This window comes from Petromyzon marinus, chromosome 5 (genome assembly GCF_048934315.1).
Source record: "Petromyzon marinus isolate PM22_M1 ecotype Great Lakes invasive population chromosome 5, UKy_Petmar_22M1.pri1.0, whole genome shotgun sequence".
NCBI classification, from domain to species: Eukaryota; Metazoa; Chordata; class Hyperoartia; order Petromyzontiformes; family Petromyzontidae; genus Petromyzon; species Petromyzon marinus.
In genome coordinates, this window is record NC_133671.1 from 13,958,648 (window position 1) to 14,172,873 (window position 214,226).

Below are 214,226 nucleotides of genomic sequence, written 5' to 3' on the forward strand. Positions count from 1 at the left end.
ACCACGTGTGTATGTGCGGGGAGCGGTAGTGCAACAGTTAGCGCACTGCGCTACGAGCCCGGTCACCTGAGTTCGATTCCTACTCATTACCAATACCAATTATCTGAACCGGTCCTGGGCCTCCCCTAGGCCGACACAGCCTCAAATGAGTACCTGGTTGGACGTGTAAACATCGTCACGAGGTAGATATAGGCGGCCGAGCGCGGTGCTGGCCATCTTCCACCTCGTATGTCGTGCCGACCTTCATAGGTGCTGCTACTCCCTAACAGAACTTGCCCCAAAAGTATAATTAGGTTATACGGGGGATCTTTGTCTTTGTACTATATATAGACGTATGCTGATGATTAATATTTAACCATACGCGCCGATTTCTAATGTCTTCTCAACGAGTGGTTCAATATCATCTGAATTCTGCAACACGTCATACAAAAACAAAAACAGCGTAAGAAAAACAATGTGATATATGGAATTGGATATTGGCCCGCGTGTTACAGAGGAGAGTGTTACAGGATTTAATAAGTGGATTGACATTGATGGCAGACGTGAATTTATGATGTTATTTTCTCACTCATATCAGCGTGGTATATGTAAACGGATGGCCTGTATGATGTACAGCAATTACTGCGAATGATCGTAATTTGTTTAAGCCCAACTTTAGTGTTCTTCTTAAACTGTAAGTATGAATAGTTTAACGTATGCACGTTTAACTTCTTTCGCACCGTATGTAATCATAATGAACACGAATTCGTTTTTTTTGTAGACGCACACTCACAAAATAAAAATGACGGGATGCCGGAGGCGGTGGGTAGCACCACGCTCTATGGAACCCGGCAACCTGAGTTCCACACCCAGCCACGGCTAACGCCTGTGGCGAGTGACGGCTCTAAACCAGACTCTGTCCGCCACGCACATCACCATCCGGCAGTGCCCGCTGTGGTGAAGTATGGTCGAACGCCACTCCCGTGACGGACACGGGGTAGGGAATTCCATTTCGACTTTTACGCAATAAAAACCAATGTATGATGTGTGCGGATGGCGCGCACATGAACACTGCGTGCCTCGGCTACAATACGCGATCTCTTCCACACACTGTTTATCGAGACTGCAGAACGTTCAGTATCCCCGCCCGATTAAACCGGCAGGTTAATGACCTGCGTCGCTCGGACCCGTTTCAACGCTTTCATTTCACTTTGGCAACATCATCAACAAGTCGAAGACAAAGATCTCCCGTATAGCCTGAACAGACGTTTGGGGCAAGTGCTGTTAGCGAGCAGCGACACCTACTAAGGCCGGCACGGCACACGGTGCACGGCCGCCTTTGTCTCCCCAAAGGCGATGTTAACACATCGCGTCATCGCTCCAACACCCCGATGTACTTTGATGCACCGTTTTGGCGCTTGCCAGCCCGCGCGCAAAGTCAGCCCGGGAATTCTTTATTCGATATCTGTATCGTGTGAAGATCACACACTGCAACTGGACTGGCAGCGGTACGCAAGCACAAATAACAAAAACTCAACAGCAAAAAAATAAATCAGAGCCAGCAGCATAAACGACCGAAACTATGGCGGGGGAGGGGGGGAATTGCCATTTGAAAGAGGTGAGTTTTCAGGGAAGATTTAAACAGCTGTAAAGATTATGATTGTCTTGTCATCAGCGGCAACGCGAGCCATAGTCTTTGAGGTGCACTTGACAAAAGCCCGATCACCCCAGGAACGGAGCCTTGATCTCGATAATAGGCGACGTTTTAGGCAATGGCATTTCTTCTTCTTTGTCTTCTTCTTCTAAGTCTTCACGGCAATGAATAACTAACTGGGACCGTTATCAAAGTCTCCGCTCAGGTGTTGCCATTGAACGGTTTCAAGTTCGCGGTTGCTGGGCTCGCGCGATCTCTCATCTCTCAAAGGCGTCGTGCCTAGCGTGGCTTTGAACGCCCCTCCCACACACACGCAACCCCCTCGTGCCGTTAGCATGTTACTTACACGTGTCGTAAGCATGTTAATTTCACCGTCGGCCTCTCAACGCAGAGATAGACGGGATTCCTAAAAGAACAAAAATAATTTTCCGCCCAAAAAGATAACAAAATAAAATACAAATGCGCCGTGAAGAGTCGAGAGGTCTGCTCCCTATCGCCGACCTCCTTTTATCACGGTTGACTACGTACGGTACGAGAGAAGTTCAACATACATCCATACGGGTGTCAATTAAAATCTGTACTCTTTGTTACGCGTGTACTGGGACTCGAACTCAGGGGGTCGGGTTCATTGCGCGGTTGCAAACCTCTAAGTAATTCATGTACCGTTTCGAGTGAGTAAATCTACGTTCCGTTCCATTGTCGCCACACAGAAATCACTATTGTTAATATATGGGATGATATGGACTCAAAAAAACCCACGACTATTTTCTTTCTTTGAGGATACTATCAACTATTACATTTACCAGTTAAGGGGCATTGAGCTATATAGCTCCTATTCTTTGGGTCTTTCGGTAAAGTCACGTAGATAGGTTCAAATAAAACAACCCAAAAAAACTACGACGTTTCGATAACAACACAAGAGGTCGTGATGATTTCCATCATCAGGATGACGACCGCTCGCTCGTGTTGCCATCGAAACGTCGTAGTTTTTGGGTTATTTTCCTTGAACCTACCTACGTAACTTTACCGAAAGACCCAAGTAATATGAATTCCTGCAGTCACGAAAGCTTGAAGTCAAGATTTATATAGCTCCTTTGCAGAAGCGACTTGGCCACAAATGATAGTTCAACGAAGTGGCTTATCGCGTTGAAATGCACGGCAGCCAAATCCTCTCTAAACGAATGTTGATTCGAAACGTGTAGGGGAATAACCGGTGAGAGAAAGAGAGGCAGCAGCAGGCGTCAGGGTCGGGATCGAACTCACGACCTCCTGTATACCAGGCGAGGTAGTTAACATCTCCTAGCCACCGTGGTGGTGATGATGAGAGAGAGACGCGCAAACTCCAAATATACAGCAGCAGCAGATTTCAGGGTGGGGATCGAACTCACGGCCTCCTGTATACGAGGCGAGGTAGTTAACATCTCCTAGCCACCGTGGCGCACCGGAGGCGCGGTGCGACTGTTTACTTATGTACATTGACCATTGTCACGTTGTTTACAACTGGTGATTTCGCCTTGTCCTGTGCACACAATGTCTTGTCTTGCCGTCCCTATTTAATCCCGGGTCTACCTTGACAAACAGAAACCTTTTGTCTCATTGGGTAATGGCAAATACAAACAGGACTCCGTCTCTGTACATGAATAACACACGCGCGTGTGTCTGTGTTTGTGTGTGCGTGCTTGCTCGCGACCCGAGTTCGATTCCCGCTCACGGCCAACACCCAGTGACGATTATCTGAACTGGTCCTGCGCCTCCCCGAAGCCGACTCGGCCTCAAATGAGTACCTGGTGCGCTGTCTAGTAAACATCGCTACTGGGGAGAGACAAAGGCGGCCGTGCGTGGTGTTGGCCATCCACCCGCTCGTGTGCCGTGCCGGCCTTCATAGGTGATCGCTAACAGCACTTGCCCCAATAGTCTGCTAATTTTATACGGGGGATCTTTGTCTTTGTTAGTCCATCGGTCTACTGAGTCTCCAGACCCATATTTGTCAAGCAACATTTATTTAATAAAGCAACCTCAGGACCGGTTTCGATCTTCTGCATCTCACCAGCAGAGTTTGTTTTTCAGGACGGGCTCTTACCTGGTTCTAAATAAAGTACAATAAGCAGACAGTAACACATCTCCTCCATATATCTGTGACTTTACCGAAAGAACTAAGAATATGAATTACTGCAGTCACGAAAGCTTTAAATCAAAACAAAAACTAAAGTTAAAAAATCTATGCTCGTTTTACACTTCCCGTCAATCACACGCAAGGCCTTCTGGGAGTGCGTGATTTCGGCAGCATTGGTTCAATCTAAGCAAAACTCTCCATCGGATTTTCAATGCAATCAATGCTATATAGGGAGCTGCCCGGTGTTTATAGGCAAGGACTCTCTCTTTAAAAAAAAAGAATACACGAGTCCTAGTTCAATGTAAAAGAAAAAAAAAGTCCACGACATGTCTGATTATATGGATTATAAATAAAGGTTGCCGGCCAATGTAACCTCCTTCCCCCACCACTCCTGCCATGCCGTGCGGGTCGTGCATCAAGCAATGTATTGACAGGGTGCTCTGCATGTAGTGTTACACTTCGATTCACATATCCATCCATATCTAAGTTCCTTCTTCACTCGATTATCAAAGAATACTTATTTTACATTCATGGTAAAGAGGGTAAAGGCAAACATTTATTTTGGCCTTCTCGTGAGGCTCGTTTTCATTATATTTTTGTTCTTTGATGAAATGTATTATCGTCAGTGAGATCCGATTTCCATTGTTCCAGCTCAAACATTGGACAAATGCAACACAAAATAGGAAGGATTTTTTTCAATATATATGTAAATACATTTTAAATACATATCTAATTGCTACATTTGACCGTGAGAATTGTTATTAAACTTACCGGTGAGCTGAAATATTATTAGAAATAATAACAATAATACTTTGTGCATTAAACCATTCCACACATGACAATTTTATTTATCCCGTTATGTCTGGGTGGTGGAGGGCCTTGACGACACGCATTTGGATAGATCCATGGCCCGAACCCAACATAAATTGTGAATAAAAGTACAACATTACGAGGAGTGTTTACAACGGTTATAAAACCCCTTTGTCAATCCACTTCTGGACGAAGACTTCCACACTCCCAGTCAGCTGTGGGGTAAGTAACTTCACCATACTTCACCACGCTGCTCACTGCGGCGATTTTGAAGGGGAAGGTGACCCAGGGCCGCTTTAGATGTCTAGTGTACTAATTCACAGACACTAGTAGGAGGTTCTTCTCTCTTTTATTCCAGCATTCACAACCTCAGCGGATAACCACACACCGGGTCGGGACAGCCAACATGCTGCCGGAAATGATCAGTCTATAATTTTAATGGTAGGTTTATTTGAACAGTGAGAGACAGAATAACAACAACAAAATCCAGAAAAACGCATGTCAAAAATGTTATAAATTGATTTGCATTTTAATGAGGGAAATAAGTATTTGGCCCCCTCTCAATCAGAAAGATTTCTGGCTCCCAGGTGTCTTTTATACAGGTAACGAGCTGAGATTAGGAGCACACTCTTAAAGGGAATGCTCCTATCTCAACTTGTTACCTGTATAAAAGACACCTGTCCACAGAAGCAATGAATCAATCAGATTCCAAACTCTCCATCATGGCCAAGACCAAAGAGCTCTCCAAGGATGTCAGGGACAAGATTGTAGAACTACACAAGGCTGGAATGGGCTACAAGACCATTGCCAAGCAGCTTGGTGGGAAGGTGACAACAGTTGGTGCGATTATTCGCAAATGGAAGAAGCACAAAATAGCTGTCAATCTCCCTCGGCCTGGGGTTCCATGCAAGATCTCACCTCGTGGAGTTGCAATGATTATGAGAACGGTGTGGAATCAGCCCAGAACTACACGGGAGGATCTTGTCAATGATCTCAAGGCAGCTGGGATGAAATCCTGCAGCGCCCGCAAGGTCCCCCTGGTCAAGAAAGCACATATACATGCCCGTCTGAAGTTTGCCAATGAACATCTGAATGATTCAGAGGACAACTGGATGAAAGTGTTGTGGTCAGATGAGACTAAAATGGAGCTCTTTGGCATCAACTCAATTCGCCGTGTTTGGAGGAGGAGGAATGCTGTCTATGCCTCCAAGAACACCATCCCCACCGTCAAACATGGAGGTGGAAACATTATGCTTTGGGGGTGTTTTTCTGCTAAGGGGACAGGACAACTTCACCGCATCAAAGGGACGATGGACGGGGCCATGTACCGTGAAATCTTGGGTGAGAACCTCCTTCCCTCAGCCAGGACATTGAAAATGGGTCGTGGATGGGTATTCCAGCATGACAATGACCCAAAACACACGGCCAATGCAACAAAGGAGTGGCTCAAGAAGAAGCACATTAAGGTTCTGGAGTGGCCTAGCCAGTCTCCAGACCTTATTCCCATAGAAAATCTGTGGAGGGAGCTGAAGGTTCGAGTTGCCAAACGTCAGCCTCGAAACCTTAATGACTTGGAGAAGATCTGCAAAGGGGAGTGGGACAAGATCCCTCCCGAGATGTGTGCAAACCTGGTGGCCAACTACAAGAAACGTCTGACCTCTGTGATTGCCAACAAGGGTTTTGCCACCAAGTACTAAGTCATGTTTTGCAGAGGGGTCAAATACTTATTTCCCTCATTAAAATGCAAATCAATTCATAACATTTTTGACATGCGTTTTTCTGGATTTTGTTGTTGTTATTCTGTCTCTCACTGTTCAAATAAACCTACCATTAAAATTATAGACTGATCATTTATTTGTCAGTGGGCAAACGTACAAAATCAGCAGGGGATAAAATACTTTTTTCCCTCACTGTAATAGACACAGCGCTCTGAATTCATATTAGTATTTTTAAAATATAATTAAAAAATACAAACTCTTTTTAATTTTACCAGGTAAGGCCCACTGAGTGATATATAGCTCTTTTTCAGAAGCGACCTGGCCACACATAATAGCTCAACGAAGATGGATTATAGAGTGGGAATTTATATCAGCCAAATACCCCAAACACATTTTGAGTCTTAATGTGGAGGGAAAAACCGGACGATCCGGAGAAAAATGCATGCGACCACGGGGGAGAGAGACACGCAAACTCCAAATATACAGACACAGACGTCAGGGTCGGGTTTTAACCCACGACCTCCTGTATACCAGGCGAGGTAGTTAACATATCGCCACCAAGGTGCCACCTATATAAACGTATATCCTCCAGATGTTCCCTATCCTATGTAGATACATTTACACGCATGCATGTATTCTACTTAGAAGTCAAGACTTCACATGGACTAAAATCTTTTCAAACGTAACCCGAGAAGGATATTCATCTTTCCGAAAGAAAACCCCCTCCAAAGTCGGGGTCGTTCAACCATGCTTCACCATAGCGGTCAGTGCGGGTTGGTAAAGGAGTGGGGTTTTAAGGATCTGTCCCACTATCACCGGTCGAGAGCAGTGCGCTAACCACTGCGCCCACCGCTCTACGCCATCGGAGGAACGTGCGCGCACTCATTCTGTGTGCGCATTGACGATGTCTTGCTGATGGGGGTCACCTAGGATACCGCATCTGAAACTGCGGAGAGTAATAGCGCGCATCCAACTTGCGCACGGTGTCAGTATTTTCACGGTCACACACGGACAAGACAAAGATCACCCCTATAGCCTTTAACAGACCGATGGGGCAAGTGCTGTAAGCGAGCACCTATGAAGGCCGGCACGGCACACGACTGGGTGAGCGGCCAGCACCACGCCGGGCAGCCTTTGTCTCTCCAATGGCGATGTTTATACATCGCACCAGGTAACTTGAGGCTGAGTAGACCTAGGGGAGGCCCAGAACCGGCCCAGATAATCGTCACCGGTGTTGGTGGCCGTGAGCGGGAATCGAACTCGGGCGGTCGGCTTCGTAGCGCACCGCGCTACACTCACACACACACACACACTGGATTATAAGACGCATCCGCCAACTTTTGCTTGAAAATAGAGGGTCGAGAGGGGCGGCGGGGGGCTGGTTGACAGGGGGGGAGGGGGTCTTATACTCCGAAGAATATGGTCAATATAACGCATCAAGCAATGTCCCAGGCAATGTGGGTCGGTCATGATGATGGTGTGCATCGTGGCGGGTGTGTGCGCTCGTGCGCCTACAATCCTCACGGGTGCCACGCGGCATTCCGCGGGCTCAGCGGAGCCGAGCCAATCTGCACGCTCCGCCCCGCGTGCAGATTGCGTTTTATAGGCCTGCTGCGAAGACCGAAGCAACTGATGAGAATGACAACGTTACCTCCATCACCACCACCACCACCGTCCAACCACGAGACGCGCGCATTCGACCCGTTCATCCGGACCGCGTGTCCCGTCCCGTGGTGCGAGCTGTCTCTCTCTCTCTCGCAAGCTGGGCAGAGATGAGGCGCTCGTGGATAAACTCTGGACGCGGATGATGATTATACAATACGCACAATATAAACAAACGAACATTCGTCAATAACACAGTGTGTGGGCTTAAAACGAAAGCATATATAATAGGTGACGTTTCAGCCAATGGCCCTTCTTCACAGCACGTGTGTGACTGCTCTGTCGACCAAGCCCGCTGTGATGAATGTGGTGACTCACGTTGTCCTTTGTGCCGCGAATGCAGCAGCAGCAGCAGCAGCAACGACTTTGTTCGACACCAAACCAGGTTGTTATGAGTTGCTGCTGAGCTATAGCGTACGTGTCAGAAGGCTCATCCAGCAGTGGATTAACAAAACAAGGTCTGCACGTGCTCTGTGCACGAGGAGTATCGTAGTGATATCGCATCGTATACATACCGCACAGCAATGCAATTGGCGTTATTCAACATATTTTAGTAAGCGCACGCGTTTATCATGAAAACGTTGCAACCATCTCAAGTTAATTCAATATCTAACCCCAAAAAACCTCTATTATGGATGATATTGGCCGCGAAAGCCTACGTGTTAAACTTCATTCAATATACTGCAAGCTAAAAGTAGGCGACTCTTGTGCACTGATACATTACATACGTGTTCGTAATCGGTTACACACATATTGTAATACAACCCCATGACATACAATGCCCAACATAATACATTCCCTTCTATAATGACCACACTAAATTTAAACACAGTCGCCCAATTATCATCTACACTGTATATCTAAATCAGCCCCAGCCTCCCGTGCAACACGTTGCTTCTATGTGGCCACCCCCACTCTGAAACCCTCCCCACCCGCTCTGAAAACAGACGTCGCTCCGTGTAGTAGCGTCGAGGCACACATGTGGCCCCTTCCTCCCTCTCAGTGCCGGATTCTCCTCGTAGCAAACGTAGCTACACGTGTAGTAGCTACACATGTAGTAGCTACTACACATGTAATAGCTACTACACATTCGATTCATCTCGCGATGAGTAATGCCCAAGGCGGAGGTTATCTAAAAGGCTCAGGGCTTTACTTTGTGTTAAAAGCATGAGCTCTTAAAATTATGCACTCCCAGAAGGCTGTGTGGCTGACGGGATGCGAATTTTTTTTTACGCGGAGGAATTGATATGTGAAGGAGGCTTATTTTGTGATGTATTTTATCCTCAAGGGAGCTTCTGATTATTTTTTTGGAGAAAGCATCGGCATTGTTTCCTCCAATACACACACACCTAGGTGCCCATTCAAGTGGTGTATGTCTAGCCAAACACGCGTGCATTGGCAGTCTATACCATGACTCTGTGTACGGCGCATGTTTATCCTGCATATAACACAGAAGGCCAGCCCGTCGTCTCACGGATAAGGCGCCTCTTCTTTTTGTTATTCGGAGCTGCTCCCACACTCACGAGACACTCGCCATCACGTACCCGAGACTCGGTAGACACCCACTCACCTTACCACTCCCCTAACATTCACCGCACACTCAATCGAAACCCAACACTCGCCTGCAACCAGCTGACACTCATCAGGCACGCTCTGCTAACCTGCCTCTCACCGCTCACCCAAGACTCACTACGCTCACCGCTCACCCGAGACTCACTACGCTCACCCGATAGACCCCACGAGCTGCCCGTGTCGTCGTGCGATACCGGAGGCGTCGAGACGCAGGTCAGCCGGTCGCTTCGATGCCCCCTGGCGCCCACTCGTGAGCAACGTCGCGCGCGAGCGAGTTTTGTTGACACCCCCCAATGGGATGAATTGTACAACACTGCCGGACGAAGGATTGTGTAGTATCAAGTAGTAGTATTTAGCGACGTTAAATAGGCAGCACACCTGCCACTTGTCCACGGCACCCGCTCTCCGAATGCGCCATTCCTCGTGCTGAGGGTGAAGCCGTTGGGGTGGTGGTGGAGGCGACGCATCTCGGAGGATATTGGAAGCTAAGCTGGGTGGCATGGCCCGCGTGCGCACGGCAGATGTTCTTCCTCTGATTTCACTATGTAAGACGATGTTTTTGTTCCTGGGTAGTAAGTGTTATTTTCTAATTTGCTTATGCCTCAAATGTACAGAAAATGTCTATTATTATTATTATTCCCCACAAACTTTGCTTTTTTTGACCAGGACTTTACGTGAAGGAATGACGCAAATGCACACCACGTTTTCTCATTGAAAATATGTACATTTCAAAATATCACTGTCCTGGTCACAAAAGCAAAGTTTATGGGGAATAATAGCCATTTGGAATAATAGCCATTTTCTGTACTTTTGAGGCATAAGCAATTAGAAAGTAACACTTACTACCCAGGAACAAAAGACATGCTTTTTGTTACACTGTTCCCTGCCACAGTCATGAAGTCAAACGCTCGCCAATGGAGTTGGAGAAAATAAAAACAATCCAATGATTGGCAACACCCCCGTTACAAAAAAATGGCATTTGAGACTTAGTGAGGCTTTTTTTTGGTAAATATTTGGCATAATTATGACTTATCGTTATCATTACCTTTGGGGTGGGGGAGGCGCAGTGGTTAGCGCGCTGCGATAAGAACTCGGCCACCTGAGTTCGATACCCGGCCAGGCCGAATGTCAGTGGCATCGCCCCATTTGGTAACAAAGCAGCATCGACCAGCGCGATAAAGCATTTATTTTTATTTTATTTTGACTAATTTGAACCTATCTACGTGACTTTACCGAAAGACCCAACGATATGAATTCCTGCAGTCACGAAAGCTTTAAGTCAAGATTTGAAGCATGGATGGTCAACAACAACAACAAAAAAATCCACATGACCGCAACACATCGTGGGGAGGCCTTAATCCAGCAGTTTATTAACAATGGACGGACCGATATAAATATACATGCAGTGTGATGGGTGACTTAAAGGGGCTCTCAAGTCCGTGACATTCCGGACGCCTCTGATCGATCTGGGAGATGTTGGGGGAGATGTGGGGAGGGAGGAAGATGGGGGGAGGGCTGTGGGTGGGTGGGGGGGGCAATTGATGCGCTTATGATTCACACGCATTGGCCGCGTTTCCCACGTAAATCAGTAAATGATGCACGCGCGTGTGGACAGATCTGGTTGAACATTCATAAAAGTCAATTAACGGGTTCCGTGTCGCTCGCGAGCGGCAGAGAATAAAAAAAACGAGAGGAGGGAATTAAAATGACTTGACTTTTACCGCAGTCCGGAGCGGAATTGCGTTCGCGGGTCCAGAAGGTCTGTTAATTAGAAATTGTGCTGGATGGACGCGTCTGCCGCAACGGTTTAATAGCGAGAGAATGAATTCGCATAAAAAAATGTGAACCGGGCAAGAGGATGGCGGATGACGCGATATTTCAGCTGGCTCAGCGATCCGTGCTCACTCATGGCGATGTTAAGTTTCAAATGGCAACACTCGTGCGGACTAGCGCGGAGTTGAAACGAAAAATCAGATTTTTGGTACATATTGACGACGATAAAGCGGTCCACACATCTGTTTTTTTGAGTGTTCGTGTACGTACAGGGCCGTCCAAAGCGGGGTGCCGGGCCTGGGGCAAATCCCACGACGCCTCCAAACTACACAGCAACCACGACATATATGGGACCTTTTTGCAAGTGTCAAAAGAATAGAAAAATAATCAAGAATAGGCATTTACTTTTTCTGGCATCGAAATAAAACAGGTGTTAAGATGTTCAAACACCAAACAGATACCTATTTCAAGGCATCGAGTCGGCATCACTGTTCGCATTTTGGCGTTTTCTGGTCTCACGCTGGCGAGACAAGTCCACGAAGAAGGGCGTCCTTAGTGTAGGCCAGTCTGTTTTCAAAGACAATGCGGATATTATCGGAGCATGTTTTGCCACAAGAATGTATGGTTAATGCAGACTTTATTCCTTGACATAGGTATCTATGTTGTCGTTTAAACAGCTTAACACCTGTTTTAATCGCCGTAAAGGGTAAAGCCTCTTCTTAAATCTTGAAGAGGCTTTACCCTTCTGCCTCAGCAGTTCGCCTGCTGTATTTTTAAACCTGAAGACGATTGCTTGTGTTGCGATCGAAATGTCGTGATTTGTTTTTTTTATTTTTCTATCTACGTGACTTTACCGAAATACCCAAAGAGTACCTCTTCTTAAACGTTTGTTCATCGTAAGTATTACATCTGACACCGTGACGCCAAAGAGCGAGGGCCTCCCACCTCCTCCTCCCCCATAAAAGCGCGGCCCCAGGGGTGGGGGCCACAGGGGTGGCGGTCCCAGAGGTGGTGGTCCCAGGGGTGGGGGCCCCAGGGGTGGTGGCCCCAGGGGTGGTGGCCCCAGGGGTGACGGCCCCACGGGTGGTGGCCCCAGGGGTGGTGGCCCCAGGGGTGGTGGCCCCAAGGATGGCGGTCCCACGGGTGGTGGCCCCAGGGGTGGGGGCCCCAGGGGTGGTGGCCCCAGGGGTGGTGGCCCCAGGGGTGGTGGCCCCAGGGTTGAGGGCCCCAGGGTTGGGGGCCCCAGGGGTGGTGGCCCCAGGGGTGGGGGCCCCAGGGGTGGTGGCCCCAGGGGTGGTGGCCCCACGGGTGGTGGCCCCACGGGTGACGGCCCCAGGGGTGGCGCCTCCAGGGGTGGTGGCCCCAGGGGTGGTGGCCCCAGGGGTGGTGGCCCCAGGGGTGACGGCCCCACGGGTGGTGGCCCCAGGGGTGGTGGCCCCAGGGGTGGTGGCCCCGATTCGCTGCACCCTCGGGTCATCTCTGCGCGGTTGTGCAGAGCTTTCTAGCGCGCTGTGCTACGAACCCGGGCAGCCCGAGTTCGATTTACCCCGCCGCTCATGGCCACCGACACCCGGCGTCGATAATTATCTACACAGGTCTTGGCGATCCAATGGGTACCGGGCGCGGTGTGGGAGACAAATGCGATCTGGCGTGGTGGTGGCCACCCACACCCCCACCCACACCCCCCCACGTGTGCCGCGCCGGCTTTCTCGATTTAATGTCCATTACTGGGAAGTTGTTGGCGTCCGCTTCTATTGCCGACCCATTGTCTTCGTGGCGGATGTATTCCGGGGCGAGAGTGTCGCTGCTACGTGCGGACAACCGAGGCTGTCTGATCGAATTGAGTGCACCGGTTACGACTCTCATCGCCGAATCCAGCTGAACGTCAACGTCCTTCGCGAGTGACCTCACTGGATGCTGCTCCTCGGCCAAATCGAGGAGCGGTAACCCAGCCCGCGGGGCGACACTCAGAGCGATCACAGCAGCTCAGAGCGTCACGGTGCCGGTGACTCGGATGTCCCTAGCCAGTGTGTGGATCAGATGAAGCCAACCGCTTCGTTTGCTGCCAGCGTCCTCCAGGTGTTACAGTAAAGTAAGAGGGACACGCAGCGGCCCAACGTGATGGGGACGTGGGCCGTGCTCCACTTGTATGACTTCTTTCGCACCGTACGTAGCCAGCGGTGCTAATCGGAGGTGCGGGGGGGGGGGGGGGGGGGGCAACAGACTAAACACAAAAAAGCAGTTCTAAAGAAATTAGTTTTCAATCTAGGTGATTTAAAAGTGCAGAGCTCCAGTGGCTTCCTAATATCGGAAGGAAGAGCGTTCCAGACGGCCACAGAAGCGCATCTGAAAGCTCGCGGTACCAGTGACCGTCCTTGTTCAATGGCCAGCCAAAAAGCCGCTGCTGCGAGGATGACCGGAGTTCACGTGTTGGTTTTGGCTCCTTCACGAGATCAGCGAGGTGTTGTGATTCATTTGTGGAAAGCACTTTATGTGTAACAGAAGTTCACGTCCATTGTCCTTGCCCAATGATTGTCGTGAGTTCTAACTAACTACTTAACGAATTTTTATTTTTTTAATTTTGCCAGGTAAGGCCCGCTGAACTATATTGAAGCGACCTGGCCACAAATGACAGCTCAACAAAGTGGCTTATCGTGTGGAAGAGTACAGCGGCCACATACTCTAAACGCGTGCTTCTAAATGTGGAGGGAGACACGCAAACGTACAATATACAAACAGGCGTCAGGGTCGTGGATCGAATCCACGACCTCATGCATACCCGGCGAGGTAGTTACTATCTCGTCACCCGTGGCGCTCGGGCAGGGGGTGGCTGCCAGGTATCGCTGCCGAGCTGCTGTCGGTACGCACAGGACATCTTATTCCATTCCCCTCGCTCAGCGGTTTGGGGGCGAGTGTTGCAATGGGCTTGAGAGAGAGGGAGGGAGAGAGGGAGGGAGCGAACGCGCCACGCGGCCGCCTCTGATGAGCGTGGGGTTTATGCGGAGGCACGCCCGGACCTCTCGGCCCAGCCACGGGGCAGCCAGGCGTGACACGAGCACCGCGAGCAATCATATGGCTCACACTTCTCCGCCGCCACGGGCCCCCTCCCTCCCCTCCCTCCCTCTACCAGTTCATCCAGCCGTACAATCTCCCATTCCTCCATCCGTCCTATCAATCCATATGCGTCTGAGCCTACATCTTATTCACAATCTTTTACCCTGTATTCATCCGAATAACCCTCAATTCCACCGGTCGCTCAGCCATCCATTCCACTGTCCATCGAATTCTCCATTCATTCGTAAACAACCTGCAACTATCTACAAAACTAACCTCCATTGACTCTAGAATCCACACACCCGTTCATGCATTCATCCATACTTCTATCCATTCCACCAACTATCCCTCTATCAAATACATCTATCCCTCCATTCATCCTTCTATTAAGCCATACAACCCTCTACTAAGCCCAAATTATATCTCTCCGTCTATTCATATATCCTTCTATTCGCCCACCTTTCATGCCAATTTATGTATACATATTACCCACAATGCACTAGGGTTTAAAGGGGAGGCGACAGGTGATATGTCGAGGTTTCCTTCGCTTTATGCTGGTTCGTTTGTGCGATTTCTACCAGACTGGGACAACATTGTGTATACCGTGTGGGCTACTCGGCAGGCAGCTGTATGTATGTTGAACGTCTTTCGCACCGTACGTAGCCAACGGTGCTAATTGTACGTAGCCAACCGTGCTATTGAAACGCATCTACTGCATGAAACGAGGGAAACTTGAATTTGCATGTGAAATCATCATAATATTGTGATGGCTAGATATTTAAATCACACTCAGGTTCACTACAGGAACACCCATTTTCCTAATGTCTAATGTGCGAATTCAACAATGTGGTTAGTATGTCAAGATTATGTTTAAACATTCACTCACTATTAGGTTTGAGGTTATTTGAAAAAAAATGTTCGTATCTAGTCTCTACATTATTTAGATTAACAATTTTGTAAGAATTAATATCACGTTTTATTTCAGTCTATCTGCGTTTTGGCATTCCGGGCTAATGTTATTCGGTTTGAAACTGGTTTAAAGTGTGCCTGCTTAAATTAACGCTGTTAGATAACATCGGTCTGCAAGACCAATAGGTAGGTGGACTATTTCTCTCTATGTGGAGAGGAAAGGAGTATCCTTATTTAATTACCCATAATGCTCCACAACAGCATTTCATAAAACATGTTGTATGTACGATGTGGAGGGATGGAGTGTTGACGTAGCGGTTAGCTTTTCTCGCTATGAACCTGGCGACTTGAGTTCAATTGCAGGCCACAGCCAATACCAGTGGCGAGTGAAATGTGAACCAGTCCTGGACACCCTCTCACCATCTGCCAACTGCACCATCCAGCGCGGTGAGGTATGGCTAAACAACCACCGTAACTTACAAAGGGATGGGTGACTTTAAATGTGATCCGTGTTTTGGTAAAGTGCGATTCGGATACTCCACTGACCAGATCAATAGACCCCCTTTGTTTGATCTGTTTAAGAAGAATGGCATGGGGGGGGGGCGACTTGAGACCAGGGGGACACTGCCCCCGCCCGCCACCCCCTGCCCCGTAGGTTCTGCGAGTGGTCGATTTCAAGAAAACCTAAAGCAAATCAACCTCTGTGGTAGAGCGGTTCCGTAGACGCATTCACAAGTTAGTCACCGGTCACAAGGAAGTTATGAGCGACGCGTAATCAGGGTGACTTGGTCACGCCGTTTCACGTGAAGCGCGCTCTAAATCAGGGCGGCGGTGACACTTTTAAGGGGGCCGTTCGCGAGGCTGTAACTCTCTTTAAGCGGTGGCCGAAATACACATTTATAACGGGCCAACAACACTCGCAAACGAGCCATTGTGCGGCGAGTGGCTGTTCCGCAGCGTGCTGTCGGTGCCGGGTGTGCCAGCTTGTGCGAAAAAAAAAACATTAAAAAAAATTGTACGTGGGCATGTGCCACGGTGCATATGCCGCCGCCGTATGGAACGGCTTCGGTATCGGCAGCAGCTGGCTTGCACTCAGGTTGTGAAGCGCATTGACTAGGCTGCTCGTAATTACGGGCGAAAAGTCGTACTCGAATTGTGAATGTTGCGGATTTGCCCTCCAACACACCGGTGTGATGAATTGGTAACGAATTGGCACGTTTTGTTTACGGGACAAACCTTAACAATTGGCTGTGTCGGGTGGTGGCGGGTTTCACGACGTGTTTATATTTACGCGATCTAACACACACATACACCTCTGTTATGGATGAACCGCATCGTTTTGCAACTCGTCACAGTGGACGAAACGTTCACGGCTTGACGTTAATTGCACGACAATTCCAATGGTAGTTTCCCGGTATTAGTTGGACGTGTTTTGTTCGTTTAGAACGTTCTTCTCTGTGGCTTACTCAGTCGTCTCTCTCTCTCTCTACGGCATAAACATGCTGCAGTGGTTCTGCACAGTGTCTGAACATGCGGTTGCGTTTATACGCTATATAAAACCAAATTGTATTTCTTTAAATTCATTGAATCGGTTCGCACTTCTCTCCGTCTTGAATCGTTAACCCGGTGTGTGTCTTTTGAAGGTGCAGTATTTATTCATAGTATTTCATTGGTTGGTGATTTTTCTCATCTAGCAAATACAAAAATACATCGCTCATTCTACTCGTAATATTTTATTAACGCTAAATATGGACCGTTATTACTCCCAAATGTAAAGCCACATATGTTTACATTTATAAGAAACGTGTTATGGATGGGAGGGGAAAAGTATGTTCTAAGCCCACATAAATTTGGCTTATGCGGTTTTGAATACATATGTTTTACATTTGATCAGGTGAACTTCGAATATGAGCCTACAGTTTGACAACGTTAATTGTCAGAAATACTAATCGTTAGATACACTAACTACACGCTGATCGTGACTTCCCTCTTTTGATGAAAACCCTCGGACAATAAACTACGAGTAGCAACAACAAAACACACTAAAACACAAACATTTGCAACGACTCATTCATTTGGAAAAAAAAAAAAACCTACAAAAGCAATGACAACAACAAAAATAATAATGGCCCGTGTCCGGAAACGTGGCGTTTGGATCTGCAGATCTGTGTCTGCCCTCTCTCTGTGTCTCGATAGTTGTAAAACACAAAACCCCACACCCAACAGAATTGAAGAGGGGAGGGGGGGGTCTTTCTATGCTAATTAATAGCAACCGATTGCTTGGCAGTGAAAGCAGGCCGTGAGCGAAGCCATCATTCTTGGGTGACAACAAGGGCCATGCTGTGTAAAGGCCCCCCCCACCCCCCTCCCTGAGTGTGGTTGCCCTTCCAAGTGTCCAGGCCGATAGGTTTATGACCTGCGTGTGTCTCTGTGTGTGTGTGTGCGCGTGTGTGTGTGTGCGCGTGTGTGTGTGTGTGCGCGTGTGTGTGTGTGCGCGTGTGTGTGTGTGCGTGTGTGTGTGTGCGTGTGTGTGTGCGTGTGTGTGTGTGCGCGTGTGTGTGTGTGCGTGTGTGTGTGTGCGCGTGTGTGTGTGTGCGCGTGTGTGTGTGTGCGCGTGTGTGTGTGTGCGTGTGTGTGTGTGCGCGTGTGTGTGTGCGCGTGTGTGTGTGTGCGTGTGTCTGTGTGTGCGCGTGTGTGTGTGTGCGCGTGTGTGTGTGCGCGTGTGTGTGTGTGCGTGTGTGTGTGTGTGCGTGTGTGTGTGTGCGTGTGTGTGTTATAGGATCTGGCAGGAGGTGGAGTGGGTGGGGGGGGTGATGGAATTGGGGTTGCGGTCAGCCATGGAGGTAGCCGGGCCCCCCCACTATCAGGCCGTGTTATTGGAACTCGTGAGCTGTGCTGCTGCTTCTTCTTTCGCGAGTGTGCTGTAAAGCTCTCCGATGGAATTTTCGGACTGCACGATGTTCGACGTTTCGCTGCACGTGCTGGGAATTAAGCGACGGAAGAAGCCCCCAGCGCGCGGAGCAAAACGTCAATAATGCCAAACGAGGCGCGGTGCAACCTGAATACGCGTCGGGCAGGCGAGATCATTTTTGTTGAGCGATGGTGTCGAACTTCTCTTGGAGTTGGTGAGCCATACTCGCTCCTGTGGTGTGTTTTTTCTCTCTCTCTCTCTCTGCAGTCCTGCAGTGGGAGAGAGTACGGTGATGGCCGCGGTGTGTGTGCGGCACAGCCATTTGTGAGACACTCGGCCAAAGGATTTCACGATTCGGTGCTGCGTCTGTGTTTTTGACACGGCCATTGCAATAACCAGCACACCACCACCCACCTGGGACAGAAACATACACCTGAGGTGCCTGCACCGAGGGTCAGAGGTCAGTGGTTCTTACTTAACCTTTACTGTAGCCTTGCATCCCTTTGGGTCTCAATCGTAAAAAAAATGTATGTTAATAAATACATTGGTTTGATGAAACAAAGTAGTTGTGCTTTCACGCCCGTGCTTAATGCGTGTTTCGATGATTTACCTTACACAACAAATATATGGTATGTCTCGCACCCCAAGGAAGACCAACTCGCAGCCCCAGAGGGTGCGTTTGCCCCAGGTGAAGAACCACTGGTCCAGGTGGTGCTCATTGTGTACTTTTGGGATCTGCAGAATTTAAACAAATTCAGGACAGACGGAGACACAGCGAGGAAGCCAGAGAGAGACGGAGACACAAACGGCGAGAGAAAGACAGCGATATCGAGACATGGTGAAGAACACGCACATCAGACGGGAACACACAAAGACGGAAACAGAGAGACAGACGCAGAGAGTGTCAGGGAAAGACACATCGTAACACAGAGACGGGGAAACAGTGGTATAGCCACAAAGAGAGACTGAGAGAGACAGATTTGGAGACACACAAAGAGTAACCCTCCCTTCTTCTTCTTCTCACACATGTCGTTTGTGAGTAACTAATTACTCCGAAAGCCCCCGTGACTTGTGGGGTCGTGTCCCTGCCCGACCCGTTCTCTCTTGGCCTCCTCGAGAGTCTTAGCAGTGCAGAGTGGGACCCAGAGCTAGGCCGGCTATTAGCGGAGCATTCAATAGAATAACGTATATTTGAATACAGCATAGGTCATTGGATTTTTATAACCCGGAGGCGAATGGTAGGGGGCATGGTACATTTCTATGGATATATTTGCCAGCAATATTTTTTTAATTTGCTACAAAAGTGTGTAATTTGTCTATAGTAATAGTCAGATACAGTAGTTAAGTGAGAGTATGTTACGGTATTTGAATTTAACGGACACTTTTTTTATTTACAAATCTCTAAAAATAACGTCTATTTAAATGTAGCGCATAATTTAGTGTTGCATAAGGCAGCAGTGCACAAGCACAATTAACACACAACAAACCTCAACACTTTCGTCAATAACGCTGGCTTTAAAATAAATAAAAACTTGGCTCTCCAACACACCGGTGTGCTGTACTCATGACGAATTGGCCACGTTCTGTTTACGTGACAACCCTTATTAGTTGGCTGTGTCGGGTGGTGGCGGGTTTTAACGACACATTTATATATTTACACGATCTAACCCAAAAAACCCCCTCTACTATGGATGTTTAATTCTATCCCTCTAACTTCTATAGTTACAGGCATCACGTGATCATGAGCGATGGCGACGCGCTTGCGAAGGCCTTCATTCGAGCAGTGGATAGATCAGGGCTGATAATGCCATCGACTTGGTGTATGTGTGTGGTGAGTGGGGACCGGATTGGTGGTGCTCATTGGTAGAGCCAAACACGAGCCTGAGGTCACTTCTGACCTTGAGTTCAGATTTGTGGTGGCGATGATGGTTAGCGAGCGAAGTACTCAGTGGCGTTGCCTCTGTGCAAGACACCTTCAGGGCTTTAGCTGAGAGGGTGCAACAGTAACGAGAAAGAAACCTTTTATTTGTAGCTGGAAATGAACTTAATTCCACCGTATATCCCAAGGGCACAAAAAAGTCGGAGAAATAACTCGGCTTATCCGATTCAACATTGCTCAGCTTTTATTAGAATTGGCTGGGTCACTTATCGTTTTCCAAAACAGAACTGTGTTAGCGTAATGGCCACTACTGGCGTCATGTGCTGTGGTTTTTATAACCGTCAGTAATTGGTTGGAATAAATCGTGTGCAGTTTTAAGTCTGCATCCTAAAATCCATTTGATAATAATAAAAAAAGTACTCGATAAAATATGAAAGGCGCGTACATTTGCATCCTCTTTGCGAGTGACTACTTGTGTTTTGAATGACGTATACATTTTCTATCCATCCCAACAATTGTTCAACAATACCTTTTATTCAAAGAATCAGCACACTTCCTTGAACGCAAAGTTAAGCTGGAAACCCGATTAATTGCAAACAACAAAATTAATCCGTGGCTTCTAAACCCATTGCCTCGCTTTGCCTTGAGTTGCACCACTTTTGTTCAAACCAACCTGGACAAACTTTCGGATGAGTTAATATATTTTTTTAACAAGTAATATTAAAAAAAACTTTTTTTAAAACACGCTTTTATGAAATGTACTAGTAATGGAAGAACTCCACGACTCCAGGAAGCGGCCCCGAAGCTTGCCACAACGTAGGGGACCATGGGCAATTACAGACAACGTCAGTTGAGCGTGGACAATTAGACCCAAGCCGAAACATAAGATATAAAAAATAATATTTATAAATCAATTTTCTATGATAGAATATAGTATTGTCATCAGTGTGACATAAGTATACCAAGTTTGCAGTCGATACCACATTAGGAAGTGGGTTAAAATTGAGTTACAAGATTTGAGGATACAACGACAACAACAGAGTGAGTTAAATGAAAGCGTGTAAAAAAATAAAACACGTTGAGCAGCACGGTGTCATTAGTGGAAGCTGACTGGTGGGATAAAAAAAAATCACTTGCCCACGCACAAAGATAAAGACACAGAACCCCGTATAGCCGTAACACACTTTCAGAGGCAAGCGCTGCTAGCGAGGACCTATGATAGCCGTGAAGCCACACGAGGGGGTGGGTGGCCAGCACTCCGTCCGGCCGCCTTTCCTTCCCTCGTGTCGATGTTTACACATCGCACCAGGCGCTTCATATGAGGCTCAGTCGACCTAGGGGAAGCCCAGGCGCGGTTCAGACAATCGGCAGAGGTGTTGGTGGCCGTGAGCGGGAAGCGGAATCGGGTCGCCGGGTTCGTAGCGCAGTGCGCTAACCTTTGCGCCACCGCTCCCCATACAACAACAACAACCGCCATTCGCCACTAAGTGGCGGTGACGTTACCAGGGGGCTTGTGCCAGGTTAGGTGCACTTTAAGGCAACGTGAAGTGTCAAACGCCCGCTGGCAGGAGGTTACGGAACAGACCCAGGTGCCATGGGTCGACTGCCTGAGATGACTGGCAGGTGCACCACCTGTGACCCCGACTGTGCCAACTTGCTGTGCTTTATCCGTACGGCGCTGCGCTCGTTGTTGTGAGCGTCGCTCCCCATACAAAAAAAAATCAAAAGACAACGATCCCCAGTATAGCCTTAACATACTGTTTGGTAAAGTGTCGTTAGCGAGTAGGGCCTATGAAAGCCGGATGGCCAGCACCACGCTCGGCCGCCTTTGTCTCCCCAGTGGCGATGTTTACGCACCGCACCCAGGTACTCATTATGAGGCTGAGTCGACCTAGGGGAGGCCCAGGACCGGTTCAGATAATCGTCACTGGGTGTTGGCCGCGAGCGGGAATTGAACTCCGGTTCGTGGCGCGGGCGCGCTAACCCCTATGCCACCGCTCCCCAGACACGCGCGCACGCACACACAGAGAGAGGCACACAAACTCCGTGCAACTTGCGTTGTTTGCCGGGCTCAAGTGGAGCCTGCCGCAGGCAAGTGTGACGGCCGATGTAATTTATGCATTGGAAGTTTGCAGCCCGCATTCCTCGCCGTCGGAGGCGTGTGCAAATCACGGAGCCATCAGATGGGGGCCGTCGTGGGGGGGGGGGGGGCGTGGGGGCGGCGGGGTGGCTCGTTACGCACCGACACATGACAGCACAAGGGGGAGGGAGCGCTGGGAGGCAGTGGAGTGGGGGGTCCCCACGCGGACTCACGGCTCCGCACCTGCATCATCATTATTATGATGATGATCATCCATGGTCGATCCCCTGCTGGGATGAAGGGACACCCAAAGCGGTCGCCGTCTCTCCACGGTGCTGTGATGCAACAATGCCGCATTCGCGTCTCTCTGCACACGAGCTGATGCCATCGCTCTATCTCTCACTCACTTTTATCGCGCGCGCCATCCCTCCTCTGAATGCCACTGCCATCATTCGCTGCCATCGTTCACGACGAGACTTGAGGCTCGCGTAAATGTTTGCCTATGATTTTGCTCGTAACGTACACATTTGGTTAAGTCAATTTCCTTTGAGTCAATTGCGCATCGATGTGACTTGCCACACCACACACACAGGGTTTTCCCAGGTTGATGGGATACAAAATGTTCCCCCCTCCCCAATTTTTTTTTTATCACGTCCATGTAGTTATGACGAGGCAAACACGTTGACATGCGCATGTGAATGTTTGTGCAGTGTGGACTGAGAGGGGTGGTGTGTGAGAGTAAAGTGCCCCGAGGCCTTTCACGCACGGCACAGGTCCTCACGTCTCCAGACTCACTCGAACTGCGCCCTGGAGCTACCGATAACCCAAGTTTGACCCCTGCTCTAAAGCCATCGGGGGCCCAACACTTTTCAAATAAACAATTCCCCAGATAGAGCCAAGACCTGTGGGTGGCGCCCCCTTTCTGTGCCTACCTGTGTGTGATTTTACAAACGTACCACGTTGTACAAGGTGGTGCAAGCTGTCCTGTGAAACTTCATGTTTGTTTTTACGTAAGGTTTATTTAGAACAAAAATGAATATGCAAAAGGAAAAAAAAATATGAGGGGGCAATTCATTGGGGCGTCACAAAACATCTGGACCATCCTGTACATTACACATGACACACACATAAACATACAATGTCCTAATAAAGCTGCCTTGAAGTGATCATCAAATATGACATTTGCTGGACTAATAATGATCAAATGACGCGGACTTGCTTATTCCCTAACTTCTGTGGTAATGGTTGGATTTGTATTTTTTACTCAAGGCTAAACTCGGGCCTAGAGTTCTCTAATGGCACTTTGGCTAAAGCCTCGCAAGAAAAGGCCAATAGCAAGAGACGAGATACTTTAAACACAAAGGCGGTGTCATTTCGTAGACTGTGGCCCTAAAACAGTGTGACGCTGTGGATTTGTGGGAGGTCAGCATGGGGTACACACAGCAGGCCATAGGAGACACGAGTGTGAGAAATGTCCCAAGGGCAAGACCTAAAGCAATGCATTGAAGCCAAGCGTTCGTCGTTGGCTGCACGCAAACACCGTCGCTGCGCACCACGTTTGCTTTGTCGCTTTGCTCCTTCTTTCATCTCAACATTCTGAGTAACATTTTGGTGCAGCGTTTTAGAAACATACAAATTCAAAGCGGTCATTTTGCCAAATTCTAAGCCGTCCACCTTAATGCCGCACGAGAGACGACCCCGAGGGTTGTTACGGAGCAAAAGTTTCCAAAGTGTCCCACAGCGACACCAGAGGAAACAATAACAGCATCGCGGATCAAGACGGCCACAGATTTGTTTTGGGTCATAAAATCAGTAAATGGAATTGCGCGAAAACAATTACCCTTTGACCACCGATCCGCATGCATACCACCCCATCGCTCCAACAGACAGGGGCACCATTCTGGATGAGTTTTAATCCAAAGTCCACTCACTGGCTCGTACTTTGCATCACTGCCAGTTCCAGAGAATCACAAGTTAGCCGCTATGCCTTTGTGATTTCTGGGGTCACTGAGCCCTATTGCCCAACACCACTGGCACACGGCTACTCCAACAACAAAAAAAGTACGTTCGCACATATTGTACCAGTGATTGTTTATTTTTTTTGTATGCATGTCTGTTGAACTTCATTTGCACCGTACGTAGTCAACCGTACTAATTGAATGTGCGGGGGAAGGAAAACAAACTAAACACAAAAAGCAGTTCGAGGAAAATGAGTTTTCAATCTAGATTTAAAAGTGCATAGCTACAGTGGCTTCCGAATAGCGAAAGAAACAGCGTTCCAGACGGCAGCAAAAGCGCATTGCATTTACATAGCAATTATAAAACGAATTACGTGAATGTTAGTCATCTTATCGTGTATCTGCCACTGATAGTTGTCGTATGATGAAGACCATGCTGCTACGGCATACTGTAAAAATCTGGTGTTATTACATGTATTCCCTAGAGCATCATTTGATGAGACGAGGAATCAATTCGGCAATCTCTCAGAAGCATTGCAACCCGTATGTTAGAGAATGGCTGTGGAACATCTTTCACGATACTTTTCCCAACATGTTCCAAGACAACCTTTGTGTTTTCCCTTTCCACAGTAGGGACCCCATTCCCCCATACGATCTGCCGTGATAATACCGCATGAGAGTCAATACAATATAAATATTTAGTTAATTTTTTTCTCAAGAGCTTCAGCCAAATTAAGAACAAAACGAAAAAGTTACGTCATGAGTTTTTTTTGTTGGTGGAGTAATTGATGACTGGACTGAGGCCATCATATTATCACTAGATTGAGAAGGTGTTTTAACCACGACTGTGTGCCCAGATTGGAGCTATATGATCTCAATAGTTATGGCTGAGTGCTCTGACCCCATGAGCCACCGGGCAATATTGGGTAATGTGTTATGCTTCAGAAAAAAAAGCATAAATACATCACTAAATAGTTTTGCTAACTAAATGCAGGACTGATAAGCAGGTTTATATGACAAGCATATCCTGCCTATACTTTTCACTCCTGTCATGTATTTGAATTGATTGTTGTTATAACTTTCTTACCGTGCGTGCCCTTACTGGACATCTGTGAAAAAGAGCTTCATAGCTCATTGGATTCCTCCAGTATAAATATTCTGATTTTAAAAAGGACAGCCACACAAATATTAATGCATATTCAAACAACAGAAACAACCCCACAGAAGGAATATTTTCAAATATACAGGGTGCTTCAAAAAAATGTAAACACTCCCGAGAATTTGCAACAATGCTACAAGAAATGTGCTTCGATTTAAAGCTTTCGTGACTGCAAGGATTCATCTTCTTTGGTTTTTTCGGTAAAGTCACGTATTATTATTATTATTTTATTCTCATTCTACGTGACTTTACCGAAAGAACCAAAGAAGAAGACATGTGCTGCTGCCTCCGGGCTCTGGAGACCAATTGGAGAAGATTCCAGGCCACGTGTCGACAACGATGGCGAACAAGTGGAGACTCTTTGACTTTTTGAAGCTATTAACATCACATTTGTTATCATGTTGCAGTGTATTATCCGTTCTTTTTCCATTAAAAACAATAGTCCCATATAAGTGTTAACATTTATTGAAGCACCCTGTAATTTCACGGATTTATAAAAAATCTTATAAATGTAGACGAGTGTGAGCAATGTATATGATGATGTTCCTAAACGCCTAGTAATAGGAAACTTGGCACAACTATAGCTGAAAAAGGGTTATAACTGGAAACATCCAAGACCAACATTTCTGCATTTGGGATGCCAAAAATTAATGCCTGGTGTTTCATTGGTTTCACTCATAGGGCAGGTTCACCCTAAAATTATAAATTGCTTCAAGCCTCATGCTAAACACATACAAATATATGATCCATATGATCAGTGGACCTAGTAATATGCCTCCTGTCGTGTGGCACTAATGCCGATAAAAAGCAGGCGAAGATCACATCTGGTTACTATTTTACTGATCAAAATATAGAATGAAATCTGAAAAGTGGGTTGGAGTGGTGGCTCGGTGGTTAGCGCACCGGGCGATGAACCAAGCATTGAGTTTAATTCCTGGCTATGGCTAACATCAGTGGCAAGTGGTATCTGAGCCGGTTCACCAACCTACGCTGACCAGTGTGCTGGAGCAAAGAGGTCTACATGATTATGTATTACTGGAAGAAAAGGTGTGTGACATCAAATCAAACGGCAGCGTTTATGAGCGCTTTGTGCTTTAACTCGTGTGATCTTTGTCATTTTAAAATGGGATACATTGTAAAACTTCAGAGCCCCCAGTGGCATCGTGGATCTTTGACATATCTCGCCGGCACAAAAAAGAACAGGTCACGTCACAGAAGCATTGCGATGTTTAGCGAGCGCACGACAAGAGGGCAATCCGAGTCGTAAAAACGACGCGTTAATGGCCCACGCGTGTGTGAAGCGTGGGCCGTGTGGACAGGCTGTTAAGTAATTTCAATTTTAATGCGGCAGATCACAAAAGAGCAGATTTCTACGGGGATAAAGTTCACTCTTTTTAAAATGTATATTAGCCTGTAAACTACTCCAAGGCCAAAAAATGCTGGCGTCTTGTGGCTGAACGCGGCGCGTCGCTCCTTTAAAGTATTCCGTCCGGTCTCGTGGCTCACTCGTGTGCGAGCAGTTGTATAGAAAGTGCATCGGCAGTGCTTTCTAGAACGGATATGCGAACTCGCCTGTGCTGGTACACTCAGATAGACCCGGTAAATTTAGTGGAAAAGGATGCTTAGCGAATGGCTACTTCAGTGCCAAATCGTTTACCAACGCCGGGGCATTTTGTCAATGCGACAGCGCCGGTGCTAGACCATTGGGAGCCCGAAGCAGACATTATTTTGCTGGGGCCTCCCTTTCAATGTATACACTTATAATGAGTTGACATAAGAGATATAGACGAGCGATACTCGTGTGGTGAAATGAGACAAATGTAGACAGATGTGAGACGAGAGACGAGCTACACAGACAAAGTAGAGATTAGAGAGATTAAATTGGATGTTAGTTTGTTTGGACTGAATTTGAGATAACCGTCCACACTATTTGTTTCATGAACCTGGGGCTCCTGGGGCTGATTTGGCCCGAAGCATTTACTTTGTTTGCTTAGGCCTAGCGCCGCCACTGTAATCATGAATTGGTAATGTATGAAGACGCAACATGATACGAAACAATGGTTAGGATTATTTTATATTGCAGATATCTTTACAACACACCTGTAATGAGCCCGTGGGGTTTTCACCTAAGCACGAGGTCACACTTTGCGGAGTATGATGATATAATACATACAGATGTCAAATTAATGTAACAATGATTCTTAAGCGCACTGAATAAAATGAAATAAAATAGGCACGCTATAACATGCGAACAATGTTAAGTCATTGCCATAAAATGCGTATTATACCAAGACACAGGCACAACTGATGTTACCCATTGGATATTACCACTGACGCTTTTGAATCGTGTTTAATCACTTCACATTTTACTTTCAGGACAAATATAATACGTTACCCTGGAAGTCGTTCAATGCGGTGTGGCTGGCAATCTCTTGCAAAGACGTTCAAACGCCTTCAGCACAACCACCCATACCGAATACACAATTCGCAATGCATCGTTATAATGCACCATATGTATATATTTTTTATCAGTAAAATCATATACAACACAGCAATAAAATAATGGTTTATAGTTCATCGTATGAAGACGTTAGTTTTGTACTTTTGGCTTACAAGTTACATTTTTCCAAGGTTAACCCAGCAATTGAAGCCATACTCTCCCAAACTGTAAATTACATTTGAATCATTTTGCGGGACCCCGGGGTCCCGCAAAAATCAGGTCAATAATAATTATTATTTTTCAGTCCGCCCCACTCGTGACCCCGACAGCAACGCGCCGCCCGCCCAGACTCGCCGTGCCAACAAGCGCCAGCAGCAGGCGGCCATCACCACGACGGGCGCCACCCCACCGACCAAACGCGAGCCCCGGGGGGGCGTCCGCCGCAGTCGCGCGCGGCGATGACGAGGCCCTCCTGGTCAGCCGTCGATCCTCAGCTTCTTTGGCAAAGCGAGCCTCACTGCCACCCCCAGGCGGTGAATTTAACGTGTTTGTGTAATTTTTCAACTTTTTACGAAACTTAGTGTCCCCGAGTAGCTCTCGACGAGGCCGATCGATTGACCGCTAGTTTTGTTGTTGTCGGTAAGGTAACAAGACTCGTGTCGCTACGCGGTTTTTCCCACCCCGGGGCAGTGATGGGACCCCGGGGTCCCGCCAGTTGCTTCATTTGTATACTTCAGGGACTGACTTGAAAAGTAAAACACACTCGGTGACGGCGTTATACATGTTTTTTGCATGTGGTTGCTGGCAGACATCATGTGATCAATTCAAAATGGTGGTCTCGACATTTACATCCACATTGTTTTCCAGCGAAAATTGGTTTCTGGTGTTTTCTCCAGCTTCGCTTGCGTCTGGATCGCAACAACAACTAGAGATATGCTCACCGCTAGCGGGTGCTTTCTGCAATTCACGAGGCACAAAGGTTCACGGAGCACATGAGCACGGAGCACGCAAATCGTAATTTCGTGGACGGCACGCCAGGGTCACAATTATGGAGAGTGGCACAAACCCACGATGACACCTATTAAATTTGAAGAGTGCGTTTACTGGTGCATTATTGCCCAGAGGCGCGTGGCTTCATAAAGGTTCTTACACAACACGCACCGTGGGGCTAAGCATTAACTATGGTGCAATCCATATTTTGTTGCAGTTAGGGGGGGGGGTCAACAAGTTCCGGGACCCCAATTTAGATTTTCGGCTGCTGTGCATGCAGACACACGTACGCTCGCTCACACACACAAGCAACAATGTTACGCCCAGTTAAGAGCCTACTTAACTAAAGTTCCATACTCTCGGATACAACCAAATATCTGACAAATTGGTGAGGAATAAGTGGTGTGCAGTACAAGACGTTGCAACCGCTCGAAGTTCAGGTTAAGCAGGGAGGGGAAAAACGAGACCAACAGATGTGGATAACAAATTAAAGGCGCTCGGTTAGCGAGTGGCACACGAGGCACTGTTTTCAAGAAGTAACTGTTTCACTTCTAAGTTTATTAATAGTAAACAAAAATACAACACACCAGCACTGGTATTGAGTTCAGAATAGTACAGCTGTAAGACTTGACAGCATCGGACAAATCAAGCGTGAACGACATTTGTGCGTTCCAACGATATTTGTGTTTGCGCATAAAATCGTCAAATCTGTTTTTGCATTTATCGCGTGAAGCCGTTTTTTTCACCCAATGTTTTATACATTTTATTCATTTCACATTCTGGGTCCTGCTCGCTGGAAAAATTCAGACCGTCGGTCGCGGCTTGAGATGCACGGCGAAGTTCTAAGGGTCATAACTCGAAACCTTGCGTAAAAATGAAGTGCGCCGCACTTTACCGGCGACACGCGCGCAGATTCATAAACGCCGCTGTGGTGCACGCACGGAGAGTTGCGTCACGCTGCAGTTGCCGGAGATGTCGGTGAGTGGCAGCATGCGGTTGAGCTCTCCGCTGCATCAAACACCCCTTTGCTTGACCAAACTGCGTCATTCACTTGTTTTCTCACAGACGTGTTATATATCCCCATGACCAAATCACCCGGCACGTGCCCGATCTTATCAAACCTCGGAATATAAGCAGGTCTGAGCCTGGACAGCGCAAGCAGGTTTGTCATATGGCTTGCGGGGGGGGGGGGGCTACGTGGTGGACAGTACAGGACAGTGCAACTCCATTATTTTATAGTAAATCTATGCTCCCCACCTTCCACAAACCCCAACTGAGCAGCGTGAAGTATGGTCAAATAATCTCACGGCGACCCGTTCAGAAGACAGGAGGCTCTAATCCAGCAGTGGACTGACAAAAGAGCTGTAAATGTACGTGCCGCTGTATCCTCCATCATGATCTTGTGTTAAAAATGTTTTTTTTACAATGTTTTATATTACATAAAGCAATTTTGGCCGTTGCATCTTAAAACGCACCACTACCAATACATTCTGCCATCATTCATTACGTTTTACTTCATCTTCCTTGTCAGCATCTCTGTGGCACAGTCAGGAGTAAATCTCTTACAAACACGGTGCCTAGGAGATGTTAACTACCCCGCCTGGCATACAGGAGGTCGTGGGTTCGATCCAAACCCTGACGCCTGCTGCTGTATATTTGTAAATTTGCATGTTCTCCCTGCGGTCGTGAGGATTTTTATCCGGCTCCTCCGGTTCACCCCTTGCCATTTAGAATGAACATGTGTTTAGAGTATTTGCCCTCTATACATTTTCACGTATATAAGTCACTTTGTAAAGCCAGGTCACTCCTGAAAAAGAGCTATATTGCTCATTGGTGCTTACCTGGTAAAAAAAATAATATATATAAACACTTCTGATCGGTTAATGTGGGGGCAGTGAGGACCGCCACAAGGCCTAGCGGCGCCAGGGCGGACGCTAGTTTAGCGGAGGCCACGTGACGAAGTCAACTCGGACGGCTGCTGGCGCTTAGGTCGGCCGCCCGACCCCTGCTACTCCGTGTCGTACTCCTTGAGCAGTCGGTTGGCGATGACCAGCCGCTGGATCTCGCTCGTGCCCTCGTAGATCTCGGTGATGCGCGCGTCGCGGTAGTGCCGCTCGGCCGGCATGTCTGTCACGTAGCCCATGCCGCCCAGGATCTGTATGGACTGCAATCGGCACCGCCGAGGGGGGGGGGGGGGGGGTTAGACGTGGGGTTGAGTGGGGTTCATTTATCATATACAAGTGTTGTGTTCAAAGTGAATGTAACAGAGGGATGTCTCAAAAAGGTTAAAGCTTTTCATTCTACAGTGTCTGGTATTTGAATATCGTATTTGGTCTGAAATTCCGTCCTTGCTAATTATCTAAAACATGTTTTGCTCAGGCGCCTCGAGATGTACTGCATGGGAGGTACGGTATAAATTATAACAGATAATGATCAGCGTGTCTCTTGACAGATCTTCAGCTAAGTTTGCTTACATAACCAATTGATACATTAAATATATTGCTATATTACTAGAACTGGTAGTGGCCTTTCCATGCTTTATAGTGAGTTTGGTGTAACACTTTAAAAAATGCTCCCAAAAAAGTTAGTTATCAATAAACTGATTTCATACTTAGGTTTAGCACCCTTAACACATCTCCAGCGACATATATTTGTAGGCATAACTTAATTTTTTTTAAATTGTTGTTCCAAAAGTTTGTGGGCAAAAATGCGTTAATTTATATATTTGTATTTTTATAGCTAAAGCATAGATTGGACTATAATTGTACCACATTTTATCCAATCTGGCCTTTCTAGAACATCACCTGAACTTAAATCGCTGACGATCGACTGCATTAGATATGGGCAGGAAGATGCCACTTTATAAAATGCATGTAAATGTATTTCTACATTCAATTCTTATTGCCTGAATAAATATAATATTTTCATACTTCAAATTTATAAATGTGCACTCATCAGCAAGTCTGCGTCGGGACCACTGGGCAGAGCGATGTTGGTAAGAAAGGCAATGTCTGTAAAAACGTACCTGGTGTGAAATAAAGGTGGCAGCCTCTGATGCTGCCAACTTGGCCATTGCAGCTTCCTAACACGAGCACGCAAACACGCAGTCGCGTACACATTCAAACGGGGATCTCCTATCTAAACGATTTGCAACTGCATAATTTTCCACACAATCAGTTCACCGTTGCGTGTATGCATACAGTAATAACCCGATTTACGTCAGCCCCTTTCACGCCGCTCCGCAAATTCGTTGTCGCTTCCTTAGCGCCGCTACCTGATTTGCGTCGCCTCAACCCACCCCCCAAATTACGTCGCTGACAGCATTATCCGTCCTTTCCGGTATCCGTCGCCTCAGCCTCCACCTACCCTGTAAACGAACTACTTTGCGTCGCGCATAAGGCAATGTACTGTACTGCAGCGTACAATATATTATTTACCGAGGGTATTTTGGAAATTTGGAACAATTGCTTTGATTTACGTTGTTCCAATATTCGTCGCACCTTTCAGGAACGCATCCCCGACGCAAATCGGGGTATTACTATGCGATGTAAATAAGTAGGCTCACGATACGTGCATCGACTCATGTTGCCGACAATCATTTATTTATGGATTTTACAAAGTATTCCTGCTCGTGTTACATTTAGCCTACATGGAGAAAAGGAGACTACAAACGAGAAGGGGAATAAAATAGGAACAACAAACCTGTCAACCCCTTATCAGTGCCGACCTTATTACAGACCAATTCAGGCCTTACTGGTCACGCCGTGCCCTTATAAATCTCAACGTTCATCCTATAAAGTCCCATCACAAGGGAGAAACACAAAGACAAAAAAAATGTTTTGCCTGTACTGAAACGGCTGTACGCAGTATGGACATGAAAACTACATTTGCCTGCACAAGAAAACGGGTAAACCGTATGGGTTGACATGGCATGCAATCCAAACGAGATGAAAAATAACGACACAAATGAAACTGACTTCGCATCATGAAAACAACGAATGAACTCGCAGTGAGGGTGGATTGTCCTACACCTCCTGCAGTAACAACAGTGTGGATTTATACAGCGTCTGAAAAAATGACTGAAGATCAAGAAAGTCCACAACACATGCATAAATACATACAAATGATTGAACACATGCATACACGCAAATATACATCTGATTGCAGACATACTAAAAGAACACAATTATAATATATACAGATACATACAAAAACAAATATCTCCCATATAGCCGGAACAGACTGTTGGGGCGCGCACACACAAATACATATAGGATACACCATATATATGTATAGGATACACCATATATATGTACACTACAGATATATGGATACACATATAGACACCCGTATGTACAAATACACATAATAAACACACACATACACAATGCAGACACACACAAATATACACAGATACAAATATACACAATAAAAACACACACAAATATACACATAGTACAGACATACATATACACATAACACAATGGCTTGCCATGTTACACGTAATATTGACAAAGATTCCCCTTATTGCCTAAACAGACTTTTGGGACAAGTGTTGTTAGCGAGCATCTATGAAAACCGACACAGCACACGAGGTGGTGGGTGGTCAGCACCACGCTCAGCCGCCTTTGTCTCCCCAGTGAAAATATTTACACACCGCACCAGGTTCTCATTTGAGGCTGAGTCGACCTAGATGAGTCCCAGGACAGGTTCAGATATCTGTCACTGATGTTGGCCGTGAGCGGTAATCGAACTCGGGTCACCAGGTTCGTAGCGTAGGGCGTTGACCACTGTCGCACCGCTCCCCATACAAAGACAAACATCCCCTGTATAGCCTTAATAGACTGTTGGGGCAAGTGCTATTAGTGAGCACCTATGAAGGCGGGAATGGCATACGAGGGGGTGGCCAGCTCCACGCCCGGCCGCCTTTGTCTCCCCAATTACAATGTTTACACATCGCACGAGTTACTCATTTGAGGCCGAGTCGACCTAGGGGAGACCCAGGACCGGTTCATATAATCGTCACTGGTGTTGGCCGTGAGCGTGAATCGAACTCTGGTCGCCGGGTTCATAGTGCAGCGCGCTAACCGCTGCATTACCGCTCCCCATACACGCACACAGACGCGCACGCACACGCACGCATTCACAAGCGGCGCGCAGTCAGAGGCGACATTCGGTAAAGTGGGTGGCAATACCTTGGTGTAGTTCTTGCCGTTGTCCTTGAGCATCGCGGCTCTCCACGTGAGCAGCCGCGCGCTCTCCAGCGCCAGAGCCATATCCGAGAGCTTAAACTGCGTCGCAAACGCCCACCCGTGTTAGGACTCGCAAACAAACGTGCTCCAAGCTATAAAACGATTACTGGGGTAATCACAAAAACTGCTCGTTTAAATATATTGCTGGTTTGGAAAATTTAACAACAAAGATGAGTCTGCTCGTGACCAAAAAAGGGTCGATGTATATAAAAAAACCAGTAACAAGTGTGACTATCTCAATATTCTATCAACATTGACGATTACTGTTTGTTTTGTTGAATTTATTAGAATACCTCGACGACCATGGTTGTGTGTATATTTCTAAAAGGAAAGTGGCGAATTTAAAACTCCAAGTTCTTCCAATCATTGAAATTTGCTTTCAAAGAGAGACGTTGAACTGTCGCAATTTTGAGCCAATGTATTTTTTTTGGCTGTAGCGCCTCTAGAGGCTGCAGGGGTCATGTGAACTCAGAACACAACACGCAATGAACATTGATTCTCGCACACGTGATTTGATGATGCCTGTATCCCGAGCGAATAATTTTCAAGAGACGCATCGATGCACCGTTACGTAACAATGTGGTTGCGCAATTTTTACGTGCGTTCATTCGACGCACAGACAGCTGCGCATTTTTAACCCACACCGAATAAACAAGGTCGCATACGAACAATGAAATCAACTTGACAGTAAGGATATCGGTTTATCCGGGTCTCCCTGTGTTGACTTTTGCAGCACGTGCAACTTATGAACCTGCACGATCATCCGTACCTGAATGGCCTGAAGCTTGGTGATGGATTTGCCAAAAGCCTGCCGCTTGCTGGCGTACTCCACCGCGCAGTCGAGCGCCGCCTGTCCGATGCCCAACGCCTGCCCTGCTATGCCGATGCGCCCCGAGTCGAGGGTTTGCTGCGGGACAACGATGGTTGAGCGGTTACGGGAACCAATTAATCAACTCCTGCATGCCTGGGTCTCGCCGAACGCCAGTCCTCATGGCACGCCATTAGCACGCCAACCTGTTCGTATTTAATAATCGTCCCGACCACCGCCATCAAAGACCGCATGGGCGCTGCCAGAATGCAGCGTCTGTCGCCCCCAATCGTCCGCTCGCTGAACTTCCCCCATTCCCTTGCTGTGAAGACCTTCGGCGAGTCACACATTAGCGCACACACACATCCCTTGGGCTCTACTGTCACTGCAAAGAGGCTCTTGCCGGTATAAAAACAATTTAAACACATTATTGCCAGGTCAAAAATATTACCCTCGAGCACCAATGAAGTGCAGCCAAGATTCTTGCAGTGATGGATAAAATATAGTTTGTGGCTGTTTCTAAATGGAAGGTCACATGTGGCTGTATGGTTCCTCACCCCTGCAAGAGGGAAATTTGAGGACGTCACAGGAAATAGTTGCTTCACCATTATAAGAACATTAGTTGACAAAATATTGTCAAATTACTGTATATCCAAGAGGTCACAGCTTTGCAGATCAATTCTTGATATCAAAACATTTTTTAATCAGTGAGCCACAACTCCATTACTCTGTACCACTGCTGTAATAAGTTGCCATGGTTGCTTACACAACTCCATTACTCTGTACCACTGCTGTAATAATTTGCCATGGTTGCTTACAGTAAATGTGTTGCCGGTAACTATTGTCATAAAGTTGTCCTGGTACAGTGTTTCACAAATCCAATCCCTGCAACCCCCCCAAGGTACAGTTTTCTGTGATTACCAACCGGCAGGTGAATTCAATTGTGCAGTGGCTTAATTTGCATGTGACTAGAAAAGAATGGTGATTAAAAAAAAAGGTGGACCTGGCTGGCTCTCAAGTTCTGCAGTTGAGAAACACTTTCCGAGTTTATCATGCCCTTGATATGACATTTTCTTTAACAGCTCACAAGGTGTTTTCAAGTAATCCCACAGCACTTTGTAAATGCAAGAACCCACAATTACCATTGCAATCTTGAAGCCCATTCCAGGCTCGCCCACCATGCTGTCCCGGGGGATGCGGCAGTCCTCAAAGATGAGGTTGGCGGTGGATGATGCACGGATGCCCAGCTTGTCCTCTTTTTTCCCCAGCGACAGACCAGGGCACGGCATAGGCAGCACAAACGCGCTGATGCCCTGCTCGTGTGCGCGCGTGTGTGTGTGTGCGGTGACCATTCATGATACGTTGGATACAATCACGGTTCAACAATATTTGTTGGATGTACTCAAATGCTGGTGCCAAAAATGACTATTTGACCTTCTGCAGAGCAAATAACTTCTACCACGCAGTACTTTGACGGTATGGGTATGCATTTATTTAGCAGCATTTTTCATATTTAAGCAGGGATCTCTTTCCAAATTTATTTTATCCGTACTCATTCTCCATCACAAATATGCTGATAATTTATTTCGACTGCTTCAAAGCATTCCATTTTGTGGAAGGGCCAAAATGCACAAAAACATATATTATATATTGCCGATGGCCAAACTTTCAGATACCTTAAGTGGGCTGCACGGTAACAACCACCTCAATCACTTCTATCACTGAGTGCGTGAAAAAACAAACTGTTGCCAAACTGAAAATCTTCCCCACTAGTACCTGATTAGTGCAGCCATAATGCTGCAATAAAATAATATATTGTTGTGAGGTGGTAGATCTCATGTGACCGTGGCCTTTAGAGATATCACGATGTCATGAAAACAAGATTATTGCTGCTCCGGAGCTCTTACACAAGAACACAATTGGTAACAAAAACAGGTCCCTGCAGGGTGGGCTGGTAGGACAAGTCTCTGCGCTGTCTATTGCCGATTTTACACCCAACAGCACGAGATTTCACTTAGTTAAAGTATTGAAAGGGGATGGACGGACGGACGGACACATTAATCTATTGCAGGCTGGTACACTCAGTTTACAACTTCGTTCCTACCAGTAAAACCCAAGCCTTGTTGCTAAGGTTCAAAGGAGTTTTCTACCTGGCGAGACGTTTGTTTACAAATCCTGGTGTGGCGAGTCAGTGTCTCCCGCTAGAGCTCGCGAAAGGGCGTGCCCCACGCATGGACGTGTTCCAGCAAGGAGAAGAGGGGCAACCTTGTGCTTGAGGCTCTTGTCGGTGGTGGCGAACACGACCGTCGCGGAGGCGTCCCAGGCGTTGGTAATCCACGCCTTGGTGCCGTTGATGACCCACGAGTCCCCGTCCACCCGCGCCGTGGTGGAGGCCGCACCGGCGTCGCTGCCGTTCCCTGCGTGGCGCAGAACCCACGCGGCGTGGCTTCCAAGGGTTGCACTCACACGTCACTCACACGTCACTCACACGTCACTCACACGCCACTCACACGCCACTCACACGTCACTCACACGTCACTCACACGTCACTCACACGCCACTCACACGTCACTCACACGCCACTCACACGTCACCGGCGGTGAATTGACAATGGGCTGTGCATGTACATGTCGATTAATGTTACCAGAAAGTGGCCAAGAGAGGTTGGTTATGTAATGAAACAGCAGCAGTGGGTGCTGTAGATGAAAAGGAAGCCAATTAAACTTGTTGCGCACCTGGTTCGCTCAAACCGAAGCAGCCGATTTTCTGTCCGTCCGTGAACGAAGGGATCCACTTCTCCTTGATGGCATCACTGCCGTACTTCAGCACAGGCCCGAGGAACAATGACTGGAAGCAAACACATTAAACACAGGCAATTAGTATTTGTGTAACCTGATATGCTATAAGTTGTGTATCAAAAAACAGCCCATTGGCAATTATTCAATCATGGATGTACGTTGAACTTCTTTTGCACCAGACAAAGCTAACCATGCTAATTGGAGGTGTGAATGAAGCCTCCTCACACCATGTTAGTCGTTGAGAAGTTATTTTATTAAAATTCACCACGATGGTCAGTGTGGGTTTGGGAAAAGGGGGGCTCAGGACTGGTTCAGATATTACTTGCCACGATATTGTCGCCAGGAATTCAACTTGGGTTGGCAGGTTCACAGTGAGCTAACCGCTCTCACCCCCATGAATAACAAATCATTGCTAAACTGGGAAAATGAGAGAGAGAGAGAGAGCAAAGTCTCGGGATTGTCCAAGGCCAACAAGCCCAGGGCAGGAACCAAGAGCCAGGCACAAACTCAGCCACATCGGCCTGGCACCTGACCTCTGGTTATAAACTTTTACAATTAATACAAGGCGATAACCAGGACCACAGAGTGGGATGGCAGGTAGGGCAGTTTGATCCAGGCCTCAGAAAGGCTGGAGAGGGCATCATAAACAGTCGTGGTGGCCTCAAAGCGGGCGGCCACAGATGGAATTTTGTCCCGCGTCTCAAAAAAAGCAACGGTTGTGAGCAAGGTCAAGGGTGCACACGGGTATGATTATACGATGGGTCTTGCTGTACGGGAACATGGGCTCCAGGAAAGAGGCTCACGTTGTTGACACTCATTATGACACCAGTGGACGCGCAGCCTCTGCTGATCTCCTCCAGCGCGATGACATAGGCCAGCGTGTCCAGCCCCGCACCCCCGTACTGCTCGGGCACAGCCATGGCCAGCAGCCCCAGCTCCCCCATCTTCTTGATCTGCGCGAGGGTATGGACAGAGTCATTTACTGTACATTTTCCAAAACACTAAACCTCCCTGCTCAAATCAGCCAATGGAAACAGTTGAGAGTCCTGTTGACATTGTCCGTTAGCATCAAACGCCTGGAATGAAAAGCATGGCTCTGTAAATGCAGCCCTTATGTCAATCCACTACTGCAATGAGGGCCTCCCCATATTGCGTGGGGTGTGAGGAGTTATTTGACCATACTTCACTTCGCTTGGTCAGTGTGGGGTGATGCAGGTGGGCAGCATAGATGTAGCAGCGTAGCACAGGACAACGGCTTTTGCTGCATTGCCCTCTGCTGACCAACACAAAGCACAGCCCTGGAGTCGCCGGACAAAGAGGCGTACATGGTGCCCATCCAAGAGCTATTCAAGCTCAGAACTGCTAAGATTCAGAGTTATTTGATCATATGGAAAATATGGTTATAACAATGTTATTAATATGCACTTGATAAAAAAAGAGCCTAATTGAGGTGGCAAAAAAATATTATAAACTTAAACCTGAATGAGCAAGCATATATATCATACTCTTTGTTTCTTTCGGTAAAGTCACGTAGGTATAAAAGAAAATGAATCACAAAAGCTTCATATCAAGCATATAGATGTTCTCGAGGAGTCATTTTTGGAGCCACCCCTGTGAGTTGTAAAAAAAAAAGCTACACCGGTTTATTTCAGTTCATAATCCATTTTTGTAGTACAGTGCCCACATGAAGGTTAGGAGATGGCCAAGGTGAATCCAAGGTGCATGCAAATGTGAGGCACAAGTAAAACCCACAATAGTTGCCTCTAAAGTCATTTCAAAGTCAGTTCAAGGGCAAATGAGTTCACACAGCTGTATATAACAGGCACAGTAAGTGTGTTAACCTTATACACAGTTGCACAGGAATGTCCAGTGATGCAACAGAGCAAGGGCATCGATTGGGAAGTTAAACTGTACATAAGCCGTGCAGGCTAGTTCACAGCTGGGTCCACCCTGTGGTGTGTGTGTGTGTGATTTTGGCAAAGGCATGTTGGTAGTAGTCTAATAACAAACCACCTGAAATGCACTAGATTGCATCAGATTTCGGAAGTGAGCCTGGATAGTGTTTTGATGCGTGACCTTCATGCGCAGCAAGTTGTTATAGGCTGCTGTCAGGCTACGTGAAGGGCAGCAGAGGGCAGTGTGGAAAAATAGATTACGATGCTGGGCCTTACGCACCCCCACATTAATGCTTTCGCTTGAACCAACCTGCACTCAGCAGGGAGACAGACGACGGGTGCTCAAACAACCCCCACGACCTTCATCCAGCAGTCGTTTGACATAGGTGCGATGAAGCCACCCTGTGGCACGTGTTCATTTTGGGAAAGGTGTGTTGCTTGTGATGGTGGTGTGGTTGTAATTGTAGGTGTCGCCACGTCAGTGGTGTGGCCGTAGGTGTGGTCGTGTCGGTGGCATGGCTTGGTTGGTGCTGTAGCCGTGTCGGCGGTGTGGCCGTGTCGGTGGTGTGGCCGCATCGGTGGTGTGGTCGTGTCGGTGGCATGGCTTGGTTGGTGCTGTAGCCGTGTCGGCGGTGTGGCCGTGTTTGTGGTGTGGCCGTGTCGGTGGTGTGGCCGTGTCGGTGGTGTGGCCGTGTCGGTGGTGTGGCCGCGTCGGTGGTGTGGCCGCATCGGTGGTGTGGCCGCGTCGGTGGTGTGGCCATGTTTATGGTGTGGCCGCATCGGTGGTGTGGCCATGTTTGTGGTGTGGCCGTGTCGGCGGTGTGGCCGTGTCGGTGAGGTGCCCGTGTCAATTAGCGTGGCAGCATAGAGGTGGTGTCCTGGTGTGTGTTAGGGTCCCTGGGACGCCAGACCTGCTCGCCGGGGAAGCTGTGCTCGCGGTCCAGCCTGCTCGCGATCGGGATCAGCTCCCTGTCGGCGAAGTCCTGGCACGTCTGCCGCAACATCTGGTGCGTCTCCGGCAGCTCGGCTATCTGGAAGGCGGAGTGGAGCTGGCGGACCCATGGACCCAGCCTTAACACTACACGGGTACAGGGAGAGGAAGGCGGGGGATACACACAGCGATACTTTCCGTTTTTATGAAGGGGCTTTAAATTGGCTTACTTAGTCTAATACACACATTCTAAATTGTAATATCACCAATCTGCACTGAAGTATGATAAAAAAAAACTGTTCTGAATGATGTAATTTGGGGAGGCCCTCATCCGTTGTTGGATTGAGAATTGCTGAAATACAACGAATAAATAACCTGGATGGATGGGTGTCTCATTAACAAGCAGAAATATGTTTTACTATTTAGTCGCAAGTTGGCAGTTTGGTTAGGGTAACCTCCAATCCTCCACGACCGGTATGTGGATTGAAACAAGGTCTGCAAGCGTTGCAACCCCTAATCCAGGAAGCCACAGATGAGTCTCTCACACTTGGGTAACTAACGCATAACACAGGCATCCCTAACCATTACCCCATGTAACCAATGCATCAGATAACTCCCGATTTTACCCCCGTGTAACCCTAAACCGACCTAACGTGACCCTGCACCGCACTCGACATTGTTCACAGAGGAAGGAGGCCGCTGGCTTAGTCATGAACTGCGACAGCGATACCTGAATTAACATCACTCCGACCTACCTGCAGCAACACACAACCATGTACCGTACCGAGCAGCCCAGATGTCTTGTGACCCCTATTTGAGTCTCTAAAACAAAAAGTTGAAGGGTTTATTTAAAACAAAATAAAAACATGTCAGGGGTCAATTAATTAGGGGTCACAAGCCATCTGCACCACCCTGTATAGTACTGTACATCGTTTCACTGCGATATGGCAAAACCTGCGATATATCACACAATATAATTGTCTACGATAATCGTTATTTATCTCGATATTTTGCTATTCGCTGCTCATTATTTTCCTTTTTTTCTGAAACACGTACTAAGTATCAAAATCAATAAATAATTATTTATTGATTATAATTAAAGTGCTGTTTAACGAGCGCCTAGACACACGCGGGGGTGGGTGGCCAGCACCCACGCCCGACCGCCTTTGTCTCCCCCGTGATGTTTACACAAACACACCAAGGTACTCATTTGAGGCCGAGCCGACCTAAGGGACGCCCAGGTCCGTGGACACAAAGACAAAGATCCCCCGTATAGCCTTAACAGACTGTAGGGGCAAGTGCTGTTAGCGAGCACCTATGAAGGCCGGCACGGCACACGAGGGGGTGGGTGGCCAGCACCACGGCCGGCCGCCTTTGTCTCCCCAGTGGCGATGTTCACACACCACAGCAGTTACTCGTTTGAGGCTGAGTCGACCTAGGGGAGGCCCATGACCGGTTCAGATAATCGTCACCGGTGTTGGCCGTGAGCGGGAATCAAACCCGGTTCACCGGGTTCATAGCGCAGCGCGCTAACCGCTACACTACTGCTCCCCACTACACACACACACCGTGATATACAACAACAACCGCCATTCGCCACTAAGTGGCGGTGAGATCACCACGACGCTTATGCCAGGCTATGTGCACCCTGAGGCCACGTGAAGTGTCGAACGCCCGCTGGCAGGAGGTCACGGGGCAGACCCAGGTACCACGGGTCGACTGACTGAGATGACTGGCTGATGCACCACCTGTGCCCCCTACTGTGGCAACCTGCTGTGCTTTAGCCACCCAGCGCTCCGCTCGTTGTTGTGAGCGTCGCTCCTCCGCCCTCCGTTGTTGTTGGAGGGCGACTGCCTCCAACTGCCCAGTAGCGTCCTTCACGAGCCTCCTCCACAAGAGGCCGATCTTGACACCGCTGGTACCAGTCATCGGCAAGTCCACTCAGCTCCACGTCCTCCTATACCACATCACTCCATCTCTTTTCTAGCCCGTGCCGCGCCCGCTTAGCCCCCTCAATCCGGCCAAACAAAAGCTGTTTCGGCATGCGGTGGCTGGGCATGCGGGCTACATGACCCAGCCATCGCAGCCTTCCCCGCCGGAGGAGCTCACCGATGGGACCCTGCCCAGATCTTTCAAGGATTTGTGAGCTCCTCACACAATCCAGTCTGGTTAAACCCAGGATGGATCGAAGGCAGGCCAGCCTAAATGTTTCTAACCGGCAAAGATGTTCCATTAGAGGGGGCCACGTTTCGCAAGCGTAGAGAAGGGAGGGAATGACCGTGGCCGAGAAGACCTGAAGCTTTGTCCAGCGCTGTCCTACCAGACAGTCTCGTCCCTTCACCTGATGAAGGCCGCTTGTGTTGTGGCCGAAACGTCGTGAGAATATTATTGTGTTATTTTATTTTATCAATTTATTATTTTATTCTCATTCTACGTGACTTTACCGAAAGAACCAAAGAAGACCAGGTAGCTTCCACACAGCGTTACGCAACCGATGAAAAGATATTGCCGCTCGACTGATTCGGAGTGAGACCTCTGCTGTTAAACTGGAGCCGGTCATAAGCACACTGCCCAGGTATGGGAAACTCTCCACTCTCTCCACAACTGCCCCATCACCGATTGGGAGTTGTGGGGGTGGAGTGTCCGATGGTACAAAATACCCAGGCACGTGCTTAGTTTTGGTGGGGCTGATGGTAAGGCCCCATCTCTTAGTGGCATGCTCCAGTCTCAGCAGCAGCGTCTGCAACTCCTCCTCTTACACACACACCGTAACACACACCGTGACACACACACACACCGTGACACACAAAGACAAAGATCCCCCATATAGCCTTAACAGACTGTAGGGGCAAGTGCTGTTAGCGAGCACCTATGAAGGCCGGACGGTACACGAGGGGGTGGGTGGCCAACACCACGCCCGACCGCCTTTGTCTCCCTAGTGGCAATGTTTACACACCGCACCAGGTACTCATTTTGAGGCTGCGTCGACCTAGGAGAGGCCCGGGACCGGTTCAGATAATCGTCACTGGTGTTGGCCGTGAGCGGGAATCGAACCCGGGTCGCCAGGTTCATAGCGCAGCGCGCTAACCGCTACACCACCGCTCCCCACCCCGTGACACACACACACCGTGACACACACACACCGTGACACACACACACACACCGTGATACACAAACACACCGTGACACACACACACACACCGTGACACACACACACCGTGACACACACACACTCCGTGACACACACGCTCACCGTGACACACACACACCATGACACACACACACCGTGACACACACACACTCCGTGACACACACACACACCGTGACACACACCGTGACACACACACCGTGACACACACACACCGTGACACACACACACCGTGACACACACACACCGTGACACACACACACCGTGATACACACACACCGTGATACACACACACACCGACACCGTGATACACACACACCGTGATACACACACACCGTGACACACACACCGTGATACACACACACCGTGACACACACACACCGTGACACACACACCGTGACACACACACACCGTGATACACACACACACCGACACCGTGATACACACACACACCGACACCGTGATACACACACACCGTGACACACACACACACCGTGATCACACACACCGTGATCACACACACACACCGTGACACACACACACACACCGTGACACACACACACACACCGTGACACACACACACCGTGACACACACACACCGTGACACACACACACACACCGTGACACACACACACCGTGACACACACACACCGTGACACACACACCTTGATACACACACACCGTGACACACACACACACCGTGACACACACACACCGTGACACACACACACCGTGACACACACACACCGTGATACACACACACCGTGACACACACACACCGTGATACACACACACACACCGTGACACACACACACCGTGACACACACACACCGTGACACACACACACACACACCGTGACACACACACACCGTGATACACACACACCGTGACACACACACACCGTGATACACACACACCGTGACACACACACACACACACCGTGACACACACACACACCGTGATACACACACACCGTGACACACACACACACACCGTGACACACACACACACCGTGATACACACACACACCGTGATACACACACACCGTGATACACACACACCGTGATACACACACCGTGACACACACACACACCGTGACACACACACACACACACCGTGATACACACACACCGTGATACACACACACCGTGACACACACACACCGTGACACACACACACGCGCGCGTGTAGTTACGGACGACAAAACAACAGTGGGTGAAAGCCCAACAACAGTGCCCGTGAGACCTTCCTCCCACCCGCACCACCGCTGCCCGCTCGACGCGAGGCCGCCTCAACGTCGACAACTTGACAGGCGGGGGCGAGTGAGAGACGGAGAGAGAGAGACGGAGAGAGAGTCAGAGAGAGAGAGACAGAGAGACAGACATCCACACACACACAATACCTGTCTTCCTACACGCGAGCATCGTCCAGCTGTGACGGGGTTGACGGTGGTTGACGGTCTTGGTGGTGGTTGTTGACTGCGGTTGTGGTGATCGTGGTGGTTGATGGTGGTGGTTGTGGTGGTTGTTGATGGTGGTGGTCGTGGTGGTTGTTGATGGTGGTGGTCGTGGTGGTTGTTGATGGTGGTGGTCGTGGTGGTTGATGGTGGTCGTGGTGATTGTTGCAGCACCGAGTTGGCTTCCGATTTCGCGCCGCGCGGATTCGTTGCGCGCGCGGCGTCGGCACCGCTTGCCAGGTCAGAGGGGGCGATTTCCCTCCAGATTTCGGAGAGGTTCAATGGCTTGCCAGGTCAGAGGGGGCGATTTCCCTCCAGATTTCGGAGAGGTTCAATGGCTTGCTAGGTCAGAGGGGGGGCGATTTCCCTCCAGATTTCGGAGAGGTGCAATGGCTTGCCAGGTCAGGGGGGGGGGGGGGGCGATTTCCCTCCAGATTTCGGAGAGGTTCAATGGCTTGCCAGGTCAGGGGGGGCGATTTCCCTCCAGATTTCGGAGAGGTTCAATTGCTTGCCAGGTCAGAGGGGGCGATTTCCCTCCAGATTTCGGAGAGGGTTAATGGCTTGCCAGGTCAGAGGGGGCGATTTCCCTCCAGATTTCGGAGAGGTTCAATGGCTTGCCAGGTCAGAGGGGGGCGATTTCCCTCCAGATTTCGGAGAGGTTCAATGGCTTGCCAGGTCAGAGGGGGCGATTTCCCTCCAGATTTCGGAGAGGTTCAATGGCTTGCTAGGTCAGAGGGGGCGATTTCCCTCCAGATTTCGGAGAGGTTTAATGGCTTGCCAGGTCAAAGGGGGCGATTTCCCTCCAGATTTCGGAGGGGTTCAATGGCTTGCCAGGTCAGGGGGGGCGATTTCCCTCCAGATTTCGGAGAGGTTCAATGGCTTGCCAGGTCAGAGGGGGCGATTTCCCTCCAGATTTCGGAGAGGTTCAATGGCTTGCTAGGTCAGAGGGGGCGATTTCCCTCCAGATTTCGGAGAGGTTTAATGGCTTGCCAGGTCAAAGGGGGCGATTTCCCTCCAGATTTCGGAGGGGTTCAATGGCTTGCCAGGTCAGGGGGGGCGATTTCCCTCCAGATTTCGGAGAGGTTCAATGGCTTGCCAGGTCAGGGGGGGCGATTTCCCTCCAGATTTCGGAGAGGTTCAATGGCCTGCCAGGTCAGGGGGGGCGATTTCCCTCCAGATTTTGGAGAGGTTCAATGGCTTGCCAGGTCAGGGGGGGTGATTTCCCTCCAGATTTCGGAGAGGTTCAATGGCTTGCTAGGTCAGAGGGGGCGATTTCCCTCCAGATTTCGGAGAGGTTTAATGGCTTGCCAGGTCAAAGGGGGCGATTTCCCTCCAGATTTCGGAGGGGTTCAATGGCTTGCCAGGTCAGGGGGGGCGATTTCCCTCCAGATTTCGGAGAGGTTCAATGGCTTGCCAGGTCAGAGGGGGCGATTTCCCTCTAGATTTCGGAGAGGTTCAATGACTTGCTAGGTCAGAGGGGGCGATTTCCCTCCAGATTTCGGAGAGGTTTAATGGCTTGCCAGGTCAAAGGGGGCGATTTCCCTCCAGATTTCGGAGGGGTTCAATGGCTTGCCAGGTCAGGGGGGGGAGGCGATTTCCCTCCAGATTTCGGAGAGGTTCAATGGCTTGCCAGGTCAGAGGGGGCGATTTCCCTCTAGATTTCGGAGAGGTTCAATGACTTGCTAGGTCAGAGGGGGCGATTTCCCTCCAGATTTCGGAGAGGTTTAATGGCTTGCCAGGTCAAAGGGGGCGATTTCCCTCCAGATTTCGGAGGGGTTCAATGGCTTGCCAGGTCAGGGGGGGGAGGCGATTTCCCTCCAGATTTCGGAGAGGTTCAATGGCTTGCCAGGTCAGAGGGGGCGATTTCCCTCCAGATTTCGGAGAGGTTCAATGGCTTGCCAGGTCAGAGGGGGGCGATTTCCCTCCAGATTTCGGAGAGGTTCAATGGCTTGCTAGGTCAGAGGGGGCGATTTCCCTCCAGATTTTGGAGAGGTTTAATGGCTTGCCAGGTCAAAGGGGGCGATTTCCCTCCAGATTTCGGAGGGGTTCAATGGCTTGCCAGGTCAGAGGGGGGGGGCGATTTCCCTCCAGATTTAGGAGAGGTTCAATGGCTTGCCAGGTCAGGGAGGGCGATTTCCCTCCAGATTTCGGAGGGGTTCAATGGCTTGCCAGGTCAGGGGGGGGGGGCGATTTCCCTCCAGATTTCGGAGGGTTTCAATGGCTTGCCAGGTCAGGGGGGGGGGGACGATTTCCCTCCAGATTTCGGAGAGGTTCAATTCGCAGAGGCAAGGGTCCATCCATTGAGTGTGCATGTAGGAGGGGTTAACCCAAACGCGTACGTTTGGGTATGGGGGGGGAGGGAGTGGTCTACTGGCAATGTACGTACGCATAGGAAACGGGGGGGGGGAATAATAGCGATTTTCTATACTTTTGAGGCATAAGCAATTAGGAAATAACACTTACTACCCAGGAAAAAAATTCGTGTAACATAGTGTAGAATTTGCCTACATTGACCTTCAAATGAGACACAGTTCAGTTTCTTCAGATGTCTGACAAGTTCTACCGGGAGAAGTGGGACTGTGGGATAGGTGTCACACTTTGTGTGTCACCGTGTCCCTGACTGCAGCTATCACGCAGCTCAGCAAACATAAGTGGCCAAGTTACGCAACTTAATTTTTTAATGCAGCCGACGGTGGAATATCTGTTTGGTTAAACACGTTAATATTATTAATCCTTGATCGTTTCTGCGTGGATTAAATATCGGCCGTTCTATAGGGTTCGGGGAGGGGGGTGTGTGCGTCAAGCTGTACGTACGCAGGTGGGGGGGGGGGGGGGTGTAAAAAGTCCGCGTGCGTACAGGGACGGGAGGAGAGGTCAAATTTTGACAGATTTTTGCGTACCTATTCAATGGATGGGCCCTCAACGGTGCAGACGACAGCCCAGCCAAGCCCCCTCCCCGCCTTGCCCCGGCCACCTCTGTCCCAGTGGGCCACACAAATTGTTTACTTTGCTCAACGCCACTTGCTGGCGGAAGGAGCTCTTCTACTCAGGAGGCACGGGTGATGGTGGTGGGGCTCTCCAGATGCGGTTCGTCCACTAGGGGGCATTGGGAGGGGAAGAAGCCGTCCCACCAAGCGGCTGGAGATGAGAAGTTATTTTTGTAATTTAAAAAAAAAGACTTAGAAACAATTTGCGTTGTTACGTTTCATAAAAATTCGAGTGTAACGATTCTTTTCAACGCGAATTGCCTAACGAAGATGACATTTTAAGTTGTTCACATTAGAAACCGCTGCAGCACCACAGTCTGATTTGCGCCCTCGGGGCAGGCTGTGAAGGCGTCCCGAGTGAGAGATTTCCATCCATTCTTCGTTCATTTGCAATGAGCTTCACATGTTAGCCACGCCGTTTGAGACCCATCCATGGCGGTGAAAAAGACGCCCAATGGCTGCAATGAGACGATGTCACAACGCTAGTTTGCAAATGTTGAATTTCAAAAACTCATCCCTATTGTGAACCTCAGCGTGTGCATATTTTTTATATTTTAGCTCCGGTACATGGCCCGATTACAGGCATCCATCCCATTCAAATCCTCACCACTATCCACCAACAAGGACAAAGTTGGTACATTGTTAATATTTTAATAGACACACTGTGTTTGACAGCTACTCATTACAAATTCCACTCTAAATACATTCACTACGTATCACACAATCAGTAGGGAACATACACATGTTTTTTTTACTTGCAAGACAGTACATCGAAATGCATATCATGTTATATTTTCCAGCGTGTTCTTAAATGTAATGATTTCTTCTGCACCGTTTGCTCATGTGTGGGTTTGTTTTTTGATCGCTCCGTGTCTTTCTTTGAACGAGTTATTTTAAAGTTTTGTTATTTCATTTCACTCCCATGCCATGGTCCCACAATCAATTAAAACGTCCCTTAGATTCGGCTTCTGCAAGTGCGACAATTCCTTCCCTCTCGCCGGGTTTAACTGTGGCGGTTTTGAGATAAATGTATTGAGATACGGCTCGCCAATCGCGCATCTGTGGCTCGACCATTCGCGGTTGACCGTGAGATTCCTGGATGCATCGTAACTGCACTGCCCGCGATGATGCTGCCACGGAAGGACACATTCGCCACCCTGGCCCCCAAGCGGCAACATCCCAGGTCCCAGGTCAAATGTTTCTAGCCTCCAGTGAGGCAGTGAGGTTCAGCCGCACGATTTTTCTTCCTGCAGTTTGCATTACTGCACACGGATACACGTGCAGTATTGTACACTGCGTTATTTGTTTTCATTCTATACATTTATCATACAAGTTTTATTTCGCACTAGGAAACATTAATCGAATTTGACGTTCAAAATACTTCCTGTTTAATGTTTGGGTTGAAGTAGGGGAACATAAATAATGGTGGATATTATGAACCCTTAACCAAACCCGAGTTTTCCCATAATGAACCTTATGGCGGGACCCCGGGGGAAGTCAAAATCGTAATTCATCAATTTATTTTTGGCGACTCCGTCCCACCGCGCAACCCACCTGGCGCGGATTATTCTGTTGTCGTGTCGTCCAAGCGCAACGGCGAGGACGAATGCGCAGAAGAAACACAACTTTGAAACTTTAGTTAGCGCATCGTGTAGAGCTCGTCGAGAGGAATAGATTGCCGTATCGTTCGCCTTCAACAGACATAAAATGACATCGCAACGCAGTTCATGCTAGAGCCGGGGGCTTATGGGACCCCGGGGTCCCGCCATAAGGTTCATATGCCTTTGAGTTTGCCGATGGAGGCCGAATGCAGCTACTGTATTTTGTTTAGCGAACTTGATGCGACTTTTTAATTGTCTAGGGTTGCCACCTCCGAGATACAAAAGAACTGCACATATCACTGGAAAAATAATAATATTACACAATACCAGAAGAGAGGACACACACATGGGAAGATTTTTTTTTGAGCAGCGTATTATTATGCAACTGCCCGACGTTGCGTGAAGACTGACAGATTTTCCATGTTAGCTACCTCGACAAAAGCGTGATCCGAGGAAGACCAATAAAGGTAGCAACCCTCGTGGAAACACTATGCAATGATGCCTGCAGTGTACTGATGAGTCCTTGCAAGAACGGAACCGGTATACAGTAGCCTCGTTACACTGCTGTATAAATATAAAAAACAATCTCATCCCTTTTGAGTTGGTGACTTTCACAAGAATGAGCACAGGAACGGTGATGTCATCCTGATATGCCAAGCATGCCGATGTTCCTGATTTCCTCTTTAAATCACCTATTTGTGTACTATATTTTAAAAAGTTATTGAATTTATAAACAAGTGTGTAAAGTTATACTTAACCACATCCAACCTGAAAAACAATGTTACTTTTAAACTTTGCAGGTTGCAACATTCATGGCTCTGATAACACCCAGAAATGTTGCATACACTTCCATTTTGAAATGTTTACAGCTAAAGTGAACAGCCATGTCTAATTGAATACTTGCTAGTGATGTACATAAACAATGATGAATTCCACGCAACTTGATATTCAGGAATAAGGATTAATCAATGTTGCTTTATGCTGAAAAAAATCATGCTAGTGGTACAAAGTGGCCCAATTTTCTCTTTAATGATCACCATTTATGAGTCAGTCTTTGTATCGTCTGTGGTGCCCCTGAGGTTTGGGAAGGCCTAGTAGTGTATCCTGAGATCATAACGCCCACACGAATCTAAAACGTTGTCTCTACGAGGATCAAGTCGGATTTATGAGCAGGGATCTTCTGAAACGAGTGCCGATGCTCCTGAGTGTTCCCATTCCTGGCTTCACGAACACCACAAGCAGGTACCGCCTTGCTCTGTGAAGTAAAACAGAAGTAATTCAGTAAGTAACGGAGCGTCAATTACAGTCGGTTCTCAAGCTCGCAATACACACATTGACCCATGGGTATGAGATTCGATTCCATTCAAGTCCTATACGTGCAGTCCATTCATGTTGATACCGGGCCATTTTCAATAACTGGTGTAGAATATATTTTCCAGTCGTGTCTCTCTCTAACTAATATCTGAATTTGTCTTGCGAATATGATGTAAGTTACTCTTTAATTGACTCATTTATCTTGAACAAAACGTTGCAGCCTTTCTTGATTAAGTTCTTCAATTATTCAGCACATCTGAGATGGTTAGTAATTTCCCCATCTATGTGTAAATAAAAATTTCTCCAATCATTTTATTTGGTAAGCATCTGACACTGTAAATTACTTGCCCAGCCCTCTTTGTGACTTTCTTCACGCAGTCTCATTTTAGCCGTTTCCATTGGTGTAAATGTATTTAATAATTTCTAATTTGTTTTTTACTCAGGCCTTGGTTTGTGAAAACTCGGATGACTGCGTCAATCTACCACTAAATTCATAATAGTATCAATTATTGAAGGTGGACTGGGATAAAAAAAAATTGTGACACAATGAAACAAGTGAAAGTGGACTGGAATGCTTTTGTAAAAAAATTACTTGATACAAATAAAGAGCAAATATCTATCCAATATGCCGATGGAAGAAAAGTATTGCATATTACCTACTAAGACGCATGTATGGGATGCATAGACATTGACAAAGAGTGGAACAAAAGCTGAAAAGTGCACAAAGACACATGCAGCAGCGCATGCTTGGAATTACACTGAAAGAGAGAGGAACACGTGAATAAAAAAAAAACATTAGGAACATCATGTTGACTGTTAAGAAAATCAAAAGGGCTTGCGTAGTATACATCGCTATCAATGATGATGGTCGATGGAAGAGACTTTTGATAGTGACGAAGACCGAGATAGAAACACGCACAAGAGAATGACCACCGCAGATGATGAAGCAATGAGATCAGCTCGTGATGAGATCAGATAAAATCAGTGATGATCAGTGATGATCAGTGATGATCAGATGAGATCGGTGATGACATCAGTGATGAGATCAGAGCAATGAGATGAGTTCGTGCGGCACAGCGAGATGCATTGCGGATCTGTGTTTGTTGGGCTTCTTTGGCGCCGTACGCAGCCAACCGCGTCCATGAGATTTGGTCCTTGTATAAAATTAATGTACAGCATTGTGGGATGCTGTTGGCATGAATGACGCTATATAATATGAAAGCGTTATTATTAAAAGACTTGGAGAGACCTTCATCCAACACTGGATAGAGCATAGCAGCTGCTGATGATAGTATAATAAGATTGTAGTACTTACTCTGCCATCCCGTGCCCTGATCAATTTGCAGACTACAGCACTTATTTGCTGTAAAACATGAGAGTGTGAAAGCAATACAATTAGATAAGAATCACATTTATGAACACGTGCAGGTATTGCATTACGATGCCCATTTTTAGTTGAATGGTCTGCTTTGCAAAATTTGGCAACATAACATTGAGGAGCAGTGGTGTCGTGTGGTTGGTATGGGCCCTGATGCAAGGATTGAAATGGGTCCTGCTGTTTGCCTCCCCATTCTCTACACTATTCTAATGCCCCATAAACAGACGAAATAACAGTATGAGTAAGCACTGCTCTTCGTGTCTCACCACATCTCTCTATCCGTCACTATGTTTCAAGGTATCCTCTTCATCTCTCTCCATGTCTGTGCATCTTTCTGTTGGTCCCTCTGTCTCCTGCCTCTCCATATGTCTCTTTGTTTCATGGAGACCCTCTTCCACTGTGGTCCGGCTGCCTACCCAAACCACTTTCGAGCCTTACCCTGACCACTTGCGCTGGCCTTCCCCTCCCAGAATGATTTTTTATCTAAAGTCTCTGCCCCAAATTCCCCCCACCACCACCACCCCCAAATTATCTTCCGTCCCGCATGTCATCATTTGGTGGTGTGTGGAATTCTTAGCTGAGCGCACCTCCATTTTGACCTCAAACACTCCGAACACCATGAGAGCAATGGCTGCTATCGTGCACACCACGAAGAGAATGACCTTCACGATCGCGGCCTGCTCCTGTCGGAACGCCAGCTCCTCGTCCTTCTGGCCTGTGAGCCATCGATAAACACACACACACACCGGTCACACCATTAATGGGTGCCGTGGTGGCGAGATGTTAACTACCTCGCCTAATATGCAGGAGGTAGTGGGTTCCATCCCGATCCTGATGATGCCTGTATATTTGAAGATTGCATGGTCTCCCCGTGGTCGCGTGGATTTTTTTTACAGGTCTTCCAAGTTTTCCCTCCACAGTTATAAACATGCGTTTAGAGTGTTTGACTGCGATACATTTTCACGTGATATGCCAGTTCGTTGCGTGATCATTTGCGGCAAGGTCGCTTCTGAAAAATGGCTTTACAGCTCAGTGGGCCTTACCTGGTAAAAAAATCTAAAACATAGTTTAGTTTTAGTTTAGTAGTTCAACTCGGTCATCACAAACGTCCCTCAATAACCGAAAACGTAAACTCAGTCATCGCAAACGTATCTCGGTTCACGCGAACACATCGTCAACAAGCATCGCAGTGGCGTGGCATTCCATTTCACGAGACGGCGATGTTGGATGCTGCAGCGCTTTATATTTAGGATTGGAATAGTTCCCAGGTCGTGTCGTCTGATGGCAAGTGCTGCCTGTTTTTTTAATATATATACGAACTTTTGAAAAATAAAGAAGAGCTCCCAACGATGGGATCACGGCCTTGAGCTGGGTGCTGAAACACATCGATCTACATTTAGAAGTTCTCCATCGCTCCTCAGTTTCACAGCAATCTCCTGACCTCTCAAGGGAGCCACTTTCTTCGTGAAAAACAAATTGATATATTTGCTGTGTTGCTAAGTGATAGTAATAATAATAGTGGGTGACTTTGGAGTATTTGAAATGGTAGGTCAACATCGCTTAATCATTCATGACAATAATGGAATGGTAATTACAGTACGTGGTCAAATTGCTGCTCCAGCGAACTTATACGGAAAATAACAGGTTAATAAAAAATAATATATCTCATTATTCCATCACTTGAGGTGTCTGTGTTTCTGATGACTGGTCTTCTTGAGATTGCGTTGAGGATAACGGGAGAAGCAGAGGCTACACTCGTCTTGAAGCTCAGAATCAAAATCAGTTTCCTGACCTTAATGCTATTCAAGAATTGACTTCCACTAACTAGCTCATTACACTCCAGTCAGACCACCTATTAACTTCCAGAATGGATACTAATAATGGTAAATCTAATGCTTCATTGCGTCCTAGCGAGGCTATTATCTGACATTACCTACCACCCCACATCACTCGCCAAGACTATTTAGCACTCTTTCTGTCAACCTCAATATTTTTTGAAAGCCAGTTAGCTGAAATGTCGATTTTCCTTTCCTCTGTGACAGTAGAAAGAGACACCTGTTGTTATTTTCAATTAACTTGTTATTTTATAGTAATTAGGTGGTAAATTATAGCACATTTGGTAATTTAGTACCCAACATCCCATACCTCAAAGTCTGTAAGTGAGCGGTGGTCATCAACATCTATATCATCTGCGATGATATTCATCTGTGATGATATTCATAATGATGATAATGATGATGAGGGTAATTCATGGTAGGTAACCTTCATTTGGCTCTTCCGTTGGATCGACATTGGCTCTTGGTGTCAGTCTGCCCATGAAGAAGCACGTTGTAAATTCCTGTAAAGAGACTGCGTGAAACAAACACGTCACTATTCCACCACCACTTAAATATAAACGGCATGTGGCACATTGGCAGGGTGTGACGAAACATGATAATGCAGTGATGTTAGACCATATCCCACCCTTTTGTTATCTGCGCTTCTTATTCACGCCTCAAAATTGACTCTGTTATCCGTGTGACGATCCTATTATCTGCGGGAATCTGTAGATAAGAGGAGTAACCATAAGTGTTTGGCAAATTCAGGATAACAGGATGCACCAATTACATATACAGTATGTTTATTATTAGCCCTGTTTACCAAAGAAAGTATCGTTTTCATAGTAGGGGGCAATGTTGCTATGTGTAATTGCAATTGGGTGATTTTTCAGGCGTTGTATTTGCTTTGGGCCGTCAGTTTGTCACATTTGCTCAAATATATTTTGATGGTGACCCAGGAAAAGAGGGCACAATACACTTGTTCAGGAACTGCTTATGAGTGCTTTTTAGAAATTTCCGCGCATTGTTTGAAACGTATGGGTTTTCTGCCCCGCACTATTTTTTCTGTATTGATGGGGTTTTCGATCGTAAATTACAGGATCGACAACGAGGAAAGAAGCAGAAAGAGACGTGTTTTCAGCTCCGGTATGGTCGTTGAACAGTGTGGATGAGATAAAAAAAAGAAGAGTCTGGTTGCTGAAGTTTATCGAGTAGCAATGGCAGGCAAGTGTCTACCGACCAAAGATGAATTGCCCATCTAAGAGGGTTATACAATCATTAGAATACATTGTGACTGGTGACGTATATGTACAGCCATTTTGTCAATCCACTGCTGGACGAGGTTTTACGTATACAATGTGGAACATGGAGGTTATTTGACGATACCTTGCCATGCTGGACAATGCAGGTTGATGAAGGTGGGACGCATAGACACTGGAGCATTGCACATTCAGGGGCCGTCTATAAATGACGTCACGCGATTTTGGACGATTTTTGACCCCCCCCCCCCCTTCGTCACACGGCGTCACAAAAAGTCAGACCCCTCCTCAAATATGACGTCACAAAGCTCTGCCCCCCCCCCAAAAAAATAATACGAAACATGCATCAAATAGCTTTAAACTATTGCCATTGTAGTGCGTATTTAATGTGGCGCTGCACTCTGATGTTGTAGGAGAAAACATTTATTAAAAAGTCTATTTAATTAAGTAGAACGTGTTGTCTATATTTATTTAAAGTTGCGCATTTTGGTGTGACGTCACATTTCTCAAACCCCCCTCCCCTCGTCACACATCGTCACAAATGTCTGACCCCCCCCCCCCTAGGTGCGTGACGTCATTTATGGACGGCCCCTAAGCAATGGATTTTGCTGAACTCTACTCTGCTGACAACGAAGCTCCACAGCAGCTTGCAACCCTTGTTTTAACCATGTGGTCACCAAATCCGAGTACCGTACTGGACAAACTATCTCGGCTCGGCTCAACTCTGCTTAGCTTCTCAGATCTGATAAGTCTGGGAGCCACGGTGGCGATATATGAATAACTACCGCGCCTGGTAGACTGGAGGTTGTGGGTTCTCTCGTGACCCTGACGTCTGCTGCATATTTGTAGTTTGCATGTCCTCCCTGTAGTCACGTGGATTATTTCGGGTCCTCCGATTTTCCCCTTCATATTTAAAATATTGTGTTTAGAGTATTTGGCTGCTATAAATTCCAAATGACAAGTCACTTCGTTGAGCTATCATTTGTGGCCAGGTCGCTTCTGAAAAAGAGCTATATATTTCAATGGGCCTTACCTGGTAAAATAAAAAAAAGTTTTATTTTACAGTTTGATATCGTCATAGGTATGCTTCTATAACTACAGAATTTGTAATAGCATATTTCCCAATGTCCTGTCCAGTAATGCTATTGCATAAGATTCCACTGCAGCTCACCTGTTGTGTTGACCACAGCAATGCCGGGCTCACTGCTGTCCAGTGAAACCTCGCACCCAACCGCATGTGCATGTGACCCGAGGTCTTCTGATGATGACTGCAGGGAGGCCGTGAGTAGGGCCAGTGTAGCTTGAGGTATTTCTTTCACTGTCTCTTGAGGTCCATAACTGCCGGTCCCAAACCTGGAAGAGGTAGGCTGAGAGGACGGAGCACGTGGCTGGGATGGTGAGGTGGTGGACACTGCTTCCTCCACCTGATGCTGAGGATTGACCCAAATGAGCACGGTGACTGGTGACTGACTGGCCCATGTGCACTGCAGGCTCAACAGCGACTTGTTTGACTTGGGCAAAGTGGGGTCCAATACTGAATGCAAAGAAAACAAACACAAATGCCTTTTGAAATACATTTTTCTTATACCCTTCATAATATTATTCCGATTGCGCTCTTACGGTCATATACTGAGAGGAATTGTCCATTTGGAACTCTTGTACAGTCATGCAACCCTTTGTGTTCGAGAACAGACTGTGGATGCAGATATCGCAGACCTACTGTTGAGATTCATTCTCTTGATCTTTTTATTGACACACAAGGGGTCCGACTTTCTCTTCGGCGCCGCTGCAGATAAATATTAGTCGTGTGGCCGTCAAACTGATCTCTTCAAATTCTCCAAGGTGAAATTTACAACAACAATTGTTATTGTAATGATGGGTTTTTTTTGTTTGTTTAATTCAGTCAATGGTAATGAGGCCGAGACCATGAACTCGCTGCATCGGAGAATCTAAATTAATCACAAGCAGCTGTCCCAGATTCGAACCCAGCAGCGTCAGCACGGTGCTGTGAGCACTGTGCCAATCTGGCCACTTTTAAACAAAAAAATGAACGAGAATTTAAAGTTGGCTGCATTCCGAGTGAATTGGTGTTCAATATTGTACCGTGCCCTGGGGGTGTGCATCCAGCACGTCCTGTGCATGGATGCGCGCAGTTGGAGCGAAACAACTGCATGCATTTGTCACCTACGTGACTTTACCGAAAGAACCAAAGAATATGTATGCATTCTAGATTTGAAGCTTTCGTGACTGCAAGGATCCATACTCTTTGGTTCTATTCGGTAAAGTCACGTAGGTAAAAAAACGCTGTCCTTATGACAGCACGGTCCCTTCACCTGATGAAGGCCACTTGTGTTGTGGCCGAAACGTCGTGATTTTTGTTATTTTATTTTTTACCTACGTGATTTTACCGAATAGAACCAAAGAATATGTATGCATTTGTCATTGATGCTGTCCATGCGGTGGTAGTTTTGGCGATTTTCTGAGCTAGTTTTTTTTATATCCGCATTGCTGTTTAACTGGGCATGTAACGGTTCACAAATGAATCCCCATACATCCAGTGATTTCGTGAAATGTCATGACTCGAGGTTTTAAATCGCATTCATTTATGTTGCCTGGTTTGCATCGCTGTATTGTTTGACACACTTGTAACATTAGCTGAATTCGTCTAAGGGTACTAAACTATTTTATCGTTGACATAAATCATTTTTGCATAATTCACAATTTCCATTGTTATGCGCACTACTCAATTTATTTATCATGAATCGATACATCGCTACATGCCTGCAGATTATATACATGTACAGTAATTATGCGAATGTACAGGCCTTTGTTAATCCACTGCTGGATTAAACACTCCCCACGCCATTTCAGTCAAGGGGGGGATTGCTTGACCATACTTGACAACGCTGATCAGTGCAAGTTCGTGGGGTGAGATATCACTCGTCCTCTGATATTTAGCGCTGTGGCCGAACATCGCACCCAGATGACCGGGTTCGCGGTGCACGTGTGCCAACCACCGCACCACCGCTCCACCCGTATATATAACGCGCGGCTTGAACCCGCTGTTGCTTTAACAGCCACACAAAAGTAAAACAAAACTTAGATAACTCTTCATTAGTTACTCAAGTGCCCATTGCAGCCAGAAAGGCTAAGTTTAGCTGCTGGCTCCGCCGCTGAATGTCTACAACAGCGGCGGTCACCTGGTCACGCCATGAGTCCAGAGTGGGCGGTGGTTTTGTTTTGTTTTGCTGAGCCGCCCTGAAATGGATACGGCTCCCGTTCGTTGTGGATATTGTTGAAGTGAGTGTCCATTTAATTTATTTCTTTTGCTTCTGGCGACCGACCCGAACGGTCAGCGTGTAAAAAAACAGCCGTGTGACGGCCGCAAGAAGGGCTTTTTTTTTAGTTGTCGCACGCGTGGTGGAAACGCTGTGGGAAATTATCTCGGTTCGCGCGATCGCATTCTTTGATTCGGATAGAGGTTACAAGTGCCGTGGTTTTCCAATTAATGCTGTCTGAATAATCACTGCAAGTTGGGCCCTTTTTAATAATTTATATCTGCGTGTGCAGTAATAATTAATTCATTGCAATTAAATAAATTAAATTAATAGCCCTATGTCGATCCACTGCTGGGCGAAGAATACAAAGGCCCATGTCCTACACGGGCGTTGGATCATCAATAAACCCGGCTGCTTTAGATTGAATTGTGTTTCCGAGCGGTGGTGGCTGTGCACGCCTGCAGTGCAGCACTGTGGAGGCAGCAGCTGGGGTTGGTGGATCACCGCACAGATGGGCTGTAAAACTCACTTCCCGTAGGCGTCAAGGTGATCTATGCTAGTTCGCCAGGAGATTGCAGTACAGCAAAAAAATGTCAAGTCCACCTGTTCCGTATTTACGGAATAGTGTTTTCCCGGTCTCCTCCCACATGTAAACACATTAATTGGCCAAGAACATCTTCGTATGTCCAGGGTGCTTAAAAAATATATAAACAATTATATGAGACTATAGTTTTTAATGTAAAGAGAACGGATAATACACTTTAAAATGATGACAAATGTATGTTAATAGCTTCAAAAAGTCAAAGAGTCTCCACTTGTTCACCATCATTCTCAACACGTGGCCTGGAATCTTCTCCAGGTGGTCTCCAGAGCCCCCGTATTGTTGCAAATTCTCAGAATTGTTTTTTTTATTTTAAGCACCCTGTAATATCGAGGACCGCAGAGCTTGGGGCATTTTTTAGCGCCAGTTCACGTGACTGCAATTCTGCTCGTTCGTGGTTCCTCGCCGCTCTTGAGACGCTCTCTATCTCGCTCGGAGTGTGAGTGAATACCGTGCGCGATTTCAGGTTGAAATTACTCTGATGTCAAAGAACAGTGAGGTCGGAACTCATGGGCGCTCCATCGCAGATGTTGTTGCAACAGCGGGGAGTGTGTGCAGTGGTGAGTTGGGTGGTGGTGGGGGGGGTATAGGCGTCCTCTTACTGTGGATGAGGACATCAGTCTCGTTGCCAGCTTCGTCTCCTCCCCGTGGTGCTTGCACCTCGGCAGAGCAAACCCGGGGCTGCCTGTTCCCTGGGGGAGGAGACCGCGTGTATGTGCCCAGGTTATCCCTATGGGTTACCCGCGGTAACGACGACTTGGCCGCGAGTATATTAATAGCGTGTTCCCCTTCTGTGAGTGGCCAATTTCCCTGGAGTAATAACCACCACTGTCAAATAATATATTGCAGTGTTCCTTGTCGACCCACGCCTTATGACCAAATGACCCGGAATGCACCCGAACTAGTCAAATATCGGAAGCTAAGCAGCGTTGAGCCTGGTTAATGCGTTTGGATGGGTAATCGCATGCAAAAAAAAAACAGCTTTATCATAGGGCTTTCAGGGCTACTTGGTAGGCAGTAGAAGAGAGGAGGTACTGCAAAAATATAATGTTGTGTCGTACAGTACTTCAATGGTCCCCGCCTTCACCAACCCGCACTGACCAGGGCGGTGAAGTATGGTTAAACATCCCCTATGACCGGCACGGCGTGGAGAGGCCCTCATTCAGCAGTAGGTTGCCAAACGGCCGTAATTTATTATGAAAGTGTCTGGTAATACAGCAGCATTGCAGTGCAGTATTTTACCGGAATATTAAATTACAATGCTACATTAACGTATAGCTGCAATTTGAGAAAAGTCCTACGGTGTTCAGGGTATCGTGGCAGTCTTCTGCATAAGCACTCAGGGTTACTACGGTTACCCTTTTTTGGTTAAAGTCGCAATTGTCTTCGTCTTATTGTGAGTCTATACAGCGATTAATATAAACACTAGAAAAGTACGTCGTACGTGTTGAGTAGCCACAGCCACACTGAACAGAGAGACACGCATTGTGAATGTGGTGTGCCGGGTGCATTTCATACCTAACAATAAACATTACACATTCACAGGCGCTCATAGCGTCCACGCCTTAGTATGTTGTACTCCACTGCATACGTGCCTTCACATTGTAAACGGATACTGCCTGCGACCGAACGTGCCTCAGGTATCCTTTGAACTATCTACCTCAGTTCAAACAAATATACAGTACATATATTGACCCACTGCTGGATGGAGGCCTTCCCACGCCGTGTCAGTCTTTTAAGGGGTCTTGTGACTGTAATTTGACACTCGTGTTGGTCATCAAAGCCATCGCCGAGAATCGAACTGAGATGGCCGGGTTCGTGGCGCTGAGCGCTAACCGCTGCGCCACTACTCCACCGCATGTACAATATTATTAAGAGGATGGGAAAACAATCACATTTACAGGACAACATAGTTATCAATTACATGCAAATCTTTCCACGTGATAACGACGTTCTAGTTTTATTAAATTACGTTGTGGACTAATGTTGCCTCGTATCATTTTCTTCAGCAGTACCAAAATATGAGAAGAGGGTTTTCCCCTTTTTTCTGGCAACAAAACAGGTGTTGAGATGTTAAAACACCAAACTGAAACCTTTTACAAGGAATCGTGTCTGCATTAACCGTATTACTTGTGGTCAGAATGCAAACAAAAAACATAACTCTGATAATATATGCATTGTCTTTGAAACTGATTGGTCCACACCAGAGACGGCTTTCTTTTGAGCCTAGTCCCAAACGGTGTTAGACCAGAGGACGCCAAAAGGCCTCTGGTGTAGACCAATCAGTTTCAAAGACAATGCATATACTATCAGAGTCTGTTTTTTGTTTGCATTCTGACAAGTATTGTGGTTAATGCAGACATGATTCCTTGTAAAAGGTTTCAGTTTGGTGTTTTAACATCTCAACAAGTGACGTGCGGTGAGGTCAATGGCTGGGGAGGAGGCACTGGCTAGTGTCAGAGCCAGATTCACACACTGAGGGGGGGGGGGCGTGGCCTCACTGAGGGGGGCGTGGCCTCAGTGAGGCAGATGTGATAGCTGCCTCCCCTGCTGCTTTTTCATTGCAGTTTCATGACGAGACCAGCGAGACCAGCGGCCACTTCTCTATGACCCTTGAGCTACACCCATTTCAAACCTTTTAAAACAGTCTGCCTCAGCAGCAGACCATGCTTTCCCACCTGATGATGGACGCTTGTGTTGCGCCCGAAACGTCGTGATTTATTTTATTTTATACCTACGTGACTTTACCGAAAGAACCAAAGAGTATCTTTATACACATACGTGAAATAAGTTACCTGCAGTATGGAAGGCGAGGACATGAAATGAAGGGGTCTATAAACATTACATTGGTGACATACTGAGATAGTAAAAGGCACGCGCTTATTGCCCGCGCTTCATCCAGTTACTGAGGGGTTGCGCAATCAGAGGGGAGGCTGAGCTCGTCGCTGCCTCACCTCTCGTCTCTTTCTGTATTTGCAGCGGAGCTCCGCAAATTTGGCTATTTGACTAAAAATGATTGGTATCGTACAGAAATGACATTTATAACACAGATCAGTGGAAAAAATCTTAATATTTATTTTATTTGATTATTCATTTTTTTTACTTTTCGTAACAGCTATTTTCATTGGAGTATGACAGGTGAGGCTCAAGCCTCCCCTGCCTCCCCTGACCGCACGTCCCTGATCTCAACATGTTTTGTTGCCAGAAAAAAGGGGAAAACCTATTTTCATATTTTGACTACATTTTACCCTCGCAAGGTTTTCATCAAGCAGTCAGGCCCGCTTATGTTGTCACAATAGGGTAATTGGTGAGATCCATCTATCAAGTGATCCGTTTATAGGCACCCCACTAAAATAACAGCGACATTGTATATGGGAATAAACATTTCATTTAAAGAGCCTCTAACATGGCTTCCACCAATCTCAACTAATACACGTGAGATTAACATTTGAACACTCTCCTCTGTAAGATATGGAGCCATCACTCTCACAATATTTAACCGGCTGTTGGGAAATAAGAGGTCATTAGAAAATCGTGAGGTATCCCGAAATGTATCAGCCTGTATTTCTGTCCAAGCACAATAACAAATACCGTACGTGGAGCTGCTGTATGATTTGACAATTACTGTTAATCTGCATGTTTGTAGAATGTTGTGAAGTCCACAGCGGAGTATTCTCACATACGCGATTAGTACGGTGCGAAAGAAGTTCAACATACAGTCCATACATGTCCATCATCCTATTGGCTTTCCGAAGCAATATTACCAAAGCAGCATTTGTTGCAGCAAACGATCATCCGGGACCGGTTTCGACCCCTCTGGGTTTCACCAGCAGAGCCAGGCTTGTTGGAACAAAAGCTGCCTGATTATATTATAAGATGTCTTTTTGTTTGTTGTTGCAAGAGCACTCCATTACACAGTACATGTTGTTTTAACCGACGATCTTTCACGGTAACGCGTAACGACGGGGTCTGTGTACCATTTAACCGTTCACCTGGCCGTTGCCACCTTTTACCTTCGTAGGTGCGCAGGGTTAAGGCGAAGCTCACGCACAGATGCAGCAGCACGGTCATCCTTAGGCCACCACGGGTAGGTTGCGCAACATCAGCGACTGACCCGAGCGAGCCGAGCCGAGCGACCAAACCCAAACTTGGGACCTGTCCGCGTGCTCGGCTCAAAGCTCGGCTCGGCTCGCGCTCCGAAACACGCGTCCACAGGGCGGGGACGCGCAAATGCGCGCCCGCCTCCGGCAGCTGTGCAATGATTATTATTCATGAATTAATGCATACGCGGAGGGGGCAGAAAAAAAAGCGCCACAGGGCAGGCGCTACCGCCGCACATCGCGATAGCGCATGCATGGTGGGGGGGGGGGGCTAATCGGGGCTTCCCATCGCGAACGCTTGCGACCGAGCAATTCACACGTAGCAAAGTGTGGCAGCAAAAGCGTGCTGCCAGCAATGGAAGGGCTGCGTAGCGAGGGTGTTTTCGTGACTTGAGCCCAGCCAGGGTTTATTTTAGTTTCTCGCCGAGCAACTTTGACTGACTGACGAGGCGTATAGACGTCTTCATTTAGCAGTGGATTGATGAAGGTTGTAGTGTACATTATTTTATTGGAACTACTACACTGTAATTTTTGTCGTGGAGAGACTTGAGCTGTTGGGTTATCAAACCATAAAACCAGTCTGTCGACACTGAGACCAGTTCTGTAAGTGTTCTTTAAGCAGTTAAGATCCCCGGTGGCCGCAAGGAAAAAATACAGAAAAATGTAACTTTGTATAATGAAGAAGAGATAGCTGATTTAGAGAGAAAAAACATGCAGATTCATAAATTATTTTTTTGGCTAAATCGTGTCATTTTTTTCTTTAACTCGAACCCTCCACCACCCGACAGGGCCAATCTAATCAAGTTGTCACGTGGGCAAACATGCCACTTGAGTTTTTCAGCAAAGTTTTTACAATTTTAGTTTCTTATAATTGAATTGCCAGGATACATAACATCCAGTAGTTATGGATTTCCACTATCTAAATATGCAAAGTGTTTATACAATTTAGATAATATTTTTGGATTGGAAAAATAATACATTTGGCAATATGGCAACAGAACACCTTTCTCAAAGTTACCTATGCTCACCTTAACACCTTTCTAATCATTCAGCACTCGTGTGAATGAACGCATTTTAATTACTAACGGGACCAGTATTTTCACGTGATGTGTGATCAAGCACAATGCCATCTTTGCAAACGTTTTGTTGTACGAACACATTTGACTGGCCACAAACAAATACATGAATTCACACAATAGGTGTGCCATACGGTTAATCTCTAAATTAAATTCTACACCGTTGTTTGGAATTTGTGTCTTTTTTTACGCCAAAGCAGGAGCAGATGTCACTGGAAATCACAACAAGACGAGCGTGGCTAGGTACGCAGGGAATGCGGTATATTCCAGTTTGAGTTTGGTGTACGTGTTAGGTGTCGGGTTTTCCATGGCTACATCACCTCTCAAGTTCTACGTCACCCATTAGTAATGTGCAACCATATGCAATCTATACACAGTAGGCAGAACATGCAAGTTGTAAGTGTCCACGAAACAAATCGGATTAAATTACAATACTTTATTCACATTTATTCTGAAAAGACAAGACCACTAGTTCGTTTGCTGTGGGAACATTGTGTGGTTTAACAGCTTAACTGACCCGTGCTCATACAGTTATATTCCGCAGCTGTACAATAACCGCGAGATCTGCACACGATCAGAAATTTAAAACTGGACAAACGACATGAACACCTACGGTTTTGTTTTTATAAAGTACGTACGTAGGGTAACCGCGTGGAGTTAATCTGACAAAACGCAATACTTTTAGGACCAGGGCAGGAATACGAAATGCAAGTGAAAGCCAGAAAAACGTGTTCTTTACAGTAGGGCAATGTTCACTCGAGTGACTGCCTTCGATTAGCACGGTTGGCTACGTACGGTGCGAAAGAAGTTCAAAATACATACATAATTGAGAATACCTTTAGGTGTTTTTGTATTGTGTACAGGGCAGGCCAAGTGGACTGTTACAGGCGAGTCCTGCCAGGTACCTTTTTGAAGGCACACGGTATTTTAAAGAAGTGCATTTGGGACTAAATTGAGGATGATTGCTTATACCAAGCGATACAAAGGAGGAAATATATCTCACACACAAAGAAGATTGTGTCAGCAGTATAAATGTATGGTATAAGTGTAGTGCTTTAATTTAAAATTAAACCAAATAAAATCGTCCCATCTTTTTCATTCACAGGGTAAATTAATTTGTATATAGTTTTAGAATGTAAAACTTGCCGATTAAGACTGCATGCCAGTTATAGTAGTTCTGTAAACACATGGAAGACTACACCGTAATAGGGAGTTAACATAGAAACGCAGATTCATGTACATAAAACAGCAGAACCAAAGAAATACAAATGTCAGCATCGCTTCTATTTACACGAGTTACGTTTATATTATATCATAGCCCATTAGTTTATTAAATTTGACAACTGTGTTGTTGCACAAGAATTTAAGGATTTTCAATTGATATTGCCGAGTGCACGCAACATAAAAATGATACATTCTCATTAGTTGACTGTGATCAACAAAGTCAGCCTGCACCAACACTGTGGCATGAGGGCAGTTTATTGTGGAGTGTACCCAAGTGTACAACTTTAAAACGAGGTTTCCGAGACCAGCTCCTTTCAAACAGAGAACATCGTGGAACGTGAGGCGTCAGAGCAGGGCCTCATTTTTTGGGACGTTCAAGGGGCACAAGGTTGGGAAACTCTTGTAGATGGTGACAAGAGGCAGCAAAAACCACATTCACGTCCCAACAGTGGCATAACCAGCCATGAGTTGCAAGTTTCAAAACACGTTATGCATACTTAGGGGGATTGTGCACCACCCACGGATGATCTCGACATGATGACAGAACGTCATCGCCTGTGAAACAAGAAGACTCGAACAAAATTGGTTTGCTCTCTACGCTTGTAGACGATGTGTATGTTCTCTACACTTGTAGACAAAGTGTACGTTCGTCGATTCTGAGGTGTTTAAAGTGTACCACAGGTAGGTCTACAGGTAGGTGAAGGCCGTCAAGTGCAAGAAGCGTATCTTAAATACAAACATTACTTGCCGAAAATTCATGACCACCTCGCCACTCGTCCTTGCGAGCGACACCTACCTTTACGGTCTTGCGTACAGCTGGGATAACGGCCGTTGGCTCAGGTTACGCTGTAAATGGAGGTGCGCAGTATCACCTTCCTCCCTTACCTCCCTCCCTCCCTCACCCTCCCAACGATGACGAGCTTTTTTCTTTGCCGGCCATCGCGCAGGTGCCGCGTGGCACGGACGCATCACGAGAGCTCGAATCCCGTATTCATGCTGACAGCGTAGCGTAGCTTGTCTCGCAGGACGCTCTTCTTGCTGTAGTTGGGCAGCTTGAGCAGGTTGAAGCAGGTGGAGGAAGTGGGGAGACGGCCGGCCGGCTCCTTCTTGCGGATCGTGAAAAACCCCCGCAGCACGCTGCCCAGGGTGTCGCCTGTGTCCTGCCGGAAGATTCGCGACAAGTGGTCACTTTTTTTATAAAGTAAACCGATTGGTAGTGTTACTAATTGCAATGCAGCTTCGACAATCAATCATACAATCCATTAATTTAATCCGGATAATGTTGTGGGCTTAATAATTAGCAAAATTAACGTGCAGTAATTTAAACTTACATGTCTAGTACATTAACAGCCAGTTTGCCGCTGCACTGCTGGATAGGCGAGGGTCTTCCCACATCATATGGATCATGGGGGTTATTTAACCAGATTTCACCACACTGGTCAGTGTGGGTTGAAGGTGGGAACCATAGACGAGTGAGAATAATGGTACAGTACAACAATGGATTTGCTACATTGGCCCCTATCCAGAATGTAGCACAGTAATCAGAATACATTTTACAAATAGACATTGCTAAACCAGCTACCACCTTAAAATGCGAGCAAATATCATTGGAACGCAGGCTGTAACTTGAGGAGGCCTAGTAGATTATAAATGCTGACTCAATGATAACCCCAGAATAGTGGTATTTTTCATCATAACATTTCACGTAATGCCTGTTAGCATAAGGGACATTTATTCAGAGACAACAACTAAATATAGGGTTGGCTCTGTGAGCATATAGAGGAGTGCAGAACGCTCACTCTGCAGGTGTAAAACCATTGTGAAATGCACCCTTCTCACCTGGTCATCAGCGACCTCCACACATCTGATGGAGAAAGATGGCTTGAGATGTGCAAACCCCAATAAGGGAGGCCTGGAACAGCTAGTCACAAACTGTAAAGGATAATACAGATTACAATGTATTTTAATCACTTAACTTTTATTTAAAAGATATATACAAATAAAAAAAGCAAAGATTTATTCATTCTTTTTATTAGTCCAACTACTTTTCACTGTTAGCTCATCAAGAGAATATAAAACATGAGAGGCAAAATGATAGTTATGACAAACCTAAATAAGTGCTGGCTATATTTGGTTCATCTGGCGAAGCACCAATGGATACGAGAAGGGAATTGAAGGGCAGAGGAGAATGCCAACTGCTAATGAGAGAGGGGACAAAGCTATGCAGGATACTTGTAGGGCAACGATACTGACCTTGAGAAACATTGCTCTCTCCTGGGCTGTGAACTCTTTAGTGAGAATGTCCCACAGCCATATGATCACACGATGGTTGTTATGGAAGCCCCCATAATAGACTGTGTGTTTCCTGGAGCAAACAAAACAGCAACAATTACAGCAATGAGCATAAACATGTGTGCATAGAGAGGTGCTGCACAGTTATAAAGTGTGTTTGTGTGAAGTAAATTTTGGTTCTGTGCTACTTTTCACTCTCCTCTCAAATCTGCCAAAATTTATATTATACTCTTTGGTCCTATTGGGTAAAGTCACGTAGGTAAAAAATAAAATAACAAAAATCACGACGTTTCGGCCACAACACAAGCGGCCTTCATCAGGTGAAGGGACGAGACTGTCTGGAGGACAGCGCTTTAAATCTAGAATTTATATTATACTGACAATGTATTTGCCCGAGTGATCTAAAAGATCATCACGCATTCTTGATGGACTGGACTCATAAGAGTGTGCGATAACAAGTGTTGAGACTTACTTACTTACTATAGCTCGTGTATAAGATTGGTTACAGGGTAGCCATACAACTGTCAGACCTGTACTGATGAATATATACTCCTGAGCAAGACTGAAAATGCTGCCTCCATTCAGTCCAGTAAATGTGTATTTAAAAAATATTCACATGCCTAGATGAATATTGATAAACTAATGATACATGCATTTAATTGTGAACTGATGATTTGCAATTTATGTACATTTTATACAAATTACATGCAAATAATACCTATAGACCGATGGAACGAATAAGACAGAACAATTAGTTGGGACGATATAAACGAGATGGCACAAACAAGATTCAAAATAATTGATAACCTAATCAAACCATGACCCCAAATCATGAAAAGTGATAAAACCATGGTGGAGTAGATGTGACTTGTGACATGCTTAGTATTGATACATTCACAAAAAAAACTTGACTTGTTGCAGAATTGGAATCTGACGAGCGAGAATGCGCCACATGCGATGGCGTCTGTGTGTTTAGGCACCGTAGGTCCTCAAAGTCGATCTCGCCCGTGTCACCGGCGATGAGACGCTGCATCTCGGGTGTGGAAAACATGCCCATCCACTCTGGGCTGATGAGGGACTTGAATCCGTGAATGAACGCTCCTGTCTGCTTCTTGATCTTCACGTACATGCGGTGATGAGCCAACATGTGGATGTAGCTGATCCTAAAGGCACGGCAATAAATAAAACTCTCAAGAGCTTTCAAAAACGCTTTTCTTTACTCAAATATTGTAGCACACTGTGAAGGTGTAAAAACAATCTTGATTTGAAGCTTTCGTGACTGCAGGAATCCACACTCTTTGGTTCTTTCGGTAAAGTCACGTAGGTAGAAAATAAAATAAATCACGACGTTTCAGGCGCAACACAAGCTTCCATCATCAGGTGGGAAAGCGTGGTGTGCTGCTGAGGCAGACAGTCGCGATTTATTTTATACCTACGTGGCTTTACCGAAAGAAACAAAGAGTATGTGTAAAAACAAGTTTTGCTTCATGGCGCGGTCCTTGCTGCAATTTATCATGACACTACATTACGCAGAAATTACGTTATTTATATTGTCATTTGTTTATTCAGGAAAGCCTCAATGAAGGTCCTATGTTTTGGAGAATTGGCCAATTCCATTTTAAGGCAGCGTTTTGCATGTGGTAGGGAGCTGGAATACCTGGAGAAAAAAAACACACATGCAAGGGGATAGGACTCAAAGGGTCTGCGCACACAGCTGTCATTCATAAACTAACTTGCTTAACTGCCAACTGGCCCCATTACAACTTATTGAGTTTTGGAGTTTCAGAAATGTGCAATTCAACCAAACCTTATCTCCAAAGCATTTGATTAATGGGATTAACCGACTGCACTAGGCTCCCTCCAAGCCCAGTTCAGAAGTACAGTAGATAGTCTCATTTGAGGTACTGGAGATGCTGTTAAAAATGCTGCAGTTAAAGAAGCATGTGTTCTGGATGCTACTGAAAATTGTGTGATGACATATAGAAGACACACTGTTTAACATTTAGTAATTGTGATAGGAAACCATTTTTACATTTTATTGAGAATACAGTTAAGTGTGTACAAAGAAAACCTAACATTCGTCAATAACATTGCCATGAAAGAAAAATATATTTTCGGCGACGTTTTGGGCAATGACCCTTCGAATAGCACATATATAGCACCAATAACCCTTTCCCATTCTGAGACATCTGCAAGTTGCAGGGTGGGTCCTGTTCACCACTGAATCGCCGAACGCAAAAAGCGGTGAACGTTAATTTTATTTACAGAGACATAATGCTGCTGTTTCTAAAAACATTGTGCTGTACTCACCACAGAGAACTGTAGCGACACGACCACGCTCTATGATATCTGGCACCAAACTGTGCCACATGCCCTCCCGCACGGCCTTTTACTTCCGAATCCGTTCCGATGACAGAATCGATCATTGGAACGGGAAAGGGTTAATAACATTAATGTACTACGAAGGGCCATTGTGAGAAATGTCACCTAATATATATTTTTTTTATTTTAAGGGCACAGTATTATTGATTAATATGTTGAGTTTTTTATGTTCATTATGCCTTTGCACCACTGCCAATTCAACATCACTGCATAATTTGTAATAATGCATTCATTCAGCGTGTGCGTAATCGCCGAGCTATGCGATAGTACTCCCGGTGGCAATGTGCAGTTCTCGTAAACCTCCGCTGAACTTAGTGAACAGTCATCGATAATACGCGCCATTTACTACTATAATGAGCCAAGAATGTCTGTGTGTCCAGTTTGTGACATCACTCCAGGTTGGCCAGCCCCCCTCATTAATACTCATGAACAGGTGACGTCCTCCACATGGACCCCCCCCCCCCTCATTAATAATCACGAGCAGGTGACGTCACTCCACATGTAGCACCCCCCCCCCCCCTCCATTAATATTAATTAGCAGCTGACGTCACTCCACATGGGGGGGGCGAGGAGCCTGCTCCCCCCTGCTCAGCGTCAACTCACAACCCTCACTACAAAGGCAGAACCCTCACGTCACGCGATCTCCGTAACGCTATTGAGACATCGAAGTAAAAAGTACGTCATGATGAACAAGGGATTATAACCTTTAAATGAAATAAGTCTGTGTCACCGCGCCCTTACAAATTGCACACGCATTGATGCAATGAATATCACGTCGCCATCTGCCTTTCGCTTGCAAGTTTCAGATTTACTGAAATACACCCGTCCTTGGACAGGCAACAGGCGAGTTCTGTATATAGTACCACAGCTGCAGTGTGCATTAATTATCATCAAGACCCCAACAGTGGAGGCTGGTCGCACAGAGACCTTGCCCTGTCCGTAACCTGTTCAGCAAGGGCCACTGACAGCATGTCAGGTTGGGGCTAGGTAGACAGACTGTAGGATCTGTGATAAGGAACCGGTGTGATGCCGATTGTGGCGATGGATCAGCGTTCACGTCTTGCCACCTGTCAGTACCCGGTTCACACCAAGGAAACATATAATCCTCCCGGAAAACGAAATTCCTCGAATTTCTATCGGAACATTGCTACTGACCACCCAGACAATAATACATTGCTAAGTCGTCACAAGGACATGGTGATTACACAAAAGTGTATTCTCTAAACACAAAGGGGTTTTCAATCAGCAAAGATAATAAAGCTTGCAAGACTAATGGAAAAGGATACTTGTATGGAAAGGGGTGAAAGTTCAAACATACTTGTTTTCGTTTGTTACAAGGGTTGTCTTTCCACCAGGGCAAAGTTCATAGCACACAAGCTGGGCAGAAAGAAAAAATACACTGGTGAGTATACGTAGACTCCTTAATATGTTATCTGCATAACCACATGGGACACCAATACAATAAACAATTAACCCATTTAAAAATTAACCAAAGAATAAATTTTTAATATATAATTTAACTAAAATCACGAAGGTGTTTCAAATACATAAACGGCTCCACTGGGTGATTTAATGAATGAAATGTGAAAATCAATGATTACTTTTCCCATGATATCCTCTTCGTACGAAAACGTCAGTCCCAACTCGCTCACATCTCCATCATACCTCTGCAACGGAGAACATTTTAAGCATCGATTACTTCTCCTGATACCATGCATAACACAGCAGTAATTTACTGCACTTCATTTACATGATACAAGTACAATTCTGTCCTTAAAAAAACGATATTTAATTCGCCTCCACATGTTGTACAGGTCCTCTTTCAGATGTCTGGTTTCGTGTTTCTTCATGTGAAATAGTGAGAAAAGGAAAATCAAGATTTCAATCTTTTTAAGTTTTTCCACGTGTATCACACTAATCCACGAAGCACTGTGATGTTACAAACCGCAGCTATAATCCAATGGTGGTAAAAAATAATCATGAATCACTCCCTTTTCAACCCAACCATAACCAATCTTGGAATCCTGCTTTCAGGAAGTAAAAATGTCAGTGGTGGGAAGAGGTGGCAGTAAATCAGGGCCTGTCAAAGGCTACCTTGATGGAGGTGAGGTTCTTGTAGAACTCGGCATCAAGGGAGGGCAGCTCATCGATGGAGCTGTAGGGCATGGATGTGTGCACTCCGCGCACCTGACTCAGGAAGAACGGCGCAAACGGTACATCCACTACAATGCCCTGCACAACAGGAAAGTACACATTAATGGCGAGTCAATAAGATGCACGACCATTGTTACAAAATGTAATTCTTTATTATGCTATGTTCGAACCTAATGCTATCACCTAGTTGATGTTGAAGTTCGTAGCTCTGAAATTTGTGAGTGTCACGGTAATTGGTAATTCATTTGATTATTTTTAAATAATAGTCCAGTTGGCACACATGAGTGTTTATTAATAATGGATACAACTTGGACGACAAATAAAATCTAACCTTATAAGTAGTAGCAGTAAATAGTCTTTAAACCAGATGAGAGCCCATTCAGACTAAAGATATTTCGAGGAAAAACTTAGTCGCAAATTTATATGAAATTGGAGGTCATATCCTTAAGCCAAAACCATCGTTCACACCACTCTGCAATGAGTCTGTGAAGTGGGTATTTTTGCAATGACAATATTTTTTAACAATTATTTCAATCTCACACTATATGGACAATGTGTCACAAGTGACTCTTGTGTCCTGCAGGCAAACCTCATAGACGGCCTTTCCCAGCATTTTGCCGACAAACTCCATGAGTTGGAGGTGGTTCTCATGGACATAGGATGTGGGCGAGGGGTAGAGACGCTCATCCCCAATAGTGATCTGGAGACACGGAGCACGCGGGAGTTTTTAAACATCATAGGATTACACGTGCAATGCGAAGAGATTATGTCAAGTTTCATTATTTGTAATTGGACCCAAATCACTGGGATGACCCCAGACAATGTGCAGTGTGTTCTTATTATAACATGGACGAATATACCCTGCCTGCATACAATAGCTATTTCGGGAATCCTATAAATGTACAAAAATTTGTAAGAAAATTAAGTTCACACTCCCCAAGCTTAAAACGTGAACAGCGCACAAAGCAATGCTGACTTACTGTTCACTGCGGCCACAGTCCAACTTAGTATGCCAACTACTGTAGCACTGAATTGTGCATTTTGTGATTTTTGATGGTTTAACTGGTGTTTTTTTTTACCTTTCTTTCATATTACTTTATATATTTGTATAACAAACAAAAAACTATATAAACAGCATTACAAGCTCCTCCATTTGTATGTCTGATTCTGGTCTCACCTTGAAGAGGTTGAGTTCAGGGTCAAACACCTTCTTGATTATCTCCTCCAGGAATTCTTTAAAAACACCGTCCTGATCAATGCCGGCCTCATCCATGCCAAGGTCGTTAATGAACTTCACCCGGATAGTCCCTTTCAGCGAGTTTGGGGGCAACCGGCTAAGCTGTTCGTAGCCATCCTGCAGGCACATGCAAAGTGACAGTTAATAATAATAATCATTGACATTTATTTGTAAGGCGCCTTCCACTAATGTCTCAAGGTGCTTGATACATTTTCTCCCACAACCACAATACGGTTTGGATTCATACAATACCTAACAACATCATGTATAAAATAGTGGGACATGCATCATGAGTGAAAAAGGAGGCATAACATTAATGTTAATATAGTTATGTACAGTTGTACATTGTTTTATTATCGTTTTTTTTATAGAAGAATCATATGCAAAAGAGAGTCATACCCAATGGGCTTCTCTGGGTGCTCTGGTTTCTTCCCACGTGCATAAAGACTCATTAATTGGCTGAAAAAATGTTAATCTATAGGGGACCGCAGATATTGGGAAATTGGTGGTGCCGACTCACCACCTGGCTATATTCCCGCTTGTCTGTGTTTCATTAGTGATTCTGAGATGCAAGTAGCATGGACGCCAAAATATGAAACTAAACATTATTATTGTTCTGATAGTGAAAAGAAAAATACGATTTGGATTTATCGTGTCTGAAACCTGGATTTGAATAGGGGCTGGGAGATGGTAGCATGTATTACCAGGTGGAGAGAGTTCCAGATTACGGTGGCAATAGTCGTCAAGGAGCTATTTCCCACAGAGCAATGGTTTGACAAAAGGGCTTTTACAGCTGGCACCACCAGCTCGTGTGGTAACCAATCAAAAAGGTGAGCAGACTCTTGGCCAATCCCAGCGCCTCATACCTCCAGCATTCGTGAGCGGCGAACGGTGATGTGCGTGATTGGCGCACCGTGATTCAAATCCATTAGGGACACGATCTGATTGCCTGTCACCAGGCTGGACTTCTCCTTGGCCACCATGCTCCGGAAGAGCACAACTCGCTGTGAACACATACGTGCGTGTTATTTCCTCCTGCATTCGGTACACATGGAACACTACTTGAGTTTATTTCAATGCACTATACATATAGTGAGGGGAGCGGTGGTATAGTGATTAGCACACTACGCTTTGCACCTGGCAACCTGTTCCGAGTCCTACCTACAGTTAACAGCAGTGTCCGTCCAGTGTTCGACGAGCTGAGTTCGCTTCCGATTGCCAAGCAAATACATTATAAGATTGCACTCATTACACACAAAGTGCTTGCCACAAATGAAGCACAATACCTTGCTGATCTTGTCAAGGAGCATAAAGCATCACGCAAACTCTGGTCACTCTCGGAGCGGCTTTTGACTAGCGCTTTCAGATGCGCTTCTGCAGCTGTCTGGAACACTCTACCCTCCAATATTAGGAAACCACTGGAGCTATGCAAATTTAAATCTAGATTGAAAACTCATTTCTTCAGAATTGCATTTTGTGTTAAGTTTGTTGTCCTTCCCCCGCATCTCCGATTAGCACGATTGGCTATATACGGTACAAAATAAGTGTAACATACATACATATAATGAGCATTGTAAATTATTATTTCTGCAAAAAGTAATACAAATGGAAAATATAATGATCAATGTATCCTCACATCCTTGTGTGGAAGAACATGTGGGATGTGCTGGAGAAGCAGTTTGGCTCTCTTCTTTCCCTTCTCGAGCTCAGAGAACAGGACATTTGCCTTCAGGTCCCTGCAGTTTCAAGAGGAAGATTACACAGCAATCTGTCAGCGATTAAGCATGCTCACACAATGCAGGGGTACATTATAGGTGAAACTGAAAATAGGGGCAGTGGGGTGAGTGGTAAGAGAGCAAAAGGAACCCACTCTTGAATTCCACCTTTGACTCTTGTGCTGATCTGAACTCATATCTTTTTAAAGCAGCACCTAGCATAACCACCGGCTTCTGAAATTGCCCACTCAATACAGTAGGTACATGTGAAAGCAAAACCGTTGGCATAAAAATGTGTTGTTTGGATGAAAGCGAAAATGAAACAAGATTGTCTCATCATGGTACCTCCTTTGCCAGTACCAAAATATGAGAATAGGTTTTCCCATTTTTTCTGGCAACAAAACAGGTGTTAAGATGTTAAAACACCAAACTGAAACCTTTTACAAGGAATCATGTCTGCATTAACCACAATACTTGTGATCAGAATGCAAAAAAAACGTACTCTGATCATATATGCATTGTCTTTGAAACTGATTGGTCCACACCAGAGACAGCTTGAGACTAGGCTAAAAAAAGGGGAAAACCTATTCTCAAGATTGTCTCAATAAGAGTATTTTTTTTTTAAATTAAAGTTGGTTGCACATGAATTTAAAAAAATTGTGATGTTTTTAATTGTATTTTCCATAGTCATGTGGATAAGCTGGTGCTGAGAGTTTGGCAGTGTCAATGATGTAGTTATCAAGTGTGTGTGCATGCAGTGCAACTGCACAGGAGCCCGTGGGCCAGAGGGGCCCCAGTGTTGGGCTATGAAGAGTGGGGCAGAAATTGGACATAGGCCCCCCTTTCATTCTTTGCACCGAAGCCCAGACCAATGATGCTAGAGCATTCAGCAGTGCTCTGCATTGTGTTGCACGTGTGATCGTACTTTTTAAGCCAGTGGTCCTCAGGCGCAAACCTCCTCCTGCAGTCTCGCTCGTACAGCGTCATGAGCCAGCTGTGCACCGAGGCGAATAGCTGCGAGCGGTCGGTCTTCTCACTCTCTGTGGTGCCCACACAGCCACCACACAACCACAGCATTCACCGCACATCCACAGCATTCACCACACAACCAGAGATCCACCACACATATTCCGGACACATCGATAGTCACCAGTTTCTCTGTTTTTTTTACTTTCATCCCACTAATTTCTACTATCTACAGCACTCGCATCTCCATCTGTTGTTTATCACTCAACTCAAAATCTTTGTCTTTGTCTTGACGAGCATAAGGCCACTCCAATAACTTTTGTGGGCTACAATTGACTCATGGACCACCCGTGGAAGAGCCTTGCCATAGAGCTAAGCGCAAACAAAAAATTTTGTTGACCTGGTCACAATAAAACAAGCAGTTTGAAAGATTATGGCAGAGCAATATTTTAAAGGCTGTATTCCAAGGGGCAGCAGTTTAATTTGTGCACAGTGCTGGACTTTGAAACAAATGTCTACACATGAGTCTCCACTGAGTAATGCAGGTCATTAACTCATATTTCCTAGTAATAAATGTTCAAGCCACCTCACCTAGAATGCCATCCCAGATCATCTTGAAAACAAAGGTATTGAGGAAGGAAGAAATGGTAACCAGCTCCTCCAGCTTGAAGGAGACCTGCTCTTCGTACAGCTCAATGTCATCCAATATTCTATTGAAAAAAGAACAACAAAAACATGCATGTGTACATGTACATCTATTGTCAATTCACTACTGGCAGAGGGCATCCACACACCATGTGGGTCATGGGGGTTATTTGACCATACTTCATCATGCTGATGAGTTTTCATTCGTGAAGATGGAGAGGATAGATGTGGGAGAATATAAGCCCCCCACGTAGCCCTGCACCCATATAATGCCTTTACACATGAGACTGGTTGCACTCAGTTCGGCTTATATGGGCTCACAATTAATTTGCTATACTGCCATCTCCTGGCTAACTTATAACTTACCCGTTTTTGCATTTCAAAAAAATATATTTGCTCTCCCAACCAACCCCTGTTCCAAAAGCAGAGGGACGCTATAAAAGGGACTCCCATTGGTCTTTGTTTTTTTCGGTAAAGTCACGTATAAATAAGAAATAATAAAATAACATAATAGCGTACGACGTTTCGGTTGCAACACAAGCAGCCATCATCAGGTACAGAAGAGCTAAATTTACGAGAGAGGGGAAACACATAACCTCAGATGTATATACAGACACCCAAGTAGGGGGAACTAACACAGATACAACTGGGGACACAGAGAGAGAAGCATACCAAACAGACAGGGTTTAGCAAAATTTGGAAACCATATAAAGCAACACAGACGGTCGGTCAAAACACAATTAACGTATAGTCCGGTTGATCACGCTATTTCAAAGATTGCCAAATTGCAAGTTAAGTATGAAACTCAAAATACAGACCGCACACACACACACAGACATCCAAGTAGAGCAAACCAGCATGAGGTATGCATATGCATACCTCATGCTAATTTTGTCCCATTGTCTCTCAGCCTTACCTTCTCTGCCTATTTAAGCCAACTTCACTGTGTGCTTGTCTCTGTGCTGGGTCGCTCTACTTGGATGTCTGTGTGTGTGTGTGCAGTCTGTATTTTGAGTTTCATACTTAACTTGCAATTTAGCAATCTTTGAAATAGCGTGATCAACCGGACTATGCGTTAATTGTTTTTTAACCGACCGTCTGTGTTGCTTTATATGGTTTCCAAACTTTGCTAAACCCTGTCTCTTTGGTATGCTTCTCTCTCTGTGTCCCCTGATGTATCTGTGTTAGTTCCCCCTACTTGGGTGTCTGTATATACATCTGAGGTTATGTCTTTCCCCTCTCTCATAAATTTAGCTCTTCTGTACCTGATGATGGCTGCTTGTGTTGCAACCGAAACGTCGTACACTATTATGTTATTTTATTATTTCTTATTTATATGTGACTTTACCGAAAAACCAAAGAGTAATTCCTGCAGTCACGAAAGCTTCAAATCAAGTCCGGACTCCCATTGGCTCTGTGAAATTCGTAATTAACAAGACTCATGAGATGTGATGGAAATTGAACCCAGGGGAGGAGATAGGATAGTAATTGATCCCGCAGAAAGTGCTTGGTAAAGGAAATTATGATTATGATTATGATGATTTAATAATCGTGATAAATAATGATTATTGATGAACAACACTGCCTTATAACATAATCATGATAGGCTGATGTTTTGTGCAAGGACGCGACATCAGAGAGGAGAGACCATGGGTAGGTGGGATGAAAGACATAAGTTCAAGAAGATTACATACAACACTGTGGAGCTGAGACATGCTCATTAAAGTTGACAAATGAACATATACTCACGAGGTGTACTCAACAATAAACTTGAATACGAATACAATACGATGATTAATTAATTGACTTTTCATTTTACAGTTTTCTCAGCGCTCTACGTTAGTGTGATATCCAACTAAGTTGCAACATCACATCTGGCTGCCCCCACTCTCTGTGCTCTGAATGCGGGCTACTGCCTGAATCATCAGCCTATAATTTTCATGCAATGCTTTGTTAAAGACGAATATTGTGAGGTCCTGATTTACACTTTTACATCACTGTCCCTTAACATTTGGTTACATCTTCATCACAATGTTTCGTTTCAGATTTAAGTAAACTGCGCTCTGCTGGTGCCTGCATAAAAATTATCTAAGCGTACAAGCTGACAAGACCAAAGGGTGACATGGGTTGAGAGAATACATTTTTTGTCAAGGTCAAGAAGTGGGATGAGATTATGAAAGTTTCTGACAGGAATGGATAGGAATACATTTGTTGTGGAGCTCATTGGAGTGAATAAGATTGGAAGCATTCTGATGGGACGAGATGGGGAAGATTAAACACGTTGTTCCCATGTCACTCTCTAGCCCAACATGCCGCATTACAGGCCATCATTGTGAACAAGGGCTATTGTATTAAATGTCCTCTGCATAGCAGTGTTATAAGCAACACGGGCAGACACGCACGTGATCAGGTGTCGAGAGCAGTCGCAGAAGAGCGTGAGCATAGCGAGCAAGCAGCGCGAGTCCTCCGTGTCGCTGCTCAGGCACTCCAGAAAGAGAGCGAGGCCACCTTGAGGTCCCAGCTCACAGATGAAGGCCCACAGCTTGGGCAGGAGATCGTCAAGATAGGTCAGACCTGCACAATACAATTTCAGTATATAAACGTGGCTTAATTCGGCTTACATAACATATCAATTTACAATACACATCAACTTCACCTATTCAAAAACAAGGCATTTGGTAGCAGTGTGGTTGCAATAGTTATTTTGTCCAGGAATGCACAAATCATGTATTTACAGGATTTTGTATTAAGCAAGTAACATCTGTACATATATAACACAAATAGGAAAAACACCATGCATTTGACCATACTTCATAATGCTGACCATATATTTGTCCTCGAAAGTATTTAATTAGCAATAAAGGGCACTTTTGCACTCGGTGTAAAGGAAGAGGTACGTCCGAGGGTCGTGACACGGCAAGAGGGCTAGGGACGCCGGGCGCAAGGACAACGCAAATGCATTAATGGTTTCAACGGTTGTTGGAAATCGTAATAAAACGAATATATGAAGATAATCCTAAGAATTAGATGTTAAACCTGTACGAGTTAACTTGTTTTCTTACCCACCTGTTGAACACATTAAAAGCACAAGCATGCACATTTCTTTGCATGCTAGTGCCTTTACTCTCAATTGTTTGCACTGCCTCTCACACTCTACAGATAATCGTCAAATATGCCACCGCACGTGATGGCAGGAGAGCTTCATCGTCGTACCGGTGAGGATCTGGAGGCGGATCTGCGTGAGTGTGGTGAGCGCCGTCTGGTACAGCACACACACCCCGCACACCCTCTGCACCTCGGGCGAATCCACGCGTTTGCCGCCCACCGGTCGCAGGATGCTGCGGACGGCTGCAGAGCGCCGGAACGCCTTTCGGAACATGCCTGAGGAGACGGCCCAGGGAAACGGTCATAGTTAGAACAATGCAAGGCGTGTGGGTTGCATTCGAGAATCACCGCTGTGCACGAGTGTCTTCGCCGGTAAGGTGACGTGGCCTCAATTTGCCATGAGAACTTTATCACACTATAGATCCTATGCCATGAGCAATTGTACGCATCTTGTGCTCATATATACAAAACTTTTCCAATGAGCAAAATAAAATGAATCTCAGCAAAATTTAAAGACTGTTCCTCATGCATTATATGGCACAACTTAAATGTTTACATTTTGATTTAAATGTTTAAATTTTGATTTAAAGCTTTCGTGACTGCAGGGATTCAAAGTCTTGGTTCTTTCGGTAAAGTCACGTAGATCCGGTTCCGTCTGTAAAATATGTGATTCCGGACATACAGTACCCTGGCATCTATAAACTAAGTTGCCTTTGTGGTAGTAGTTACATTGTAGAAACCAAACGACATGTCTCGGACCGCATTCGTGAACACAAAGCAGACCTAAAACACGGTAGGACCAACACCTCGGCCGTGGCAGATCACTGTTATAATTCAGTAGGCTCACATGACATTGACTTCTCCAAGACAGAGGTTCTTTGCAAGCCATCTGGCTATCATGAGAGATTCGTTCATGAGGCTATCCACATATACAAACACAGAGACAATTTCAACCGAGAAGATGGATTCTGGCTTAGCAATCATTGGAAGGATTTGATAAAGCATTTCGGGTCTTAATTGATTGTTCATGCTTACAGTGGCTTTCAGACAGCATACATTAATTTTTCGTCTCCCCCCTCCTCTTTTCAGAACATAGATGGACTCGTCCTTCTAAATAAACTGTCAAATCGCTGCGCGTGGCGCTGATGTTTTTTTATTATAAATAAATAAACCGTTTAAAATTAAATAAATTAATGCAAACCGACACACCTAATGACAACCGTTTGTGTTATGGTCGAAACGTCGTGAGAATTTTTATTGTTTTATATATATTTTATTATTTTATTGTTTCCCTTCAACGTGACTTTACCGAAACAGCTAAGAATATGAATTATTGCAGTCACGAAAGCTTTAAATCAAAATCCTAATATATGCTTACCAAAACCAGTATCCATTTCTTGCCAAGATAATTTCTACATAGAAAATTGTTTCCTGTCAATTGCCAAATTCGTAAAACGTCTGCCAATACTATAAAACACTAATTTTTGGCAACTGATAGTATAACCAACCCTCTTTGCTGAAAATAATCAGAATCCATATGGTTAAAATTTGTACCAATTTTGTGATGACCAAATCAGGTAAATTGTGTCCCATCTCGTTAGATCTCAGAAGCTAATCAGGGTTGAATCTGAATATTGCTTGGATGGGTTGATCATGTGTAAAAATGCGGCAGCAGAGGACAGTCCCGAAAATCCATTGTTGTTATGCCCTCCCCCACCACCTTCGTAAACCTGCACTGACCAGTGAAGCATGGTCAAATATCTCTCATGGAGCACAAGGCATGGGGAGATCCTCATCCAGCAGCAGACTGATAAAAACGGGCTGCACATGTGCAAGTTCATGTTTTGAAATTACAATGGCTGCTGTCAGCGATGTTTGCAGTTTTGTACGTGTGGACGGTGGCATTCTCTACTTTTCACGGGCTTGTCATTTGGGACGGCGGCAGTAGGTGGGGCGGTTGCCAGGGCCGGCTCCTGTCCCTCTGCCAGCTTGCGCGTGAGCACGTCCCGGAAGAGCACCCGGATCATGCGAATACCCCACAGTGACTGCAGCTGCTTCGTCACAGCGGGCATGGCCTCGTTCAGCCTGCTCGGCATAACAGCAGCATCATCAGGCAACGGGTTGCCGCGTACTCATCAATTGTTTGTGCAATTTAATAAGAGAATAATTAATTTATTTTATAACTGGCTCTTTCAAATCTCGCTTTCTTCTGCAGTGAAACGTCAAGTACTGTGAAAGTTAAGTCTAAGTAAAAAAAAAAGATCTTGCTATAATAATTTCCTAAATTGCATAAGTTAAACAAAAATCATGTCAATAATGTACAATCTATAGCATATTACAGAATTTATATCCATATATTGGGGAGCAGTGGTACAGTGGTTAGCGCACTACACTGCAAACAAGGTAACCCGAGTTTGATTCCCAGCTAAGGATAATATCAGTGGCAAGTGAAATCTGAACCAGTCCTAGGTTGCTCCTTTTCATCAACCCACACTAACCAGCGTGGTGAAGTATAATCAATCAACCCTTATGATAGATATGTGGAGAGGCCCAATTTCATCCATTAGTGTACTGACAGTGTCTATGAATTATTATGAGTACGAACTTGGTAATCTTGCATAAATGACTGAATGACTGGCACAGATTCTCATTTAAAGGAGGCATGGGGTCTTCATACAGTAGTGCCCAGAGGGGGCTGTATTGTTATTCCGAGCCAACAAGATATTTTATAACATTGCAGGATGTTCTTTAAAGGTAATGTGTCCCAAGGCAGTCTGCATGCTGTTTGGAATCAAACAAAGTTGGTAGGTAATTAAAGCTTTCGTGACTGCATAAATTACTCAGTTTTTTTCGGTAAAGTCACGTATGTAGAAATACCACAAAATTATATTAAAATAAATAAATACATTTTATATAATTTTGTGGTATTTCTACATACGTGACTTTACCGAAAAAAACCAATGGGTAAAGTTGGTAGGTGTTTACTGACCCATAATCCATGCTCTGTGCGAACCAGCCAAGTACAGGGTGCCAGTGAGTGAGATTGGACTTCTTCTGCAGAACATATTTCTGGCAGTAGGTCAGCACTGAAGTCACCAGGCTACTAAATGCCTCTGTCTCCTCTTCAAGTAAGCTCTCATTTAACAATGCCAGCATGATTAAATTTCCTGCATAAAGACAAATAAAGGTTAGCACCAGTGAAGGTAAAGTCAGATTCAGTTTACGTTCATTGTCGGTAATAATATAAGTGCAACTTAAACCAATTCTAACACTTTCTGTAAACGATGAGAAATTAATTGGGTGGAAGTATTTGCAGGGTGTGAACAAATACGGGAACTACAGGAAAACTGTGATCTTTAACACGTAGGCTTTCGCGACCAATATTATTCATAATAAAGGTTTTTGGGTTAGATCGCGTTAATTATAAATGTGTCGTAACCCTCCACCACCCGACACGGCCAATGACGTCACGTTGACAAAAGACAAATAATTAACTACTTTAGCCCACCGGTGTGTTGAAGAGTGAATCCACAACATTTACAGTTTGAGTACGACGTTTCGCTGGTAAATACATCCAGCATCATCGGGCAATTCGCCAGAATGGTAAAGCCCTCGCTTGCTCCCGGTTTTATATAGAGCAGCAGGGTGACGTCATCATTTATGTAAAACTAATTATTACTGGCAAAGACTAATTAGAGAATCCATTGAAATTGAGAGGAATAAGAATAAATTTAATCGCTCTGACAGCTACAGGCTTAGTGCGGCCTGGAAGCGTATTATTAAATAATACACATTACATTTTGATTTAAAGCTTTCGTGACTGCAGTAATTCATGTTCTTGGCTCTTTCGGTGGAGTCGCGTTGGGGGAAGCAATAAAATAATAGAATATCTATGTTTGTTGTTTTGTTGTTTCCCTTCGGCGTGGCTATGCCGAGGGAGCTAAGAATATGAATGCACATTACAATTCCTTATAGGGGAAACTCATACTAATTAACGGATTACTAACATAGCATATAATCACTAACACACATTACAACTAATTACTAATCTACAACTCATTACTAATCATAACCATTGACTGATTACTAATTGATTATATAATTACAATACCCCCCCCCCTCCGTCTCTAATCACTGCACCTGATGAGTTAAATGATGACGTCACCCTGCTGCTCTATATAAAACCGGGAGCAAGTGAGGGCTTTACCATTCTGGCGAATTGCTCGATGATGCTGGATGTATTTACCAGCGAAACGTCGTACTCAAACTGTAAATGTTGTGGATTCACTCTTCAACACACCGGTGGGCTAAAGTAGTGAACTATTTGTCTTTTGTCAACGTGATACATTTTTTACCGACTGGCCGTGTCGGGTGGTGGAGGGTTGCAACACATTTTTAAATAACGCGATCTAACCCAAAAACCTTTATTATGAAACTGTGATCTCTATTCAGCAAGAGGTGCGAACGTGACCAAAGGCTCAGTTCTCCCATCATGTCCTGCACATGACATAACATCACCATACTGTGTATAATGCACACAGCCTTACTTGAGACCAGTAGTTCTTAACCTGGGGTGTACGCACCCCCTGGGGGCGCGAAATGTCCTTTCTGAGAACCAAAGGGGTGCAAGGCTGCAGTAATGGTTCAGAACCACTGCTTTATACAATAAACTTAAGAGTGTGCACTTATTCTAAATAATTTGGATGACATCATTTCAAATTTTTCTTACAAAGCAACACATTTTCAACAACTTACCGAGCAGACAAAGGGACATGGTGCCTTCAAGGCAAATGCAGATATCCTCTTGATAATCCTTCTGCCTCAGGAATGTCAAGACTTTCCGAAACAAGTCGTGTCCTGACATCATGTTTAAGCACTGTGGAAAAACAAAGTTCAAACAAAGCACTGCTATTGATCTACCAGATTTGTACTGTTAGCTGGGGCTCTTTGCGAGGTGAACTGCGGAGAAAGTGTTTCACTTGGCTCACCTCGGGGGCAATATTGGACAGGTGCAGCACTAACGCCGGAACGGACAGCACGTGTAATGTGAATGATCTTAGCAAGTTTTCCGAAAACTTGGCTGCGACCACAGGCCTGTAAATAAATTACATATATGCGTTAGTATAATTTAAAAGTAAAGGTTTTATTACATGTTTATAGTCCAAAATTCAATAGAAACCAGTAAGACTTACCGTAGTGCAACTGTGAATACAGCTGTCAGTGTAGCTTTGTTCAAAGTTGGTACAACCCTTGCCAGTCCGTTGGTCATTAGTATCTGAGAAATAAGTGGAAGACTGTTACCCCCTGAAGCTTCAACTACAGCATTATTAGCAACTTGAAAACAGCTGTTTGTAATGTTTGTAATTCATTGATGGCTTGGATGCATGGAAACTGGATTGTTGGGTGGTGCACCACAATGTAAAAAAACAATAATCCTGAATCGAATCACAACCCTGCATTGCGACAAATCACTGAATCACAGCGATAGGGTGAATATTGTTACACCCATGATATTGATATAGGATGAATGCTGACCAGTTGGAATCAAACAGTGCAGAAGGATATATAATATGTATGTGTTGTGGAAAGAGTTTCGACTGATGACACAATTCGATGAGATGCAAACATGGATTGCCTGATGATTTAGTGACACATTAAGCAACCTATTCGAAGGACTAAGCTAAGATAGTCAATAGCTATATGTGTTTGCGTCTATACATATGTACTAAGTAACGTCGGCTAAAAAGTTAGTGGACATGGGCACCTGTAAGTCGGGGTAGAGTCCTTTCTGGTTCAGATGTCCCATAACATTTGCACAGATGAGATTCATGCTGATCTTAAAAGTGTCACCTGCAACACATGGCTCGGTGTTTCAGTCTCACTCGAGTACACATAATCAAGTAGGTAACAAATTGTATTCTTTATGTTTATTTAGTTTGTTCTCATAATAATCGAAATGAAACATTTGCATAACATTTACATAAGTAAAACACACATCTCTTTGTTCGAGCAGGCACGATATGACACTTTGAGGATTACAAACCATTCCATTGATGAATTGTTACGTGATGAATTGTTATCCTACAAAGGCGAACTAACCATGTTCCTGAATATCAAACAAATCTGATTAACAACCATGATAATAAACTCCGGTGTATTGTAAGTATTTTAAGTGTTTATTTTTAATAGTTGATTCCTACACAAAAATCTTCTCCCCTCCTAATTTTAGGAGCTGCTTCCAAGCGTGTAATTCCCACTGAAATTTCCTGACCTCTCACCTTTGACCCGCACCATTCTCCAGCCCCCAGCATCAGTGAAAGTCACGAGGACCGTGAGAAACAGCGTGATCTGTTTTGTATCCAAGATACTTTCCGGCTGAAGGGAAAGAAAACAATTTCCCACATTAATTAAAATCATTGCCCCTTAAACACTAGGTTTTCTCCCACGACAAAGGTGCACATTAAACAGTTTGTGGAATTCCAGCTTATCTATCAAAAGTGTCACTTTTTGTAACGTTGCAGTACCTTTAGTTTCTTTAAGTAACTACAGCAGATCGAAAGGACGTCCTTGAGCTGTTTGATCCAACGTAGCATGTAGTCTTTAGAGAGTGCCAGGGATACATACCACACCTAGGAACAAACTGTTACTTGCACACCAGGCAGCGATGTGAAATGCAGACAGATCCATTTCAGTATCCACCTCGAGTGGGCACAGGTTGATGATTGTGCACGATTTATCACACTCGAAGCTTAATTCACACTTGGAGATTAAAGACGATGCCCATTTACATTTATCATGGAGCTTACAAGCATCAGTCTTAATATATGTGCACTGTAATGTCTCGCATACCTTGGAGTCGTTATCCTCCTCCATACTGCTCAGCAAGTGCCGGCAGAACTTTTCAAACCTCTGCCGAAAAAACACACACATGAGTACATTGCCCTATATCCGCAAAACATAAATTTCACGAATATATTTTAAAACTAAAAATAATAATAACTATCAGCCCTGTGCCAATCCACTGTTGGAATGGGAGATGTTTGACCACACTTTACTACACTGGTTAATGTGAACTGATGAAGGGGATGGGAGGGAGCCAGGACTGGTTCAGATATCACTGACGTTAGCTGTGGCCTGCAAACAAAAGCAGGTCACTGGGTTCATAGAGCAGTGCTGATAAACTGCCACTGCTCTATGCCAAGATTAAAACACTGAACTAAAAATTGTACTTAGCCAAGGGGCACAACAAAAGATTTTTAAATCCCAGTAAATGCCATAATAGAAATAACGACCTACTTAAGATGAAAAAAGGGATACAAAGGGATTTATTTTTACATGCAGTAACATATTCATGAGAAACTGAAAACTGAATGAGAATAAATTTTTATTTAAAGCTTTCGTGACTGCAGTAATTCATATTCTTAGTTTTTTCGGTAAAGTCACGTTGAAGAGAAACAACAAAATAACAAAATATATATAAAACAATAAAAAATTCTCACGACGTTTCGACCATAACTCAAACGGTCATCATCAGGTGTGTCGGTTTGCATAAATTTATTTTGAAAACGGCATATTTATTTATTTATATAAAAATGACGTTTGCGTCACGCGCAACGATTGGCTGTTTGCCAGGACTAGTCCATCTATAATAGATGGACTAGTCCTGGCAAATAATAATAGATGGACTAGTCCTGGCAAACAGCCAATCGTTGCGCGTGACGCAAACGTCATTTTTATATAAATAAATAAATATGCCGTTTTCAAAATAAATTTATGCAAACCGACACACCTGATGATGACCGTTTGAGTTATGGTCGAAACGTCGTGAGAATTTTTTATTGTTTTATATATATTTTGTTATTTTGTTGTTTCTCTTCAACGTGACTTTACCGAAAAAACTAAGAATATGAATGAGAATAGTTGAAAGAAACACTAAATCCAAAACATATACTTGCCTTGATATCTTCTGCTGTGTTAAAGATGAAGAGTAGCTTCTGCCCAATTTTAAACAGACAGAGAGCATTCTTTTTTGCAGGACTGGCTTCTTGTGCAGAGAAAAACTCATCCACCTCGTGCCTACAAAGAAGACAGTACCTATTTGTATGAATTTCAAGCATCCATGCCAAACAACTGCAAATTCCTAAACACCTCTTCATTGCGAGTGATTCATGAGCTTGTGGTTACCTTCAAGAGCCTACACAAGGAGGTTCAGTGTTTTTTGTGCTGGTTTTGATGAAGATTGAAAGCCAGATTTCACGATCACTTCATGAAAGATTAACAATTGCAGATTAACAATTGCACATACAAATCTTGTGCAAAGCAAATCTAGTATGTTCGCTCGCATAAATGTCTCCTATGGGGTGTACACGTGTGCTGGTGTGAGGTGCTCTCTCAGATGCTTTATTTCATTATAAAATACAAAAGTGCCTGTTTTATACAAAAGTCCTTACCACCTGTCAAATGTTTCTGCCTCTATAAGCAAATACATTCAATGTATATTTGACATAACAGTCTGGGTAATTTGACTGGCCGCACTACTGGCATAAAAGGACACCTTGGGAAATGGAGAGTTCTTTTGATGTCCGTAAGTAAACAAATCCGAGTGTTTGATACTTTCAGATTGAGGATGAATGAATGTTTAACTTTAAGCAAACTTTGCATTTCTGAGAAAAAAAAATCAATACTCTGGATAGACCACCTGAAATAAGATGGATAAATTTTAATTCAAAGCTTTCGTGACTGCAGGGATTCATATTCTTGGTTCTTTCGGTAAAGTCACGTAGAAGGGAAACAATAAAATAATACAAATATAAAACAATAAAATTCTCACGACGTTTCGACTGCAACACAAGCAATCATCATCAGGTGTGAAAACCACAGCTACCATGAGAGATTCGTTCATGAGGCTATCCACATATACAAACACAGACACAATTTCAACCAAGAAGATGGATTCTGGCTTAGCAATCATTGGAAGGATTTGATAAACCATTTCGGGTCTTAATTGATTGTTCACGCTTACGGTGGCTTTCAGACCGCATCCATTATTTTCGTCTCCCCTCTCCTCTTTTCCGAACATAGATGGACTCGTCCATCTGAACAAACTGTCAAATCGCTCTCCATGGTGCTAACATAAAAAAACGCCAATTTTTTCAAATTTTCGTGCTGTGGTTTTCACACCTGATGATGATTGCTTGTGTTGCAGTCGAAACGTCGTGAGAACTGTATTGTTTTATATTTTTATAATTTTATTGTTTCCCTTCTACGTGACTTTACCGAAAGAACCAAGAATATAAGATGGATAAGTTCGGGGTAACAAAATAACATGTTATAATTTTTACAGAACTTCAAAACCTCTGAAAGTCTATATTAGTCCTAGAATCTTCTTTGGGTTTGGGGGAAGGCTCTCAAAGTAGTAGCCTCATTCAATCCTGAGATTCAGTGTGGAGTAATTTGGGATACTGCCAATGTCTCTTCGATTTTGTTAATTGCAAATCCCAGGAGTATTAACACTCATTTATTGGCTTCAAACATCTTAATACACATGCACCTTTATATGTTGCGCATGTGCAGCATTGTGAGATGCAGTTTGCATTAATATATAAAAAACCATAATAATTATTTTTATGAACCTCCCCATTTGTATTTACCTGCAATGAATCACTCCAGCACCTTTGCATGGCAGATTTGGCTGTTTCCAACGAATGATGGAAAATTAATAGCCCACAATGCATTTGTGGTCACCAATCTCAAACCATGGACTGCAAAGTAGACTACGGTGTACATCAACCATTTTGTGGCAGCTTTCAAATCATTATCAGGCTACTCCTTAAGCCGTCAAATTGGCTCAACAACCTTGCCATGAATGCTGCAGACCAACTCCCCACAATGCGAAAAAATAATTGTAACAGAAAAAAAGACTACTCCCTTACCGAGTGCGGCGGGCAATGCATCGGCGACACAGGAAGCCGCGCACTAGTGCTTGGATCTTGATGGCGGCACGCTCTCGATCCCGCTGGCCTCGCCGCTCCTCCCGCGCCACACGCGCTCGGTCCAGGAACTCGGCACGAGTGCTTTGGCTCTGGGCGCCCGCGCCGAACATCTCTGCGTCTCTGCAGATGTAAACGCACGAGTGCACAAACAGTGGAAGTTCCTCAATGCAACTCTCTACTGGCCGCTGTCGCACCAGTTCAGTGGCCAGGAAGGCACGAGCCAGCATCCGCCAAGCTCTTATATTACATAGTATAGGCATAATGCAGATTCGTCAATTAAAATCGATTATCATGCTCACGATATCACTCATGAAATCGTGAGTGTAAATATCTATTGTTTGTAAAATAATTATATATGCGAATTTTGTGAATGTAGCATTTAAGCTCATTAAAGGGTACATTTTAAAGATATAGAGATTGAAATGAATACATTCTTGAATCGATAATATATTCTGAAATTATTATTTGTACCTTGCCTTACTTCCATCAGTACACAGTTAAAAACTCTTTGTGGGCAATAAAAGCGAAGATTTTGAATTAGTCTCTTGGAGAAAAAAAATGAGAGCAAGACAAAGGCTTAATTGGGTAACCATCTGCTGTTGAAATATTGCCAATCTACTGTGAAGCTCAATTGCATATTTGACAGTACCTACTGACAGAATTCAATGGAGAAAGAGCTTTAATCCAAGCTGCTGTCACATTCCATGGGCATGTCTTGTAGCAGGAGAGGTTGCCATACCTAACACAGTGTAAAATGTGCATGTTTAAAATTAGTTGTAAAGCCACCAGCGCTGCATATCATGATTAAAGCATGAGTAAACAGTACAGTACAGGTCACCTTGGACATGACACAATACCAGAACACCAGCAATGAGCTAGAGATATTAATATTCACACAACAATCATGGATCATGTGCATTATTAACAATTTCCCCCTCATTATTGAGCAATAACCCAGTGACTATTTCTTTAAATTTTACCATTGTAGGGGCCACTGAGCTTTGCTGTATCGCTCATTTTTCAAAAAAGACCTGGCCACAAATGATAGCTGAACGAAGTGGCTTATCACGTGGAAATGCATAGCAGCCAAATTCTTTTAACGCATGTTGATCTTAAACGTGGAGATGAAAACCGGACGATCCGGAAAAGAAAAAAAATCCAGACGACCACGGGGAGAGAAACATGCATTCTTCAAATATATGTACAGGTGTCAGGGTCAGGATCGAACCCACAACCTCGTTCATACGAGGCGAGGGAGATAACATCTCGCCATCGCGGCCACCCCAGTTACACACATCCCAATGTCAACAATATTCATTTGTGAACATCAGTATATTACCGTATAACCACCCTTATGTGCATGGTAATTATATTAAACGAAAGGTTTACTTCTGGTTTAACTCCAAGAAAGTGATCATCAGTAATCCGCAGCACTTACACGGGTCTCACCCTCATTGGTGATCATTAATAATCCACTGTCCTTCCTTCGGTTTCATTCTAGTTAGTAATTATCAGCAATCCACGGTACTTAAACGGGTTTGATCGTTATTAGTGCCTATCAGTAAGCCACAACCCTCATTTAGATTTCAACCATATTCGTGATCGTCGGTATGACAGCCCCTTACACACACACGATTATATCAAATACCACGTTTATCATTTCATTTCCACCCTCACTGTTGCTCTTTGGTACGGTAGAGCAATTAAACCGGCTTTTACCCCCATCGGTTCGGTATTCATTCACCCACAACTCTCATACCGGTGTCAAACCATTAGTAATCATCATTAAACCACACCTGGTTACCCGGGTTTCACCATCATTAGTGACCATGTCAGCCGGTCTCACCCCGAGTGACAGCTCTCGTACACATCACTACATAAAACACCACACACCACACACATACACATTTGTTTGCCTCAGTTTCACCCTCATGAGTGACCATCAGCATTTCCCCGGGGTGGTCGTGCTCTTTATATATAGTAAAACTTGCACTGCGAGGCCGCGCTTGTCCTTTGTAAACAAAACGCTTCGCATTCAAAGCGGCGCACGGACGATCCCCGACTACGTGCGGCGGGGTCGGACGAGGAGTGGGGGGGGGGAGAGGGACAAGGGAGCCGAGAGAACGAGGAGGCGATGGTAGAGGAGGAGGAGGTGGTGGAGGTGGAAGGGCACACACCGCGGTCACCACAGCGGACCGAGGCCGCCGCTCCAAACTCTCGCGGGCGGCGGTAAAGAGACGCGGACGGCGGCGGCCAAGGCGGAGGGGGGGGGGCGCGGAACGACGGTCTTCGTCCCACCAGCGCCTTTTACATTTCCTAGCCCGGATAAGCCACGGTAGCGGAGGCTCGCGGCGGGGGGGGAGGGGGGCTTCCTTCCACGTGCGCGCCCGGACCAATCAGCGCGCGGGAGCCGCCGCCTCGCGTCGTCTATCCGCGCTACGGAATATAAAACGCGACAGCCAAGCGTGCTTTATTATTGTGGTCGCTGAGACGTCAGTGCGCATGCGCGTAGCGAGCCTCCGCCCCCCCCCTACATATTTCCCCGCCCCCTCGTCTTCCCCCCCTCCCGCTTTCAAAGGGGACGCGCACACTCGCAGCCTGTGTTGTGGCACGTGTTGCTTCATCACTGCCAGTTGAGTTTACGTCCTGATTTTTTTTCAATAAAATGTTTTTATCCCACATCCTCCCTCACATCAGACATTGCAACATCCTCACATTACGGACGGCTTTTCCAAATTAATCGACGGTCTCAGGCAACACTGGACTAATCAAGAGCAGGCGGGGGGGGGATTGTCTTTGGGGGAGGGGGGTTAGTCATTGCCATTCTGGGCTCAGGTAATTTAAGACTTCTAATGTTCAGGAATGTAGCCCATGCACTGTGTGTATTCTTCTTCCTCGTCTTATAGCTCAGATGCTCCAGTGCTGAGATTGGGCCTAAAGAATGCAACCAGTGAGTATGGGAGATATATATTCTTGGTTCTTTCGGTAAAGTCACGTAGAAGGGAAATAATAAAAGAATAAAAATAAAACAATAAAATTATCACGAAAACCATGCTGGTGTTCACACCTGATGATGATTGCTTGTGTTGCAATCGAAACGTGAGAATTTAATAGTTTAATTTTATTTATTTTATTATTTCCCTTCTACGTGTACTTTACCGAAAGAACCAAGAATATGAATCCCTGCAGTCACGAAAGCTTTAAATCGAAATTTATGGGAGATATACTTTTATTTAATTAAGGGGCCGTCCATAAATGACGTCACGCGATTTTGGACGATTTTTGACCCCCCCCTCGTCACACGGCGTCACAAAAAGTCAGACCCCCCTCAAATATGACGTCACAAAGCTCTGCCCCCCCCCCAAAAATATATAAAACATGCTTAAAATCGCTTTAAACTATTGTCATTGTAGTGCGTATTTAATGTGGCGCTGCACTGATGCTGTAGGAGAAAACATTTATTAAAAAGTATATTTAATTAGTAGAACGTGTTGTCTATATTTATTGAAAGTTGCGCATTTTGATGTGACGTCACATTTCTCACCCCCCCCCTCGTCACACATCGTCACAAATGTCTGACCCTCCCCCCCTAGGTGCGTGACGTCATTTATGGACGGCCCCTAAGGGATTATTTGCGACTCAGTAGCTACTATAAGGTAACTTCATATGCCTATTTAAAAACAAAACTGGTAATCAGAAAACACGTTTTAACTTTAATTTGCAGTCCCAAACCCTGATTAAGGCTATCTGTTCTGGCCTCTATTTATGTGACAAGAAGAAATGCCATTGTCCTAAACGTCGCACATATTATATATTTATTTTAAGACACTGCTAAGATTAGTCAGTTTATTTTGGGTAAGGTCATTGCTGAGGTGTTCATCGGTTAAAATCGATAAACGTCTTAACCGCATTATAAGACGCTCCGTAAAGGAAACTAACAATTATTCGCGTCGTTGTGGATTTGCTGTTTCATATAACAAATCTGCTTGAGAAAAGGCTGTTGGAAATCATCAGTCTTTAAGGGCCAAATATTTAATTCTCAATTCTATACCACTTTTTTCATGCATGCTTTTTAAACATGTATTTTGCTCACCTCTTCCCCTCTCTCCTTTTCCACTATTCGTCCGTCACCTGATTTCATTTCTCCGTGTATTTCCAGACGCGTGGCATTTAAGTGGCATATAAAATCAAATCCTTATACTACCGCACTTTCATTTATATAGCTCAGTGGGCCTAACCTGGTAAAATAAAATAATATTTTAAACTTAATTTCATTTGTACAACTTGCCTTAACAAAGGATATATTTTTTTCGCGCTGAAACAACCCCCCCGTTATTATATACAGCACACTAAAGTTATCCCGTTAAACATCATTGCCTGAATTGGAATTGGTTGGTATGTGTTCTTTTTTTTTAAAGAACACATACCAACGGTGTCACGTGGATGCACCAATGCCTCTTGACTCTTGTTACATCACTACCACGGGTCCTGCTTTTGACATGTGCCGCTCTTTAAAAGGGACGCCGTCTACTGCCGCCTTGACGCGTGCTCTGACCTGTTTACTCTGCAAAGGCGATTTGTGCGAGACAACTGTTCCAGGAATTGATTGACGTTTTGCCTCGACACGCAAACAGTCACCCGAGCCCTAACCTTGTCATCTGCAGCTAAACATAAACTGGATTTCTAAGTAGCGAGAAAAATGAATGATACAAGTACAGTATACAATCGTTCTCCTCTCATTTAACGCGCCTAAAAAAATGTAGTTTGTGCCAATATAAATGAAATACCATCACAAAGCTGTGAACATATTTTTGCTATGGAGTTAATACAAGCTTCGACGGTATATTGTATGTATTTATATGTGTAATAGATTTTCTTAAAACGATTTGTTTTACTGCCACAATAAAGTTAATTATAAACCCGGTGAGTTATTTATAACAGATTGCAGACGTTAATGTTTGCGTATTTGGACATAAAACCGTTTAAAGTGACACTAAAACAGTCGGTGATTGACAGGAGCGTTATCAATTGATATTAATCTTCAGCCCAAAAGTATTTTCTGAAAACCATCATCTAGAATTTTGATACGTGTTCTATGAGTGTGACGAGTTGCATACAACATTACATGAGACGTTATAATCTAGATCTGAAGTTTTCGTGACTGTAGGGATCCATACTCTTTGGTTCTTTCGGTAAAGTCACGTGGTAGGTAGAAAATAAAACAAAATACCGAAAGAACCAAAGAGTATGAGACGTTATGTCGCTTTTTAAATATAAGCTACCGCTAGAATCGTGTACTGTATTAACGTACTAATCTTACAAGCCCCGTATTGTTTTCCGGCACCATAGCCACAACAACAACCGGGCGGGATTAGTCCCCAAGTAGCGGTGACGTCACCGCGGCGTGCGTGCCAGGCTAGGTGTATCTTGAGGCAACGGAACACCGCACACATCAACCACCGACATCACCAGTGACCATAATAGAAGTTTTTGGGTTATATCGCGTAAATACATAAATGTGTCGTTAAACTCGCCGCCACCCGACACGTAAACAGAACGTGGCCAATTCGTCACTGGTACAGCACGCCGGTGTGTTGGAGAGCCAAGCCACAACATTTACAATCTGAGTACGACGTTTCGCCAGTAATTACAACTAGCTTCATCAGGCGACAGCCAGATTTGTTCTGTTTACGTGACAACCCTTACGAGTTGGCTGTGTCGGGTGGTGGCCGGTTTTCACGACACATTTATATATTTACGCGATCTAACCAAAACACCTCTTATTATGGAGGATGATGATATTGGTCGCGAAAGCCTGCGTGTTAAACTGCTCACCGGTGACGTCTGCGTAAAACCTTCAACCCACGTGTCGACGACATTCCTTCCCACGTGTTTTCACCCGCACGCACCCAACAAGCCCGTCACCGGCACCTCCCTTGGCAACGCCCACTTTTCTCCCCATTGTCCAATGGGGATCGCGAGAAAACGCCGGTGGGGTTGGGGACGTGCGACGCGGACCCTGTTCACGAATGACATCATCACCATCTCCACCCCACCCACCGCACAGCTGATGCCTGCCTGCGTTGAGCGGTGGTGAATCGGGAGCTCGCCTGCGGAATCGCCGCTGTCATTCATCCGCATATAACGGTGCGACCAGCGTCCGACGGCCGCTGTCTCCGCCGGCTCACAATCGTCGCACTCGGGTAAGCGCAACGGGGGGAAGCCTTCCCCGTTCGGCGTTGCTCTCTCTCTCTCTCGAGAATGCGGTGGCGTATGATGTGCTGCAAGAGCTATTGCTGCTGCTGCTGCTGCTATACGCGGTGGCATGCGCCGCGCGTGCGTGCGTGCGTGTGGATGCGCGCGTGCGTACGCAGTTGCTTGCCCGTTGCTTGCCCACTGCCGACGTGTCACGGCATGCGTTGTGCGCACTCGTAACGGTTCAAGCACGATAGCAATTGCACATATACATTGCCGTGTGTGTGTGTTTGAATACTGACACATTTGTACGATACAGTCAAAACACCCACGCCTGCACAATACATTCATTAATTGCCCACCTATCTTGCACGCATGCATATATATTACTGTCTACCGGACAGCGGAATATATATCGTTTGCATCGAAGGGTGTTCACTGTTGGACACAATGTTTAAGACGGTATGCGAATGGAATTCATTGGCCAGCACACTTCCCCATAGCAGTGTAACAAGCGCTGTTCAACACGTACACGATTAACAGACTGGCATTCTCATTAAGTTTAGCTTGGCAGTTAAGAGAGTCAACAGATTGACTGCCGAAGGATTCAGCTGAAGGTGATAAGCAAGACATATGGCCTATGCTATAGCCTCTTAGTTTTAATTTGAAATGGTATATTCTAGTTCATTATATTATGTTTAGTCAAGTAACCCCACCCCGCAAAAACGCACGTTTTTGGGAGGACCTCACCTAGCAGTGGATTGACAAAAAGTCCGTACATATACCATCTATTGACTGGCTCACATGTTTGTTGTTGTTTTCTACACATGAATAAACCACACAAATATACACTGCACAAAGCAACGATTTGTAAGGCGTATGGGCTAATAGTTTAAAATAGTCAAGTCCTTTGTACACTTATCCGAGCTGCATGGCCCACTACTACCTCTGATTTATGAGCTTACATCCCAAGGTCTGTGAGAGAATGTCGGTATTACTGGAATGCTGGCACAGCGATTCGCGCACTGCGCCACGAACCTGGCCACCTGAGTTGGATACCCGTCCATGGCTAACATCAGTGGCGAAGGAGATCTGAACCTGTTTGACCTCTGCCATGAATGAGCGTTTGTCCTTGCGCTCAATGTGATATTTCATATATATTTTTTAAGGCACTCGTCATCCCACTGCAACCCATGCAGAGGAATACGCTTCCATTCCCTAACACTTTGCATCATTGCAACTGTTCGGGAACTGTTAAAAGATAGCAGGCATGGCGTCTGAGCGCGTGCTGTTTGTGTAAAACTGTTTGTGTAAAACAGCAGCGGGGCATGTGACCGGGGCACGGGGAGTGTTGTCAGCCGCGGGACTCACAATCTTTGTAAATTTTAAGAGGCAGCTCCTGTCAGCGAGGAAGTGTACATTCCAAGTGGCAGTTTTGATGACTCGGAGTCAACGGTACGCGTGGGAACGTGGGCAATTTCACGCCGGTAGCTAAGCCCAGTGGAGCACAATGCCTCTCTGTAAGTCGAAATCTCATTTCTTCTTTAGAACTGTTTTTTTTGTGTTTAGTTTGCTGTCCTTCCCCCCGCACCTTCGATTTTGCACGGCTGGCTACGTACGGTGCTGCGCAAGGAGTTCGACGTGCATACACATTTACACACACACACAGGAAGCATTGATTGATAATTGTTGCAGGCTTAACTAAAAGTGTCAAACTTGACTCGCCGTCGTGTTGATTGTGGGTAAACATTCACAATGTGGAGCACGTGCGATGAGAGCGTCACGCCAGGAGTTCATTGAATCCAGTGGAGCACATTGCTCGTAAGTGGAGTCCACGGGCAAGCGTCGGACCTGCCAAGATTGGCCGGATCTATTTTGGAAATGATTAACTTACGTTTTTGAGGGATCACCTTTCACCCACTAGCTGTGCAGTAACCATGGAACAAACGCACCTTTGCACCAGTTCTTAATTGGTGGGCAGCTCTGAACCTCTACTTGGGAAGGGGGAGTGGCGGCGCAGTGGTCAGCGTGCTGAACTGTGAATCAGAATACTTGAGTTAGATTCCCGGCTAAGGCCATCACGCGTGGGCGAGTGCTATCTGAAACGGGGCGTGGGCTATCCCTTCACCAACCCCCACTGACCAGCGTGGTGAGGTATGGTCAAACAACCCCCCCATGACGAATATGACGCGGGTAGGCATTCATCCAGCAGTGGATTGACAAATGACTGTACATGACATGACTGCCTCTATTAAAACATTGGAACTCGTATCTGCTATTCGAATACGAAGTACAGGAGTAAACAAATGGCCGTTTATGAACTCCGGATATTATTTATAGGTAATGGTCTTGTCTTTCGTTCCAAAATTTTTACGTGATTAATATCGTAAATATAAATAGTTAATCACGTTAATTTCAAGTACCGTACTGGAGTTTGTCACTAAGTTATGTTGGGATGTATGCGACTATTAAACGCACATTGCAAAACTGTATTCATCATGACCAACAGTATATTTGAGAAATAATCAATGAACTCCATAATTACCCATATGCACATATTCTTATTCCGCACCTCCGATTGATACGGTTGGCTACGTACCGTGTGAAATAAATTCAACATACAGGGACATACTGATGTACAATTCTGCATAAACAAGTATTTTATATTCTTTGGTTCTTTCGGTAAAGTCATGTAGATATAAAACAAAAATAAAAGCAAAAAGCCCACGACGTTTCGATCGCAACACAAGCGGTCTTCATCTACGTGACTTTACCGAAATAACCAAAGAATATGAATTCCTGCAGTCACAAAGTTTTAAGTAAAAAATGTCCTTTTCACGCTCATAATCGTATAGGTAAAAATACCTCAATATCACCAGCAGGGGGCGGTAATGTTTCACTGCCACTACGGGACGGGATGGAGATTGGGTTTGATCGATTGTCACGATTCAACACTCGCTATTCAATTGAAGAATAGTTAACGTTTCTTTTACATCATGGTGACTAAGGTGACCAAACATGACTGTAGAAGTCACATGAATCCATACCAAAAAATACAATTTAACGCGTAGGCTTTCATGACCAATATTATCCATCATAGTTTTTTTGGGGTTAGATCACGTAAATATAAATGTGTCGTTAAAACCCGCCACCATCCGACACAGGCATTTAGTAAGGGTTGTCACGTAAACAAAACGTGCAAATTAGTAATAGTTCAGCACACCGGTGTGTGGGAGAATACACTCATACTCTTTGGTTTTATTCGGTAAAGTCACGTAGGTAAAATAAAATAAAATCAAAGAAAACAATTAAATCACGACGTTTCGGAGGCAACACAAGCTTCCGTCTTCAGGTGGAATAGTCACACAGCAGAAAATCTGTGTGACTATTCCACCTGAAGATGGAAGCTTGTGTTGCCTCCGAAATCTGTGTGACTATTCCACCTGAAGATGGAAGCTTGTGTTGCCTCCGAAATCTGTGTGACTATTCCACCTGAAGATGGAAGCCTGTGTTGCCTCCGAAACGTCGCGATTTAATTGTTTTTTTTAATTTTATTTTACCTACGTGACTTTACCGAATAAAATCAAAGAGTATGAATCCTTGCAGTCATGAAAGCTTCAAATCTAGAAGAATAAACTCACTTGAATTGTAAATGTTGTAGGTTTACTCTTCCATACATCAGTGGGCTGAACTCGCAAATAATTGGCATTTTGTTTACGTGACAAACCTTAATAATTGTCTGTGTCGGGTGGTGGTAGCCTTAATGACACATTTATATTTACGTGATCTAACCCAAAAACATACACACGTACATTAACTTTAAAACATGGGCGTTTTATTATTATTTATTTCTAAGTTACACTCAAAGTGTGGATTTCTCAAATATTGCTTTATTTAATGACCAATGTCACGTGATATCCATACATTGACACATCGATGCACAAAAACGCAGAGAGAGGTGCATTCTTAGAAGTGTACAATGAGAAAGGCAGAGGGACACACGGATTCAGAAGGCATCCACAAGTTAGAGACATCATTGTGACTGCCATAAAGGTGGTGTACGTGGATTTGTGCAGGACATGTCTCCAGAAGGGATGATGGCCGGTGGTCGAGACTAACAACTGAGTGGCAGTGAAAGGAGAGAAAACTCCTCCAAGGGTCCGTCCAGCACAGAGATAAGCAGGTGGTCTGCAGGTGGTAGATGGATTTTTACGTTGTGAGACCATGAGAGATGCTGACTGCTTCAGTAGGCCTTCATCCAGCAGTGGATAAATCATGGCTGATAATGTTAAACTTGTAAAGAGCATCTTAATATCATCCCACGTGTTGTAGCAATAAATAAAAACTACAGTCATTCAATCGATAAATGTTCTGCATCGTAATCAGTGTGATAGGTGAACTCTATATTAAGACGCTTTAATTCAAGTGTGACGACATTCTCACTTGTGAAATTATTTTTTTTTGCTCTCGTTTCAGGATTTTCCCGCTTCTTGACTGTGAACTGGAACTGCAGCGTCTTTGGCTCTCGAGAAAATGGCAGAAAAACACAAGAAAATACAACGGTCAAAAATTTCGAGCAACCAGCTCTGGAAAGAAGCCGACAATGCGGCCACTCCTAAGGCTGGCGTTCGGAGAGGCAGTTTCGAATCCGGTAGAGGACCCAACAATGCAGCAGCATCATCGCATCAAGCCGTCACTCAAAGCCAACCTAAAAACCTGTGCAGCAATTCTGCAGTAGGTCATTCGCAAGACACGCCTGACTGCTTGGCCATACCCAGTGGATATTTAAAGCAGGGCGCAAGCGATGCAGCTCCTGCTGCTGCCCCTGTCCCAGATAGCACTAGGCTTGGACTCGATTGTGTTCCGGCTGCCGGCAGTCGGCGCGGAAGCGCCGTCGGTGGCCAGATCGATGGAACGGTCAGCAGCCTCCCACCCCGCGGTGGCGGCGAGGCGCAGCAGCGAAGGGCCTACCTGGCCAAGTTTGTGCTGGGCTCCTTTGACGATGCGTCTGATGCTGAAGACGGAGGAGGAGGTGGCCCCGGTATTAGTGCTGGCCTGGCGGCTGCGCTGCAGGGCAGGCGCGGCAGCTTGGAGGCGGAGGGTGGCAGGAGAGACAGGGCCGACGTCGATCCGCAGTGCTGTCCACGTGCCAACTGCCAGACGAACATCAGGTGAGTGAGGTCGCAAGTGATGGACGTTTCCAGTTGTTTATGAAATTTCCACCGATTTGTGGAAATGTTGCCATTGTAAGGCATGCTGCTGCAGTGTAATGGTTAGCAGATTGGACTGGCAATCCAGAGGTCGCTGGATCGATTCGATCTCCTGGCACGGAAGTTGAAACAATGGGAACGTTCTTAAATCCACCAGCTCTGTCCACCCATCAGTATACATGGATATGAATACACCACAGCCAATCGACAGGTCATGTGGTGGGGTAAAGTGTGGGTATTCCCACCTCTAAGATATGTGGCCAGTTTAGAAGAGTAAGCCAAATACCTACTAGAGGGGCTCTCCAGGTCTCGCTCCAGCAGAGGCCCGTCCACCAGCAGTGTCATAAGCAAGCAATATCAGGCTGCACTTTTACCTTTGTATCATTGTCGTTGTCACGAACACTATTGGCGGGTGTGGTTGTGTACGCTCGTGATTCACCTGCTCTGAAGGCAAGGTTTAGTAGTCTTGAAATGTTCTTTCAAGTGTGAAAATTGGAAACATTAACAACAGCAGACTATATAGAGGGGATGCAACAGTGAGCATGGCATAAGCGTGCTATGACAGAGATTGTTTGAAAAATCAGTCAGAGGCAATGGACATGAAACTACCCGCATTGTAGATGCTGCTTGATGTACAGCATCCTGAAATTTAGTCACATTCGTCGATTGATAACTGTGCTGTGATTCAGTGCAGGATGGCGATCCTTCATGCCGTCTCTCTGTAGTGGTTTGTCACTGTGCCAGTCCTCCAACACTCGATAAGATGTTAACGTCAGATCTGCATTTGGTTCGTGAGATGCTTGCCGACGCCGTCCCGCGGTCGTTTTGGCCAGGAGGGTCCTGCTAGGTTTTGCCAGCAGGGGGCGGTGTTGTTACGTGTATGTATATTGAACGTCTTTCACTCCGTACATAGGTAGCACACCGTACCAACCGGAGTTGCAGTGGAAGGACACCAAAACACACCTAGATTGAAAAGTGCATAGCTCCAGTGGCTTCCTAGCATCGGATGGAAGAGCGTTCCAAACGGCCGCAGAAGTTGCGCGATGCGGTGACCGTCTTTGTTCGATGGTTAGCCAAAAGCGGCTTCTGCGAGGATGTCCGGAGTTTGCGTGATGGTTTATGCTCCTTAACGAGATCAGCAAGGTGTTGTGGTTCATTATTGGCAAGCAATTTGTGTGTCATGAGTTCGACCTTAGAATGTATTCGTTCGGCAACCCGAAATAATACCAATTGAGTAATTTGCAGCATTGGGATGTTTGGCCAATACCAGTGACATGTTTTTGTTTTATTTAGCTCTGGGTGGACATTTGGAGAATTCGGATAAAACCCATGCAGTACAGGAGGAAAACAGACAAATTTCATACAGAGAGGTGCCCGAGTCAGGAATCAGAAACCCAGGTCCACTCCTTCCTCTGAGGCACAAGTGTTCACCAAAGTATTAAAGCTTTCGTGACTGCATAAAATTACTCATTGTTTTTTTTTTCGGTAAAGTCACGTATGTAGAAATACAATAACATTATATTAAAACAAAACACGACGTTTCGATCACACCTGATGAAGATCGCTTGCGTTGTGATCGAAACGTCGTGATTGTTTTTTGTTTTAATGTAATTTTATTGTATTTCTACATACGTGACTTTACCGAAAAAACCAATGAGTAGGTGTTCACCACTGCGCCAACAAGGTTGAGCCCGGATAGTGTTTGTACCGGCGAACCACCATTCCTAAAACACACATTATTTAGGAATGCTTCGTGAGTAGTGGTACACAAGCACCAATAATACAATAAACATTTATTTATAACAGGTGATGTTTGGAGCCCAAAACGTTGCCTATTATGCTCTCATAATATATGCATTGTCTCTGAAACTGATTGACCTCCACCAGAGACATCCTTATCTGTGGCCTTGTCTCACCAGTGTCAGAGCAGAGAACGCCAAAAGGCGAACAGCACAAAGACAATGCTCGTGTCAGGGCATTGACGGCTCGGCGGGCGTGAGGAGCTATATCATGTTTGTTTGCATGTTCACCACAAGTATGTGTGGTTAATGCAGACTTGATTCCTTGCACAAGCTATCTATTCGGTGTTTGAACATCTTAACATCTTGATTTAAAGCTTTCGTGACTGCAGTAATTCATATTCTTAGTTCTTTCGGTAAAGTCACGTTATTATTATTTTGTTGTTTCCCTTCAACGTGACTTTACCGAAAGAACTAAGGATATATATCTTAACACCTGTTTTATTGCCAGAAAATATTAAAAAACCTATCCGTATTTTTCATACTGTAATAAACATTTGCGTGTAAACCTAGTGAGACAAAAATATTTTTTTTTATCTACAGTAGATTATGAATGCCCCATATCTTGAGTTTAATTGATCTAACCACCCAGCCTGGAGTTTACTGCTGCTTAAATTCCTGTACTTGCGAGAGAGAGCTGGAGACGAGGTGGACAGACGCAACCGTGTCACGATGTCGTGATGTCATAACGCCTGCACGCATGACGCATGACATCACGTGGCCAGCCATCCGCATGCTAATTTTATCACATGATCCATGGGGGAAATAAGCTCGTGGAACCCTTTCGGAATGGAATGTACAGAACTAGAAGCGCCGTCCCTGTCGCTAGGCACATGTGAAATAATCATTGGCATTCTTCGTGCAAGTAAAAATGCAAGTGTTGTCACAACCCTTCATCACTTGACACCCTCTGGCTCTCGTACTTGAGAGAGTGGGTGAGGGGCAGGGAGACCGAAGTTAAGTGCTTGTTGAATGAGCTGTGTATGTGTGTGTGAGTGAGAGACTCATCTGGAATAAAAAAAAACGTTGTTCAGTCATTGTTCAACATCGTCACCGGTGGTGGTTGCCGTGAGCGGGAATTGAACTCGGGTCGCCGGGTTCGTAGCGCGGCGTGCTAACCGCTACGCTACAATGCGTTACGCTTCCACACACACACAGACACACACACACAGACACACACACAGACATAGACAGACACACACACAGACACACACAGCGCGCTAACCACTACACAACAATGCGTTACGCTTCCACATGCGCGGGTCACGTGACAGATTTGACGTCACAGCTCACTTGCCGTGCAATAAAAATATACATTATTGAGCTCCCCCCCCCCCCCTAAAAAAAACAAAAGTGTATTTTTATATTTTTTGCATGGTGTACAGTCTGGAAAGTACCAACATGGCAAATTTCCAGTTTGTTGCATGTCGGGAAGTAGGCTAAACATTTTGAACAGACACACATTCACAACTTTGCTTTTTTATATATATGGAGATAATCGGCATTTTGCGACCCCCACTGCCACTGTGTAGCATACTTCCATAGCCATGCGCCATCGCCGCACACGCGTCGGATAAAAAGTAAGGGACAAGTCCTTACTTACTAACAACTCCTCTATCATTTCTCATTGCTGGAGGGGTTGCCCCAATTTTATGATGAGTGCTTTCGGCATGTCACGAGACGGAAAAAAAACATTTGGAACTCTCGGAAGGGGCAGAACAATAGCTCATTTTAGAGAACGGCCCACAGAAGCGGATATCACAGAACTACTTTTGAAATGCGTTCGAATTTCCTCTGATCCACACAAGGAGGAAGAACAACCCCCCACAACACCCTGCTTCAGTGTCATGTTAATCGTATTGCAGTCAAAGCAATGTAGTATTTTCTTTATTCTCAGAGCTGGAATTTACGCTAATTAAGTTCAGAATCAAATGGTATTTGTTGGCTTTTTTGTACAGTCGTTGGTGACTGGGCTGAGGCCGTAAACTCACTCCATGTAAGTGTTGGTGACGATGGGGCCTTATATAGAAGGTGGATGGAGGGATTTTGTTTTGGGGAATCTTCATCTTATGAAATGTCGATCAAGAAAAAAAAGTAAACTCACTTGGCTCAAGATATCATCCTATAATACATTCCATCATTGGCTTTTCGTGGTGATAGGACTGATATGCTTGTGGCTAATGTTGGGAAGAACATTCGGTTTGTAGAATACTGTACTTCACAACTGGTGCGAAGGACTTCAGATATAAAGTCTTCTCCGGCATTTCCGAACCCAAATGACATGTTTTTCTTCTTATATTGAGAATTGTATGACCACTATTCAATATAAGACAAGCAGCCTGCATTGATTTCATTAGCAAATGTAGCCTTTGTCCATTCTGCTGATTAAGAACCAGTTTTTTTTCCAGTTGTCTCTGCAATGAAGACAATGCGTTTGCTTCCCAGGTATTCATGGGCTTAAGGCGACAACAAAGTTCATTGCAGGCCCTTTCTGTTACCGCACTCGGTTGCATGCAACTGTATTCAGAATTGGCAATGTTAAAGCTTGTGCCTCATTAAAAAAATGTGTATTATTAGTGTGAGAAGCATCAACACAAAGTGTTAGACGTTTGTTAGCGTCCTTGTTTAATGCCTCATTACTCCTGGCACCCCTGCGGAAAATGGTACGACCCAAACTAATTACGCTACAGTGCATCCCATCGGCAAGGCTGCTGATTCAACCAAAGTGTGGGGGGTGTTTCGTGCGATTTGTACAACCCGAGCGATGTAAGCAGTGTGGATGGGCCATCCTCCCCTGCTGTGTTGTGTAGAGCCGGTCTAAGCGAGCTGGAAGCTCCAGGAACTGGTTGACTACAGCAAACAAAAAAAGTAAGGCGTCTAACTTTAATAATACACACATAAACAAACCTGTTAATCTGTCTCTCCACGTCAATACAACGTGTTATTAAAAATCAAACCGTTTTGTTGAAACATGGTGAATAGCCCACGTGGCCTGGTGGCTCAACATCCATCTATTTACACACGGAGAGAGGGGTGGATGTCTTATTTATTAATTCTGTTGCCCGGAATGCTTCACAAAAAAACGTGCATAGTAAGGTAATAGTGTGCTGGGTTGTTATAAATTGTGAAGAATCTTCATTTTGGTACGAGTTTCATAAGATGACAGTGAGTGTGCTACCTGAGCATAGTGGCCTGCTAACCACGGTGCTGTGAACCTGGCAACCTGTCTTAAGTTCATGGCCACTGCTAACATCAGTGTTGGAGCGATATTCGAACCGGTCCTGGGCTGCCCCCTTTCACCAACCAGCACTTGACCAGCATGGTGAAGTATGGTCAAACCACCCCTATGGTGGCGGGGAGGGGGTGCAGTCAGCAGCTGACTGACATGGCACCGAATTATTAATTTACACGACTGTTATTATACTATTAACAGTCGCCAGTGTTAAAGTTGTTAAGTTCAGTAACTGAATTTGTTCAGTATTTGCAAGCAAAAAGGGCCGGTCACTCAACGGTGTTTTGTTTTGTTGTTGTTCGCCCTGGTGTGGGATTGGAAAGCCAAGTAGAGGTATTGCCGAGCCAAGCTCTCATGCGAAACGTGAGACCCCTGCATCTCTTCTCACTCAACCCGAGGACTGACCCGGAGGGCCCTTTCCCATTGGTGAATTTCCCGTGTGGGTTGTGTCTGACAGCAACAGCGACGGGGGCACCACGCTGCCTCCGTCACCGCTGCTGCATTTGCCATTTAAGTGGTTGTCGCGGCTGCTGCCAATTGTACAATTGGCTTCACATTGGGGACTCCCCAAGTCTTGTCGTAGCTGTGTCACGTCCGTCTTGACGGCTTGCGATTTTGGTGTTTACGTTCAAGAGAGAGGTTTTTTTTTTTTCCCCTGGCCTAGGAAATTAAACGAGTTGTTGTAAAAGCGTCGGGTTGTCTGCCGCTACTGCTGTGGCAAGTTAATACATTTAGTTTGGATACACTTCACCGCAGTGGTTGTGGCGTGACTGGCCGATCATCTTAGGGTTCCTGTCAACTTGTGAAAACGGCAATCTTGTGACTCGTGTAAGCTCATCCACATGGCTGCAATGAAGGCACCACGGATGGAGATGTCTGCAGGTTAGTCCAACAAACTAAAATTTATTTTCATGACGTGTGATGCAAGTCGTGTCATCGGTAACGTGGGTTCATTTGAAACGATATTGTATATACCTCGCTGTATATGTGCTATAATTCAGTATATTCACAGTGATCTGTTAACGGGAGCTCACACCAGTTGCTGACTTTCTTCGATTAGCACGGTTGGCTACGTACGGTGCGAAAGAAGTTTAACATACAACTTTAGCACCCAAAAGGAGTGTCAACTTGATGCTGTGATACACAAGCTGTATCACACCGTGACCGAACCTGTCCAGTTTACGTTGTCGAGAATGCCGTAAAAGCACGAGCGATAGACAGAAAAGCACCTAATAATGTGTGTTACCGTCGCGTTGTAATACATTAAAAAAAACTTGATTTGAAGCTTTCGTGACTGCAGGAATGACGAGGGGTGGGGGGGAGGTCAGAAATTGGCCAAAATCGCGTGACGTCATTTATGAACGGCTCCTTCGGGGTTTTAAATGTACTCTTTGGTTCTTTCGGTAAAGTCACGTAGAAATGGTTTTTTTTAAAATAATAAACTAATTAAATTTCAATTTTTTTTCGACGTGACTTTACCGAAAGAAGCAAAGAGTACATTTAAAAACCCTAAGGGGCCGTCCATAAATGACGTCACGCGATTTTGGCCGATTTCTGGCCCCCCCCCTCCCCCCCTCGTCACGCGGCGTCACAAAAATCAGACCCCCCCCCACCCCCAAATATGACGTCACAAAGCTCTGCCCCCTCCCCCAAAAGCATATTTTCATTTTGAAAATAAATATGCTTCAAATCACTTTAAACTAAAACTATTGTCATTGTAGTGCGTATTTAATGTGGCGCTGCACTCCGATGTTGTAGGAGAAAACGCGCATTAAAAAGGAGGCGTTGGAAAGCTGAGATTTAGCATAAAATTCACTTGAAAATATTCATCGTCTAACTAAAACTGCAGATGTTCAGAATATTATATTGAAATTCGCTTATAATTATAAACTATTAAAAGTTATTATAACTATAAAAAAATACTTAACTTTGTAGTAGAACGAAGCAAAATGGAGAGTACAATTATAACAATCACATATTCATTTAACAGAATGAAAAGCCCTGGTAGAATCATTAGAATCAAAATGTTTAATAATAATCATTCAAAAAATGTACAAAATGTATGCTTCTCCATTCTCTCATGAAGAAGCAAAATGCTCCTTCATGCAATAAATCAAAGGTGACCTTAGTAAATTTAAATATTCAAATAGTTAATGACAATTAATAAAAATTAGTGTTGTTATAACAATTCGATTTAATTCATATTTTTTTAAAGTTGCGCATTTTGATGTGACGTCACATTTCTCAAACCCCCCCCTCCCCCCCTCGTCACAAATGTTTGACCTCCCCCCCCCCCTCGATGCGTGACATTATTTATGGACGGCCCCTAACTTTACAGCGCTGTCGTTAATCTTGGGATATACCTAAAATACAATCACAGTCGCACGTACTGACACGTCCTTACATGTGTGTGTAATGTAAACACCCCCCCCTCCCCCGGGGCCTCCGCCAGCTGGAGGGCCTCCAGAGATTAAGTTACAAGTCATTTCATTTGTGAATGCTGAATTGTATTTGTTGTTAGCCTTGTAAAAATACATTTTATTTTTTCTTTAACTTTGTTTTCTTTTTTAAAATATTACTGGGGGCCTCACGGTACCTGTAGCCCCAGGGGCCTACAGAATCTTAATCTGGCCCTGACTGACACCACCCCACTAAGCATACAGCCATGAATGTGTCTTTACAGCAGTGCGCAGCAGTCCAAACAAGATGCGGGAATCGTATTTGCACATCAGTTCAGCTCTTATTACTTACTATAACTGCCGTGCTTTTGGAAGGGTCAATAATAAAAACTGTTCCATGTTAAAAAAATAAACACACGCATTAAACAAAAGTTACAACGGACGAGTAAGTGTCACCACTTTGTGTCCAGATCACAAGCGAGATAATAGTTGAAAGCCAGCCAGCCAGCAAGCAAGCAGCAGCAGCAGCAGGCAAGCAAGCAAAAAAAACAGCAGCAGGCAGAAAAAAAAGAGCAACGGGTGGAGTTGTAGATGTTGGTGTGGGAGGAGGGGGAGGGCATCAACCACGCGTAGCCGGGTTGGCTGGGCTCCTTGGGGCGGCACTTGAGGAAGTGGCTGTCGGTCCGCCCGTGCGTGCGCATTGCTTGCGTGCTCGAGTTTCTTAGGCTTTTTTGGCAAATCGCGCCCGCTTGACTTGCTGCCAGCTGCTGGCAGCAAGGCGTTTATGATGTCTGCTGTGGGTGATGACGGCGGTGACGGCGACGGTGGTGGTGGCCGGTGGTGGTGAGTTTTTGCCCGGACGCGTGGACTGTCACGGGTTGCACGTGATAGAGGTGCCCGCGTGCCCTTCACGTTGTTGTGGAAAGAGCAGCGGTCGCGGGGGCTGCCGTGACCGGATCAGAGAGGAATAGAGAGGAAACACAACATGTTTAAAACATCCTCTGCTAATTCGTTTTAACGCAAAGGCAGACGTTTGCCAAATGTGATTTTTTTATTAATGCAATACATTATTGACAGGTTATGCTAAAACTTTCCGCCTCCCCCATATAGTGCTGTTTAATTCTTGTGTCACAATGTATCTTGCTCTCAAGAGTTGGGTTACAAAACGTTGCAGATCGTGTGCTGGCTGCATATGTGGAAGACTTTAGTTTCGCTACATTGCCGGGTCAATTCGGGTTCTGCGTGGTCTTTTTTTTCTGCAAGGTTGCAGAGTTTTATTAATGAACGGTCGGAAATGTACAACTCACTTTGGTGTATGTTGGGGTGGAGCAGTGGTTAGCGCAGACATGGGCAAAGTACGGCCCGTTGGGCTATTTAATCCGGCCTGCCAAACTTGTCCAAATATTATTAAATTAAATTTGACCTTTCTCCTGTAATGCCCCCATTTTCCCATTAGATGGCACACTTTGACCGGGAGTGTGGTAATTGGTTTTGGGTGCAGGTCTCAGATGTTTTCATGATGTGTGATCAGTCACGTTACGACATGTTTTTGTATTGTTCATGTTCGTTCAAATTTGTTAAATTGCCTTGCAAATAATTGCTTTGCTACCTGTTAAAGGCCAAATCTTTTCATGTAATGATTTTTACACGTCATTTATATTAGTTCACACAAACACTCCGTCCATCTGTTCCTGGCCCGGCCCCCTCTGTCAAATTTAGAACCCATTGTGGCCCGCGAGTCAAAAGATTTGCCCACCCCTGGGTTAGCGCACTTCAATTTGAAGCAGACAACCTGAGTTCGATTCTCAACCACAACTTTTGTCAGTGGCGAGTGAAATCTGGGCCACCACTCCCCCTCTACCCTCTACGAACCCACACTGACCAATGTTATGAAGTATGATACAAAAAATATGCCCACCCCTGATGGACACAGTGTGGTTATTTATTCAGCAGTATGTTGACAATGGATTGTCTATTATTAACAATCATAATACAATATTTAGCAAAACTGTTACCCGAAGTACGTCCGTTTCAATTGTTTATGTCTAAAGGTTTTTGTTTGTCAGGATAAATGCATTGGGGAACGCACGTGCAATGGAAACATAGCCACGAATATAGCTGATTAAAATGTTCAGAGCGGTGCTTGCTGTTCGTGCCAATTGAACAGGACACCCCAGATGTGAGTGCCCTGCATGGCTGCTCTTTTAGTATTGTGTCTTGTCACACACGTGTGCTCAAAATTGAACTCTGCTTTCACAGTCGTGTGTCTGCTTTCACAGTCGTGTGTCCCACGTTATTTAGAATGCACAAGGTCTGCAAATGCTCGGGCAAATGGTTTTTACTTCTACTTTATCTGATTAGTTATTGCTATTGAAATCCATTTTGATCTATCCCAGAGCAGTAACAACAACCCTTCCTGTTGGAGAACAGGCCATGAAGTGAATATCGCAGAACTTACCTCCGAGTTATTTTCAAGTGCCCGCCACTACCCTAATAATGGCCTCTTTTTTTACCATTCATAGCGTATTAATCATTTTTCGATTACTATTTACGTGTAAAATTTACCTCAGATTTTTCCAAAACAACAAAGCTATTACCACTCGTCGATGCATTGAAATAAATTTCAACCACAAGGCTTTCAACGCCACATCCCGTACTCTTCGTCAAATCAGAAGTTGCATTGATCAGGATTTCGCAAATACCATGGCATCCAGACTGTCATCACACGCCTTGGCTGTTGCAACTCTCTCCTGTACAGAGTCAACGATTGCCTAAGCAAACGTCTCCAGCATCTCCGAAAAACCCTCCTCGCCATTCAATTGCTAGGCCCCACCTCTCGCGACCTCTTCAAACCCTTTGAAAGTAGCTGCGCTGGTTATCAGTGCGTGAGTCCAGTTCAAGGTTGCAGCACTCACTTCTATAGCAAAGCCAACTGGTCAACCAGCTTACCTGAGCAATACTCTTTGGTTCTTTCGGTAAAGTCACGTAGGTGAAAAAAACAGTATATAATTTTATTTGTTTCTTTATATTTTTTTATTTTTCACCTACGTGACTTTACCGAAAGAAGCAAAGAGTATGGATCCTTGCAGTCACGAAAACTGAACATCTACCTGAGCAATGCCATCCCACCCATATGTACCATCACGAAGCCGAAACTTATCCATTACGGAACTGCGGGGTGTAAAATCCACTTGGCGTAGGACAGCATGACGGAGATCTTCATCTGCAGCCCCAGGTAGTCTGGAACAGTCTCTGCCAACTGAAGTCCACTCAGTCGTGCCATCCGCTCTTCCGTCTCAGCCTTTTGCTGAATAAGGCATGCGCTAGATATCTTAGATTGATTAATTGGTTCACACTGTCACACTGCAGGGGACAGCACTTTCCCTACACAGAGTTATGTTTGTTGCATAGCAGTCAACCCGATATTCTTAACTCTCGTAGCTGGAATTCGGAACCAATTATAATTTGATGTGTTTTTTTTGTCCTTGCTGAGACAATCCAACTTGAAAACTTGGTTTAATCACGGATGGCTGGCTGTTTTTTTGACCCCAGGATCTCTGCGATGCCAGCTCTGACCTCTGCACCAAATGGCCACCGAGTAATAGTTGTTTTATGTACAGTGCGACCTCAGGTAGTTAGTATTAAGAATAACACCACTAGTTATATTACGTTAATAGTGGTATAATTTAATGTTCACTACTACATCTCCTTTGGAGATAACACGTCCGAGAGGATTACTATCATGCAGATGGAGAGAACTGGTCCCTGCAGGGTGGGCTGGTAGGAACATTGGAATTTTTCACTTCGTTAAAGTATTGAAAGGGGACGGACGGACGGACACATTAATCTATTGCAGGCTGGTACACTCAGTTTACAACTTCGTTCCTACCAGTATAAGATCTGCTCGTCCACAGCACTGTGGCATCACAGTCCCGTGTCGGAGGGCATTAGCATTGGAAGCCTTTCATCCAGCAGTGGATTGATTATGGCCGATGATGCTTGCGTGCAGAAATGAGATTGTAACTAAAGGTTTTACAGATTTCCTTGTGTTGTTTCAGGCCAAGCATGTCGGGTTCCAATCTGGTGAGGATCGGACGCAGAGCCATGGATCAGCAACGTGACTTCACGGTGGCCTCCCCGGCTGAGTTCGTCACTCGGTTCGGGGGAAACCGCGTCGTCGAGAAGGCACGTGACCCGGCGGAGCCCACGCAGAATTTCTGGTGGACTCTGTTCATCCCCTGTCAACTACGTCATTCTATCCCGTCATCGTCAAGATCATCACATTCCCACATTCCCACAAACTAAACCGACTGCTGTACAGCCCAACAGAGCGCGAGGCCGCCGGTGTACGAGATCGTGAAATCGATTCCTTGCCAAGGCGTACTTGGCCAATCTTCCCTTTTTTTATAACTCAGAAGAGCACCGCTTATTGGGGAGTCAGTAGCTACCGTATTGTAAAAAAAAAACTAATTTGTGCCATAGGCACTTGGAATGTCCACCACTGTTGCAGGTTCCCCAAGGCTTAGGTGAGCTCCGCCAAGTGCTCATTCCTTGACTCTTCGCTCACTGTCTGTCCACATCTTGCCGAATACATCTCTGTGCAGGTTCTCATCGCCAACAACGGCATCGCGGCGGTGAAGTGCATGCGCTCGATTCGCCGCTGGGCCTACGAGATGTTCCGCAATGAGCGCGCCATCCGCTTCGTCGTCATGGTTACGCCCGAGGACCTCAAGGCCAATGCAGGTGGGTGGAATTTGATGGGGCGGATAAACCGACCACAGATGTTGGCCGTTTGTGTGTGTTTTGAGCAGTTTGTAACGGGTTTCCAAATCAATTATTTTCTCTCGAATTCGTTGTTATTTAATTGAGCGAAGGTTCATTGTAAAATCTACGTACGTGTACAATTATTTTGTGGGCTTCCTGATGCCATGTGGGTTGTGTCGATTACTTGACCATACTGCATGGTGGTTCGTCTTGGTTGCTGCATAGGGGGACCGAGATTGGTTCAGATGTTATCCACCACTGATGTTAGCCATGGCCAGGAATGAAACCACTAGTTTACTGAATACTATGAATGTATTTTTTGTACGCTTTTTATGAACGTTTATTGTTGCAAGATTAGAGTCGAGAAGTCTAAAGTTTACAGTACCTGGAAAAGAATAAAAGTCGATGGCAAGCCCTCAGTTGTTTGATCTGGTATCAGATATCTTGGCCTTGGCACTCGCAACAGACCTCAGGACTTTGAGCTGGAGTAACCTCCGGTTAATTTTAGGCATCACTGTCACTTGAATAGGGCAGTGTATATTCCACAGCACTTCAGTTCTGCTTATAACACGATGTTCAATCTACAATGCCGGTAGAGTGTAAAATAAAATAGAGTTTTCTTGCTGTTTGATTACTGTTTTTAACAGACCCGGTTTCAATTCACTGTTTTTCCAGGCACATCAGCATTATGTTAAAATATGAATAATCCATCTAGGATATCTTGCAGAGCAGTGCATCACACCGTGTGTTTAAGAACGCCATGGAAGTGAAATTTATATGAAATGTTTTCTAATTTCCTTTTTCTTTTTGCCACACTAGTGGGTGCAACTTTCCCATACATAAACAATGTATTCGAATTCACAGAGCAGTAAATGAGCCGAATTAGGTGTGCACTCTTTGGTGACTGAGCTGAAACCATCACCTCACTACATGAGAGACAGGTGGCTGAAACCTGGATTCCACCCTTAGGATCTGCATAGCCCCGGCTCAGTGTTGTCATCCTGGGGCAAGCTTGTCTCTTTTTTAAAATCCTCAACATTTCCACGTTGGGCACAACGTGCGGATTTGTAAGCGCATATCAGTGTTTGTTTCTGTGTGTGTGTGTGCGTGCATATTTTATTGTAAATGTACACGATTGCTTGGGAGTCTGCATCACCTCATGAGCTGCTGCGGCCATTTAGCTTTTTTTTTTTTTCCGCTTCACAGAATACATTAAGATGGCCGACCAGTACGTGCCCGTGCCGGGCGGTTCAAACAACAACAACTACGCCAACGTGGAGCTTATCCTGGACATCGCGCGCCGTATCCCTGTGCAGGTGCCGCCGTCTTGTGACGATCGTCCGTGGCAGGGGCGTAGCTGTCGGGTAGTGTGTACAAGCCGTGCAAATGCACCCCCCGGGGCCTTACTGGCTGGAACCGCCTAGGCCAGAGTGATAAGCGGACAGGGGTACCGTTTAATCGCTTGCACCAGCCTTCCCAAACCTTTTGAGTCATGGGGGTTATTTGGCCATACCTCACTACGCTGGGTAGCGCGATGGTGAAGGCAGGGAACATAGATGTAGCAGTATAGGAGTACAGTACAATATTTGTTTTTACAGGACCTCCCCTCTGCTGACCAAATTTGCCACAGTATTAGCCCATGAGCAACCTGGCCACGTGTCTCTACCCAGCCACTTGTAGGTCATGTCCATCACTTGCCTGACCACATACGGAGCTTATTTTGTTTTGCGTACAACTTGACGAACAACCAAAGGGATACTTATATGCCACCATGGTTAAATATGTTCCCCCCCCCCTCGCTGAATGTTTAGGCAATCTGTCCTGCATGGTTGATTAGTGTGTTGATATAAGAATTGGTTTTAATCTTTCTGGCAATAAAACAGGTGTTAAGATGTTAAAACACCAAACATAAACCTTTTGCAAGGAATCGTACATGGACACCCACTGGGAGTTTCGCAACATTCCCTTGTGTGATCCACCAATCCTCGCCTCCACAGTGCTGCATTCCAGGCGTGCGCCACCACCACCGCCCAGCTAAATGTAGTCGTGAAATGTAGGCAAGGTTATGGAAGTGCATTTGGCAGAAAAAAAAAAGCACAAGCAATGTTTTTTGTGTATTTATGGAAAAAAAACATTTCCATATGTAAACAACATGTGAAAGTACAGTATTTATTTGTTTCCTCTGTTACGAGGCTTTATATATATCCTGCTATTCGCATCATGAAACAATTTCGGCGAGCATTGCATCGCTGTGTTGTCGAGAAACGGCCCTGGGAGGGCACTTAGAACTACTTATGAAATCTCTTAAACAAGCCTCTTCATCCACACCGCGGGGCGCATAATTAGTTTGCTGTGAAATGAGTGTTGGTCACGTGTCAAGTGAACCGATATGTTTCATTCTCAAGAGTTGACGTTTAGCCAAGTCAAGTGAAAAACTGAACGTAGCACGGTGGGGGGGGGGGGTTATTTGTTGTTGATTTGTCTTCGGTGGCCGGGCTGAGACGGTCGACTCTTGTTTCTGAGAACTCAGTTTAATCACGGGAGGTTAAAAGCATGGTTATAAGCCGGCTCAATGTATTCTGACCTCTGAGCCACCCCGGACACGTTCCAGTAGAATTGTTCCTCAAGGTATACAGCACGGATTACAAGACGCACTCATCTCCCCTGGAAATTAAAGCAGAGAGGTTAGAGGTGCGTCTTATAATCTGGTGGGTGTGTGTTTCTAAACAGATTTATACAAATTTTGATTTAAAGCTTTCGTGACTGCAGTGATCATATTCTTGGTTCCCTTCAACGAGATTTATACAACTCGAGTTTTGGGGTGTGTCTTACATCCCCGGAGCATCTTATAATACAGAGAAAACGGTGCAACTGTAGTTGTTTATTTAAGCGATGACGTTTTTTTTTCCAGGCGGTGTGGGCTGGATGGGGCCACGCTTCAGAGAACTGTAAACTTCCAGAGCTCTTGAACAAGCATGGCATTGCATTTTTGGGTAAGTGGGAGACCCTCCTTCAACATACCTGCATTTAAACCTTAGTTGTGGCAAGTTTATTTTTTATATTTATTTTTCGTGCTTCAAAAAATAAACTAAGGATGTAACAAATCGAAACATCAATATATTTATTCTTATGCTGATGATAATTAATCAAATCATGCTGGAAAGGACTGATTATTTTCGATTTGTCTCTGCATTGCATTTACGTGATCCCTGCAATGACGAGAGGCTGCTATATCGACCACAATGTTAAAATATCGATTCTTGAATTGATATTCAATCATGAACCATGACAATTCATGGTATTTCTGGGGATGATTCATTGTTACAAACAATCCTGTAAGAAATGCTGCCATATGAAATAGAGAAACAATACAAATTTGTTGACAAAGAGAATAAAAAAGTTGTCCTATTTTAGAATTACGCGTACAGTTTGTAGTCATTTAACAAGGGATCTGATTTATCTCTGGCTTGTTATTTGAGTCCCCTACTTTAGCTCGTAATTAATACTCGTGGTGATAATAAATTATGCCCGTTAGAAACAGCGCTCTTGAGTTGACTGACCGTGGAAATAGGTTCACGTGAAGTGAAGCTGTGGCCGATCGTGCCACTCCCCCCCCCCCCCCCCCCCGTTTTAGGTAAATTTTTGGTTTACCAGGTGAGACCTCAAGACCAGCATATTCTCATTATCAAGAGTAACCTAAGCATAAAATGGCATATGTCAACAGCATTAGGGGGGGGGGACAAAGGTCACCTTGGTGTGTATTCCTGGCTCAGTGAACCAGTCATTATCTATTGTGTGCAGGCTGTAATGGGTGCTTGCTTAGTGCGCTTGTCCCAACAATGTATCCTTGTTTTAAGGGGGCTGTGTGTTTATTCTCTCTAGAGAGTGTGTGTCACTAAATATATAATAGCTTCGCATGGAATTTGGCGTTGGCATGTAATGACTGGTATGTAAAGACGGCTCAGTTAATTGATTACAATTTTCGGGTTTGTGAGCAAAATCATTAATATCGAACTGTGGGTGTAAGCCTTGATTGTTTTTCCATTTCATTGGTATTCTATGCAAATGTTGTATATAGGCTGAGTGAAGTAATGAGATGGAACAAACATGACTGCATATAATAGACCGTATCCGAGAAGACAAAAGTAGTCGATTCTAGAATTACATTTTGACACCGAATTGTGAAATTGCATCAAACTGTGGTCAGCGTGAAACATTACACACTTAAGAGGGAATGGTAAAATGTACTGTGCCTACCTGTCCATGTAAATGTGCGTGTGTGACCTCGTGTACCGTGCCAGCCTTAATTGGTGCTCGTAAACGGCAATTTCCCCAACAGGTCTGTTCAAGGGTATATGGGTTTTGTCTTTGTCGTCGTGTACATATGCTTGTGCGATCGGGAGTGTGTGTGTAAACCCTTTGTCTGTATACAGCCATACGTGTGTGTGCTCATTTGTGTATCTGTGTGTGTGCAGGGCCTCCCAGCTCAGCCATGTGGGCTCTGGGAGACAAGGTGGCATCGTCTATCGTGGCCCAGACTGCCGGCATTCCGACCTTGCCTTGGACTGGCAGTGGTTAGTGACCAGAGAAAACACCCCACCATTCTCTCATTGTCTGCACTACTATATGCAGTAATATGCACATGGAAAACTGCAGTTAATTTGAGGCCTTTTTCCCCATAATCGGAGCATGAGACCAAATCAGCCGGAATGTGCTCGGTCTCATCAGAGTGGACAGTCTTGGATGGTGTTTGGATGGTGCATGGGTGGCCTTGTATATAACAGGTGGTGTAGACTGCTGTTTGGCTATGTTGTTTTTGAACTTATACATGGTATAACATAGCCAGTTAAAAAAAATTGAAAATAATGAAGGCAAAAAACCCACGACGTTTCGATCGCAACGCAAGCGGTCTTCATCAGGCGCAGAGAAAAGTGGGGTCGCTTTTTTGCGATCGTCGTGGGCTTTTTGCTTTTATTACTTTTAATTATTTGATATTTGATTTGATTATTTTTATTTTTTGTTTTCTATTTACGTGACTTTACCGAAAGAACCAAAGAACCAAGAATATGAGATTCCTGCAGTCGCGAAAGTTTTAAGTCTAAATGTAGCCAGTTAATTAAACATAACAAGGTTTATTATACTGTCATAGGGAAGAAAATTAAGTATTGATGTTTCAGCTGTCTGGCCTTATTCAGGAAATATCTGGCCATGGATTGACACAGAGCTGCACATGATTTGTTTTGCACAATATCGCCGTCACTTGTTGGTTCCGGTGACCCTTGCGAAGGAGAGCGGCTGTCTCATTGGCTCCTCATCTGGTGAAGTAAAGTCAATCAAATAAGCACCCGCAAGTATTCAGGGGGGCCGGGGTGGTGGTGTGCTAAACACTTGTAGAAAGAACGTCGTGTTTATCTCGGCTCTCCCCCGCTTTCCGATCGTTTATTTGCTTGACCCTGTTCCAATGGGATCACCACGCAGGACTCACCGTGGACTCGCCCGTGGTGGAGGAGGGGCAGGGGCCCAGGGTGCTGAGCGTCCCGCGGGAGGTGTTTGAGAAGGGCTGCGTGCGGGACCTCGAGGAAGCCCTGCAGGTGAGTTAAACTAAACTCGTTTAACACGTAGGCTTTCGCGACCAGTCTTATTCATAATAAAGGTTTTTGGGTTAGATCGCGTTATTTAAAAATGTGTTGCAACCCTCCACCACCCGACACGGCCAGTCAGTAAAAAATGTATCACGTTGACAAAAGACAAATAGTTCACTACTTTAGCCCACCGGTGTGTTGAAGAGTGAATCCACAACATGTACAGTTTGAGTAGTACGACGTTTCGCTGGAAATTACATCCAGCATCATCGGGCGATTTGTCAGAATTGTGAAGCCATCCACCTACTTCCAGTCTTAAATAGTGCAGGATGACGTCATCATTGTTAAGCCCCATCAGGATTCGAGATCAGAGGCGGAGGTGGGGGTGTATGCAATTATGTAATAGATCAATAATCAGCCACTTAGCATGTGACTCACCTGTAAGGAATTGCAATGTGTTGTGTATTATTCATAATAACGGTTTTTGGGTTAGATCGCGTTTATTTATAAATGTGTCGTAACCCTCCACCACCCGACACGGCCAATCAGCAAAAAAGTGTCACGTTGACAAAAGACAAATAATTCACTACTTTAGCCCACCGGTGTGTTGAAGAGTGAATCCACATTTACAGTTTGAGGACGACGTTTCGCTGGTAAGTACTTCCAGCATCATCGGGCAATTCGCCAGAATGGTGAAGCCCTCGCTTGCTCCCGGTTTTATATAGAGCAGCAGGGTGACGTCATCACTTAACTCATATCAGGTGCAGAGATTAGAGGCGGAGGGGGGGGGGGGTAATGTAATTATATAATCGATTAGTAATCAGTCATTGGTTATGATTAGTAATGAGTTGTAGATTAGTAATTCTTTAAATCAAAATGTAATGTGTATTATTTAATAATACGCTTCCAGGCCGCACTAAGCCGGTAGCTGTCAGAGCGATTAAAGTTATTCTTGTTCCTCTCAATTTCAATGGATTCTCTAATTAGTCTTTGCCAGTAATAATTAGTTTTACACACCACTGCTCTATATAAAACCGGGAGCAAGCGAGGGCTTCACCATTCTGGCGAATTGCCCGATGATGCTGGAAGTACTTACCAGCGAAACGTCGTACTCAAACTGTAAATGTGGATTCACTCTTCAACACACCGGTGGGCTAAAGTAGTGAATTATTTGTCTTTTGTCAACGTGACACTTTTTTGCTGATTGGCCGTGTCGGGTGGTGGAGGGTTACGACACATTTATAAATAAACGCGATCTAACCCAAAAACCGTTATTATGAATAATATTGGTCGCGAAAGCCTACGTGTTAAACTGTTGTGTATTACTTAATAATACGTTTCCAGGCTGCGCTGAGTCTATAGCTTTCACTGCGATTGAAATTATTTGAATTCTTCTCAATTTCAATTGATTCTCTAACTCATCTTGGCTCGTAATAATTAGTTCTGCATAACACTTCAACGTTATCAAAATCAATTGAATGTCGATTTAAAGCTTTCGTGACTGCAGTAATTCATATTCTTAGCTCTTTCGGTAAAGTCACGTTGAAGGGAAACAATAAAATAATAAAAAATATATATAAAACAATAACAATTCTCACGACGTTTCGACCATAACACAAACGGTTGTCATCAGGTGTGTCGGTTTGCATTAATTAATTTATTTTTAAACGGTGTATTTATTTATAAAAAAACGTCAGCGCCACGCGCAGCGATTTGGCAGTTTATTTAGAAGGACTAGTCCATCTATGTTCTGAAAAGAGGAGGGGGGAGATGAAAAATTAATGTATGCTGTCTGAAAGCCACTGTAAGCGTGAACAATCAATTAAGACCTGAAATGGTTTATTAAATCTTTCCAATTATTGCTAAGCCAGAATCCATCTTCTCAGTTGAAATTGTCTCTGTGCTTGTATATGTGGATAGCCTCATGAACTTAATCTCTCATGGTAGCCAGATGGCTTACAAATAACCTCTGTCTTGGAAAAGTCAATGTCATGTGAGCCTACTGAATTATAACAATGATCTGCCACGGCCGAGGTGTTGGTCCTACCGTGTTTAAGGTCTGCTTTGGAGAAACCAAACGCCATGTCTCGGACCGCATTCGTGAAAAATAAATATGCCGTTTAAAAATAAATAAATTAATGCAAACCGACGCACCTGATGACGACCGTTTGTGTTATGGTCGAAACGTCGTGATAATTTTTATTGTTTTATATATATTTATTATTTTATTGTTTCCCTTCAACGTGACTTTACCGAAAGAGCTAAGAATAACAATTGAATGTCCTTGTTGGCAAGCATGCTCTGCCACTGCCGACAGCTGTGTTTGGGAGAATTGAATGTTCCTTTGGTGTTCTGGACAGATGGGACTGAACATTAGAACAAATAAATGATTTAGATGGAAGGGTCATGCAAGGAATGAGGAATGGCTGACCTTGGTAGAGGGTGGTAGGTAGGGGTTAGGAAAGGGTAGGTGAGTGAAGATTTGGGGGCGTGGGGGAAGAGAATGGGCAATGAAGAAGAGGTCAGCTTGGGTTTGTGCATATCAGTGCATCCTTTTTGATTCATTCTCTTTGATAAGCTTGTACCAGGGGTTGGGGAACCATCTCCTTGCTCGGGGTTTAATTTAATCGGACTCGAATACCTTTGGCCGGACGCACATCAACGCACACCTGAGTCGCTTCTCTCACTGCCTGCTCCTCCCGCGGTGACAGCAGTCGCTGAGTACGATAATTTTCCTAAAACCGAAGTGGTTAAATTCAAATATTTCACCTGGATAATCCCCGAAAATCAAACAGCTACAGTAAGGGAAAAAAAAGTATTTGATCCCCTGCTGATTTTGTACGTTTGCCCACTGACAAAGAAATGATCAGTCTATAATTTTAATGGTAGGATTTTTGAACAGTGAGAGACAGAATAACGACAAAAAAAATCCAGAAAAACACATCAAAAATGTTATAAATTGATTTGCATTTTAATGAGGGAAATAAGTATTTGACCCCTCTGCAAAACATGACTTAGTACTTGGTGGCAAAACCCTTGTTGGCACTCGCAGAGGTCAGACGTTTCTTGTAGTTGGCCACCAGGTTTGCACACATCTCAGGAGGGATTTTGTCCCACTCCTCTTTGTAGATCTTCTCCAAGTCATTAAGGTTTCGAGGCTGACGTTTGGCAACTCGAACCTTCAGCTCCCTCCACAGATTTTCTATGGGATTAAGGTCTGGAGACTGGCTAGGCTACTCCAGGACCTTAATGTGCTTCTTCTTGAGCCACTCCTTTGTTGCCTTGGCCATGTGTTTTGGGTTATTGTCATGCTGGAATACCCATCCACGACCCATTTTCAATGCCCTGGCTGAGGGAAGGAGGTTCTCACTCAAGATTTGACGGTACATGGCCCCGTCCATCGTCCCTTTGATGCGGTGAAGTTGTCCTGTCCCCTTAGCAGAAAAACACCCCCAAAGCATAATGTTTCCACCTCCATGTTTGATGGTGGGGATGGTGTTCTTGGGGTCATAGGCAGCATTCCTCCTCCTCCAAACACGGCGAGTTGAGTTGATGCCAAAAAGCTCCATGTTGGTCTCATCTGACCACAACACTTTCACCCAGTTGTCCTCTGAATCATTCAGATGTTCATTGGCAAACTTCAGACGGGCATGTATATGTGCTTTCTTGAGCAGGGGGACCTTGCGGGCGCTGCAGGATTTCAGTCCTTCACGGCATAGTGTGTTACCAATTGTTTTCTTGGTGACTATGGTCCCAGCTGCCTTGAGATCATTGACAAGATCCTCCCGTGTAGTTCTGGGCTGATTTCTCACCGTTCTCATGATCATTGCAACTCCACGAGGTGATATCTTGCATGGAGCCCCAGGCCGAGGGCGATTGACAGTTCTTTTGTGTTTCTTCCATTTGGGAATAATCGCACCAACTGTTGTCACCTTCTCACCAAGCTGCTTGGTAATGGTCTTGTAGCCCATTCCAGCCTTGTGTAGGTCTACAATCTTGTCCCTGACATCCTTGGAGAGCTCTTTGGTCTTGGCCATGGTGGAGAGTTTGGAATCTGATTGATTGATTGCTTCTGTGGACAGGTGCCTTTTATACAGGTAACAAGCTGAGATTAGGAGCACTCCCTTTAAGAGTGTGCTCCTAATCTCAGCTCCTTGTATAAAAGACACCTGGGAGCCAGAAATCTTTCTGATTGAGAGGGGGTCAAATACTTATTTCCCTCATTAAAATGCAAATAAATTTATAACATTTTTGACATGCGTTTTTTTCTGGATTTTCTTGTTGTTATTCTGTCTCTCACTGTTCAAATAAACCTACCATTAAAATTATAGACTGATCATTTCTTTGTCAGTGGGCAAACATACAAAATCAGCAGGGGATCAAATACTGTTTTCCCTCACTGTATACTCTTTGATTCTTTAGGTAAAGTCACGTAGATAGAAAATTAATAGATCACGACGTTTCGATGGCAACACAAGAGCAGCTCTTTCTCCTGCGTCAGCAGTTCTCCTGCTGTGTTTGTCTCGCCTGATGACGGTTGCTTGTGTTGCGATCGAAACGTCGTGATTTATGAATTTTCTATCTGCGTGACTTTACCGAAAGAACCAAAGAGTATGGATTCCTGCAGTCACGGAAGCTTCAAATCAAGATCAAGCGGATAGTTTGTAAAGGTGTCCAGGGTGCAGTTGACGGACACATCGTACCCAATTAGTATGGCAAAGATGCTTGAAGTGACAGGTAAATATCCATTGCAAAGTGGTAGGTGTCATGCGGCTGCAGGCCATTGGAAATGAAGTTGGGGGTTTGATATGGCCCCGTGAGGGTGCTTGCATTTGTTGTGGATTCGAATTAGGTGCACACAACTCCTTGGGAGGCAACACTTATTTATTAATGAACACAACAGTTAACTCTCACATTACGCATAGGGTGGTGACCATCGACTTACTCTAGCTAACACACACTTCTCTCTCAGATACTCTAGGGAGGTACAGCCTCCTGTCTTGGCGGGACTTACACGTCTACCGCTATCCTAGAGTCCTCTGGCTAGGACCTACACACGGATCTCTTCTTGGCGTCTTCACGATGCACCTTCGTTCTTGATACGGGCAGCCTGGAACCTCGTGAGGAGGCTGCTTATATGGGCCTCGGCGTGCCCGGGCCTCGCCCCGGCCACGCCTCCCTTCGAGAACCCTCTCGAAGCCCCCCTGCTGTCCACGTGCCCCCTAGGCCCCCGGCCCCCACTGGGGTCCAGTCACGTGTCCAGCCGGGGTCACAGAGAGTGCCACGACCTCACACCACCCTCGTGGCCTCCCGAGTCCAGAACCGGCCCTGACGTCATTCCCGCCTCCAGCCGGGATGACGTCATGTGTGTGTGTGTAGACCCGCGTGGTCGTGACGCTCCCCCCGCATAGTGACGTCACACGTGTGCGTGTGTACACAGTAGTGATGCTACCATCACTACACACATGTGCTCATCAGTTTGTCCTAATTTATGTAAGTGTTCGCTCATAGTACACACTTTAACAATTTTGCCACGATCTAATACGCAGAGATGACTAATGTAAATATTAGTGGCGTTCGAAAATGGCTAGTTTGGCACAAATATAGTCGAGTCTTATGCTAGTGATTAGACACCACAGTTAACCAAATATTTAGAATTTGGGCCTCTGTACATTACGGCCAGGAGGTTGTCTGGTTCTGTTTCTAGAGTAGGGTGAGTGCATGGTTCTACATTTTTCTAAATATTGGACTAATCACTTAACAAAACAGTCCTCATCTGTGAACAGAGTAGTTTGGCTCCCTTGGAGTGTGGCACTGAAGTGAAAAAGTGGGCAAAACTCGATATCTGTTTACCAGTCATATCAAATTCATTGTCAACATGTTTTTGTTTTTACTGGATGATATACTTCACTCAACAACATGCTCGGACACTTTATCATGTGACAAATACTTCCTTAGCTGTCATGTTTTTAGTTTCTCTCGCAGGGATTTACCATGCTTACTTGTTACTGGATTATATTTGATATCTGCTTACCTATTTTTTCATCCACACATTATCTACAATTATGAGGTTGATAGCAAACAGATGCCCCTGAGCCCTAGATGTGATAAGAAAATTCGAATCTCTAGCACGTGTGGTTTTGCAAATAATTTGGATTTAAAATGTCTTGCGTTACATAACATAAGATTATGAATTGCCAGTTACATAATAAGCCACTACCACCCCTCTACGAGCATGAATGCCATAGCCACATCACAACCTCCCCATCGCCAACCTAGCACCTAACAATCCTAACAGACCCATAAAATAAATAGTCTGGTGGCTGGATGGTAGCATATATGATTTTCCATGCTAGATATGTTTTAATAATAATTTATGGTTCAGGGTTGAATTAAAAAAACATAAGTGATGTGTATCTGCTTGAGGCAAGGAGTCAATGTTGCTCTCCTAATTATGTGTTATGTAAGTAATGGGTAATGATAACGTTGTGTTGTTACTAGAGACTTGCTGTATAGACGACTGGGCAAAGGGTTTGCCAAAACCCGGCACAAAGATCCTTGTCATTAATTATATGGGGCTCTTAGACCACTGCGATGATGCCATAAGTGATGATAATGAGTAATTTGGGCTTCCCCTCGCCTAGTTTCCCTTTGCTGGGGCGCTCCGGAGGCTCAGGTAGGGAAACCAGGTGAGGAAGGTCTGGCCCCAGGGTGTACTAGGCCTTAACTGTGTTTACATTTCATGAATTATTTATAAATAAGATGCTGTTATCTCACGTGGCCTCATCTCATTACTTGTGACGTGATCGCATTTAGAATATATAGGGCCGAGCACATTAACTCGTGATACTTGGCATTGAAATTAGCCTTAGAAAAAGATGTAATTTATTCCTCTTCGGTATTGAACTCGTGACATCACTAAACATCGCGCGGTTGGCCCAGGTAATAGCCACGGCAGCTCCCTTAGGAAAAGCAGCCACGTCGCCCAGTTAATGCGAGCCATGCGGCCCAGGTCGGTGTTGACTTTGGCCCGGTTAGGACACTGTGGAAAGCCGGACCAAGCCAACTTGTGTCGTTCGTGATCCAGGCTGGCTTGCTTCCCAGTGGCTTTGGGAACACGCCATACGTTTTCCTTGAACGCGAGTTACCTTTTGTGTTGTGGTGGCATTGCGTACCACTACGGTGGCACTAGCTGTGCCGTGCTTTGTTGTGCAGCTGCCACCCGTGAAGTGATGAGCCTGAGCAATAACGTTTTCTTGTTTGCTCACATCTGCACAAGTTAACATGCATGGTGATTAAGTAGTACAGGGACTTCTCTACTTGCGAACGAGTTAGGATCCAGAGGTCTGTTCGAAAGTCGATTTTTTTGTAAGTTCAACTTTACTCCTGTTGATTCCAAACATGTTGTATGGCGTGTACACTAAACAAGGGGAATGGCTTTAAAAGATATATGATCTCCTATAGATGCCACTGGTTCTAAATGTTCTGCAGATGTAGATGCCACCACCACCATCTAAGTAGAAGAGTCCCTATACATATATGCATACAAGCACATCTAACCGACTAAGGTAAATGCAAATGAATTCCCAGAAAGTGTAAATGTGACACAGTTTGAAATGTGGTCTGCCAAAATTAATGGGCAAAAATTGTTAACTTTTTAAAGTATTTGAACATAGACCTATAGAAGTTGGCATCTGGAGGTTTCCAAGTTTGCTGAAACCGAATGTTAAATATATTGGACCCTCAATTTCCCAGGAAATTTTGAAAAAGTTTTTCTTTCATTTAGGCCTGCAAAAAAATGTCATCTGTAAGTTTTGAAGGGTACCAATTCTGAATATGAAATAACATTTTGATAACTACAAATTTAAGTTAGTATTTTTCGGAGCCTGGCACCAAAGCTGATTAAAAATAGTGGACAAAGTTTTACATGTAGATAATTGTATTCCATACAGCTCTCTGATGTGTTGTGGGGTTCTAACAAGGTACAATGTTAAAAACCGACACAATAGTATCACATGATTATACAGCAGAGGTAGATAACAGGCTTTGATAATTACATGTTAAAAAAACTGGTTCTCAGATGTAAAATTATGTACACACCGATACAGCGTTATTGTGTAATGCTCACGGAATGTGCGTCTGAAAAAGTCTTCGTTGGCGAGTTAAAATGTTCCGCAGTGTTGATCACTGGTTTGTGAATGAGTGTTAGCTTTGCCGCGCTTGCTGTGACCCAGCTTAAGTTTCCACTTGTGCTTTCCTTTTTCCAGTGACACCAAGGGGACACCGCCTCTGTAAATAGTGTTGTTTATGGCATCATCGTGCGCTGTCTTTGTTAGTTGTGGGTAATAAAATAATGAACAGATGAACGGACAAGGGTCTATTGCCGCCACCAGAAATATTTGGAACAATTTTTTTGATGGTCTGTTGGTAAGAAATTATTAGTTCTCGAAGCTATATCGAAGCTATTGTTGGCATTACCAAACACTGAGCCGGCACTGCTGAGAATACTGGGTTTCAAAAGTCAATTTCAGCCGACTGTGATTCATTATTTTGGGCTCTGAAGTCCAGTGAGTTGATGGCCTCAGCCCCAGCCACCAATGTCTGTACAACAAAAATCCCATATTACATTTTAGTTTGCATTTAATTTCTGAGATTTAAAAATATCAGATTGATTGGCACTTAAAATCACTCTTGGCAGAATACATATATAAGGTGTGCCACGATTGTGGATGAAGAGGCATATTGACGGTTGAATTTCAGATCTAAAGCATTTCTATTTGAATGTCATGCACTAACGGTACTCAAGTAGCAGGGTGGTGGGTGGGAGAGTGTCGCCCCCTAGTGACGATAAGGGGTCTGTTCAAGCGATCTCAGAAGCGGTTCTCTGATATGAACTTGCGCGGACCGTCCCCGAACACGGGCTCGCGCACTGCCCTGCGAGAGTCGTGAACAGCATGATGCCCATAGCCCAGTCTGGATGGAACTGAGGAAAAAGACAGAAAATGTCTTGGCATAGGCTGCCGATTGAGCCCTGTGTTGTGCTGTTGGATGCTGCTCTTCTGGGATAGTCAGCTGAGAAGATTGGCTACCCGGTCATGATAAAGGCATCCGAGGGCGGCGGAGGAAAGGGCATTCGCAAGGCCGGCAGCCAGGAGGACTTCCCTCTCCTCTACCGCCAGGTGCGTTTCGACCTCCTGCAACCTGCGCTCATTCATTGATCATCATCTTCAGCCATGACCTACTTCTTGTTGGACGAAGGCCTCCCCAAGCTGTGGCCAACTCTCACGGATTTCCGACGTAACAATTCACCTTATTCACCTAATTCACCTAACCTGTGCACAAGCTGATTTCATTGCTCCGTCTCCCCCGGCAGTTGTCCTCTCGGGTTTGTTCTCTCCATTGGCTGCCAATCTCTCGTTTGTCGCGACCACCGGCCATCAACCCTGCCAGCGACGTGTTCTGCCCAGGCCCTCCTGTTTTTCTTCACCGTCATTCTCGCACGTTTCCACACTGCGACAGTCCACCGAGCTCCCCGCACATGAGCAGAACTCGTCGCTCCGTCGCAGCAAACCGCTGCACCACGAACGCGCGCACAGCTCGCTGATGTGATGGGCACATGTTGTAAGCACGCCGTTTCCGCGCTCAGGTGCAAGCGGAGGTGCCGGGCTCGCCGATCTTCGTGATGGCGCTGGCAGACCACACGCGCCACCTCGAGGTGCAGATCCTCGCCGACGCCTACGGCAACGCCATTTCGCTGTTCGGCCGCGACTGCTCGATTCAGCGGCGCCACCAGAAGATTGTGGAGGAGGCGCCTGTCACCGTGGCTCCGCCATACATCCTGGAGGTCATGGAGCAGGTCAGCTCGGCTCTTTCTCACGCTTTCCAAATGAGCTTGAAAGCTTTTTAAAGCTTTCGTGACTGCAAGGATTCATCTTCTTTGGTTCTTTCGGTAAAGTCACGTAGAATGAGAAATAAATAATAAATTAATGAAATAAAATAACACAATAAAATTCTCACGACGTTTCGGCCACAACACAAGTGGCCTCGTCCCTTCACCTGATGAAGGCCACTTGTGTTGTGGCCGAAACGTCGTGAGAATTTTATTGTGTTATTTTATAAATTTATTATTTAATTCTCATTTTACGTGACTTTACCGAAAGAACCAAAGAAGAGCTTGAAAGCGTTCGTGCATCAGCTCTGCCCGCCTGGGTGCCTGTCCTTCTGTACGTGACACCCAATGATGACTCTTGTAAACGTAGACCAACATGACCGAAACTTAAGATTGACGTTACGTTTCTCTTTGGGACTTACCCGATAGGACACTGGTCAAATTGATTGCATGGTTGCTCTAAAATAGGAGACACAAACCAGAACAAAAACGACTTAAAAAATTCCTCAATTTTATTTCACCCAGACTGCTACCAATTAGCTTTCATAGTGCTGATTAAAAACGTTTGAAGATAAACGCATCGTGCTGAGTGTTGCATAATTCAAGCATATACATGATTTGATTGAATTCCTTGATGGTTGAGGTGCGTTATGGGATGAGGAGCGAGGGCCAAGGGGCAGGGATTAGATAACTCGTGCATTTCCCTGTGACGTTATGGCTAATGAACATCGTCTGCGTAGAGGCATTTGCCTCTTGGTAGAGGCTCCAAATCCCCCATATGTCGATGCCTTCGCGGCGTTTAATTAACGCTCGTCAATGTCGAACGGGTTTTGAGCGGTGGCACAGCCGTTGCGCAGGAGCTAGGTGGATGATCCAGACCGTTGAGCGACGGCTTCGGGGGGAGGCCTTCACGCAGCAGTGGATAGGTCGTGGCCGCTGGTGCAGTCCCCGGCGCTGAGTGGGGGTTGCGTGTGGTGCCCGTGTCGGCGAGCAGTGCGCAGTGAAGCTGGCCAAGATGGTGGGCTACGTGAGCGCCGGCACGGTGGAGTACCTTTACGGCCAGGACGGCAGCTTCCACTTCCTGGAGTTAAACCCTCGCCTCCAGGTGGAGCACCCGTGCACCGAGATGGTGGCCGACGTCAACTTGCCGGCCGCTCAGCTGCAGGTGAGCCTGCCCTCTGACCTTTGACCGGAGGCGGCCGAATGGCTGCGACCGTTAACTGAGGGGCGGGTGTCCTAGCTCTGCAGACCACGTGACTCAGTAGTCTGCACGCTGGTGTCGCTGCAGACCACGTGACTCAGTAGTCTACACGCTGGTGTCGCTGCAGACCACGTGACTCAGTAGTCTACACGCTGGTGTCGCTGCAGACCACGTGACTCAGTAGTCTGCGCGCTGGTGTCGCTGCAGACCACGTGACTCAGTAGTCTACACGCTGGTGTCGCTGCAGACCACGTGACTCAGTAGTCTACACGCTGGTGTCGCTGCAGACCATGTGACTCAGTAGTCTACACGCTGGTGTTGCTGCAGACCACGTGACTCAGTAGTCTACACGCTGGTGTCGCTGTAGACCACGTGACTCAGTAGTCTACACGCTGGTGTCACTGCAGACCACGTGACTCAGTAGTCTACACGCTGGTGTCGCTGCAGACCACGTGACTCAGTAGTCTACACGCTAGTGTCGCTGCAGACCACGTGACTCAGTAGTCTACACGCTGGTGTCGCTGTAGACCACGTGACTCAGTAGTCTACACGCTGGTGTCGCTGCAGACCACGTGACTCAGTAGTCTACGCGCTGGTGTCGCTGCAGACCACGTGACTCAGCAGTCTCATTTCTTTAGAACTGCATTGTTTTTAGTCGGTTGTCCTTCACGAGCAACTCCGATTTGCACGGTTGGTTACCTACGGTGTGAGAGAAGTTCAACATACATAGAGTTTTAGCAAGTCTGCTTTAAGTCCTAGCGGTCGTTTTGGCAAGGTGCAGGTTGTACTGCATAGCCTGCTGCGTTTGTCCCACCACTCGCAGATCGCCATGGGCATTCCGCTTCACCGCATCAAGGACATCCGCCTGCTGTATGGGGAGGCCCCGTGGGGGGTCTCCCCCCTCGACTTCAACAACCCCAACAGCGGGCCCAGCCCCCGCGGGCACGTCATCGCTGCCCGCATCACCTGCGAGAACCCGGAAGAGGTTGGCCCCGCCCCCCGCCATTCCCCCCCGCCACTCCCCCCCGCCCCCCGCCACTCCCCCCCTCCACTCCCCTCCGCCACTCCCCCTGCCCCCCGCCACTCCCCCTCGCCCCCCGCCACTCCCTCCCGCCACTCCCCCTCGCCCCCCGCCACTCCCTCCCGCCACTCCTCCCCTCCACTCCCCCCCGCCCCCCCCCACTCCCCCCCGACCCTGCTGCTCCCCCCCGCCACTCCCCCCTCTCCACTCCCCCCCTCCACTCCCCCCCTACACTCCCCTCCGCCACTCCCCCTCGCCCCCCTCCCCCCGCCCCCCTCCACTCCCCCCCTCCACTCCCCTCCGCCACTGCCCCTCGCCCCCCGCCCTGCCCCTGCCACTCCCCCCCGCCCCTCCCCCCGCCCCTCCCCCCGCCACTCCCTCCACTCCCCTCCACCACTCCCCCTCGCCCCCCTCCCCCCGCCTCTCTCCCCCCCGCCCCCCCCACTCCCCCCCGCCCCCCCCCACTCCCCCCCGCCCCCCGCCACTCCCCCCCGCCCCCCGCCACTCCCCCCCGCCCCCCCGCCACTCTCCGCCCCCCGCCACTCCCCCCCGTCCCCTGCCACGCCCCCCCCCCCCAACTGTCTGTCGCTGGCGAGGGGGGAGGGGGGGTGTTGGGGGGCTTGCCGTGGTCACTGAAACTCTCGTCAAGATGATCTAAACCTTACACTTTGAAGTTTTGTGGCTCTCCGGCACGAATCCTCTGCTGCGGATGGCGTGCGACACGTGGGCACGTAAGTGCACCGACCCATCGATTTAAATGGATTATTTTGCTAATGACGCGAGGCCTGCAGCACCGAGCTCGGGGCACAAACTTGACCCAGCATGGTTCCCGCTGTCCTGCCAGTGGAAATGTTGCACGGGTGCGCGGGAGTTATTATTGTTCGCCTTCTGTTCGTGCTGCTGCTGCTGCTGCTGCTTTTAGGGCTTCAAGCCAAGCGCCGGGACGGTGCAGGAGCTGAACTTCCGCAGCAGCAAGAACGTGTGGGGCTACTTCAGCGTGGCGGCGTCGGGCGGCCTCCACGAGTTTGCCGACTCGCAGTTTGGCCACTGCTTCTCGTGGGGCGAGAACCGCGAGGAGGCCGTCTCGTGAGTCTGTTGCCGCGCGCCAGTGCCCACGGACGGGGCCCTTGGTGGCGCGACCATCCGGCGGCCACCGGGAATTTTATCGCGTCCGCCTCGGAGGGGGGGGGGGGGGGGGGGGGCCGCATCGGGAGAACGAGCAGACGCGCATCGTTAAGTGCTCGCGCGCCCACGTCAGTTTCCGTCAGTTAGCAAAATTGGTAGCTGGAAGGGAGCCTGCCCGCTGCCCGTGCGGGTGCCGGGGGTTCCGTTGGTCAGTGCGAGTAGTTGGCGATCGTGGGGGGGGGAGCGTTGACGTTGGAGCATGGAGCGCAGTACGCCATTGGATTTGGCTGCAATGCCCCTGCACTGTACAGAACGTAGCCCCCGCAGGTGGCCGTGAGAAACTATTTTTTGGGTAGTGGGCGCTGATCCATGCACTGGTCAGGCTCAGTCGTGCGTGTTAAATGCCTGCACGAATGTAATTTTATTGAAAACGTTTCAGTAACAGCTTGTGGAGGGGATTGTAGATTTAAGCTGGCTAGAGTGGGGATGCATGCCCATGGGTTTATGGATGACGTAGAGATTTGTGAAACCTCACTATCCACTAGGATGGCCAGCTTATGGCAAATTCAAGTGTCAAGTTTATTTTGTTTAACCAGATGAGAACTCAAAAGCATAGTCTAATTTGAAAGAATGACCTTAGTCACGTGTTGCATCTACGGTCCTGCTCAAACTGAGCTGAAGCTGATACGTGACCACTCCTCACCCACCCACCCATTCATTCGCTCACGTTTCAACAAACATAGGCTTAAATCCTTCTATGCAAAGCTATAAGTGTTAGCCCCTCATATGCGGTTATAATCTCCTGGTGCGCCAGTTTCCTTCCACATACCATCATCATCATCCACCATTATTTATCCACTGCTGGATGAAGGCCTCTAAACACATTACAAAATATTCCTCCTGAAAAAAAAAAGTCTTCAAACCTGGGTGAGGCTTTCCTGGACTAATAGAGGGCATTCCTGTATAAGTAAAAGAGTTCAACCGTGAACCGTGGAGGGAAGGGTTAAAGCCTGCGGAACACGAGGTCATCCAGCCCACTCTCTTGAGTCGTTTGCCTGTCGAATTGTGCTGACCACAGGCGTCACTAAGCAAGTAGGTAGGGAGGGAGGTATGTGGAGGTCGTCTCTATCGCTTCACGGCGATCGAGCTTTGTTAATTATTGTTGACGCAAAGTCACGTTTGCGTTGGCAGGGCTTGTGCAGAGTGGAAGGCTGCAGTGTTGGTGGGGTGTGCAGATCTCGATTAGAATCTCTCTCTTGTGACTTTATTTTATTGCAACTCAACGAGCGCCCAATGCAAAGCACCGGTCACAGTGCGGGGGGTGGGGGAGGGGACAGTGGTGGGGGGGGGAACAGAAATTCCGCGAGCAAAAATCCGAGACCGGCATGCGAGGGACTTAACGAAGGGGCAGGAGGGGAAATTCGGGCTCTCTACCCCACCCAAGTGGGGACCGCGAGCGAGAAGATGAAAGCTTATATGGTGGAAGGAAGGATGAAGGGAACGATAACGAACATGATGGGGGGTAAAGAGGGGCAGGGGAAGGTTGGGGAGGGTGGGGGAAATGGGGGGGGGGGGGAGTCTCTCTTGTGACAATTGTCTCGATGAGGCTGCTGATTCCACTAATGCTGTTCATTTAAATGTTTTTGATAAATCAGCCCTTGATGAAGTTGGCCACCCACTGTTCAAGCTGTCACTGTGTACATTCTATTAATTGACGGATTTTCTTTTTATAACCTTGACTTTTTGCTGAAACCTGGATTCAAACGTAGCGTCTCAGCGGTGCCAGCTCACCAGAGTGAGGCAGTGAGCCACCCCATTGTGCATCTTTAAGACGTTGGCGTCTCCCTCACTGCCCGGTCGCCCCCCGCGTAGGAACATGGTGATGGCTCTTAAGGAGCTCTCGATTCGTGGAGACTTCCGCACAACGGTGGAGTACCTCATCCGTGTGCTGGAGACGGAGAGCTTCCAGCAGAACTCCATCGACACGGGATGGCTCGACAAGCTCATATCGGAGAAAGTGCAGGTAAGGCCTCTCTCTCGTGGCACGCACACCTCTCCATTCGTGGCCAACTACAGGGCTTCATCAAGGCACTGCCCAATGAAGTAGGGCATCGTCTGCTGGCTTCAGGGTCCAAATTTACCAAATTTGAAAGATTACCCACAAATTACTCAATTGGAATTGCACATAGGAATCATCGCTCCCTCATGCGGAAACTTGGCAAAACCCTCCTGAAAATAGTCATGAGGTTCAGTGAAGCTTACGTGAGAAACGAGCGTAATAATAAAATTGTGACAATGACGTGGCTCTCATTATTTGGTTCCGCAGGTCCTTAAATACATTTCTGTATCAGTAACATTGCATGTACTTTTTGAATGGTCATCTCTTGTTCACAATTCCCCACTTGATTTCCTTCCTGTGACAGCAAAGACAACGCAGATCATTATCTGCAAATGTTTTTTTATGGAACATATGCAAATGTTATTCCAATCGTAACAAATGACAGCGATCATCTATGGTGGCAATTATTCAGCTGTGGGTTTGAGCCAATGACGCAGTGTTATTGGCATGGGCTCTGATGCAAGGAATGACATGGGGCCCCCTGGCCCGCCTTCCACTCTGTTGATAGCTGAGTGGCTGGGCCCCTGTGGTCTGTGACCTGTGGGTTCAGGTTAAGTTGCACCTCCTGCACACTCGATCTCGCCCCACAGCATGCCCCGCTGTGGTCTTTCCCTCCCCCTGCCGCCGCAGGGTGGATTTACACACAGCTCTCTCATTGACATGCTAATTTCTCTGCTCTCTGCCCCCCCCCCCTCTCTCTCTATTCAAGGCCACGACACAGAGGCATTGGGTCTCTGTGTGTCTATGTTGTGTGTCTCTGTGTTGTCTCTCTCTGCTTGTGTGTCTGTGTGTCTCCGTGTCTGCGTTTTGTCTCTCTCTCAAGTTTAGTTCTACCTGATGACGACTGCTTGTGTTGCAATCGAAACGTCGTATTCTATTATTTAATTTATATTTTTTCTACGTGACTTTACCGAAAGAACCAAAGAGTGATGTCCCATATTTCAAGCCATCCGCTCAGCAGTGTGTGCGGCCTGCGCGTCTCGCAGTGTGTGCCTCGCATGCCGTGGATCTCGCGTGTGATGCGTGTGTCACGCGTGACGTGTGTGGTGATGCGTGCGGCGTGGAGAGCTGTAGTGTAGCGGTTAGAGCGCTGCACAACAAACCCGGTGACCCGAGTTCGATTCCTGCTCATGGCGAACACAAGTGACGATTATATCCGAACTGGTCCTGGGCCTCCCCTTGGTCGACGAAGCCTGAAATATGAGCACCTGGTGCGGTGTGTAAACATCGCCACTAGGGAGACAAAGGCACGTGGGCATGGTGCTGGCCACCTACCCCCTCTTGTGCCATGCTTACCTTCATAGGTGCTCACTTACAGCACTTGCCCCAAAAGTCTGTTCAGGCGTTACGGGGGATCTTTGTCTTTGGCATGAAGGCCGAGCGCCCAGACACCATGCTGGGCGTTGCGTGCGGAGCTCTGCACGTAGCTGAGGCGGCGTTCATGACGTCCACGTCCGACTTCCTGCACGCGCTCGAGAGGTGAGGCTACCGCATTTCTAGAAGGCGCAACCAGGGCACATGGTGAGCCGACAGCCTCTCTCTCATATAGCCCCGCCTACTTTTTCATAGTCACGCCCAGTCAAACACTAGCCCCTCCCACAGTGAGAGGCCCTCTCTTTCTTAAAGATTGCTTCTGCTGATCATTGGCCCCACTCATTGAACTGCCAACCCCACCCACTGCTCAGGTTGTCCCACCCACTGCTCAGGTAGCCCCACCCAATGCTCAAGTAGCCACCACCCACTACTCAGGTAGCCCCATCCACTGCTCAAGTAGCCCCACCCACTGCTCAGATAGCCCCACCCACTGCTCAAGTAGCCACCACCCACTACTCAGGTAGCCCCACCCACTGCTCAAGTAGCCCCACCCACTGCTCAGATAGCCCCACCCACTACTCAGGTTGCCCCACCCACTGCTCAAGTAGCCACCACCCACTACTCAGGTAGCCTCCCGCAAATGGTTTTGTATTTACACACGAACAGCGGGCCCTGTGTGGAAGGTAACGAGAAATTTCAGCTCTCATTTGTGGGACCTCTTCTCTGCGTTGACCCTCTTTCTACTTCGATCTTTGCTTTGTTTTTGTGGAAAACAAAAACAAAGATCCCCATCTCTTGAAGATTCTGTTTAACATTCCCAAGTTTACCGGATGCACATCTGTAATTCATTGCCTACGAGGCAAGGGTTTGTAGATCACGCAAGACTTTAAATACACATATGCTCTAGGTTGAGAGGTAACCAGTTGATGGCAGGACAGCAAATATATTTAATCCATCTATGCTGGCCTTTGAATGTAATTCCCTTGCGTGTGCGATTTTTCGCTGGATTCTCCGGTTTCTCTCCACATGCCAAACTATCACGAATGAAATTGACATGTAGGATCTGAAAAAAAATATCTTCATGCCACTGTCTAAGACCACGTGTCGGTGTACTCTGAAGGATGTGTAAGTCCTGCTGATTAGTGGAATCTGCCAATACATGAGATTGTGTCGGTGTACTGTGAGCGTATGGTAATTCCTGCTGACGAGCGATGGGTTTATTACATCGCAGGAGCGACAGCGGTGGTGGTTGTGGCGGCGGCTTGGGGAGGCCTCCACGTAGCAGTGGACTGAGCATGCTTGATGATAACGAGCGATGGGGGTGGCTTACCGTGAGACGTAGTGTCCCAGGTACTGTGAGCCTGACGAGTGATGAGCGCCGCGTGCCATGCAGGGGACAGGTGCTGCCGGCGCACACCTTCTCCAACACGATCCCCGTGGAGCTCATTTACGATGGGGTCAAGTACGCGCTGCAGGTGAGGAGCAAGGCCACACCCTCTACCCCCCTCTACCCACCCCCCCCCCACCCACCCATACTCCTCCCACCCTTTGATTCGTTGTTTTTTTTCTGAAACAAGTGTTACACAGATCCCGGTTGTTTTCAATGGCGGCATTTACCAAAAATAGAAACGGAACGGTTGGCGGATTCGCCGATTTAAATTATTGCGGGTCTGATATTGCGGCTGCAGGTCTCCCGGCAGTCCCCCACGACGTACGTGATCATCATGAACGGCTCATCCGTCGAGGTGGACGCCCACCGGCTGAGCGACGGCGGCCTCCTCCTGTCCTACGCGGGCAGCAGCCACACCACCTACATGAAGGAGGAGATCGGCAGGTCCGTCTCAAGCGAGCGATCGATCGATCGATGTTTGTTCTTTGCGCGGGAAAGTCCCGTGTCGCCGCTTACCCCTGCTCGGTTGCAAGGGAGATCCGCGGTGCCATTTTCCACGGAGCCACAGCATCAAAGTGATTCGTGCGGAAGAGCAGGCAGCAAAAGAGCAGACCGCGTCAGGGGTGCAGGCAGTTTGGGGCTACCATTGCGAATAATTTGTTTGGTCTAAGCGTTTTGATAAATCAGCACTTCGCTAAGTCGGCGGCCGCCACTTAAGCTCTATCCCTTACTTTGAAAGCTTTACGGACCAATTGACGTACCGATGCATTTGTTTAATTATAAATGCGTTTTTATTTAATTTAAAATAAAAATAAACGTAAATAAATGTCTACTAAAAAAAAATCCTTCCAATTGTGCTGTTGGCAAGATGTAGTGAGACAATTAGTCCATCGGAACTTCTGTTGACGAGCAACAAAATGAGTCTGGTGATGCACGCATGTGTTTGCGTAGGTGCTCACTAACAGCACTTTCCCCAACAGTCTGTTAAGGCTGTACGTGGGTTCTATGTCTTTCGACCTCCTTTGCCAGTACCAAAATGTAATAATAGGGTTTTTCCCCTTTTTTTTCTGGCAACAAAACTGAAACCTTTTTTTACGAGGATTCATGTCTGCATTAACCACAATACCTGCAGTCAAAATGCAAAAAAAAAACACACTGATAATATATGCATTGTCCTTGAAACTGATTGGTCCACACCAGAGACCGCTTCCTTTTGAGCCTCGTCTCAATTGGTGCTAGACAAGAGGACGCCAAAAGGCGTACAGCTCAAAGACAATGCACTATCAAAGTAATGAGGGCTCGGTGGTGAGCACCTACATCATTAGATCTCCTTTTCCAGTACCAAAATGTAATAATAGGGTTTTCCCATGTTTTCTGGCAGCAAAACTGAAACCTTTTTACAAGGATTCATGTCTGCATTAACCACAATACCTGCAGTCAAAATGCAAACAAAAACATACTATGATAATATATACATTGTCCAGGGACGTCTTTCTTTTGAGCCTCGACTCGTACTCGTACGCCTTTTGGCGTCATCTGGTTGAGCACCAATTGGGTCGTGGCTCAAAAGAAAGCCGTCCCTTGGTGTGGACCAATCAGTTTCAAGGACAATGCATCATATATTATCATAGATATGTTTTTGTTTGCATTTTGACTGCAGGTATTGTGGTTAATGCAGACATGAATCCTTGCAAAAAGGTTTCAGTTTTGTTGCCAGAAACAAGGGGAAAACCCCTATTATTATTCTATGTTTGTGTTTGTGTAGCAAGGAGCGGTGGCACAACGGTTAGCGCTCTCTGCTATATACCGGCGACCCGACTTCGATGCTTGCTCACAGCAAACACCAGTGGCGATAATCTGCACTGGTCCTGGGCCTCCCCGTGTCTGACTCGGCCTCAAATAATTAACTGGTGTCGTGCGTAAACATCGCCACGAGGGAGACCAAGGCGGCAGGACTTGGTGGTGGCCACGCCACCGCTTCTTGTGCCGTGCCGTCCTTCATAAATGCTCGCGAACGGCACTTGCCCCGGCGGTCTGTTACAGTTTCATGGGGGGGGGGGGGGGTGATCTTTGTGTGCGTGTGAAATTTTTCCTGATCTGGAACACGGGGACGCGACGACAGATTCCGCGTGACCATCGGGAACAAGACGTGCGTGTTTGAGAAGGAGAACGACCCGTCCGTGCTAAGGGCGCCCTCCGCTGGAAAGCTCATGCACTACTTGCTGGAGGACGGGGGCCATGCCATCGCTGGGCAATGCTACGCCGAGATGGAGGTGTGTGTGTTAGTGGGGAGCAGCGGTATAGTGGTTAGCACACTGCGCGTACGTATGAACCTGGCCCATCCGAGTCCGATTCCCACTCATGGCCACTAATACCAGTGAGGATAATTATCTGTTCTGGTCCTGAGCGTCACCGAGGTCTATTCGGTCTCGCTTGAGTGCCTGGTGCGGTGTGTATTTATCGCCACTGAAGATACTGAGGCGGTCGGGCGTGGTGCTGGCCACCCACCCCCTTGTGTGCCATGCCGGCCTTCATAGGTGCTTGCTTACAGCACTTGCCCAAAATTTTTGTTGAGGCTATTGAAGGGGGATCTTTGTCTTTGTTAATGGGGAGTGGTAGTGTCATGGTTAGCACGCTACGCTACGAACCCGGCGACCAGAGTTGGATGGCGAATATGTGAACCGGTCCTGGGCCTCGGCTAGGTCGACTCAACCTTAAGTATGTGCCTGGTGCGCTGTGTAAACATTGGCTTTGGGGAGACAAAAGCGACCAGGCGTGGTGTTGGCCACCCACCCCCTCATGAGCCTTGCCGGCTTTCCATGGAGCTCGCTAACAGCACTTGCCCCAACATTCTGCTAACGGCTCTACGGGGGGGGGGGTGCTTTGGGGGAATCTTTGTCTCTTTGTGTGCCGTGGGCAGGTGATGAAGATGGTAATGACGCTGACGGTGCCCCAGGGCGGCTGCGTGCACCATGTGAAGCGCCCGGGCACAGTGCTCGAGGTCGGCTGTGTGGTGGCCCGGCTGCAGCTCGACAATCCCTCCAGCGTCCCCCAGGTGTCCCGACATCGCACAACAACACCGACAACAGCGACAATGCCCGTTTGCAGGCCGGTGCAGCGAGAGCACTTTGTGCCAGACGGTGACAGCTGCCACTGGGGGGGGGGAGGGGGGGGTCTCGGCTTTGGCCATAGACGGCCGTGGGTCAATAGAACAGTTGAGATGACATGCGATGTAAAGCGTTTTGAGTTGTTGAGGCATTTAAGCGCCCTGTCAGTGCCAGTACAATATTCGTAATCGGTAGCAGTTTGGAGGCATCCTGGGTGGTTTACGCGTCAGAGCACCGAGCTGCCGCTGCTGAGATCCTGGGTGTGGATCTGGGGTTCACCAACCCGAGGCCACATTCAGGGGTCCGTCATAGTTATGGAACGATGGATTGATTTGTTGATTCGAATGGTGTGTGTAATAACTTATTAGTATTATGTTCTTATCATATGCTACGGTTACATTTTGACTCGTGAAGCAAACATCTGTACACTGACCAAGGCCAAATGAATCGGGAAGTGAACAAGAAAAAGCATGTCCCCAAATGGTGGGAATTAATTGCGTTTGCTGGGAGGTCCTCGTGTGACCTCTGCGATGGGAACCACGGCTGCCGAGGCAGCAAGGACCGACAAGGCCTGGACGGACGACATGAGCAGCTGGGCATTGTGCTGAAACTGGTTACCTCGGTTTGATTACCGGTGACGGTTAATTTCAGTGGCGAGTGATGTTTGAAGCAGTCCTGGACAACCCTGCCAAGGTCAACTCGACCTTACATAAGCAATGTGGTGTATGAATCTTTGCAGTGGGGAGACAAAAGTGGGTTGGATATGGTGCTGGTCACACCGCCACTTCGTGTGCCATGCCAGCCGTAATGGACGCTTGCTTGCAAGCCCTTGCTCCCGGGGACAGTCTGTCTCAGACATGGGGTCAGTTATAACTCCAATTACAGAAGCATTGTTAGCTGAAATTACCACGGTACAATTTTTGCCATTTGAAATGACACAATTATAATTGTATCTGACCGTGGATCTGGGGTGGTGTGTGCCTCTTTGGTGACAAGTTTTGTTTCTGTGCGTGTGGGCCCCTCTCAGGCCGAGCTGTGCGTGAGCCTGCTCCCGCAACAGCAGTCGCTGCCCCTGAGAGGAGGCAAGCAGCACCAGGTTTACCACACCATCCTGGAGAACCTCCTCAACGTCATGCACGGCTACTGCCTACCTGAGCCGTTCTTCAGCTCCAAGGTTTGTTCGCCTGTCGGGTGGCATGAGTTCCACCTCGCCTGGCATACGGGAGGTCGTGGGTTCCATTCCGACCCTGGCACCTGCGTGCTTGGAGTTTGCACGTTCTCCCTGTGGTCGCGTGGAATTTTTTTCCGGGTCCTCTGGTTTCTCCCTCCACAATGGCTGCTATAAATTTGCACGCGATAAGCCGCTTCGTTGAGCTATCATTTGTGGCCCCATCGCTTCTGAAAAAAAGCTAATAGCTCGGTGGACCTGGTAAAATAAAAAAATATTTTGTTTGTTCATCAACTTATACCATGATTCAATGTTTTTGTGAGATTGGCTGTTTTTTCTTTGCCAATCCGCGGTTGGATCGGAGAGCAAAATTGCAAGCTCGAGAAATCGTTTTGACTGTTAGGAACGGTTTGTGGGCTCGGGCAGGACACGTCGCTCAGGGCGGGAGGGGGCGATGGCCGGTGGACGAGACTATTGATGGGTTGGCAGCCATTTTTATACCGTACGATACAATATACACATTTCCACAATGTGGGTATTCATAACAGAGGTTTTTTTTGGGTTAGATCGCGTAAATATATAAATGTGTCGTTAAACCCGCCACCACCCGACACGGCCAGTTAGTAAGATTTGTCACGTAAACAAAACGTGCCAATTTGTTACTAGTACAGCACACCGGTGTGATGGAGAGTAAACCCACAATATTTACAATTCGAGCACGACCTTTCGCCAGTAAATCCATTGTAATTTATATGCATACTTTCACCCCCCCCCCTCCCCGGCACTTCGTACCTGATTTACTCACAAGTGACGACACCACTGCAATTTACTCTCCAACACACCGGTGTGCCGTACTGGTGTTGACGCTCGTGTGCTCGCGTGCGCGAGCAGGTGAAGGGCTGGGTGGAGGTGCTGATGATGACCCTGAGGGACCCTTCCCTGCCACTGCTGGAGCTCCAGGAGCTCATGACGAGCATCGCCGGGCGCATCCCCTCGCCGGTGGAGAATGCCATCCGCCGGGAGATGGCGCAGTACGCCAGCAACATCACCTCGGTGCTCTGCCAGTTCCCCAGCCAGCAGGTGCCACATCGCCGCTCACTTTGTTCAGTTTGCCGGGGCGGATGGGGAGGGGGTGGATGGGAGGGGTGGGCGGAGGGTGGGGGTGAACGGAGCGGGGGGGAGGGGCGGGGGGTGTATTGGGGTGGATGGGGTTGGGGTGGAGCAATCGTCGGTGCCGTTGCTCAATTTCTTCTCGAACGTAGTTTCTTTTGCTCAAACCATTCTTCAGTTGCTTTTGCTCTGATTTCTATTTGCTTAATTGGTGTACTCCACTTAGTTTTTACCTTTAGGCTTTTGCAAATCTGATGACGCAGGTCGCCCTTTGCAAACGAGACTACATCCTTGTCTTACGAGTCCTCGCCCGGTTTAAATAAAACAAACTTGACGCCTTTTCTTGTTGCGTGCGCCTCTATTCTGCCGACGGCGGCAGATCGCCAACACCCTGGACAGCCACGCGGCGACGCTGCAGCGCAAAGCCGACCGGGAGGTCTTCTTCATGAACGTGCAGGGCATCCTGGTCCTGGTCCAGCGGTAGGCACACCTGGGCACAAGCGCCACTCTTACTTCCCCCCGCAGCTCCCATTTAGTGCGGTCGGCTACGTACGGTGCGATAGAAGTTCAACATACATACACGCGTACGAAGGTAGCCAGGCGTGGCAAGAGACACACCACCACCCCCTCCGAGCACTGTGCCCGACTTCATCGGCGCTCGCTGGCAGTACTATTGTACAGCTGAATGGGGGGGTCGGGGGAATCTCTTCCGCTCTAACAGGTATCGCAGTGGCACCCGGGGCCACATGAAGACAGTGCTGCTGGACCTGCTGCGCGAGTATCTCAAGGTGGAGACCCAGTTTCAGCAAGGTGCCCTCTCGCATGATCACAAGTCCGCGAGGACTCTCTCTCTCTGCTGCCCCCGTAGTCTGGGACCCTCTTGTCCCAGCCATCCGTGCCGTCGATTCCCTGCTCCTTTTCAAGGCCTAGGGCGTTTTTTATTTTTCCCCACTGCCTATGACTGCCTCAACTTGGTGGTGGTGGCACAGCAATTTGGCACAGTAGGGGAAACAGGTGGTGCATCAGCCCGTCATGGCACCTGGGTCTGTCTCGTGACATGCTGGCAGTGGGCGTTCGACACTTCACTTGGCCTTAAAGTGCACATAGCCTGGCACAAGCGCCGTGGTGATGTCACCGCCAGTTAGTGGCGAATGGCGGTTGTTGTTGTTGTTGGCACAGTGGTTAGCCTACTGTGCTATGGAACTGGAAACCCGGGTTTAATTTTGAGCCGCGTCTGATATCGGTTGAGAGTGATATCTGAACCAGTCCTGGGCCCCAGCTTCTCCAACCCACGCTCGCCAGCATTGTGAAATGTGGTTAAACAAACTCTTGTGGCTAATCGGAGGGCTAATGTCGCTCCTCTTTCCTCCCTGCCCTGCTTCTGCCCACCCCCCCCCCTTATATGACACCACACATGTTTAGGAAAGGTCCCAGAAATCTCAACACAATTTTACGGCAAACACAATGTAACCATATTCTTGGTTCTTTCGGTAAAGTCACGTAGAAGGGAAACAATAAAATAATAAAAATATAAAACAATAAAATTATCACGACGTTTCGACTGCAACACAAGCAATCATCATCAGGTGTGAAAACCACAACAAGAAAATTTGATGATGATCGCTTGTGTTGCAGTCGAAACGTCGCCAGACTTTTATTGTTTTATATATTTGTATTATTTTATTGTTTCCCCTTCCACGCGACTTTACCGAAAGAACCAAGAACACGAATCCCTGCAGTCACGAAAGCTTTAAATCAAAATGCAATGTAACCAATTTCCCTTTTGCTACAATTTCATCTGCGCGGCCTTGTTACTGTTGCGTGGGGTTTAAATAGCTCGTCGTTTGTCATCGAGTGGCGAGCAAAAATCTCGGAGTGCGTCTATTGACCATTAACTTGTCTGTCACAGGGCACTATGACAAGTGCGTGATTGCTCTGCGGGAGACGCACAAGGGAGACATGACGTCGGTGCTCAAGCTCATCTTTTCGCATGCTCAAGTGGCCAAGAAGAACATCCTGGTCACAATGCTCATTGTGAGTTGCCCTTGCGACTGGTCCCTTGTTTGTGGCGGCGCCAAGTTCGGCGCCAACGGTGTTACGGGCGCGCCCGTGGCTGTAGACCTGAACAACGCTGAGGCATAAGCCGTCACGTGAACTCCGGTCATCCTCGCAGCGGTTGTCCTTCTCCCGCAACTCCGATTAGCACGGTTGGCTACGTACGGCGCAAAAGAAGTTCATCATACATAAGCGGTGACCTGGTGCGTGGATGACAATGGAAATTCGTAAAAATATGGCCTCGGTGCCAACGCGAATTGATATTGTTGCCAAGGCGACTTGCTCACAGTGTGCAAGCAATTGTTTTTGCAGACTTTATCGTAAGAATGACAAAGAACATATTTTTTTAAGGATAAAATGTTGTTTGTTCTGTTTCAGAAAAAAATGCTTAAGTTAATAGAACGAATTGATAAAATCCCGTTTAGTGCTTACCTTTTGGATTTTCCATGACCAAATTTCCCGAGCGGGAATGAGAAACCACAAGTGGAGAATTTTTATTTCGTAGTTTTTTCACGCTTACTGTACATACAGCATAGTGTAATGGGATGTAGTCTTTACCAGCCTGCGCTAAGCAGCATGGTGAAGTATGGTCAAACAACCTCCATTCGTGACAAGGGGTAGTGAGGCCTTTATTCACTCGTGTATTTTAATAGGATTGTGAATTATATTCTTGGGTCTTTCAGTAAAGCCACGTAGATAGATCAGCTAATAAAAAATAATAAAAATAATAATGACAACAATTTTGATTTAAAGCTTTCGTGACTGCAGGGATTCATATTCTTGGTTCTTTCGGTAAAGTCACGTAGAAGGGAAACAATAAAATAATTCAAATATAAAACAATAAAATTATCACGACGTTTCGACTGCAACACAAGCAATCATCATCAGGTGTGAAAGCCACAGCAAGATGATGTTTGCTTGTGTTGCAGTCGAAACGTCGTGAGAATTTTATTGTTCTATATTTTTATTATTTAATTGTTTCCCTTCTACGTGACTTTACCGAAAGAACCAAGAATATCAATAACAATATCACAATTTTTAATTATTTGATCTATCTAATTTGCAGTTTGACAAATCGCCTGAAATGTGCCCGATCTCGTCCGCTCCCCGGAGCGAAGCAGAGTTGAGCCTGGACAGTGCCTGGATGGGTGACCACCAAGCACGTGGGGCTGTGCTACACGGCAGTCAGAAGAGGTGCAGGGCAGTGAAATCCATCGTTGCGCTGTACTTGCATTCTCTCACGATGCTAGTGTGCACCGACATGCACTGACCAGTGTGGTGAAGTCTGGTCAAGTGACCCCCGCGACTCGCGTGGCTGTGGGGGTGGCCCTCGTCCACGAGTGTGGACGGACGTGCGCATTCACAGCTTGAGAACTGTGTCTTCGTGCGTCTTAAAATGTCAAGTGAACCCGCGAAACGTCTCGCTTGAAGGAATGTGTTCACGCTTGCCCCTGTTCGCCACAGTGTGGTATCAGGAGGCATGAGATGAAGGGTCAAATGAGTTTGACCTCTGGGTCTCGCAGCCACTGTTGCGAGGTTTCACGAGCCGGCGGAATGAGCCGTGTCGCTTTTTTGTCGTTTGTCCTCTCCGCCTCAATGCGCCCGCCTTTGTTTAGGACCAGCTGTGTGGCCGAGACCCGACGCTGACGGAGGAGCTCACCAACATCCTCAACGAGCTCACGCAGCTCAACAAGACCACCAATGCTCGCGTTGCGCTACGCGCCCGACAGGTGCCGCTCGGCCGACTGCCTCGTTCTCTCTCCAAAATGCACGTGCCCCGCCGCTGCTTCTCCCCGCGGCGGCTTGATGAGCCGATGCGCACACACTCGCAACTTTTTATTGATTGCTTTCACCGCGAGCCGTTGCCCAGGTGCGGTGACGTGAGATGGTGGGGTGGGGAGTTTAACTGCAAAGAGCGGGGCGACTTTGATGCGATTTGTATCGGCGCTTCCCCTGGACCAACCGCCCCCTAGGTGCTCATTGCCTGCCACCTGCCATCCTATGAGCTGCGGCACAACCAAGTGGAGTCCATCTTCCTGTCGGCCATCGACATGTACGGCCACCAGTTCTGTCCTGAAAACCTGAAGGTGCGTGTGTGTGTGTACCTGTGTGTTCGAGCAGTTCCGGAGAGAGTGGAGAGTTTCCCATACCTGGGCAGTGTGCTTATGACTAGCTCCGGTTTGACAGCAGAGGTCTTACTCAGTCAGGCAGCATTATATTTTAATCGGCTGCATAATGCTGTGTGGAAGCTACCTGGTCTGTCATTCCGCACGAAGTTTCGAGTCTTCTCGGCCAAAGTCATGCCCTGCCTTCTCTATGCTTGTGAAACTTGGACCCCTCTGGTGGAACATCTGCGCTAGAAACATTCAGGCTGGCTTGCCTATGATCCATCCTGGGTTTAACCAGGCTGGTTTGTGTGAGGAGCTCACAAATCCTTGAAAGATCTGGACGCATCCCCATCGGTGAGCCCCTCCGGCAGGCAAGGCTGTGTTGGCTGGGTCATGTAGCCCGTATGCCCAGCCACCGCATGCCCAAGCAACTTCTATTTGGCCGCATAGAGGGGGATAAACAGGCAGGACATGGACTGGAGAGGAGGTGGACTGATGCGGTACGGGAGGATGTGGAGCTGAGTGGACGTGTCGAAGACTGGTACCAGCGGTGTCAAGATCGGCCTCTGTGGAAGAGGCTCGTGAAGGACGCTGCTGCTACTGGGGAGTTGGAGGAAGTCGCCTTCCGACAACAACTGAGGGCAGAGGAGCGACGCTCACAACAATGAGCGGAGCACTGGGCGGCTAAGATGCAGCAAGTTGGCACAGTAGTGGGTACAGCTGGTGCATCTGTCAGTCATCTTAGTCAGCCAACCCATGGCACCTGGGTCTGTCCCATTACCTCCTATCAGCGAGCCTTGGACGCTTCACGTGGCCTCAAAAGTGCACCTGGCCTGGCACAGGCGCCATGGAGACGTTACTGTCCCTTAGCGACGGATGGCGGTTGTGTTGGTAGTGGTGCCTGTGTGTCGTGGCAGTGCAGCCATTATCGTGCAGCGCTATGAGCCCGACGGCCCGAGTTAGATTCCCGCTCACGACCAACACCAGTGACGGGTTATTTTAACCGGTCCTGGGCCTCCCGTAGGTCGACTCGGCCTCACATGAGTACCTGGTGTGGTGCGAGCACCCTATGAAGGTTGTTCCAGCCTTCATAGGTGCTACTCGCTAACAGCACTTGTCCCAACAGTCTGTTAATGCTTTACGGGGGGGGGGGGGGGAATCCTTTGTCATTGTGGGTAGCAGTAAACTTTGTTTAGGCTATATGGGTGATTTTTTTTTGTCTATGTGGGGAGCAATAGTGTCGTGCTTGGCACACTTGCACCCGGAACTGGTGACCACTCCCAAGTTCGAGTCCCGGCCGTGACTAACATGAGTGGTGATGATGTGATCCAGTACAAGCCCTTGCCTAGGTTTATCTGAGCCTGAAATGGGTACCTGTTGTGGTATGTAAACATCGGCACTGGGAAGACAAAGGCGTCCAGGCGTGGTGTTGGCCACACCACCCCCAACGTGCGCCGTGCCTGCCTTAATAGGTGTTTGCTAACGGCACTTGCGGGGGGGGGGGGGGGGCGGGGATCTTTTGTGAGTGAGGATTTTCTTAAGGCACTGCCCAACTGAATTTCCAAATGTATTTATCCTCTCACGACATGATGCCTATGGCACAATGGGAATCCGCTTGAGAAAAAAGACAAAGGAGACAAAGGAACCCCGAAGAAGCTAATTTATTTAACTTTGCATCTCCCTTTCAGAAACTCATCATGTCTGAGACGTCTATCTTTGACGTGCTTCCAAACTTCTTTTATCACAGCAACCAGGTCGTCCGCATGGCTGCCCTGGAGGTGAGCTTTAAAGTGTATATATCATCATCATCATCGTCATCATCGTAATCATCTTCAACCACGGGCTATCCACTACTGGATGGTCTCCCCGTGATTTAATCTCTCACAAATCCCATGTGCCACCACACTGCATCTCTGGTGCACAAAGTTGAGTTTATGTATCTGTTATATCAGAATCAACATAAGCATCATCAGCCATGGTCTCTCCACTGTTGTATGAAGGCTTACCCGTTGCCTTCGCATCCCTCACCGTTGCTGTGTGCCCCCACAATCCACCTCTGGCACATGAGCTGATCTCATTACTCTCCATCCCTGTGGTCATCACCCTCTCGGATGCATTGCCTCATTTAACGGTCGTTCCCATCGCAAATATAGTCCATCAGCCATCATCTCTTCGAACGATTGTGTCCTGTCCCCTGTTGCTGTGTGCCCCCACAATCCATCTCTGGCACATGAGCTGATCTCAATACTCTCCATCTCTGTGGTCATCACCCTCTCGGATGCATTCCCTCATTTAGCGGTCGTTCCCATCGCAAATATAGTCCATCAGCCATCATCTCTTCCAGCGATTGTGTCCTGTCCCCTGTTGCTGTGTGCCCCCACAATCCATCTCTGGCACATGAGCTGATCTCATTACTCTCCATCTCTGTGGTCATCACCCTCTCGGATGCATTCCCTCATTTAACGGTCGTTCCCATCGCAAATATAGTCCATCAGCCATCATCTCTTCGAGCGATTGTGTCCTGTCCCCACCCATGAATGTGATGTGTACAATGTGTTTGTTCTCTGATCCACATTCCTCTTTCTGTCTTTTAGTGTATTTTTACGACTGTTGTTATTACGTTAGTTTATCTTGGGAAACCTCACCGAGTCTCATTACCTTTTTCCATGAGGGTCCTGCCAAATTTACGCATTTTGGGGGTGGGGTGGGGCGATGATTTCAATGTTTTAATCCCAATTGAATCATTGTAATGTATCGTTATAACAAATTTGGACGATTACATCAGAACGCAGTAGCGTAATCTGGTGAAGGACAACGCAAAATCTTTAACGTCCACTCTGAAGCAGATGTCACGTAGTATTCCACGGTTCATGCACAGACGGTAGTAACCTGGGCGGCCACTGGATTTTGAACCGTCAGCCGTCTGCGACAAGTGGCGAAACTTGCTGCCGCTGGGCCACGTCAGCGTAATGGACCTACTCAGGGGGCCCTATTTAATAATTACCACGTTACAATATAAATCCACATTCTATTGCGTTGTAAGTATGGCGGTGGGCGAGCGAGTGATTGGTGTTTGCTGTTTGGCATAGGTGTACGTGCGGCGGGCGTACATCGCCTACGAGCTCAACAGCCTTCAGCACCACCAGCTGAAGGACAGCTCCTGCATTGTGGAGTTTCAGTTTATGCTGCCCTCCTCTCACCCCAACAGGTCCTCAGCACTGAATAATTGTCCTGTGTTTACTCAAGGGTGCCACGCAGTCGAGATGTTAGCTACTACCTCGCCTGGTATGCAGCAGGCCGTGGGTTCGATCCCGACCCCGACGCCTGCATATTTGGAGTTTTCATGTTCTCCCTGTGATCACGTGGATTTTCTACGGGTCCTCTGATTTTCCCCTCCACATTTAGAAATGTGTTTAGAGTGTTTGATTGCTATACATTTCCACGTGATGATAAGGCACTTTGTTGAGCTATCATTTGTAGCCAGGTCGCTTCTGAAAAAGAGACAGCTCAGTGGGCCTTACCTGGTAAAATAATAAACTAAAAATGTACACTATTTTATTTATTTATCAACTAAAAATAGTTTAAATTTTGATTTAAAGCTTTCGTGACTGCAGGGATTCATATTCTTGGTTCTTTCGGTAAAGTCACGTAGAAGGGAAACAATAAATTATAAAAATATAAAACAATAAAATTCTCACGACGTTTCGACTGCAACACAAGCAAGCATCATCAGGTGTGAAAACCACTGCGGTGGCTTATCATTACGTGGAAATGTATAGCAATCAAACACTCTAAACACATTTCTAAATGTGGAGGGGAAAAACAGAGGACCCGTGGAAAATCCACGCGATCACAGGGAGAACATGAAAAATATACAGGCTGTGGTTTTCACACCTGATGATGATTGCTTGTGTTGCAGTCGAAACGTTGTGAGAATTTTATTGTTTTATATTTTTATTATTGTTTCCCTTCTACGTGACTTTACCGAAAGAACCAAAAATTGTTTAGTTTAAATTTCTAGTTGATAAAATAAAAATTGTTTATAGTTTACTCTCTTTTACTGCAAGAGGCCCAGCCCTGCAGTTGCTCGCTCACACCACTGCTGGTGGTAGGGCATCCACATGAGACGCCACTAAAGGGCCCCTCTTTAAGGTATTTGGTCTACTCTTTCACACTGGTCAGATGTCTTGGAAGAGGTGGGGGTACCCGCATTTTACCCCACCACAAGAGCAACTAATTGTGGGGGTAGTCGATGTGTCAACTCCTAGTTATGCCTGGTAAAGTAGTAATTTGTGTTCTAGTAATCTGAGGATGCGGTTGATGTGCTTGGCAATACAGCTTTAAAACGGTTTTTATCCTCAATTTACCCGCGAAACATGCATCACCATGAATTTCCATCCCATTGAGTATAAAGTGGTGTGCAGACCGTCACTGCTGAGTTGTTACTAAATGCATTCTTTTAAATGTACTGTAATTCCCTTCTATCTCTCCTGCTCTGTAATGACACCCTGTGGGTTTTGTTGTTAGGGTTGTGCATGTTCATCTTCACAAATCTAAGGGCAACTATTTCTTGCAGCGAGTACTGGGGGTGGGGGGGGGGGATACAGGTGCGGCAATAGCGGAGCAGCTGGATGGGGACAAAAGCTTTCAGCTTGATGGGGGTGAAAAAAAAATCCCCGGGTAAACACGGTCGTTCTGCACAATTGGTACCCTGCGCCAGACACAGGGGAAATGCGCGAGCGCGTAAGCCCTTTGACGTCGGGAACAAATAGGAGCACGCCGGTCGTACTCTCATTAAACGTTTTTAAATTTAAAGACATACTTGCATAGCCGTAAGCTACCGCTCGTAGCAATTGACTGTTAAGGTAATTGGACTCATCGGCGTAACAAATCGTGGACCTGCTGCGCGTACGCAAAGGTTTATTTTATTGTAGAAGACATTGTGCCCTTTCAGGGGTTGTCTCTGCTATCTGAAGCTCTGACACGAACACTTTCCCCGCACCCGTTGACTCTTGCTGCTGGAAATATCCTGTCTCTGTGTTTTACCCTTTTTTGCTCGTCCCATCTTCCCGTCTGCCTGTCTCTTGCTTCCAGAGGGAGCAGTGCCTGCAAGCATGGCAGGTATTGGTCTCATCCCTCAATGTGCACGTCTGGAGCAACGCAGACCGATTGAACTCAAACGCACCTCGACCTAATGCCCAAAAACACCCAAGCCCCTCGCATGCGTTTTCCTGGTTGTACCGCGTAATGTTTGGCATGATGTCCAATGTTTCACTCCCACGTGCTCGTGAAGAAGCTCACAGCACGTGGAGAGATACGTCGGACATTGTGCTGAACAGTACACGGTACTACCCAAAAACACTTTGTGGAGTGATCCAGCACAACCGCGAAAAAACTCCACACTTGGCCAAGCCTCTATTGTGAATGACTGCTGGCCGGCTACTTCTTCTTTAGAAGCTCATTTCACTTGGTGGTGTTGCACACGGGTTATGCCAGTGATTGGATGGTGTATGCCTTTGAGTTCAGATCAAGGCGTCGTTCGTTGAAAAAGAAGCCTAAAGCTTTTGCCTATATAGAACGAGTACACTGCTTTCATTGCTCCATTGAAATAACGGACTAAGGCATTTGGCAGTTGTATTGACGGAGATAATTCCCCTGTTTTTGCAAATACGAATCGCTTAATAAGCTGTAAAGCGCTGTCTCCGCTGTGCCGGACATCACCGCAAGTTGGTCGATTGCGTTGACGCACACGGCTCGGGTCCACGCGCGCTGCATTTTTCCCGAGCCGCAGTGCGCCGTGCATCGTGAGCGCGTGGAGCGACCCTCTCGCCTTATCCGCAGGATGTCGGCCATCGCCGCCAACCAGTCGCACTACACGGACGTGATCCGCACTGTGGGCTCTCAGGAGGTCATCACCGACGCGTCCTACACGCCGCCCTGCCAACGCATGGGCGCCATGCTGGCCTTTGACAACTTGGATCAACTCGTGCAGTGAGCGCTGAGCGCAGTCGAAGGGGGCGGCCTTTAGTTGTGACCATCTGTGACAGCGGAGAGGCATGGGGCCCTGGGGCAAGCAATGGAATGGGGTCACCTGTCCACCCCCCCCCCCACCACCACCCCCCTAAGTAGCTCAGCACCTGGGCCCATCTGAACCGTGGGCTCTCATGTAGTTCAACCGCCTGCATGCTTGATAGCTACACCGCTGATCTTTGATGAGCCTTTTTAGATTATAAGGGTCTGGTGTACAGCAGGACTAAGCAGAAACTGCCTTCGATTAGAAAGAGCCAAAAGGTATAATCGTTTTGGGGCGAGTTATTTTTTTACATCCAATTATCATCAAGATGTGTTATCCACTTACATGTGAACTAGATTCTAAGGATCCTTTTTGTTTTACAATGGTCGTCTGGTGCAGTGTGCATGCCAAATTAGAGGGGCACATCCGTTGCAAATATGTTGCAGCGTGAAAATAATTATTGTCTTGAGATGGCATATTTAACATGTTGATAAAAAACTATATAAATATAATTGGTACGAACAAATCAATGTCTTGCTTTATGCAGAGGACACAAATGCATCTTTTGTATGTCGGCTGTAAATTCCCTTTCACGTGGATTTTAAACAAAATATTCCGCGATCCTTAACTTGACGAGCTGCGTTTTCACACGTTGGGTGTTCATCTTGCATTCCAGGAACTTCGACGAAGTGCTGCAGTGCTTTTCCAACTGGCCGTCCGAAGGATCTTCGTTGACAGATGCTGGCTGCAGCACACTCTACCACGACGACAGCAAAGTGAGGTTTTGATTGTAATAATAATGATCATGATGCCCTTAATTTAATAGGAATGTTTATTTTTTTATAATCTAGAATTTCTAACGTGCACAGTTTTTCGATCTCTCTCGGAGAGAGACTGAATCAGAGGTGTGGGAAGCTACAGCTGGGCCGGAAGGTAACCAGGACTGTTGCCGAGAATTGCCCAAGCTTTGTTGTTGCCCTGCATTTGGGTGTTTCACCAACTCCATTTACGAGCGTTAATATAAACGTAGGATAAAACTTGCAGGATCTAGAGAAAAACCATGGATGCGAGGAGGCGTAACACTCATCCCTCAGTTTCTGTACTGCCGTATCTTGTGAAGCCAGGAGATGGAGACCTCGGCACCCATCATTTGGGATTTTCACGAATTTATGTGAGCCACCAATCCCCGCCTCCACAGTACCGGCCTACAAGGCTGTGCGCCACCGGTGCCTGGCTTACCCAGGAAAGCCTCGATGAGCCTCACTGCACTTTTTCAGGAGGGCCCTGCTTTGGGACGTTTGTCCAGTTCCATTGAGCTGTGCTCGGATTCACGTGGAAGGAATGCCGGACATCCAGAGAAAATCGGAACACAAGCGGCCATCGCCCACAGCACCACACAGACGGAGAGTCAATCCACAGATGGACCAAATTCGTGGAATCTATTTGTAGACTGAGCCCATTTCTGTTGCTGCCATCTACTGGACAAGTTTGCACCCTCATGCCCCAAACACCTCGTGGTCACTGGTGGTCAGCCATTCCAACACTAACCAGGCCCATCTAGGCTTTTGCCATACGAGGTCGGGCGCATTCAGAGTGATTCCATTGGATCAGTATGAAAAGAGCTCAGTTGTATGTACTCGGAGATTCCAATGAGCTGCTTGTGCAGTGACTGGCAGTGTGCTTGGTGCAATGTTGGTTGTTGCTCAATTCAGGTCGAGGAGGCCTGCATGCATTCCAAATTACCGATATATTTTTCAAGGCTGGCTTGCATCTGTGTAGAAGGGTAAAGATTCTGCCCTGCAATATTTTCCTTATGCCACTGCTGGTAGAAGAGTTGCCAGTCGAGGGAGCCCTAGAGAGCCCCCTCAAGGGGTATTTGGCCTACTCTTCCACACTGGTCAGAAATCTTGGAAGAGATGGGAGTACCTGCAATTTACCCCAACACATGCAGACTCACCGATCGACTAACTGTGGCATTTCGTGTAAATTATACACGGGAATAAATACACGTTTTTCAACAGAATCCTCTCCTCCCCAACTAAGTAAAGAATTACAGAGCATAAAAGTTTTTTCTTTTGTTATGGTAGGGTACTTTATTTGATACTTAGTTTAAAAAGCATTTATTGAGGGCGTGTGGGTGGTGGGGGAGGGCGTACGTGCAAGGCATCTAATTTGCGATGGAAATCAGTTGGAGCACAGTGGGGTTATTTAAAGTGAGGCGGTAATTGCCCCTTTGTGTGTCACCGCGTGTCAGGGCGTTCCAGAGGACCCCATCAACATCATCAACGTGGCCCTGTGGATGGAGGACAACGGGGTGGATGAGAGCCTGGCTGATCGCTTTCACAGACTCATCCAATCCAAGGTGAGGCCCTTTCTTCCCCCCCCCCCCCCCCCCGCTTCAACACATTGTGCGGGAATATATTTCCGCGGACACATTATACGCGTCGTTGGGTTTCCCGGTAAGTGCCCCGCGCTAAGTCTGCTTAAAGTGGGGTAATTTATTTAAACGCGGGGACCTGTAGTTTCAAAATGAGGCCCCCTAATGGTCATTAAAATCCCACATGAAGGTCTTAATCCTCCTCTCGTATTTCCTGTTTCAGAGATCCATGCTGCGTGACCACGGGATCAGGCGTCTTACCTTCCTCGTGTCACAAAAGGTAAAATAAGGGGAAATTATCGCATGGAGGATGTTGGGCGGTCCGACAGTGACTCCACTCAAAACGAATTGGCTCCTTCATGGCAACGCACACGCAGGCGCCCGGACGTCGGCGTTCGTCTTAACAGGCGCCGTCCAAATGTGGAAGAAAGTGAACGGAATTGAAATGTTGCCCACGACAAGATAGCCCGGGTATGCGCCCGATTTCGTCGCATCTCGAAAGCCAAGCAGGCTTGAACCTGGAGGCTCTCATCCAGCAGTGAAGTATGGCTATAACCCCCACGTTGCGCACGGCATTGGGAGGCCCTCATCCAGCAGCGGATTGACAATAGGGGTGTACATGTACTTGGAAAATGTTAATTTGGGGATTTTTAAACTTCGTTTTTGTCTTTCCAGAGGGAATTTCCAAAGTTCTTCACCTTCAGAGCAAGAGACAAGGTGAATTTACAGACGAGTTGTGAAATGTAATTCATGAATTCTGTCGTTATAACTGTTATTATTTTTGTTCTACCCAAGCCGTGTACATATCTGAGGAATATAAGTGCAGTCCAGAGTCACTTCAGATCATTACATGTTTCACCATGTTGCAGTCTTTTTACGAGGGCATTTTTATTATGCATTGAAGAATATTTGCAGCCATAACGGTGGTGATATCGAGAAATAATGATGATGATGATGAGACGTATGATAGCTGGTGATGATAATGAGCGGCAATGATGAGACCAGCGGCGATGATGCGCAATGTTGACCACCCATGAATGACAGTGAGCGACGATGATAGCGAGATGAGCGGTCGTGACAACGTTGATTATGACGAGCCATTCAATAGCGAGTGGTGACGATCATGAGCGATGACGAGACTAAGATGAGCAATGAGATCAAGATGAGCGATGACGAGAACGAGTGAGACGGACAGTGAGCTATGATGACCATGAGATAGACGGCAACGAGCAGCGATGATGACGATAAGAGTGAGAATGATAAAGGACAATAAATGCGTGAGCGCCACCTCACCGCATCCTCTCCCTGCTCCCACCACCGCTCTCCCTCACCCCCCCCTTACCCTCAGTTCGAGGAGGACCGTATTTACCGGCACCTGGAGCCGGCGCTCGCCTTCCAGCTGGAGCTGAACCGCATGCGAAATTTTGACCTGCGAGCCATGCACTGCGCCAACCACCGCATGCAGCTCTACCTGGGCTCCGCGCGTGTCGAGGAGGGGGCAGAGGTCACGGACCACCGCTTCTTCGTGCGCGCCATCATGCGCCACTCCGACCTCGTCACCAAGGTGAGCGGCCCGGTGCGGGTAGTGCCGGGCCCGGCGCAGGTAGTGCCGTGCCTGGCGCGTGCAGTGCCGTGCCCGGCGTGTGCCGGTGTGTACTGTGCCGTGCCCGGCGCGTGCCGTGCGAGCGTGTGCAGTGTGCTGTGTGTGCAGTGCCGTACCGGTCGCGGGTCGGATCGGCCCCTGTTTTTTCCCCCCCCCTTGACTTCATCCGATTACAAATTAGATTTGTAAAGTACCTCAATATAATGAAAAGCAAAATGGCATCATGTCCAAAGAAGAAAGGTCTTAAGGGGTGTGTTATTACCTGCTAAGACGTACGGATCGCAAGCACAGACATGGATAAAGAATGGTATACACATCTGTAAAGTGTGCAAAGGGAGTGCTCGCTTAGAATTCAACTGAGAGATAGAGGAACATATGGACGATAGAACATATGCAAGTTCGCAACATCATATTCACTCTTGATTTGAAGCTTTTTCGTGACTGCAGGAATCCATACTCTTTGGTTCTTTCGGTAAAGTCACGTAGGTAGAAAAAAATAATAGATCGCGACGTTTCGATCGCAACACAAGCAAAATCGTCATCGGGTGGGACGACCACAGCAAGAAAAAACTTCAGCAGTTTTTTTTTTCTTGCTGTGGCTGTCCCACCTGATGACGATTTTGCTTGTGTTGCGATCGAAACGTCGCGATCTAGTATCTTTGTACCTACGTGACCTTACCGAAAGAACCAAAGAGTATCGTATTCACTGTTAAGAAAGTACGTGGGTTTGAGTCGGACGGTTTGCTCGACGGGGACGATGGCCGGCGGTCGGTGTGGCAGTGAGTGCAGGGGACACGACGAAAGGATGTCCAACGTATGGATGGTGCAATGAAGGTCAGCTTACGTTTAGGAGCTAGATGGATGGTTACATTGGCAAGGGTTTAGGGAGGCCTTCATCCAGTAGTGGATATATCATGGTGGGTGATGATGATGATTATGAAATAGTCTAAAAGTAGACGTGATAAATGTTAGGGATGCAGATTTAGAATGTTCTATGTGAATTATTATTTATCTAGGGTGGAATGAAAGGGAGCGCAAGGCTAGCCGCAGGAAAGTAAAGAAGGCACTTGGCTAGGGATGCGGATGAAAGGAATTCTGAGTGAAAGAGAGGAAATGCAGAGAGAGAGACTGAAAGCCATCGGTTATTGCACTGGGCCAGGCTGTTGAAATGCACGGCTTACGAGTCAAGGAGTTCATGAAATGACCCTGTGTCGAGGCGTACAATAGGGGGGTTACGTTTGTAGCGAGTCCAACTGAGTCGCAGACGTTCTTTAGAGGCAACACTTTTATCGTAACATCAACCCGCTAACACAAAGGGGTAACTGCCCCTTCACCAGATACAGCCTAGGGTGGTGACCACCCAGCTAACTACTCTATACGTAGGCATTACAGCCACGAAGGGTCAGACCCTCACTCGGGTTCCCGACCACATTTTGATGCCTCGTAGAGCTTCCAGCTTGTAGACGTGGAGCTTCCAGCTTGTAGACGTGGAACTTCCAGCTTGTAGATGTAGAGCTTCCAGCTTGTAGGACGTGGAACTTCCAGCTTGTAGACGTAGAGCTTCCAGCTTGTAGGTGTTGAGCTTCCAGCTTGTAGACGTGGAGCTTCCAGCTTGTAGGACGTGGAGCTTCCAGCTTGTAGACGTGGAGCTTCCAGCTTGTAGACGTGGAGCTTCCAGCTTGTAGACGTGGAACTTCCAGCTTGTAGACGTAGAGCTTCCAGCTTGTAGACGTGGAACTTCCAGCTTGTAGGACGTGGAGCTTCCAGCTTGTAGGACGTGGAGCTTCCAGCTTGTAGACGTGGAGCTTCCAGCTTGTAGACGTGGAGCTTCCAGCTTGTAGACGTGGAGCTTCCAGCTTGTAGGACATGGAGCTTCCAGCTTGTAGGACGTGGAGCTTCCAGCTTGTAGGACGTGGAGCTTCCAGCTTGTAGACGTGGAGCTTCCAGCTTGTAGGACGTGGAACTTCCAGCTTGTAGGACGTGGAGCTTCCAGCTTGTAGACGTGGAGATTCCAGCTTGTAGACGTGGAGCTTCCAGCTTGTAGGACGTGGAGCTTCCAGCTTGTAGGACGTGGAGCTTCCAGCTTGTAGACGTAGAGCTTACAGCTTGTAGACGTGGAGCTTCCAGCTTGAGACGTAGAGCTTCCAGCTTGTAGACGTAGAGCTTCCAGCTTGTAGGACGTGGAGCTTCCAGCTTGTAGGACGTGGAGCTTCCCGCTTGTAGGACATGGAGCTTCCAGCTTGTAGACGTGGAGCTTCCAGCTTGTAGACGTGGAGCTTCCAGCTTGTAGACGTGGAGCTTCCAGCTTGTAGACGTGGAGCTTCCAGCTTGTAGACGTAGAGCTTCCAGCTTGTAGGACGTGGGGCTTCCAGCTTGTAGGACGTGGGGCTTCCAGCTTGTAGGACGTGGAACTTCCAGCTTGTAGGACGTGGGGCTTCCAGCTTGTAGGACGTGGAGCTTCCAGCCTGTAGACGTGGAGCTTCCAGCTTGTAGGACGTGGAGCTTCCAGCTTGTAGAACGAAGAACCCCGGTCCCTCCCAGGGACCCACCTTATATCCCCCCGGGTCGGGGGCCTCTCCGCCGTCGGCCCCGCCCACCTTCTCGAGTGTTCCAGCTCTCTCTCGATCCCTCTCGAGAGCTCTCCCCGGACAAGTGATCACCCCTTAGCCCCCCCCCACACTCCGGATCACGTGTCTACGGGGTCAACCAGAGTGCCATGGCCCGGGGCAACCTTGCCCCTGGGCTGACTCTCTCCCGCTCCCCCTATGGGAGTTCGCACTACGCGCCGTGCGCGGCGCCCGCGCTATCCCAGCGCTCACCAAGCCCCGCTAGGGCTGGTACTACACCCACCTACGGGGCGTACGCGATGACGGTGCATCGCGCGCCGTGCTGTGCCAGAGCCGGCCTCACACAGCAACCCTCTCGGGCCAGCACCGTACAGTGACATCCTCGATGTCACTACACGTTGATGGAGAATCCGGCCCCTAAGCTGAGTCGGACTCTTTTTTTTTTAACAAGTGGGAAATTTGTCTCCCACTTATTTTGTTCAAATTTGCTGCTGGTGCCCTGATTCATAAAGTACTATCTAATAATGTTACGGGCAAGGTCAGGTACACCATCGGCAAAAAACAGACAAAATGTCGCAGCGTATTCGTTATTACAACTTGTTTGCCGTGGTTGTTGGTCTGCCCTTGTTTTTATGTTCCTGAGATTGTGGTCTAGTTTTCAGATTTAGTAACGCATGCGCTGTGCGTCCTGTACTCGTTCACCCCATCCGGTATTTCAATTAATTGTCATGATTCGAGGTTCGCAATTCGATTTGAGAATCCATTCTTTTAACGTCTCATTTATGCCGCCTCGTTTAGTTTGGTTTTTGTTTTTCTACCACATTTTGTGTACAGTTGTGCTCGCTCCATCAGCGCAAACGTAACACGAGAATATTATTTGCATGTCATTTTGCATAAATCGTAAATTTTCGATTATCGTGCACACAATTCGACATGTGTATCGCTGGTGTAATGATCGGTTTTAATCAATGCATCTTTGCATGCCTGATCTATTTGTGCATGCTACCAGTGCAACATCACCGTGAATTGCATCTTCAAAATGGGGCTCGAAAATTAATTATAATGTTCATGATGTTGCTACATCTATGGACAGTGGTTTGCGGGTTTAATTAGCTATTGCAGCAAATGGAATGTTAATTTGCATAGCAATTAGTTGGGGTGGTTGCATAGCAGCAGAAACTACAGCTAATTCAATCTATGCCATCGTTTTTGTTCGTAAAATAAATTGTAAATACGTGACTTAATTGGTCCGTGGAATACCGTGGCCTCTCGATATGAAAACATGTCAAGCTTTTGATTATCATTTCTGTTTTAATTTGACCGTCTTAATGGCTTTTTATTTTTTTCACAAGCCCTTTGTGACCCGGTCTTTCCCATTGCTCAGCTGTGAAGGGGCAATAAAGGGCAAATTTGTCGAGTTAATGGGCCACTTCATCATCAGCATGACTGTAGTCAATCTACTGCTGGATCAAAGGCCTCCCCACACCACCACCATCTCTCATGATCCTGCAATGTAATAACCATGGCCTCCTGCTGGTTTGTAAATCAAGAAGTATTGGTGGAATTGATAACACGAGGGTGACCACCTCCTCAATGCGAATGTATGTAATAATAACACAGGAATAGCTTGCTCCTTGTCTGCTTTACAAAGACGGCAGTAAAATTATAATGTTATGCCACGGTGTTGAGATGTTAACTACCTTGCCTGATATACAGGAGGTCCTGGGTTTGATCCCGACCCTGCCGCCTGTATATTTGGAGTTTGCATGTCTCTCTCCCTGTGGCCGTTTGGATTTTTGTCCGGGTCCTCCGGTTTTTCCCTCCACGTTTAGAATAAACATCACGCGTTTAGAGTATTTGGCTGCGATAAATTTCCACGTGGTAAGCCACTTTGTTCAACTATCATTTTGTGGCAAGGTCACTTATGAAAAAGAACTGTGCAGCTATTCGTCACGTCCCCCCCCTCCCCCCGCAGGAGGCGTCGTTCGAGTACCTCCAGAACGAGGGAGAGCGGCTTCTCCTGGAGGCCATGGACGAGCTGGAGGTGGCCTTCGACAACACGGCCGTGCGCACCGATGCAAACCACATCTTCCTCAACTTCGTGCCCACCGTCATCATGGACCCGTGCAAGGTGACAATGTGCCCTGCCAGCCAGACTATGAGAAGAGCGGTATCGGAGGCAGTTGGGGGGGCGTGGCTGGCGTGAGGGCCCTCGTGCAAGGAATGAGATGGGACCGTGGCCCCAATTTAACCAAATTTTGTTCTAATTTGCATAGAGGATTTGCTGTGATCGAACAATTTCAGGGCCGCACCTTCACCTTTGACGATTTGCATGACCTATGTCGTACCAATCGACGCGCCATTTGCATGCTTACTGAGGCGGCAGATCCTTCCTTGGGGGTCACCGTCCTAGAGCTATGAAATCGGCGGTGTGTAGTAAAACATCGCTACTAGGGCGACAAAGGCGGCCGGGTGTGGTTGCTGGTCACTCACCCCCTCGTGTGCCGTGCCGGCCTTCATAGGGTGCTACACGCTAACGGCACTTGCTCCAACAGTCCGTCACAGGTTATACGGGGGATCATTGTCTTTGTGCGCATGTGCTCAAATTGCCGATACGCGTGCGTGCGTGCGTACGTGCGTACGCAGATCGAGGAGTCTGTGCGCAGCATGGTGATGCGCTACGGGAGCCGCCTGTGGAAGCTGCGCGTGCTCCAGGCCGAGCTGAAGATCAACATCCGCCTGACGCCCACGGGCCACGCCATCCCCATCCGCCTCTTCCTCACCAACGAGTCCGGCTATTACCTGGACATCAGCCTGTACAAAGAGGTCACTGAGCCCCACACGAGCCAGGTCAGAGAGGAGGTGCCACCGCTGCCACCTTGCTGAAATGCGTGGGGGGCGGGGCAGGGGGGGTGGGGCCGGGGCAGGGGGCGGAGCGGAGGGCGGGGCAGGGGGTGGGGGGGGCGGGGCAGGGGGAAGTTTGGAGGCTGGGAGCTGGAAGTGAAAGAAATGGTTGTGTTAATCCGGTGTGTTAATCGGTTGTGTTAATCGGGGGAAGGGGAAGGCATTTTGTGGCGAGCAGGCGGAGGTGGGATGGAACGCGTTGTATGGTGGGGGGGGGGGGGGGTGTAGGTTACGTGAGGCTTTGGAGGCAAAAAACGTATGGGGCCCGATTTTGAGTGGTGGCGAATTTATCTCCTTGTCCAGCGTAGGTTTTTTTTACTTTTTCCACAATTTCCCAATTGTGCTTTTGGCATCACATCGCGATTGTCCATTCAGAACTTTTGCAATGCAGTGCGTCAGCTCAATGTGTTGGAGAGCAGCCCGCAGAAGGAGAAGTCATGGAACGCCGTTTGAGATCCCTAGAAATAAGTGGTTATCATTTGGCGGGCAAATCTGGAAAAAAAACTAAACTATGAATGACTAGGCTGAGAACATAAATGCATTATTCTTGACAACTTGGTTTAATCTCAGGTGGCTGAAACACGGATTGTAACCCGCGATCACAGTCGTGACAGCTCAGTGTTGACCTTTCAACCTCTGACCCATCCGGGCATGCCTTTCATCCAAATATTTGGACGAAAGTATCGGTGTGTCTAACGACAACAATAGGGAATATCGGCAAGACACCGTGCATTTCATTGAAGCTCACATTTCCGTGGTAGTGCCAAGACAGCTTGGTGCAGCTCAGGAGGTGCAAACTTGTTTCCCTCACTGCAGAACCAAAGCCACACTGCTCATATCACATGCGGTGAACTGGTCGAGACGCATGTAGGTGGCGCGAGGACGCTGCATCCTCACAGTGTACTGACTGATATCACATACAGTGCGCGTGTGATTAAACCTGCCCCTGCTTGGGTGCCCTGAGCCAATTTCAGCTGTCACGGTTTGGTTCCAGCTTGGCACAGCAAACGGCCAGTGGAAAACCGCTCTTCCCCCCGTGGGTGGGAAAACCACTGGCTCGGCTTGGACGTGAAAAAAGTGTGATCGAGAGCCAGATGCATGCAGAGCAATTGCATCGCTATATCATATTGCATTGCTGAGGCCTCCCGCTTCCCTGTGCACCCCCCTCTGCCCCCCCACAGATCATGTTCCATTCATATGGAGACAAACACGGCCCCCTGCATGGCATGCTCGTCAGCACGCCCTACGTCACCAAGGACCTCCTCCAGTCCAAGCGCTTCCAGGCCCAGAGCCTGGGCACCACATACGTCTACGACTTTCCCGAGATGTTCCGGCAGGTTCGCCATCGGTGGAAGTCCAAAAAGCCGTCATGTTAGTGGGGAGATATTTTTCTGGCAATCGTCGTCCGCGGTTTTACGAACAAATGGCTATGGCAGTAGAATAGGGTGGTGATAGCGTCATGTCTCACGAATTGTGTTTGATAAACAATTATTGGTTGACAGAGAACGCAACTACAGGTAGCCGTGTGACCTTAGATCTATAATATGACTGGAAGTTGCCATCCCAGTTGCCCACGAGTTGCAACAGTTTTTAACATTTCCCAAATTAGGCAGATACAAACTTTCAAATGAGATAACAGTTCAGCAACTATTGCCATGAAATTGTCTTCGTGATTCATGGCCTCAGCTCGTTCCATCATTAGCATTTCTTATGCTGCCTGCACTTGCCTCAGAGAGTGTCTGTGGTGTAATGTTTAGCAGCACTGGACTTGCAATCCAGAGGTGGCCGGTTCGATTTCACCTTCTGGCATGCACGGCAATTGAAACAATCCTTTGTCTCATAAATCCTCTCCCCCCCCCCCCACCCCCTCTGCCACCCAGCAGCATAAATGAGTTCACTACGGCTAGGCTATCGGCAGCTCGTATGTGGTGGCACAAAGTGTGGGTATGCCTCCCTCTTCCAGCATGTTGGGTTAACGTGGAAGAGTAGACGGGACGGATTGAGAGAACATCTATCGAGAGAGTGGTCTACCAATCAACATGGAGCCGATGAAATCAGATCCTGTTCAGGTGCTAGATGGATTTTTATATCGGAGGACCGTGAGAGATGGGGAGATGGCTTTGGGGATGCCTTCGAGCAGTGGATTGAGCGTCGCTGACGATGGAGATGATGGAAGCAGGCCCACTTGGTTGTAATTTGGTGCACGGCAGCGACTGAACACACATGTCAGGAGTTTCGAGGTCTCCAGCAGTTACGGTCGCCAATCAAAACGCAGCGATAATGAGGCTGCCCTTCTGAGCTTCGCCCTGTGGCTTTCAAAATAAAAGGTGTGAAATTTCACTCCTGACGCCCCACTCCCCCCCCCCCCCATTCTGTGATCTCCCCGGTTTCTCGACCAGCATGGCACAGGCAGAGTGTGACATTTTTGAAAGTCACAGATTATATAAATGATAAATTGGTTTGGCATCCCTGTTTTGAATTCTGCATTTGTTCAACTTAGACTCATGCAGGTTTTTCCACATTATATTCAAGTAATATGGAAAGTCGCTTTTTCAGTTGCTTATCAGTGTTTATTTTTTTTATTTACTACGACTGCTGCAGTGGGCACCAGTGTCCGCAACGAAGTGCATTGATATTTGGACAGGAACCGAGTTGTTAGCGTTTGAGAAGCTTCAGCACGTGCGGCGTGTTTACTAAAGCGCAGGATGCCTCTCGTCTCACCGGCGCGCAGGCCTTGCTGAAGATGTGGAAGACTGAGTGGAAGGAGACCTGCCCCAACGACCTGATGACGTGCACGGAGCTGGTGCTCGACAGCCAGGGACAGCTGGTGCACATGAACAGGCTTCCCGGCGGAAATCAGGTCCGCTGCAGCGAGTGTTTATTTATAAATGAATAAATCCACGAGCCAAGTTTGCTGGGATGGATGCGGGGTGACTCAGCTCAGGCAGTTTTCATCTGACGTGCTCAATTGCTGTGTAGGTGCCCGCAGTCTGTGCTACATAGCCCCCATCCGTTGTTATGCTCGCGTTACGCCGTGTCTAGTTCAGGTCGACGTCTCTTGACGGATCCGTTCCACGCGTTGGAAGCTTCGTCAGGAGTTGAATCGAGCGGGCAGCTCTCTTGCTCGACAATACTGCGTTTGCCGGCTTTAGTGAGCGAGCGCGAGAGCTGCCACCCTCTCGCACGCCCCTCTCACCTCCATGTCCCCTCCACCCATGCGCGTTGCGCCGCAGATCGGGATGGTGGCGTGGAAGATGACGCTGAAGACGCTAGAGTACCCGGCGGGCCGCGACGTCGTGCTCATCGCCAACGACGTGACGCACCTCATCGGCTCATTCGGCCCGGAGGAGGACCGCCTGCTGCTGTGCGCGTCGGAGCTGGCGCGGTCGCTCGGCGTGCCGCGCCTCTACATCGCCGCCAACAGCGGAGCGCGCCTGGGCCTCGCCGAGGAAATCCGCCACATGTTCAACGTGGCCTGGGTCGACCCCAAAGATCCCTACAAGGCATAGCCGCCTCCCCCCCCCCCCGCGCACTCCCCGGTGCTATCGATTATCGATTGGTTTTTCTCATGGACAAATCGCGCGAGCGCCTTACGTGTGGCCCTTTTGTCGATCCGCTGCTGCATTAGGGAGCCTCTCCGTGCCGTGCGGGTTGCATTTGTACGTGTGTATGTTTAACTTTTTCCCACTGTATGTAGTCAACCGCGCTAATCAGAGGTGCGGGAGAAGGACAACAAACTAAACACAAAAAGCAATTCTAAAGAAATTAGTTTTTCAATCCAGATTTAAAAGTGCATAGCTCCAATGGCTTCCTGATATCGGAAATAAGAGCGTTCCAGATGGCCGCAGAAGGGCATCTGAAAGCGCGCGATGCGGTGACCGTCTTTGTTCGATGGGTAGCCAAAAGCCGCTGCGAGGATGACTGTAAAATATGAACGATATCGTGAGTGTAAGAATCCGCACGGATGGATGAATCGTTTCACCCCCCCCCGGTGTAGGTTCGGTGAAAGGGACGTAGCGTAGAAAGTACAGAGCACTAATGGCTGCTGCCCTGCCCTGCAGCAGCCTGTAAACACCTGGTGTGGTGCGAATGGTGGTCCACCCGTCCCTTAGGGTTAGTTAGTTCACCCTCCACTTGGAAAGATCAAGTGCCCAGGAAAGGTAAAGAGCTGCATTGGTTCAGACAAAATTATTACTGAACGGACGATATCACCATTACGTCACACATACAGCTTAATTGACGTTTAAATTTGTTAATGAATTCGATCCTCGTCCCCGAAACATTTCACACTTCCATTTACGTGCTACCGTGGAAAGGTGTGATCTCAGTCGCGTTGTTCGTCTTTGATGTATGGGTGGAATAGGGATCAGAAAATTAAAATCGACAAAGGGAAGGGGAACGAAAGCTGAACAGTGCACAAAGAAGCGTGGCGTACCTCAGACACCGTGGGGGCACAATGAGAAACCACGTGGATTAGAGAACACCGCATTGCCCCCCCTTCTTCCTCTCCCCCATAAATACACTGCTCCCAATCGTTACCCTAACTGTGGTGAGGCAGTGAGTTCAGATGCCCCCGGCCAGTCCCTAATTTTGAGGGTGTATCGCCCCGGGTTTGTTCCACGTTGCTTCCTGTTTTCCCCCCTCTTCGGAATCTACGTTGAATTCTGGCTTCTTGAAAGAAACAAAAAAAGACACCGTATTGACTGTAAAAGTTAATGGGCTCGAGCAGAACATGTTGCTAGGAGGGATGGCCGAGAGTAACAATGGAGTGGCAGCCGAAGGAGAGAACACAGTGGAGATGGAGCGATGAAATTGGCTCGATTGCAGGCAGTCACATTGCAACAATGTAGACATGGCAGCTTCTTGTGGAAGGCTTCAATTCAGTCGTGGATAGATCGTGGCTCATGATGCTAATGCTAGTCCTAAAGGACTTCTGCATTGACACTTGGGCAACGGTGCATCCGGAGTTGTCAAAGCGCCCCCTGACCTTTGTTTGTGTGCGTGTGCTCTGTTTTGTCGTGCAGGGCTTTAAGTATCTGTATCTGACGCCACAGGACTACAAGCGCGTGAGCGCGCTCAACTCTGTGCACTGCGAGCACATTGAGGATGAAGGGCAGTCGAGGTTCGACCTGTGCACCCGCACACTCGTCTGCGTCGTCACCCCTGCCGTGTTCACAACAACAACACAAGCATTTCGGCCTCAATCGACAAAAAATGGCAAATGAATTTTTACGACTCGGGTTCACGATCCGATTCACGTTATCGTTCGTCCCGTTTTGTAGTCCCTCGCTTGCATCGTCTGTCTCGTTGACACAATCTCCTTCGCTGCGTTTGGCATGGGCCCTGGTACTCGGAGTGCAACGGGTTTACCTTCGTCCATTTACCCCCCCCCCCCCTCTCTTTATAGCCCCAAACCTGGGGCGGGGGGGGGGGGAGGGCCTGACCCGCTATTGGACCACAGTGCAATTGCACCGCCTGCACACCAGATAGCTTCACCCATTACTCAACGTCTCACTGGTCACTGGTAGGCTGGAGTAGGTGGCACGTGACTGGTAGCCACCACCTTAGTGAGAGGTATGCGTAATGTGGTGTTATGGGTACGGAAGTATCTTTCGTGTCGACATCCCCGTCTGAAACTAAGACCTCGATGCCCCGTTATGCTAAACTTTTTATTTTACCAGGTAAGGCCCAGTGAGCTCTCTGGCTCTTTTTCAGAAGCGACCTGGCCACAAATGATGGCTTTGGCTTATCAAGTGGCTTATCATGTGGAAATGTAGAGCAACCAAACACTCTAAACGCATGTTTCTTAATGTGGAGGGAAACTGGAGAACCGGAGAAAAATTAACGCAACCACGGGGAGAAAATGCAAACTCAAAATATACAGGCGTCAGGGTTGGTTTCGAACCCATGACCATCTGTATACCAAGCGAGGTAGTTAACATCTTTCCACCGTGGCGTCTTAAATGAAATAGGGCACGGTGGGGGGGGGGGGGGGGGGGGGGGTTAGGAGGCATTGGCGCGGATGCGCGGACACGCGCGTGTCCCGATGCTTGAGGCTGTCCCTCCGCAGGTACAAGATCACGGACATCATCGGCAAGGAGGAGGGGCTCGGGGTGGAGAGCCTGCGCGGGTCAGGGACCATCGCCGGAGAGACGTCGCTCGCCTACGAGCAGATCGTCACCATCAGCCTGGTCGGTGGAGCCGCGTCGCGGGTCTGGTCGATCATGAGTTTAACAATTTGAGATTATGTCATTTAAAATATGTATTTAACACGTACATTTTTTTCCACGCAAACTGACATGCCGGTTGTGCTGTCGCCGTCATGTCACGAGGCGGAGACATTCACTTTCAGAGCTTTCGCAGTGAGCAGTGAGTATTGCCCCAGTAGGTGTTGTCACAGAAACTCCTTCTGAAGTCACTTCACCAGGTCTCTTTATCAACACATTCGACGCACACTTTTTTGTTAAATATATATATACCCTGACGATAATGTTTATTGGATATCAAAATGAAGTTTTAAAGTCTCAGATGTGGATTAAGACAAAATAAGTGAAATACTAAATTTATCGTGATGGATTTTTTTTTCGTGTGCAGTTTTAGTTGAGTGGGCTGAGACAATTAACTTGCTGAGAACCTGGGTTCATTACGTGCCTTGACTTGCCCTGCACCAAACTCACGATCTCGGTGGTGCTGGCTCAGGGCTCTAACTCCTGAGCAACCTCGGCCACCTCCAAATACAGGGTGCTTCAAAAAAGTATTAATGGAATACTAGGCATACTTCAGCGATTGTTTTTTCGCTGTGGTTGTCCCCACCTGATGACGGACGCTTGTGTTGCACCCGAAACGTGATTTAATTTAGTTGTTTTCATTTTTGTTTTATTTTATTTTATTTCGTTTTTACCTAAGTGACTTTACCGAAAGAACCAAGGAGTATGGATCCTTGCAGTCACGAAAACTTCAAATCTAGAAAAAAAACCTGCTTTGATAATATATGCATTGTCTTTGAAACTGATTGGTCCACACCAGAGACAGCTTTCTTTTGAGCCTCGTCTCAAATGGTGTTAGACCAGAGGACGTCCTCTATTTTGGTACTGGCAAAGGAGGTCCCATTTATAACTAGTTGTTTTTGTTTGTCACCGAAATGTGCGGTGATAAATTATACACACAGAGAATTGCACATTTAGTTTAAAAATTTGCTTTTGTAAATTATTACATTTTCACCGCCGTACCGCATTGTGGATTTCCAGTGCCAAGGTAAGGCTGCTAAATAGGCTGCTCTGTGGCCTATCGCTGGACTCTGCTCCAACACTCACTGCAAAGCCCTTACGAAGTATTGTCATCATCCTGCAATAAACAATCGTTGAGTAACAGTGGACTCGATCAATTAAAATCCATTCTTACGATAAAGATACACGCACCGATGTCTGTGGCCAGCAATTGATGATAATCAATTATAATTATATTTGATGATTTAAACAAATTATAATGTTGTGGTAATTTAATTCATGTTTATTGCCAAATTCTTTTTTTTTAATGAATCGTATTATTTTGCTCATGTCCCTTTAGGGTATTGCAGAAATTTTGAATAAGAAGCAAGATAAAACATGACACAAGCAATACGAACTTAAAGTGAAAAACATTGATGCTCGAATCGAATAGTTATCCTGAATAGTGGCAATTCGTTGAATTGCCCAGGAATGAGGGGGTGGGGATGGTGAATACCTGCTTAATGTTGTATAAATCCCATAAATATAATATATTTTATTCTATTGGCCCTTTGTCCTTACATCCTCATGTTAGCCTGACTATGAAATATATGCGAGATTGCATTCCTGTAGTTTTATTTTTAATATTGATGTTGAATGCAATATGACCTTAACGTTGGGTACGGTGTGATGTGTTGAACGTTGCTGCGATTTACTATGATAAATATATGATTTTACACCACTTTGTCAATCCACTGCTTGGTGAACTCCTCCCCATGATTTTCAGTCATGGGGATATGTTGACCATACTTCACCACTCTGGTCAGTACTTGTTGGTGAAGGGGCACAGCCCAGGTCTTCTCCAGATCACTGGCCGCTGCTGTTTGCCATGATCAGGAATCAAACTCTGGTTAGGGGGCTCATGGGGTAGTGAGCCAACCACTGAGCCACTGTTACCCCCTTATGAACACTATAAAAATCATCATGTGATGAGAGGGTGATGAAATGTATTGCTAACTGGAAGCCATATCGAGATTATGGTAATTTGCTACTTAAATTGAGACCTTTGTCGTATGCAGTATAAACACTTTAATTCGAATATTAAGAACACTTGAAATCCTTTAAACACGTTTTTACTTTTTATATGCTGGTTCTGGCTAAACCCTTGCACTACCCAAATGGATCGTAACCTATTACCCATTGTAATTTGTGAATTAATCACCGTTGCGATGAATCACCGATCCACCGCCATGGCGTGTTTGTCGCTCTCATTGCACCGGGACTTGGTTTTCCCTGCTCGGCGTTGGTAACGGACGGCCACGTACGTCGCGCGCGGCGGCGCTGGCGAGGAGAACTCTCCGTGCTGCCAGGCGGGTAGCGATTTTCCCGTTGGCATCGTGCTGCGCCCCCCCCCTCCCTCACCTCCCCCCTCACCTCCCCCCTCAGGTGACGTGCAGGGCCATAGGCATCGGTGCCTACTTGGTGCGGTTGGGCCAAAGGGTGATTCAGGTGGAGAATTCGCACATCATCCTCACGGGAGCCAGTGCCCTCAACAAGGTACGGCCCTACGTCCAAAGACGCCCGGGTGTTGGTTGTGAACCCTTCCTTTGACGGTTAACCATTGAATAATCCTTCTGGAGGGAAGTGTACTGCAACACCAAAGGTTTAACCCAGGCTGTATTCGTGTTATTCCTCATTCCAGCTATTTCTTTTTATCACCTTTTTTTCCTTCCCAATTTGTTTTAATAATAATAATATTAACGCCAACTATTTACTCAGGATGGCCTCGCTAAGTTTTCAAGACTTTTTCTTCCGGGAATACACCACGTGTTTTTTTTGCACATCGTTCGAACATCGAAGTGCACAACTTGTACATACTATCTTCTTTGGTTCTTTCGGTAAAGTCACGTAGAATGAGAATAAAATAATAAATTGATAAAATAAAATAACACAATAATATTTTCACGACGTTTCGGCCACAACACAAGCGGCCTTCACAGCTTAAAGGTCGTGATCTGAACGTGGTTTTTTTCACTCCAGCGCTGTCCTACCAGACAGTCTCGTCCCTTCACCTGATGAAGGCCGCTTGTGTTGTGGCCGAAACGTCGTGAGAATATTATTGTGTTATTTTATTTTATCAATTTATTATTTTATTCTCATTCTACGCGACTTTACCGAAAGAACGAAAGAAGCTGAATCCTTGCAGTCACGAAAGCTTTAAATCGAAATTGTACATACTAATTTGCGAATACATTAATGACGCTTCAGACTGCATGTAGGCAGATGAGTGTGCGAGTGCACACGTGCGTAGCTGCCAGCGTGTGTTTCTCATTGTGATGGACTCTGTCGCTTCACTCTCCCTCCTGTTCACCGTTAATGCTAGTCGTGGCTGCTAGTGGCCAAAAAAAATCCACCTTGTCCTAAGTCTTTTCAATCTTGCTTTTGTTTTGCGGGTCAAAAAACTGTAATGATTCCTTCTGCTTTTGTGATCTTTTTATTTTTTGCGACAAGGTGTTTTTTTTTGTTTGCGGCAGGTCGCTATTACGTTCAGCGTTCTTGTTCGCTGCCCATGTGGCTCGTACGCAAGTCTCCATGTGCGCGCGTGCCCGCGTGCCTTCATCCTTGTTGTCCGATTTTCTCTTTTACCCCCCTTTCTCCTCTGTTGTTGTTGCTTTTACTTTCGTCCTCGCCCTAGGTGCTGGGGAGAGAGGTGTACAGTTCAAACAACCAGCTCGGTGGCATCCAGATCATGCACAACAATGGAGTGACACACGCCATTGTGCCCGATGACTTTGAAGGGGTCTACACCATCCTGCAGTGGCTCTCCTACATCCCCAAGGTAAAGCAGTGCCCCGGGGAGGCATGAGGCTCGTACAGCTAATTTCGCATTCCTTTAGAACTACTTTGTGTTTAGTTCGTTGTCCTTCCCCCGCGCCTCCGATTAGCGCAGCTGGCTACGTACGGCGCGAAAGAAGTTCGACATACCTACAGTGCGCGTGCGCACGGCACTGCCCCTTTTGTCGCTCCACTGCTGGATTGTGAGGCCCCTCTGCGTGGGTCCGGCACAGCAAAATGTCCCGGGCCATTCCTGAATTTCTCGGAATTCCTGGAATGGCCTGGCATGAATCGAGTTTGCTCTCCAATGGTCGTGGGAATGCGGCCCCGAGTCCTCTAACGAAACGCACTGCCGGTACCTTCAGGGTGGCTCGCAAGCATAACGGCTGATATTTCACCAAACGCTTGCATGCGCGGGCACGGCGCGTTATCCAGAGGCTAATGACTTGCTAATTATGGCCGTTACTGCGCCATCTACGAGGGGGTGAACTAAATTTATCGGTTCCAGCGCTTAATCTCGATTCTTAAGGTTCGGGATACCTGCCTAGAAGTGCATGCACGGGAATCGACGGCGTGTTTTTTTCACATGCGCACAGCACATGCAACGTAATACGCTAACCCTTACATTTAGGGGTAATGCAGCGAATATATAGCGATAGCGAGAGGCGATGCAAACGAGGCCGTAACAGTAGTGAGGCAAAAAAAATCCACCAATTGTTGAATCGAATCGCTGCCCTTTGTCAAATCGTCAGTGAAGAGTGAAGTGGCGGAGGGTGGGGGGGGGGGGGCGGTTGCGTAATGAATGGCGCGGAGTGAATCCCCTACACCTCACCCCACCGTGTTTCCCCGTACCGGACTCCACAGGACAACCAGAGCATGGTCCCCATCACGACGCCAGTGGACCCCGTGGAGCGGGAGGTGGAGTTTGTCCCAAGCAAGGCGCCCTATGACCCCCGCTGGATGCTGGCCGGGAGGCCTCACCCAAGTGAGTGCGCGACGCCGCACACGATGGGAAACGAAATCCACCGGGAGAAGTCCCTGCTCCAGTTTTCACTTTGCGAGTGAAGTGTATTTTTAGGGGGTAAGAAGCAAAGTTTTTGTTGCTAAAATGCTTGTTTTGTCTGTTTTTTTAATTTTTAAACAAAAGTTGGGGGCGGCTGGGGCGGGGCGGGGCGGCGGGGGGGCGCATCCTATAATCCGGTATGTGTGCCTGACAAGAGATACGTATGACTTCATTGACGCCGGGCGCACGTTTGGGATGACAGTTGTTGACGAATGATCTCTATAACGATCCGTGAACATCTGATGGTGTCCATGGAGGTCACGGTGATGATTCTTTGCCCCACCTCCCCAGCGTGCTGCGTTTGCTGCATGAGCCAAGCCTCTGTGGATCCAACACTTGATCCCGTCTCGATTCGTTTCTTCACAGGCAACTCGGAGGAATGGCAGAGCGGGTTCTTTGATCACGGCTCGTTCATGGAGATCTTGCAGCCGTGGGCTCAGACGGTGGTGGTGGGGCGGGCAAGGTACGGCGTGACGAATATGCGTTCGCAGGGTCCGCGAAAGGTTGCGGTGACTCGGGGGAGGTCTTCATCCAGTAGTGGACTCGCTGTGGCTGATCATGGCCATGATGATACGTGTCCAGCCCCTTTGGCGATCCACTGCTGGATGATGGGCGACTCACGCCGTGCAAGTCGCGGGGGTTATTTGACCGCACTTCATCGCACTGGTCAATGGCCTCCCCAGAACCGGGGCAGGTATCACTCGCCACTGATGGCTAAAATCGACCTCAGGTCAAGAGGTTTATAGTACAGAGTGCGAACCTCAGCACCACCGCTTCACGCTTGTGCGTGCGTGCGGGTAAATGTTTTGTGTAGATAGAGAACAGTGGAACTCCTCTTAACGACGGAACTTGGTTCCACGAAAACAGTCGTTAAGTGATTTGGTCATTAAGCGAGTAGCCTCGAAAGTTACCCTTTTTCACCAAAAAAGTACATTATAATATTTAAACAATAGATAGTAATACATAAAGATACTAACAACATCATAAACACGTAATATTAAAGGAAACGTGGTTAATCAATGCGTTAAATCATACTTATTGCACCTACAGCAGCGAACACATTGGGCTTTATGAAGGCCTATCGTTAACAGGGGTGGTCATTAAGAGGGGATCTGTATTTGTACGTGCGTCCGGCGTGTTTACGTATTCGCAGTGATGGATGCTATGCCACACTTGCACTTGTCAGAACGATCAACGTGTACCACCACCTTTTAGAACATTTTAACCTCAAGTAACGCTCGTTTTTTTGAGGCAGAAGGACATTTAACATGGGCTGCAGGATGAATATAGGTATCATATCAGAACTTATACTTTATTTTACTTTTCAACTACTGTATATGTCTGGAGTATATGTAGTTGGTCAACCCATAACACCTGGGTCTCTCCTTTGACCTCCTGCCAGCGGGCATTGGACACTTGGCATGGCCTCAGAGTGCACCTAGCTCGGCATAAGAGCTGTGGTAACATCACCACCACTTAGTGGTGAATGGCGGCTGCTGATGTTGTGGCAGTGTTTTGTATTATATGTGCATTTGTCAAGGATCTTTATATACCCCACACCTCTGAAATGCCTTTTGAATTTGTGCGCTTTACAAAATTAAAGAATGGTATAAATGTCATTCGTGTGTGTGCGCGTACAGATATGTACAGTGGTGACCCAGACTTGGTTCAGATATAACTCACCACTGATGATAGCCGTGGTGGGAAATCCAACTTGGGTCACCAAATTTGTCATACAGTTTGCCAACCACTGCACCACCGGTCCCTTGAGCGGTGTGGTAGTCCTGTTCCAATTATTTATTTTAGGACACACGCATGTTTTTGTACATTTTTTTGCTGCTATTTTATCGGCCGGCAAGATAAAAAAAATTCACATGAAATGGTTTGTCGATCGATGTTCATCATCGAACTCGCCTGCAGAGCATTTTCTCGGACGTCCCTTTGGTTTACAACGACTGCGCTTTGTTCTCCGGGATGAAATGTAACTGCACATGGTGCCCACCGCCCGCTTCCAAGGACATCGCCTTTATTTGGCGAGATTTTAACTACCTCGCCTGGCATACGGGAGGTCGTGGGTTCGATCCAGACCCCTTGACGCCTGTATACTTGAATTTTTACAAATATTCTCCCTCCATGTGGTTGCGTGGATTTCTCTTCGGGGTCCTCCGGTTTTTCCCTCCACATTTAGAATCAACATTCGTTTTGAGTATTTACCTGCTATAGATGTCCACATGTTAAGCCACTTGGTTGAGCTATCATTTGCAGCCCATGTTGCCTCTTAAAAAGAGCTATGTAGCTCCGATGGGCCTGACCTGGTTAAAAAAAAAAAAAATAATAATAATAATAATTCGGGCAGAGGACGGAATCCGCCACCGCCAGTTCCTTGCAAGAGCCTCTCGTGACACTCCTCCGATTTGGGGGTCACCTCGGGGCAAGGCACCCTGCGCTCGCTTCTCCGTCTTCGCTTACGCGCTCCACGCGCGCTACCGGTCGCTTTGCGGGGGGGGGGGGGGAGCCCGTTCCGTTATTTAGCGCCAAGACGTAAAGTCGATAAGAGCTCCCGAGATTGCCACTTCACGGCGCAGGCCTAGAGAGTGGGACGGAATGTCATTGCAGCGATGCGTGCGCGCGCGCGTGTTTGGTTGTCGGAGCGATGACGCAGTGGTTATTGCGCTGCGCTGCCAACCCAGAGACCCGAGTTCCATTGCCGCTCACGGCTATCAACACCAGTGACTCCTATCTGAACCGGTCCTGGGCCTCCCTTAGGTCCACTCGGCCTCAAATGAGTACTAAGTGAGATGTGTAAACACTGCCTCCCGGAAGACAGGCCGTCGGGCGTGTTGCTGGCCACCCTTGTTGTGCCGTGCTGGCCTTCATTGGTGCTCGCAAATAGCACTTTGCCCCAACAGTCTGTTGAAGGCTACGCAGCGAATCTTTGTTTTATGTTTGTTGACGTGTGTCTATACATGTGTAAGTATGTGGCTAGTGGTGCGGCAGTGGTGAGCGTGCCGTGCTGCAGACTTAGCAGCCCGAAATAGATTATTGGCCCACGGCTAACATCAGCGGCTAGTTACGTGGAGTGTGATTACCTGGTATGGTGTGTAAACATCGACACTGGGGGAGGCAAAGGCGGGTGGGCGTGGTGCTAGCCACACTCGCGCGGCGTGCTGGTCTTATCAGGTGTTCGCCAACGGTGCTTGCCCCAACAGTCTGTAAGGCTATACAGGGATCCTTAGCTTTATTTTTATACATATATTTAAGTGGTGTAAATATGCATCAATTAATCAATTAAAGTCTATGCTTAAACTGACGATACGTGCATCGAAGCGTGCGTGTGAGAATCGGATAATTTTCAGCTCATGCGTGTTAAGTTCAGGTTCCTGGCCACAGCTAACATCAGTGGCGATTTATATCTCGTTTGTCGACCACGCACTGGCCGGCGTGGCGAAGTACGATCACACAACACCCACGACCGCCACCGCCGCGGCGGCGCGTGGTGGATTACTCAAGCGTCCGGTATCCCTGGAAAACGTCCTCACTCTGCCGCCCGTTAACCTCCCTTCTCTCCCCTCGCCTTGCTTCACCTTCATGACCTCACCTGCCGTTTCGGGTTTTGTCTCCTACTCTCACTCCACTCACACCCCCCCCCCGCCGCGACCAGGCTGGGTGGGATACCGCTCGGAGTCGTTGCCGTGGAGACGAGGAGTGTTGAGCTCGGAATTCCAGCCGACCCTGCAAACCCAGAATCCGAGGCACAGGTGAGCTTCACAATCTAAAATATTTTACCTGGATAATGTCTCCAGTTGGAACGTCTCGTCTGCATCCAGTGAGTGGTCTGGTGGTGGCTTCTGGTTTACAGGGCACAGAGCCGGCACTGTCCGAGATGCTGACATCAAATCCTGGGTTCGGTCGCCTGCGTTTGAACGAGGTTCTCAGGTTTAGTGAGTCGATGGTCTCAGTCTGGTTACCAATGACTGCACACAATTTTTTTTTGTTAAATTTGGTTGTTTAGTCAGTTTGGAAGAAATTCCAGCTGTGAGGGGAATTCCAGCTGTGAGGATTAGAAATTTAGGTCAGTGGTGAGATGGTTAACCACCTCACCTGGTAATACAGGAGGTCGTGGGTTTGATCCTGATCCTGACGCCTGCTGTATATTTGGAGTTTCCTTGTTCTCCCTCCGGGTCCTCCGGTTTTTACCTCCACAATTAGAAACGTACGTTTAAAGTATTTGGCTGCAACAAATGTCCACGTGATCACATAAGCCACTTCGTTGAGCTGTCATTCATGGGCGAGTCGCTTCTGAAAAAGGGCTGTATAGCTCAGTGGGCCTTATCTGGTCAAATAAAAAATTGTTTAGTTTTACTTTAGGGGTGACCGACATTTGACGAACATTACTCCTGGTGGCAGAAACAATGGGGGAAGGTGCTGCCCGTTCGTGCGTGCAGCAGTCGTCGCTTGAAGGGAGCTCATTTGCTTCCACGGACTGTTCTCTAACATGAGGTGTTTCCCTGGTTCTGCGAGAGGTCAGAATGAATACTTTTGTCCCGTGACGTGAGGCCTGGTAGCGAGTCGGTATAAATATTGGGGGGGGGGGGGGGGGTGGGGAAAAGATTCAGATTTTATTTTTTATTATTGTAAAAAAAATCCGGCTTCGTTGAGTTGGCCGGGTGTCTTTGGTTTCAGAGCACTGAACTATCACCACGGAATTGTAGGGATTAAATCCGGATGTTCTCCGCTTGCGATTGAACAAGATTCTCAAGTATAGTGAATTGATGGTCTCAGCCGTGTCACCAGTGACTACATGACAATATATTTAGTTAAGTGGATTAAATGAATACTGGCTAAATTCCAACTCTGCCAAGTTGTGTAACCTACGGATTTGGAGCACCGTCGCACCTTGCTGACTCGACTGTTTTATCACGAGCCATAATCAGTCCGCTGCTGGATGAAAGCCTACCCAAAAGCTGTTACCGTCTTGCGCCGCCATCGCTACTACGCAACTATCCACCCAGCCTCACGCACGCGGGCCGTTCTCATCTCTCCACAGCGAAATGGCCTCTCTGGCGCGTCGCCTCTTTTGCCCGCCACCCCACAGCTTCTCACTGACCGCGAGCGACTTGAAGCGTTTTTACCCTGAGCTCGGAAATGCCCCGTCGCACGCCTACCTGTCCAACGTCGCGTTTTTTTTTTATTTTCCCGGCAGATCATTCAACAAGCCGGGCAGGTGTGGTTCCCAGACTCCGCCTTCAAGACGGCCCAAGCGATTCGTGACTTCAGTCGTGAGGGGCTGCCCCTCATGGTGTTCGCAAACTGGCGCGGCTTCTCCGGGGGAATGAAAGGTGAGGGGAGGGGGGGGGGTGGGCGGGCCAAGTGTGGGGCAACGCCTGGGTCTCACGCTTGCCGCTAAGCAACTTCACATTTTGCTCTCCTGCTACATCCGTCCCGCTTCAGTGCTTCTCCTTATGCTGCCGCCGCTGCAAAAGCAAGTCAACCAAGAGAGAGAGCATTCACTGGGTGGGCGCGGGGGTTAACCAAATGGGAGATGGAGTGCTGAATTCTAGTGCTTGCTTTTTGAGTCGTATCGATCACCAGGGATGTGTGCCCGACATTGTAAGCTCTCGGAGGCTCATCGGGGTTAAACCCGGGTAGTGCTTTGACGGGTGACCACTTTGCACACCAGGTTGTCACAGGTGCTTGTGGGGCTAAGAGTTGGGCAGTAGAGGGCAGTGCATAAAAATCAATTACACTTCACCAACCCAGACTGACCAGCATGGCGAAGTACGGTTAAACAACCCCCACGATCCGCACGGCAAGGGAAGGCCCTCGCCCAGAACCGGATTGCCAAACAGGGGGCGGTACATTTTCAGTGTGCACGAACATAGGGAAATGTGGGGATGGGCACAAAATCTGACACCACTTCTTATTTCGTATGGCGTTTGAAAACAGCAGCACCACCAGGATGCAATTGTCACTGTAATGCTGTGAGCCATTCCGTGGCATCTGAGGTGGCAGCTAGGTGGAGTAGTCCGCTCGTTCCACCAGGATACGTGTGTTGTTTTGGGGCAGCCATCGGCGATATAGGCCCAATGGTTTTCACCTCGCCGCATTCACAGGTTGGCGAGTCCCCCGATCATTACGTTTACGGAGGGCATATCCACACCGCCTTCCACGTGTTGTTGTTGTTGAGAGTGGTCCCCACTGTCGTCGGGGCAGCAGAGAGAAACCGGGGCTGTTCCTTAGTTGGGTCTTCAAACAAGAATCTCACACCGGTGACGGGCGATCTGCAGGTTCGCTCCAATAACGACCACCCCCCGCAAGTGACACGCACTTGACACGCGCGCACGCGCAGACATGTACGACCAGGTGCTGAAGTTTGGCGCGTACATCGTGGACGGCCTGCGCGAGTACCGGCAGCCCGTGCTCGTCTACATCCCCCCGCACGCCGAGCTGCGCGGCGGCTCCTGGGTCGTCATCGACCCCACCATCAACTCGCGCCACATGGAGATGTACGCCGACCCCGAGAGCCGGTACGGAGGAGCCGCGCCGTGGATGCCGGCGCACGTTGCACCCTAGCGGCACGCCGCCGTGCCGGCACGGTCTCGCGGCACATTACGGTATACAGCACACTGTTATAGCACGCCACAACATTACACCGCAACAGCCTGCTATCATAACAGCACGCCGTAATGACATGCTGCCGTACCAGCGCACCGTAGCGGCGGGTTGTTGTTGCCTTCGCCCTACTGTGCGAAGGCTGCACCATCGCAGAGCAAACCTTTATTTTTGCCTCCGCTTCAAACAGGATCTGTGCTTTTGTTGCACTTGGGCAGGTGAATTCTGCTGCTTTGTTTGTGTGTACTTATGCTGTAATGTGGAGCATTGCAAGAGCCCTATCTTAAAACGATGTACTCCACCAAGTGATTCTGGGAACCCTAAAATTGCCTTATTGCTAAGTCATGCTCCGTAATTCTATACGCAGCGCTGTACTGTCGCTGCTGCGGTGGTGCAATCGGTAACAAACTTGGACTTGCGATCCAGAGGTTTGGTCTCCCAGTGGCAAGTTTGTTAAATCCTTGGCCCACCCCCTCACCTCCCCCTCTGCCTCTATCCACCCAGCAGTATAAATGGGTTATGCCACAGTGAGTCGATATGCTGGAAAGATCACTTTGTCTGCGGTAAACTGATCAAGTCCATTGGTATCATCAGAAATGTGGGTGGTCTGGTTCATCAAGCTTGCTTTCTAACTCTATACTACGGCTTAAATTACCCATATCTCATCAACTTGCAATATTGTCTTGGCCCGTACATATGCTTCTTACCTATATGAATTACACATCTTCCAAAAGAAATGTGCAAACTGGCCACCTCCTCAAAGCACTTGGCTCCATCTGCCCCAATGTTTAAGAAACTAAATGTCATGTCCATCAACATCATTAATATACGCCAAATATTCACCTTTATCTATTAATACACGTACTTCTGCGACATCTTACCGAAACCCTTCAAAGTATTATTCCAGGTCAATTCACAAATCCATGCTTACAACACGAGCCACTCCGATAAGCTTCATTCTTCCCACTGCCGCACCACGCATAAGCAATTCTCTATCAGTTACGGAGGTTCCGTACTCTGAAATTCCTATCATCACATTGCCAAAATATCAACATCCCTCAATAAATTTTGATTTAAAGTTTTCGTGACTGCAGGGATTCATATTCTTGGTTCTTTCGGTAAAGTCACGTAGAAGGGAAACAATAAAATAATAAAAATATAAAACAATAAAATTCTCACGACGTTTTGTGTGTACTTATGCTGTAACCATTCACAGCCTCGTGAAGAAGTTTGGAAATGTAGGCAGGCTGCCAGTATGTCCGCAGTGGTAATATGTTTTTATATCTCAGTTGTTGTGCATGTGCAGATAATTTTTTTACCTAAAATAGCCATTGTAAGATAATTGAATCTGCATAATTATAGTTATAGGAGGCTACATCATTGTTCCGCAATGTTGCTGTAGGTAATTATTGCAACGTAAGTTATCTCGTGGTTAAATAACCTGTATTTAGCTTTATAATATTTTCTCACCATCAGGTGATGATTGCTTGTGTTGCAGTCGAAACGTCGTGAGAATTTTATTGTTTTATATTTTTATTATTTTATTGTTTCCCTTCACCTGATGATTGCTTGTGTTGCAGTCGAAACGTCGTGAGAATTTTATTGTTTTATATTTTTATTATTTTATTGTTTCCCTTCTATGTGACTTTACCGAAAAAACCAAGAATATGAATCCCTCAATAACTTCAAGCTTAGACTACGAGTCAGCCTGATGAGCCAAACTGCCGAGTAGTCTCCTCCATGTAGCCAAACTCTCACACACACACACATATGCACACATGTGCACACAAAAACAACACTGACTTTAACATGTTTAATTGTAATTAGTATGCTTTGCTTGATTGATTCATCAATCAATTTTGGAGATACGTTCTTTTTTTTTGGTGTGGTTTTCAAAGAAGCCCTCTTGGATTTCCAATCTCACCTGCACACCTTTATTTACCTTTTTGTTTGCACTGTTTGTCCTTTGCGAATAAACAATACACATACAATACAACGTGTGGATACTCCCCCATACCTTCCAAGATGTCTGGCCAGCCTGAAAGAGTAGGCCAAAAAAAACCTTCTGGAGCTGCCTCTAGTGTAGGCCCATGTGCCCAGGAGTGGCGTGAGGAATAACTTACAGGGCTACAACTTTGCCCTGTACCTATTGGATTCATCTCCCGTTCCGTCTCCATGGTGCAGAGGTGGCGTGCTCGAGCCGGAAGGGACTGTGGAGATCAAGTTCCGACGGAAGGACCTGGTAAAGGCGATGCGCCGAATCGACCTCGACTACATCAAGCTGGCCGAGCAGCTCGGTGAGCGAGCGGGAGCGGCCGCCGCTTGTGCCTGAGCAACCGTTCACGTGGCTCACCGCCCCCCACCCCTCCGCCCGTCCCCAGCCCCCCACTGGTCGTTGGGGTTTATTTTGGCCATACTTTGCGAAGCTGGTCTGTGAAGGAGGCATGCAACAGTGTATTTTGCGGCACTGCGTAGCCCCGTGGAACTATAACACCTGTTATGCATGGCGGTTACCCATCCAAGCACCAACCGAGCTTCAACCATGCTTATCTTCCAAGATCTGGCGAGATCGGGCGCATTATATGGGTGGTGGTTCGTAGGCCCCAGTGCTTGTACCTGCACCATTGCGATCACGTGGAAAATGTTACACGAGTACAGGGTATCCTTAAGGGTGCCTTCCATCGTTAAATGCTAATAACGAGACGGTAGTTTGAGCTAGGTCTATAAAACTATAAACACGCACGCGCTTGGTCGTGTGAGGATCTTTTCGTACTAGTCTCACGTGTCCACCCGTGCGTTGGTGATGCGCATCAGGTCGAGATTTGAGAGTCCCAAGTGTTCATCAGCATGTTGACCGTGTGTGCACCAGCGTGTTCAGCATGCTCACCAGCATGTGCCGTCGAAGATCACTCGAGATGCTTAAGTGCAAATAACCTAATTATGTACAGAGGGGAATATGTTGCCAATATATCCACCATGCAGTTCAAATTGCTCTCTAATCATAAGAATAATTCTTTTATAATTAAATCGTAATTCTTTTTGATGAAAAATACCTTGGCGTACATTCTCTACAAAATGTAATCGTCCAGCAAAGCCTCATAGAGTCGGCAATGCACGCGCCAGCACTCCGCACTCGGAACTCCGCTCCTCTCCTGCTCTCCTCGATCCTTCGCGGTGGATGGTGGCGGCGTGCTCAGTGCACTCCATTGTGTACCCAGCAAACCTGAGTTTTGATCCCTGACCATGGCTAACATCTGAACCGGTCCGGGACTGCCCCTCTTCACCAACCCATGCTGACCAGCATGGTGAAGTATAATCAAACAACTCCCATCACCGACGCAGCATGGAGAGAGCTTTCGTGTAGGAGTGGATTGACAGGGGGCTAATTTTTTTTAAATATTTTTTTTACCTAAAATAGCCATTGTAAGATCGTTGAATCTGCTTAATTATAGTTATAGGAGGCTACATCATTGTTCCGCAACGCTGCTGTAGGTAATTATTGCAACGTAAGTTATCTCGTGGTTAAATAACCTGTATTTAGCTTTATAATATTTTCTCACCATTCACAGCCTCGTGAAGAAGTTTGGAAATGTAGGCAGGCTGCCAGTATGTCCGCAGTGGCAACGTGTTTTTTATATCTCAGTTGTTGTGCGTGTGCAGATAAAACAACGTTTGATTTCCATAAAGAGATCTCGGCCTGTTACCACAGCACACAAAGTGGCAGAATTGTTGTTTTGATTTAAAGCTTTTGTGACTGCAGGGATTCATATTCTTGGTTCTTTCGGTAAAGTCACGTGACTTTACCGAAAGAACCAAGAATATGAATTGTTGTTTTGTGTTTTCTGTTAAAGGAAATCCACCGAGGTAAAGCCATAGATTTTAAAATATTGATGCTTGGTTGTAAAAGTTAGATTTTTTATGGTGGCACGGCCATTACGAGGGTTTGTGCTGATCTTTAACTCTTCAAATGGCATCAGTACCGCATATCTGCGGAAATGTTAGTTATGTTCAAGTTAACATTCTCCAATAGCTCTATTTGCCGGCATTTTTTTCGCCAGCGTCTGTCATTTCTTAAGTCCGAGGTGATATTTTCAAATGCAAAAATATATTTTAAACGCTTCTTCTTTATGCGTGTTAAGGCAATAACACCATAAACAATCTCCCACAAGTGTGATAGATTTTGTTTCATCCGCTTACGAGTTAAAGCCTCTGCGAGGCATGATATTTTAAAGGAAAATTATGCAGTTTTATTTTTTGTTCCTCTATTTCCTTCATAAATGGCATAATTGTGGCATATTGCACAATTACTTGAAACACCTAAATACTAACTGCAGCTATTACCGTTTTCCGGAAGAGCAATTTCACTCGCTGCCTGCCTATGGGTGGTCTGTCATGGCTAAAGTCCTCAGAAATAAATTGAAGAACAAAAAAAGAAAATGTTTTTAGGGCATCTTGAAGATGTAATTTTCTGCTATTTTGCAAGAGCAGCACCCAGCGCTGCTCCACATGAATAGTTTGAGATAATGTTGGTTATTTTAAAAGTGTCCTTGTTATTTATTTATTTACATTTTTCTTTCCCCTTTTTGAAAATTGTGCCCCTGTACAATTTCTTGCATTTCCCCCCCCCCCACATCCCCATCCTCTTAAAAAAAAATGCAGGCAGTTATTTCTGGGCATTTTCCCATTCGGCTGTTTTGTCATTGGCAATGTTTTTAAGAGGCAAACTTCATTCCAAAGGCACTAATGTAAAAGTCATCAAAAATGATATGCCAATTTTATCAGGAACTAATTAGAGGATGACAAATGGAATATGAGCAGAGAGAAAAAAAAAACACCCTTTCCTCTTCCCCTGATAACAGAAATAATAACAATGAATGCAATCGTATTTTTTTTAATGACTCTTATTACGGTGTTTGTGCATTTGAAAAAAAAAAACCTCTCAAAAGAACATATTTTCCTTTATCCCCGTAAACCGACAAATAAAGCATTATAAGTCATGGTGTGCGTTTATAAAAGCACAGGCTGAACACAAAGGTGTCTCCAACCCTGTTATTTGCCAACTTGATGTCACTTTCTTTGTGCCAAGTTTACCTCATCGGGGTGCAAGCTGTCCCAAATTACTATGAAAGCATAAAGGGTCACGCGGTGGTTTCAATTGGAAATGCTGTGCCGGGTATTGTGCCTTAAAACGCATGTAATTTTTTTATTCGCAAGCATAGGCGGAATGAGAAATTTAAGTGAGTGGGGCTCGCGTCTGTATGGGTAGGAGGGTGCACGGCAGCTCTTATTAAAACAGCTCGGCAAAAGGCAAAGGCTGTGTAGTTATGTGCGCAGCCCGGTGCACTAAAGCCAAACGTTTGTACGGCTCGGTATTTTTTAATACAAAAATATCGTTATTGGCATACCAAATAGCGTTCTTTTTTTTATTATTGTTGTTGTTGCACGGTGTACCTGCGCTGTCTACAGACCTTTTTAGAATAAATATTTGCAATAAAATGCCAGTGCGACTTATGGGACTCTCTTCGCAGTGATGGAGAGAGACAAACTGAAATACCTCACTGCCCTCATCATTATTAATATATAATAATAACGATTTACAGTCCTCTGTCAGACCACTTCTGGATGATGGCCCTGCACACCCTGTGTCAGCCTTGATCATTGTTTTGACCGTACGGTGCCATGCTGGCCAGCGCGGGTGCTTGAAGGATCGGTTCAGATATCGCTCGCCAGTGACGTTAGCCATGGTCGGAAATAAAACACCAAGTTCACCGGATTTCTAGTTCAGCGCACTAAGCACTGCCGCCACCGCTGGCCCGCCCCCCCCCCCCCACTCCCGCTTCCATGGGTTGACGTAGCCTTGTTTATCAGTGTGAGGAAGAAGTCGGGCAGCAGACGTTTTGATCATCTGGAGTTACGAGACGAGGGATTTGGGGAGGGATTTGGGGAGGCCGCCTCGGTGGGAGGCCTCTGCTTGAGTAGAGTCGCGATGCGATGAAGACAACAATGGTGTGAGCTTCAGCAGCGTCTGCGACGAAGAAATGCCAGAGGTGGGGTAGGGGGGGACGTTGGGCTGACATCGGTGCGAGACCCTTGAGGTTGGTGACCGAGCCTCTCGGTCTGTCTTTCTCCCGACAGCCACGCCCGAGCTGAGTGCTGAGAGCCGAAAGCTTCTGGTGATGAAACTGAAGGAGAGGGAGGAGTTCCTGCTGCCCATATACCACCAGGTGGCCGTGCGCTTTGCCGATCTGCACGACACGCCCGGGCGCATGCAGGAGAAGGGCGCCATCATGGTGAGTTTCCTTGCACAGTGACGCTAACCTCAGCAGGCCAGTCCAATGGCAATTTAAGCAAAAAGCATCGCCCTCTTGAACTTCAGATCGATGTTCCCCGTTGAGACAAACTGCGCGAGCTTTTGAAAAATACTGTACTGAAACAAGTCGATGTTTATTTTGTTGTGTGTGGGTTTTTTTTTTATTTTGCCACTTATTTTCCCAGGAAAAGCCTCGTGAGAGGAAACTAATGAACCCAGAGAAATCCACCACAGCTACAAGGGGGTTACGCTCAGCGTTCCGTGCGGCGAGATTACATCCATTGCTGTACTGCAGTTTCTTAAGCACCTCCCAGTTTTGGGTTCAAAACTAAAACGAGCAAAAAATCCTGCATGTTACTGTAGTAGTTTACGAGTTAACCTCATGGATTAGACAAATAGAGTGATAAGCATTACTTGAAGCTAGGTGAGAGCCCAGCGGTGTCTCACGCGACATCGCCTTGTCTGCTCATAAAAGTACATGGGTTTGGGCAGAACGCACCGTCGCTAGAATTGATCATTGCTGATGGGCGAGATCGGTGATGGAACGGCAACCACAGGGAGAGAACCCCTCTGAGAGGAGAACCCCACTGAGAGGACGACCGCTATGGCGATGGAGCGAGGAGATTGGCTCACGTGCTGGAGCGAGACGGATAACTCCATCCACGTGACCGTCCTGGACAAGTGGCAACTTTCTTGGGGAGGGAGGCCTCCCATCCCACGGCGGGATGGATCGTGGCCAGCGAAGACGAGCACAGCGAGACCACGGGGGGCTTGTGTTTTGTTGTTTTGACCCTTCGACCCCACCATGCGTGCGTCCACCAGGACATCATCGAGTGGCGCACTTCCCGCTCCTTCTTCTACTGGCGCCTACGGCGGCTGCTCCTGGAGGACGCTGGCAAGCGACGCGTCCTGGCGGCCAATCCGGCGCTCGGGCCGTCCGTGAGCCCCAGCGCGGGGAACTCGCCGGGCCCCGGGCACGTGCAGTCCATGCTGCGCCGCTGGTTCGTCGAGACCGAGGGCACGGTCAAGGTGAGAGGTCAGGCCGAGGCCCTCTGCAAAAGCTCACGTGCAGTTTGGAAAGGAGGGAGGAGGGAGGCTTCCTGGTGCGTTGCTCGCCTTCGCGCTCGTTTTGGTTTGCTATCGAGCTGGGGGACGGTGACGAATGTAATCTGGCCAAGCGGGCTTGAATAGTTTCGTGGTGACTGCAGTAAATCGCTTCGACAGTGTAATTGTGTTTATTTATAATGAATTGCAATTACAATATAATTTTTATCATCATTTCAGCTAACAATTGCCGCAGCAATTAACCCCAGGTCTGGTTTACAGCTTATAATGCGATTGACAGAAAATTATACATTAAATCACAAGCAGTTTAAAGCCAATATGAGCGGAAACTCCATTCTGTGTCTCCACTAATAAATAAAATATGGTTTAGTCCACCAGCCTTTTGATTTTCCAGATACATATCAAGTAGCATATATTTAAGCAAGCAAATTCTGGACCGCTGTTGACCTTGTAGGTCTTATCAACCTTCAGAGTCAGGCTTGTTAAATAAGAAAAAAACAATTATTTACGTGGAGACATCAAAGGGAGTGTTAATCGTATATCCTTTTATAACGATTCACTCTTCAACACACCGGTGGGATAAAGTATTGAATTATTTATCTTTCGTCAACATGACACATTTTTGACTGATTGGCCGTGTCCGGTGGTGGAGGGTTGCGACACATTTAGAAACAACGCGATCTAACCCAACAACCTTTACTATGAATCATATTGGTCGCGAAAGCCTACGTGTTAAACATATATCCTTTTACCCATGATTCTCCACGGCAAAGCGTGATGTGATTACGAGTGGCCATACAGGTTTCGTCTCTAGTGCCTCGCCATGGCCGGAACGGTGGCACGGCCTCTCGGTGACCATGCTCATCCTCTTGCCCTTTGTTGACCACCCCCCGCCCTCCCGGTGTAGGCCTACCTGTGGGACAACAACCAGGCAGTGGTGCAGTGGCTGGAGAAGCATCTCAAGCCGGAGGAGGGCGTCCGCTCGGTGATCGAGGAGAACATCAAGTACATCAAGCGCGACCACGTCATGCAGCAGATCAGGAAGTGAGACCCTGCGGAAGTGTTGTCTCGCGCGAGTTCGCAGCGTGGCCCTGCGTTGGCCTTCAGCCAATCGTCCACGGTCCGCCAGGGCTGCTGCCAAAGACTGCGTTTACTTAGCCAACCGTGCTAATCGTAGGTGCGGGAGAAGGACAACAAACTAAACATAAAAGCGTATTTAAAAGTGCATAGCTGCAGCGGTTTCCTAATATCGGAAGGAAGAGCGTTCCAAACGGCCGCAGAAGCGCATCTGAAAGCGCGCGGTGCGGTGACCGTCTTTGTTCGATGGTCAGCCAAAGGCCGCTGCAAGGAGATGAGCGGAGTTCACGTGATGGTTTATGCTCCTTGACGAGATAAGCAAGGCATTGTGGTGCATTTGTGGCAGGCACTTTCTGCGTAACGAGTTTGTGCCACCCTCCTCCTTCACTCGGTCGTGTCTGCAGTGTGTGGGGTAGCGCGGCAGTGGTTCGCGCACTGCGCTATGAACCCGCCCACCTTAAGTTCACATGCGGAGTGACATCTGCACCTTCGCCGTCCCGCACTGACCGTCGCAGTGAAGTATTGTCGAGGAACCCTCCTTGACGGACGCGGTGTGGGTAGGCCCTAATCGAGCTGTGGAGTAAAAACAAAAAGGTCCGTACATGTGTAGGTTGTACTGTTGAGGTGCGTATGGCACCCGCACAGCTGTCGTCTTTGTCGTTGTCGAGTCCGACGATTGGACTTTGTCAAATACTGTCAACTCTCGGTTATCTGGGGTCGTTTTCATTTTATTTGCTATTGTTTAGCCAAAAAAGACTCGCAGAGCCTCAAGACTCTTTTTCAGGAGGGCCCTGTAAAGGTTAATGGGAGCGGTGGGGGGGGGAGGGTGGTCGAGATGATACGAAATCACGGATAATGCAAAACATGACTGAAATGGCCTTTATAAACGTGCTTATTGTTCTCCAAAGTAGAATGGTGGTGATGATGTAGAGTGTGTCACCTCTGTGTATAGCTTCTTAAAGTAAACTGTTTACTGGGCATTCAGGTGGGCTCTGGGCCACTGACCATCGATGGGTGAGGAGCAGCTCATAATTAAATAGGCACATGCATAACAAGTATTAAGTTAATTTTATTTGTTACACTGATGATCCCGTTTAATCAGTTGTCTGGCTATTTGACGACAGAGATCCGTGGTGTGTGAGCACAGAAACAACAAAAACAATAGCCAAAAACGTCAGTATTGCAGAGAACGCGTACAGGGTCCCTGAATATTAAACAACTTACAAACGAGGTATTTAATGGTCATAAAGGAAACACGCGTAACAAAAAACATGTTGCAAATATGTGCCAATGAGCACAGTTAATACGCAGCTTGGATAATTTGCCCACGGGAAATTGAGAGTTGACTGCAAAACCTGAGTCTGCTGAGATTGTGTAAAGATATTATATTTATCTTCTTTGGTTCTTTCGGTAAAGTCATGTAGAATGATAATAAAATAATAAATTGATAAAATAAAATAACACAATAATATTCTCACGACGTTTCGGCCACAACACAAGCGGCCTTCATCAGGTGAAGGGGGCAAGACTGTCTGGTAGGACAGCACTGGAGTGAAAGAGCCACGTTCAGATACAGCCTTTAAGCTGTGTGAGAGGAACAAAGCGCCTTGACAAAGGAATTAGCATATAATTTAGCATTGAAATGGCTGAATGATTAGCTTGATGATGATTAGCTTGTGACTAATCATTCAGCCATTTCAATGCTAAATTATATGCTAATTCCTTTGTCAAGGCGCTTTGTTCCTCTCACACAGCTTAAAGGCCGTATCTGAACGTGGCTCTTTCACTCCAGCGCTGTCCTACCAGACAGTCTCGCCCCCTTCACCTGATGAAGGCCGCTTGTGTTGTGGCCGAAACGTCGTGAGAATATTATTGTGTTATTTTATTTTATCAATTTATTATTTTATTATCATTCTACGTGACTTTACCGAAAGAACCAAAGAAGATGAATCATTGCAGTCACGAAAGCTTTAAATCGAAATATTATATTTATTTATTTTGCAAGTACGGTTGCATCCGTATGGATAATTGAGACCAGAACTCGGACAAAATTTCAGCCGGTAAGGCCCCATGGAGCTGAGCAGCTCTTGTTTACAAGGACGACCACAGGCCAAGAAGCTTGACAGTGGCAGCAGTTACAGGACATTTCGGGGTGGAAATGTGTCAACTAACGAGGGCAAAAATTGCATGCCAGAACTCTGTGCAAAACAGGATAAACAAGAAGTGATATTTAAACGCGCGATAGTTACCGTTACCCTGCTCTGTAAAATTGCGTGTTTCGGGTTCATGTCCGCCTGCCCACCCTCCATCCGTCCTCTCCCCCCACCACAGCCTCGTGCAAGAGAACCCAGAGGTGGCCATGGACTGCATCGTGCACATGACGCAGCATATGACCCCGGCGCAGAGGGCGGAAGTGTCGCGGATTCTGGCGAGCGTCAATAGTGGCGCTCCACCTTGAGCCCATGAGAAAACGGCGAGCAGAAAGGGAAAGAGCGATGGAGAGAGAGAGCAGCACGTGCCTGAAGAGAGAGAGATCAGCGGTTGATGCACTCCGTTTCTACGGCTCGCCCATGCACGTGTATTTTGCGAGTTTGCCTGGCAATCTGTATAAAAGGGGCAGTCAGAGGTTTTTCACAGTGAGGTAACGTGATCCACAAAACAATTGCACTACAGTACTGTGATGTTCACTTGAAGTTGAACGGTGCAACTTTTCTGTGATAGTGTTGCGGGAAAAAAATATATTTTGTCCACATCACTTTGTTTATAAAGGGATGAGGCAACGCCGGAGAAACCAAGTTGCGCGTGGCTTTGCAAGATGCAACTTTGTTCATGACCCCTTTGATATTTGTTGTTGTTGTTGTAGCACCCGTAATGGTGTGCTGCGATTGGCTGAATTTTGTCTCGTGATTTCGTCATAGAAAGGTAAACATTCCAACGTGGCAGATTTCTTTTTTTGTATTAATTTCAACTTTGAGGTGTTTCAGAAAATTGTAATAATGTCTTTAAGATGGTAAATAATCGACTCATTTCCCTCATGTTCACCATGAAAAATGCCTCTTGCTTTGATTTGTAGGCTGCAGACCCACAGTTCCTTGCCTAGATCCCTTGTAAGGTGACTGGACTGGGAATCCAGGCAGCAGAGGAGGGCTGTGGGGTCAGGCCTCGGGCCTTTGAACCCTCTACTGTATTGATGATCAAAGAGATGGGTATTGATTGATTTTAATTCTTCAATATTTTTTCACGTCAGCTGCATAGCCATAGCCACAATTTTTCAGTGTTCAGAATGGGTTATGTTGGAACGAGTGTAGAATGTTTTTTCAGGAAAAGTGCACCGTTTAGCTTCAGTTGTGAGCTTATTGTAAAACTATATCCAACTGCAAGTAATATCATGTGATTGATGCATTTATCAGAAACTTATATTTAAAATACTATAAAAACTGAGTACTTGTTTTCAAAACTGCTGATTGCCCCCTCGTGTGTGTGCGTGTGTAACAATACCTTTGTACATTTCATCATGTGACCAGTCGCATACAGAAGTGAACCTCAGGGTAACTTGTAAAGATTGAACTTTTATAGCAGTACTGGTCTTCGTATTTCCATCCTGTGGTTCATGGATGAAGGGCCATGAGACGTTTTGGTGGTTATTGGAATTGAAAAATGTGAATCTGATGCGACGTGCATCCAGCAAGGAGTGACTGCAATACACGGTGCAGCCAAACGTAACGTGTTGGTCCTGAGCTCGGCCCTGGATGCAGCACGGTTGGCTATGTGCGGTGCAAACTAAGTTCAACATACATGTGCTGTCGCAGGGTCGGTTTAACCGGCAAACTGCGGACCAACCATCTCGTGTTGTCCTTTGAAATAAGACCAGGATGTCAACCTTGCAGTGTGATGCTTTTTTTTTTATTTAACGCGATCGCCTATTGATGTTAAAATTCGCCGTTGGGCATTGCCTCCTTGTTCAACTTGTTCACCTCCTGCAATGCTCTCTAAATCCTCCGCACGATGACCTTTGTGAGCCAGGCCTCGGCGGTTCAGGAGACACGAGGCGTTGTCGGAGAACCTGCAGCGGTTGGCATTCATGCCAGCTGAGGGCTTCGTATTGAGTGATGCTTTTTGCCGTGGGGACATGCTTCTCTTTTGAGATGCACAAACTGACTTGAGAGTTAACTAAGAATCCAAGCTGTAGCGATCACCGTTAGTGCCTGCCTTGTTTAGTTTCTCTCGCATCACTACATTGTCGATGTTATTTATTCCCCTTTGTGAACTCCAAGAGGGCGCGTGTTCTGCGCGTGTGCGAAAGAGACTCGGGAGTGCCCTTTAGAGAGTTTTTTTTTTAATTTCCATTCGTAACGAGTACAACTCTGGAACGTGTAGCAGCAGCAGTGTACCTCTTCGCGTGATAAGGTGTGGGGCGGGGGAGGGGAATCTGTCGGTTTTGGAAACTTGAAATGAGAAAAACCAAATGACCGGAAAGTGTTGAAATGTTTGTGAATATATTTAAATGTGATACAATTGTATTTGCAATTGCCAGTTTTTAAGCCGTGGAACTTTAGCCCAAAGACACGTTTGGATGGTGCAGGACACTGAACTGGGTACCTCAATGACATGGATTTTATTCTAGTTTCTAGATTCTATGCCTGGTAAGGGGCCTCCCCTAGGTGCACTTGGTCTGAAATTACTTCAGCGCTGCTGGCTGAATATTAAAGACGGCTGGATTTGGGAGTGACCATCTGCGTACGTCTGGCCGAGACTGAAAGTGCACCCTTTGCAGTATTTTTGTTTCACTCGTGGCTTGTTAGATTGTTCAGTGTGTTTTTCTGTCTTGTTTTAAGTAAAAAAAAATCCCGATGGTAGCGGAAAAACGTGGCTTCCTATAGGTGCAATATAATGTTGTCGTGTCTTATATTTTGCACGTCATCTCTCCCCCCCCCCCCCACCCCTCCTAGAAAAAAAAAACCCGTTACGAAATTATGGTATCAGCAACTGCTCGAGTCCACGAAATAAAAAAAAAAGCCTATTGTTGTTGCGTTCTGTAAGAAGAGAGTGAGTGATGACTGATTGTGCGCTCCACTGAGACACCGCCAGGAAGCAGCAGTCCTGGCTTGCTACGGATGACGATCGTTGGCGTCTGCAGCGGCGTGACAAATTCATTCCTTTCTCTCTGCTACGTGTGCCCATGGAATCTGTTCACCCGGTCCCCCCACCACCACCACCACCACGACAACAAACAGTCAGGTCCAGGGTGTTGTGCCAAAAGACTTCGGATGGTGGAGGGGCAGGGCCGGGTTAAGGCACGGGGGGCTTTAGGGACTGCAGCCCAGGGGCCCTCCACCGGCTGGAGGGCCTCCAGAGATTAAGTGAAAAGTTATTTCAGTTGTGAATGCTGAATTGTATTTGTTGTTAGCCTTGTAAAAATACATTTTATTTTTCTTTAACTTTGTTTTCCTTTTGAAAATATCACTGGGGTCCTCACAGTACCTGGAGCCCAGGGGCCTACAAAATCTTAATCTGGCCCTGTGGAGGTTAAGATGGTGAATTTCACACTTGATGGTCGACTTCCTTACTGCCAGCGTTGGGAAGCGCATATATTATTCTGGGAGTGAAAGAACGTTTTTTTCTCTTCACAAACCTTTCAACTAAAATCCGACAGTTCGCCAAACACCCACCCCGATCCAGATTTTAGACATCTTGGCAAGTTGTGCCGGCTTGTGCTACGTGCAATATTCAGTGTGACACTGCGGGATGGATAAGGCGGCGCGTGTGGGAATGTGGGGACAGGGTTGCGTTTCGGGCATAAGGGACTTGCGGATTCTTTCTCTGTGCCAAACACATTGCTACACTGATGCAAGCGAGACACTTTCTGACCCAATTACGAGCGTCGCTTCAGAAGCGCTCCTGCGTTAACGTGTTACGCAAACGGGATTTGTGTTCCCTTGACCTCCCCGTGACATGTAGGGTCCCGTGGGTCGTATAATCTGAGCGTTATTGCCTGGAATGCCATTATTTGTGTGGCTTCGGTGGGGAAAATCGCATTGCGGTGTGGTAGTACCCGTTCACAAAGTGCTTTGGGGAATGACGCTAAAGGTGTGCGGGCGGATTTTAGAGAGAGTGGTGGTGAGGTGAGCACTCGGCATGGCCAGTGAGACGTTTGTACCATAACGATGAATTGTTGTTGACCGTGAGGGTGGAAGCCCATGCAGATTGTTGCATGTTTAAACAAGTGCTGTCGGCTAACGTACATCTGGAGGCCTAATCGACCGAGAGACGAACGTATATTGTCACGCAGAGATACGTAACAGAAGCTGCTTAATGGTTATATTGTTTTTACTCGCATTAGCCCACTGCAGCACTCTGTGAGGCTGTTACGCGGCAATTTATATGCGCCACCCCGTGGCTGCGGTAAAATTGAGGACTAAATTCGGAGATAGTGTCGCGTCGGTGCCCAGGACGCGTGCAAGCGGTCTGAGAGAATTGTTTGGGAGGAAACTAAGATTTCGAAGCTTTCGTGACTGTAGGAATTACTCTACGTGACTTTTTACCGAAAGAACCAAAGAGTTGTTCGGGAGGCTTCACTTTTTTCGAGTGACGAGCTGCTACGGGCCACGTTTTTCCCCACAAAATGTGTACGCGCGCGAGCGAACTCAACGGCGTGACGCGATTTCTGAACTACAAATTGTAAGGGGCCGACCGGAGCCTATCGTGTACAATAAATCATTGCATTACAACAACTACAACACATAGAGTAATTTGAGTTCCTAAGCGATGATTTGTTGGGGGGGGGTTTTGTTGTATGGATTTTCCAACCCGCATGTAAAAAAAAACGACGAAAGCGAACTCGGGTCAACTCATTCTTGGTTCTTTCTAAGTGACTTTACCGAAAATAAGTAATGTTTAAAAAAAATGTACCGTGCTCGTGATGAAAGAACTCCACGACTCCAGGAAGTGGCCCCGAAGCTTGCCACAACGTAAGGGGACCGTGGTCATTTACAGCCAATGTCAGTGGAGCGTGGACAATTTAGATCCAAGCCGAAACATAACATGTAAAAAAGAATGTTTAAAAAATATATAGTACTTTTTATTTTTTATGATAGGATATTGTATTGTCATCAGTATGACATAAGTATACCAAGTTTGCAGTCGATACCACATTGGGAAGTGGGTAAAAATTGAGCTGGAAGATTTGAGGATACAACAACAACAGACCGAGTGAGTTAATAAAAGCGTGTAAATAAAAAAAACAAGAATATGAATTCCTGCAGTCGCGAAAGTTTTAGGTCAAAATTTTGGGCCAACTCGCAGGAGGCGCGTCGATCATGGGGCCAGGAAAGTGGCGTCATGCCCTGTGGCACTTTAACACACTTCTTACAATCACTTAAAACAACACATACGTGGAGAGACCGCTATGTGAAGAAAACGTCTGCATACAATTACATCGGTTATCCGAGTTGAGGATTAATCGTGCTGGTGAGAAATTCAATTATTTTATGCACACACGCACGCTGGTGGCATTATCAGCTGCTCCTTAACTCGTCGAAAGATCGGCCGGTGCTCACGTGATCACAAGGATGTCATGAAATTATTACATTCAGAAGCAATACAAACATGACGCAGTCTTCGTCTTCACCCCTGTTTTCTATGTCCAGTGAGGGAAAAAAAATATTTGATCCCCTGCTGATTTTGTACGTTTGCCCACTGACAAAAAAATGATCAGTCTGTAATTTTAATGGTAGGTTTATTTGAACAGTGAGAGACAGAATAACAACAAAAAATCCAGAAAAACGCATGTCAAAAATGTTATAAATTGATTTGTATTTTAATGAGGGCAATAAGTATTTGATCCCCTCTCAATCAGAAAGATTTCTGACTCCCAGGTGTCTTTTATACAGGTAACGAGCTGAGATTAGGAGCACACTCTTAAAGGGAGTGCTCCTAATCTCAGCTTGTTACCAGTATAAAAGGTACCTGTCCACAGAAGCAATCAATCAGATTCCAAACTCTCCACCATGGTCAAGACCAAAGAGCTCTCCAAGGATGTCAGGGACAAGATTGTAGACCTACACAAGGCTGGAATGGGCTACAAGACCATTGCCAAGCAGCTTGGTGAGAAGGTGACCAAAATGGAGCTCTTTGGCATCAACTCAACTCGCCGTGTTTGGAGGAGGAGGAATGCTGCCTATGACCCCAAGAACACCATCCCCACCGTCAAACATGGAGTTGGAAACATGCTTTTGGGGTGTTTTTCTGCTAAGGGGAAAGGACAACTTCACCGCATCAAAGGGACGAGTACCTCCTTCCCTCAGCCAGGGCATTGAAATGGGTCGTGGATGGTATTCCAGCATGACAATGACATATAACACACGGCCAAGGCAACAAAGGAGTGGCTCAAGAAGAAGCACATTAAGGTCCTGGAGTGGCCTAGCCAGTCTCCAGACCTTAATCCCATAGAAAATCTGTGGAGGGAGCTGAAGGTTCGAGTTGCCAAACGTCAGCCTCGAAACCTTAATGACTTGGAGAAGATCTGCAAAGAGGAGTGGGACAAAATCTCTCCTGAGATGTGTACAAACCTGCTGGCCAACTACAAGAAACGTCTGACCTCTGTGATTGCCAACAAGGGTTTTGCCACCAAGTACTAAGTCATGTTTTGCAGAGGGGTCAAATACTCATTTCCCTCATTAAAATGCCAATCAATTTATAACATTTTTACATGCGTTTTTCTGGATGTTTTTGTTGTTATTCTGTCTCTCACTGTTCAAATAAACCTACCATTAAAATTATAGACTGATCATTTCTTTGTCAGTGGGCAAACGTACGAAATCAGCAAGGGATCAAATACTTTTTTCCCTCACTGTAACCCCCCCCCTCCCCCATTATTTTAGAGCCTAATTCACATGTGCTTTGCATTCACTGTTTTATTTCATTCGGGCCATCTTCCCCCCCCCCCACCAATGCAGATACTCGAGAGTTGACCGTGGACGAGACTCGATTTGTCCATCGGTCTGTCGGTCGGTCGCTCACGCCACTCGCTTAAAGATTTGTTGTCGCACAGAGTTTACGGCGAGCCAGCGATGATCGGAATGGCCCAAGGGTGGAGTTGTGGTGTCGCGAGGATGCGTGTGACCTTTGACCTAGGTCAGACAAAAATTCCGCGACTTCAAAGAATGTCTTTTTACCGTGATCGTCCCATCGAGTGCTGGCGACGCCTGGCGGGCAACGCGTGGCATTGCAAAACGGAAACGTTGCAACAAGGCGTGTAGATGGCTAACCTCTTCTCGAGGCTTCAGGATACCCGGTTCAATGCGGCTCTTATTCACGTTTGTAGTTGGGGTGGAGGGGGGGGGGTCAACCTCGTCCATACGAACGGATTGTTAGCACTGCGTTTTGTGTGTTTAGTTTGTCGTCCTTCCCCGCCTCACCTCCGATTAGCACGGTTGGCTACGTACGGTGCGAAAGAAGTTCAACGTACATACCTACCGTATGTCTGAATAAGCCAATTCCGTGCTATTTAAAGTGAACCACAGCAGTAACGTACACTGGCATTTATTTTGTGACTGTGGTGCTTGTAAGGACGACCTATTGTGGTAAAATATGAACAATTACCTTCAATATCTGTGTTATTTTCACCTGTTGGCAATGGGCACGTGTCACAATGGCATTTGCAGTTTGCTACGAACCCAGTGGGTTTTATTCCGAACCCACGGCTAACATCAGTGTCGAGTCATATTTTAACAAGTCCTATGCACTAAGGCCGAACGATTTGGGGAAAATATCTCATTGTGATTTTTCTGACATTGCGATTTGATTTGAGATTTTTTTTTAATCAAGCTTCAGTTCAATATTCACTGTGTAACAGATTTAAAACGTGTGATGGAGCATTACCACGTGATACCATCAAAATATGAACTGCTCTATATATTCTAATGCAAGGATGAGAACTTAAAAGATATGAATTGCTTCCAACATGTTTTTATTTAAATGTTTTAATTGAAATAGAACAAGCAAACAGAACAATTGTTAGGTTAAATAAATAAATAAAGACGTCAAAAAAATCTCAGCCTTTGCGATTTGCTAGTCGCATTGTTTCAAATTTCGATTTGAAATCGATTCGTCGTTCAGCCCTCCTATGCAACCTTTTCCACCAACCCACGACTCACTGGCCAGAGAGGTAAAGAAAGGTAAAACCAAACTACGGCAGACACTGCTTGAGGGAGGATTTAATCCACCAGTGGATTGTCTAAAGTGGACTGCAAATTCTATAAATTTTGTTTACATTAAATAAATTGTTGTGCACACAAAATGTCAACAGTGCCTGGCCATTCGTGTTTCACGTGGGTTGATGTGTAGCTGTGTCTTGCGGAGTCCAAAAGAAATGTTAAACAGGCCCGTGATGTCACGCTTCTTTGCGAAGGCGTCTGATTTCATTTCGAGTGTCCTTGGTTGTACGGGGATGAATTGGAGAGAGAGATTGAAGCGTTGGGATTTGGTCAGAATGCAGTATTCCAGTCTCGGTATCAGGATCATTCATTTCTTTGTGGCATGAGGTGCGTGTGTGTGCACATCATATTACACATCTGCGGTGCCCGACACTTGCCACATTGACCAATCCTTCATTCTCTATCCATTGTGCAATGAAGGCATACGTGTGTGTGTGTGTGCGCGCGCGTGTCTGTGCATCGTTGTATTTTGCCTCTGTGTGCGCCGTAGTGGAGAGCGGCAGCGGAGCGGTTAGCGCACTGCGAGTTCGATTCCCGCTCACGGCCTAACACCAGTGACGAATATCTGAATCGGTACTGGACCTCCCCCTAGGTCGACTCAGCCTCAATTGAGTACCTTGTGCAATGTGCGGACATCGTGACGAGGGAGACAAAGGCGGTCGGGCGTGGTGTTGCACTCTCCCCTTTGTGTGCCGTATTGACCTTCATAGGTGTTCGCTAACGGCACTTTCCCCAACAGTCTGTTAAGGCTTTACGGGCGATATTTGTCTTTGTGTGCACCGTTTGCCTCCTTCTATTGACATCAGCCATCGTCTATCCACTGTCGGATGAAAGCATCCTCGGGCCTCCAACCGTTTCTCACGATCCTGTGGTGTAACAATCCACCGAGTACTTTGCACGCGAGATGAGTTCACCGCTCCGTCTCCCGAGTGGACGTCCTTGTGCGCGTCTTTCCCACCCTAGGCTGACGCTGTAGTCCATTCCAGCGACGTGTCCTTCCCATGCCCGCGTACTCTTCTTTTTTTGACAGTCAATATAATGACTGTTATTTGGGACTTGCAGAGATTTCAGATATTTTGCCCAATGTATTTTTGTAATAATACGTTACGCTTCATGAATTGTGTTTGAACACACATTTATCAATTTTATTTGGCGCCAATCATTTATTCGGTTGATTTGTTTTTTGTAACATTGGTCATTAGTCACGTTAAAAGACAGATAATCATAGCAATTACTGTATCTCCCATAGAATGAGCTACAAAGTGTAACTCCTGGTTTTTTTGCGTGGATAGTCCACAATTGCATCTGGTTAAGCAGCAGAATTATTTGGACGCCTAACTGCTGATAAGCTGCATATAGGGCGAAACTAGTCCAGAGTTTGCGCGTTTAAACAAATGCAACCGCTGGTTAACAATTCTGGTAGGTCATCCGGCAGATAGTTTAATAAAAAATATATGTTGTATGTGGAAATGTGGAATGGAATGTCATTTATTTATATAATTCATTACAAACAAACCAGATTTGGTTTTTTTCTCCCAGTGGATAAGCCTGCATGCAGCGTGTGAGTGTTGAACCTGTCTGACTGACATCGTGATTCACATCGTGATTCCAAGGCTCGTCTGTGTGCACCTGTGTAACTCGTGTGGCTGCTGATGGCTCCTATGGCCATACTACATGGGCCACATCTCCTACAGCTCGGAAGTCAAAGCTGTTACCAGGAGCTCCGTATAATAGGAATACAAATTGCAATCCCCTTCACACACCGCTGCAGGATGAAAGCATCCCCACATCGTTTCAGTCTCGGAGGTTGTTTGAACATACTTTACCACCATGATAAGTACAGGTTTGATGAAGGGGGATGGGGGGGGGGGTCACGACCTGTCCAGATATCACTCGCCCGCTGTTCCACTGCTCTATCTCGCGGTGGCGACATGTTAACTACCTCGCCTGGTATTCAGGAGGTCGTGGGTTCGATTCTGAACCTGATTACTGCTGTATATTGGGAGTTTGCGTGTCTCTCTTCCAGTGGTCGCGTGGATTTATCTGTGCGTGTCCTCCGATTTTCCCCTCCACATTTAGAATCAACATGCGTTCATAGTATTTGGCAGCTATACATTTTCACGTGACAAGCTACTCCATTAAGCTATCATTTGTGGCTAGGTCGCTTCTGAAAATGAGCTTAAAGCTCAGTGGGCCTTACCTGGTAAAATAAAAAATAGTATTTTAAAATATTTTTAGTTTAATTTAGCACCATTTTTAATTATAAATATTAATAATTATCAATAAACACTGCTAACTCCAGGGCCGCCCTGTCCGCTACACATATCCGCCGGAACAATCCGGAATTATGTTGGCACGCTACATCCGTCTAGCCTCAATCAGTCCTCGTTGTCCTGTTTTGATGCGTGTGGTAGTGGTGGTGAGAAATCCACGTGCGTGAATAGTACTTAGGGTTACCGGGCGTCCTCAGTACTTACGAATATAGGGCACAGTCATTTCGGAATATTACGGATAGGCGTACCTTGCACTGTAATCGAGTCATCTAGTGGTAGTGCCTTACGCCAATAATCCCGACTCGAAGCCATCCTAGCAGCGTTCCGTAAAAAAAAAACAAGTGAGAAAATTAATCCCTGATTATAGTGATCTGGTGCATGCTTTGCGATAGGAAATGCATTTTGTATGTAACAAAAAAGTAATTGTATTCGTGGTTCAACTTGCTTTAAAAATAATGCTATGAAGTCACAATATTCCCAACGAGCGCTGTGGTGGTGCTCCTTCGCTCTGGGGCTGACCCAGCGGTGAAAAACATCTGACGTGCGTTGAATTAATTTAATTCATATTAATTTATATTTTCACCACCGTGCGGTGCAGAGACGGAAAGATCCGAGGTACACAACTCACACGGAGTGGCCTTGAGTTGAAGAGAGGGAGTAGACATCGATCGGAAGGGAAGAAGGCGAGAAAAAAGGAGTGGCTGGCAGCAAAAACACCGCAGTGGTGGAATGGAGCCAAATCAGAAGCGAATCAAAACACCCGACTTTTTTTTTTCTTAACAAAAAAAAACCGTTCCCACTGTTGACTCGCACAAAAGCGATACTCATTTTGTAGTCTCCGGAGGTGATGATGGGCGTGATTGCTCTTCCTTTCCGCCTTGAACTTTCGACCCCCCCAAGACACGTCTACGGGACGATTTGTTCCCAAGTTTGCAATGCTTCCCCTCGGGAGGCTTGCATAGCTTCCCGCGGTGAGCAAAGGAAAGGGGAGGGGGGAGTGGAAATGGTTCAAGCGTTTATGCGAAGTCTTCCCCCCACGGTGCAAATAATTGCGGCCTTACCTGTGTGACATGCGGTGGGATTTTGCATCCCCGCAAATGGCGAGGCATAGAGAGAGGGGAAATAAAAATATAAATTACACGTGAATGGAGAGAGATTTCAATAGAACAGCGGTGATAAATAGAAGATTTTCAAGCGGGGGATTGATTCATTGTAAAGATGTTTGTGCTCCCTTAAAAAAAAGAGTATTGGTTGGGAATAAACATGTTTTTATATATTTTTTGTGGGGGTGGAGGAGGGGCACGGTGGGAATGTAGGTTGCCAATTATCACCCGTGATGTCTGCCCTCACAAGCGTGACACACATAATGGCAACATCAGTCATGCTCGATCCACTGCTGGGCAAAAGCCACTCTCAAGCCGTGTCGGTCACGGAGTACGTTTTAAGGATTACTTTTTTTTCTCAATCGCGGCTGGAGCACGCAACGGACTGCGCTATAATTGACATGACATGAAGAAGGATCATTGCCCGAAACGTCGCCTATCATATATATTTTTCCATTTAGAGCCGCAATGCTATTGGCGAATGTGTGGAGTTTTTTTGCTGCTTTTATTTGTGTTTGTGCACCACAGCCAACGCAGCAGCAGCAACATCACCAAATAATGATTAATTATAACAAGCGATTTGTTGTAATCATCAATGGTGGATCGTTTCGCGATCCGACTTTTTTAGCCCCCCCCCGCAACGCGCCGTACGTAGCCAACCTTGATTATAATTATATTATAATTATCGCAGGTTCGGGGTCGAGGACAACGCGGAGACGTGCGCCGATGAACAACGACCTGATCCGCGTGTCGCGTCGTTCGGCAGCGGGGTTCTTCCAAGAGCCACCGAGAGATTCCACGGAGAGGTTTCCGTGGCTCTCTCTCGAGAGAAAAGGGGGCCGTGCAAGTGGAATTGTTGACACCGCGTGGTGATTACCGCCAATTAACAGGCGAGGGCGATGTTCGTGCAGTTACAATTGTTGTCAGGAGCTCAATGCAGTATTACGCGCAGCAGTGAGTCATCATTAGGTTGCTCCAGCGTTCGCAGAATGTCCTCTCGTTATGAAGAGCTAATTAGTTCGTTATTATGTATTTAAAAAAAAGCCTCGTGTTTAATCGCTGAAGTGAAGCGTTATTAAACGCCGTAACATTCTGTAAATAATCTAATCCACTGCAGAGTGTGAACTGTATACCAATTCATAACATTAAATAACGGCGTTCTTCCGATCGTGATCTATCTACCACGCGTGTTGGAGTTCGACTGGCCTATTTATAATGTTGTTGCTACCTCGCACAAAGCCCCATTTGGGTAAAAATGACAAAGATGATAATTCGAGTTCTATAATGGACGAAGGTTAATAAAGAAGAAAAAAAGGCACGTGTGGTTCCAAATATATATTGTATAGTCCGTGGACCTATTTGCACAGTTGAGTTACGGAGCAGAGGCCGAATTCATCTTATCCGTTTACCCAGAACCGCGCCACTGGAGTGGAACAGCGGCGCGCACTGAGTTGTGAATCATTCGACCACGATAGTTCCACTCGAGGTGACGTCTCACATTCGTGGTGATATCTAACGCCCCCCGGGGACACTTTCACCACGACCGGCGTGGCGTGCGGGTGCCTTCATCCAGCTGTGGCTTGGCAGAGGGACGTTCATTATTTCTTACCTGTGTAGTGTTGTTCACCAGCACGGAGGCACACACTCTGGACTGGGAGGCAACACTTTTATTGAACAACTTCCCTAGCGGGTAACACTGAGGTGATGTGGCTCACTATGCGGGTAGCGAGTTAACTCGAGACGAAGACCCCTAGATGAAGAGACGCGGGACCCCGGCTTGATTCCACAGACGAGCCCTGAACACTCCCGGGGACTGCCCCTTGATGCTCCTGGGCGTGGCCTCGCTCCGCCTTCGGCCACGCCCCCTTCGAGACCTTTTCCGAAGGATCTCTCGACCGAGCATCACGTGCCCAACTCAGGCGATCACGTCCTCCCTTGCCCTCTCTCTCAGGCCATCACCAGGGCTATGCCCCCCTAGGGCTGGCTGACATGCCGTACTTAGTTCCATTTAGTTCCATAGTTTCTATAGTTGCATTTATTTGGTATAGCCAAATATGGTGCTAGAGAGAGAGAGGCTCCAGACGCACGGTTGCACTCCTGTAACAGTTGCTAGCACCATTTACGTCACTACACTTGCAGCGTCTGTGAAGAAAAAGAGCTTCGTCGTTCATCGGATTCCTTCAGGCTAAATAAAGATTCTGATTTTGATTAACCGTGGCACAACCACGGGAAGAGGAGTAGAGTCAGAGATAACATGAATGGAAAAAGGAAAAAAAAAGGAGCGGGGAAGGTTAAAGAGAAAATATAAAAAAAATGGATAATAATTGGTAAAGTATGGAGAAGGGAATGGAAAAAGAGGACTAAAGGTTCAGAACGATGAGGTTAAGGAGGAACAGTCTACGGAGCATCGTCTGTTTTCACAGGGGGCGGGGGAGATTGGAGGGATTCAGAGTGGCAGCACATAAGTCACGTGATAAACGGGGGATTGGGTGGCTTGAGCTAATACGCAAAATTTGATTGTAATTCGTCACCCTTCACTACAGATGTGAGACTTTTTGGGTCGTTTGAACAGCGTCGGCAAGTACATTTCTCATTCAATAACCCACCATGCCAAGTTGTGTCATGCTTGCTTGCTGTTGATGCGCTGCGCTCTCTCTCTCTGAAGCAGTTTGCTTAAACGTAAGGAAGTGTCATGCAGCTTGTCCCGCGAGACGGATCGGTCGACGTCGACGACACTCCCGGACAAAAACACGTGAGTGGCACGTGCCGGCCCCGGCTTTAGCAGACCCCCGGCCAATTTGAAACCCCGGGATGGCTGCTTTGAGCGCAATTTGACGTACAAAGTGCTGCTGCTTATGCTGTAATTGCTGCTCGGGTTGGCCACGGGAAAATTGTTGTAAGCAGCCTGCTGTGGGCGGAGGTGGGACGGTGGGGAAAGAGGCCACATGCGCAGTTCGAATTATGGTAACTATTACACGTGACGGTGTCATTATTTGACGTCGGATGGAAAGTATGTTTGGGAAATGTACAAGAGTGTATTTCCACAAGTGTGAATGTGTTAAAGTGCCGGGGAGCGTGGTGCTGGCCACCGTACAAACCCGTGCCGTGCCGGCCTTCGTGTGTGCTCGCCCACGGCACTCGCCCCACAAAGGCTGCGAAAGGATACACGGCGGAACTTCGTCGTCGTGCGCGGACGAGGACGCAGCGGCACTCAGACACTGCCGCTTAAAGGGGACACGGTGGGGGAGCCTCTGTGAAGGATGCTCTGCAGGAACAAACATAAATCTCCACCGCCGATGAGACTGGAGCCAGACATTGCTCGCTGCTGCTGCTGCTGCATCATTACCACACGACGTAGTCTCACCGCGCGCAGCGACAACACTTGCGGCCGGATGGTTTCACTCAGGATTCACGCAGTCCCTATGACTACATCGTCGGAATCGCGCCGGATCTGGAGTCAGGTCTCCGAAAGCGCATCATGTTCGAGCCAGGGATAGCGCTTTATAGGTTGAGTATTCACCGTGCGCGCCACGCTGTTATAGGCGCTGTGCTATGCTGTGGACAGATGAGAGGGCATTGCGAGAGAAAAAAAAATCAGTTGTACTGCACTTGTATGCTCCCGCGTATTTCGCCAAACCGCAATGGGCAGCGTGGTGAAGACTCAACAAGCAACGGCGTGGGATGGCCCTCATCCAGCAGTAGATTGAGATACCCCCCCCCCCCACGTCTATTTGTACGTGAATCTAATCTAACAAATATGTGAACCGCTTTACGTTGCTGCTGTAATTCCGAGCGTCGAGAACAAAAGATAACTCCCATTGACTTGGTACGGATATCGGTGGATACCTGAGCGAGGCACGTCGCTCGTAGGGATCGGAATCTGAATATTTATTTATTCCTTGGAGGAATTCGATGAGCTATCGAAGCTCTTTTTTTTACTTCTCACAGACGTTCGGGAGGGGCGGGTCAGAACGTTACAACAACAGACAATACAAAAACACCGATTGTAGTGCAGTTTATAGGAAAGGTAAACAAATACATTTTAAGAAATATGGTCGAGACTAACGATGGAGCAGCGGCTAAAGCAGAGAACGCGTGCGAGGGGCGGCTCCCACCGAGGAGATGGAGCGATTAACTCAGCTCGTGTCTTTGTGTGTGTATGTATGTTGAACTTCTTTTGCACCGTACGTATCCAACCGTGCTAAGCGGAGGCGCAACTCTTATTTGATATTGTGATTCAAATTACAATTTACAGCCTTTTGTAAATCCACTGCTGGATGAAGGTTTCTCCACCCAACACCGTGTTCGGCATGGAGGTGATTCTGCCATACTTCACCACGCTGGTCAGTGTGGATTGGTGAAGGAGGTAAACAAGACCTGCTCTTTCTTCCGATATTAGGCAACCACTGAAGATATGCACTTTCAAATAATCTAAATAGAAAACTCATTTCTTTAGAATTGCTTTTTTTGTGTATAGTTTATTGTTCTTCCCCCGCACCTCCGATTTACGCGGCTGGCTACGTACGATGCGAAAGAAGTTCAACAAACCGTACGCACATATACATCCAAGGGGGAAGTGTTTAATTAAAGTTTCTCCCCACCCACCCCCCCCCCCCCGATTACGTTCAACTTTGCGCGTTGGCAACGGGACGCATCGACTTCCACGCGGGGACTTCCGCAGCGAGCGGTGCACCACCCTGTGCTCGAGAACGCCCCCCGCAAGACGGCGTCAGAGAAGCACTGCTGTGAGGTCACCGCAACAGACCTCTGCATATCCTCCACATCTGGGGCAGCAACCACTCACGGGGAGGGGGGGGGGGGAAGAGGTGGGGGACGGCGGGCGGAAATGAATTTTGAAAACGCGAGTTGCGATCTCGCATTGCCGACCAGCAAACAACCACTAAGCCGGGCACGGGGCGGCATTGAGACCCGAAGTCGTCTGTCCGGACCGTGGAGTTCATTTTACTGGGACCAAAGCGCCGTGAATGCGAGCCAAATCTCGGAAAGCGAAGCAAGTCCATGAGCCCGGTTCGGCGCTCAGATGAGAGACTGCCTCGGAATATCAGAGGCGTTGAGGGCCTTTGTGGGGGTTGCCAACGGCGGTGGTCAAGCGGAATGGTGGCGCGCGCCAACGGATAATTGATTCTCTCTGTGCAGAGGAGCTCTCAGTTTTTACCGTGCCGTGTGTGCGCGGTGAGTTTTAGTCCGGGGCATTCCGGTTTCTCATCCCATGCGCCAAACGCGCATTCACGGAACCGTGAGCCGAATATGCCGGTCTGGTCTTGTGCCGTAGTCGAATTGGTTAGAGGTTCCACGTTCGTTGCATATTCCCAACCTTGTCATCTCGACGTCGCAAACAAACTCTGTTATGTGAATCAAAGCTGGTCAGTTGTGAATTCAGACTTGATTCGAAGCTTTCGTGACTGCAGGAATTACTCTTTGGTTTTCTCGGTAAAGTCACGTATAAATAAGAAATAATAAAATAACATTATAGCGTACGACGTTTGCGTTGCAACACAAGCAGCCATCATCAGAATGTCTATGTGTGTGTGCGTGGTCTGTATTTTAAATTTCATACTTCACTTGCAATTTAGCAATCTTTGAAATAGCGTAATCAACCAGACTATGCGTTAATTGTGTTTTGACCGACCGCCTGTGTTGCTTTATATGGTTTCCAAATTTTGCTAAACCCTGTTTGTTTGGTATGCTTCTCTCTCTGTGTCCCCTGTTTGAGCTGTGTTAGTTCCCCCCTACTTGGGTGTCTGTATATACATCTCTAAGGTTATGTGTTTCCTCTCTCTCGTAAATTTGGCTCTTCTGTACCTGATGATGGCTGCTTGTGTTGCAACCGAAACGTCGTACGCTATTATGTTATTTTATTATTTCTTATTTATACGTGACTTTACCAAAAAAAAACAAAGAGCAGTTGTGAATTCTTCCGCACACTGAATACTTCGTTTGTCGGTTGTGCAATATTCCTTAAGGATATTGTACTAGTTCTCTGCAATATTGACGGGGTTTTTTCAAATCTTTTATTTGGTTGTTGCTGCTGCTGCGCTAACGCGCCACGGATCTCCTCCCGTGTAAACGATCCGGGAAACTGGCTGAACGGGAGCATCCGTGTAACAAATACAAATAAACCAACATATTTATGTTGCTGTGCATCCTTTAAAAAAATGTGGAAATTAATAGAAGCCACCTATCGGTACGCGTGTATCAACGCCGTTGCGAAGAGCACGATTGCTCATCCCCATACGCGCTCGTATTTTCACGAACGTTTACCAAAATAAGTAATATAAAAATAAACTTTTTTGAAAAAAACACGCTTTCATGAAATGTACCGTACTCGTAATGTCAGAACTCCACGACTTCAGGAAGTGAACCCGAGGCTTGCCATAACGTAAGGGGACCGTGGTGATTTACAGCCAACGTTAGTTGAGCGTGGACATTTAGAGCCAAGCCGAAACATAACAAATAAAAATGAATGTTTTAAAATATATGTTTTTTAATGATAGAATATAGTATTGTCATCAGTATGACATAAGTATACCAAGTTTGCAGTCGATACCACATTGGGAAGTGGGTAAAATTTGAGTTACAAGATTTGAGGATACGACAACAACAGACTGTGAGTTAATAAAAAGCGTGCAACAGAGAACCTGTTTCTGTGAAATGGAAAATACGAGGCAGATGTCCAATACTCGTCTCACAAACCTCCCGTACTCGGAACACTAAAATGACTCTTGATTTTTTAAAAATGTAATCGTGAAATGTCAAGATAACATGTAACAATTGTGAGGTTGTTTATATTCTCTCGAATTTGTGCTGACGTAAGAATTACATGAATCGGGGTACAGGCTGAAAACGTTATAGACTATTTTTAAACGAACCGTGTGGTCAGTATTCTGTATTCGTTATTCCCATGTCTTCGGTATCGCTATCTATTATTATTTATTACAAATCTTCCGAACATTTTCTTACGCCGTTTCAATTCAACGATTTAATTATTTGTTACGCGGAAAATCCCGTTTGGCCAGTTACTCAGCTAGGTTCGGTGGCAACTGTTCGCACTCACGAACAATAACAGAGCTATTGTTGAGGTTGAGAGGAGCCCAGCTTGCAGCCAGGAAACTCGATGCTTCGATTATTCTGTTTCATAGTCGTGTGATTAACAGGGGGGGGGGGAAAGGTCAATATTGTGCTAGAATAAAAAAAGACTGGCCAGATTCCCATAATAAAACTTGGTTTGTGAAGTCTCTAGGAGGTGATGCGGTTGCGAATCTCGAATGAACATCGGACTGCATACCAATTCCACCTGCACGGCACCGCGTGCGGTGGGGTAAAGCCAGCGGGAAGGTGGAGACCAAACACCCTCGAAGGGCCTCGACTCTCGAGGGTGTAGGGGCTTTCCAGAGTTGTATCTAATCGAGGCCCTTCCACCATCGGTGGCCTGCGCAAAGCAATTTCAGGACCGCGACTTTACATTTGTTTTACACTCTGTCAATTCGGATCTTGCAGAGGTAAACGTCAAACAGCCCGTGCTCCTACAACGTTGCCCGATAATGCGAACCGCTGCGACTCTGAAAAATCCCGCTGTCACCAATCAGAATTGGTTTTCGGGACTCACGGGGCGCGGTAATGGATGTTGTTAATCGGCGAGCCACATTCGTGCGCGGTGAAGGGAAGAGTGTTCATGTTAGGGACCGCCGATTATCTTGCATGTAACGGTAACACTACGCCACCGCCGCTTCACTCCACATCGCCTATGAACCAGCGGTTCTTAACCCTTCCCTCCGCCCAGGAGGTCGTGAAGGCCTCCCAAGCTGGCGCAGGCTGCGTTCGGCACGGGAAACGTGCAGGAGAAATTATTTCGCGAATGTTCCGCGAGCATCGTCGGCGCCACGTTGCGGCGACAAAGCAGGCGAACGCGCGCACTACGAGAAAAAATGCCTCGCTTTACACCGCGTTGACTAGAGACGTGGCCATGCGATCTCTGTGTGTGTGTGTGAATCGTGGCCCAAATAACCTTTATTATGTTTTGGTGGGGTGGGGGGGCTTTTGGGGCAATTGGGATAGGGCCGACGGTGACAACAGTGGTATGGATTAGGGGGGCGATATAAAAAAGGTTGAGACCCCCGCTGGGCTAGAGTTAGCACCACTTATTGGCTGTAAGCGTAACATCGCCTGCGCAACGCCTTTCAAATGACACACGTGGTATGCATCGTGCAAACCACTGCGCCACGGCTCCACTTATACAAATATCGAAATTGTTCTCTATTTTTTTTAACGCGGGACAGTGCGTGTAGATTTAGTCGCTGCTGATGAGAGCGGAACTATTCACAATCCACCTTCCAAATTATTCTATTGACGGTTGTTAATGAATTCAACAATTTGTACACAGTATCGATGAATGGTAGCGCCTCTAGTGGGCTGCAGGGGTGACGTGAGCGTGTTCCTACCACATGCAGTTGCACTTTACACGATGATGGCACTCCTTTTGGGGATTCAATGTTTGACCAACCGACACGACATGGGAAGGCCTTCATCCAGCAGTAGATTGACAACGGGCTATATATATATAAAATTGTACGCGCTTGCGAGTTTCCGTTATCGTGTTTCTACGTTGACCTTGACCTTAATTGGCCCTGACGTCAAATCTTTGCGCGAATGTCCTTGTGGGCGGCACCCATCACGACATTCGTGGTGCCCAACGACACTGCGTGAAGCAGCGATGCTCAGGGACAGATCGAAATGCATTCAACTCGTTCGATGCTAACGTTTAATAGGGTTTTGGAATATATAAGAGTCTGACGTTTCGGGCATTCACCCTACATCAGAGCAGAGCGAGAGAGGGAAGATGGATCGACATGATGAGAACATAAACGTGCAGTTGAATGAGAGACCGACAGGCTTGTCATGCGGATCTCACAAACATCGGTGCACAGAACAATAGACTTGTTGTTTTATAGGCTTCGTTCAACCTCATTGTCTTGATGAGAAAACGTTTGACACGTAGGCTTTCGCGACCAATATCGTCCATAAGAGGGCTTTTTTGGGTTAGATATATAAATGTGTCGTTAAAACCCGCCACCACCCGACACAGCCAACTAGTAAGGGTTGTCACGTAAACAGAACGTGGTCAATTCGTCACTAGTACAGCAACACTGGTGTGTTGGAGAGTAAAGCCACAACATTTATAATCTGAGTATACGACATTTCGCCAGTAGTTACATGATGAGGCTAGTTGTCAACCCACTGTTGCATGAGGGTTCCTGCCCAAGCCGTGCGGGGCGTGGAAGTCGTGTGACCATACTTCACCGCGCTGGTCAGTGCGGGCTGGGGAAGGTGGAGATGCTAGAATGAATGTGGGAGCATAGAAGTACGGTCCGTAAATTTGTGCGTTTTTTCAGTTATTCACATATAGCAGCTATACGGCCAGGAGTGCCTTACTCCCTTTGGAAAGCAGCACTTTAACACCGCTCTGGAGCACACAGCCTTATAACAAAGACAAAGATTCCCCGTACAGCATTAACAGACTTTCGGAGCAAGTGCTATTAGCGAGCACCTTTGAAGGGCAGCATGATTACACATCGTTGCAGGTATTAATTTGAGGCTGAACCAGGACTGGTTCAGATAACCTCAACGGTGTTGGCCGTGAGCAGGAAACGAACGCGTGTCTTGGGGTTTGTAGCGCAGCTCACTGACCGCTGCACCACAGCTCCCCGCAGCCGTCAGTTCGCCACGTACTCAAATTCGGGGTCTCCCCACTGCACCGAGCTTGCCGGCCTCCCGAATGGTCTACACGGAAGTGTACCACGAAGAAACTTCTCATCCACGAAAAAAAGATACAATCCAAATTCACCTCTCCCGTTCGTCTCTTCCAAATAAATTATTAATTCTTGATTAAGAAACCTCTCCTTCACACGTTTAATCTCATTAAACTTGGCATTGTCTTCTCGCTCGTCTTTTCTCTTTTCCAGATTGCTCAGATGGCCTTTAATCAGCCTTTGCGTCACCCTCAAGAGTATAACCTTCAGGTACGCCATGGGTGTAAGAGAGGCTGCCTCCCAGCCAGTACATCATCTTAAGAACATTTGGGTAAACGTCTTTCTGTTGATACGTATACGTAGTTGTCGGTGTGTGTGTATTTATATGAATAGATTATGCAATTTAATTTGTATTTATATCGCATCCAAATGTCACACCTGTACAGAAGCAGCGGGAGTATTTATTGTCTAGAGAGGCATCCAGGAGAAGAGGAAGGGTTTTGCACAGGAGTCGGGGATCGACGGAACGAGCGGCTGGCAGATGGAAGTTCCAAAATACAGAAGCAGCAGAGGAGAATGAGCGACCTCCTACTGATCGATGGCTGCCATTGGGCCTTTTATAGAAGCCTTGGTCACTGGAGCGGACAGTGCTGGAGGGATGTAGAGCTCTCGTGGGTCACATGTCGAACGTTTACAACACGGACGCAACAAAGACAACAGCGGTCATTCGCCACCAAGTGGCGTTGGCGTCAACCACAGCGCTTGTGCCAGGCTAGGTGCACTTTGAGTCCAGGTGAGTGTCAGAGGCTCGCTGACAGGTCAGGGGGCAGACCCAGGTGTTATGGGATGACTGAGATGACTGGCAGATGCACCACCTGTGCTCCCCACCGTGCTAATTAAATTGTATCCGCCCGGCGCTCAGCTCGTTGTTGTGAGCGTCGCTCCTCCGCCCTCCGTTGTTGCTGGAGGGTGACTGCCTCCAACTGCCCAGCCTCCTCCACAGAGGCCGAACTTCACACAGCTGGTAACAGCCATCTGCAAGTCCAACAGCTACACATCCCCCTGTACCACATCAGTCATTTTTTTCTTTAGCCTGCACCGTGCCAGGTTAAGACCCCTCTATCCAGCCAAACAGAAGCTGCGTGGGCATGCGGTGGCTGGGAATGCAGGATACATGAATCAGCCAACGCAGCCTTGTCTGCCGGAGGAGCTCACTGATGGGACGGTGTCTAGAATTTTCAGGGATCTGCGAGCTCCAGTCTGGTTAAACCCAGAATGGGTCGTTGGCAGGCCAGCATAAATTTTTCAAACCAACGCAGATGTTCATTTGAAGGGCTCAATGTTTCGCAATCAAAGATAAAGGGAGGGCATAATTGTGGTCGAGAAGACACGTAGCTTCGTGTGAAGCCACAGGTCAGGTGGCTTTCAGACAGCGTTACGCAGCTGATGGAAATATATTGCCGCTCGACTGATTCAGAGTGAAACCACTGCTGCCAAACCGGAGCTGGTCAATCAGCATGCTGCCCAGGTACGGAAACTTTTCTGCCACGGACACACATACGTGGCCGGGGTTTTTATTGCGGGAATATGACAATCAGCCATGATCAGTTCACTGCTGGATGAAGGCCTCAAGCTGCCACCATTTCTCATGATCCTGCACGGCAATCCACCTAGCACATGCACATGCATGCGCTGATTCCATCCTTCCATCTCTTATTTTCTATTTACCATGAGCGTCGCTCTGGCCATGGCGTGTGCTGTCCAACTCCACTATGTATGTCTATTGAACGTATTTTCCACCATACGGAGCCAACCGTGCTAATCGGAGGTGTGGGGGAAGGCCAACAAACAACATACAAAAAGCAGTTCTAAAGAAATTATTTTTCAATCTAACTTTAAAAGTGCACAGCTCCAGTGGCCTCCTACTATCGGAAGGAAGAGCGTTCCAGACGGCCGCGGAAGCGCATCTGAAAGCGCGCGATGCGGCGACCACCGCCTTTGTTCGATGGCTTGCAGCCAAAAGCCGCTGCTGCTGCGAGGATGACCGTGAGAGTCCACGTGATGGTTTATGCTCCTTGACGAGATCAGCAAGCAAGGTGTTGTGGTTCAACTGTGGCAAGCACTTTGCGTTTAATGAGTGCGACTTCGATTTAACGGCTTGAACGATGTCATTTTGTGTCATTGCAGGACGTACTCGCTGATTGTTTCCGTATGCCTGATGTAGATGCAGAGCATCAACTACAATCTCAGATTCAGGTGGCCATCATCAGTGAGTACTTCCAGACGACCGTGTCAAGAGCAGCAGAGTGTATCGCTGTGATGTCTTCTTCGTATTTGTGGATTTGGCATTGCGTCATTATGTTGTTTGGTCTGTTCTG

The 214,226-nt window shown here is 46.8% G+C and overlaps 4 protein-coding genes across 13 annotated transcripts; 1 reads left to right on the forward strand and 3 right to left on the reverse strand.

Moving 5' to 3' along the window:
- Positions 1-29,198: 29,198 nt before the first annotated feature.
- ACADS (acyl-CoA dehydrogenase short chain) lies at positions 29,199-45,192 on the reverse strand. The gene is made up of 10 exons (XM_032947036.2): positions 44,896-45,192; positions 40,326-40,492; positions 38,323-38,472; positions 37,457-37,568; positions 36,987-37,138; positions 35,864-36,034; positions 34,683-34,820; positions 33,857-33,952; positions 31,687-31,743; positions 29,199-30,825 (listed from the first exon to the last, which is right to left on the reverse strand). The coding sequence occupies exons 1-10, from the start codon at positions 44,915-44,917 to the stop codon at positions 30,670-30,672; spliced, it is 1,221 nt and encodes a 406-aa protein (XP_032802927.1). The 5' UTR covers positions 44,918-45,192; the 3' UTR covers positions 29,199-30,669.
- Positions 45,193-48,571: 3,379 nt separating this feature from the next.
- LOC116939095 (uncharacterized) lies at positions 48,572-64,648 on the reverse strand. 3 transcript variants are annotated; one of them, XM_032947047.2, is made up of 7 exons: positions 63,198-64,648; positions 59,787-59,876; positions 56,477-56,839; positions 54,492-54,578; positions 52,892-52,944; positions 52,167-52,214; positions 48,572-50,792 (listed from the first exon to the last, which is right to left on the reverse strand). In XM_032947047.2, the coding sequence occupies exons 1-7, from the start codon at positions 63,253-63,255 to the stop codon at positions 50,667-50,669; spliced, it is 825 nt and encodes a 274-aa protein (XP_032802938.2). In that variant the 5' UTR covers positions 63,256-64,648; the 3' UTR covers positions 48,572-50,666. The 3 variants fall into 3 exon arrangements, with proteins under 3 accessions (XP_032802938.2, XP_032802937.2, XP_032802939.2); XM_032947046.2 differs by having other exon boundaries at positions 52,817-52,944; XM_032947048.2 differs by lacking the exon at positions 59,787-59,876 and having other exon boundaries at positions 52,817-52,944.
- A 133-nt stretch (positions 64,649-64,781) lies between these two features.
- Positions 64,782-96,214, reverse strand: UBE3B (ubiquitin protein ligase E3B). 4 transcript variants are annotated; one of them, XM_076061767.1, is made up of 28 exons: positions 96,133-96,214; positions 90,722-90,811; positions 90,013-90,192; positions 88,036-88,156; positions 86,930-86,989; positions 86,605-86,709; positions 86,359-86,455; positions 85,845-85,930; positions 85,273-85,355; positions 85,069-85,174; positions 84,836-84,956; positions 83,070-83,247; positions 81,993-82,165; positions 80,189-80,356; positions 79,378-79,549; positions 76,922-77,040; positions 76,290-76,404; positions 75,286-75,385; positions 74,516-74,653; positions 73,590-73,766; positions 73,002-73,112; positions 72,353-72,490; positions 71,860-71,925; positions 71,577-71,635; positions 68,857-69,039; positions 67,838-67,949; positions 67,424-67,516; positions 64,782-66,744 (listed from the first exon to the last, which is right to left on the reverse strand). In XM_076061767.1, the coding sequence occupies exons 1-28, from the start codon at positions 96,201-96,203 to the stop codon at positions 66,553-66,555; spliced, it is 3,414 nt and encodes a 1,137-aa protein (XP_075917882.1). In that variant the 5' UTR covers positions 96,204-96,214; the 3' UTR covers positions 64,782-66,552. The 4 variants fall into 4 exon arrangements, with proteins under 4 accessions (XP_075917882.1, XP_032802934.2, XP_032802936.1 ...); XM_032947043.2 differs by lacking the exon at positions 96,133-96,214 and adding an exon at positions 95,908-95,984; XM_032947045.2 differs by lacking the exon at positions 96,133-96,214 and adding an exon at positions 92,250-92,411 and having other exon boundaries at positions 90,726-90,811.
- LOC116939092 (acetyl-CoA carboxylase-like) lies at positions 96,137-195,228 on the forward strand. 5 transcript variants are annotated; one of them, XM_032947037.2, is made up of 54 exons: positions 96,137-96,275; positions 100,744-101,438; positions 112,966-113,092; positions 113,512-113,650; positions 114,878-114,987; positions 116,583-116,664; positions 118,147-118,245; positions 119,150-119,262; positions 128,322-128,432; positions 128,900-129,109; positions 130,137-130,307; positions 131,167-131,328; positions 132,287-132,450; positions 134,362-134,512; positions 135,984-136,087; positions 137,316-137,397; positions 137,611-137,756; positions 139,435-139,585; positions 140,233-140,367; positions 141,447-141,593; positions 142,479-142,667; positions 143,077-143,177; positions 143,419-143,507; positions 144,607-144,731; positions 146,369-146,482; positions 146,726-146,839; positions 148,549-148,638; positions 149,950-150,068; positions 151,955-151,981; positions 152,702-152,851; positions 153,550-153,649; positions 155,128-155,235; positions 155,474-155,530; positions 155,926-155,967; positions 156,599-156,814; positions 161,396-161,551; positions 162,067-162,270; positions 163,506-163,661; positions 165,056-165,184; positions 165,558-165,827; positions 167,349-167,446; positions 168,395-168,515; positions 170,976-171,086; positions 172,225-172,368; positions 173,229-173,349; positions 173,794-173,890; positions 177,089-177,185; positions 178,631-178,766; positions 179,777-179,954; positions 182,224-182,336; positions 186,175-186,329; positions 187,172-187,378; positions 188,322-188,458; positions 190,823-195,228. In XM_032947037.2, the coding sequence occupies exons 2-54, from the start codon at positions 100,801-100,803 to the stop codon at positions 190,947-190,949; spliced, it is 7,440 nt and encodes a 2,479-aa protein (XP_032802928.2). In that variant the 5' UTR covers positions 96,137-96,275; positions 100,744-100,800; the 3' UTR covers positions 190,950-195,228. The 5 variants fall into 5 exon arrangements, with proteins under 5 accessions (XP_032802928.2, XP_032802929.2, XP_032802932.2 ...); XM_032947038.2 differs by lacking the exon at positions 151,955-151,981; XM_032947041.2 differs by lacking the exons at positions 96,137-96,275; positions 100,744-101,438 and adding an exon at positions 104,671-106,144.
- The last annotated feature ends 18,998 nt before the right edge of the window (positions 195,229-214,226 follow it).

Coding starts and splice junctions, on each gene's coding strand:
- ACADS (XM_032947036.2), bottom strand. CDS start 44,917: ATGCTCGCGTGTAGGAAGACAG. Junction 37,139..37,456: donor CTTCGGTTTGAGCGAACCAG/GTGCGCAACAAG, acceptor TGCGCCACGCAG/GGAACGGCAGCGACGCCGGT. Junction 30,826..31,686: donor CCACCTTTATTTCACACCAG/GTACGTTTTTAC, acceptor TGCCGATTGCAG/TCCATACAGATCCTGGGCGG.
- UBE3B (XM_076061767.1), bottom strand. CDS start 96,203: ATGACAGCGGCGATTCCGCAGGCGAGCTCCCGATTCACCACCGCTCAA. Junction 77,041..79,377: donor TGCTCTCGACACCTGATCAC/GTGCGTGTCTGC, acceptor TTTTTTCAATAG/AATATTGGATGACATTGAGC. Junction 75,386..76,289: donor GAGGACCACTGGCTTAAAAA/GTACGATCACAC, acceptor TTGAAACTGCAG/GGACCTGAAGGCAAATGTCC.
- LOC116939092 (XM_032947037.2), top strand. CDS start 100,801: ATGGCAGAAAAACACAAGAAAATACAACGGTCAAAAATTTCGAGCAAC. Junction 132,451..134,361: donor AACCGCGAGGAGGCCGTCTC/GTGAGTCTGTTG, acceptor CCCCCCGCGTAG/GAACATGGTGATGGCTCTTA. Junction 177,186..178,630: donor ACCCAGAATCCGAGGCACAG/GTGAGCTTCACA, acceptor TTTTCCCGGCAG/ATCATTCAACAAGCCGGGCA.
- LOC116939095 (XM_032947046.2), bottom strand. CDS start 63,255: ATGACCGTGCTGCTGCATCTGTGCGTGAGCTTCGCCTTAACCCTGCGC. Junction 56,840..59,786: donor GACTGATGTCCTCATCCACA/GTAAGAGGACGC, acceptor CTTTGCATTCAG/TATTGGACCCCACTTTGCCC. Junction 52,945..54,491: donor AACGGAAGAGCCAAATGAAG/GTTACCTACCAT, acceptor GATGGCTCACAG/GCCAGAAGGACGAGGAGCTG.